The sequence below is a fragment of the Oncorhynchus clarkii genome, chromosome 7 (genome assembly GCF_045791955.1).
Source record: "Oncorhynchus clarkii lewisi isolate Uvic-CL-2024 chromosome 7, UVic_Ocla_1.0, whole genome shotgun sequence".
Taxonomy (NCBI): Eukaryota; Metazoa; Chordata; class Actinopteri; order Salmoniformes; family Salmonidae; genus Oncorhynchus; species Oncorhynchus clarkii.
Window position 1 is genome coordinate 29,032,026 of NC_092153.1, and position 288,358 is coordinate 29,320,383.

A 288,358-nucleotide genomic window follows, 5' to 3' on the forward strand; every position below is an offset into this window, starting at 1 on the left:
ACAGTGCAGTAATATCTAACTAAATGGTTGTGGTCCTAGCTCCAGCAGCGCAGTAATATCTAACTAAATGGTTGTGTTCCTAGCTCCAACAGTAATATCTAACTAAATGGTTGTGTTCATAGCTCCAACAGTGTAGTAATATCTAACTAAATGGTTGTGTTTCTAGCTCCAACAGTGCAGTAATATCTAACAAAATGCTACAGTACAGTATAAATATATGGACGAGCGATGTCAGAGCGGCATAGACAGATACAGTACAATAGGATAAAACACAGTATATACATATGAGATGAGTAATGCATAGACTAAGATACAGTAGAATAGGATAGAATACAGTATATACATATGAGATGAGTAATACATAGACAGATACAGTACTATAGGCTAGAATACAGTATATACATATGAGATGAGTAATGCATAGACTAAGATACAGTAGAATAGAATATAATACAGTATAGACATATGAGATGAGCAATACATAGACTAAGATACAGTAGAATAGGATAGAATACAGTATATACATATGAGATGAGTAATGCATAGACTAAGATACAGTAGAATAGAATATAATACAGTATAGACATATGAGATGAGCAATACATAGACTAAGATACAGTAGAATAGGATAGAATACAGTATATACCAGAGGTGGGACTAAGTCATTGTTTTACAATTCACTAGTAAGTCTCAAGTCTTAGCACTCAAGTCCCAAGTCAAGACAAGCTATGGGGCGCAATCGGGCGATGTAGGCTTTTCAACAATCGCCCAACCTTAACACACACACACACCCTGTCTGTGTGTGGTTACAGTAGGCTAACGTATGTCAATGGTTTTACGAACAGCAGTAACATCAGGCAGGATTTAGGCTACAAGATCCCACCCAATGTATTCAATAATCTCATAAAACATTTGAGTGTCGTTATCCTCTCAAGAGGAGGGAGCTGGAGTATTGAAAACATGGGAGGCAATAATTCAGACCCCTACCTTTTGAGAATTACATGTTAAACTAAATCTCCTTTTCTGAGAAATTGTATCAGTATAAAATAATATAATTTTCCATTTTCTGGTGTAACAATACATCATGTATATAATGAACAGACTAGGTATATACTGCTCCTACATGGTGTAATAATTCATCATGTAGATGTATATAATGAACAGACTAGGTATATACTGCTCCTACATGGTGTAATAATTCATCATGTAGATGTATATAATGAACAGACTAGGTATATACTGCTCCTACATGGTGTAATAATTCATCATGTAGATGTATATAATGAACAGACTAGGTATATACTGCTCCTACATGGTGTAACAATACATCATGTAGATGTATATAATGAACAGACAAGGTTTATACTGCTCCTACATTTTTGTATTATTATTATTATTCACCTTTATTTAACCAGGTAGGCAGTTTAGAACAAGTTTTCATTTACAACTGCGACTTGGCCAAGATAAAGCAAAGCAGTGCGACAAAAACAACAACAGAGTTACACATGAACAAACATTCAGTCAATAACACAATAGGAGATCGAGAATATATTTTTATGTTTAGGAATATTGTGAAACATGATCAATCCAATATTAATGTAGATATTATGGACATTTTATTAAATCAAACGTTTTACCATTGGAACACTTGATGTAATTAGATCAAACATTTTACCATTGGGAAGCTTGATGTAATTAAGTAATTATTATTTTCGGATATAAAGACTAGGCTGTATCAACAAAAAACGGATTGCAACTTGCAAAAACATCTGGCGAGAAAATTACAGACGGAGGAGCAACAACTTCCAACTGAACGGTAAGTCGTGGCTAATACAGAATACAGCTATACAATATTATTTTTTGCTAGTATAGCATGTAGGCTAACGTAACATTAAATCAATGAGCCTCCGCACAGTCAGTCAGTGCGGAAACGTGAACATTGCACCCAAGATCGAGGTTCAACTGGCCAGGCAGTTGTTTATGAGATTCGAGAACACATTGGGTGGGATCGTAGACCATTCCTCCATACAGAATCTCTCCAGGTCCTTGATTTATTTTGTCTGCACTTGTGGGCTGCCCTGTTCAATTCAAACCACAGGTTTTCAATGGAGTTCAAGTCCGAAGACTGAGATGGCCATTGAAAATGTTGATTTTGTGCCCAATTAACCATTTCTTTGTGGATGTTGATGTGTCTTGCTGGAAGATCCACTTATGGCCAAGTTTCAGCCTACCAGCAGAGAGGTAACCAGGTTTTGGGCTAAAATATCCTGGTAGTGGGTTAAGTTTATTTATTTTATACAGTAATTTTTGCTAATCTTTATCAAGGGTATCAATAACTAGGTGCTTATTTTGATATCTAGTTATTTGACTGAATCAGAAATACAGATGTGGAGTAGATGTAGAGTTTGTTTTGAATTCTCATAAACAATCTGAACTAATCAAACAACACGTGTTGCTCTTTGTACGTGTTGATATAATATTATTAATTAATGGCGAGGAAAAAAACGATTCCCTAAACTGCTTTATAATATTATAATTCAATGTAGAAAAGAAAAATAGTTTTCCCTCCTCAACTGCGTTTCCCGCCTCCAGACAGCAGATGGCGATATGTGTCTTTCAGGCGATGTTTCTACTGTGACGTAAAATCTAGTGGACGGAACGCTTCTTCTACAACTACAGCCACCTCTGTAGCTCGCCAGATAACAAAGTCGGAACATTCAAGTTCTTTGGGACAATTTCGTGGTTTATTTGCCACTATGATTTAAACATACTTATGTGGAAACAACTAGCTACCCCATTTAATGTAATATTCACGTTGTAAGTCAGTTAGCTGGCTGGTTAAGTTAGCACTAATCTAGTCGCTAATGCTAACTAGCAATTATCCCCGACCATGAGTTCACTAAGCTTCTCTCCTTCTAAAGAAGAGGTCTGCTGGACGGAGAAAGAGGGTCTCGTCAAAGAGGAGGCGGAAGAGGAGGCTGTTACAATACAAGAACAAGTAGAGGGCGAGGTTGTTACCGTGAAAGAAGAAGAGAAAGACACCTTCAGAGTGAAAGAGGAGGAGGATGTTACTGTGAAAGAAGAGGAGGAAGATGCAGTTTTTGGAGTGAAGGATGAAGTGAAAGAAGATGAAGACGTTTTTGGAATGAAGGATGAAGAGGGGGAGATTACTGTCACATTAGAGGAGGACGAAGAAGAGAAGACTGGAGATCTGATTAACACCAGTAAATACAGTGAGTACTATCTTATAAAACAGGGACACAAACTCTGCAGTTGTTGAACTAATGTGTGATTTTTAAAAGAGCATTCTACACTTGAATATGTTTTTGTACTGTAGGAATTGTTCATGATGTCCTACAGTGATTTTTAAAATGTTCTTGTTTGAAAGTGATATATAGATACAGTAAAGTATAAATACACTCAAGGGAAACAAATAAATGTTTTGGGCAAAATAGTGTTTTTTTTAGACAACTACAAACTAGAAGGAGTGAGGATGTCATAGTAAGTAGAGGTCGACCGATTATGACTTTTCAACGCCGATACCGATTATTGGAGTACCAAAAAAGCCGATACCGATTAATCGGCCAATTTTTGTATTTTATTTGTAATAATGACAATTACAACAATACTGAATGAACACTTATTTTAACTTAATATAATACATCAATAAAATCTATTTAGCCTCAAATAAATAATGAAACATGTACAATTTGGTTTAAATAATGCAAAAACAAAGTGTTGGAGAAGAAAGTAAAAGTGCAATATGTGCCAAGAAAGAAAGCTAACGTTTCAGTTCCTTGCTCAGAACATGAGAACACATGAAAGCTGGTGGTTCCTTTTAACATGAATCTTCAATATTCCCAGGTAAGAAGTTTTAGGTTGTAGTTATTATAGGAATTCTATGACTATTTCTCTCTATATCATGTGTATTTCATTAACCTTTGACTATTGGATGTTCTTATAGGCACTTTAGTATTGCCAGTGTAACAGTATAGCTTCCGTCCCTCTCCTCACTCCTCCCTGGGCTCGAACCAGGAACACAACGGCAACAGCCACCCTCGAAGCAGCCTTACCCATGCAGAGCAAGGGAAACAACCACTCCAAGGCTCAGAACGAGCGAGTGACGTTTGAAACGCTATTAGCGCGCGCTAACTAGCCCGCCATTTCACTTCGGTTACAACAGCCTCATCTCGGGAGTTGATAGGCTTAAACAGCACAAGGCTTGACGCACAACGAAGAGCTGCTGGCAAAACGCACGAAAGTGCTGTTTGAATTCATGTTTACGCGCCGGCTTCTGCCTACCACCGCTCAGTCAGATACTTAGATACTTGTATGCTTGTATGCTCAGTCAGATTATACACAACGCATGACACTCTAGATAATATCTAGTAATATCATCAACCATGTGTAGTTAACTAGTGATTATGATTGATTGATTGTTTTTTGTAAGATAAGTTTAATGCTAGCTAGCAACTTACCTTGACTTACTGCATTTACGTAACATGCAGTCTCCCTGTGGAGTGCAACAAGAGGCAGGTTGTTATTGCGTTGGACTAGTTAACTGTAAAGTTGCAAGATTGGGTCCCCCGAGCTGACATGGTGAAAATCTGTCATTCTGCCCCTGAACGAGGCAGTTAACCCACCGTTCCTAGGCCGACATTGAAAATAAGAATGTGTTTTTAACTGACTTGCCTAGTTAATTAAAGATTAAATAAAGGTGTCCAAAAATATCCAATTAATCGGCCATTCTGATTAATTGGTCGACCTCTAATAGTAAGGCCTTCAAGGAGTTGGCTTGATGGGAAGTCGTGACGTCATCCAATAGGCAACAGATCTTCATGTGAATATGCATTATTCTTTTTAAAATCGTTCCTGTTCTGTCAAGTTGGTTGTTGATCATTGCTAGAAAGCCATTTTAAAGCCTTGCTATAGACTTTCAAGACAATTTTAGTCCAAACTGTAACTAGGCCACTCAGGAACATTCAATGTCATCTTGGTAAGCTCCTCCAATGTAGATTTGGCCTTGTGGTTTCGGTTATTTTCCTGTTAGTACAGTTTTTTTTGTATTCAGATCTCTGAAATGCACTCTAACTACATACCATTTAGTGTCTCCTTATACAGTGCCTTGCGAAAGTATTCGGCCCCCTTGAACTGTGCGACCTTTTGCCACATTTCAGGCTTCAAACATAAAGATGTAAAACTGTATTTTTTTTGTGAAGAATCAACAACAAGTGGGACACAATCATGAAGTGGAACGACATTTATTGGATATTTAAAACTTTTTTAACAAATCAAAAACTGAAAAATTGGGCGTGCAAAATTATTCAGCCCCTTTACTTTCAGTGCAGCAAACTCTCTCCAGAAGTTCAGTGATGATCTCTGAATGATCCAATGTTGACCTAAATGACTAATGATGATAAATACAATCCGCCTGTGTGTAATCAAGTCTCTGTATAAATGCACCTGCACTGTGATAGTCTCAGAGGTCCGTTAAAAGCGCAGAGAGCATCATGAAGAACAAGGAACACACCAGGCAGGTCCGAGATACTGTTGTGAAGAAGTTTAAAGCCGGATTTGGATACAAAAAGATTTCCCAAGCTTTAAACATCCCAAGGAGCACTGTGCAAGCGATAATATTGAAATGGAAGGAGTATCAGACCACTGCAAATCTACCAAGACCTGGCCGTCCCTCTAAACTTTCAGCTCATACAAGGAGAAGACTGATCAGAGATGCAGCCAAGAGGCCCATGATCACTCTGGATGAACTGTAGAGATCTACAGCTGAGGTGGGAGACTCTGTCCATAGGACAACAATCAGTCGTATATTGCACAAATCTGGCCTTTATGGAAGAGTGGCAAGAAGAAAGCCATTTCTTAAAGATATCCATAAAAAGTGTTGTTTAAAGTTTGCCACAAGCCACCTGGGAGACACACCAAACATGTGGAAGAAGGTGCCCTGGTCAGATGAAACCAAAATTGAACTTTTTGGCAACAATGCAAAACGTTATGTTTGGTGTAAAAGCAACACAGCTGAACACACCATCCCCACTGTCAAACATGGTGGTGGCAGCATCATGGTTTGGGCCTGCTTTTCTTCAGCAGGGACAGGGAAGATGGTTAAAATTGATGGGAAGATGGATGGAGCCAAATACAGGACCATTCTGGAAGAAAACCTGATGGAGTCTGTAAAAGACCTGAGACTGGGACGGAGATTTGTCTTCCAACAAGACAATGATCCAGAACATAAAGCAAAATCTACAATGGAATGGTTCAAAAATAAACATATCCAGGTGTTAGAATGACCAAGTCAAAGTCCAGACCTGAATCCAATCGAGAATCTGTGGAAAGAACTGAAAACTGCTGTTCACAAATGCTCTCCATCCAACCTCACTGAGCTCGAGCTGTTTTGCTAGGAGGAATGGGAAAAAATTTCAGTCTCTCGATGTGCAAAACTGATAGAGACATACCCCAAGCGACTTACAGCTGTAATCGCAGCAAAAGGTGGCGCTACAAAGTATTAACTTAAGGGGGCTGAATAATTTTGCACGCCCAATTTTTCAGTTTTTGATTTGTTAAAGTTTGAAATATCCAATAAATGTCGTTCCACTTCATGATTGTGTCCCACTTGTTGTTGATTCTTCACAAAAAAATACAGTTTTATATCTTTATGTTTGAAGCCTGAAATGTGGCAAAAGGTCGCAAAGTTCAAGGGGGCCGAATACTTTCGCAAGGCACTGTATTACGTTGGGAAAACAGTTTTCATGGGCACAGAAATCCTAAATAATTTCAGAGTTTGTAAAATCCAATGGTTCTAACCGAGAGTCACCTTAATAACCTCTCTGTGCACAGAACCCGTTAGCGGAATTAAATTCGACAACATACGGTGATCGCTACATGAATTCATTCATGAAAATACAAGTGTCTCACATGTTTCGAAAGCCTAGAATCTTGCTATTCCAGATTTTAAAAAGGATTTACTGTGAAAGAATACGATGCAATTATCTGAGGATAGAGCCCCATAAAAAACAGCTATTTCTATCAGCACAGGCGTAACAAAATCACAACCTGCAATAAAATAAATTGTTTACCTTTGACGATCTTCAATGAATGTTCTTTTGTTTGATAAAATCTATTTTTATAGCCTAACACAAAACATTTTGTGAACCGCTTGTCGTGAATTCCGTCTCATTCCATTTTCGACGACACATTCTATGTAAATACACACACGAAACGTGACTTTTCCAGTCATGTTTGGTTTCATTGCAATCAACTGGTTTGTTTGTAACACAACCAAACCTGATGGGTCATTTCGCGGGGCGTATTGACTGAAATAAACTGATTTGAAGACATTGTGCACCAATGATATGACCGCTGTTTCGTTGATTGACTGTGTTTTAACCCAATGACCACTGATCGTCTTGAAATCTAGCTGGGTAGATAGCCAATGAGCTGAGGTAAACGGCAATATGTAATGTTTATGTGTTGGAAGACCATCCCATGTCGTAAACTCCGCTGTAAAGAGGGTCATTTGCTATTGAAGTTTCATACCGGAAGGAGCTAAGCATGTTACGCACAGCGTTGTTTTGGTAAAGCGCGTCTTCAGCTGTTTATATATCAATCAGTTTGGCGACTAAGTCAGGGAAAGCTAAATCTAAGTCTAGATATACAGATGTACACACAATTTTAGAAGCAATTGATCGGGAGAATGAGACAGAGATTGTTGGAGGACGATTCATTTAGCGATTCCCAAATGGAGGAATATTTTTGGAACGGAGAGGACATCGTTTTGGACTGGTAAGTTTTTCTCATGCCAATGCCGTTGTTTGAAATTAATAATATGAAATAATATTTGTGAAATGAAATAGCCTATTTGAGGCTGTTGAGGGGAGGGCAGGCCCACAACAATGGCCAAAGTGAAATGGAGACAGTAGATACAGCTGATCTGTTGTAATATAATAAAGACAGTAGATCTAGCTGGTCTGTCATAATATAATAGAGACAGTAGATCTAGCTGAAATGTCATAATATAAAATAGACAGTAGATTTAGCTGGTCTGTCATAATATAAATGAGACAGTAGATCTAGCAGGTCTATAATAATATATTCCAATTTATGTTCCCTGTACACTCTCTCTCTCTCTCTATATATATATATATATATATATATATATATATATATATATATATATATATATATATATATATATAATGTATATATATATATATATAATGTATATATGTATACATATGCGTATATATATATACACACACATAAATATATACGTATATATATGTATATATTTATATAAATATATATATACATATACATATGTATATATATATATATACATATGTGTATATATATATATATATACATATACATATGTATATATATATATACATATGTGTATATATATATATATATACATATACATATGTGTATATATATATATTTATATAAATATATTCATATACATATGTATATATATATATATATATATATATATATATATATATATATATGTGTGTATATATATATGTATATATATATGTATAATATACATGTATAATATGTGTTTATTATACCTGTTATTACAGGGCTCATATGTGAAACTATTCTAACTGAAAATGTTCTTTCACAGTGACACTGACTCCGAATGGGAGCCCCCAGTGCCAAGGTGTCCATCCCCCACAGAAGCTGGTTCATCCAGCTCCTGCCACAAGTGGTGTTCATCTGCCCAAATTTATTTCTGCAGGCATGGATGTGCCTCAGGGCCAAAAGCGCACAGCACGGAGGCGTCGCTGTGTTCTTTGCAAAATGAAGTCCCCCATCACCTGCACCACATGCTTGGTGACCCTCTGCTTTACAGCAGAAAGAGACTGCTATGGCACCTGGCATCAGCAGCACAATATTGTGTAGAGGACTGAGGGTCTTCCAAATATTGAAAGTGTTATTTTGTAAAATATTTTTATTTTAAATTTTTTGGGGTGGTGTGTTAGAATACCATTTTGGTATTCTGTATATAGTTATTCCATTCAAAATGTAAAACTTCACCAATTTGGCCACTTGGGTACATTTGAGCTACTTGTGTGGGACACCTGGGTAACTTCATGATAGATGTCATGTAAGCACACTCATTTTGGAAGTTATCATTCTGAAAATTTGCACAAGTACTGTTGCCCACTTTTGTTTTTCACTGAAATTGTCCCCATCATCCTATCTGAATGTTTGTTTTGTCTTGTTCATTTTAAAGATGATGATACAACAATAAAAATGAAAAAAAAAAAACTTATGGTTTTGTCATTGTATTATCTAAACCAGATCTATTGTGTTATATTCTCCTACATTCAATTCACATTTACACAAACGTCAGAATGTTTTCTTTCAAATGAAATCAAGAATATGCATATCCTTGGTTCTGAACCTGAGCTACAGGCAGTTAGATTTGGGTATGTCTTCAGGCTGAAATTGAAAAAAGTAGGAGGGTAACTTTATTGACAACACCCAAATGTATACTGTCATTAACGTGGTTCTTCAATAATTACACATAATTGTTAATACTGTAGCTGTTTAGTTACAGTCACATGTTCAACTATCATCAGCTGATCCAGGGAATCATTTTCTGAATGACAATCACATGACAAACATCACGACATGCAACAACAGCCAAAGTGCTTCTTCATTCATTACTCTGGTAAAGACAGTTATGCCGTGCTCTATGTTGGATCCAACATCATGTTCCTTGATGGAAAGGCTGTTGTACAACACACAGAGCTATTTTCCTATATTTGTTGTTAGGTGAAGTTATTGGTCCTACAGTAGGTCTATGTTATTGTTATGGGTCCTAGAGTACACTATGTATGTCATGCAACAACAACCAAAGTGCTTCTTCATTCATTACATAGGTATATTTGTTGTTAGGTGAAGTTATTGGCCAATTTGGCAAACTGTACAAACCCTCATTGTCAGGCTGATGGAAAAGCTAGCCAAAGAGTATTTTACTGGTTGAAGTGTTTTTTAAGGTCAAAGCGATTGATTTGCGATGATGACACAAACATTATATTAAGCAGGACATTCAAACAAGCCTTACAATTATAATCCAAAGCAGTGTGAAATGCACTCATAAGCAACCTGGAAATGGAGGTTACTCCCATAAGTTTTCCCCTATTCACATTCAGAATACATTGTGAAAAACTTCATATTTTCTCACCATTTAACATAAACTAGATCCATAACTAGTGGTTTCCTCATTAGCAGGGAGGTGCATCACCATCGTGCGGCAATTTTCGCAAACACAGAAAGGGGCCCATATTGGAGACCAAAAGTCGTCTGGCACACTGCTTAGAATTTCAACAACATGAATAACTTATTTCTAGCCTACAATCATCGATGTTAGTACTAATGTGAAAACAAGACAAAATATGACTCTTCTTGCTCATTTTAAGACAAATATCAAACAGTCATTACATTCGTTACAGACTTCAATTGTTGTACAACATCATGGTTACGCTGTTGGTATTACCTTTTACAGTGGATTTCTGCTGGTGTGGGCCTTCAACCATCTGTCTGACTTTGTCATTCACACAGGAAAGAGACGTGACTATCGTGGATCCTCTGGGGAGCCTCAACAACGTTATGATGCTTATCAGGCAGAGAAGAGTCTCTCCACATTAGAATACCTCAAGATACACCGAAGAGATCCACAGGGAAGAGAACTCACCGCTGCTCTGACTGTGGGAAGAGGTTCACCTCACCAGCAGGCATTAAAAATCATCAGAGAATCCACACAGTAGAGAAACCTTTTAGCTGAACTCAATGTGGGAAGAGTTTTGATACATCTGGCCATCTGAAGATACACCAGAGAATACACACAGGAGAGAAATCTTATAGCTGTACTCAATGTGGGAAGAGTTTTACTCAGCTAAGCAACCTGATATCACACCAGAGAACACACATGGGAGAGAAACCCTATTGCTGTGATGAATGTGGGAAGAGTTTTGTTACATCTAGCTATCTAACTGTACACCAGAGAACACACACATGAGATAATCCTTATACTTGTAATCAATGTGGGAAGAGTTTTGTTACATCTAGCTATCTAACTGTACACCAGAGAACACACACATGAGAGAAATCCTATACCTGTAATCAATGTGGGAGTAGTTTTACTCAGTCAAACAGCCTGGTACAACACTAGATAACACACACGGGAAAGAAATCTCGTAGCTGTGACGAGAGATACTCTGATAAAAGATCTCTGATCAAATTTCTGAAAATACATACATGAAGGAGTTGTTTCATGATATCAATGAAATAATGTCACACTGTAGAATGTTTTAACATTGTAGTAGGAGTATTTTAATGATGTCACAATGTAGAAGCCTAAACGTTTGTCCCCTGTTCTATTCCAAAAAGATTGGCAGATTCCCAAAGATTGGAAAGCAGCTGTGGTCATCCCCCTCTTCAAAGGGGGTGACACTCTTGACCCAAACTGCTACAGACCTATATCTATCCTACCATGCCTTTCTAAGGTCTTCGAAAGGCAAGTCAACAAACAGATTACCGACCATTTCGAATCTCACCATACCTTCTCTGCTATGCAATCTGGTTTCAGAGCTGGTCATGGGTGCACCTCAGCCACGCTCAAGGTCCTAAATGATATCTTAACCGCCATCGATAAGAAACATTACTGTGCAGTATTCATTGATCTGGCCAAGGCTTTCGACTCTGTCAATCACCACATCCTCATCTGCAGACTCGACAGCCTTGGTTTCTCAAATGATTGCCTCGCCTGGTTCACCAACTACTTCTCTGATAGAGTTCAGTGTGTCAAATCGGAGGGTCTGCTGTCCGGACCTCTGGCAGTCTCTATGGGGGTGCCACAGGGTTCAATTCTTGGACCGACTCTCTTCTCTGTATACATCAATGAGGTCGCTCTTGCTGCTGGTGAGTCTCTGATCCACCTCTACGCAGACGACACCATTCTGTATACTTCTGGCCCTTCTTTGGAAACTGTGTTAACAACCCTCCAGGCAAGCTTCAATGCCATACAACTCTCCTTCCGTGGCCTCCAATTGCTCTTAAATACAAGTAAAACTAAATGCATGCTCTTCAACTGATCGCTACCTGTACCTACCCGCCTGTCCAACATTACTACTCTGGACGGCTCTGACTTAGAATACGTGGACAACTACAAATACTTAGGTGTCTGGTTAGACTGTAAACTCTCCTTCCAGACCCATATCAAACATCTCCAATCCAAAGTTAAATCTAGAATTGGCTTCCTATTTCGCAACAAAGCATCCTTCACTCATGCTGCCAAACATACCCTTGTAAAACTGACCATCCTACCAATCCTCGACTTTGGCGATGTCATTTACAAAATAGCCTCCAATACCCTACTCAACAAATTGGATGCAGTCTATCACAGTGCAATCCGTTTTGTCACCAAAGCCCCATATACTACCCACCATTGCGACCGGTACGCTCTCGTTGGCTGGCCCTCGCTTCATACTCGTCGCCAAACCCACTGGCTCCATGTCATCTACAAGACCCTGCTAGGTAAAGTCCCCCCTTATCTCAGCTCGCTGGTCACCATTGCATCTCCCACCTGTAGCACACGCTCCAGCAGGTATATCTCTCTAGTCACCCCCAAAACCAATTCTTTCTTTGGCCGCCTCTCCTTCCAGTTCTCTGCTGCCAATGACTGGAACGAACTACAAAAATCTCTGAAACTGGAAACACTTATCTCCCTCACTAGCTTTAAGCACCAACTGTCAGAGCAGCTCACAGATTACTGCACCTGTACATAGCCCACCTATAATTTAGCCCAAACAACTACCTCTTTCCATACTGTATTTTATTTATTTATTTATTTTGCTCTTTTGCACCCCATTATTTTTATTTCTACTTTGCACATTCTCCCATTGCAAATCTACCATTCCAGTGTTTTACTTGCTATATTGTATTTACTTTGCCACCATGGCCTTTTTGCCTTTACCTTCCTTATCTCACCTCATTTGCTCACATCGTATATAGACTTGTTTATACTGTATTATTGACTGTATGTTTGTTTTACTCCATGTGTAACTCTGTGTCGTTGTATGTGTCGAACTGCTTTGCTTTATCTTGGCCAGGTCGCAATTGTAAATGAGAACTTGTTCTCAACTTGCCTACCTGGTTAAATAAAGGTGAAATAAAAAATACAAAAATAAATATTGATTTCATCATGATATGGATATTAGCCTCAGGGGGAAAATCCAGGCTCTGAATTGAAAGTACTATTTATGTGATGTAATACAAATTGACTCTCAAACAAAGAGTTGTGTTACACTTACCACATTAGTGACCCACTTGAATCAAAATGCAACACTTCAAAATGTATTATACATTGTATTGACCTGCTCCCTTATTAATAAGTAAATAAAGATTTAGTTTAAGAATAACTCTGACTTGTGTGATAAGTTTGTCTCTCCTCATTTGATATTAAAGAAATTAGCCACCAAATTTGGCGATGGGGATGTGAATCTTGACTTGGTGACCGCTCCTGACGACATGGGTAAATGGTGCACCAGGGATCCCTCAAACTTGGGATCTCTGTGAGACCACACTTCGGGAACGGAGCAGATGGACCCACCTTTGATCTGAGAGGCAGCGAGCCGAGGTGATACCACATCTCGAACGTAGTTTTTAAAAATGAATGAGGTGAGCGAAACAATTGGAGTTTTTAGAAAAGCCTCGAAGGCTCTGAGTGTGTATTCCTGTGTGAGGGGGGCACCTTGAAGGTGTAAACAGGAGGTTCTGAGGCTGAATCGGATATCTGTGTGAGCTGGATGAAAACTAGAATCTGTGTTTTCTAGTTAAGACCATTTATGATATAGTATAAGATAGTAAGGTGCACCTGTAATTTTTTTAAACCTGTAATTGTTTTAAACCTGGACCCCATTTTAGAAGTATTGAAAGATGTAAATGTATGAGTTGCATTATCATAGGAACTAACCATGACATAGAAATGTGAAAATATTCCTGCAGGTTAAACAACAAATTGATTAGGTATGTTTGAGAATAGCATTGTGTGACTCGCAGATTCCACAAAAGGCATGGTTTGAAACCCACTTCTGACAACTTATTAGGGCCCGCATGTCATGCTGCTTTGTGAAAAGCAGTTGAAAAATAAATTACTTAAAGTAATGTATATAACACCTAGTTAATATGAGTAGTGAATAACTATCGTATTTTTAACATTCTGCAAAAACAGCTAGTTGATGAGAGGATGAAAGAGAATTGCAAGAATCGCGCAATTTCACAGCCAAATAACAAAAGGCATCTCGGAACGCACAACTCGTCGGTCGTTGTCAGTGGATTGTTCTGGCGGGAAGAACAAAAATATAGTCTGCAGGGTAATAGAAGTCTCCGCATCTAATGTCAAGCCACAGGTCACAGGTGAGCTGCCTTGTTAAACCCTAAAAATAAATACAAAATATGTTTAATTTGGGATGTCACTCACAACGAAGCAGTGGCTTCCTTGAAAAACCAGCTTGCAAGGCCTGGTATACCCCAACAAAGACAAGACATTATTTTTGGAAGTCGGTTTCTCAGAGCACTGCCTTAGCACTGGGTTGTACCAAAAATACGACCAAGACAAACGTGTGGTAGCTTATGCGAGCAAAACACTCTACCCTGCTGAACACCAATACTCGGACTGCGAAAAAGCTCTGCTGTCGACAGTCTGGGCAATCAAACACTTCACCAGTTATGTCGGTGGACAAAAGGTGATCATAGAAACATGTCACCAGCCTGTGACGTTTCTGAAAAGCCAACAAATCTGTGAGGGTGCTGTACACAACAGCAGGATAGCGACTTGGCTTAAGACTAAAAGATTGGTCTGACACCCGCTCTTGGACGGTGCCGGACAGTATCCTGACTGTTACCATTATCCTTGGTCTTATTTCCCTTGTTGTGTGCACCTACTACGTACACAGGCGCACACGTGCAATGGAAGATCTAATGAGGTCTTATACCAGGATCACCCGTGGGACGGAAGCGATTCCGATGTTTGGAAAGTTGGCAATAGATCCTGGGGGCCCAGTCCCAGCCTCCTCTCCTGAACTCATTAGGTCAGCCCAGTAATGTGCCCAATGTAAGCATTGGTCTTTCCAAGTGCCTTAACTACCCACCTGCAAGTAGGATCACCCTAGACATGACATTAGAGACAATGCCATGATAGAGTCATTTAGCCAAGACCTTGGACATATACAGTGGGGCAAACAAGTATTTAGTCAGCCACCAATTGTGCAAGTTCTCCCACTTAAAAAGATGAGAGAGGCCTGTAATTTTCATCATAGGTACACTTCAACTATGACAGACAAAATGAGAAGAAAAAATATCCAGAAAATCACATTTTGGTGGAAAAAAAGTATTTGGTCAATAACAAAGGTTTATCTCAATACTTTGTTATATCCTTTGTTGGCAATGACAGAGGTCAAACATTTTCTGTAAGTCTTCACAAGGTTTTCACACACTGTTGCTGGTATTTTGGCCCATTCCTCCATGCAGATCTCCTCTAGAGCAGTGATGTTTTGGGGCTGTTGCTGGGCAACACGGACTTTCAACTCCCTCCAAAGATTTTCTATGGGGTTGAGATCTAGAGACTGGCTAGGCCACTCCAGGACCTTGAAATGCTTCTTACGGAGCCACTCCTTCGTTGCCCGGGCGGTGTGTTTGGGATCATTGTCATGCTGAAAGACCCAGCCACGTTTCATCTTCAATGCCCTTGCTGATGGAAGGAGGTTTTCACTCAAAATCTCACGATACATGGCCCCATTCATTCTTTCCTTTACACGGATCAGTCGTCCTGGTCCCTTTGCAGAAAAACAGCCCCAAAGCATGATGTTTCCACCCCCGTGCTTCACAGTAGGTATGGTGTTCTTTGGATACAACTCAGCATTCTTTGTCCTCCAAACACAACGAGTTGAGTTTTTACCAAAAAGTTATATTTTGGTTTCATCTGACCATATGACATTCTCCCAATCTTCTTCGGGATCATCCAAATGCTCTCTAGCAAACTTCAGACGGGCCTGGACATGTACTGGCTTAAGCAGGGAGACACGTCTGGCACTGCAGGATTTGAGTCCCTGCCGGCGTAGTGTGTTACTGATGGTAGGCTTTGTTACTTTGGTCCCAGCTCTCTGCAGGTCATTCACTAGGTCCCCCCGTGTGGTTCTGGGAATTTTTGCTCACTGTTCTTGTGATCATTTTGACCCCACGGGGTGAGATCTTGCGTGGAGCCCCAGATCGAGGGAGATTATCAGTGGTCTTGTATGTCTTCCATTTCCTAATAATTGCTCCCACAGTTGATTTCTTCAAACCAAGCTACTTATCTATTGGAGATTCAGTCTTCACAGCCTGGTGCAGGTCTAAAATTTTGTTTCTGGTGTCCTTTGACAGCTTTTTGGTCTTGGCCATAGTGGAGTTTGTAGTGTGACTGTTTGAGGTTGTGGACAGGTGTCTTTTTTACTGATAACAAGTTCAAACAGGTGCCATTAATACAGGTAACGAGTGGAGGACAGAGGAGCCTCTTAAAGAAGAAGTTGCAGGTCTGTGAGAGCCAGAAATCTTGCTTGTTTGTAGGTGACCAAATACTTATTTTCCACCATAATTTGCAAATAAATTAATTCAAAATCCTACAATGTGATTTTCTGGATTTTTTCTTCTCATTTTGTCTGTCATAGTTGAAGTGTAACTATGATGAAAATTACAGGCCTCTCATCTTTTTAAGTGGGAGAACTTGCACAATTGGTGGCTGACTAAATACTTTTTTGCCCCACTGTATATAACATAGTCCAAATTGGATGATTAAGGTGTGGTAGACACATTTTGTATACTTTTATGTTTTTATTCCATTATTTTCTGTTTCATTTACTTTGGCGCTTAGGAAGCAGTAGAGCCAAATGCCGCTCATTTGGTGAGGAAATGTAATGATCTATTGCCTGAGTGTTGTGCGTTATTAATATCTGTCAAGATACTGCCTAGGTCCACTAGCCGGGATAACCGGACGACGGGCCAGAACACAGAGACAATTTTTGTTCTCACGTCAATGCAAAAAATAATCTTGTTTCAGAGAATGGTTTCGATCCATCGGCCTCTGGGTTATGGGCCCAACATGCTTCCGCTGCACAACTCTGCTTTCAGCCACTTCAGAAAAGACTAAACCTCACAATCCATGGCTTAGGAGGCCAGTGTCTTAGGCCACTGGGGATCTTTGTAATCAATATGACCAATACGAACTGATGGAAGAGGTAAAAAAAATGTATAATGGCACTTACACATGGAATGAAACTACGCATTTAAAAAAATATTTGTTCGCACTTAAATGCTATAAAAAGCTTGTTAGACGAAAATGTTTTCGATCCATCGACCTCTGGGTTATGGACACAGCAGGCTTCTGCTGGGCCACAATGTTTCCAACCACCCCAGATGGGACTTGCACCCACAATTCCTGGCTTAGGAGGCCAGTGCCTTATCCATTAGGCCACTGGGGCACTGTCTACCGTTCACAACCAGTACAAACTGGTTATGGGCCCAGCATGCATCCGCTGCACAACTCTGCTTTCAGCCACTTCAGCAAAGACTAAACCTCACAATCCATGGCTTAGGAGGCCAGTGTCTTAGGCCACTGGGGATCTTTGTAATCAATATGACCAATACGAACTGATGGAAGAGGTAAAAAAAAAATGTATAATGGCACTTACACATGGAATGAAACTACGCATTTAAAAAAAATATTTGTTCGCACTTAAATGCTATAAAAAGCTGGTTAGCAGAAAATGTTTTCGATCCATCAACCTCTGGGTTATTGACCCAGCACGCATCCGCTGCACAACTCTGCTTTCAGCCACTTCAGCAAAGACTAAACCTCACAATCCATGGCTTAGTAGGCCAGTGTCTTAGGCCACTGGGGATCTTTGTAGTCAATATGACCAATACGAACTGATGGAAGATGTAAAAAAAAAAAAATTATAATGGCACTTACACATGGAATGAAACTACGCATTTAAAAAAAATATTTGTTCGCACTTAAATGCTATAAAAAGCTGGTTAGCCGAAAATGTTTTCGATCCATCGACCTCTGGGTAATGGATCCAGCACGCTTCTGCTGGGCCACAATGTTTCCAACCACCACAGATGGGAGTTGAACCCACAATTCCTGGCTTAGGAGGAGAGTGCCTTATCCATTAGGACACTGGGGAACTGTCTACCTTTCACAACCAGTACGGGCCCAGCACGCATCCGCTGCACAACTCTGCTTTCAGCCACTTCAGCAAAGACTAAACTTCACAATCCATGGCTTAGGAGGCCAGTGTCTTAGGCCACTGGGGATCTTTGTAATCAATATGACCAATACGAACTGATGGAAGAGGTAAAAAAAAAATGTATAATGGCACATGGAATGAAACTACGCATTTAAAAAAAAAAATTGTTCGCACTTAAATGCTATAAAAAGCTTGTTAGACGAAAATGTTTTCAATCCATCGACCTCTGGGTTATGGACACAGCACGCTTCTGCTGGGCCACAATGTTTCCAACCACCCCAGATGGGACTTGAACCCACAATTCCTGGCTTAGGAGGCCAGTGCCTTATCCATTAGGCCACTGGGGCACTGTCTACTATTCACAACCAGTACGAACTGGTTATGGGCCCAGCATGCATCCGCTGCACAACTCTGCTTTCAGCCACTTCAGCAAAGACTAAACCTCACAATCCATGGCTTAGGAGGCCAGTGTCTTAGGCCACTGGGGATCTTTGTAATCAATATGACCAATACGAACTGATGGAAGAGGTAAAAAAAAAAATGTATAATGGCACTTACACATGGAATGAAATTACGCATTTTTAAAAAGTATTTGTTTGCACTTAAATGCTATAAAAAGCTGGTTAGCAGAAAATGTTTTCGATCCATCAACCTCTGGGTTATGGGCCCAGCACGCATCCGCTGCACAACTCTGCTATCAGCCACTTCAGCAAAGACTAAACCTCACAATCCATGGCTTAGGAGGCCAGTGTCTTAGGCCACTGGGGATCTTTGTAATCAATATGACCAATACGAACTGATGGAAGAGGTAAAAAAAAAATGTATAATGGCACTTACACATGGAATGAAACTACGCATTTTTTAAAAATATTTGTTCGCACTTAAATGCTATAAAAAGCTGGTTAGACGAAAATGTTTTCGATCCATCAACCTCTGGGTTATGGACCCAGCACGCATCCGCTGCACAACTCTGCTTTCAGCCACTTCAGCAAAGACTAAACCTCACAATCCATGGCTTAGGAGGCCAGTGTCTTAGGCCGCTGGGGATATTTGTAATCAATATGACCAATACGAACTGATGGAAGAGGTAAATTTTTATTTTATTTTGGCACTTACACATGGAATGAAATTACGCATTTTTAAAAAGTATTTGTTTGCACTTAAATGCTAAAAAAAGCTTGTTAGCAGAAAATGTTTTCGATCCATCAACCTCTGGGTTATGGGCCCAGCACGCATCCGCTGCACAACTCTGCTTTCAGCCACTTCAGCAAAGACTAAACCTCACAATCCATGGCTTAGGAGGCCAGTATCTTAGGCCAGTGGGGATCTTTGTAATCAATATGACCAATACGAACTGATGGAAGAGGTAAAAAAAAATGTATAATGGCACTTACACATGGAATGAAACTACGCATTTTAAAAAAATATTTGTTCGCACTTAAATGCTATAAAAAGCTGGTTAGACGAAAATGTTTTCGATCCATCAACCTCTGGGTTATGGACCCAGCACGCATCCGCTGCACAACTCTGCTTTCAGCCACTTCAGCAAAGACTAAACCTCACAATCCATGGCTTAGGAGGCCAGTGTCTTAGGCCACTGGGGATCTTTGTAATCAATATGACCAATACGAACTGATGGAAGAGGTAAAAAAAAATGTATAATGGCACTTACACATGGAATGAAACTACGCATTTTTTTTAAATATTTGTTCACACTTAAATGCTATAAAAAGCTGGTTAGACGAAAATGTTTTCGATCCATCAACCTCTGGGTTATGGACCCAGCACGCATCCGCTGCACAACTCTGCTTTCAGCCACTTCAGCAAAGACTAAACCTCACAATCCATGGCTTAGGAGGCCAGTGTCTTAGGCCGCTGGGGATCTTTGTAATCAATATGACCAATACGAACTGATGGAAGAGGTAAAAAAAAAATGTATAATGGCACTTACACATGGAATGAAACTACGCATTTTTTTTAAATATTTGTTCGCACTTAAATGCTATAAAAAGCTGGTTAGACGAAAATGTTTTCGATCCATCAACCTCTGGGTTATGGACCCAGCACGCATCCGCTGCACAACTCTGCTTTCAGCCACTTCAGCAAAGACTAAACCTCACAATCCATGGCTTAGGAGGCCAGTGTCTTAGGCCACTGGGGATCTTTGTAATCAATATGACCAATACGAACTGATGGAAGAGGTAATAAAAAAAAAATGTATAATGGCACTTACACATGGAATGAAACTACGCATTTTTTAAAAATATTTGTTCGCACTTAAATGCTATAAAAAGCTGGTTAGACGAAAATGTTTTCGATCCATCAACCTCTGGGTTATGGACCCAGCACGCATCCGCTGCACAACTCTGCTTTCAGCCACTTCAGCAAAGACTAAACCTCACAATCCATGGCTTAGGAGGCCAGTGTCTTAGGCCGCTGGGGATATTTGTAATCAATATGACAAATACGAACTGATGGAAGAGGTAAAAAAAAAAATTATAATGGCACTTACACATGGAATGAAATTACGCATTTTTAAAAAGTATTTGTTTGCACTTAAATGCTATAAAAAGCTGGTTAGCAGAAAATGTTTTCGATCCATCAACCTCTGGGTTATGGGCCCAGCACGCATCCGCTGCACAACTCTGCTTTCAGCCACTTCAGCAAAGACTAAACCTCACAATCCATGGCTTAGGAGGCCAGTGTCTTAGGCCAGTGGGGATCTTTGTAATCAATATGACCAATACGAACTGATGGAAGAGGTAAAAAAAAAATGTATAATGGCACTTACACATGGAATGAAACTACGCATTTTTTTTAAATATTTGTTCGCACTTAAATGCTATAAAAAGCTGGTTAGACGAAAATGTTTTCGATCCATCAACCTCTGGGTTATGGACCCAGCACGCATCCGCTGCACAACTCTGCTTTCAGCCACTTCAGCAAAGACTAAACCTCACAATCCATGGCTTAGGAGGCCAGTGTCTTAGGCCGCTGGGGATCTTTGTAATCAATATGACCAATACGAACTGATGGAAGAGGTAAAAAAAAAATGTATAATGGCACTTACACATGGAATGAAACTACGCATTTTTTAAAAATATTTGTTCGCACTTAAATGCTATAAAAAGCTGGTTAGACGAAAATGTTTTCGATCCATCAACCTCTGGGTTATGGACCCAGCACGCATCCGCTGCACAACTCTGCTTTCAGCCACTTCAGCAAAGACTAAACCTCACAATCCATGGCTTAGGAGGCCAGTGTCTTAGGCCACAGGGGATCTTTGTAATCAATATGACCAATACGAACTGATGGAAGAGGTAAAAAAAAATGTATAATGGCACTTACACATGGAATGAAACTACGCATTTAAAAAAAATATTTGTTCGCACTTAAATGCTATAAAAAGCTGGTTAGCAGAAAATGTTTTCGATCCATCAACCTCTGGGTTATTGGCCCAGCACGCATGCGCTGCACAACTCTGCTTTCAGCCACTTCAGAAAAGACTAAACCTCACAATCCATGGCTTAGGAGGCCAGTGTCTTAGGCCACTGGGGATCTTTGTAATCAATATGACCAATACGAACTGATGGAAGAGGTAAAAAAAAAATGTATAATGGCACTTACACATGGAATGAAACTACGCATTTAAAAAAAATATTTGTTCGCACTTAAATGCTATAAAAAGCTGGTTAGCCGAAAATGTTTTCGATCCATCGACCTCTGGGTAATGGATCCAGCACGCTTCTGCTGGGCCACAATGTTTTCAACCACCACAGATGGGAGTTGAACCCACAATTCCTGGCTTAGGAGGAGAGTGCCTTATCCATTAGGACACTGGGGAAGTGTCTACCTTTCACAACCAGTACGGGCCCAGCACGCATCCGCTGCACAACTCTGCTTTCAGCCACTTCAGCAAAGACTAAACCTCACAATCCATGGCTTAGGAGGCCAGTGTCTTAGGCCGCTGTGGATCTTTGTAATCAATATGACCAATACGAACTGATGGAAGAGGTAAAAAAAAAATGTATAATGGCACTTACACATGGAATGAAACTACGCATTTTTTTAAAATATTTGTTCGAACTTAAATGCTATAAAAAGCTGGTTAGACGAAAATGTTTTCGATCCATCAACCTCTGGGTTATGGACCCAGCACGCATCCGCTGCACAACTCTGCTTTCAGCCACTTCAGCAAAGACTAAACCTCACAATCCATGGCTTAGGAGGCCAGTGTCTTAGCCAACTGGGGATCTTTGTAATCAATATGACCAATACGAACTGATGGAAGAGGTAAAAAAAAAATGTATAATGGCACTTACACATGGAATGAAACTACGCATTTTTTTAAAATATTTGTTCGCACTTAAATGCTATAAAAAGCTGGTTAGACGAAAATGTTTTCGATCCATCAAACTCTGGGTTATGGACCCAGCACGCATCCGCTGCACAACTCTGCTTTCAGCCACTTCAGCAAAGACTAAACCTCACAATCCATGGCTTAGGAGGCCAGTGTCTTAGGCCGCTGGGGATCTTTGTAATCAATATGACCAATACGAACTGATGGAAGAGGTAAAAAAAAAATGTATAATGGCATTTACACATGGAATGAAACTACGCATTTTTAAAAAATATTTGTTCGCACTTAAATGCTATAAAAAGCTGGTTAGACGAAAATGTTTTCGATCCATCAACCTCTGGGTTATGGACACAGCAGGCTTCTGCTGGGCCACAATGTTTCCAACCACCCCAGATGGGACTTGAACCCACAATTCCTGGCTTAGGAGGCCAGTGCCTTATCCATTAGGCCACTGGGGCACTGTCTACCTTTCACAACCAGTACAAACTGGTTATGGGCCCATCACGCATCTGCTGCACAACTCTGCTTTCAGCCACTTCAGCAAAGACTAAACCTCACAATCCATGGCTTAGGAGGCCAGTGTCTTAGGCCACTGGGGATCTTTGTAATAAATATGACCAATACGAACTGATGGAAGAGGTAAACATTTTTTTTATAATGGCACTTACACATGGAATGAAACTACGCATTTTTTAAAACTATTTGTTCGCACTTAAATGCTATAAAAAGCTGGTTAGCAGAAAATGTTTTCGATCCATCAACCTCTGGGTTATGGGCCCAGCACGCATCCGCTGCACAACTCTGCTTTCAGCCACTTCAGCAAAGACTAAACCTCACAATCCATAGCTTAGGAGGCCAGTGTCTTAGGCCACTGGGGATCTTTGTAATCAATATGACCACGAACTGATGGAAGAGGTAAAAAAATAATGTATAATGGCACTTACACATGGAATGAAACTACGCATTTAAAAAAAATATTTGTTTGCACTTAAATAATATAAAAAGCTGGTTAGCAGAAATGTTTTTAATCCATCAACCTCTGGGTTATTGGCCCAGCATGCATCCCCTGCACAACTCTGCTTTCAGCCACTTCAGCAAAGACTAAACCTCACAATCCATGGCTTAGGAGGCCAGTGTCTTAGGCCACTGGGGATCTTTGTAATCAATATGACCAATACGAACTGATGGAAGAGGTAAAAAAAAATGTATAATGGCACTTACACATGGAATGAAACTACGCATTTTTAGAAAATATTTGTTCGCACTTAAATGCTATAAAAAGCTGGTTAGACGAAAATGTTTTCGATCCATCAACCTCTGGGTTATGGACCCAGCACGCATCCGCTGCACAACTCTGCTTTCAGCCACTTCAGCAAAGACTAAACCTCACAATCCATGGCTTAGGAGGCCAGTGTCTTAGGCCGCTGGGGATCTTTGTAATCAATATGACCAATACGAACTGATGGAAGAGGTAAAAAAAAATGTATAATGGCACTTACACATGGAATGAAACTACGCATTTTAAAAAAATATTTGTTCGCACTTAAATGCTATAAAAAGCTGGTTAGACGAAAATGTTTTCGATCCATCAACCTCTGGGTTATGGACCCAGCACGCATCCGCTGCACAACTCTGCTTTCAGCCACTTCAGCAAAGACTAAACCTCACAATCCATGGCTTAGGAGGCCAGTGTCTTAGGCCACTGGGGATCTTTGTAATCAATATGACCAATACGAACTGATGGAAGAGGTAAAAAAAAATGTATAATGGCACTTACACATGGAATGAAACTACGCATTTTTTTAAAATATTTGTTCACACTTAAATGCTATAAAAAGCTGGTTAGACGAAAATGTTTTCGATCCATCAACCTCTGGGTTATGGACCCAGCACGCATCCGCTGCACAACTCTGCTTTCAGCCACTTCAGCAAAGACTAAACCTCACAATCCATGGCTTAGGAGGCCAGTGTCTTAGGCCGCTGGGGATCTTTGTAATCAATATGACCAATACGAACTGATGGAAGAGGTAAAAAAAAAATGTATAATGGCACTTACACATGGAATGAAACTACGCATTTTTTTTAAATATTTGTTCGCACTTAAATGCTATAAAAAGCTGGTTAGACGAAAATGTTTTCGATCCATCAACCTCTGGGTTATGGACCCAGCACGCATCCGCTGCACAACTCTGCTTTCAGCCACTTCAGCAAAGACTAAACCTCACAATCCATGGCTTAGGAGGCCAGTGTCTTAGGCCACTGGGGATCTTTGTAATCAATATGACCAATACGAACTGATGGAAGAGGTAAAAAAAAAATGTATAATGGCACTTACACATGGAATGAAACTACGCATTTTTTAAAAATATTTGTTCGCACTTAAATGCTATAAAAAGCTGGTTAGACGAAAATGTTTTCGATCCATCAACCTCTGGGTTATGGACCCAGCACGCATCCGCTGCACAACTCTGCTTTCAGCCACTTCAGCAAAGACTAAACCTCACAATCCATGGCTTAGGAGGCCAGTGTCTTAGGCCGCTGGGGATATTTGTAATCAATATGACAAATACGAACTGATGGAAGAGGTAAAAAAAAAAATTATAATGGCACTTACACATGGAATGAAATTACGCATTTTTAAAAAGTATTTGTTTGCACTTAAATGCTATAAAAAGCTGGTTAGCAGAAAATGTTTTCGATCCATCAACCTCTGGGTTATGGGCCCAGCACGCATCCGCTGCACAACTCTGCTTTCAGCCACTTCAGCAAAGACTAAACCTCACAATCCATGGCTTAGGAGGCCAGTGTCTTAGGCCAGTGGGGATCTTTGTAATCAATATGACCAATACGAACTGATGGAAGAGGTAAAAAAAAAATGTATAATGGCACTTACACATGGAATGAAACTACGCATTTTTTTTAAATATTTGTTCGCACTTAAATGCTATAAAAAGCTGGTTAGACGAAAATGTTTTCGATCCATCAACCTCTGGGTTATGGACCCAGCACGCATCCGCTGCACAACTCTGCTTTCAGCCACTTCAGCAAAGACTAAACCTCACAATCCATGGCTTAGGAGGCCAGTGTCTTAGGCCGCTGGGGATCTTTGTAATCAATATGACCAATACGAACTGATGGAAGAGGTAAAAAAAAAATGTATAATGGCACTTACACATGGAATGAAACTACGCATTTTTTAAAAATATTTGTTCGCACTTAAATGCTATAAAAAGCTGGTTAGACGAAAATGTTTTCGATCCATCAACCTCTGGGTTATGGACCCAGCACGCATCCGCTGCACAACTCTGCTTTCAGCCACTTCAGCAAAGACTAAACCTCACAATCCATGGCTTAGGAGGCCAGTGTCTTAGGCCACAGGGGATCTTTGTAATCAATATGACCAATACGAACTGATGGAAGAGGTAAAAAAAAATGTATAATGGCACTTACACATGGAATGAAACTACGCATTTAAAAAAAATATTTGTTCGCACTTAAATGCTATAAAAAGCTGGTTAGCAGAAAATGTTTTCGATCCATCAACCTCTGGGTTATTGGCCCAGCACGCATGCGCTGCACAACTCTGCTTTCAGCCACTTCAGAAAAGACTAAACCTCACAATCCATGGCTTAGGAGGCCAGTGTCTTAGGCCACTGGGGATCTTTGTAATCAATATGACCAATACGAACTGATGGAAGAGGTAAAAAAAAAATGTATAATGGCACTTACACATGGAATGAAACTACGCATTTAAAAAAAATATTTGTTCGCACTTAAATGCTATAAAAAGCTGGTTAGCCGAAAATGTTTTCGATCCATCGACCTCTGGGTAATGGATCCAGCACGCTTCTGCTGGGCCACAATGTTTTCAACCACCACAGATGGGAGTTGAACCCACAATTCCTGGCTTAGGAGGAGAGTGCCTTATCCATTAGGACACTGGGGAAGTGTCTACCTTTCACAACCAGTACGGGCCCAGCACGCATCCGCTGCACAACTCTGCTTTCAGCCACTTCAGCAAAGACTAAACCTCACAATCCATGGCTTAGGAGGCCAGTGTCTTAGGCCGCTGTGGATCTTTGTAATCAATATGACCAATACGAACTGATGGAAGAGGTAAAAAAAAAATGTATAATGGCACTTACACATGGAATGAAACTACGCATTTTTTTAAAATATTTGTTCGAACTTAAATGCTATAAAAAGCTGGTTAGACGAAAATGTTTTCGATCCATCAACCTCTGGGTTATGGACCCAGCACGCATCCGCTGCACAACTCTGCTTTCAGCCACTTCAGCAAAGACTAAACCTCACAATCCATGGCTTAGGAGGCCAGTGTCTTAGCCAACTGGGGATCTTTGTAATCAATATGACCAATACGAACTGATGGAAGAGGTAAAAAAAAAATGTATAATGGCACTTACACATGGAATGAAACTACGCATTTTTTTAAAATATTTGTTCGCACTTAAATGCTATAAAAAGCTGGTTAGACGAAAATGTTTTCGATCCATCAAACTCTGGGTTATGGACCCAGCACGCATCCGCTGCACAACTCTGCTTTCAGCCACTTCAGCAAAGACTAAACCTCACAATCCATGGCTTAGGAGGCCAGTGTCTTAGGCCGCTGGGGATCTTTGTAATCAATATGACCAATACGAACTGATGGAAGAGGTAAAAAAAAAATGTATAATGGCATTTACACATGGAATGAAACTACGCATTTTTAAAAAATATTTGTTCGCACTTAAATGCTATAAAAAGCTGGTTAGACGAAAATGTTTTCGATCCATCAACCTCTGGGTTATGGACACAGCAGGCTTCTGCTGGGCCACAATGTTTCCAACCACCCCAGATGGGACTTGAACCCACAATTCCTGGCTTAGGAGGCCAGTGCCTTATCCATTAGGCCACTGGGGCACTGTCTACCTTTCACAACCAGTACAAACTGGTTATGGGCCCATCACGCATCTGCTGCACAACTCTGCTTTCAGCCACTTCAGCAAAGACTAAACCTCACAATCCATGGCTTAGGAGGCCAGTGTCTTAGGCCACTGGGGATCTTTGTAATAAATATGACCAATACGAACTGATGGAAGAGGTAAACATTTTTTTTATAATGGCACTTACACATGGAATGAAACTACGCATTTTTTAAAACTATTTGTTCGCACTTAAATGCTATAAAAAGCTGGTTAGCAGAAAATGTTTTCGATCCATCAACCTCTGGGTTATGGGCCCAGCACGCATCCGCTGCACAACTCTGCTTTCAGCCACTTCAGCAAAGACTAAACCTCACAATCCATAGCTTAGGAGGCCAGTGTCTTAGGCCACTGGGGATCTTTGTAATCAATATGACCAATACGAACTGATGGAAGAGGTAAAAAAATAATGTATAATGGCACTTACACATGGAATGAAACTACGCATTTAAAAAAAATATTTGTTTGCACTTAAATAATATAAAAAGCTGGTTAGCAGAAATGTTTTTGATCCATCAACCTCTGGGTTATTGGCCCAGCATGCATCCCCTGCACAACTCTGCTTTCAGCCACTTCAGCAAAGACTAAACCTCACAATCCATGGCTTAGGAGGCCAGTGTCTTAGGCCACTGGGGATCTTTGTAATCAATATGACCAATACGAACTGATGGAAGAGGTAAAAAAAAATGTATAATGGCACTTACACATGGAATGAAACTACGCATTTTTAGAAAATATTTGTTCGCACTTAAATGCTATAAAAAGCTGGTTAGACGAAAATGTTTTCGATCCATCAACCTCTGGGTTATGGACCCAGCACGCATCCGCTGCACAACTCTGCTTTCAGCCACTTCAGCAAAGACTAAACCTCACAATCCATGGCTTAGGAGGCCAGTGTCTTAGGCCGCTGGGGATCTTTGTAATCAATATGACCAATACGAACTGATGGAAGAGGTAAAAAAAAAATGTATAATGGCACTTACACATGGAATGAAACTACGCATTTTTTAAAAATATTTGTTCGCACTTAAATGCTATAAAAAGCTGGTTAGACGAAAATGTTTTCGATCCATCAACCTCTGGGTTATGGACCCAGCACGCATCCGCTGCACAACTCTGCTTTCAGCCACTTCAGCAAAGACTAAACCTCACAATCCATGGCTTAGGAGGCCAGTGTCTTAGGCCACTGGGGATCTTTGTAATCAATATGACCAATACGAACTGATGGAAGAGGTAAAAAAAAATGTATAATGGCACTTACACATGGAATGAAACTACGCATTTAAAAAAAATATTTGTTCGCACTTAAATGCTATAAAAAGCTGGTTAGCAGAAAATGTTTTCGATCCATCAACCTCTGGGTTATTGGCCCAGCACGCATGCGCTGCACAACTCTGCTTTCAGCCACTTCAGAAAAGACTAAACCTCACAATCCATGGCTTAGGAGGCCAGTGTCTTAGGCCACTGGGGATCTTTGTAATCAATATGACCAATACGAACTGATGGAAGAGGTAAAAAAAAAATGTATAATGGCACTTACACATGGAATGAAACTACGCATTTAAAAAAAATATTTGTTCGCACTTAAATGCTATAAAAAGCTGGTTAGCCGAAAATGTTTTCGATCCATCGACCTCTGGGTAATGGATCCAGCACGCTTCTGCTGGGCCACAATGTTTTCAACCACCACAGATGGGAGTTGAACCCACAATTCCTGGCTTAGGAGGAGAGTGCCTTATCCATTAGGACACTGGGGAACTGTCTACCTTTCACAACCATTACGGGCCCAGCACGCATCCGCTGCACAACTCTGCTTTCAGCCACTTCAGCAAAGACTAAACCTCACAATCCATGGATTAGGAGGCCAGTGTCTTAGGCCACTGGGGATCTTTGTAATCAATATGACCAATACGAACTGATGGAAGATGTACAAAAAAAAATGTATAATGGCACTTACACATGGAATGAAACAACGCATTTTTTAAAAATATTTGTTCGCACTTAAATGCTATAAAAAGCTGGTTAGACGAAAATGTTTTCGATCCATCAACCTCTGGGTTATGGATCCAGCACGCATCCGCTGCACAACTCTGCTTTCAGCCACTTCAGCAAAGACTAAACCTCACAATCCATGGCTTAGGAGGCCAGTGTCTTAGGCCGCTGGGGATCTTTGTAATCAATATGACCAATACGAACTGATGGAAGAGGTAAAAAAAAAATGTATAATGGCACTTACACATGGAATGAAACTACGCATTTTTTAAAAATATTTGTTCGCACTTAAATGCTATAAAAAGCTGGTTAGACGAAAATGTTTTCGATCCATCAACCTCTGGGTTATGGACCCAGCACGCATCCGCTGCACAACTCTGCTTTCAGCCACTTCAGCAAAGACTAAACCTCACAATCCATGGCTTAGGAGGCCAGTGTCTTAGCCAACTGGGGATCTTTGTAATCAATATGACCAATACGAACTGATGGAAGAGGTAAAAAAAAAATGTATAATGGCACTTACACATGGAATGAAACTACGCATTTTTTAAAAATATTTGTTCGCACTTAAATGCTATAAAAAGCTGGTTAGACGAAAATGTTTTCGATCCATCAAACTCTGGGTTATGGACCCAGCACGCATCCGCTGCACAACTCTGCTTTCAGCCACTTCAGCAAAGACTAAACCTCACAATCCATGGCTTAGGAGGCCAGTGTCTTAGGCCGCTGGGGATCTTTGTAATCAATATGACCAATACGAACTGATGGAAGAGGTAAAAAAATAATGTATAATGGCACTTACACATGGAATGAAACTACGCATTTTAAAAAAATATTTGTTCGCACTTAAATAATATAAAAAGCTGGTTAGCAGAAATGTTTTTGATCCATCAACCTCTGGGTTATTGGCCCAGCATGCATCCCCTGCACAACTCTGCTTTCAGCCACTTCAGCAAAGACTAAACCTCACAATCCATGGCTTAGGAGGCCAGTGTCTTAGGCCGCTGTGGATCTTTGTAATCAATATGACCAATACGAACTGATGGAAGAGGTAAAAAAAAAATGTATAATGGCACTTACACATGGAATGAAACTACGCATTTTTTTAAAATATTTGTTCGCACTTAAATGCTATAAAAAGCTGGTTAGACGAAAATGTTTTCGATCCATCAACCTCTGGGTTATGGACCCAGCACGCATCCGCTGCACAACTCTGCTTTCAGCCACTTCAGCAAAGACTAAACCTCACAATCCATGGCTTAGGAGGCCAGTGTCTTAGCCAACTGGGGATCTTTGTAATCAATATGACCAATACGAACTGATGGAAGAGGTAAAAAAAAAATGTATAATGGCACTTACACATGGAATGAAACTACGCATTTTTTAAAAATATTTGTTCGCACTTAAATGCTATAAAAAGCTGGTTAGACGAAAATGTTTTCGATCCATCAAACTCTGGGTTATGGACCCAGCACGCATCCGCTGCACAACTCTGCTTTCAGCCACTTCAGCAAAGACTAAACCTCACAATCCATGGCTTAGGAGGCCAGTGTCTTAGGCCGCTGGGGATCTTTGTAATCAATATGACCAATACGAACTGATGGAAGAGGTAAAAAAATAATGTATAATGGCACTTACACATGGAATGAAACTACGCATTTTAAAAAAATATTTGTTCGCACTTAAATAATATAAAAAGCTGGTTAGCAGAAATGTTTTTGATCCATCAACCTCTGGGTTATTGGCCCAGCATGCATCCCCTGCACAACTCTGCTTTCAGCCACTTCAGCAAAGACTAAACCTCACAATCCATGGCTTAGGAGGCCAGTGTCTTAGGCCACTGGGGATCTTTGTAATCAATATGACCAATACGAACTGATGGAAGAGGTAAAAAAAAATGTATAATGGCACTTACACATGGAATGAAACTACGCATTTTTAGAAAATATTTGTTCGCACTTAAATGCTATAAAAAGCTGGTTAGACGAAAATGTTTTCGATCCATCAACCTCTGGGTTATGGACCCAGCACGCATCCGCTGCACAACTCTGCTTTCAGCCACTTCAGCAAAGACTAAACCTCACAATCCATGGCTTAGGAGGCCAGTGTCTTAGGCCGCTGGGGATCTTTGTAATCAATATGACCAATACGAACTGATGGAAGAGGTAAAAAAAAAATGTATAATGGCACTTACACATGGAATGAAACTACGCATTTTTTAAAAATATTTGTTCGCACTTAAATGCTATAAAAAGCTGGTTAGACGAAAATGTTTTCGATCCATCAACCTCTGGGTTATGGACCCAGCACGCATCCGCTGCACAACTCTGCTTTCAGCCACTTCAGCAAAGACTAAACCTCACAATCCATGGCTTAGGAGGCCAGTGTCTTAGGCCACTGGGGATCTTTGTAATCAATATGACCAATACGAACTGATGGAAGAGGTAAAAAAAAATGTATAATGGCACTTACACATGGAATGAAACTACGCATTTAAAAAAAATATTTGTTCGCACTTAAATGCTATAAAAAGCTGGTTAGCAGAAAATGTTTTCGATCCATCAACCTCTGGGTTATTGGCCCAGCACGCATGCGCTGCACAACTCTGCTTTCAGCCACTTCAGAAAAGACTAAACCTCACAATCCATGGCTTAGGAGGCCAGTGTCTTAGGCCACTGGGGATCTTTGTAATCAATATGACCAATACGAACTGATGGAAGAGGTAAAAAAAAAATGTATAATGGCACTTACACATGGAATGAAACTACGCATTTAAAAAAAATATTTGTTCGCACTTAAATGCTATAAAAAGCTGGTTAGCCGAAAATGTTTTCGATCCATCGACCTCTGGGTAATGGATCCAGCACGCTTCTGCTGGGCCACAATGTTTTCAACCACCACAGATGGGAGTTGAACCCACAATTCCTGGCTTAGGAGGAGAGTGCCTTATCCATTAGGACACTGGGGAACTGTCTACCTTTCACAACCATTACGGGCCCAGCACGCATCCGCTGCACAACTCTGCTTTCAGCCACTTCAGCAAAGACTAAACCTCACAATCCATGGATTAGGAGGCCAGTGTCTTAGGCCACTGGGGATCTTTGTAATCAATATGACCAATACGAACTGATGGAAGATGTACAAAAAAAAATGTATAATGGCACTTACACATGGAATGAAACAACGCATTTTTTAAAAATATTTGTTCGCACTTAAATGCTATAAAAAGCTGGTTAGACGAAAATGTTTTCGATCCATCAACCTCTGGGTTATGGATCCAGCACGCATCCGCTGCACAACTCTGCTTTCAGCCACTTCAGCAAAGACTAAACCTCACAATCCATGGCTTAGGAGGCCAGTGTCTTAGGCCGCTGTGGATCTTTGTAATCAATATGACCAATACGAACTGATGGAAGAGGTAAAAAAAAAATGTATAATGGCACTTACACATGGAATGAAACTACGCATTTTTTAAAAATATTTGTTCGCACTTAAATGCTATAAAAAGCTGGTTAGACGAAAATGTTTTCGATCCATCAACCTCTGGGTTATGGACCCAGCACGCATCCGCTGCACAACTCTGCTTTCAGCCACTTCAGCAAAGACTAAACCTCACAATCCATGGCTTAGGAGGCCAGTGTCTTAGCCAACTGGGGATCTTTGTAATCAATATGACCAATACGAACTGATGGAAGAGGTAAAAAAAAAATGTATAATGGCACTTACACATGGAATGAAACTACGCATTTTTTAAAAATATTTGTTCGCACTTAAATGCTATAAAAAGCTGGTTAGACGAAAATGTTTTCGATCCATCAAACTCTGGGTTATGGACCCAGCACGCATCCGCTGCACAACTCTGCTTTCAGCCACTTCAGCAAAGACTAAACCTCACAATCCATGGCTTAGGAGGCCAGTGTCTTAGGCCGCTGGGGATCTTTGTAATCAATATGACCAATACGAACTGATGGAAGAGGTAAAAAAATAATGTATAATGGCACTTACACATGGAATGAAACTACGCATTTTAAAAAAATATTTGTTCGCACTTAAATAATATAAAAAGCTGGTTAGCAGAAATGTTTTTGATCCATCAACCTCTGGGTTATTGGCCCAGCATGCATCCCCTGCACAACTCTGCTTTCAGCCACTTCAGCAAAGACTAAACCTCACAATCCATGGCTTAGGAGGCCAGTGTCTTAGGCCGCTGTGGATCTTTGTAATCAATATGACCAATACGAACTGATGGAAGAGGTAAAAAAAAAATGTATAATGGCACTTACACATGGAATGAAACTACGCATTTTTTAAAAATATTTGTTCGCACTTAAATGCTATAAAAAGCTGGTTAGACGAAAATGTTTTCGATCCATCAACCTCTGGGTTATGGACCCAGCACGCATCCGCTGCACAACTCTGCTTTCAGCCACTTCAGCAAAGACTAAACCTCACAATCCATGGCTTAGGAGGCCAGTGTCTTAGCCAACTGGGGATCTTTGTAATCAATATGACCAATACGAACTGATGGAAGAGGTAAAAAAAAAATGTATAATGGCACTTACACATGGAATGAAACTACGCATTTTTTAAAAATATTTGTTCGCACTTAAATGCTATAAAAAGCTGGTTAGACGAAAATGTTTTCGATCCATCAAACTCTGGGTTATGGACCCAGCACGCATCCGCTGCACAACTCTGCTTTCAGCCACTTCAGCAAAGACTAAACCTCACAATCCATGGCTTAGGAGGCCAGTGTCTTAGGCCGCTGGGGATCTTTGTAATCAATATGACCAATACGAACTGATGGAAGAGGTAAAAAAATAATGTATAATGGCACTTACACATGGAATGAAACTACGCATTTTAAAAAAATATTTGTTCGCACTTAAATAATATAAAAAGCTGGTTAGCAGAAATGTTTTTGATCCATCAACCTCTGGGTTATTGGCCCAGCATGCATCCCCTGCACAACTCTGCTTTCAGCCACTTCAGCAAAGACTAAACCTCACAATCCATGGCTTAGGAGGCCAGTGTCTTAGGCCACTGGGGATCTTTGTAATCAATATGACCAATACGAACTGATGGAAGAGGTAAAAAAAAATGTATAATGGCACTTACACATGGAATGAAACTACGCATTTTTAGAAAATATTTGTTCGCACTTAAATGCTATAAAAAGCTGGTTAGACGAAAATGTTTTCGATCCATCAACCTCTGGGTTATGGACCCAGCACGCATCCGCTGCACAACTCTGCTTTCAGCCACTTCAGCAAAGACTAAACCTCACAATCCATGGCTTAGGAGGCCAGTGTCTTAGGCCGCTGGGGATCTTTGTAATCAATATGACCAATACGAACTGATGGAAGAGGTAAAAAAAAAATGTATAATGGCACTTACACATGGAATGAAACTACGCATTTTTTAAAAATATTTGTTCGCACTTAAATGCTATAAAAAGCTGGTTAGACGAAAATGTTTTCGATCCATCAACCTCTGGGTTATGGACCCAGCACGCATCCGCTGCACAACTCTGCTTTCAGCCACTTCAGCAAAGACTAAACCTCACAATCCATGGCTTAGGAGGCCAGTGTCTTAGGCCGCTGGGGATCTTTGTAATCAATATGACCAATACGAACTGATGGAAGAGGTAAAAAAATAATGTATAATGGCACTTACACATGGAATGAAACTACGCATTTTAAAAAAATATTTGTTCGCACTTAAATAATATAAAAAGCTGGTTAGCAGAAATGTTTTTGATCCATCAACCTCTGGGTTATTGGCCCAGCATGCATCCCCTGCACAACTCTGCTTTCAGCCACTTCAGCAAAGACTAAACCTCACAATCCATGGCTTAGGAGGCCAGTGTCTTAGGCCACTGGGGATCTTTGTAATCAATATGACCAATACGAACTGATGGAAGAGGTAAAAAAAAATGTATAATGGCACTTACACATGGAATGAAACTACGCATTTTTAGAAAATATTTGTTCGCACTTAAATGCTATAAAAAGCTGGTTAGACGAAAATGTTTTCGATCCATCAACCTCTGGGTTATGGACCCAGCACGCATCCGCTGCACAACTCTGCTTTCAGCCACTTCAGCAAAGACTAAACCTCACAATCCATGGCTTAGGAGGCCAGTGTCTTAGGCCGCTGGGGATCTTTGTAATCAATATGACCAATACGAACTGATGGAAGAGGTAAAAAAAAATGTATAATGGCACTTACACATGGAATGAAACTACGCATTTAAAAAAAATATTTGTTCGCACTTAAATGCTATAAAAAGCTGGTTAGCAGAAAATGTTTTCGATCCATCAACCTCTGGGTTATTGGCCCAGCACGCATGCGCTGCACAACTCTGCTTTCAGCCACTTCAGAAAAGACTAAACCTCACAATCCATGGCTTAGGAGGCCAGTGTCTTAGGCCACTGGGGATCTTTGTAATCAATATGACCAATACGAACTGATGGAAGAGGTAAAAAAAAAATGTATAATGGCACTTACACATGGAATGAAACTACGCATTTAAAAAAAATATTTGTTCGCACTTAAATGCTATAAAAAGCTGGTTAGCCGAAAATGTTTTCGATCCATCGACCTCTGGGTAATGGATCCAGCACGCTTCTGCTGGGCCACAATGTTTTCAACCACCACAGATGGGAGTTGAACCCACAATTCCTGGCTTAGGAGGAGAGTGCCTTATCCATTAGGACACTGGGGAACTGTCTACCTTTCACAACCATTACGGGCCCAGCACGCATCCGCTGCACAACTCTGCTTTCAGCCACTTCAGCAAAGACTAAACCTCACAATCCATGGATTAGGAGGCCAGTGTCTTAGGCCACTGGGGATCTTTGTAATCAATATGACCAATACGAACTGATGGAAGATGTACAAAAAAAAATGTATAATGGCACTTACACATGGAATGAAACAACGCATTTTTTAAAAATATTTGTTCGCACTTAAATGCTATAAAAAGCTGGTTAGACGAAAATGTTTTCGATCCATCAACCTCTGGGTTATGGATCCAGCACGCATCCGCTGCACAACTCTGCTTTCAGCCACTTCAGCAAAGACTAAACCTCACAATCCATGGCTTAGGAGGCCAGTGTCTTAGGCCGCTGTGGATCTTTGTAATCAATATGACCAATACGAACTGATGGAAGAGGTAAAAAAAAAATGTATAATGGCACTTACACATGGAATGAAACTACGCATTTTTTAAAAATATTTGTTCGCACTTAAATGCTATAAAAAGCTGGTTAGACGAAAATGTTTTCGATCCATCAACCTCTGGGTTATGGACCCAGCACGCATCCGCTGCACAACTCTGCTTTCAGCCACTTCAGCAAAGACTAAACCTCACAATCCATGGCTTAGGAGGCCAGTGTCTTAGCCAACTGGGGATCTTTGTAATCAATATGACCAATACGAACTGATGGAAGAGGTAAAAAAAAAATGTATAATGGCACTTACACATGGAATGAAACTACGCATTTTTTAAAAATATTTGTTCGCACTTAAATGCTATAAAAAGCTGGTTAGACGAAAATGTTTTCGATCCATCAAACTCTGGGTTATGGACCCAGCACGCATCCGCTGCACAACTCTGCTTTCAGCCACTTCAGCAAAGACTAAACCTCACAATCCATGGCTTAGGAGGCCAGTGTCTTAGGCCGCTGGGGATCTTTGTAATCAATATGACCAATACGAACTGATGGAAGAGGTAAAAAAATAATGTATAATGGCACTTACACATGGAATGAAACTACGCATTTTAAAAAAATATTTGTTCGCACTTAAATAATATAAAAAGCTGGTTAGCAGAAATGTTTTTGATCCATCAACCTCTGGGTTATTGGCCCAGCATGCATCCCCTGCACAACTCTGCTTTCAGCCACTTCAGCAAAGACTAAACCTCACAATCCATGGCTTAGGAGGCCAGTGTCTTAGGCCGCTGTGGATCTTTGTAATCAATATGACCAATACGAACTGATGGAAGAGGTAAAAAAAAAATGTATAATGGCACTTACACATGGAATGAAACTACGCATTTTTTTAAAATATTTGTTCGCACTTAAATGCTATAAAAAGCTGGTTAGACGAAAATGTTTTCGATCCATCAACCTCTGGGTTATGGACCCAGCACGCATCCGCTGCACAACTCTGCTTTCAGCCACTTCAGCAAAGACTAAACCTCACAATCCATGGCTTAGGAGGCCAGTGTCTTAGCCAACTGGGGATCTTTGTAATCAATATGACCAATACGAACTGATGGAAGAGGTAAAAAAAAAATGTATAATGGCACTTACACATGGAATGAAACTACGCATTTTTTAAAAATATTTGTTCGCACTTAAATGCTATAAAAAGCTGGTTAGACGAAAATGTTTTCGATCCATCAAACTCTGGGTTATGGACCCAGCATGCATCCCCTGCACAACTCTGCTTTCAGCCACTTCAGCAAAGACTAAACCTCACAATCCATGGCTTAGGAGGCCAGTGTCTTAGGCCGCTGGGGATCTTTGTAATCAATATGACCAATACGAACTGATGGAAGAGGTAAAAAAATAATGTATAATGGCACTTACACATGGAATGAAACTACGCATTTTAAAAAAATATTTGTTCGCACTTAAATAATATAAAAAGCTGGTTAGCAGAAATGTTTTTGATCCATCAACCTCTGGGTTATTGGCCCAGCATGCATCCCCTGCACAACTCTGCTTTCAGCCACTTCAGCAAAGACTAAACCTCACAATCCATGGCTTAGGAGGCCAGTGTCTTAGGCCACTGGGGATCTTTGTAATCAATATGACCAATACGAACTGATGGAAGAGGTAAAAAAAAATGTATAATGGCACTTACACATGGAATGAAACTACGCATTTTTTAAAAATATTTGTTCGCACTTAAATGCTATAAAAAGCTGGTTAGACGAAAATGTTTTCGATCCATCAACCTCTGGGTTATGGATCCAGCACGCATCCGCTGCACAACTCTGCTTTCAGCCACTTCAGCAAAGACTAAACCTCACAATCCATGGCTTAGGAGGCCAGTGTCTTAGGCCGCTGGGGATCTTTGTAATCAATATGACCAATACGAACTGATGGAAGAGGTAAAAAAAAAATGTATAATGGCACTTACACATGGAATGAAACTACGCATTTTAAAAAAATATTTGTTCGCACTTAAATGCTATAAAAAGCTGGTTAGACGAAAATGTTTTCGATCCATCAACCTCTGGGTTATGGACCCAGCACGCATCCGCTGCACAACTCTGCTTTCAGCCACTTCAGCAAAGACTAAACCTCACAATCCATGGCTTAGGAGGCCAGTGTCTTAGCCAACTGGGGATCTTTGTAATCAATATGACCAATACGAACTGATGGAAGAGGTAAAAAAAAAATGTATAATGGCACTTACACATGGAATGAAACTACGCATTTTTTAAAAATATTTGTTCGCACTTAAATGCTATAAAAAGCTGGTTAGACGAAAATGTTTTCGATCCATCAAACTCTGGGTTATGGACCCAGCACGCATCCGCTGCACAACTCTGCTTTCAGCCACTTCAGCAAAGACTAAACCTCACAATCCATGGCTTAGGAGGCCAGTGTCTTAGGCCGCTGGGGATCTTTGTAATCAATATGACCAATACGAACTGATGGAAGAGGTAAAAAAAAAATGTATAATGGCATTTACACATGGAATGAAACTACGCATTTTTTAAAAATATTTGTTCGCACTTAAATGCTATAAAAAGCTGGTTAGACGAAAATGTTTTCGATCCATCAACCTCTGGGTTATGGACCCAGCACGCATCCGCTGCACAACTCTGCTTTCAGCCACTTCAGCAAAGACTAAACCTCACAATCCATGGCTTAGGAGGCCAGTGTCTTAGCCAACTGGGGATCTTTGTAATCAATATGACCAATACGAACTGATGGAAGAGGTAAAAAAAAAATGTATAATGGCACTTACACATGGAATGAAACTACGCATTTTTTAAAAATATTTGTTCGCACTTAAATGCTATAAAAAGCTGGTTAGACGAAAATGTTTTCGATCCATCAAACTCTGGGTTATGGACCCAGCATGCATCCCCTGCACAACTCTGCTTTCAGCCACTTCAGCAAAGACTAAACCTCACAATCCATGGCTTAGGAGGCCAGTGTCTTAGGCCGCTGGGGATCTTTGTAATCAATATGACCAATACGAACTGATGGAAGAGGTAAAAAAATAATGTATAATGGCACTTACACATGGAATGAAACTACGCATTTTAAAAAAATATTTGTTCGCACTTAAATAATATAAAAAGCTGGTTAGCAGAAATGTTTTTGATCCATCAACCTCTGGGTTATTGGCCCAGCATGCATCCCCTGCACAACTCTGCTTTCAGCCACTTCAGCAAAGACTAAACCTCACAATCCATGGCTTAGGAGGCCAGTGTCTTAGGCCACTGGGGATCTTTGTAATCAATATGACCAATACGAACTGATGGAAGAGGTAAAAAAAAATGTATAATGGCACTTACACATGGAATGAAACTACGCATTTTTTAAAAATATTTGTTCGCACTTAAATGCTATAAAAAGCTGGTTAGACGAAAATGTTTTCGATCCATCAACCTCTGGGTTATGGATCCAGCACGCATCCGCTGCACAACTCTGCTTTCAGCCACTTCAGCAAAGACTAAACCTCACAATCCATGGCTTAGGAGGCCAGTGTCTTAGGCCGCTGGGGATCTTTGTAATCAATATGACCAATACGAACTGATGGAAGAGGTAAAAAAAAAATGTATAATGGCACTTACACATGGAATGAAACTACGCATTTTAAAAAAATATTTGTTCGCACTTAAATGCTATAAAAAGCTGGTTAGACGAAAATGTTTTCGATCCATCAAACTCTGGGTTATGGACCCAGCATGCATCCCCTGCACAACTCTGCTTTCAGCCACTTCAGCAAAGACTAAACCTCACAATCCATGGCTTAGGAGGCCAGTGTCTTAGGCCGCTGGGGATCTTTGTAATCAATATGACCAATACGAACTGATGGAAGAGGTAAAAAAATAATGTATAATGGCACTTACACATGGAATGAAACTACGCATTTTAAAAAAATATTTGTTCGCACTTAAATAATATAAAAAGCTGGTTAGCAGAAATGTTTTTGATCCATCAACCTCTGGGTTATTGGCCCAGCATGCATCCCCTGCACAACTCTGCTTTCAGCCACTTCAGCAAAGACTAAACCTCACAATCCATGGCTTAGGAGGCCAGTGTCTTAGGCCACTGGGGATCTTTGTAATCAATATGACCAATACGAACTGATGGAAGAGGTAAAAAAAAATGTATAATGGCACTTACACATGGAATGAAACTACGCATTTTTAAAAAATATTTGTTCGCACTTAAATGCTATAAAAAGCTGGTTAGACGAAAATGTTTTCGATCCATCAACCTCTGGGTTATGGATCCAGCACGCATCCGCTGCACAACTCTGCTTTCAGCCACTTCAGCAAAGACTAAACCTCACAATCCATGGCTTAGGAGGCCAGTGTCTTAGGCCGCTGGGGATCTTTGTAATCAATATGACCAATACGAACTGATGGAAGAGGTAAAAAAAAAATGTATAATGGCACTTACACATGGAATGAAACTACGCATTTTAAAAAAATATTTGTTCGCACTTAAATGCTATAAAAAGCTGGTTAGACGAAAATGTTTTCGATCCATCAACCTCTGGGTTATGGACCCAGCACGCATCCGCTGCACAACTCTGCTTTCAGCCACTTCAGCAAAGACTAAACCTCACAATCCATGGCTTAGGAGGCCAGTGTCTTAGCCAACTGGGGATCTTTGTAATCAATATGACCAATACGAACTGATGGAAGAGGTAAAAAAAAAATGTATAATGGCACTTACACATGGAATGAAACTACGCATTTTTTAAAAATATTTGTTCGCACTTAAATGCTATAAAAAGCTGGTTAGACGAAAATGTTTTCGATCCATCAAACTCTGGGTTATGGACCCAGCACGCATCCGCTGCACAACTCTGCTTTCAGCCACTTCAGCAAAGACTAAACCTCACAATCCATGGCTTAGGAGGCCAGTGTCTTAGGCCGCTGGGGATCTTTGTAATCAATATGACCAATACGAACTGATGGAAGAGGTAAAAAAAAAATGTATAATGGCATTTACACATGGAATGAAACTACGCATTTTTTAAAAATATTTGTTCGCACTTAAATGCTATAAAAAGCTGGTTAGACGAAAATGTTTTCGATCCATCAACCTCTGGGTTATGGACACAGCAGGCTTCTGCTGGCCACAATGTTTCCAACCACCCCAGATGGGACTTGAACCCACAATTCCTGGCTTAGGAGGCCAGTGCCTTATCCATTAGGCCACTGGGGCACTGTCTACCTTTCACAACCAGTACGAACTGGTTATGGGCCCAGCACGCATCTGCTGCACAACTCTGCTTTCAGCCACTTCAGCAAAGACTAAACCTCACAATCCATGGCTTAGGAGGCCAGTGTCTTAGGCCACTGGGGATCTTTGTAATCAATATGACCAATACGAACTGATGGAAGAGGTAAACATTTTTTTTATAATGGCACTTACACATGGAATGAAACTACGCATTTTTTAAAACTATTTGTTCGCACTTAAATGCTATAAAAAGCTGGTTAGCAGAAAATGTTTTCGATCCATCAACCTCTGGGTTATGGGCCCAGCACGCATCCGCTGCACAACTCTGCTTTCAGCCACTTCAGCAAAGACTAAACCTCACAATCCATAGCTTAGGAGGCCAGTGTCTTAGGCCACTGGGGATCTTTGTAATCAATATGACCAATACGAACTGATGGAAGAGGTAAAAAAATAATGTATAATGGCACTTACACATGGAATGAAACTACGCATTTTAAAAAAATATTTGTTCGCACTTAAATAATATAAAAAGCTGGTTAGCAGAATTTTTTTTGATCCATCAACCTCTGGGTTATTGGCCCAGCATGCATCCCCTGCACAACTCTGCTTTCAGCCACTTCAGCAAAGACTAAACCTCACAATCCATGGCTTAGGAGGCCAGTGTCTTAGGCCGCTGGGGATCTTTGTAATCAATATGACCAATACGAACTGATGGAAGAGGTAAAAAAAAAATGTATAATGGCATTTACACATGGAATGAAACTACGCATTTTTTTAAAATATTTGTTCGCACTTAAATGCTATAAAAAGCTGGTTAGACGAAAATGTTTTCGATCCATCAACCTCTGGGTTATGGACACAGCAGGCTTCTGCTGGCCACAATGTTTCCAACCACCCCAGATGGGACTTGAACCCACAATTCCTGGCTTAGGAGGCCAGTGCCTTATCCATTAGGCCACTGGGGCACTGTCTACCTTTCACAACCAGTACGAACTGGTTATGGGCCCAGCACGCATCTGCTGCACAACTCTGCTTTCAGCCACTTCAGCAAAGACTAAACCTCACAATCCATGGCTTAGGAGGCCAGTGTCTTAGGCCACTGGGGATCTTTGTAATCAATATGACCAATACGAACTGATGGAAGAGGTAAACATTTTTTTTATAATGGCACTTACACATGGAATGAAACTACGCATTTTTTAAAACTATTTGTTCGCACTTAAATGCTATAAAAAGCTGGTTAGCAGAAAATGTTTTCGATCCATCAACCTCTGGGTTATGGGCCCAGCACGCATCCGCTGCACAACTCTGCTTTCAGCCACTTCAGCAAAGACTAAACCTCACAATCCATAGCTTAGGAGGCCAGTGTCTTAGGCCACTGGGGATCTTTGTAATCAATATGACCAATACGAACTGATGGAAGAGGTAAAAAAATAATGTATAATGGCACTTACACATGGAATGAAACTACGCATTTTTAAAAAATATTTGTTCGCACTTAAATAATATAAAAAGCTGGTTAGCAGAAAATTTTTTGATCCATCAACCTCTGGGTTATTGGCCCAGCATGCATCCCCTGCACAACTCTGCTTTCAGCCACTTCAGCAAAGACTAAACCTCACAATCCATGGCTTAGGAGGCCAGTGTCTTAGGCCACTGGGGATCTTTGTAATCAATATGACCAATACGAACTGATGGAAGAGGTAAAAAAAAATGTATAATGGCACTTACACATGGAATGAAACTACGCATTTTTAGAAAATATTTGTTCGCACTTAAATGCTATAAAAAGCTGGTTAGCAGAAAATGTTTTCGATCCATCAACCTCTGGGTTATTGGCCCAGCACGCATCCGCTGCACAACTCTGCTTTCAGCCACTTCAGCAAAGACTAAACCTCATAATCCATGGCTTAGGAGGCCAGTGTCTTAGGCCACTGGGGATCTTTGTAATCAATATGACCAATACGAACTGATGGAAGAGGTAAAAAAAAAATGTATAATGGCACTTACACATGGAATGAAACTACGCATTTTTTAAAAATATTTGTTCGCACTTAAATGCTATAAAAAGCTGGATAGCAGAAAATGTTTTCGATCCATCAACCTCTGGGTTATGGGCCCAGCACGCATCCGCTGCACAACTCTGCTTTCAGCCACTTCAGCAAAGACTAAACCTCACAATCCATGGCTTAGGAGGCCAGTGTCTTAGGCCACTGGGGATCTTTGTAATCAATATGACCAATACGAACTGATGAAAGAGGTAAAAAAAAAATTATAATGGCACTTACACATGGAATGAAACTACGCATTTTTTAAAAATATTTGTTCGCACTTAAATGCTATAAAAAGCTGGTTAGCCGAAAATGTTTTCGATCCATCGACCTCTGGGTAATGGATCCAGCACGCTTCTGCTGGGCCACAATGTTTTCAACCACCACAGATGGGAGTTGAACCCACAATTCCTGGCTTAGGAGGAGAGTGCCTTATCCATTAGGACACTGGGGAACTGTCTACCTTTCACAACCAGTACGGGCCCAGCACGCATCCGCTGCACAACTCTGCTTTCAGCCACTTCAGCAAAGACTAAACCTCACAATCCATGGATTAGGAGGCCAGTGTCTTAGGCCACTGGGGATCTTTGTAATCAATATGACCAATACGAACTGATGGAAGATGTACAAAAAAAAATGTATAATGGCACTTACACATGGAATGAAACTACGCATTTTTAAAAAATATTTGTTCGCACTTAAATGCTATAAAAAGCTGGTTAGACGAAAATGTTTTCGATCCATCAACCTCTGGGTTATGGATCCAGCACGCATCCGCTGCACAACTCTGCTTTCAGCCACTTCAGCAAAGACTAAACCTCACAATCCATGGCTTAGGAGGCCAGTGTCTTAGGCCGCTGGGGATCTTTGTAATCAATATGACCAATACGAACTGATGGAAGAGGTAAAAAAAAAAATGTATAATGGCACTTACACATGGAATGAAACTACGCATTTTTTTAAAATATTTGTTCGCACTTAAATGCTATAAAAAGCTGGTTAGACGAAAATGTTTTCGATCCATCAACCTCTGGGTTATGGACCCAGCACGCATCCGCTGCACAACTCTGCTTTCTGCCACTTCAGCAAAGACTAAACCTCACAATCCATGGCTTAGGAGGCCAGTGTCTTAGCCAACTGGGGATATTTGTAATCAATATGACCAATACGAACTGATGGAAGAGGTAAAAAAAAAATGTATAATGGCACTTACACATGGAATGAAACTACGCATTTAAAAAAAATATTTGTTCGCACTTAAATGCTATAAAAAGCTGGTTAGACGAAAATGTTTTCGATCCATCAAACTCTGGGTTATGGACACAGCAGGCTTCTGCTGGGCCACAATGTTTCCAACCATCCCAGATGGGACTTGAACCCACAATTCCTGGCTTAGGAGGACAGTGCCTTATCCATTAGGCCACTGGGGCACTGTCTCCCTTTCACAACCAGTACGAACTGGTTATGGGCCCAGCACGCATCTGCTGCACAACTCTGCTTTCAGCCACTTCAGCAAAGACTAAACCTCACAATCCATGGCTTAGGAGGCCAGTGTCTTAGGCCACTGGGGATCTTTGTAATCAATATGACCAATACGAACTGATGGAAGAGGTAAACATTTTTTTAATAATGGCACTTACAAATGGAATGAAACTACGCATTTTTTAAAACTATTTGTTCGCACTTAAATGCTATAAAAAGCTGGTTAGCAGAAAATGTTTTCGATCCATCAACCTCTGGGTTATGGGCCCAGCACGCATCCGCTGCACAACTCTGCTTTCAGCCACTTCAGCAAAGACTAAACCTCACAATCCATAGCTTAGGAGGCCAGTGTCTTAGGCCACTGGGGATCTTTGTAATCAATATGACCAATACGAACTGATGGAAGAGGTAAAAAAATAATGTATAATGGCACTTACACATGGAATGAAACTACGCATTTAAAAAAAATATTTGTTCGCACTTAAATAATATAAAAAGCTGGTTAGCAGAAAATGTTTTGATCCATCAACCTCTGGGTTATTGGCCCAGCATGCATCCCCTGCACAACTCTGCTTTCAGCCACTTCAGCACAGACTAAACCTCACAATCCATGGCTTAGGAGGCCAGTGTCTTAGGCCACTGGGGATCTTTGTAATCAATATGACCAATACGAACTGATGGAAGAGGTAAAAAAAAATGTATAATGGCACTTACACATGGAATGAAACTACGCATTTTTAGAAAATATTTGTTCGCACTTAAATGCTATAAAAAGCTGGTTAGCAGAAAATGTTTTCGATCCATCAACCTCTGGGTTATTGGCCCAGCACGCATCCGCTGCACAACTCTGCTTTCAGCCACTTCAGCAAAGACTAAACCTCATAATCCATGGCTTAGGAGGCCAGTGTCTTAGGCCACTGGGGATCTTTGTAATCAATATGACCAATACGAACTGATGGAAGAGGTAAAAAATAAATGTATAATGGCACTTACACATGGAATGAAACTACGCATTTTTTTTAAATATTTGTTCGCACTTAAATGCTATAAAAAGCTGGATAGCAGAAAATGTTTTCGATCCATCAACCTCTGGGTTATGGGCCCAGCACGCATCCGCTGCACAACTCTGCTTTCAGCCACTTCAGCAAAGACTAAACCTCACAATCCATGGCTTAGGAGGCCAGTGTCTTAGGCCACTGGGGATCTTTGTAATCAATATGACCAATACGAACTGATGAAAGAGGTAAAAAAAAAAATTATAGTGGCACTTACACATGGAATGAAACTACGCATTTTTAAAAAATATTTGTTCGCACTTAAATGCTATAAAACGCTGGTTAGCAGAAAATGTTTTCGATCCATCAACCTCTGGGTTATGGGCCCAGCACGCATCCGCTGCACAACTCTGCTTTCAGCCACTTCAGCAAAGACTAAACCTCACAATCCATGGCTTAGGAGGCCAGTGTCTTAGGCCACTGGGGATCTTTGTAATCAATATGACCAATACGAACTGATGGAAGAGGTAAAAAAAAAATGTATAATGGCACTTACACATGGAATGAAACTACGCATTTAAAAAAAATATTTGTTCGCACTTAAATGCTATAAAAAGCTGTTTAGCAGAAAATGTTTTCGATCCATCAACCTCTGGGTTATTGGCCCAGCACGCATCCGCTGCACAACTCTGCTTTCAGCCACTTCAGCAAAGACTAAACCTCATAATCCATGGCTTAGGAGGCCAGTGTCTTAGGCCACTGGGGATCTTTGTAATCAATATGACCAATACGAACTGATGGAAGAGGTAAAAAAAAAATGTATAATGGCACTTACACATGGAATGAAACTACGCATTTTTTAAAAATATTTGTTCGCACTTAAATGCTATAAAACGCTGGTTAGCAGAAAATGTTTTCGATCCATCGACCTCTGGGTTATGGACACAGCACGCTTCTGCTGGGCCACAATGTTTCCAACCACCCCAGATGGGACTTGAACCCACAATTCCTGGATTAGGAGGCCAGTGCCTTATCCATTAGGCCACTGGGGCAATGTCTACCTTTCACAACCAGTACAAACTGGTTATGGGCCCAGCACGCATCTGCTGCACAACTCTGCTTTCAGCCACTTCAGCAAAGACTAAACCTCACAATCAATGGCTTAGGAGGCCAGTGTCTTAGGCCACTGGGGATCTTTGTAATCAATATGACCAATACGAACTGATGGAAGAGGTAAAAAAATAATGTATAATGGCACTTACACATGGAATGAAACTACGCATTTTTAGAAAATATTTGTTTGCACTTAAATGCTATAAAAAGCTGGTTAGCAGAAAATGTTTTCGATCCATCAACCTCTGGGTTATTGGCCCAGCACGCATCCGCTGCACAACTCTGCTTTCAGCCACTTCAGCAAAGACTAAACCTCATAATCCATGGCTTAGGAGGCCAGTGTCTTAGGCCACTGGGGATCTTTGTAATCAATATGACCAATACGAACTGATGGAAGAGGTAAACATTTTTTTTATAATGGCACTTACACATGGAATGAAACTACGCATTTTTTTAAACTATTTGTTCGCACTTAAATGCTATAAAAAGCTGGTTAGCAGAAAATGTTTTCGATCCATCAACCTCTGGGTTATGGGCCCAGCACGCATCCGCTGCACAACTCTGCTTTCAGCCACTTCAGCAAAGACTAAACCTCACAATCCATGGCTTAGGAGGCCAGTGTCTTAGGCCACTGGGGATCTTTGTAATCAATATGACCAATACGAACTGATGGAAGAGGTAAAAAAAAAATGTATAATGGCACTTACACATGGAATGAAACTACGCATTTTTAAAAAATATTTGTTCGCAAAATAAAAAGCTGGTTAGCAGAAAATGTTTTCGATCCATCAACCTCTGGGTTATGGGCCCAGCACGCATCCGCTGCACAACTCTGCTTTCAGCCACTTCAGCAAAGACTAAACCTCACAATCCATAGCTTAGGAGGCCAGTGTCTTAGGCCACTGGGGATCTTTGTAATCAATATGACCAATACGAACTGATGGAAGAGGTAAAAAAATAATGTATAATGGCACTTACACATGGAATGAAACTACGCATTTTTAGAAAATATTTGTTCGCACTTAAATGCTATAAAAAGCTGGTTAGCAGAAAATGTTTTCGATCCATCAACCTCTGGGTTATGGGCCCAGCACGCATCCGCTGCACAACTCTGCTTTCAGCCAAGACTAAACCTCACAATCCATGGCTTAGGAGGCCAGTGTCTTAGGCCACTGGGGATCTTTGTAATCAATATGACCAATACGAACTGATGAAAGAGGTAAAAAAAAAAATTATAATGGCACTTACACATGGAATGAAACTACGCATTTTTTAAAAATATTTGTTCGCACTTAAATGCTATAAAACGCTGGTTAGCAGAAAATGTTTTCGATCCATCAACCTCTGGGTTATGGGCCCAGCACGCATCCGCTGCACAACTCTGCTTTCAGCCACTTCAGCAAAGACTAAACCTCTCAATCCATGGCTTAGGAGGCCAGTGTCTTAGGCCACTGGGGATCTTTGTAATCAATATGACCAATACGAACTGATGGAAGAGGTAAAATAAAAGTGTATAATGGCACTTACACATGGAATGTAACTACGCATTTAAAAAAAATATTTGTTCGCACTTAAATGCTATAAAAAGCTGGTTAGCAGAAAATGTTTTTGATCCATCAACCTCTGGGTTATTGGCCCAGCATGCATCCGCTGCACAACTCTGCTTTCAGCAACTTCAGCAAAGACTAAACCTCACAATCCATGGCTTAGGAGGCCAGTGTCTTAGGCCACTGGGGATCTTTGTAGTAAATATGACCAATACGAACTGATGGAAGAGGTAAAAAAAAAATGTATAATGGCACTTACACATGGAATGAAACTACGCATTTTTAAAAAATATTTGTTCGCACTTAAATGCTATAAAACGCTGGTTAGCAGAAAATGTTTTCGATCCATCAACCTCTGGGTTATGGGCCCAGCACGCATCCGCTGCACAACTCTGCTTTCAGCCACTTCAGCAAAGACTAAACCTCACAATCCATGGCTTAGGAGGCCAGTGTCTTAGGCCACTGGGGATCTTTGTAATCAATATGACCAAAACGAACTGATGGAAGAGGTAAAAAAAAAATGTATAATGGCACTTACACATGGAATGAAATTACGCATTTTTTAAAAATATTTGTTCGCACTTAAATGCTATAAAACGCTGGTTAGCAGAAAATGTTTTCGATCCATCGACCTCTGGGTTATGGACACAGCACGCTTCTGCTGGGCCACAATGTTTCCAACCACCCCAGATGGGACTTGAACCCACAATTCCTGGCTTAGGAGGCCAGTGCCTTATCCGTTAGGCCACTGGGTCAATGTCTACCTTTCACAACCAGTACGAACTGGTTATGGGCCCAGCACGCATCTGCTGCACAACTCTGCTTTCAGCCACTTCAGCAAAGACTAAACCTCACAATCAATGGCTTAGGAGGCCAGTGTCTTAGGCCACTGGGGATCTTTGTAATCAATATGACCAATACGAACTGATGGAAGAGGTAAACATTTTTTTTATAATGGCACTTACACATGGAATGAAACTACGCATTTTTTTAAACTATTTGTTCGCACTTAAATGCTATAAAAAGCTGGTTAGCAGAAAATGTTTTCGATCCATCAACCTCTGGGTTATGGGCCCAGCACGCATCCGCTGCACAACTCTGCTTTCAGCCACTTCAGCAAAGACTAAACCTCACAATCCATGGCTTAGGAGGCCAGTGTCTTAGGCCACTGGGGATCTTTGTAATCAATACGACCAATACGAACTGATGGAAGAGGTAAAAAAAAAATGTATAATGGCACTTACACATGGAATGAAACTACGCATTTTTAAAAAATATTTGTTCGCAAAATAAAAAGCTGGTTAGCAGAAAATGTTTTCGATCCATCAACCTCTGGGTTATGGGCCCAGCACGCATCCGCTGCACAACTCTGCTTTCAGCCACTTCAGCAAAGACTAAACCTCACAATCCATAGCTTAGGAGGCCAGTGTCTTAGGCCACTGGGGATCTTTGTAATCAATATGACCAATACGAACTGATGGAAGAGGTAAAAAAATAATGTATAATGGCACTTACACATGGAATGAAACTACGCATTTTTAGAAAATATTTGTTCGCACTTAAATGCTATAAAAAGCTGGTTAGCAGAAAATGTTTTCGATCCATCAACCTCTGGGTTATTGGCCCAGCACGCATCCGCTGCACAACTCTGCTTTCAGCCACTTCAGCAAAGACTAAACCTCATAATCCATGGCTTAGGAGGCCAGTGTCTTAGGCCACTGGGGATCTTTGTAATCAATATGACCAATACGAACTGATGGAAGAGGTAAAAAAAAAATGTATAATGGCACTTACACATGGAATGAAACTACGCATTTTTTTTAAATATTTGTTCGCACTTAAATGCTATAAAAAGCTGGTTAGCAGAAAATGTTTTCGATCCATCGACCTCTGGGTTATGGGCCCAGCACGCATCCGCTGCACAACTCTGCTTTCAGCCAAGACTAAACCTCACAATCCATGGCTTAGGAGGCCAGTGTCTTAGGCCACTGGGGATCTTTGTAATCAATATGACCAATACGAACTGATGAAAGAGGTAAAAAAAAAAATTATAATGGCACTTACACATGGAATGAAACTACGCATTTTTTAAAAATATTTGATTGCACTTAAATGCTATAAAACGCTGGTTAGCAGAAAATGTTTTCGATCCATCAACCTCTGGGTTATGGGCCCAGCACGCATCCGCTGCACAACTCTGCTTTCAGCCACTTCAGCAAAGACTAAACCTCTCAATCCATGGCTTAGGAGGCCAGTGTCTTAGGCCACTGGGGATCTTTGTAATCAATATGACCAATACGAACTGATGGAAGAGGTAAAATAAAAGTGTATAATGGCACTTACACATGGAATGAAATTACGCATTTTTTAAAAATATTTGTTCGCACTTAAATGCTATAAAACGCTGGTTAGCAGAAAATGTTTTCGATCCATCGACCTCTGGGTTATGGACACAGCACGCTTCTGCTGGGCCACAATGTTTCCAACCACCCCAGATGGGACTTGAACCCACAATTCCTGGCTTAGGAGGCCAGTGCCTTATCCATTAGGCCACTGGGGCAATGTCTAGCTTTCACAACCAGTACGAACTGGTTATGGGCCCAGCACGCATCTGCTGCACAACTCTGCTTTCAGCCACTTCAGCAAAGACTAAACCTCACAATCAATGGCTTAGGAGGCCAGTGTCTTAGGCCACTGGGGATCTTTGTAATCAATATGACCAATACGAACTGATGGAAGAGGTAAACATTTTTTTTATAATGGCACTTACACATGGAATGAAACTACGCATTTTTTTAAACTATTTGTTCGCACTTAAATGCTATAAAAAGCTGGTTAGCAGAAAATGTTTTCGATCCATCAACCTCTGGGTTATGGGCCCAGCACGCATCCGCTGCACAACTCTGCTTTCAGCCACTTCAGCAAAGACTAAACCTCACAATCCATGGCTTAGGAGGCCAGTGTCTTAGGCCACTGGGGATCTTTGTAATCAATATGACCAATACGAACTGATGGAAGAGGTAAAAAAAAAATGTATAATGGCACTTACACATGGAATGAAACTACGCATTTTAAAAAAATATTTGTTCGCAAAATAAAAAGCTGGTTAGCAGAAAATGTTTTCGATCCATCAACCTCTGGGTTATGGGCCCAGCACGCATCCGCTGCACAACTCTGCTTTCAGCCACTTCAGCAAAGACTAAACCTCACAATCCATAGCTTAGGAGGCCAGTGTCTTAGGCCACTGGGGATCTTTGTAATCAATATGACCAATACGAACTGATGGAAGAGGTAAAAAAATAATGTATAATGGCACTTACACATGGAATGAAACTACGCATTTTTAGAAAATATTTGTTCGCACTTAAATGCTATAAAAAGCTGGTTAGCAGAAAATGTTTTCGATCCATCAACCTCTGGGTTATTGGCCCAGCACGCATCCGCTGCACAACTCTGCTTTCAGCCACTTCAGCAAAGACTAAACCTCATAATCCATGGCTTAGGAGGCCAGTGTCTTAGGCCACTGGGGATCTTTGTAATCAATATGACCAATACGAACTGATGGAAGAGGTAAAAAAAAAATGTATAATGGCACTTACACATGGAATGAAACTACGCATTTTTTTTAAATATTTGTTCGCACTTAAATGCTATAAAAAGCTGGTTAGCAGAAAATGTTTTCGATCCATCAACCTCTGGGTTATGGGCCCAGCACGCATCCGCTGCACAACTCTGCTTTCAGCCAAGACTAAACCTCACAATCCATGGCTTAGGAGGCCAGTGTCTTAGGCCACTGGGGATCTTTGTAATCAATATGACCAATACGAACTGATGAAAGAGGTAAAAAAAAAATATATAATGGCACTTACACATGGAATGAAACTACGCATTTTTTAAAAATATTTGATTGCACTTAAATGCTATAAAACGCTGGTTAGCAGAAAATGTTTTCGATCCATCAACCTCTGGGTTATGGGCCCAGCACGCATCCGCTGCACAACTCTGCTTTCAGCCACTTCAGCAAAGACTAAACCTCTCAATCCATGGCTTAGGAGGCCAGTGTCTTAGGCCACTGGGGATCTTTGTAATCAATATGACCAATACGAACTGATGGAAGAGGTAAAATAAAAGTGTATAATGGCACTTACACATGGAATGTAACTACGCATTTAAAAAAAATATTTGTTCGCACTTAAATGCTATAAAAAGCTGGTTAGCAGAAAATGTTTTTGATCCATCAACCTCTGGGTTATTGGCCCAGCATGCATCCGCTGCACAACTCTGCTTTCAGCCACTTCAGCAAAGACTAAACCTCACAATCCATGGCTTAGGAGGCCAGTGTCTTAGGCCACTGGGGATCTTTGTAGTAAATATGACCAATACGAACTGATGGAAGAGGTAAAAAAAAAATGTATAATGGCACTTACACATGGAATGAAACTACGCATTTTTAAAAAATATTTGTTCGCACTTAAATGCTATAAAACGCTGGTTAGCAGAAAATGTTTTCGATCCATCAACCTCTGGGTTATGGGCCCAGCACGCATCCGCTGCACAACTCTGCTTTCAGCCACTTCAGCAAAGACTAAACCTCACAATCCATGGCTTAGGAGGCCAGTGTCTTAGGCCACTGGGGATCTTTGTAATCAATATGACCAATACGAACTGATGGAAGAGGTAAAAAAAAAATGTACAATGGCACTTACACATGGAATGAAACTACGCATTTAAAAAAAATATTTGTTCGCACTTAAATGCTATAAAAAGCTGGTTAGCAGAAAATGTTTTCGATCCATCAACCTCTGGGTTATGGGCCCAGCACGCATCTGCTGCACAACTCTGCTTTCAGCCACTTCAGCAAAGACTAAACCTCACAATCCATGGCTTAAGAGGCCAGTGTCTTAGGCCACTGGGGATCTTTGTAATCAATATGACCAATACGAACTGATGGAAGAGGTAAACATTTTTTTTATAATGGCACTTACACATGGAATGAAACTACGCATTTTTTAAAACTATTTGTTCGCACTTAAATGCTATAAAAAGCTGGTTAGCAGAAAATGTTTTCGATCCATCAACCTCTGGGTTATGGGCCCAGCACGCATCCGCTGCACAACTCTGCTTTCAGCCACTTCAGCAAAGACTAAACCTCACAATCCATAGCTTAGGAGGCCAGTGTCTTAGGCCACTGGGGATCTTTGTAATCAATATGACCAATACGAACTGATGGAAGAGGTAAAAAAAAAATGTATAATGGCACTTACACATGGAATGAAACTACGCATTTAAAAAAAATATTTGTTCGCACTTAAATAATATAAAAAGCTGGTTAGCAGAAAATGTTTTTGATCCATCAACCTCTGGGTTATTGGCCCAGCATGCATCCCCTGCACAACTCTGCTTTCAGCCACTTCAGCAAAGACTAAACCTCACAATCCATGGCTTAGGAGGCCAGTGTCTTAGGCCACTGGGGATCTTTGTAATCAATATGACCAATACGAACTGATGGAAGAGGTAAAAAAAAAATGTATAATGGCACTTACACATGGAATGAAACTACGCATTTAAAAAAAATATTTGTTCGCACTTAAATGCTATAAAACGCTGGTTAGCAGAAAATGTTTTCGATCCATCAACCTCTGGGTTATGGGCCCAGCACGCATCCGCTGCACAACTCTGCTTTCAGCCACTTCAGCAAAGACTAAACCTCACAATCCATGGCTTAGGAGGCCAGTGTCTTAGGCCACTGGGGATCTTTGTAATAAATATGACCAATACGAACTGATGGAAGAGGTAAAAAAAAAATGTATATTGGCACTTACACATGGAATGAAACTACGCATTTAAAAAAAATATTTGTTCGCACTTAAATGCTATAAAAAGCTGGTTAGCAGAAAATGTTTTCGATCCATCAACCTCTGGGTTATTGGCCCAGCACACATCCGCTGCACAACTCTGCTTTCAGCCACTTCAGCAAAGACTAAACCTCATAATCCATGGCTTAGGAAGCCAGTGCCTTATCCATTAGGCCAGTGGGGCACTGTCTAACTTTCACAACCAGTACGAACTGGTTATGGGCCCAGCACGCATCGCTGCACAACTCTGCTTTCAGCCACTTCAGCAAAGACTAAACCTCACAATCCATGGCTTAGGAGGCCAGTGTCTTAGGCCACTGGGGATCTTTGTAATCAATATGACCAATACGAACTGATGGAAGAGGTAAAAAAAAAATGTATAATGGCACTTACACATGGAATGAAACTACTTATTTTTTAAAACTATTTGTTCGCACTTAAATGCTATAAAACGCTGGTTAGCAGAAAATGTTTTCGATCCATCGACCTCTGGGTTATGGACACAGCACGCTTCTGCTGGGCCACAATGTTTCCAACCACCCCAGATGGGACTTGAACCCACAATTCCTGGCTTAGGAGGCCAGTGCCTTATCCATTAGGCCACTGGGGCAATGTCTAGCTTTCACAACCAGTACGAACTGGTTATGGGCCCAGCACGCATCTGCTGCACAACTCTGCTTTCAGCCACTTCAGCAAAGACTAAACCTCACAATCAATGGCTTAGGAGGCCAGTGTCTTAGGCCACTGGGGATCTTTGTAATCAATATGACCAATACGAACTGATGGAAGAGGTAAACATTTTTTTTATAATGGCACTTACACATGGAATGAAACTACGCATTTTTTTAAACTATTTGTTCGCACTTAAATGCTATAAAAAGCTGGTTAGCAGAAAATGTTTTCGATCCATCAACCTCTGGGTTATGGGCCCAGCACGCATCCGCTGCACAACTCTGCTTTCAGCCACTTCAGCAAAGACTAAACCTCACAATCCATGGCTTAGGAGGCCAGTGTCTTAGGCCACTGGGGATCTTTGTAATCAATATGACCAATACGAACTGATGGAAGAGGTAAAAAAAAAATGTATAATGGCACTTACACATGGAATGAAACTACGCATTTTAAAAAAATATTTGTTCGCAAAATAAAAAGCTGGTTAGCAGAAAATGTTTTCGATCCATCAACCTCTGGGTTATGGGCCCAGCACGCATCCGCTGCACAACTCTGCTTTCAGCCACTTCAGCAAAGACTAAACCTCACAATCCATAGCTTAGGAGGCCAGTGTCTTAGGCCACTGGGGATCTTTGTAATCAATATGACCAATACGAACTGATGGAAGAGGTAAAAAAATAATGTATAATGGCACTTACACATGGAATGAAACTACGCATTTTTAGAAAATATTTGTTCGCACTTAAATGCTATAAAAAGCTGGTTAGCAGAAAATGTTTTCGATCCATCAACCTCTGGGTTATTGGCCCAGCACGCATCCGCTGCACAACTCTGCTTTCAGCCACTTCAGCAAAGACTAAACCTCATAATCCATGGCTTAGGAGGCCAGTGTCTTAGGCCACTGGGGATCTTTGTAATCAATATGACCAATACGAACTGATGGAAGAGGTAAAAAAAAAATGTATAATGGCACTTACACATGGAATGAAACTACGCATTTTTTTTAAATATTTGTTCGCACTTAAATGCTATAAAAAGCTGGTTAGCAGAAAATGTTTTCGATCCATCAACCTCTGGGTTATGGGCCCAGCACGCATCCGCTGCACAACTCTGCTTTCAGCCAAGACTAAACCTCACAATCCATGGCTTAGGAGGCCAGTGTCTTAGGCCACTGGGGATCTTTGTAATCAATATGACCAATACGAACTGATGAAAGAGGTAAAAAAAAAATATATAATGGCACTTACACATGGAATGAAACTACGCATTTTTTAAAAATATTTGATTGCACTTAAATGCTATAAAACGCTGGTTAGCAGAAAATGTTTTCGATCCATCAACCTCTGGGTTATGGGCCCAGCACGCATCCGCTGCACAACTCTGCTTTCAGCCACTTCAGCAAAGACTAAACCTCTCAATCCATGGCTTAGGAGGCCAGTGTCTTAGGCCACTGGGGATCTTTGTAATCAATATGACCAATACGAACTGATGGAAGAGGTAAAATAAAAGTGTATAATGGCACTTACACATGGAATGTAACTACGCATTTAAAAAAAATATTTGTTCGCACTTAAATGCTATAAAAAGCTGGTTAGCAGAAAATGTTTTTGATCCATCAACCTCTGGGTTATTGGCCCAGCATGCATCCGCTGCACAACTCTGCTTTCAGCCACTTCAGCAAAGACTAAACCTCACAATCCATGGCTTAGGAGGCCAGTGTCTTAGGCCACTGGGGATCTTTGTAGTAAATATGACCAATACGAACTGATGGAAGAGGTAAAAAAAAAATGTATAATGGCACTTACACATGGAATGAAACTACGCATTTTTAAAAAATATTTGTTCGCACTTAAATGCTATAAAACGCTGGTTAGCAGAAAATGTTTTCGATCCATCAACCTCTGGGTTATGGGCCCAGCACGCATCCGCTGCACAACTCTGCTTTCAGCCACTTCAGCAAAGACTAAACCTCACAATCCATGGCTTAGGAGGCCAGTGTCTTAGGCCACTGGGGATCTTTGTAATCAATATGACCAATACGAACTGATGGAAGAGGTAAAAAAAAAATGTACAATGGCACTTACACATGGAATGAAACTACGCATTTAAAAAAAATATTTGTTCGCACTTAAATGCTATAAAAAGCTGGTTAGCAGAAAATGTTTTCGATCCATCAACCTCTGGGTTATGGGCCCAGCACGCATCTGCTGCACAACTCTGCTTTCAGCCACTTCAGCAAAGACTAAACCTCACAATCCATGGCTTAAGAGGCCAGTGTCTTAGGCCACTGGGGATCTTTGTAATCAATATGACCAATACGAACTGATGGAAGAGGTAAACATTTTTTTTATAATGGCACTTACACATGGAATGAAACTACGCATTTTTTAAAACTATTTGTTCGCACTTAAATGCTATAAAAAGCTGGTTAGCAGAAAATGTTTTCGATCCATCAACCTCTGGGTTATGGGCCCAGCACGCATCCGCTGCACAACTCTGCTTTCAGCCACTTCAGCAAAGACTAAACCTCACAATCCATAGCTTAGGAGGCCAGTGTCTTAGGCCACTGGGGATCTTTGTAATCAATATGACCAATACGAACTGATGGAAGAGGTAAAAAAAAAATGTATAATGGCACTTACACATGGAATGAAACTACGCATTTAAAAAAAATATTTGTTCGCACTTAAATAATATAAAAAGCTGGTTAGCAGAAAATGTTTTTGATCCATCAACCTCTGGGTTATTGGCCCAGCATGCATCCCCTGCACAACTCTGCTTTCAGCCACTTCAGCAAAGACTAAACCTCACAATCCATGGCTTAGGAGGCCAGTGTCTTAGGCCACTGGGGATCTTTGTAATCAATATGACCAATACGAACTGATGGAAGAGGTAAAAAAAAAATGTATAATGGCACTTACACATGGAATGAAACTACGCATTTAAAAAAAATATTTGTTCGCACTTAAATGCTATAAAACGCTGGTTAGCAGAAAATGTTTTCGATCCATCAACCTCTGGGTTATGGGCCCAGCACGCATCCGCTGCACAACTCTGCTTTCAGCCACTTCAGCAAAGACTAAACCTCACAATCCATGGCTTAGGAGGCCAGTGTCTTAGGCCACTGGGGATCTTTGTAATAAATATGACCAATACGAACTGATGGAAGAGGTAAAAAAAAAATGTATATTGGCACTTACACATGGAATGAAACTACGCATTTAAAAAAAATATTTGTTCGCACTTAAATGCTATAAAAAGCTGGTTAGCAGAAAATGTTTTCGATCCATCAACCTCTGGGTTATTGGCCCAGCACACATCCGCTGCACAACTCTGCTTTCAGCCACTTCAGCAAAGACTAAACCTCATAATCCATGGCTTAGGAAGCCAGTGCCTTATCCATTAGGCCAGTGGGGCACTGTCTAACTTTCACAACCAGTACGAACTGGTTATGGGCCCAGCACGCATCGCTGCACAACTCTGCTTTCAGCCACTTCAGCAAAGACTAAACCTCACAATCCATGGCTTAGGAGGCCAGTGTCTTAGGCCACTGGGGATCTTTGTAATCAATATGACCAATACGAACTGATGGAAGAGGTAAAAAAAAAATGTATAATGGCACTTACACATGGAATGAAACTACTTATTTTTTAAAACTATTTGTTCGCACTTAAATGCTATAAAACGCTGGTTAGCAGAAAATGTTTTCGATCCATCGACCTCTGGGTTATGGACACAGCACGCTTCTGCTGGGCCACAATGTTTCCAACCACCCCAGATGGGACTTGAACCCACAATTCCTGGCTTAGGAGGCCAGTGCCTTATCCATTAGGCCACTGGGGCAATGTCTAGCTTTCACAACCAGTACGAACTGGTTATGGGCCCAGCACGCATCTGCTGCACAACTCTGCTTTCAGCCACTTCAGCAAAGACTAAACCTCACAATCAATGGCTTAGGAGGCCAGTGTCTTAGGCCACTGGGGATCTTTGTAATCAATATGACCAATACGAACTGATGGAAGAGGTAAACATTTTTTTTATAATGGCACTTACACATGGAATGAAACTACGCATTTTTTTAAACTATTTGTTCGCACTTAAATGCTATAAAAAGCTGGTTAGCAGAAAATGTTTTCGATCCATCAACCTCTGGGTTATGGGCCCAGCACGCATCCGCTGCACAACTCTGCTTTCAGCCACTTCAGCAAAGACTAAACCTCACAATCCATGGCTTAGGAGGCCAGTGTCTTAGGCCACTGGGGATCTTTGTAATCAATATGACCAATACGAACTGATGGAAGAGGTAAAAAAAAAATGTATAATGGCACTTACACATGGAATGAAACTACGCATTTTAAAAAAATATTTGTTCGCAAAATAAAAAGCTGGTTAGCAGAAAATGTTTTCGATCCATCAACCTCTGGGTTATGGGCCCAGCACGCATCCGCTGCACAACTCTGCTTTCAGCCACTTCAGCAAAGACTAAACCTCACAATCCATAGCTTAGGAGGCCAGTGTCTTAGGCCACTGGGGATCTTTGTAATCAATATGACCAATACGAACTGATGGAAGAGGTAAAAAAATAATGTATAATGGCACTTACACATGGAATGAAACTACGCATTTTTAGAAAATATTTGTTCGCACTTAAATGCTATAAAAAGCTGGTTAGCAGAAAATGTTTTCGATCCATCAACCTCTGGGTTATTGGCCCAGCACGCATCCGCTGCACAACTCTGCTTTCAGCCACTTCAGCAAAGACTAAACCTCATAATCCATGGCTTAGGAGGCCAGTGTCTTAGGCCACTGGGGATCTTTGTAATCAATATGACCAATACGAACTGATGGAAGAGGTAAAAAAAAAATGTATAATGGCACTTACACATGGAATGAAACTACGCATTTTTTTTAAATATTTGTTCGCACTTAAATGCTATAAAAAGCTGGTTAGCAGAAAATGTTTTCGATCCATCAACCTCTGGGTTATGGGCCCAGCACGCATCCGCTGCACAACTCTGCTTTCAGCCAAGACTAAACCTCACAATCCATGGCTTAGGAGGCCAGTGTCTTAGGCCACTGGGGATCTTTGTAATCAATATGACCAATACGAACTGATGAAAGAGGTAAAAAAAAAATATATAATGGCACTTACACATGGAATGAAACTACGCATTTTTTAAAAATATTTGATTGCACTTAAATGCTATAAAACGCTGGTTAGCAGAAAATGTTTTCGATCCATCAACCTCTGGGTTATGGGCCCAGCACGCATCCGCTGCACAACTCTGCTTTCAGCCACTTCAGCAAAGACTAAACCTCTCAATCCATGGCTTAGGAGGCCAGTGTCTTAGGCCACTGGGGATCTTTGTAATCAATATGACCAATACGAACTGATGGAAGAGGTAAAATAAAAGTGTATAATGGCACTTACACATGGAATGTAACTACGCATTTAAAAAAAATATTTGTTCGCACTTAAATGCTATAAAAAGCTGGTTAGCAGAAAATGTTTTTGATCCATCAACCTCTGGGTTATTGGCCCAGCATGCATCCGCTGCACAACTCTGCTTTCAGCCACTTCAGCAAAGACTAAACCTCACAATCCATGGCTTAGGAGGCCAGTGTCTTAGGCCACTGGGGATCTTTGTAGTAAATATGACCAATACGAACTGATGGAAGAGGTAAAAAAAAAATGTATAATGGCACTTACACATGGAATGAAACTACGCATTTTTAAAAAATATTTGTTCGCACTTAAATGCTATAAAACGCTGGTTAGCAGAAAATGTTTTCGATCCATCAACCTCTGGGTTATGGGCCCAGCACGCATCCGCTGCACAACTCTGCTTTCAGCCACTTCAGCAAAGACTAAACCTCACAATCCATGGCTTAGGAGGCCAGTGTCTTAGGCCACTGGGGATCTTTGTAATCAATATGACCAATACGAACTGATGGAAGAGGTAAAAAAAAAATGTACAATGGCACTTACACATGGAATGAAACTACGCATTTAAAAAAAATATTTGTTCGCACTTAAATGCTATAAAAAGCTGGTTAGCAGAAAATGTTTTCGATCCATCAACCTCTGGGTTATGGGCCCAGCACGCATCTGCTGCACAACTCTGCTTTCAGCCACTTCAGCAAAGACTAAACCTCACAATCCATGGCTTAAGAGGCCAGTGTCTTAGGCCACTGGGGATCTTTGTAATCAATATGACCAATACGAACTGATGGAAGAGGTAAACATTTTTTTTATAATGGCACTTACACATGGAATGAAACTACGCATTTTTTAAAACTATTTGTTCGCACTTAAATGCTATAAAAAGCTGGTTAGCAGAAAATGTTTTCGATCCATCAACCTCTGGGTTATGGGCCCAGCACGCATCCGCTGCACAACTCTGCTTTCAGCCACTTCAGCAAAGACTAAACCTCACAATCCATAGCTTAGGAGGCCAGTGTCTTAGGCCACTGGGGATCTTTGTAATCAATATGACCAATACGAACTGATGGAAGAGGTAAAAAAAAAATGTATAATGGCACTTACACATGGAATGAAACTACGCATTTAAAAAAAATATTTGTTCGCACTTAAATAATATAAAAAGCTGGTTAGCAGAAAATGTTTTTGATCCATCAACCTCTGGGTTATTGGCCCAGCATGCATCCCCTGCACAACTCTGCTTTCAGCCACTTCAGCAAAGACTAAACCTCACAATCCATGGCTTAGGAGGCCAGTGTCTTAGGCCACTGGGGATCTTTGTAATCAATATGACCAATACGAACTGATGGAAGAGGTAAAAAAAAAATGTATAATGGCACTTACACATGGAATGAAACTACGCATTTAAAAAAAATATTTGTTCGCACTTAAATGCTATAAAACGCTGGTTAGCAGAAAATGTTTTCGATCCATCAACCTCTGGGTTATGGGCCCAGCACGCATCCGCTGCACAACTCTGCTTTCAGCCACTTCAGCAAAGACTAAACCTCACAATCCATGGCTTAGGAGGCCAGTGTCTTAGGCCACTGGGGATCTTTGTAATAAATATGACCAATACGAACTGATGGAAGAGGTAAAAAAAAAATGTATATTGGCACTTACACATGGAATGAAACTACGCATTTAAAAAAAATATTTGTTCGCACTTAAATGCTATAAAAAGCTGGTTAGCAGAAAATGTTTTCGATCCATCAACCTCTGGGTTATTGGCCCAGCACACATCCGCTGCACAACTCTGCTTTCAGCCACTTCAGCAAAGACTAAACCTCATAATCCATGGCTTAGGAAGCCAGTGCCTTATCCATTAGGCCAGTGGGGCACTGTCTAACTTTCACAACCAGTACGAACTGGTTATGGGCCCAGCACGCATCGCTGCACAACTCTGCTTTCAGCCACTTCAGCAAAGACTAAACCTCACAATCCATGGCTTAGGAGGCCAGTGTCTTAGGCCACTGGGGATCTTTGTAATCAATATGACCAATACGAACTGATGGAAGAGGTAAAAAAAAAATGTATAATGGCACTTACACATGGAATGAAACTACTTATTTTTTAAAACTATTTGTTCGCACTTAAATGCTATAAAAAGCTAGTTAGCAGAAAATGTTTTTGATCCATCAACCTCTGGGTTATGGGCCCAGCACGCATCCGCTGCTCAACTCTGCTTTCAGCCACTTCAGCAAAGACTAAACCTCACAATCCATGGCTTAGGAGGCCAGTGTCTTAGGCCACTGGGGATCTTTGTAATCAATATGACCAATACGAACTGATGGAAGATGTAAAAATTTTTTTATAATGGCACTTACACATGGAATGAAACTACGCATTTAAAAAAAATATGTGTTCGCACTTAAATGCTATAAAAAGCTGGTTAGCCGAAAATATTTTCGATCCATCGACCTCTGGGTTATGGACACAGCACGCTTCTGCTGGGTAACAATGTTTCCAACCACCCCAGGTGGGACTTGAACCCAGTGCCTTATCCATTAGGCCACTGTCTACCTTTCACAACCAGTACGAACTGGTTATGGGCCCAGCACGCATCCGCTGCACAACTCTGCTTTCAGCCACTTCAGCAAAGACTAAACCTCACAATCCATGGCTTAGGAGGCCAGTGTCTTAGGCCACTGGGGATCTTTGTAATCAATATGACCAATACGAACTGATGGAAGATGTAAAAAAAAAAAATGTATAATGGCACTTACACATGGAATGAAACTACGCATTTTTAAAAAATATTTGTTCGCACTTAAATGCTATAAAAAGCTGGTTAGCAGAAAATGTTTTCGATCCATCAACCTCTGGGTTATGGGCCCAGCACGCATCCGCTGCAAAACTCTGCTTTCAGCCACTTCAGCAAAGACTAAACCTCACAATCCATGGCTTAGGAGGCCAGTGTCTTAGGCCACTGGGGATCTTTGTAATCAATATGACCAATACGAACTGATGTAAAAGGTAAAAAACAAAGCGTATAATGGCACTTACACATGGAATGAAACTACGCATTTTAAAAAAATATTTGTTTGCACTTAAATGTTATAAAAAGCTGGTTAGCAGAAAATGTTTTCGATCCATCAACCTCTGGGTTATGGGCCCAGCACGCATCCGCTGCACAACTCTGCTTTTAGCCACTTCAGCAAAGACTAAACCTCACAATCCATGGTTTAGGAGGCCAGTGTCTTAGGCCAATGGGGATCTTTGTAATCAATATGACCAATAAGAACTGATGTAAGAGGTAAAAAACAAAATGTATAATGGCACTTACATATGGAATGAAACTACGCATTTAAAAAAAATATTTGTTCGCACTTAAATGCTATAAAAAGCTGGTTAGCCGAAAATGTTTTCGATCCATCAACCTCTGGGATATGGACCCAGCACACTTCTGCTGGGACACAATGTTTCCAACCACCACAGATGGCAATTGAACCCACAATTCCTGGCTTAGGAGGCCAGTGCCTTATCCATTTGGACGCTGGGGGACTGTCTACCTTTTACAACCAGTACGGGCCCAGCACGCATCCGCTGCACAACTCTGCTTTCAGCCACTTCAGCAAAGACTAAACCTCACAATCCATGGATTAGGAGGCCAGTGTCTTAGGCCACTGGAGATCTCTGTAATCAATATGACCAATACGAACAGATGGAAGAGGTAAAAAAAAAATATATAATGGCACTTACACAATACACACTTTTTAAAAATATTTGTTCGCACTTAAATGCTATAAAAAGCTGGTTAGCCGAAAATGTTTTCGATCCATCGACCTCTGGGTTATGGACACAGCACACTTCTGCTGGGCCACAATGTTTCCAACCACCCCAGATGGGACTTGAACCCACAATTTCTGGCTTAGGTGGCCAAACCTTATCCATTAGACCACTGGGGCACTGTCTACCTTTCACAACCAGTACGAACTGGTTATGGGCCCAGCACGCATCCGCTGCACAACTCTGCTTTCAGCCACTTCAGCAAAGACTAAACCTCACAATCCATGGCTTAGGAGGCCAGTGTCTTAGGCAACTGGGGATCTTTGTAATCAATATGACCAATACGAACTGATGGAAGAGGTAAAAAAAAAATGTATAATGGCACTTACACATGGAATGAAACTACGCATTTTTAAAAAATATTTGTTCGCACTTAAATGCTATAAAACGCTGGTTAGCAGAAAATGTTTTCGATCCATCAACCTCTGGGTTATGGGCCCAGCACGCATCCGCTGCACAACTCTGCTTTCAGCCACTTCAGCAAAGACTAAACCTCACAATCCATGGCTTAGGAGGCCAGTGTCTTAGGCCACTGGGGATCTTTGTAATCAATATGACCAATACGAACTGATGGAAGAGTTAAAAAAAAAATGTACAATGGCACTTACACATGGAATGAAACTACGCATTTAAAAAAAATATTTGTTCGCACTTAAATGCTATAAAAAGCTGGTTAGCAGAAAATGTTTTCGATCCATCAACCTCTGGGTTATGGGCCCAGCACGCATCTGCTGCACAACTCTGCTTTCAGCCACTTCAGCAAAGACTAAACCTCACAATCCATGGCTTAAGAGGCCAGTGTCTTAGGCCACTGGGGATCTTTGTAATCAATATGACCAATACGAACTGATGGAAGAGGTAAACATTTTTTTTATAATGGCACTTACACATGGAATGAAACTACGCATTTTTTAAAACTATTTGTTCGCACTTAAATGCTATAAAAAGCTGGTTAGCAGAAAATGTTTTCGATCCATCAACCTCTGGGTTATGGGCCCAGCACGCATCCGCTGCACAACTCTGCTTTCAGCCACTTCAGCAAAGACTAAACCTCACAATCCATAGCTTAGGAGGCCAGTGTCTTAGGCCACTGGGGATCTTTGTAATCAATATGACCAATACGAACTGATGGAAGAGGTAAAAAAAAAATGTATAATGGCACTTACACATGGAATGAAACTACGCATTTAAAAAAAATATTTGTTCGCACTTAAATAATATAAAAAGCTGGTTAGCAGAAAATGTTTTTGATCCATCAACCTCTGGGTTATTGGCCCAGCATGCATCCCCTGCACAACTCTGCTTTCAGCCACTTCAGCAAAGACTAAACCTCACAATCCATGGCTTAGGAGGCCAGTGTCTTAGGCCACTGGGGATCTTTGTAATCAATATGACCAATACGAACTGATGGAAGAGGTAAAAAAAAAATGTATAATGGCACTTACACATGGAATGAAACTACGCATTTAAAAAAAATATTTGTTCGCACTTAAATGCTATAAAACGCTGGTTAGCAGAAAATGTTTTCGATCCATCAACCTCTGGGTTATGGGCCCAGCACGCATCCGCTGCACAACTCTGCTTTCAGCCACTTCAGCAAAGACTAAACCTCACAATCCATGGCTTAGGAGGCCAGTGTCTTAGGCCACTGGGGATCTTTGTAATAAATATGACCAATACGAACTGATGGAAGAGGTAAAAAAAAAATGTATATTGGCACTTACACATGGAATGAAACTACGCATTTAAAAAAAATATTTGTTCGCACTTAAATGCTATAAAAAGCTGGTTAGCAGAAAATGTTTTCGATCCATCAACCTCTGGGTTATTGGCCCAGCACACATCCGCTGCACAACTCTGCTTTCAGCCACTTCAGCAAAGACTAAACCTCATAATCCATGGCTTAGGAAGCCAGTGCCTTATCCATTAGGCCAGTGGGGCACTGTCTAACTTTCACAACCAGTACGAACTGGTTATGGGCCCAGCACGCATCGCTGCACAACTCTGCTTTCAGCCACTTCAGCAAAGACTAAACCTCACAATCCATGGCTTAGGAGGCCAGTGTCTTAGGCCACTGGGGATCTTTGTAATCAATATGACCAATACGAACTGATGGAAGAGGTAAAAAAAAAATGTATAATGGCACTTACACATGGAATGAAACTACTTATTTTTTAAAACTATTTGTTCGCACTTAAATGCTATAAAAAGCTAGTTAGCAGAAAATGTTTTTGATCCATCAACCTCTGGGTTATGGGCCCAGCACGCATCCGCTGCTCAACTCTGCTTTCAGCCACTTCAGCAAAGACTAAACCTCACAATCCATGGCTTAGGAGGCCAGTGTCTTAGGCCACTGGGGATCTTTGTAATCAATATGACCAATACGAACTGATGGAAGATGTAAAAAAATTTTTATAATGGCACTTACACATGGAATGAAACTACGCATTTAAAAAAAATATGTGTTCGCACTTAAATGCTATAAAAAGCTGGTTAGCCGAAAATATTTTCGATCCATCGACCTCTGGGTTATGGACACAGCACGCTTCTGCTGGGTAACAATGTTTCCAACCACCCCAGGTGGGACTTGAACCCAGTGCCTTATCCATTAGGCCACTGTCTACCTTTCACAACCAGTACGAACTGGTTATGGGCCCAGCACGCATCCGCTGCACAACTCTGCTTTCAGCCACTTCAGCAAAGACTAAACCTCACAATCCATGGCTTAGGAGGCCAGTGTCTTAGGCCACTGGGGATCTTTGTAATCAATATGACCAATACGAACTGATGGAAGATGTAAAAAAAAAAAATGTATAATGGCACTTACACATGGAATGAAACTACGCATTTTTAAAAAATATTTGTTCGCACTTAAATGCTATAAAAAGCTGGTTAGCAGAAAATGTTTTCGATCCATCAACCTCTGGGTTATGGGCCCAGCACGCATCCGCTGCAAAACTCTGCTTTCAGCCACTTCAGCAAAGACTAAACCTCACAATCCATGGCTTAGGAGGCCAGTGTCTTAGGCCACTGGGGATCTTTGTAATCAATATGACCAATACGAACTGATGTAAAAGGTAAAAAACAAAGCGTATAATGGCACTTACACATGGAATGAAACTACGCATTTTAAAAAAATATTTGTTTGCACTTAAATGTTATAAAAAGCTGGTTAGCAGAAAATGTTTTCGATCCATCAACCTCTGGGTTATGGGCCCAGCACGCATCCGCTGCACAACTCTGCTTTAAGCCACTTCAGCAAAGACTAAACCTCACAATCCATGGTTTAGGAGGCCAGTGTCTTAGGCCAATGGGGATCTTTGTAATCAATATGACCAATAAGAACTGATGTAAGAGGTAAAAAACAAAATGTATAATGGCACTTACATATGGAATGAAACTACGCATTTAAAAAAAATATTTGTTCGCACTTAAATGCTATAAAAAGCTGGTTAGCCGAAAATGTTTTCGATCCATCAACCTCTGGGATATGGACCCAGCACACTTCTGCTGGGACACAATGTTTCCAACCACCACAGATGGCAATTGAACCCACAATTCCTGGCTTAGGAGGCCAGTGCCTTATCCATTTGGACGCTGGGGGACTGTCTACCTTTTACAACCAGTACGGGCCCAGCACGCATCCGCTGCACAACTCTGCTTTCAGCCACTTCAGCAAAGACTAAACCTCACAATCCATGGATTAGGAGGCCAGTGTCTTAGGCCACTGGAGATCTCTGTAATCAATATGACCAATACGAACAGATGGAAGAGGTAAAAAAAAAATATATAATGGCACTTACACAATACACACTTTTTAAAAATATTTGTTCGCACTTAAATGCTATAAAAAGCTGGTTAGCCGAAAATGTTTTCGATCCATCGACCTCTGGGTTATGGACACAGCACACTTCTGCTGGGCCACAATGTTTCCAACCACCCCAGATGGGACTTGAACCCACAATTTCTGGCTTAGGTGGCCAAACCTTATCCATTAGACCACTGGGGCACTGTCTACCTTTCACAACCAGTACGAACTGGTTATGGGCCCAGCACGCATCCGCTGCACAACTCTGCTTTCAGCCACTTCAGCAAAGACTAAACCTCACAATCCATGGCTTAGGAGGCCAGTGTCTTAGGCAACTGGGGATCTTTGTAATCAATATGACCAATACGAACTGATGAAAGATGTAAAAAAAAAATGTATAATGGCACATACACATGGAATGAAACTACGCATTTTTAAAAAATATTTGTTCGCACTTAAATGCTATAAAAAGCTGGTTAGCAGAAAATGTTTTCAATGCATCGACCTCTGGGTTATGGACACAGCACGCTTCTGCTGGGCCACAATGTTTCCAACCACCCCAGATGGGACTTGAACCCACAATTTCTGGCTTAGGGGGCCAAACCTTATCCATTAGACCACTGGGGCACTGTCTACCTTTCACAACCAGAACAAACTGGTTATGGGCCCAGCACGCATCTGCTGCACAACTCTGCTTTCAGCCACTTCAGCAAAGACTAAACCTCACAATCCATGGCTTAGGAGGCCAGTGTCTAATCAATATGACCAATACGAACTGATGGAAGAGGTAAAAAAAAATGTATAATGGCACTTACACATGGAATTAAACTACGCATTTAAAAAAAATATTTGTTTGCACTTAAATGCTATAAAAAGCTGGTTAGCAGAAAATTTTTTCAATCCATCAACCTCTGGGTTATGGGCCCAGCACGCATCCGCTGCACAACTCTGCTTTCAGCCACTTCAGCAAAGACTAAACCTCACAATCCATGGCTTAGGAGGCCAGTGTCTTAGGCCACTGGGGATCTTTGTAATCAATATGACCAATACGAACTGATGGAAGAGGTAAAAAAAAAAAAGTATAATGGCACCTACACATGGAATGAAACTACGCATTTAAAAAAAAATATTTGTTCGAACTTAAATGCTATATAAAGCTGGTTAGCAGAAAATGTTTTCGATCCATCAACCTCTGGGTTATGGGCCCAGCACGCATCCGCTGCACAACTCTGCTTTCAGCCACTTCAGCAAAGACTAAACCTCACAATCCATGGCTTAGGAGGCCAGTGTCTTAGGCCACTGGGGATCTTTGTAATCAATATGACCAATACGAACTGATGGAAGAGGTAAAAAAAAATGTATAATGGCACTTACACATGGAATGAAACTACGCATTTTTAAAAAATATTTGTTTGCACTTAAATGCTATAAAAAGCTGGTTAGCAGAAAATGTTTTCGATCCATCAACCTCTGGGTTATGGGCCCAGCACGCATCCGCTGCACAACTCTGCTTTCAGCCACTTCAGCAAAGACTAAACCTCACAATCCATGGCTTAGGAGGCCAGTGTCTTAGGCCACTGGGGATCTATGTAATCAATATGACCAATACGAACTGATGGAAGAGGTAAAAAAAAATGTCTAATGGCACTTACACATGGAATGAAACTACGCATTTTAAAAAAATATTTGTTTGCACTTAAATGTTATAAAAAGCTGGTGAGCAGAAAATGTTTTCGATCCATCAACCTCTGGGTTATGGGCCCAGCACGCATCCGCTGCACAACTCTGCTTTCAGCCACTTCAGCAAAGACTAAACCTCACAATCCATGGCTTAGGAGGCCAGTGTCTTAGGCCACTGGGGATCTTTGTAATCAATATGACCAATACGAACTGATGGAAGAGGTAAAAAAAAAAAGTATAATGGCACCTACACATGGAATGAAACTACCTATTTAAAAAAAATATTTGTTCGAACTTAAATGCTATAAAAAGCTGGTTAGCAGAAAATGTTTTCGATCCATCAACCTCTGGGTTATGGGCCCAGCACGCATCCCCTGCACAACTCTGCTTTCAGCCACTTCAGCAAAGACTAAACCTCACAATCCATGGCTTAGGAGACCAGTGTCTTAGGCCACTGGGGATATTTGTAATCAATATGACCAATACGAACTGATGGAAGAGGTAAAAAAAAATGTATAATGGCACTTACACATGGAATGAAACTACGCATTTTTTAAAAATATTTGTTTGCACTTAAATGCTATAAAAAGCTGGTTAGCAGAAAATGTTTTCGATCCATCAACCTCTGGGTTATGGGCCCAGCACGCATCCGCTGCACAACTCTGCTTTCAGCCACTTCAGCAAAGACTAAACCTCACAATCCATGGCTTAGGAGGCCAGTGTCTTAGGCCACTGGGGATCTTTGTAATCAATATGACCAATACGAACTGATGGAAGAGGTAAAAAAAAAAAAGTATAATGGCACCTACACATGGAATGAAACTACGCATTTAAAAAAAAATATTTGTTCGAACTTAAATGCTATAAAAAGCTGGTTAGCAGAAAATGTTTTCGATCCATCAACCTCTGGGTTATGGGCCCAGCACGCATCCGCTGCACAACTCTGCTTTCAGCCACTTCAGCAAAGACTAAACCTCACAATCCATGGCTTAGGAGGCCAGTGTCTTAGGCCACTGGGGATCTTTGTAATCAATATGACCAATACGAACTGATGGAAGAGGTAAAAAAAAATGTATAATGGCACTTACACATGGAATGAAACTACGCATTTTAAAAAAATATTTGTTTGCACTTAAATGCTATAAAAAGCTGGTTAGCAGAAAATGTTTTCGATCCATCAACCTCTGGGTTATGGGCCCAGCACGCATCCGCTGCACAACTCTGCTTTCAGCCACTTCAGCAAAGACTAAACCTCACAATCCTTGGCTTAGGAGGCCAGTGTCTTAGGCCACTGGGGATCTATGTAATCAATATGACCAATACGAACTGATGGAAGAGGTAAAAAAAAATGTCTAATGGCACTTACACATGGAATGAAACTACGCATTTTAAAAAAATATTTGTTTGCACTTAAATGTTATAAAAAGCTGGTTAGCAGAAAATGTTTTCGATCCATCAACCTCTGGGTTATGGGCCCAGCACGCATCCGCTGCACAACTCTGCTTTCAGCCACTTCAGCAAAGACTAAACCTCACAATCCATGGCTTAGGAGGCCAGTGTCTTAGGCCACTGGGGATCTTTGTAATCAATATGACCAATACGAACTGATGGAAGAGGTAAAAAAAAAAAGTATAAGGGCACCTACACATGGAATGAAACTACCTATTTAAAAAAAATATTTGTTCGAACTTAAATGCTATAAAAAGCTGGTTAGCAGAAAATGTTTTCGATCCATCAACCTCTGGGTTATGGGCCCAGCACGCATCCCCTGCACAACTCTGCTTTCAGCCACTTCAGCAAAGACTAAACCTCACAATCCATGGCTTAGGAGACCAGTGTCTTAGGCCACTGGGGATATTTGTAATCAATATGACCAATACGAACTGATGGAAGAGGTAAAAAAAAATGTATAATGGCACTTACACATGGAATGAAACTACGCATTTTTTAAAAATATTTGTTTGCACTTAAATGCTATAAAAAGCTGGTTAGCAGAAAATGTTTTCGATCCATCAACCTCTGGGTTATGGGCCCAGCACGCATCCGCTGCACAACTCTGCTTTCAGCCACTTCAGCAAAGACTAAACCTCACAATCCATGGCTTAGGAGGCCAGTGTCTTAGGCCACTGGGGATCTTTGTAATCAATATGACCAATACGAACTGATGGAAGAGGTAAAATTTTTTATTTATAATGGCACTTACACATGGAATGAAACTACGCATTTAAAAAAAATATTTGTTTGCACTTAAATGCTATAAAAAGCTGGTTAGCAGAAAATGTTTTCGATCCATCAACCTCTGGGTTATGGGCCCAGCACGCATCCGCTGCACAACTCTGCTTTCAGCCACATCAGCAAAGACTAAACCTCACAATCCATGGCTTAGGAGACCAGTGTCTTAGGCCACTGGGGATCTTTGTAATCAATATGACCAATACGAACTGATGGAAGAGGTAAAAAAAAATGTATAATGGCACTTACACATGGAATGAAACTACGCATTTTTTAAAAATATTTGTTTGCACTTAAATGCTATAAAAAGCTGGTTAGCAGAAAATGTTTTCGATCCATCAACCTCTGGGTTATGGGCCCAGCACGCATCCGCTGCACAACTCTGCTATCAGCCACTTCAGCAAAGACTAAACCTCACAATCCATGGCTTAGGAGGCCAGTGTCTTAGGCCACTGGGGATATTTGTAATCAATATGACCAATACGAACTGATGGAAGAGGTAAAAAAAAAATGTATAATGGCACTTACACATGGAATGAAACTACGCATTTAAAAAAAATATTTGTTTGCACTTAAATGCTATAAAAAGCTGGTTAGCAGAAAATGTTTTCGATCCATCAACCTCTGGGTTATGGGCCCAGCACGCATCCGCTGCACAACTCTGCTTTCAGCCACTTCAGCAAAGACTAAACCTCACAATCCATGGCTTAGGAGGCCAGTGTCTTAGGCCACTGGGGATCTTTGTAATCAATATGACCAATACGAACTGATGGAAGAGGTAAAAACAATTTTATAATGGCACTTACACATGGAATGAAACTACGCATTTTAAAAAAATATTTGTTTGCACTTAAATGCTATAAAAAGCTGGTTAGCAGAAAATGTTTTCGATCCATCAACCTCTGGGTTATGGGCCCAGCACGCATCCGCTGCACAACTCTGCTTTCAGCCACATCAGCAAAGACTAAACCTCACAATCCATGGCTTAGGAGACCAGTGTCTTAGGCCACTGGGGATCTTTGTAATCAATATGACCAATACGAACTGATGGAAGAGGTAAAAAAAAATGTATAATGGCACTTACACATGGAATGAAACTACGCATTTTAAAAAAATATTTGTTTGCACTTAAATGTTATAAAAAGCTGGTTAGCAGAAAATGTTTTCGATCCATCAACCTCTGGGTTATGGGCCCAGCACGCATCCGCTGCACAACTCTGCTATCAGCCACTTCAGCAAAGACTAAACCTCACAATCCATGGCTTAGGAGGCCAGTGTCTTAGGCCACTGGGGATATTTGTAATCAATATGACCAATACGAACTGATGGAAGAGGTAAAAAAAAAATGTATAATGGCACTTACACATGGAATGGAACTACGCATTTAAAAAAAATATTTGTTTGCACTTAAATGCTATAAAAAGCTGGTTAGCAGAAAATGTTTTCGATCCATCAACCTCTGGGTTATGGGCCCAGCACGCATCCGCTGCACAACTCTGCTTTCAGCCACTTCAGCAAAGACTAAACCTCACAATCCATGGCTTAGGAGGCCAGTGTCTTAGGCCACTGGGGATCTTTGTAATCAATATGACCAATACGAACTGATGGAAGAGGTAAAAACAATTTTATAATGGCACTTACACATGGAATGAAACTACGCATTTTAAAAAAATATTTGTTTGCACTTAAATGCTATAAAAAGCTGGTTAGCAGAAAATGTTTTCGATCCATCGACCTTTGGGTTATGGACACAGCACGCTTCTGCTAGGCCACAATGTTTCCAACCACCCCAGATGGGACTTGAACCCACAATTCCTGGCTTAGGAGGCCAGTTCCTTATCCATTAGGCCACTGGGGCACTGTCTACCTTTCACAACCAGTACGAACTGGTTATGGGCCCAGCATGCATCCGCTGCACAACTCTGCTTTCAGCCACTTCAGCAAAGACTAAACCTCACAATCCATGGCTTAGGAGGCCAGTGTCTAATCAATATGACCAATACGAACTGATGGAAGAGGTAAAAAAAAATGTATGATGGCACTTACACATGGAATGAAACTACGCATTTTTAAAAAATATTTGTTTGCACTTAAATGCTATAAAAAGCTGGTTAGCAGAAAATGTTTTCGATCCATCATCCTCTGGGTTATGGGCCCAGCACGCATCCGCTGCACAACTCTGCTTTCAGCCACTTCAGCAAAGACTAAACCTCACAATCCATGGCTTAGGAGACCAGTGTCTTAGGCCACTGGGGATCTTTGTAATCAATATGACCAATACGAACTGATGGAAGAGGTAAAAAAAAATGTATAATGGCACTTACACATGGAATGAAACTACGCATTTTTTAAAAATATTTGTTTGCACTTAAATGCTATAAAAAGCTGGTTAGCAGAAAATGTTTTCGATCCATCAACCTCTGGGTTATGGGCCCAGCACGCATCCGCTGCACAACTCTGCTTTCAGCCACTTCAGCAAAGACTAAACCTCACAATCCATGGCTTAGGAGGCCAGTGTCTTAGGCCACTGGGGATCTTTGTAATCAATATGACCAATACGAACTGATGGAAGAGGTAAAAAAAAATGTATAATGGCACTTACACATGGAATGAAACTACGCATTTTAAAAAAATATTTGTTTGCACTTAAATGCTATAAAAAGCTGGTTAGCAGAAAATGTTTTCGATCCATCAACCTCTGGGTTATGGGCCCAGCACGCATCCGCTGCACAACTCTGCTTTCAGCCACTTCAGCAAAGACTAAACCTCACAATCCATGGCTTAGGAGGCCAGTGTCTTAGGCCACTGGGGATCTTTGTAATCAATATGACCAATACGAACTGATGGAAGAGGTAAAAAAAACTGTATAATGGCACTTACACATGGAATGAAACTACGCATTTAAAAAAAATATTTGTTCTCACTTAAATGCTATAAAAAGCTGGTTAGCCGAAAATGTTTTCGATCCATCGACCTTTGGGTTATGGACACAGCACGCTTCTGCTAGGCCACAATGTTTCCAACCACCCCAGATGGGACTTGAACCCACAATTCCTGGCTTAGGAGGCCAGTGCCTTATCCATTAGGCCACTGGGGCACTGTCTACCTTTCACAACCAGTACGAACTGGTTATGGGCCCAGCATGCATCCGCTGCACAACTCTGCTTTCAGCCACTTCAGCAAAGACTAAACCTCACAATCCATGGCTTAGGAGACCAGTGTCTTAGGCCACTGGGGATCTTTGTAATCAATATGACCAATACGAACTGATGGAAGAGGTAAAAAAAAATGTATAATGGCACTTACACATGGAATGAAACTACGCATTTTTTAAAAATATTTGTTTGCACTTAAATGCTATAAAAAGCTGGTTAGCAGAAAATGTTTTCGATCCATCAACCTCTGGGTTATGGACCCAGCACGCATCCGCTGCACAACTCTGCTATCAGCCACTTCAGCAAAGACTAAACCTCACAATCCATGGCTTAGGAGGCCAGTGTCTTAGGCCACTGGGGATATTTGTAATCAATATGACCAATACGAACTGATGGAAGAGGTAAAAAAAAAATGTATAATGGCACTTACACATGGAATGAAACTACGCATTTTTAAAAAATATTTGTTCGCACTTAAATGCTATAAAAAGCTGGTTAGCCGAAAATGTTTTCTATCCATCGACCTTTGGGTTATGGACACAGCACGCTTCTGCTAGGCCACAATGTTTCCAACCACCCCAGATGGGACTTGAACCCACAGTTCCTGGCTTAGGAGGCCAGTTCCTTATCCATTAGGCCACTGGGGCACTGTCTACCTTTCACAACCAGTACGAACTGGTTATGGGCCCAGCATGCATCCGCTGCACAACTCTGCTTTCAGCCACTTCAGCAAAGACTAAACCTCACAATCCATGGCTTAGGAGGCCAGTGTCTAATCAATATGACCAATACGAACTGATGGAAGAGGTAAAAAAAAATGTATAATGGCACTTACACATGGAATGAAACTACGCATTTTTAAAAAATATTTGTTTGCACTTAAATGCTATAAAAAGCTGGTTAGCAGAAAATGTTTTCGATCCATCAACCTCTGGGTTATGGGCCCAGCACGCATCCGCTGCACAACTCTGCTTTCAGCCACTTCAGAAAGGCTAAACCTCACAATCCATGGCTTAGGAGACCAGTGTCTTAGGCCACTGGGGATCTTTGTAATCAATATGACCAATACGAACTGATGGAAGAGGTAAAAAAAAATGTATAATGGCACTTACACATGGAATGAAACTACGCATTTTTTAAAAATATTTGTTTGCACCTAAATGCTATAAAAAGCTGGTTAGCAGAAAATGTTTTCGATCCATCAACCTCTGGGTTATGGGCCCAGCACGCATCCGCTGCACAACTCTGCTATCAGCCACTTCAGCAAAGACTAAACCTCACAATCCATGGCTTAGGAGGCCAGTGTCTTAGGCCACTGGGGATATTTGTAATCAATATGACCAATACGAACTGATGGAAGAGGTAAAAAAAAAATGTATAATGGCACTTACACATGGAATGAAACTACGCATTTAAAAAAAATATTTGTTTGCACTTAAATGCTATAAAAAGCTGGTTAGCAGAAAATGTTTTCGATCCATCAACCTCTGGGTTATGGACCCAGCACGCATCCGCTGCACAACTCTGCTATCAGCCACTTCAGCAAAGACTAAACCTCACAATCCATGGCTTAGGAGGCCAGTGTCTTAGGCCACTGGGGATATTTGTAATCAATATGACCAATACGAACTGATGGAAGAGGTAAAAAAAAAATGTATAATGGCACTTACACATGGAATGAAACTACGCATTTTTAAAAAATATTTGTTCGCACTTAAATGCTATAAAAAGCTGGTTAGCCGAAAATGTTTTCTATCCATCGACCTTTGGGTTATGGACACAGCACGCTTCTGCTAGGCCACAATGTTTCCAACCACCCCAGATGGGACTTGAACCCACAATTCCTGGCTTAGGAGGCCAGTTCCTTATCCATTAGGCCACTGGGGCACTGTCTACCTTTCACAACCAGTACGAACTGGTTATGGGCCCAGCATGCATCCGCTGCACAACTCTGCTTTCAGCCACTTCAGCAAAGACTAAACCTCACAATCCATGGCTTAGGAGGCCAGTGTCTAATCAATATGACCAATACGAACTGATGGAAGAGGTAAAAAAAAATGTATAATGGCACTTACACATGGAATGAAACTACGCATTTTTAAAAAATATTTGTTTGCACTTAAATGCTATAAAAAGCTGGTTAGCAGAAAATGTTTTCGATCCATCAACCTCTGGGTTATGGGCCCAGCACGCATCCGCTGCACAACTCTGCTTTCAGCCACTTCAGAAAGGCTAAACCTCACAATCCATGGCTTAGGAGACCAGTGTCTTAGGCCACTGGGGATCTTTGTAATCAATATGACCAATACGAACTGATGGAAGAGGTAAAAAAAAATGTATAATGGCACTTACACATGGAATGAAACTACGCATTTTTTAAAAATATTTGTTTGCACCTAAATGCTATAAAAAGCTGGTTAGCAGAAAATGTTTTCGATCCATCAACCTCTGGGTTATGGGCCCAGCACGCATCCGCTGCACAACTCTGCTATCAGCCACTTCAGCAAAGACTAAACCTCACAATCCATGGCTTAGGAGGCCAGTGTCTTAGGCCACTGGGGATATTTGTAATCAATATGACCAATACGAACTGATGGAAGAGGTAAAAAAAAAATGTATAATGGCACTTACACATGGAATGAAACTACGCATTTAAAAAAAATATTTGTTTGCACTTAAATGCTATAAAAAGCTGGTTAGCCGAAAATGTTTTCGATCCATCAACCTTTGGGTTATGGACACAGCACGCTTCTGCTAGGCCACAATGTTTCCAACCACCCCAGATGGGACTTGAACCCACAATTCCTGGCTTAGGAGGCCAGTGCCTTATCCATTAGGCCATTGGGGCACTGTCTACCTTTCACAACCAGTACGAACTGGTTATGGGCCCAGCATGCATCCGCTGCACAACTCTGCTTTCAGCCACTTCAGCAAAGACTAAACCTCACAATCCATGGCTTAGGAGGCCAGTGTCTAATCAATATGACCAATACGAACTGATGGAAGAGGTAAAAAAAAATGTATAATGGCACTTACACATGGAATGAAACTACGCATTTTTAAAAAATATTTGTTTGCACTTAAATGCTATAAAAAGCTGGTTAGCAGAAAATGTTTTCGATCCATCAACCTCTGGGTTATGGGCCCAGCACGCATCCGCTGCACAACTCTGCTTTCAGCCACTTCAGAAAGGCTAAACCTCACAATCCATGGCTTAGGAGACCAGTGTCTTAGGCCACTGGGGATCTTTGTAATCAATATGACCAATACGAACTGATGGAAGAGGTAAAAAAAAATGTATAATGGCACTTACACATGGAATGAAACTACGCATTTTTTAAAAATATTTGTTTGCACCTAAATGCTATAAAAAGCTGGTTAGCAGAAAATGTTTTCGATCCATCAACCTCTGGGTTATGGGCCCAGCACGCATCCGCTGCACAACTCTGCTATCAGCCACTTCAGCAAAGACTAAACCTCACAATCCATGGCTTAGGAGGCCAGTGTCTTAGGCCACTGGGGATATTTGTAATCAATATGACCAATACGAACTGATGGAAGAGGTAAAAAAAAAATGTATAATGGCACTTACACATGGAATGAAACTACGCATTTAAAAAAAATATTTGTTTGCACTTAAATGCTATAAAAAGCTGGTTAGCAGAAAATGTTTTCGATCCATCAACCTCTGGGTTATGGACCCAGCACGCATCCGCTGCACAACTCTGCTATCAGCCACTTCAGCAAAGACTAAACCTCACAATCCATGGCTTAGGAGGCCAGTGTCTTAGGCCACTGGGGATATTTGTAATCAATATGACCAATACGAACTGATGGAAGAGGTAAAAAAAAAATGTATAATGGCACTTACACATGGAATGAAACTACGCATTTTTAAAAAATATTTGTTCGCACTTAAATGCTATAAAAAGCTGGTTAGCCGAAAATGTTTTCTATCCATCGACCTTTGGGTTATGGACACAGCACGCTTCTGCTAGGCCACAATGTTTCCAACCACCCCAGATGGGACTTGAACCCACAATTCCTGGCTTAGGAGGCCAGTTCCTTATCCATTAGGCCACTGGGGCACTGTCTACCTTCCATAACCAGTACGAACTGGTTATGGGCCCAGCATGCATCCGCTGCACAACTCTGCTTTCAGCCACTTCAGCAAAGACTAAACCTCACAATCCATGGCTTAGGAGGCCAGTGTCTAATCAATATGACCAATACGAACTGATGGAAGAGGTAAAAAAAAATGTATAATGGCACTTACACATGGAATGAAACTACGCATTTTTAAAAAATATTTGTTTGCACTTAAATGCTATAAAAAGCTGGTTAGCAGAAAATGTTTTCGATCCATCAACCTCTGGGTTATGGGCCCAGCACGCATCCGCTGCACAACTCTGCTTTCAGCCACTTCAGAAAGGCTAAACCTCACAATCCATGGCTTAGGAGACCAGTGTCTTAGGCCACTGGGGATCTTTGTAATCAATATGACCAATACGAACTGATGGAAGAGGTAAAAAAAAATGTATAATGGCACTTACACATGGAATGAAACTACGCATTTTTTAAAAATATTTGTTTGCACCTAAATGCTATAAAAAGCTGGTTAGCAGAAAATGTTTTCGATCCATCAACCTCTGGGTTATGGGCCCAGCACGCATCCGCTGCACAACTCTGCTATCAGCCACTTCAGCAAAGACTAAACCTCACAATCCATGGCTTAGGAGGCCAGTGTCTTAGGCCACTGGGGATATTTGTAATCAATATGACCAATACGAACTGATGGAAGAGGTAAAAAAAAAATGTATAATGGCACTTACACATGGAATGAAACTACGCATTTAAAAAAAATATTTGTTTGCACTTAAATGCTATAAAAAGCTGGTTAGCAGAAAATGTTTTCGATCCATCAACCTCTGGGTTATGGGCCCAGCACGCATCCGCTGCACAACTCTGCTTTCAGCCACTTCAGCAAAGACTAAACCTCACAATCCATGGCTTAGGAGGCCAGTGTCTTAGGCCACTGGGGATCTTTGTAATCAATATGACCAATACGAACTGATGGAAGAGGTAAAAAAAAATGTATAATGGCACTTACACATGGAATGAAACTACGCATTTTAAAAAAATATTTGTTCTCACTTAAATGCTATAAAAAGCTGGTTAGCCGAAAATGTTTTCGATCCATCAACCTCTGGGTTATGGGCCCAGCACGCATCCGCTGCACAACTCTGCTATCAGCCACTTCAGCAAAGACTAAACCTCACAATCCATGGCTTAGGAGGCCAGTGTCTTAGGCCACTGGGGATATTTGTAATCAATATGACCAATACGAACTGATGGAAGAGGTAAAAAAAAAATGTATAATGGCACTTACACATGGAATGAAACTACGCATTTAAAAAAAATATTTGTTTGCACTTAAATGCTATAAAAAGCTGGTTAGCAGAAAATGTTTTCGATCCATCAACCTCTGGGTTATGGACCCAGCACGCATCCGCTGCACAACTCTGCTATCAGCCACTTCAGCAAAGACTAAACCTCACAATCCATGGCTTAGGAGGCCAGTGTCTTAGGCCACTGGGGATATTTGTAATCAATATGACCAATACGAACTGATGGAAGAGGTAAAAAAAAAATGTATAATGGCACTTACACATGGAATGAAACTACGCATTTTTAAAAAATATTTGTTCGCACTTAAATGCTATAAAAAGCTGGTTAGCCGAAAATGTTTTCTATCCATCGACCTTTGGGTTATGGACACAGCACGCTTCTGCTAGGCCACAATGTTTCCAACCACCCCAGATGGGACTTGAACCCACAATTCCTGGCTTAGGAGGCCAGTTCCTTATCCATTAGGCCACTGGGGCACTGTCTACCTTTCACAACCAGTACGAACTGGTTATGGGCCCAGCATGCATCCGCTGCACAACTCTGCTTTCAGCCACTTCAGCAAAGACTAAACCTCACAATCCATGGCTTAGGAGGCCAGTGTCTAATCAATATGACCAATACGAACTGATGGAAGAGGTAAAAAAAAATGTATAATGGCACTTACACATGGAATGAAACTACGCATTTTTAAAAAATAATTGTTTGCACTTAAATGCTATAAAAAGCTGGTTAGCAGAAAATGTTTTCGATCCATCAACCTCTGGGTTATGGGCCCAGCACGCATCCGCTGCACAACTCTGCTTTCAGCCACTTCAGAAAGGCTAAACCTCACAATCCATGGCTTAGGAGACCAGTGTCTTAGGCCACTGGGGATCTTTGTAATCAATATGACCAATACGAACTGATGGAAGAGGTAAAAAAAAATGTATAATGGCACTTACACATGGAATGAAACTACGCATTTTTTAAAAATATTTGTTTGCACCTAAATGCTATAAAAAGCTGGTTAGCAGAAAATGTTTTCGATCCATCAACCTCTGGGTTATGGGCCCAGCACGCATCCGCTGCACAACTCTGCTATCAGCCACTTCAGCAAAGACTAAACCTCACAATCCATGGCTTAGGAGGCCAGTGTCTTAGGCCACTGGGGATATTTGTAATCAATATGACCAATACGAACTGATGGAAGAGGTAAAAAAAAAATGTATAATGGCACTTACACATGGAATGAAACTACGCATTTAAAAAAAATATTTGTTTGCACTTAAATGCTATAAAAAGCTGGTTAGCAGAAAATGTTTTCGATCCATCAACCTCTGGGTTATGGGCCCAGCACGCATCCGCTGCACAACTCTGCTTTCAGCCACTTCAGCAAAGACTAAACCTCACAATCCATGGCTTAGGAGGCCAGTGTCTTAGGCCACTGGGGATCTTTGTAATCAATATGACCAATACGAACTGATGGAAGAGGTAAAAAAAAATGTATAATGGCACTTACACATGGAATGAAACTACGCATTTTAAAAAAATATTTGTTCTCACTTAAATGCTATAAAAAGCTGGTTAGCCGAAAATGTTTTCGATCCATCAACCTCTGGGTTATGGGCCCAGCACGCATCCGCTGCACAACTCTGCTATCAGCCACTTCAGCAAAGACTAAACCTCACAATCCATGGCTTAGGAGGCCAGTGTCTTAGGCCACTGGGGATATTTGTAATCAATATGACCAATACGAACTGATGGAAGAGGTAAAAAAAAAATGTATAATGGCACTTACACATGGAATGAAACTACGCATTTTAAAAAAATATTTGTTCGCACTTAAATGCTATAAAAAGCTGGTTAGCCGAAAATGTTTTCTATCCATCGACCTTTGGGTTATGGACACAGCACGCTTCTGCTAGGCCACAATGTTTCCAACCACCCCAGATGGGGCTTGAACCCACAATTCCTGGCTTAGGAGGCCAGTTCCTTATCCATTAGGCCACTGGGGCACTGTCTACCTTTCACAACCAGTACGAACTGGTTATGGGCCCAGCATGCATCCGCTGCACAACTCTGCTTTCAGCCACTTCAGCAAAGACTAAACCTCACAATCCATGGCTTAGGAGGCCAGTGTCTAATCAATATGACCAATACGAACTGATGGAAGAGGTAAAAAAAAATGTATAATGGCACTTACACATGGAATGAAACTACGCATTTTAAAAAAATATTTGTTTGCACTTAAATGCTATAAAAAGCTGGTTAGCAGAAAATGTTTTCGATCCATCAACCTCTGGGTTATGGGCCCAGCACGCATCCGCTGCACAACTCTGCTTTCAGCCACTTCAGAAAGGCTAAACCTCACAATCCATGGCTTAGGAGACCAGTGTCTTAGGCCACTGGGGATCTTTGTAATCAATATGACCAATACGAACTGATGGAAGAGGTAAAAAAAAATGTATAATGGCACTTACACATGGAATGAAACTACGCATTTTTTAAAAATATTTGTTTGCACCTAAATGCTATAAAAAGCTGGTTAGCAGAAAATGTTTTCGATCCATCAACCTCTGGGTTATGGGCCCAGCACGCATCCGCTGCACAACTCTGCTATCAGCCACTTCAGCAAAGACTAAACCTCACAATCCATGGCTTAGGAGGCCAGTGTCTTAGGCCACTGGGGATATTTGTAATCAATATGACCAATACGAACTGATGGAAGAGGTAAAAAAAAAATGTATAATGGCACTTACACATGGAATGAAACTACGCATTTAAAAAAAATATTTGTTTGCACTTAAATGCTATAAAAAGCTGGTTAGCAGAAAATGTTTTCGATCCATCAACCTCTGGGTTATGGGCCCAGCACGCATCCGCTGCACAACTCTGCTTTCAGCCACTTCAGCAAAGACTAAACCTCACAATCCATGGCTTAGGAGGCCAGTGTCTTAGGCCACTGGGGATCTTTGTAATCAATATGACCAATACGAACTGATGGAAGAGGTAAAAAAAAATGTATAATGGCACTTACACATGGAATGAAACTACGCATTTTAAAAAAATATTTGTTCTCACTTAAATGCTATAAAAAGCTGGTTAGCCGAAAATGTTTTCGATCCATTGACCTTTGGGTTATGGACACAGCACGCTTCTGCTAGGCCACAATGTTTCCAACCACCCCAGATGGGACTTGAACCCACAATTCCTGGCTTAGGAGGCCAGTGCCTTATCCATTAGGCCATTGGGGCACTGTCTACCTTTCACAACCAGTACGAACTGGTTATGGGCCCAGCATGCATCCGCTGCACAACTCTGCTTTCAGCCACTTCAGCAAAGACTAAACCTCACAATCCATGGCTTAGGAGACCAGTGTCTTAGGCCACTGGGGATCTTTGTAATCAATATGACCAATACGAACTGATGGAAGAGGTAAAAAAAAATGTATAATGGCACTTACACATGGAATGAAACTACGCATTTTAAAAAAATATTTGTTTGCACTTAAATGCTATAAAAAGCTGGTTAGCAGAAAATGTTTTCGATCCATCAACCTCTGGGTTATGGGCCCAGCACGCATCCGCTGCACAACTCTGCTATCAGCCACTTCAGCAAAGACTAAACCTCACAATCCATGGCTTAGGAGGCCAGTGTCTTAGGCCACTGGGGATATTTGTAATCAATATGACCAATACGAACTGATGGAAGAGGTAAAAAAAAAATGTATAATGGCACTTACACATGGAATGAAACTACGCATTTTAAAAAAATATTTGTTCGCACTTAAATGCTATAAAAAGCTGGTTAGCCGAAAATGTTTTCAATCCATCGACCTTTGGGTTATGGACACAACACGCTTCTGCTAGGCCACAATGTTTCCAACCACCCCAGATGGGACTTGAACCCACAATTCCTGGCTTAGGAGGCCAGGCCATTAGGCCACTGGGGCACTGTCTACCTTTCACAACCAGTACGAACTGGTTATGGGCCCAGCATGCATCCGCTGCACAACTCTGCTTTCAGCCACTTCAGCAAAGACTAAACCTCACAATCCATGGCTTAGGAGGCCAGTGTCTAATCAATATGACCAATACGAACTGATGGAAGAGGTAAAAAAAAATGTATAATGGCACTTACACATGGAATGAAACTACGCATTTTTAAAAAATATTTGTTTGCACTTAAATGCTATAAAAAGCTGGTTAGCAGAAAATGTTTTTGATCCATCAACCTCTGGGTTATGGGCCCAGCACGCATCCGCTGCACAACTCTGCTTTCAGCCACTTCAGCAAAGACTAAACCTCACAATCCATGGCTTAGGAGGCCAGTGTCTTAGGCCACTGGGGATCTTTGTAATCAATATGACCAATACGAACTGATGGAAGAGGTAAAAAAAAATGTATAATGGCACTTACACATGGAATGAAACTACGCATTTTTTTAAAATATTTGTTTGCACCTAAATGCTATAAAAAGCTGGTTAGCAGAAAATGTTTTCGATCCATCAACCTCTGGGTTATGGGCCCAGCACGCATCCGCTGCACAACTCTGCTATCAGCCACTTCAGCAAAGACTAAACCTCACAATCCATGGCTTAGGAGGCCAGTGTCTTAGGCCACTGGGGATATTTGTAATCAATATGACCAATACGAACTGATGGAAGAGGTAAAAAAAAAATGTATAATGGCACTTACACATGGAATGAAACTACGCATTTTAAAAAAATATTTGTTCTCACTTAAATGCTATAAAAAGCTGGTTAGCCGAAAATGTTTTCAATCCATCGACCTTTGGGTTATGGACACAGCACGCTTCTGCTAGGCCACAATGTTTCCAACCACCCCAGATGGGACTTGAACCCACAATTCCTGGCTTAGGAGGCCAGTGCCTTATCCATTAGGCCACTGGGGCACTGTCTACCTTTCACAACCAGTACGAACTGGTTATGGGCCCAGCATGCATCCGCTGCACAACTCTGCTTTCAGCCACTTCAGCAAAGACTAAACCTCACAATCCATGGCTTAGGAGGCCAGTGTCTAATCAATATGACCAATACGAACTGATGGAAGAGGTAAAAAAAAATGTATAATGGCACTTACACATGGAATGAAACTACGCATTTTTAAAAAATATTTGTTTGCACTTAAATGCTATAAAAAGCTGGTTAGCAGAAAATGTTTTCGATCCATCAACCTCTGGGTTATGGGCCCAGCACGCATCCGCTGCACAACTCTGCTTTCAGCCACTTCAGCAAAGACTAAACCTCACAATCCATGGCTTAGGAGACCAGTGTCTTAGGCCACTGGGGATCTTTGTAATCAATATGACCAATACGAACTGATGGAAGAGGTAAAAAAAAATGTATAATGGCACTTACACATGGAATGAAACTACGCATTTTTTAAAAATATTTGTTTGCACCTAAATGCTATAAAAAGCTGGTTAGCAGAAAATGTTTTCGATCCATCAACCTTTGGGTTATGGGCCCAGCACGCATCCGCTGCACAACTCTGCTATCAGCCACTTCAGCAAAGACTAAACCTCACAATCCATGGCTTAGGAGGCCAGTGTCTTAGGCCACTGGGGATATTTGTAATCAATATGACCAATACGAACTGATGGAAGAGGTAAAAAAAAAATGTATAATGCCACTTACACATGGAATGAAACTACGCATTTTAAAAAAATATTTGTTTGCACTTAAATGCTATAAAAAGCTGGTTAGCAGAAAATGTTTTCGATCCATCAACCTCTGGGTTATGGGCCCAGCACGCATCCGCTGCACAACTCTGCTTTCAGCCACTTCAGCAAAGACTAAACCTCACAATCCATGGCTTAGGAGGCCAGTGTCTTAGGCCACTGGGGATCTTTGTAATCAATATGACCAATACGAACTGATGGAAGAGGTAAAAAAAAATGTATAATGGCACTTACACATGGAATGAAACTACGCATTTTTTTAAAATATTTGTTTGCACTTAAATGTTATAAAAAGCTGGTTAGCAGAAAATGTTTTCGATCCATCAACCTCTGGGTTATGGGCCCAGCACGCATCCGCTGCACAACTCTGCTTTCAGCCACTTCAGCAAAGACTAAACCTCACAATCCATGGCTTAGGAGGCCAGTGTCTTAGGCCACTGGGGATATTTGTAATCAATATGACCAATACGAACTGATGGAAGAGGTAAAAAAAAAATGTATAATGGCACTTACACATGGAATGAAACTACGCATTTTAAAAAAATATTTGTTCTCACTTAAATGCTATAAAAAGCTGGTTAGCCGAAAATGTTTTCGATACATCGACCTTTGGGTTATGGACACAGCACGCTTCTGCTAGGCCACAATGTTTCCAACCACCCCAGATGTGACTTGAACCCACAATTCCTGGCTTAGGAGGCCAGTGCCTTATCCATTAGGCCACTGGGGCACTGTCTACCTTTCACAACCAGTACGAACTGGTTATGGGCCCAGCATGCATCCGCTGCACAACTCTGCTTTCAGCCACTTCAGCAAAGACTAAACCTCACAATCCATGGCTTAGGAGGCCAGTGTCTAATCAATATGACCAATACGAACTGATGGAAGAGGTAAAAAAAAATGTATAATGGCACTTACACATGGAATGAAACTACGCATTTTTAAAAAATATTTGTTTGCACTTAAATGCTATAAAAAGCTGGTTAGCAGAAAATGTTTTCGATCCATCAACCTCTGGGTTATGGGCCCAGCACGCATCCGCTGCACAACTCTGCTTTCAGCCACTTCAGCAAAGACTAAACCTCACAATCCATGGCTTAGGAGACCAGTGTCTTAGGCCACTGGGGATCTTTGTAATCAATATGACCAATACGAACTGATGGAAGAGGTAAAAAAAAATGTATAATGGCACTTACACATGGAATGAAACTACGCATTTTTAAAAAATATTTGTTTGCACTTAAATGCTATAAAAAGCTGGTTAGCAGAAAATGTTTTCGATCCATCAACCTCTGGGTTATGGGCCCAGCACGCATCCGCTGCACAACTCTGCTATCAGCCACTTCAGCAAAGACTAAACCTCACAATCCATGGCTTAGGAGGCCAGTGTCTTAGGCCACTGGGGATATTTGTAATCAATATGACCAATACGAACTGATGGAAGAGGTAAAAAAAAAATGTATAATGGCACTTACACATGGAATGAAACTACGCATTTTAAAAAAATATTTGTTTCCACTTAAATGCTATAAAAAGCTGGTTAGCAGAAAATGTTTTCGATCCATCAACCTCTGGGTTATGGGCCCAGCACGCATCCGCTGCACAACTCTGCTTTCAGCCACTTCAGCAAAGACTAAACCTCACAATCCATGGCTTAGGAGACCAGTGTCTTAGGCCACTGGGGATCTTTGTAATCAATATGACCAATACGAACTGATGGAAGAGGTAAAAAAAAATGTATAATGGCACTTACACATGGAATGAAACTACGCATTTTTAAAAAATATTTGTTTGCACTTAAATGCTATAAAAAGCTGGTTAGCAGAAAATGTTTTCGATCCATCAACCTCTGGGTTATGGGCCCAGCACGCATCCGCTGCACAACTCTGCTATCAGCCACTTCAGCAAAGACTAAACCTCACAATCCATGGCTTAGGAGGCCAGTGTCTTAGGCCACTGGGGATATTTGTAATCAATATGACCAATACGAACTGATGGAAGAGGTAAAAAAAAAATGTATAATGGCACTTACACATGGAATGAAACTACGCATTTAAAAAAAATATTTGTTCTCACTTAAATGCTATAAAAAGCTGGTTAGCCGAAAATGTTTTCGATCCATCGACCTTTGGGTTATGGACACAGCACGCTTCTGCTAGGCCACAATGTTTCCAAGCACCCCAGATGGGACTTGAACCCACAATTCCTGGCTTAGGAGGCCAGTGCCTTATCCATTAGGCCACTGGGGCACTGTCTACCTTTCACAACCAGTACGAACTGGTTATGGGCCCAGCATGCATCCGCTGCACAACTCTGCTTTCAGCCACTTCAGCAAAGACTAAACCTCACAATCCATGGCTTAGGAGGCCAGTGTCTAATCAATATGACCAATACGAACTGATGGAAGAGGTAAAAAAAAATGTATAATGGCACTTACACATGGAATGAAACTACGCATTTTTAAAAAATATTTGTTTGCACTTAAATGCTATAAAAAGCTGGTTAGCAGAAAATGTTTTCGATCCATCAACCTCTGGGTTATGGGCCCAGCACGCATCCGCTGCACAACTCTGCTTTCAGCCACATCAGCAAAGACTAAACCTCACAATCCATGGCTTAGGAGACCAGTGTCTTAGGCCACTGGGGATCTTTGTAATCAATATGACCAATACGAACTGATGGAAGAGGTAAAAAAAAATGTATAATGGCACTTACACATGGAATGAAACTACGCATTTTTTAAAAATATTTGTTTGCACCTAAATGCTATAAAAAGCTGGTTAGCAGAAAATGTTTTCGATCCATCAACCTCTGGGTTATGGGCCCAGCACGCATCCGCTGCACAACTCTGCTATCAGCCACTTCAGCAAAGACTAAACCTCACAATCCATGGCTTAGGAGGCCAGTGTCTTAGGCCACTGGGGATATTTGTAATCAATATGACCAATACGAACTGATGGAAGAGGTAAAAAAAAAATGTATAATGCCACTTACACATGGAATGAAACTACGCATTTTAAAAAAATATTTGTTTGCACTTAAATGCTATAAAAAGCTGGTTAGCAGAAAATGTTTTCGATCCATCAACCTCTGGGTTATGGGCCCAGCACGCATCCGCTGCACAACTCTGCTTTCAGCCACTTCAGCAAAGACTAAACCTCACAATCCATGGCTTAGGAGGCCAGTGTCTTAGGCCACTGGGGATCTTTGTAATCAATATGACCAATACGAACTGATGGAAGAGGTAAAAAAAAATGTATAATGGCACTTACACATGGAATGAAACTACGCATTTTTTAAAAATATTTGTTTGCACTTAAATGTTATAAAAAGCTGGTTAGCAGAAAATGTTTTCGATCCATCAACCTCTGGGTTATGGGCCCAGCACGCATCCGCTGCACAACTCTGCTTTCAGCCACTTCAGCAAAGACTAAACCTCACAATCCATGGCTTAGGAGGCCAGTGTCTTAGGCCACTGGGGATATTTGTAATCAATATGACCAATACGAACTGATGGAAGAGGTAAAAAAAAAAATGTATAATGGCACTTACACATGGAATGAAACTACGCATTTAAAAAAAATATTTGTTCTCACTTAAATGCTATAAAAAGCTGGTTAGCCGAAAATGTTTTCGATACATCGACCTTTGGGTTATGGACACAGCACGCTTCTGCTAGGCCACAATGTTTCCAACCACCCCAGATGGGACTTGAATCCACAATTCCTGGCTTAGGAGGCCAGTGCCTTATCCATTAGGCCACTGGGGCACTGTCTACCTTTCACAACCAGTACGAACTGGTTATGGGCCCAGCATGCATCCGCTGCACAACTCTGCTTTCAGCCACTTCAGCAAAGACTAAACCTCACAATCCATGGCTTAGGAGGCCAGTGTCTAATCAATATGACCAATACGAACTGATGGAAGAGGTAAAAAAAAATGTATAATGGCACTTAACACATGGAATGAAACTACGCATTTTAAAAAAATATTTGTTTGCACTTAAATGCTATAAAAAGCTGGTTAGCAGAAAATGTTTTAGATCCATCAACCTCTGGGTTATGGGCCCAGCACGCATCCGCTGCACAACTCTGCTTTCAGCCACTTCAGCAAAGACTAAACCTCACAATCCATGGCTTAGGAGGCCAGTGTCTTAGGCCACTGGGGATCTTTGTAATCAATATGACCAATACGAACTGATGGAAGAGGTAAAAAAAAATGTATAATGGCACTTACACATGGAATGAAACTACGCATTTTTAAAAAATATTTGTTTGCACTTAAATGCTATAAAAAGCTGGTTAGCAGAAAATGTTTTCGATCCATCAACCTCTGGGTTATGGGCCCAGCACGCATCCGCTGCACAACTCTGCTATCAGCCACTTCAGCAAAGACTAAACCTCACAATCCATGGCTTAGGAGGCCAGTGTCTTAGGCCACTGGGGATATTTGTAATCAATATGACCAATACGAACTGATGGAAGAGGTAAAAAAAAAATGTATAATGGCACTTACACATGGAATGAAACTACGCATTTAAAAAAAATATTTGTTCTCACTTAAATGCTATAAAAAGCTGGTTAGCCGAAAATGTTTTCGATCCATCGACCTTTGGGTTATGGACACAGCACGCTTCTGCTAGGCCACAATGTTTGCAACCACCCCAGATGGGACTTGAACCCACAATTCCTGGCTTAGGAGGCCAGTGCCTTATCCATTAGGCCACTGGGGCACTGTCTACCTTTCACAACCAGTACGAACTGGTTATGGGCCCAGCATGCATCCGCTGCACAACTCTGCTTTCAGCCACTTCAGCAAAGACTAAACCTCACAATCCATGGCTTAGGAGGCCAGTGTCTAATCAATATGACCAATACGAACTGATGGAAGAGGTAAAAAAAAAAGTATAATGGCACTTACACATGGAATGAAACTACGCATTTTAAAAAAATATTTGTTTGCACTTAAATGCTATAAAAAGCTGGTTAGCAGAAAATGTTTTCGATCCATCAACCTCTGGGTTATGGGCCCAGCACGCATCCGCTGCACAACTCTGCTTTCAGCCACTTCAGCAAAGACTAAACCTCACAATCCATGGCTTAGGAGACCAGTGTCTTAGGCCACTGGGGATCTTTGTAATCAATATGACCAATACGAACTGATGGAAGAGGTAAAAAAAAATGTATAATGGCACTTACACATGGAATGAAACTACGCATTTTTAAAAATATTTCTTTGCACCTAAATGCTATAAAAAGCTGGTTAGCAGAAAATGTTTTCGATCCATCAACCTCTGGGTTATGGGCCCAGCACGCATCCGCTGCACAACTCTGCTATCAGCCACTTCAGCAAAGACTAAACCTCACAATCCATGGCTTAGGAGGCCAGTGTCTTAGGCCACTGGGGATATTTGTAATCAATATGACCAATACGAACTGATGGAAGAGGTAAAAAAAAAATGTATAATGGCACTTACACATGGAATGAAACTACGCATTTTAAAAAAATATTTGTTTGCACTTAAATGCTATAAAAAGCTGGTTAGCAGAAAATGTTTTCGATCCATCAACCTCTGGGTTATGGGCCCAGCACGCATCCGCTGCACAACTCTGCTTTCAGCCACTTCAGCAAAGACTAAACCTCACAATCCATGGCTTAGGAGACCAGTGTCTTAGGCCACTGGGGATCTTTGTAATCAATATGACCAATACGAACTGATGGAAGAGGTAAAAAAAAATGTATAATGGCACTTACACATGGAATGAACCTACGCATTTTTAAAAAATATTTGTTTGCACTTAAATGCTATAAAAAGCTGGTTAGCAGAAAATGTTTTCGATCCATCAACCTCTGGGTTATGGGCCCAGCACGCATCCGCTGCACAACTCTGCTTTCAGCCACTTCAGCAAAGACTAAACCTCACAATCCATGGCTTAGGAGGCCAGTGTCTTAGGCCACTGGGGATATTTGTAATCAATATGACCAATACGTACTGATGGAAGAGGTAAAAAAAAAAATGTATAATGGCACTTACACATGGAATGAAACTACGCATTTAAAAAAAATATTTGTTTGCACTTAAATGCTATAAAAAGCTGGTTAGCCGAAAATGTTTTCGATCCATCGAACTTTGGGTTATGGACACAGCACGCTTCTGCTAGGCCACAATGTTTCCAACCACCCCAGATGGGACTTATACCCACAATTCCTGGCTCAGGAGGCCAGTGCCTTATCCATTAGGCCACTGGAGCACTGTCTACCTTTCACAATTAGTACGAACTGGTTATGAGCCCAGCATGCATCCGCTGCACAACTCTGCTTTCAGCCACTTCAGCAAAGACTAAACCTCACAATCCATGGCTTAGGAGGCCAGTGTCTAATCAATATGACCAATACGAACTGATGGAAGAGGTAAAAAAAAATGTATAATGGCACTTACACATGGAATGAAACTACGCATTTTTAAAAAATATTTGTTTGCACTTAAATGCTATAAAAAGCTGGTTAGCAGAAAATGTTTTCGATCCATCAACCTCTGGGTTATGGGCCCAGCACGCATCCGCTGCACAACTCTGCTTTCAGCCACTTCAGCAAAGACTAAACCTCACAATCCATGGCTTAGGAGACCAGTGTCTTAGGCCACTGGGGATCTTTGTGATCAATATGACCAATACGAACTGATGGAAGAGGTAAAAAAAAATGTATAATGGCACTTACACATGGAATGAAACTACGCATTTTTTAAAAATATTTGTTTGCACTTAAATGCTATAAAAAGCTGGTTAGCAGAAAATGTTTTCGATCCATCAACCTCTGGGTTATGGGCCCAGCACGCATCCGCTGCACAACTCTGCTATCAGCCACTTCAGCAAAGACTAAACCTCACAATCCATGGCTTAGGAGGCCAGTGCCTTATCCATTAGGCCACTGGGGCACTGTCTACCTTTCACAACCAATACGAACTGGTTATGGGCCCAGCATGCATCCGCTGCACAACTCTGCTTTCAGCCACTTCAGCAAAGACTAAACCTCACAATCCATGGCTTAGGAGGCCAGTGTCTAATCAATATGACCAATACGAACTGATGGAAGAGGTAAAAAAAAAAAAGTATAATGGCACTTACACATGGAATGAAACTACGCATTTAAAAAAAATATTTGTTCGAACTTAAATGCTATAAAAAGCTGGTTAGCAGAAAATGTTTTCGATCCATCAACCTCTGGGTTATGAACCCAGCACGCATCCGCTGCACAACTCTGCTTTCAGCCACTTCAGCAAAGACTAAACCTCACAATCCATGGCTTAGGAGGCCAGTGTCTTAGGCCACTGGGGATCTTTGTAATCAATATGACCAATACGAACTGATGGAAGAGGTCAAAAAAAATGTATAATGGCACTTACACATGGAATGAAACTACGCATTTTTTTTAAATATTTGTTTGCACTTAAATGCTATAAAAAGCTGGTTAGCAGAAAATGTTTTCGATCCATCAACCTCTGGGTTATGGGCCCAGCACGCATCCGCTGCACAACTCTGCTATCAGCCACTTCAGCAAAGACTAAACCTCACAATCCATGGCTTAGGAGGCCAGTGTCTTAGGCCACTGGGGATATTTGTAATCAATATGACCAATACGAACTGATGGAAGAGGTAAAAAAAAAATGTATAATGGCACTTACACATGGAATGAAACTACGCATTTAAAAAAAATATTTGTTCGCACTTAAATGCTATAAAAAGCTGGTTAGCCAAAAATGTTTTCGATCCATCGACCTCTGGGTTATGAACCCAGCACACATCCGCTGCACAACTCTGCTTTCAGCCACTTCAGCAAAGACTAAACCTCACAATCCATGGCTTAGGAGGCCAGTGTCTTAGGCCACTGGGGATCTTTGTAATCAATATGACCAATACGAACTGATGGAAGAGGCAAAAAAATATGTATAATGGCACTTACACATGGAATGAAACTACGCATTTTTTAAAAATATTTGTTTGCACTTAAATGCTATAAAAAGCTGGTTAGCAGAAAATGTTTTCGATCCATCAACCTCTGGGTTATGAACCCAGCACGCATCCGCTGCACAACTCTGCTTTCAGCCACTTCAGCAAAGACTAAACCTCATAATCCATGGCTTAGGAGGCCAGTGTCTTAGGCCACTGGGGATATTTGTAATCAATATGACCAATACGAACTGATGGAAGAGGTAAAAAAAAAATTATAATGGCACTTACACATGGAATGAAACTACGCATTTTTTACAAATATTTGTTTGCACTTAAATGCTATAAAAAGCTGGTTAGCAGAAAATGTTTTCGATCCATCAACCTCTGGGTTATGAACCCAGCACGCATCCGCTGCACAACTCTGCTTTCAGCCACTTCAGCAAAGACTAAAACCTCACAATCCATGGCTTAGGAGGCCAGTGTCTAATCAATATGACCAATACGAACTGATGGAAGAGGTAAAAAAAAAAAGTATAATGGCACCTACACATGGAATGAAAATACGCATTTAAAAAAAATATTTGTTCGAACTTAAATGCTATAAAAAGCTGGTTAGCAGAAAATGTTTTCGATCCATCAACCTCTGGGTTATGAACCCAGCACACATCCGCTGCACAACTCGGCTTTCAGCCCCTTCAGCAAAGACTAAACCTCATAATCCATGGCTTAGGAGGCCAGTGTCTTAGGCCACTGGGGATCTTTGTAATCAATATGACCAATACGAACTGATGGAAGAGGTAAAAAAAAATGTATAATGGCACTTACACATGGAATGAAACTACGCATTTTTTAAAAATATTTGTTTGCACTTAAATGCTATAAAAAGCTGGTTAGCAGAAAATGTTTTCGATCCATCAACCTCTGGGTTATGGGCCCAGCACGCATCCGCTGCACAACTCTGCTATCAGCCACTTCAGCAAAGACTAAACCTCACAATCCATGGCTTAGGAGGCCAGTGTCTTAGGCCACTGGGGATATTTGTAATCAATATGACCAATACGAACTGATGGAAGAGGTAAAAAAAAAAAGTATAATGGCACCTACACATGGAATGAAACTACGCATTTAAAAAAAATATTTGTTCGAACTGAAATGCTATAAAAAGCTGGTTAGCAGAAAATGTTTTCGATCCATCAACCTCTGGGTTATGAACCCAGCACGCATCCGCTGCACAACTCTGCTTTCAGCCACTTCAGCAAAGACTAAACCTCACAATCCATGGCTTAGGAGGCCAGTGTCTTAGGCCACTGGGGATCTTTGTAATCAATATGACCAATACGAACTGATGGAAGAGGTAAAAAAAAATGTATAATGGCACTTACACATGGAATGAAACTACGCATTTTTTTAAAATATTTGTTTGCACTTAAATGCTATAAAAAGCTGGTTAGCAGAAAATGTTTTCGATCCATCAACCTCTGGGTTATGGGCCCAGCACGCATCCGCTGCACAACTCTGCCATCAGCCACTTCAGCAAAGACTAAACCTCACAATCCATGGCTTAGGAGGCCAGTGTCTTAGGCCACTGGGGATATTTGTAATCAATATGACCAATACGAACTGATGGAAGAGGTAAAAAAAAAATGTATATTGGCACTTACACATGGAATGAAACTACGCATTTAAAAAAAATATTTGTTCGAACTGAAATGCTATAAAAAGCTGGTTAGCAGAAAATGTTTTCGATCCATCAACCTCTGGGTTATGAACCCAGCACGCATCCGCTGCACAACTCTGCTTTCAGCCACTTCAGCAAAGACTAAACCTCACAATCCATGGCTTAGGAGGCCAGTGTCTTAGGCCACTGGGGATCTTTGTAATCAATATGACCAATACGAACTGATGGAAGAGGTAAAAAAAAATGTATAATGGCACTTACACATGGAATGAAACTACGCATTTTTTTAAAATATTTGTTTGCACTTAAATGCTATAAAAAGCTGGTTAGCAGAAAATGTTTTCGATCCATCAACCTCTGGGTTATGGGCCCAGCACGCATCCGCTGCACAACTCTGCCATCAGCCACTTCAGCAAAGACTAAACCTCACAATCCATGGCTTAGGAGGCCAGTGTCTTAGGCCACTGGGGATATTTGTAATCAATATGACCAATACGAACTGATGGAAGAGGTAAAAAAAAAATGTATATTGGCACTTACACATGGAATGAAACTACGCATTTAAAAAAAATATTTGTTCGAACTGAAATGCTATAAAAAGCTGGTTAGCAGAAAATGTTTTCGATCCATCAACCTCTGGGTTATGAACCCAGCACGCATCCGCTGCACAACTCTGCTTTCAGCCACTTCAGCAAAGACTAAACCTCACAATCCATGGCTTAGGAGGCCAGTGTCTTAGGCCACTGGGGATCTTTGTAATCAATATGACCAATACGAACTGATGGAAGAGGTAAAAAAAAATGTATAATGGCACTTACACATGGAATGAAACTACGCATTTTTTTAAAATATTTGTTTGCACTTAAATGCTATAAAAAGCTGGTTAGCAGAAAATGTTTTCGATCCATCAACCTCTGGGTTATGGGCCCAGCACGCATCCGCTGCACAACTCTGCCATCAGCCACTTCAGCAAAGACTAAACCTCACAATCCATGGCTTAGGAGGCCAGTGTCTTAGGCCACTGGGGATATTTGTAATCAATATGACCAATACGAACTGATGGAAGAGGTAAAAAAAAAATGTATATTGGCACTTACACATGGAATGAAACTACGCATTTAAAAAAAATATTTGTTCGCACTTAAATGCTATAAAAAGCTCGTTAGCCAAAAATGTTTTCGATCCATCGACCTTTGGGTTATGGACACAGCACGCTTCTGCTGGGCCACAATGTTTCCAACCACCCCAGATGGGACTTGAACCCACAATTCCTGGCTTAGGAGGCCAGTGCCTTATCCATTAGGCCACTGGGGCACTGTCTACCATTCACAACCAGTACGAACTAGTCATGGGCCCAGCATGCATCCGCTGCACAACTCTGCTTTCAGCCACTTCAGCAAAGACTAAACCTCACAATCCATGGCTTAGGAGGCCAGTGTCTAATCAATATGACCAATACGAACTGATGGAAGAGGTAAAAAAAAAAAGTATAATGGCACCTACACATGGAATGAAACTACGCATTTAAAAAAAATATTTGTTCGAACTTAAATGCTATAAAAAGCTGGTTAGCAGAAAATGTTTTCGATCCATCAACCTCTGGGTTATGAACCCAGCACGCATCCGCTGCACAACTCTGCTTTCAGCCACTTCAGCAAAGACTAAACCTCACAATCCATGGCTTAGGAGGCCAGTGTCTTAGGCCACTGGGGATCTTTGTAATCAATATGACCAATACGAACTGATGGAAGAGGTCAAAAAAAATGTATAATGGCACTTACACATGGAATGAAACTACGCATTTTTTTAAAATATTTGTTTGCACTTAAATGCTATAAAAAGCTGGTTAGCAGAAAATGTTTTCGATCCATCAACCTCTGGGTTATGGGCCCAGCACGCATCCGCTGCACAACTCTGCTATCAGCCACTTCAGCAAAGACTAAACCTCACAATCCATGGCTTAGGAGGCCAGTGTCTTAGGCCACTGGGGATATTTGTAATCAATATGACCAATACGAACTGATGGAAGAGGTAAAAAAAAAATGTATAATGGCACTTACACATGGAATGAAACTACGCATTTAAAAAAAATATTTGTTCGCACTTAAATGCTATAAAAAGCTGGTTAGCCAAAAATGTTTTCGATCCATCGACCTCTGGGTTATGAACCCAGCACACATCCGCTGCACAACTCTGCTTTCAGCCACTTCAGCAAAGACTAAACCTCACAATCCATGGCTTAGGAGGCCAGTGTCTTAGGCCACTGGGGATCTTTGTATTCAATATGACCAATACGAACTGATGGAAGAGATAAAAAAAAATGTATAATGGCACTTACACATGGAATGAAACTACGCATTTTTTTTAAATATTTGTTTGCACTTAAATGCTATAAAAAGCTGGTTAGCAGAAAATGTTTTCGATCCATCAACCTCTGGGTTATGAACCCAGCACGCATCCGCTGCACAACTCTGCTTTCAGCCACTTCAGCAAAGACTAAAACCTCACAATCCATGGCTTAGGAGGCCAGTGTCTAATCAATATGACCAATACGAACTGATGGAAGAGGTAAAAAAAAAAAGTATAATGGCACCTACACATGGAATGAAACTACGCATTTAAAAAAAATATTTGTTCGAACTGAAATGCTATAAAAAGCTGGTTAGCAGAAAATGTTTTCGATCCATCAACCTCTGGGTTATGAACCCAGCACGCATCCGCTGCACAACTCTGCTTTCAGCCACTTCAGCAAAGACTAAACCTCACAATCCAAGGCTTAGGAGGCCAGTGTCTTAGGCCACTGGGGATCTTTGTAATCAATATGACCAATACGAACTGATGGAAGAGGTAAAAAAAAATGTATAATGGCACTTACACATGGAATGAAACTACGCATTTTTAAAAAATATTTGTTTGCACTTAAATGCTATAAAAAGCTGGTTAGCAGAAAATGTTTTCGATCCATCAACCTCTGGGTTATGTGCCCAGCACGCATCCGCTGCACAACTCTGCTATCAGCCACTTCAGCAAAGACTAAACCTCACAATCTATGGCTTAGGAGGCCAGTGTCTTAGGCCACTGGGGATATTTGTAATCAATATGACCAATACGAACTGATGGAAGAGGTAAAAAAAAAATGTATATTGGCACTTACACATGGAATGAAACTACGCATTTAAACAAAATATTTGTTCGCACTTAAATGCTATAAAAAGCTGGTTAGCCAAAAATGTTTTTGATCCATCGACCTTTGGGTTATGGACACAGCACGCTGGGCCACAAGGTTTCCAACCACCCCAGATGGGACTTGAACCCACAATTCCTGGCTTAGGAGGCCAGTGCCTTATCCATTAGACCACTGGGGCACTGTCTACCTTTCACAACCAGTACGAACTGGTTATGGGCCCTGCATGCATCCGCTGCACAACTCTGCTTTCAGCCACTTCAGCAAAGACTGAACCTCACAATCCTTGGCTTAGGAGGCCAGTGTCTAATCAATATGACCAATACGAACTGATGGAAGAGGTAAAAAAAAAAAGTATAATGGCACCTACACATGGAATGAAACTACGCATTTAAAAAAAATATTTGTTCGAACTTAAATGCTATAAAAAGCTGGTTAGCAGAAAATGTTTTCGATCCATCAACCTCTGGGTTATGAACCCAGCACACATCCGCTGCACAACTCTGCTTTCAGCCACTTCAGCAAAGACTAAACCTCACAATCCATGGCTTAGGAGGCCAGTGTCTTAGGCCACTGGGGATATTTGTAATCAATATGACCAATACGAACTGATGGAAGAGGTAAAAAAAAATGTATAATGGCACTTACACATGGAATGAAACTACGCATTTTTTACAAATATTTGTTTGCACTTAAATGCTATAAAAAGCTGGTTAGCAGAAAATGTTTTCGATCCATCAACCTCTGGGTTATGAACCCAGCACGCATCCGCTGCACAACTCTGCTTTCAGCCACTTCAGCAAAGACTAAAACCTCACAATCCATGGCTTAGGAGGCCAGTGTCTAATCAATATGACCAATACGAACTGATGGAAGAGGTAAAAAAAAAAAGTATAATGGCACCTACACATGGAATGAAACTACGCATTTAAAAAAAATAATTGTTCGAACTTAAATGCTATAAAAAGCTGGTTAGCAGAAAATGTTTTCGATCCATCAACCTCTGGGTTATGAACCCAGCACACATCCGCTGCACAACTCTGCTTTCAGCCACTTCAGCAAAGACTAAACCTCACAATCCATGGCTTAGGAGGCCAGTGTCTTAGGCCACTGGGGATATTTGTAATCAATATGACCAATACGAACTGATGGAAGAGGTAAAAAAAAAATGTATAATGGCACTTACACATGGAATGAAACTACGCATTTAAAAAAAATATTTGTTCACACTTAAATGCTATAAAAAGCTGGTTAGCCGAAAATGTTTTCGATCCATCAACCTTTGGGTTATGGACACAGCACGCTTCTGCTGGGCCACATTGTTTCCAACCACCCCAGATGGGACTTGAACCCACAATTCCTGGCTTAGGAGGCCAGTGCCTTATCCATTAGGCCACTGGGGCACTGTTTACCATTCACAACCAGTACGAACTAGTTATGGGCCCAGCATGCATCCGCTGCACAACTCTGCTTTCAGCCACTTCAGCAAAGACTAAACCTCACAATCCATGGCTTAGGAGGCCAGTGTCTAATCAATATGACCAATACGAACTGATGGAAGAGGTAAAAAAAAAAAGTATAATGGCACCTACACATGGAATGAAACTACGCATTTAAAAAAAATATTTGTTTGAACTTAAATGCTATAAAAAGCTGGTTAGCAGAAAATGTTTTCGATCCATCAACCTCTGGGTTATGAACCCAGCACGCATCCGCTGCACAACTCTGCTTTCAGCCACTTCAGCAAAGACTAAACCTCACAATCCATGGCTTAGGAGAACAGTGTCTTAGGCCACTGGGGATCTTTGTAATCAATATGACCAATACGAACTGATGGAAGAGGTCAAAAAAAATGTATAATGGCACTTACACATGGAATGAAACTACGCATTTTTTAAAAATATTTTTTTGCACTTAAATGCTATAAAAAGCTGTTTAGCAGAAAATGTTTTCGATCCATCGACCTCTGGGTTATGATCCCAGCACACATCCGCTGCACAACTCTGCTTTCAGCCACTTCAGCAAAGACTAAACCTCACAATCCATGGCTTAGGAGGCCAGTGTCTTAGGCCACTGGGGATCTTTGTAATCAATATGACCAATACGAACTGATGGAAGAGGTAAAAAAAAATGTATAATGGCACTTACACATGGAATGACACTACGCATTTTTTTTAAATATTTGTTTGCACTTAAATGCTATAAAAAGCTGGTTAGCAGAAAATGTTTTCGATCCATCAACCTCTGGGTTATGAACCCAGCACGCATCCGCTGCACAACTCTGCTTTCAGCCACTTCAGCAAAGACTAAACCTCATAATCCATGGCTTAGGAGGCCAGTGTCTTAGGCCACTGGGGATATTTGTAATCAATATGACCAATACGAACTGATGGAAGAGGTAAAAAAAAATGTATAATGGCACTTACACATGGAATGAAACTACGCATTTTTTACAAATATTTGTTTGCACTTAAATGCTATAAAAAGCTGGTTAGCAGAAAATGTTTCGATCCATCAACCTCTGGGTTATGAACCCAGCACGCATCCGCTGCACAACTCTGCTTTCAGCCACTTCAGCAAAGACTAAAACCTCACAATCCATGGCTTAGGAGGCCAGTGTCTAATCAATATGACCAATACGAACTGATGGAAGAGGTAAAAAAAAAAAGTATAATGGCACCTACACATGGAATGAAACTACGCATTTAAAAAAAATATTTGTTCGAACTTAAATGCTATAAAAAGCTGGTTAGCAGAAAATGTTTTCGATCCATCAACCTCTGGGTTATGAACCCAGCACACATCCGCTGCACAACTCTGCTTTCAGCCACTTCAGCAAAGACTAAACCTCACAATCCATGGCTTAGGAGGCCAGTGTCTTAGGCCACTGGGGATATTTGTAATCAATATGACCAATACGAACTGATGGAAGAGGTAAAAAAAAATGTATAATGGCACTTACACATGGAATGAAACTACGCATTTTTTACAAATATTTGTTTGCACTTAAATGCTATAAAAAGCTGGTTAGCAGAAAATGTTTTCGATCCATCAACCTCTGGGTTATGAACCCAGCACGCATCCGCTGCACAACTCTGCTTTCAGCCACTTCAGCAAAGACTAAAACCTCACAATCCATGGCTTAGGAGGCCAGTGTCTAATCAATATGACCAATACGAACTGATGGAAGAGGTAAAAAAAAAAAGTATAATGGCACCTACACATGGAATGAAACTACGCATTTAAAAAAAATAATTGTTCGAACTTAAATGCTATAAAAAGCTGGTTAGCAGAAAATGTTTTCGATCCATCAACCTTTGGGTTATGGACACAGCACGCTTCTGCTGGGCCACATTGTTTCCAACCACCCCAGATGGGACTTGAACCCACAATTCCTGGCTTAGGAGGCCAGTGCCTTATCCATTAGGCCACTGGGGCACTGTTTACCATTCACAACCAGTACGAACTAGTTATGGGCCCAGCATGCATCCGCTGCACAACTCTGCTTTCAGCCACTTCAGCAAAGACTAAACCTCACAATCCATGGCTTAGGAGGCCAGTGTCTAATCAATATGACCAATACGAACTGATGGAAGAGGTAAAAAAAAAAAGTATAATGGCACCTACACATGGAATGAAACTACGCATTTAAAAAAAATATTTGTTTGAACTTAAATGCTATAAAAAGCTGGTTAGCAGAAAATGTTTTCGATCCATCAACCTCTGGGTTATGAACCCAGCACGCATCCGCTGCACAACTCTGCTTTCAGCCACTTCAGCAAAGACTAAACCTCACAATCCATGGCTTAGGAGGCCAGTGTCTTAGGCCACTGGGGATCTTTGTAATCAATATGACCAATACGAACTGATGGAAGAGGTCAAAAAAAATGTATAATGGCACTTACACATGGAATGAAACTACGCATTTTTTAAAAATATTTTTTTGCACTTAAATGCTATAAAAAGCTGTTTAGCAGAAAATGTTTTCGATCCATCGACCTCTGGGTTATGATCCCAGCACACATCCGCTGCACAACTCTGCTTTCAGCCACTTCAGCAAAGACTAAACCTCACAATCCATGGCTTAGGAGGCCAGTGTCTTAGGCCACTGGGGATCTTTGTAATCAATATGACCAATACGAACTGATGGAAGAGGTAAAAAAAAAATGTATAATGGCACTTACACATGGAATGACACTACGCATTTTTTTTAAATATTTGTTTGCACTTAAATGCTATAAAAAGCTGGTTAGCAGAAAATGTTTTCGATCCATCAACCTCTGGGTTATGAACCCAGCACGCATCCGCTGCACAACTCTGCTTTCAGCCACTTCAGCAAAGACTAAACCTCATAATCCATGGCTTAGGAGGCCAGTGTCTTAGGCCACTGGGGATATTTGTAATCAATATGACCAATACGAACTGATGGAAGAGGTAAAAAAAAATGTATAATGGCACTTACACATGGAATGAAACTACGCATTTTTTACAAATATTTGTTTGCACTTAAATGCTATAAAAAGCTGGTTAGCAGAAAATGTTTTCGATCCATCAACCTCTGGGTTATGAACCCAGCACGCATCCGCTGCACAACTCTGCTTTCAGCCACTTCAGCAAAGACTAAAACCTCACAATCCATGGCTTAGGAGGCCAGTGTCTAATCAATATGACCAATACGAACTGATGGAAGAGGTAAAAAAAAAAAGTATAATGGCACCTACACATGGAATGAAACTACGCATTTAAAAAAAATATTTGTTCGAACTTAAATGCTATAAAAAGCTGGTTAGCAGAAAATGTTTTCGATCCATCAACCTCTGGGTTATGAACCCAGCACACATCCGCTGCACAACTCTGCTTTCAGCCACTTCAGCAAAGACTAAACCTCATAATCCATGGCTTAGGAGGCCAGTGTCTTAGGCCACTGGGGATCTTTGTAATCAATATGACCAATACGAACTGATGGAAGAGGTAAAAAAAAATGTATAATGGCACTTACACATGGAATGAAACTACGCATTTTTTTAAAATATTTGTTTGCACTTAAATGCTATAAAAAGCTGGTTAGCAGAAAATGTTTTCGATCCATCAACCTCTGGGTTATGGGCCCAGCACGCATCCGCTGCACAACTCTGCTATCAGCCACTTCAGCAAAGACTAAACCTCACAATCCATGGCTTAGGAGGCCAGTGTCTTAGGCCACTGGGGATATTTGTAATCAATATGACCAATACGAACTGATGGAAGAGGTAAAAAAAAAATGTATAATGGCACTTACACATGGAATGAAACTACGCATTTTAAAAAAATATTTGTTCGCACTTAAATTCTATAAAAAGCTGGTTAGCCGAAAATGTTTTCGATCCATCGACCTTTGGGTTATGGACACAGCACGCTTTTGCTGGGCCACACTGTTTCCAACCACCCCAGATGGGACTTGAACCCACAATTCCTGGCTTAGGAGGCCAGTGCCTTATCCATTAGGCCACTGGGGCACTGTCTACCTTTCACAACCAGTACGAACTAGTTATGGGCCCAGCATGCATCCGCTGCACAACTCTGCTTTCAGCCACTTCAGCAAAGACTAAACCTCACAATCCATGGCTTAGGAGGCCAGTGTCTAATCAATATGACCAATACGAACTGATGGAAGAGGTAAAAAAAAAAAGTATAATGGCACCTACACATGGAATGAAACTACGCATTTAAAAAAAATATTTGTTCGAACTTAAATGCTATAAAAAGCTGGTTAGCAGAAAATGTTTTCGATCCATCAACCTCTGGGTTATGAACCCAGCACGCATCCGCTGCACAACTCTGCTTTCAGCCACTTCAGCAAAGACTAAAACCTCACAATCCATGGCTTAGGAGGCCAGTGTCTAATCAATATGACCAATACGAACTGATGGAAGAGGTAAAAAAAAAAAGTATAATGGCACCTACACATGGAATGAAACTACGCATTTAAAAAAAATATTTGTTTGAACTTAAATGCTATAAAAAGCTGGTTAGCAGAAAATGTTTTCGATCCATCAACCTCTGGGTTATGAACCCAGCACGCATCCGCTGCACAACTCTGCTTTCAGCCACTTCAGCAAAGACTAAACCTCACAATCCATGGCTTAGGAGGCCAGTGTCTTAGGCCACTGGGGATATTTGTAATCAATATGACCAATACGAACTGATGGAAGAGGTAAAAAAAAATGTATAATGGCACTTACACATGGAATGAAACTACGCATTTTTTACAAATATTTGTTTGCACTTAAATGCTATAAAAAGCTGGTTAGCAGAAAATGTTTTCGATCCATCAACCTCTGGGTTATGAACCCAGCACGCATCCGCTGCACAACTCTGCTTTCAGCCACTTCAGCAAAGACTAAAACCTCACAATCCATGGCTTAGGAGGCCAGTGTCTAATCAATATGACCAATACGAACTGATGGAAGAGGTAAAAAAAAAAAGTATAATGGCACCTACACATGGAATGAAACTACGCATTTAAAAAAAATAATTGTTCGAACTTAAATGCTATAAAAAGCTGGTTAGCAGAAAATGTTTTCGATCCATCAACCTCTGGGTTATGAACCCAGCACACATCCGCTGCACAACTCTGCTTTCAGCCACTTCAGCAAAGACTAAACCTCACAATCCATGGCTTAGGAGGCCAGTGTCTTAGGCCACTGGGGATATTTGTAATCAATATGACCAATACGAACTGATGGAAGAGGTAAAAAAAAAATGTATAATGGCACTTACACATGGAATGAAACTACGCATTTAAAAAAAATATTTGTTCGCACTTAAATGCTATAAAAAGCTGGTTAGCCGAAAATGTTTTCGATCCATCAACCTTTGGGTTATGGACACAGCACGCTTCTGCTGGGCCACATTGTTTCCAACCACCCCAGATGGGACTTGAACCCACAATTCCTGGCTTAGGAGGCCAGTGCCTTATCCATTAGGCCACTGGGGCACTGTTTACCATTCACAACCAGTACGAACTAGTTATGGGCCCAGCATGCATCCGCTGCACAACTCTGCTTTCAGCCACTTCAGCAAAGACTAAACCTCACAATCCATGGCTTAGGAGGCCAGTGTCTAATCAATATGACCAATACGAACTGATGGAAGAGGTAAAAAAAAAAAGTATAATGGCACCTACACATGGAATGAAACTACGCATTTAAAAAAAATATTTGTTTGAACTTAAATGCTATAAAAAGCTGGTTAGCAGAAAATGTTTTCGATCCATCAACCTCTGGGTTATGAACCCAGCACGCATCCGCTGCACAACTCTGCTTTCAGCCACTTCAGCAAAGACTAAACCTCACAATCCATGGCTTAGGAGGCCAGTGTCTTAGGCCACTGGGGATCTTTGTAATCAATATGACCAATACGAACTGATGGAAGAGGTCAAAAAAAATGTATAATGGCACTTACACATGGAATGAAACTACGCATTTTTTAAAAATATTTTTTTGCACTTAAATGCTATAAAAAGCTGTTTAGCAGAAAATGTTTTCGATCCATCGACCTCTGGGTTATGATCCCAGCACACATCCGCTGCACAACTCTGCTTTCAGCCACTTCAGCAAAGACTAAACCTCACAATCCATGGCTTAGGAGGCCAGTGTCTTAGGCCACTGGGGATCTTTGTAATCAATATGACCAATACGAACTGATGGAAGAGGTAAAAAAAAAATGTATAATGGCACTTACACATGGAATGACACTACGCATTTTTTTTAAATATTTGTTTGCACTTAAATGCTATAAAAAGCTGGTTAGCAGAAAATGTTTTCGATCCATCAACCTCTGGGTTATGAACCCAGCACGCATCCGCTGCACAACTCTGCTTTCAGCCACTTCAGCAAAGACTAAACCTCATAATCCATGGCTTAGGAGGCCAGTGTCTTAGGCCACTGGGGATATTTGTAATCAATATGACCAATACGAACTGATGGAAGAGGTAAAAAAAATGTATAATGGCACTTACACATGGAATGAAACTACGCATTTTTTACAAATATTTGTTTGCACTTAAATGCTATAAAAAGCTGGTTAGCAGAAAATGTTTTCGATCCATCAACCTCTGGGTTATGAACCCAGCACGCATCCGCTGCACAACTCTGCTTTCAGCCACTTCAGCAAAGACTAAAACCTCACAATCCATGGCTTAGGAGGCCAGTGTCTAATCAATATGACCAATACGAACTGATGGAAGAGGTAAAAAAAAAAAGTATAATGGCACCTACACATGGAATGAAACTACGCATTTAAAAAAAATATTTGTTCGAACTTAAATGCTATAAAAAGCTGGTTAGCAGAAAATGTTTTCGATCCATCAACCTCTGGGTTATGAACCCAGCACACATCCGCTGCACAACTCTGCTTTCAGCCACTTCAGCAAAGACTAAACCTCATAATCCATGGCTTAGGAGGCCAGTGTCTTAGGCCACTGGGGATCTTTGTAATCAATATGACCAATACGAACTGATGGAAGAGGCAAAAAAAAATGTAGAATGGCACTTACACATGGAATGAAACTACGCATTTTTTTTAAATATTTGTTTGCACTTAAATGCTATAAAAAGCTGGTTAGCAGAAAATGTTTTCGATCCATCAACCTCTGGGTTATGGGCCCAGCACACATCCGCTGCACAACTCTGCTATCAGCCACTTCAGCAAAGACTAAACCTCACAATCCATGGCTTAGGAGGCCAGTGTCTTAGGCCACTGGGGATATTTGTAATCAATATGACCAATACGAACTGATGGAAGAGGTAAAAAAAAAATGTATAATGGCACTTACACATGGAATGAAACTACGCATTTTAAAAAAATATTTGTTCGCACTTAAATGCTATAAAAAGCTGGTTAGCCAAAAATGTTTTCGATCCATCGACCTTTGGGTCATGGACACAGCACGCTTCTGCTGGGCCACAATGTTTCAAACCACCCCAGATGGGACTTGAACCCACAATTCCTGGCTTAGGAGGCCAGTGCCTTATCCATTAGGCCACTGGGGCACTGTCTACCTTTCACAACCAGTACGAACTGGTTATGGGCCCAGCATGCATCCGCTGCACGACTCTGCTTTCAGCCACTTCAGCAAAGACTAAACCTCACAATCCATGGCTTAGGAGGCCAGTGTCTAATCAATATGACCAATACGAACTGATGGAAGAGGTAAAAAAAAAAAAGTATAATGGCACCTACACATGGAATGAAACTACGCATTTAAAAAAAATATTTGTTCGAACTTAAATGCTATAAAAAGCTGGTTAGCAGAAAATGTTTTCGATCCATCAACCTCTGGGTTATGAACCCAGCACACATCCGCTGCACAACTCTGCTTTCAGCCACTTCAGCAAAGACTAAACCTCACAATCCATGGCTTAGGAGGCCAGTGTCTTAGGCCACTGGGGATCTTTGTAATCAATATGACCAATACGAACTGATGGAAGAGGCAAAAAAAAATGTAGAATGGCACTTACACATGGAATGAAACTACGCATTTTTTTTAAATATTTGTTTGCACTTAAATGCTATAAAAAGCTGGTTAGCAGAAAATGTTTTCGATCCATCAACCTCTGGGTTATGGGCCCAGCACACATCCGCTGCACAACTCTGCTATCAGCCACTTCAGCAAAGACTAAACCTCACAATCCATGGCTTAGGAGGCCAGTGTCTTAGGCCACTGGGGATATTTGTAATCAATATGACCAATACGAACTGATGGAAGAGGTAAAAAAAAAATGTATAATGGCACTTACACATGGAATGAAACTACGCATTTTAAAAAAATATTTGTTCGCACTTAAATGCTATAAAAAGCTGGTTAGCCAAAAATGTTTTCGATCCATCGACCTTTGGGTCATGGACACAGCACGCTTCTGTTGGGCCACAATGTTTCAAACCACCCCAGATGGGACTTGAACCCACAATTCCTGGCTTAGGAGGCCAGTGCCTTATCCATTAGGCCACTGGGGCACTGTCTACCTTTCACAACCAGTACGAACTGGTTATGGGCCCAGCATGCATCCGCTGCACGACTCTGCTTTCAGCCACTTCAGCAAAGACTAAACCTCACAATCCATCGCTTAGGAGGCCAGTGTCTTAGGCCACTGGGGATCTTTGTAATCAATATGACCAATACGAACTGATGGAAAAGGCAAAAAAAAATGTATAATGGCACTTACACATGGAATGAAACTACGCATTTTTTAAAAATATTTGTTTGCACTTAAATGCTATAAAAAGCTGGTTAGCAGAAAATGTTTTCGATCCATCAACCTCTGGGTTATGGGCCCAGCACGCATCCGCTGCACAACTCTGCTATCAGCCACTTCAGCAAAGACTAAACCTCACAATCCATGGCTTAGGAGGCCAGTGTCTTAGGCCACTGGGGATATTTGTAGTCAATATGACCAATACGAACTGATGGAAGAGGTAAAAAAAAAAAGTATAATGGCACCTACACATGGAATGAAACTACGCATTTAAAAAATATATTTGTTCGAACTTAAATGCTATAAAAAGCTGGTTAGCAGAAAATGTTTTCGATCCATCAACCTCTGGGTTATGAACCCAGCACGCATCCGCTGCACAACTCTGCTTTCAGCCACTTCAGCAAAGACTAAAACCCCACAATCCATGGCTTAGGAGGCCAGTGTCTAATCAATATGACCAATACGAACTGATGGAAGAGGTAAAAAAAAAAAGTATAATGGCACCTACACATGGAATGAAACTACGCATTTAAAAAAAATATTTGTTCGAACTGAAATGCTATAAAAGCTGGTTAGCATAAAATGTTTTCGATCCATCAACCTCTGGGTTATGAACCCAGCACGCATCCGCTGCACAACTCTGCTTTCAGCCACTTCAGCAAAGACTAAACCTCACAATCCATGGCTTAGGAGGCCAGTGTCTTAGGCCACTGGGGATCTTTGTAATCAATATGACCAATACGAACTGATGGAAGAGGCAAAAAAAAATGTATAATGGCACTTACACATGGAATGAAACTACGCATTTTTTAAAAATATTTGTTTGCACTTAAATGCTATAAAAAGCTGGTTAGCAGAAAATGTTTTCGATCCATCAACCTCTGGGTTATGAACCCAGCACGCATCCGCTGCACAACTCTGCTTTCAGCCACTTCAGCAAAGACTAAAACCTCACAATCCATGGCTTAGGAGGCCAGTGTCTAATCAATATGACCAATACGAACTGATGGAAGAGGTAAAAAAAAAAGTATAATGGCACCTACACATGGAATGAAACTACGCATTTAAAAAAAATATTTGTTTGAACTGAAATGCTATAAAAAGCTGGTTAGCATAAAATGTTTTTGATCCATCAACCTCTGGGTTATGAACCCAGCACGCATCCGCTGCACAACTCTGCTTTCAGCCACTTCAGCAAAGACTAAACCTCACAATCCATGGCTTAGGAGGCCAGTGTCTAATCAATATGACCAATACGAACTGATGGAAGAGGTAAAAAAAAAAAGTATAATGGCACCTACACATGGAATGAAACTACGCATTTAAAAAAAATATTTGTTCGAACTTAAATGCTATAAAAAGCTGGTTAGCAGAAATTTTTTTCGATCCATCAACCTCTGGGTTATGAACCCAGCACACATCCGCTGCACAACTCTGCTTTCAGCCACTTCAGCAAAGACTAAACCTCACAATCCATGGCTTAGGAGGCCAGTGTCTTAGGCCACTGGGGATCTTTGTAATCAATATGACCAATACGAACTGATGGAAGAGGCAAAAAAAAATGTATAATGGCACTTACACATGGAATGAAACTACGCATTTTTTAAAAATATTTGTTTGCACTTAAATGCTATAAAAAGCTGGTTAGCAGAAAATGTTTTCGATCCATCAACCTCTGGGTTATGGGCCCAGCACGCATCCGCTGCACAACTCTGCTATCAGCCACTTCAGCAAAGACTAAACCTCACAATCCATGGCTTAGGAGGCCAGTGTCTAATCAATATGACCAATACGAACTGATGGAAGAGGTAAAAAAAAAAAAGTATAATGGCACCTACACATGGAATGAAACTACGCATTTAAAAAAAATATTTGTTCGAACTTAAATGCTATAAAAAGCTGGTTAGCAGAATTTTTTTTCGATCCATCAACCTCTGGGTTATGAACCCAGCACACATCCGCTGCACAACTCTGCTTTCAGCCACTTCAGCAAAGACTAAACCTCACAATCCATCGCTTAGGAGGCCAGTGTCTTAGGCCACTGGGGATCTTTGTAATCAATATGACCAATACGAACTGATGGAAAAGGCAAAAAAAAATGTATAATGGCACTTACACATGGAATGAAACTACGCATTTTTTAAAAATATTTGTTTGCACTTAAATGCTATAAAAAGCTGGTTAGCAGAAAATGTTTTCGATCCATCAACCTCTGGGTTATGGGCCCAGCACGCATCCGCTGCACAACTCTGCTATCAGCCACTTCAGCAAAGACTAAACCTCACAATCCATGGCTTAGGAGGCCAGTGTCTTAGGCCACTGGGGATATTTGTAGTCAATATGACCAATACGAACTGATGGAAGAGGTAAAAAAAAAAAGTATAATGGCACCTACACATGGAATGAAACTACGCATTTAAAAAATATATTTGTTCGAACTTAAATGCTATAAAAAGCTGGTTAGCAGAAAATGTTTTCGATCCATCAACCTCTGGGTTATGAACCCAGCACGCATCCGCTGCACAACTCTGCTTTCAGCCACTTCAGCAAAGACTAAAACCTCACAATCCATGGCTTAGGAGGCCAGTGTCTAATCAATATGACCAATACGAACTGATGGAAGAGGTAAAAAAAAAAAGTATAATGGCACCTACACATGGAATGAAACTACGCATTTAAAAAAAATATTTGTTCGAACTGAAATGCTATAAAAGCTGGTTAGCATAAAATGTTTTCGATCCATCAACCTCTGGGTTATGAACCCAGCACGCATCCGCTGCACAACTCTGCTTTCAGCCACTTCAGCAAAGACTAAACCTCACAATCCATGGCTTAGGAGGCCAGTGTCTTAGGCCACTGGGGATCTTTGTAATCAATATGACCAATACGAACTGATGGAAGAGGCAAAAAAAAATGTATAATGGCACTTACACATGGAATGAAACTACGCATTTTTAAAAAATATTTGTTTGCACTTAAATGCTATAAAAAGCTGGTTAGCAGAAAATGTTTTCGATCCATCAACCTCTGGGTTATGAACCCAGCACGCATCCGCTGCACAACTCTGCTTTCAGCCACTTCAGCAAAGACTAAAACCTCACAATCCATGGCTTAGGAGGCCAGTGTCTAATCAATATGACCAATACGAACTGATGGAAGAGGTAAAAAAAAAAGTATAATGGCACCTACACATGGAATGAAACTACGCATTTAAAAAAAATATTTGTTTGAACTGAAATGCTATAAAAAGCTGGTTAGCATAAAATGTTTTTGATCCATCAACCTCTGGGTTATGAACCCAGCACGCATCCGCTGCACAACTCTGCTTTCAGCCACTTCAGCAAAGACTAAACCTCACAATCCATGGCTTAGGAGGCCAGTGTCTAATCAATATGACCAATACGAACTGATGGAAGAGGTAAAAAAAAAAAGTATAATGGCACCTACACATGGAATGAAACTACGCATTTAAAAAAAATATTTGTTCGAACTTAAATGCTATAAAAAGCTGGTTAGCAGAAATTTTTTTCGATCCATCAACCTCTGGGTTATGAACCCAGCACACATCCGCTGCACAACTCTGCTTTCAGCCACTTCAGCAAAGACTAAACCTCACAATCCATGGCTTAGGAGGCCAGTGTCTTAGGCCACTGGGGATCTTTGTAATCAATATGACCAATACGAACTGATGGAAGAGGCAAAAAAAAATGTATAATGGCACTTACACATGGAATGAAACTACGCATTTTTTAAAAATATTTGTTTGCACTTAAATGCTATAAAAAGCTGGTTAGCAGAAAATGTTTTCGATCCATCAACCTCTGGGTTATGGGCCCAGCACGCATCCGCTGCACAACTCTGCTATCAGCCACTTCAGCAAAGACTAAACCTCACAATCCATGGCTTAGGAGGCCAGTGTCTTAGGCCACTGGGGATATTTGTAATCAATATGACCAATACGAACTGATGGAAGAGGTAAAAAAAAAAGTATAATGGCACCTACACATGGAATGAAACTACGCATTTAAAAAAAATATTTGTTCGAACTTAAATGCTATAAAAAGCTGGTTAGCAGAAAATGTTTTCGATCCATCAACCTCTGGGTTATGAACCCAGCACGCATCCGCTGCACAACTCTGCTTTCAGCCACTTCAGCAAGGACTAAAACCTCACAATCCATGGCTTAGGAGGCCAGTGTCTAATCAATATGACCAATACGAACTGATGGAAGAGGTAAAAAAAAAAAGTATAATGGCACCTACACATGGAATGAAACTACGCATTTAAAAAAAATATTTGTTCGAACTGAAATGCTATAAAAAGCTGGTTAGCATAAAATGTTTTCCATCCATCAACCTCTGGGTTATGAACCCAGCACGCATCCGCTGCACAACTCTGCTTTCAGCCACTTCAGCAAAGACTAAACCTCACAATCCATGGCTTAGGAGGCCAGTGTCTTAGGCCACTGGGGATCTTTGTAATCAATATGACCAATACGAACTGATGGAAGAGGCAAAAAAAAATGTATAATGGCACTTACACATGGAATGAAACTACGCATTTTTTAAAAATATTTGTTTGCACTTAAATGCTATAAAAAGCTGGTTAGCAGAAAATGTTTTCGATCCATCAACCTCTGGGTTATGGGCCCAGCACGCATCCGCTGCACAACTCTGCTATCAGCCACTTCAGCAAAGACTAAACCTCACAATCCATGGCTTAGGAGGCCAGTGTCTTAGGCCACTGGGGATATTTGTAATCAATATGACCAATACGAACTGATGGAAGAGGTAAAAAAAAAAAGTATAATGGCACCTACACATGGAATGAAACTACGCATTTAAAAAAAATATTTGTTCGAACTTAAATGCTATAAAAAGCTGGTTAGCAGAAAATGTTTTCGATCCATCAACCTCTGGGTTATGAACCCAGCACGCATCCGCTGCACAACTCTGCTTTCAGCCACTTCAGCAAAGACTAAAACCTCACAATCCATGGCTTAGGAGGCCAGTGTCTAATCAATATGACCAATACGAACTGATGGAAGAGGTAAAAAAAAAAGTATAATGGCACCTACACATGGAATGAAACTACGCATTTAAAAAAAATATTTGTTCGAACTGAAATGCTATAAAAAGCTGGTTAGCATAAAATGTTTTTGATCCATCAACCTCTGGGTTATGAACCCAGCACGCATCCGCTGCACAACTCTGCTTTCAGCCACTTCAGCAAAGACTAAACCTCACAATCCATGGCTTAGGAGGCCAGTGTCTTAGGCCACTGGGGATCTTTGTAATCAATATGACCAATACGAACTGATGGAAGAGGTAAAAAAAAATGTATAATGGCACTTACACATGGAATGAAACTACGCATTTTTTTTAAATATTTGTTTGCACTTAAATGCTATAAAAAGCTGGTTAGCAGAAAATGTTTTCGATCCATCAACCTCTGGGTTATGGGCCCAGCACGCATCCGCTGCACAACTCTGCTATCAGCCACTTCAGCAAAGACTAAACCTCACAATCCATGGCTTAGGAGGCCAGTGTCTTAGGCCACTGGGGATATTTGTAATCAATATGACCAATACGAACTGATGGAAGAGGTAAAAAAAAAATGTATAATGGCACTTACACATGGAATGAAACTACGCATTTAAAAAAAATATTTGTTCGCACTTAAATGCTATAAAAAGCTGGTTAGCCAAAAATGTTTTCGATCCATCGACCTTTGGGTTATGGACACAGCACGCTTCTGCTGGGCCACAATGTTTCCAACCACCCCAGATGGGACTTGAACCCACAATTCCTGGCTTAGGAGGCCAGTGCCTTATCCATTAGGCCACTGGGGCACTGTCTACCTTTCACAACCAGTACGAACTGGTTATGGGCCCAGCATGCATCCGCTGCACAACTCTGCTTTCAGCCACTTCAGCAAAGACTAAACCTCACAATCCATGGCTTAGGAGGCCAGTGTCTAATCAATATGACCAATACGAACTGATGGAAGAGGTAAAAAAAAAAAGTATAATGGCACCTACACATGGAATGAAACTACGCATTTAAAAAAAATATTTGTTCGAACTTAAATGCTATAAAAAGCTGGTTAGCAGAAAATGTTTTCGATCCATCAACCTCTGGGTTATGAACCCAGCACACATCCGCTGCACAACTCTGCTTTCAGCCACTTCAGCAAAGACTAAACCTCACAATCCATGGCTTAGGAGGCCAGTGTCTTAGGCCACTGGGGATCTTTGTAATCAATATGACCAATACGAACTGATGGAAGAGGCAAAAAAAAATGTATAATGGCACTTACACATGGAATGAAACTACGCATTTTTTAAAAATATTTGTTTGCACTTAAATGCTATAAAAAGCTGGTTAGCAGAAAATGTTTTCGATCCATCAACCTCTGGGTTATGAACCCAGCACGCATCCGCTGCACAACTCTGCTTTCAGCCACTTCAGCAAAGACTAAAACCTCACAATCCATGGCTTAGGAGGCCAGTGTCTAATCAATATGACCAATACGAACTGATGGAAGAGGTAAAAAAAAAAGTATAATGGCACCTACACATGGAATGAAACTACGCATTTAAAAAAAATATTTGTTTGAACTGAAATGCTATAAAAAGCTGGTTAGCATAAAATGTTTTTGATCCATCAACCTCTGGGTTATGAACCCAGCACGCATCCGCTGCACAACTCTGCTTTCAGCCACTTCAGCAAAGACTAAACCTCACAATCCATGGCTTAGGAGGCCAGTGTCTAATCAATATGACCAATACGAACTGATGGAAGAGGTAAAAAAAAAAAGTATAATGGCACCTACACATGGAATGAAACTACGCATTTAAAAAAAATATTTGTTCGAACTTAAATGCTATAAAAAGCTGGTTAGCAGAAATTTTTTTCGATCCATCAACCTCTGGGTTATGAACCCAGCACACATCCGCTGCACAACTCTGCTTTCAGCCACTTCAGCAAAGACTAAACCTCACAATCCATGGCTTAGGAGGCCAGTGTCTTAGGCCACTGGGGATCTTTGTAATCAATATGACCAATACGAACTGATGGAAGAGGCAAAAAAAAATGTATAATGGCACTTACACATGGAATGAAACTACGCATTTTTTAAAAATATTTGTTTGCACTTAAATGCTATAAAAAGCTGGTTAGCAGAAAATGTTTTCGATCCATCAACCTCTGGGTTATGGGCCCAGCACGCATCCGCTGCACAACTCTGCTATCAGCCACTTCAGCAAAGACTAAACCTCACAATCCATGGCTTAGGAGGCCAGTGTCTTAGGCCACTGGGGATATTTGTAATCAATATGACCAATACGAACTGATGGAAGAGGTAAAAAAAAAAAGTATAATGGCACCTACACATGGAATGAAACTACGCATTTAAAAAAAATATTTGTTCGAACTTAAATGCTATAAAAAGCTGGTTAGCAGAAAATGTTTTCGATCCATCAACCTCTGGGTTATGAACCCAGCACGCATCCGCTGCACAACTCTGCTTTCAGCCACTTCAGCAAGGACTAAAACCTCACAATCCATGGCTTAGGAGGCCAGTGTCTAATCAATATGACCAATACGAACTGATGGAAGAGGTAAAAAAAAAAAGTATAATGGCACCTACACATGGAATGAAACTACGCATTTAAAAAAAATATTTGTTCGAACTGAAATGCTATAAAAAGCTGGTTAGCATAAAATGTTTTCGATCCATCAACCTCTGGGTTATGAACCCAGCACGCATCCGCTGCACAACTCTGCTTTCAGCCACTTCAGCAAAGACTAAACCTCACAATCCATGGCTTAGGAGGCCAGTGTCTTAGGCCACTGGGGATCTTTGTAATCAATATGACCAATACGAACTGATGGAAGAGGCAAAAAAAAATGTATAATGGCACTTACACATGGAATGAAACTACGCATTTTTTAAAAATATTTGTTTGCACTTAAATGCTATAAAAAGCTGGTTAGCAGAAAATGTTTTCGATCCATCAACCTCTGGGTTATGGGCCCAGCACGCATCCGCTGCACAACTCTGCTATCAGCCACTTCAGCAAAGACTAAACCTCACAATCCATGGCTTAGGAGGCCAGTGTCTTAGGCCACTGGGGATATTTGTAATCAATATGACCAATACGAACTGATGGAAGAGGTAAAAAAAAAAAGTATAATGGCACCTACACATGGAATGAAACTACGCATTTAAAAAAAATATTTGTTCGAACTTAAATGCTATAAAAAGCTGGTTAGCAGAAAATGTTTTCGATCCATCAACCTCTGGGTTATGAACCCAGCACGCATCCGCTGCACAACTCTGCTTTCAGCCACTTCAGCAAAGACTAAAACCTCACAATCCATGGCTTAGGAGGCCAGTGTCTAATCAATATGACCAATACGAACTGATGGAAGAGGTAAAAAAAAAAGTATAATGGCACCTACACATGGAATGAAACTACGCATTTAAAAAAAATATTTGTTCGAACTGAAATGCTATAAAAAGCTGGTTAGCATAAAATGTTTTTGATCCATCAACCTCTGGGTTATGAACCCAGCACGCATCCGCTGCACAACTCTGCTTTCAGCCACTTCAGCAAAGACTAAACCTCACAATCCATGGCTTAGGAGGCCAGTGTCTTAGGCCACTGGGGATCTTTGTAATCAATATGACCAATACGAACTGATGGAAGAGGTAAAAAAAAATGTATAATGGCACTTACACATGGAATGAAACTACGCATTTTTTTTAAATATTTGTTTGCACTTAAATGCTATAAAAAGCTGGTTAGCAGAAAATGTTTTCGATCCATCAACCTCTGGGTTATGGGCCCAGCACGCATCCGCTGCACAACTCTGCTATCAGCCACTTCAGCAAAGACTAAACCTCACAATCCATGGCTTAGGAGGCCAGTGTCTTAGGCCACTGGGGATATTTGTAATCAATATGACCAATACGAACTGATGGAAGAGGTAAAAAAAAAATGTATAATGGCACTTACACATGGAATGAAACTACGCATTTAAAAAAAATATTTGTTCGCACTTAAATGCTATAAAAAGCTGGTTAGCCAAAAATGTTTTCGATCCATCGACCTTTGGGTTATGGACACAGCACGCTTCTGCTGGGCCACAATGTTTCCAACCACCCCAGATGGGACTTGAACCCACAATTCCTGGCTTAGGAGGCCAGTGCCTTATCCATTAGGCCACTGGGGCACTGTCTACCTTTCACAACCAGTACGAACTGGTTATGGGCCCAGCATGCATCCGCTGCACAACTCTGCTTTCAGCCACTTCAGCAAAGACTAAACCTCACAATCCATGGCTTAGGAGGCCAGTGTCTAATCAATATGACCAATACGAACTGATGGAAGAGGTAAAAAAAAAAAGTATAATGGCACCTACACATGGAATGAAACTACGCATTTAAAAAAAATATTTGTTCGAACTTAAATGCTATAAAAAGCTGGTTAGCAGAAAATGTTTTCGATCCATCAACCTCTGGGTTATGAACCCAGCACACATCCGCTGCACAACTCTGCTTTCAGCCACTTCAGCAAAGACTAAACCTCACAATCCATGGCTTAGGAGGCCAGTGTCTAATCAATATGACCAATACGAACTGATGGAAGAGGTAAAAAAAAAAAGTATAATGGCACCTACACATGGAATGAAACTACGCATTTAAAAAAAATATTTGTTCGAACTTAAATGCTATAAAAAGCTGGTTAGCAGAAAATGTTTTCGATCCATTAACCTCTGGGTTATGAACCCAGCACGCATCCACTGCACAACTCTGCTTTCAGCCACTTCAGCAAAGACTAAAACCTCACAATCCATGGCTTAGGAGGCCAGTGTCTAATCAATATGACCAATACGAACTGATGGAAGAGGTAAAAAAAAAAAAGTATAATGGCACCTACACATGGAATGAAACTACGCATTTAAAAAAAATATTTGTTCGAACTTAAATGCTATAAAAAGCTGGTTAGCAGAAAATGTTTTCGATCCATTAACCTCTGGGTTATGAACCCAGCACGCATCCGCTGCACAACTCTGCTTTCAGCCACTTCAGCAAAGACTAAAACCTCGCAATCCATGGCTTAGGAGGCCAGTGTCTAATCAATATGACCAATACGAACTGATGGAAGAGGTAAAAAAAAATGTATAATGGCACTTACACATGGAATGAAACTACGCATTTTTTTTAAATATTTGTTTGCACTTAAATGCTATAAAAAGCTGGTTAGCAGAAAATGTTTTCGATCCATCAACCTCTGGGTTATGGGCCCAGCACGCATCCGCTGCACAACTCTGCTATCAGCCACTTCAGCAAAGACTAAACCTCACAATCCATGGCTTAGGAGGCCAGTGTCTTAGGCCACTGGGGATATTTGTAATCAATATGACCAATACGAACTGATGGAAGAGGTAAAAAAAAAATGTATAATGGCACTTACACATGGAATGAAACTACGCATTTAAAACAAATATTTGTTCGCACTTAAATGCTATAAAAAGCTGGTTAGCCAAAAATGTTTTCGATCCATCGACCTTTGGGTTATGGACACAGCACGCTTCTGCTGGACCACAATGTTTCCAACCACCCCAGATGGGACTTGAACCCACAATTCCTGGCTTAGGAGGCCAGTGCCTTATCCATTAGGCCACTGGGGCACTGTCTACCTTTCACAACCAGTACCAACTGGTTATGGGCCCAGCATGCATCCGCTGCACAACTCTGCTTTCAGCCACTTCAGCAAAGACTAAACCTCACAATCCATGGCTTAGGAGGCCAGTGTCTAATCAATATGACCAATACGAACTGATGGAAGAGGTAAAAAAAAAAAGTATAATGGCACCTACACATGGAATGAAACTACGCATTTAAAAAAAATATTTGTTCGAACTGAAATGCTATAAAAAGCTGGTTAGCAGAAAATGTTTTCGATCCATCAACCTCTGGGTTATGAACCCAGCACGCATCCGCTGCACAACTCTGCTTTCAGCCACTTCAGCAAAGACTAAACCTCACAATCCATGGCTTAGGAGGCCAGTGTCTAATCAATATGACCAATACGAACTGATGGAAGAGGTAAAAAAAAAAAGTATAATGGCACCTACACATGGAATGAAACTACGCATTTAAAAAAAATATTTGTTCGAACTTAAATGCTATAAAAAGCTGGTTAGCAGAAATTTTTTTCGATCCATCAACCTCTGGGTTATGAACCCAGCACACATCCGCTGCACAACTCTGCTTTCAGCCACTTCAGCAAAGACTAAACCTCACAATCCATGGCTTAGGAGGCCAGTGTCTTAGGCCACCGGGGATCTTTGTAATCAATATGACCAATACGAACTGATGGAAGAGGCAAAAAAAAATGTATAATGGCACTTACACATGGAATGAAACTACGCATTTTTTAAAAATATTTGTTTGCACTTAAATGCTATAAAAAGCTGGTTAGCAGAAAATGTTTTCGATCCATCAACCTCTGGGTTATGGGCCCAGCACGCATCCGCTGCACAACTCTGCTATCAGCCACTTCAGCAAAGACTAAACCTCACAATCCATGGCTTAGGAGGCCAGTGTCTTAGGCCACTGGGGATATTTGTAATCAATATGACCAATACGAACTGATGGAAGAGGTAAAAAAAAAAAGTATAATGGCACCTACACATGGAATGAAACTACGCATTTAAAAAAAATATTTGTTCGAACTTAAATGCTATAAAAAGCTGGTTAGCAGAAAATGTTTTCGATCCATCAACCTCTGGGTTATGAACCCAGCACGCATCCGCTGCACAACTCTGCTTTCAGCCACTTCAGCAAGGACTAAAACCTCACAATCCATGGCTTAGGAGGCCAGTGTCTAATCAATATGACCAATACGAACTGATGGAAGAGGTAAAAAAAAAAAGTATAATGGCACCTACACATGGAATGAAACTACGCATTTAAAAAAAATATTTGTTCGAACTGAAATGCTATAAAAAGCTGGTTAGCATAAAATGTTTTCGATCCATCAACCTCTGGGTTATGAACCCAGCACGCATCCGCTGCACAACTCTGCTTTCAGCCACTTCAGCAAAGACTAAACCTCACAATCCATGGCTTAGGAGGCCAGTGTCTTAGGCCACTGGGGATCTTTGTAATCAATATGACCAATACGAACTGATGGAAGAGGCAAAAAAAAATGTATAATGGCACTTACACATGGAATGAAACTACGCATTTTTTAAAAATATTTGTTTGCACTTAAATGCTATAAAAAGCTGGTTAGCAGAAAATGTTTTCGATCCATCAACCTCTGGGTTATGGGCCCAGCACGCATCCGCTGCACAACTCTGCTATCAGCCACTTCAGCAAAGACTAAACCTCACAATCCATGGCTTAGGAGGCCAGTGTCTTAGGCCACTGGGGATATTTGTAATCAATATGACCAATACGAACTGATGGAAGAGGTAAAAAAAAAAAGTATAATGGCACCTACACATGGAATGAAACTACGCATTTAAAAAAAATATTTGTTCGAACTTAAATGCTATAAAAAGCTGGTTAGCAGAAAATGTTTTCGATCCATCAACCTCTGGGTTATGAACCCAGCACGCATCCGCTGCACAACTCTGCTTTCAGCCACTTCAGCAAAGACTAAAACCTCACAATCCATGGCTTAGGAGGCCAGTGTCTAATCAATATGACCAATACGAACTGATGGAAGAGGTAAAAAAAAAAGTATAATGGCACCTACACATGGAATGAAACTACGCATTTAAAAAAAATATTTGTTCGAACTGAAATGCTATAAAAAGCTGGTTAGCATAAAATGTTTTTGATCCATCAACCTCTGGGTTATGAACCCAGCACGCATCCGCTGCACAACTCTGCTTTCAGCCACTTCAGCAAAGACTAAACCTCACAATCCATGGCTTAGGAGGCCAGTGTCTTAGGCCACTGGGGATCTTTGTAATCAATATGACCAATACGAACTGATGGAAGAGGTAAAAAAAAATGTATAATGGCACTTACACATGGAATGAAACTACGCATTTTTTTAAAATATTTGTTTGCACTTAAATGCTATAAAAAGCTGGTTAGCAGAAAATGTTTTCGATCCATCAACCTCTGGGTTATGGGTTATGGCCACTTCAGCCCAGCACGCATCAATATGCTGCACAATGGAATCTGCTTTCAGCCACTTAAATGCAGCTGGTTAGCCAAAAATGTTTTCGATCAAAGGACACAGCACTTCTGCTGGGCCACAATGTTTCCTCACAATCCATGGCTTAGGAGGCCAGTGTCCATTAGGCATTAGGCCACTGGGGCACTGTCTACGCATTTCACAACCAGTACGAACTGGTTATGGGCCCAGCACGCATCCGCTGCACAACTCTGCTTTCAGCCACTTCAGCAAAGACTAAACCTCACAATCCATGGCTTAGGAGGCCAGTGTCTAATCAATATGACCAATACGAACTGATGGAAGAGGTAAAAAAAAAAAAGTATAATGGCACCTACACATGGAATGAAACTACGCATTTAAAAAAAATATTTGTTCGAACTTAAATGCTATAAAAAGCTGGTTAGCAGAAAATGTTTTCGATCCATCAACCTCTGGGTTATGAACCCAGCACACATCCGCTGCACAACTCTGCTTTCAGCCACTTCAGCAAAGACTAAACCTCACAATCCATGGCTTAGGAGGCCAGTGTCTTAGGCCACTGGGGATCTTTGTAATCAATATGACCAATACGAACTGATGGAAGAGGCAAAAAAAAATGTATAATGGCACTTACACATGGAATGAAACTACGCATTTTTTAAAAATATTTGTTTGCACTTAAATGCTATAAAAAGCTGGTTAGCAGAAAATGTTTTCGATCCATCAACCTCTGGGTTATGGGCCCAGCACGCATCCGCTGCACAACTCTGCTATCAGCCACTTCAGCAAAGACTAAACCTCACAATCCATGGCTTAGGAGGCCAGTGTCTTAGGCCACTGGGGATATTTGTAATCAATATGACCAATACGAACTGATGGAAGAGGTAAAAAAAAAAAGTATAATGGCACCTACACATGGAATGAAACTACGCATTTAAAAAAAATATTTGTTCGAACTTAAATGCTATAAAAAGCTGGTTAGCAGAAAATGTTTTCGATCCATCAACCTCTGGGTTATGAACCCAGCACGCATCCGCTGCACAACTCTGCTTTCAGCCACTTCAGCAAAGACTAAAACCTCACAATCCATGGCTTAGGAGGCCAGTGTCTAATCAATATGACCAATACGAACTGATGGAAGAGGTAAAAAAAAAAAGTATAATGGCACCTACACATGGAATGAAACTACGCATTTAAAAAAAATATTTGTTCGAACTTAAATGCTATAAAAAGCTGGTTAGCAGAAAATGTTTTCGATCCATCAACCTCTGGGTTATGAACCCAGCACGCATCCGCTGCACAACTCTGCTTTCAGCCACTTCAGCAAAGACTAAACCTCACAATCCATGGCTTAGGAGGCCAGTGTCTTAGGCCACTGGGGATCTTTGTAATCAATATGACCAATACGAACTGATGGAAGAGGCAAAAAAAAATGTATAATGGCACTTACACATGGAATGAAACTACGCATTTTTTAAAAATATTTGTTTGCACTTAAATGCTATAAAAAGCTGGTTAGCAGAAAATGTTTTCGATCCATCAACCTCTGGGTTATGGGCCCAGCACGCATCCGCTGCACAACTCTGCTATCAGCCACTTCAGCAAAGACTAAACCTCACAATCCATGGCTTAGGAGGCCAGTGTCTTAGGCCACTGGGGATATTTGTAATCAATATGACCAATACGAACTGATGGAAGAGGTAAAAAAAAAAAGTATAATGGCACCTACACATGGAATGAAACTACGCATTTAAAAAAAATATTTGTTCGAACTTAAATGCTATAAAAAGCTGGTTAGCAGAAAATGTTTTCGATCCATCAACCTCTGGGTTATGAACCCAGCACGCATCCGCTGCACAACTCTGCTTTCAGCCACTTCAGCAAAGACTAAACCTCACAATCCATGGCTTAGGAGGCCAGTGTCTAATCAATATGACCAATACGAACTGATGGAAGAGGTAAAAAAAAAAAGTATAATGGCACCTACACATGGAATGAAACTACGCATTTAAAAAAAATATTTGTTCGAACTTAAATGCTATAAAAAGCTGGTTAGCAGAAAATGTTTTTCGATCCATCAACCTCTGGGTTATGAACCCAGCACACATCCGCTGCACAACTCTGCTTTCAGCCACTTCAGCAAAGACTAAACCTCACAATCCATGGCTTAGGAGGCCAGTGTCTTAGGCCACTGGGGATCTTTGTAATCAATATGACCAATACGAACTGATGGAAGAGGCAAAAAAAAATGTATAATGGCACTTACACATGGAATGAAACTACGCATTTTTTAAAAATATTTGTTTGCACTTAAATGCTATAAAAAGCTGGTTAGCAGAAAATGTTTTCGATCCATCAACCTCTGGGTTATGGGCCCAGCACGCATCCGCTGCACAACTCTGCTATCAGCCACTTCAGCAAAGACTAAACCTCACAATCCATGGCTTAGGAGGCCAGTGTCTTAGGCCACTGGGGATATTTGTAATCAATATGACCAATACGAACTGATGGAAGAGGTAAAAAAAAAAAGTATAATGGCACCTACACATGGAATGAAACTACGCATTTAAAAAAAATATTTGTTCGAACTTAAATGCTATAAAAAGCTGGTTAGCAGAAAATGTTTTCGATCCATCAACCTCTGGGTTATGAACCCAGCACGCATCCGCTGCACAACTCTGCTTTCAGCCACTTCAGCAAGGACTAAAACCTCACAATCCATGGCTTAGGAGGCCAGTGTCTAATCAATATGACCAATACGAACTGATGGAAGAGGTAAAAAAAAAAAGTATAATGGCACCTACACATGGAATGAAACTACGCATTTAAAAAAAATATTTGTTCGAACTGAAATGCTATAAAAAGCTGGTTAGCATAAAATGTTTTCGATCCATCAACCTCTGGGTTATGAACCCAGCACGCATCCGCTGCACAACTCTGCTTTCAGCCACTTCAGCAAAGACTAAACCTCACAATCCATGGCTTAGGAGGCCAGTGTCTTAGGCCACTGGGGATCTTTGTAATCAATATGACCAATACGAACTGATGGAAGAGGCAAAAAAAAATGTATAATGGCACTTACACATGGAATGAAACTACGCATTTTTTAAAAATATTTGTTTGCACTTAAATGCTATAAAAAGCTGGTTAGCAGAAAATGTTTTCGATCCATCAACCTCTGGGTTATGGGCCCAGCACGCATCCGCTGCACAACTCTGCTATCAGCCACTTCAGCAAAGACTAAACCTCACAATCCATGGCTTAGGAGGCCAGTGTCTTAGGCCACTGGGGATATTTGTAATCAATATGACCAATACGAACTGATGGAAGAGGTAAAAAAAAAAAGTATAATGGCACCTACACATGGAATGAAACTACGCATTTAAAAAAAATATTTGTTCGAACTTAAATGCTATAAAAAGCTGGTTAGCAGAAAATGTTTTCGATCCATCAACCTCTGGGTTATGAACCCAGCACGCATCCGCTGCACAACTCTGCTTTCAGCCACTTCAGCAAAGACTAAAACCTCACAATCCATGGCTTAGGAGGCCAGTGTCTAATCAATATGACCAATACGAACTGATGGAAGAGGTAAAAAAAAAAGTATAATGGCACCTACACATGGAATGAAACTACGCATTTAAAAAAAATATTTGTTCGAACTGAAATGCTATAAAAAGCTGGTTAGCATAAAATGTTTTTGATCCATCAACCTCTGGGTTATGAACCCAGCACGCATCCGCTGCACAACTCTGCTTTCAGCCACTTCAGCAAAGACTAAACCTCACAATCCATGGCTTAGGAGGCCAGTGTCTTAGGCCACTGGGGATCTTTGTAATCAATATGACCAATACGAACTGATGGAAGAGGTAAAAAAAAATGTATAATGGCACTTACACATGGAATGAAACTACGCATTTTTTTAAAATATTTGTTTGCACTTAAATGCTATAAAAAGCTGGTTAGCAGAAAATGTTTTCGATCCATCAACCTCTGGGTTATGGGCCCAGCACGCATCCGCTGCACAACTCTGCTATCAGCCACTTCAGCAAAGACTAAACCTCACAATCCATGGCTTAGGAGGCCAGTGTCTTAGGCCACTGGGGATATTTGTAATCAATATGACCAATACGAACTGATGGAAGAGGTAAAAAAAAAATGTATAATGGCACTTACACATGGAATGAAACTACGCATTTAAAAAAAATATTTGTTCGCACTTAAATGCTATAAAAAGCTGGTTAGCCAAAAATGTTTTCGATCCATCGACCTTTGGGTTATGGACACAGCACGCTTCTGCTGGGCCACAATGTTTCCAACCACCCCAGATGGGACTTGAACCCACAATTCCTGGCTTAGGAGGCCAGTGCCTTATCCATTAGGCCACTGGGGCACTGTCTACCTTTCACAACCAGTACGAACTGGTTATGGGCCCAGCATGCATCCGCTGCACAACTCTGCTTTCAGCCACTTCAGCAAAGACTAAACCTCACAATCCATGGCTTAGGAGGCCAGTGTCTAATCAATATGACCAATACGAACTGATGGAAGAGGTAAAAAAAAAAAGTATAATGGCACCTACACATGGAATGAAACTACGCATTTAAAAAAAATATTTGTTCGAACTTAAATGCTATAAAAAGCTGGTTAGCAGAAAATGTTTTCGATCCATCAACCTCTGGGTTATGAACCCAGCACACATCCGCTGCACAACTCTGCTTTCAGCCACTTCAGCAAAGACTAAACCTCACAATCCATGGCTTAGGAGGCCAGTGTCTAATCAATATGACCAATACGAACTGATGGAAGAGGTAAAAAAAAAAAGTATAATGGCACCTACACATGGAATGAAACTACGCATTTAAAAAAAATATTTGTTCGAACTTAAATGCTATAAAAAGCTGGTTAGCAGAAAATGTTTTCGATCCATTAACCTCTGGGTTATGAACCCAGCACGCATCCGCTGCACAACTCTGCTTTCAGCCACTTCAGCAAAGACTAAAACCTCACAATCCATGGCTTAGGAGGCCAGTGTCTAATCAATATGACCAATACGAACTGATGGAAGAGGTAAAAAAAAAAAAGTATAATGGCACCTACACATGGAATGAAACTACGCATTTAAAAAAAATATTTGTTCGAACTTAAATGCTATAAAAAGCTGGTTAGCAGAAAATGTTTTCGATCCATCAACCTCTGGGTTATGGACCCAGCACGCATCCGCTGCACAACTCTGCTTTCAGCCACTTCAGCAAAGACTAAACCTCACAATCCATGGCTTAGGAGGCCAGTGTCTAATCAATATGACCAATACGAACTGATGGAAGAGGTAAAAAAAAAATGTATAATGGCACTTACACATGGAATGAAACTACGCATTTTTTTTAAAATATTTGTTTGCACTTAAATGCTATAAAAAGCTGGTTAGCAGAAAATGTTTTCGATCCATCAACCTCTGGGTTATGGGCCCAGCACGCATCCGCTGCACAACTCTGCTATCAGCCACTTCAGCAAAGACTAAACCTCACAATCCATGGCTTAGGAGGCCAGTGTCTTAGGCCACTGGGGATATTTGTAATCAATATGACCAATACGAACTGATGGAAGAGGTAAAAAAAAAATGTATAATGGCACTTACACATGGAATGAAACTACGCATTTAAAAAAAATATTTGTTCGCACTTAAATGCTATAAAAAGCTGGTTAGCCAAAAATGTTTTCGATCCATCGACCTTTGGGTTATGGACACAGCACGCTTCTGCTGGGCCACAATGTTTCCAACCACCCCAGATGGGACTTGAACCCACAATTCCTGGCTTAGGAGGCCAGTGCCTTATCCATTAGGCCACTGGGGCACTGTCTACCTTTCACAACCAGTACCAACTGGTTATGGGCCCAGCATGCATCCGCTGCACAACTCTGCTTTCAGCCACTTCAGCAAAGACTAAACCTCACAATCCATGGCTTAGGAGGCCAGTGTCTAATCAATATGACCAATACGAACTGATGGAAGAGGTAAAAAAAAAAAGTATAATGGCACCTACACATGGAATGAAACTACGCATTTAAAAAAAATATTTGTTCGAACTTAAATGCTATAAAAAGCTGGTTAGCAGAAAATGTTTTCGATCCATCAACCTCTGGGTTATGAACCCAGCACGCATCCGCTGCACAACTCTGCTTTCAGCCACTTCAGCAAAGACTAAACCTCACAATCCATGGCTTAGGAGGCCAGTGTCTAATCAATATGACCAATACGAACTGATGGAAGAGGTAAAAAAAAAAAGTATAATGGCACCTACACATGGAATGAAACTACGCATTTAAAAAAAATATTTGTTCGAACTTAAATGCTATAAAAAGCTGGTTAGCAGAAAATGTTTTCGATCCATCAACCTCTGGGTTATGAACCCAGCACGCATCCGCTGCACAACTCTGCTTTCAGCCACTTCAGCAAAGACTAAACCTCACAATCCATGGCTTAGGAGGCCAGTGTCTTAGGCCACTGGGGATCTTTGTAATCAATATGACCAATACGAACTGATGGAAGAGGCAAAAAAAAATGTATAATGGCACTTACACATGGAATGAAACTACGCATTTTTTTAAAATATTTGTTTGCACTTAAATGCTATAAAAAGCTGGTTAGCAGAAAATGTTTTCGATCCATCAACCTCTGGGTTATGGGCCCAGCACGCATCCGCTGCACAACTCTGCTATCAGCCACTTCAGCAAAGACTAAACCTCACAATCCATGGCTTAGGAGGCCAGTGTCTTAGGCCACTGGGGATATTTGTAATCAATATGACCAATACGAACTGATGGAAGAGGTAAAAAAAAAATGTATAATGGCACTTACACATGGAATGAAACTACGCATTTAAAAAAAATATTTGTTCGCACTTAAATGCTATAAAAAGCTGGTTAGCCAAAAATGTTTTCGATCCATCGACCTTTGGGTTATGGACACAGCACACTTCTGCTGGGCCACAATGTTTCAAACCACCCCAGATGGGACTTGAACCCACAACTCCTGGCTTAGGAGGCCAGTGCCTTATCCATTAGGCCACTGGGGCACTGTCACAACCAGTACAACTGGTTATGGGCCCAGCATGCATCCGCTGCACGACTCTGCTTTCAGCCACTTCAGCAAAGACTAAACCTCACAATCCATGGCTTAGGAGGCCAGTGTCTAATCAATATGACCAATACGAACTGATGGAAGAGGTAAAAAAAAAAAGTATAATGGCACTTACACATGGAATGAAACTACGCATTTTTTAAAAATATTTGTTTGCACTTAAATGCTATAAAAAGCTGGTTAGCAGAAAATGTTTTCGATCCATCAACCTCTGGGTTATGGGCCCAGCACGCATCCGCTGCACAACTCTGCTTTCAGCCACTTCAGCAAAGACTAAACCTCACAATCCATGGCTTAGGAGGCCAGTGTCTTAGGCCACTGGGGATATTTGTAATCAATATGACCAATACGAACTGATGGAAGAGGTAAAAAAAAAAATGTATAATGGCACCTACACATGGAATGAAACTACGCATTTAAAAAAAATATTTGTTCGAACTTAAATGCTATAAAAAGCTGGTTAGCAGAAAATGTTTTCGATCCATCAACCTCTGGGTTATGAACCCAGCACGCATCCGCTGCACAACTCTGCTTTCAGCCACTTCAGCAAAGACTAAAACCTCACAATCCATGGCTTAGGAGGCCAGTGTCTAATCAATATGACCAATACGAACTGATGGAAGAGGTAAAAAAAAAAATATAATGGCACCTACACATGGAATGAAACTACGCATTTAAAAAAAATATTTGTTCGAACTTAAATGCTATAAAAAGCTGGTTAGCAGAAAATGTTTTCGATCCATCAACCTCTGGGTTATGAACCCAGCACGCATCCGCTGCACAACTCTGCTTTCAGCCACTTCAGCAAAGACTAAACCTCACAATCCATGGCTTAGGAGGCCAGTGTCTTAGGCCACTGGGGATCTTTGTAATCAATATGACCAATACGAACTGATGGAAGAGGTAAAAAAAAATGTATAATGGCACTTACACATGGAATGAAACTACGCATTTTTTTAAAATATTTGTTTGCACTTAAATGCTATAAAAAGCTGGTTAGCAGAAAATGTTTTCGATCCATCAACCTCTGGGTTATGGGCCCAGCACGCATCCGCTGCACAACTCTGCTATCAGCCACTTCAGCAAAGACTAAACCTCACAATCCATGGCTTAGGAGGCCAGTGTCTTAGGCCACTGGGGATATTTGTAATCAATATGACCAATACGAACTGATGGAAGAGGTAAAAAAAAAATTTATAATGGCACTTACACATGGAATGAAACTACGCATTTTTAAAAAATATTTGTTCGCACTTAAATGCTATAAAAAGCTGGTTAGCAGAAAATGTTTTCGATCCATCAACCTCTGGGTTATGAACCCAGCACGCATCCGCTGCACAACTCTGCTTTCAGCCACTTCAGCAAAGACTAAACCTCACAATCCATGGCTTAGGAGGCCAGTGTCTTAGGCCACTGGGGATCTTTGTAATCAATATGACCAATACGAACTGATGGAAGAGGTAAAAAAAAAAATTATAATGGCACCTACACATGGAATGAAACTACGCATTTAAAAAAAATATTTGTTCGAACTTAAATGCTATAAAAAGCTGGTTAGCAGAAAATGTTTTCGATCCATCAACCTCTGGGTTATGAACCCAGCACGCATCCGCTGCACAACTCTGCTTTCAGCCACTTCAGCAAAGACTAAAACCTCACAATCCATGGCTTAGGAGGCCAGTGTCTAATCAATATGACCAATACGAACTGATGGAAGAGGTAAAAAAAAAAAGTATAATGGCACCTACACATGGAATGAAACTACGCATTTAAAAAAAATATTTGTTCGAACTTAAATGCTATAAAAAGCTGGTTAGCAGAAAATGTTTTCGATCCATCAACCTCTGGGTTATGAACCCAGCACGCATCCGCTGCACAACTCTGCTTTCAGCCACTTCAGCAAAGACTAAACCTCACAATCCATGGCTTAGGAGGCCAGTGTCTTAGGCCACTGGGGATCTTTGTAATCAATATGACCAATACGAACTGATGGAAGAGGTAAAAAAAAATGTATAATGGCACTTACACATGGAATGAAACTACGCATTTTTTAAAAATATTTGTTTGCACTTAAATGCTATAAAAAGCTGGTTAGCAGAAAATGTTTTCGATCCATCAACCTCTGGGTTATGGGCCCAGCACGCATCCGCTGCACAACTCTGCTATCAGCCACTTCAGCAAAGACTAAACCTCACAATCCATGGCTTAGGAGGCCAGTGTCTTAGGCCACTGGGGATATTTGTAATCAATATGACCAATACGAACTGATGGAAGAGGTAAAAAAAAAATTTATAATGGCACTTACACATGGAATGAAACTACGCATTTTTAAAAAATATTTGTTCGCACTTAAATGCTATAAAAAGCTGGTTAGCCGAAAATGTTTTCGATCCATCGACCTTTGGGTTATGGACACAGCACGCTTCTGCTGGGCCACAATGTTTCCAACCACCCCAGATGGGACTTGAACCCACAATTCCTGGCTTAGGAGGCCAGTGCCTTATCCATTAGGCCACTGGGGCACTGTCTACCTTTCACAACCAGTACCAACTGGTTATGGGCCCAGCATGCATCCGCTGCACAACTCTGCTTTCAGCCACTTCAGCAAAGACTAAACCTCACAATCCATGGCTTAGGAGGCCAGTGTCTAATCAATATGACCAATACGAACTGATGGAAGAGGTAAAAAAAAAAAGTATAATGGCACCTACACATGGAATGAAACTACGCATTTAAAAAAAATATTTGTTCGAACTTAAATGCTATAAAAAGCTGGTTAGCAGAAAATGTTTTCGATCCATCAACCTCTGGGTTATGAACCCAGCACACATCCGCTGCACAACTCTGCTTTCAGCCACTTCAGCAAAGACTAAACCTCACAATCCATGGCTTAGGAGGCCAGTGTCTAATCAATATGACCAATACGAACTGATGGAAGAGGTAAAAAAAAAAAGTATAATGGCACCTACACATGGAATGAAACTACGCATTTAAAAAAAATATTTGTTCGAACTTAAATGCTATAAAAAGCTGGTTAGCAGAAAATGTTTTCGATCCATTAACCTCTGGGTTATGAACCCAGCACGCATCCGCTGCACAACTCTGCTTTCAGCCACTTCAGCAAAGACTAAAACCTCACAATCCATGGCTTAGGAGGCCAGTGTCTAATCAATATGACCAATACGAACTGATGGAAGAGGTAAAAAAAAAAAAAGTATAATGGCACCTACACATGGAATGAAACTACGCATTTAAAAAAAATATTTGTTCGAACTTAAATGCTATAAAAAGCTGGTTAGCAGAAAATGTTTTCGATCCATCAACCTCTGGGTTATGAACCCAGCACGCATCCGCTGCACAACTCTGCTTTCAGCCACTTCAGCAAAGACTAAACCTCACAATCCATGGCTTAGGAGGCCAGTGTCTTAGGCCACTGGGGATCTTTGTAATCAATATGACCAATACGAACTGATGGAAGAGGTAAAAAAAAAAAGTATAATGGCACTTACACATGGAATGAAACTACGCATTTTTTAAAAATATTTGTTTGCACTTAAATGCTATAAAAAGCTGGTTAGCAGAAAATGTTTTCGATCCATCAACCTCTGGGTTATGGGCCCAGCACGCATCCGCTGCACAACTCTGCTATCAGCCACTTCAGCAAAGACTAAACCTCACAATCCATGGCTTAGGAGGCCAGTGTCTTAGGCCACTGGGGATATTTGTAATCAATATGACCAATACGAACTGATGGAAGAGGTTAAAAAAAAATGTATAATGGCACTTACACATGGAATGAAACTACGCATTTAAAAAAAATATTTGTTCGAACTTAAATGCTATAAAAAGCTGGTTAGCAGAAAATGTTTTCGATCCATCAACCTCTGGGTTATGAACCCAGCACACATCCGCTGCACAACTCTGCTTTCAGCCACTTCAGCAAAGACTAAACCTCACAATCCATGGCTTAGGAGGCCAGTGTCTTAGGCCACTGGGGATCTTTGTAATCAATATGACCAATACGAACTGATGGAAGAGGCAAAAAAAAATGTATAATGGCACTTACACATGGAATGAAACTACGCATTTTTTTAAAATATTTGTTTGCACTTAAATGCTATAAAAAGCTGGTTAGCAGAAAATGTTTTCGATCCATCAACCTCTGGGTTATGGGCCCAGCACGCATCCGCTGCACAACTCTGCTATCAGCCACTTCAGCAAAGACTAAACCTCACAATCCATGGCTTAGGAGGCCAGTGTCTTAGGCCACTGGGGATATTTGTAATCAATATGACCAATACGAACTGATGGAAGAGGTAAAAAAAAAATGTATAATGGCACTTACACATGGAATGAAACTACGCATTTAAAAAAAATATTTGTTCGCACTTAAATGCTATAAAAAGCTGGTTAGCCAAAAAAGTTTTCGATCCATCGACCTTTGGGTTATGGACACAGCACACTTCTGCTGGGCCACAATGTTTCAAACCACCCCAGATGGGACTTGAACCCACAATTCCTGGCTTAGGAGGCCAGTGCCTTATCCATTAGGCCACTGGGGCACTGTCTACCTTCCACAACCAGTACGAACTGGTTATGGGCCCAGCATGCATCCGCTGCACAACTCTGCTTTCAGCCACTTCAGCAAAGACTAAACCTCACAATCCATGGCTTAGGAGGCCAGTGTCTAATCAATATGACCAATACGAACTGATGGAAGAGGTAAAAAAAAAAAGTATAATGGCACCTACACATGGAATGAAACTACGCATTTAAAAAAAATATTTGTTCGAACTTAAATGCTATAAAAAGCTGGTTAGCAGAAAATGTTTTCGATCCATCAACCTCTGGGTTATGAACCCAGCACACATCCGCTGCACAACTCTGCTTTCAGCCACTTCAGCAAAGACTAAACCTCACAATCCATGGCTTAGGAGGCCAGTGTCTTAGGCCACTGGGGATCTTTGTAATCAATATGACCAATACGAACTGATGGAAGAGGCAAAAAAAAATGTATAATGGCACTTACACATGGAATGAAACTACGCATTTTTTAAAAATATTTGTTTGCACTTAAATGCTATAAAAAGCTGGTTAGCAGAAAATGTTTTCGATCCATCAACCTCTGGGTTATGGGCCCAGCACGCATCCGCTGCACAACTCTGCTATCAGCCACTTCAGCAAAGACTAAACCTCACAATCCATGGCTTAGGAGGCCAGTGTCTTAGGCCACAGGGGATATTTGTAATCAATATGACCAATACGAACTGATGGAAGAGGTAAAAAAAAAAATTATAATGGCACCTACACATGGAATGAAACTACGCATTTAAAAAAAATATTTGTTCGAACTTAAATGCTATAAAAAGCTGGTTAGCAGAAAATGTTTTCGATCCATCAACCTCTGGGTTATGAACCCAGCACGCATCCGCTGCACAACTCTGCTTTCAGCCACTTCAGCAAAGACTAAAACCTCACAATCCATGGCTTAGGAGGCCAGTGTCTAATCAATATGACCAATACGAACTGATGGAAGAGGTAAAAAAAAAAAGTATAATGGCACCTACACATGGAATGAAACTACGCATTTAAAAAAAATATTTGTTCGAACTGAAATGCTATAAAAAGCTGGTTAGCAGAAAATGTTTTCGATCCATCAACCTCTGGGTTATGAACCCAGCACGCATCCGCTGCACAACTCTGCTTTCAGCCACTTCAGCAAAGACTAAACCTCACAATCCATGGCTTAGGAGGCCAGTGTCTTAGGCCACTGGGGATCTTTGTAATCAATATGACCAATACGAACTGATGGAAGAGGTAAAAAAAAATGTATAATGGCACTACACATGGAATGAAACTACGCATTTTTTAAAAATATTTGTTTGCACTTAAATGCTATAAAAAGCTGGTTAGCAGAAAATGTTTTCGATCCATCAACCTCTGGGTTATGGGCCCAGCACGCATCCGCTGCACAACTCTGCTATCAGCCACTTCAGCAAAGACTAAACCTCACAATCCATGGCTTAGGAGGCCAGTGTCTTAGGCCACTGGGGATATTTGTAATCAATATGACCAATACGAACTGATGGAAGAGGTAAAAAAAAAATGTATAATGGCACTTACACATGGAATGAAACTACGCATTTAAAAAAAATATTTGTTCGCACTTAAATGCTATAAAAAGCTGGTTAGCCAAAAATGTTTTCGATCCATCGACCTTTGGGTTATGGACACAGCACGCTTCTGCTGGGCCACAATGTTTCCAACCACCCCAGATGGGACTTGAACCCACAATTCCTGGCTTAGGAGGCCAGTGCCTTATCCATTAGGCCACTGGGGCACTGTCTACCTTTCACAACCAGTACCAACTGGTTATGGGCCCAGCATGCATCCGCTGCACAACTCTGCTTTCAGCCACTTCAGCAAAGACTAAACCTCACAATCCATGGCTTAGGAGGCCAGTGTCTAATCAATATGACCAATACGAACTGATGGAAGAGGTAAAAAAAAAAAGTATAATGGCACCTACACATGGAATGAAACTACGCATTTAAAAAAAATATTTGTTCGAACTTAAATGCTATAAAAAGCTGGTTAGCAGAAAATGTTTTCGATCCATCAACCTCTGGGTTATGAACCCAGCACACATCCGCTGCACAACTCTGCTTTCAGCCACTTCAGCAAAGACTAAACCTCACAATCCATGGCTTAGGAGGCCAGTGTCTAATCAATATGACCAATACGAACTGATGGAAGAGGTAAAAAAAAAAAGTATAATGGCACCTACACATGGAATGAAACTACGCATTTAAAAAAAATATTTGTTCGAACTTAAATGCTATAAAAAGCTGGTTAGCAGAAAATGTTTTCGATCCATTAACCTCTGGGTTATGAACCCAGCACGCATCCGCTGCACAACTCTGCTTTCAGCCACTTCAGCAAAGACTAAAACCTCACAATCCATGGCTTAGGAGGCCAGTGTCTAATCAATATGACCAATACGAACTGATGGAAGAGGTAAAAAAAAAAAAGTATAATGGCACCTACACATGGAATGAAACTACGCATTTAAAAAAAATATTTGTTCGAACTTAAATGCTATAAAAAGCTGGTTAGCAGAAAATGTTTTCGATCCATCAACCTCTGGGTTATGGGCCCAGCACGCATCCGCTGCACAACTCTGCTATCAGCCACTTCAGCAAAGACTAAACCTCACAATCCATGGCTTAGGAGGCCAGTGTCTTAGGCCACTGGGGATATTTGTAATCAATATGACCAATACGAACTGATGGAAGAGGTAAAAAAAAAATGTATAATGGCACTTACACATGGAATGAAACTACGCATTTAAAAAAAATATTTGTTCGCACTTAAATGCTATAAAAAGCTGGTTAGCCAAAAATGTTTTCGATCCATCGACCTTTGGGTTATGGACACAGCACACTTCTGCTGGGCCACAATGTTTCAAACCACCCCAGATGAGACTTGAACCCACAATTCCTGGCTTAGGAGGCCAGTGCCTTATCCATTAGGCCACTGGGGTACTGTCTACCTTCCACAACCAGTACGAACTGGTTATGGGCCCAGCATGCATCCGCTGCACGACTCTGCTTTCAGCCACTTCAGCAAAGACTAAACCTCACAATCCATGGCTTAGGAGGCCAGTGTCTAATCAATATGACCAATACGAACTGATGGAAGAGGTAAAAAAAAAAAGTATAATGGCACCTACACATGGAATGAAACTACGCATTTAAAAAAAATATTTGTTCGAACTTAAATGCTATAAAAAGCTGGTTAGCAGAAAATGTTTTCGATCCATCAACCTCTGGGTTATGAACCCAGCACACATCCGCTGCACAACTCTGCTTTCAGCCACTTCAGCAAAGACTAAACCTCACAATCCATGGCTTAGGAGGCCAGTGTCTTAGGCCACTGGGGATCTTTGTAATCAATATGACCAATACGAACTGATGGAAGAGGCAAAAAAAAATGTATAATGGCACTTACACATGGAATGAAACTACGCATTTTTTAAAAATATTTGTTTGCACTTAAATGCTATAAAAAGCTGGTTAGCAGAAAATGTTTTCGATCCATCAACCTCTGGGTTATGGGCCCAGCACGCATCCGCTGCACAACTCTGCTATCAGCCACTTCAGCAAAGACTAAACCTCACAATCCATGGCTTAGGAGGCCAGTGTCTTAGGCCACAGGGGATATTTGTAATCAATATGACCAATACGAACTGATGGAAGAGGTAAAAAAAAAAATTATAATGGCACCTACACATGGAATGAAACTACGCATTTAAAAAAAATATTTGTTCGAACTTAAATGCTATAAAAAGCTGGTTAGCAGAAAATGTTTTCGATCCATCAACCTCTGGGTTATGAACCCAGCACGCATCCGCTGCACAACTCTGCTTTCAGCCACTTCAGCAAAGACTAAAACCTCACAATCCATGGCTTAGGAGGCCAGCGTCTAATCAATATGACCAATACGAACTGATGGAAGAGGTAAAAAAAAAAAGTATAATGGCACCTACACATGGAATGAAACTACGCATTTAAAAAAAATATTTGTTCGAACTGAAATGCTATAAAAAGCTGGTTAGCAGAAAATGTTTTCGATCCATCAACCTCTGGGTTATGAACCCAGCACGCATCCGCTGCACAACTCTGCTTTCAGCCACTTCAGCAAAGACTAAACCTCACAATCCATGGCTTAGGAGGCCAGTGTCTTAGGCCACTGGGGATCTTTGTAATCAATATGACCAATACGAACTGATGGAAGAGGTAAAAAAAAATGTATAATGGCACTTACACATGGAATGAAACTACGCATTTTTTAAAAATATTTGTTTGCACTTAAATGCTATAAAAAGCTGGTTAGCAGAAAATGTTTTCGATCCATCAACCTCTGGGTTATGGGCCCAGCACGCATCCGCTGCACAACTCTGCTATCAGCCACTTCAGCAAAGACTAAACCTCACAATCCATGGCTTAGGAGGCCAGTGTCTTAGGCCACTGGGGATATTTGTAATCAATATGACCAATACGAACTGATGGAAGAGGTAAAAAAAAAATGTATAATGGCACTTACACATGGAATGAAACTACGCATTTAAAAAAAATATTTGTTCGCACTTAAATGCTATAAAAAGCTGGTTAGCCAAAAATGTTTTCGATCCATCGACCTTTGGGTTATGGACACAGCACGCTTCTGCTGGGCCACAATGTTTCCAACCACCCCAGATGGGACTTGAACCCACAATTCCTGGCTTAGGAGCCCAGTGCCTTATCCATTAGGCCACTGGGGCACTGTCTACCTTTCACAACCAGTACGAACTGGTTATGGGCCCAGCATGCATCCGCTGCACAACTCTGCTTTCAGCCACTTCAGCAAAGACTAAACCTCACAATCCATGGCTTAGGAGGCCAGTGTCTAATCAATATGACCAATACGAACTGATGGAAGAGGTAAAAAAAAAAAGTATAATGGCACCTACACATGGAATGAAACTACGCATTTAAAAAAAATATTTGTTCGAACTTAAATGCTATAAAAAGCTGGTTAGCAGAAAATGTTTTCGATCCATCAACCTCTGGGTTATGAACCCAGCACACATCCGCTGCACAACTCTGCTTTCAGCCACTTCAGCAAAGACTAAACCTCACAATCCATGGCTTAGGAGGCCAGTGTCTAATCAATATGACCAATACGAACTGATGGAAGAGGTAAAAAAAAAAAGTATAATGGCACCTACACATGGAATGAAACTACGCATTTAAAAAAAATATTTGTTCGAACTTAAATGCTATAAAAAGCTGGTTAGCAGAAAATGTTTTCGATCCATTAACCTCTGGGTTATGAACCCAGCACGCATCCGCTGCACAACTCTGCTTTCAGCCACTTCAGCAAAGACTAAAACCTCACAATCCATGGCTTAGGAGGCCAGTGTCTAATCAATATGACCAATACGAACTGATGGAAGAGGTAAAAAAAAAAAAAGTATAATGGCACCTACACATGGAATGAAACTACGCATTTAAAAAAAATATTTGTTCGAACTTAAATGCTATAAAAAGCTGGTTAGCAGAAAATGTTTTCGATCCATCAACCTCTGGGTTATGAACCCAGCACGCATCCGCTGCACAACTCTGCTTTCAGCCACTTCAGCAAAGACTAAACCTCACAATCCATGGCTTAGGAGGCCAGTGTCTTAGGCCACTGGGGATCTTTGTAATCAATATGACCAATACGAACTGATGGAAGAGGTAAAAAAAAATGTATAATGGCACTTACACATGGAATGAAACTACGCATTTTTTTAAAATATTTGTTTGCACTTAAATGCTATAAAAAGCTGGTTAGCAGAAAATGTTTTCGATCCATCAACCTCTGGGTTATGGGCCCAGCACGCATCCGCTGCACAACTCTGCTATCAGCCACTTCAGCAAAGACTAAACCTCACAATCCATGGCTTAGGAGGCCAGTGTCTTAGGCCACTGGGGATATTTGTAATCAATATGACCAATACGAACTGATGGAAGAGGTTAAAAAAAAATGTATAATGGCACTTACACATGGAATGAAACTACGCATTTAAAAAAAATATTTGTTCGAACTTAAATGCTATAAAAAGCTGGTTAGCAGAAAATGTTTTCGATCCATCAACCTCTGGGTTATGAACCCAGCACACATCCGCTGCACAACTCTGCTTTCAGCCACTTCAGCAAAGACTAAACCTCACAATCCATGGCTTAGGAGGCCAGTGTCTTAGGCCACTGGGGATCTTTGTAATCAATATGACCAATACGAACTGATGGAAGAGGCAAAAAAAAATGTATAATGGCACTTACACATGGAATGAAACTACGCATTTTTTAAAAATATTTGTTTGCACTTAAATGCTATAAAAAGCTGGTTAGCAGAAAATGTTTTCGATCCATCAACCTCTGGGTTATGGGCCCAGCACGCATCCGCTGCACAACTCTGCTATCAGCCACTTCAGCAAAGACTAAACCTCACAATCCATGGCTTAGGAGGCCAGTGTCTTAGGCCACTGGGGATATTTGTAATCAATATGACCAATACGAACTGATGGAAGAGGTAAAAAAAAAATGTATAATGGCACTTACACATGGAATGAAACTACGCATTTAAAAAAAATATTTGTTCGCACTTAAATGCTATAAAAAGCTGGTTAGCCAAAAATGTTTTCGATCCATCGACCTTTGGGTTATGGACACAGCACACTTCTGCTGGGCCACAATGTTTCAAACCACCCCAGATGGGACTTGAACCCACAATTCCTGGCTTAGGAGGCCAGTGCCTTATCCATTAGGCCACTGGGGCACTGTCTACCTTCCACAACCAGTACGAACTGGTTATGGGCCCAGCATGCATCCGCTGCACGACTCTGCTTTCAGCCACTTCAGCAAAGACTAAACCTCACAATCCATGGCTTAGGAGGCCAGTGTCTAATCAATATGACCAATACGAACTGATGGAAGAGGTAAAAAAAAAAAGTATAATGGCACCTACACATGGAATGAAACTACGCATTTAAAAAAAATATTTGTTCGAACTTAAATGCTATAAAAAGCTGGTTAGCAGAAAATGTTTTCGATCCATCAACCTCTGGGTTATGAACCCAGCACACATCCGCTGCACAACTCTGCTTTCAGCCACTTCAGCAAAGACTAAACCTCACAATCCATGGCTTAGGAGGCCAGTGTCTTAGGCCACTGGGGATCTTTGTAATCAATATGACCAATACGAACTGATGGAAGAGGCAAAAAAAAATGTATAATGGCACTTACACATGGAATGAAACTACGCATTTTTTAAAAATATTTGTTTGCACTTAAATGCTATAAAAAGCTGGTTAGCAGAAAATGTTTTCGATCCATCAACCTCTGGGTTATGGGCCCAGCACGCATCCGCTGCACAACTCTGCTATCAGCCACTTCAGCAAAGACTAAACCTCACAATCCATGGCTTAGGAGGCCAGTGTCTTAGGCCACTGGGGATATTTGTAATCAATATGACCAATACGAACTGATGGAAGAGGTAAAAAAAAAAATTATAATGGCACCTACACATGGAATGAAACTACGCATTTAAAAAAAATATTTGTTCGAACTTAAATGCTATAAAAAGCTGGTTAGCAGAAAATGTTTTCGATCCATCAACCTCTGGGTTATGAACCCAGCACGCATCCGCTGCACAACTCTGCTTTCAGCCACTTCAGCAAAGACTAAAACCTCACAATCCATGGCTTAGGAGGCCAGCGTCTAATCAATATGACCAATACGAACTGATGGAAGAGGTAAAAAAAAAAAGTATAATGGCACCTACACATGGAATGAAACTACGCATTTAAAAAAAATATTTGTTCGAACTGAAATGCTATAAAAAGCTGGTTAGCAGAAAATGTTTTCGATCCATCAACCTCTGGGTTATGAACCCAGCACGCATCCGCTGCACAACTCTGCTTTCAGCCACTTCAGCAAAGACTAAACCTCACAATCCATGGCTTAGGAGGCCAGTGTCTTAGGCCACTGGGGATCTTTGTAATCAATATGACCAATACGAACTGATGGAAGAGGTAAAAAAAAATGTATAATGGCACTTACACATGGAATGAAACTACGCATTTTTTAAAAATATTTGTTTGCACTTAAATGCTATAAAAAGCTGGTTAGCAGAAAATGTTTTCGATCCATCAACCTCTGGGTTATGGGCCCAGCACGCATCCGCTGCACAACTCTGCTATCAGCCACTTCAGCAAAGACTAAACCTCACAATCCATGGCTTAGGAGGCCAGTGTCTTAGGCCACTGGGGATATTTGTAATCAATATGACCAATACGAACTGATGGAAGAGGTAAAAAAAAAATGTATAATGGCACTTACACATGGAATGAAACTACGCATTTAAAAAAAATATTTGTTCGCACTTAAATGCTATAAAAAGCTGGTTAGCCAAAAATGTTTTCGATCCATCGACCTTTGGGTTATGGACACAGCACGCTTCTGCTGGGCCACAATGTTTCCAACCACCCCAGATGGGACTTGAACCCACAATTCCTGGCTTAGGAGGCCAGTGCCTTATCCATTAGGCCACTGGGGCACTGTCTACCTTTCACAACCAGTACCAACTGGTTATGGGCCCAGCATGCATCCGCTGCACAACTCTGCTTTCAGCCACTTCAGCAAAGACTAAACCTCACAATCCATGGCTTAGGAGGCCAGTGTCTAATCAATATGACCAATACGAACTGATGGAAGAGGTAAAAAAAAAAAGTATAATGGCACCTACACATGGAATGAAACTACGCATTTAAAAAAAATATTTGTTCGAACTTAAATGCTATAAAAAGCTGGTTAGCAGAAAATGTTTTCGATCCATCAACCTCTGGGTTATGAACCCAGCACACATCCGCTGCACAACTCTGCTTTCAGCCACTTCAGCAAAGACTAAACCTCACAATCCATGGCTTAGGAGGCCAGTGTCTAATCAATATGACCAATACGAACTGATGGAAGAGGTAAAAAAAAAAAGTATAATGGCACCTACACATGGAATGAAACTACGCATTTAAAAAAAATATTTGTTCGAACTTAAATGCTATAAAAAGCTGGTTAGCAGAAAATGTTTTCGATCCATTAACCTCTGGGTTATGAACCCAGCACGCATCCGCTGCACAACTCTGCTTTCAGCCACTTCAGCAAAGACTAAAACCTCACAATCCATGGCTTAGGAGGCCAGTGTCTAATCAATATGACCAATACGAACTGATGGAAGAGGTAAAAAAAAAAAAGTATAATGGCACCTACACATGGAATGAAACTACGCATTTAAAAAAAATATTTGTTCGAACTTAAATGCTATAAAAAGCTGGTTAGCAGAAAATGTTTTCGATCCATCAACCTCTGGGTTATGAACCCAGCACGCATCCGCTGCACAACTCTGCTTTCAGCCACTTCAGCAAAGACTAAACCTCACAATCCATGGCTTAGGAGGCCAGTGTCTTAGGCCACTGGGGATCTTTGTAATCAATATGACCAATACGAACTGATGGAAGAGGTAAAAAAAAATGTATAATGGCACTTACACATGGAATGAAACTACGCATTTTTTTAAAATATTTGTTTGCACTTAAATGCTATAAAAAGCTGGTTAGCAGAAAATGTTTTCGATCCATCAACCTCTGGGTTATGGGCCCAGCACGCATCCGCTGCACAACTCTGCTATCAGCCACTTCAGCAAAGACTAAACCTCACAATCCATGGCTTAGGAGGCCAGTGTCTTAGGCCACTGGGGATATTTGTAATCAATATGACCAATACGAACTGATGGAAGAGGTTAAAAAAAAATGTATAATGGCACTTACACATGGAATGAAACTACGCATTTAAAAAAAATATTTGTTCGAACTTAAATGCTATAAAAAGCTGGTTAGCAGAAAATGTTTTCGATCCATCAACCTCTGGGTTATGAACCCAGCACACATCCGCTGCACAACTCTGCTTTCAGCCACTTCAGCAAAGACTAAACCTCACAATCCATGGCTTAGGAGGCCAGTGTCTTAGGCCACTGGGGATCTTTGTAATCAATATGACCAATACGAACTGATGGAAGAGGCAAAAAAAAATGTATAATGGCACTTACACATGGAATGAAACTACGCATTTTTTAAAAATATTTGTTTGCACTTAAATGCTATAAAAAGCTGGTTAGCAGAAAATGTTTTCGATCCATCAACCTCTGGGTTATGGGCCCAGCACGCATCCGCTGCACAACTCTGCTATCAGCCACTTCAGCAAAGACTAAACCTCACAATCCATGGCTTAGGAGGCCAGTGTCTTAGGCCACTGGGGATATTTGTAATCAATATGACCAATACGAACTGATGGAAGAGGTAAAAAAAAAATGTATAATGGCACTTACACATGGAATGAAACTACGCATTTAAAAAAAATATTTGTTCGCACTTAAATGCTATAAAAAGCTGGTTAGCCAAAAATGTTTTCGATCCATCGACCTTTGGGTTATGGACACAGCACACTTCTGCTGGGCCACAATGTTTCAAACCACCCCAGATGGGACTTGAACCCACAATTCCTGGCTTAGGAGGCCAGTGCCTTATCCATTAGGCCACTGGGGCACTGTCTACCTTCCACAACCAGTACGAACTGGTTATGGGCCCAGCATGCATCCGCTGCACGACTCTGCTTTCAGCCACTTCAGCAAAGACTAAACCTCACAATCCATGGCTTAGGAGGCCAGTGTCTAATCAATATGACCAATACGAACTGATGGAAGAGGTAAAAAAAAAAAGTATAATGGCACCTACACATGGAATGAAACTACGCATTTAAAAAAAATATTTGTTCGAACTTAAATGCTATAAAAAGCTGGTTAGCAGAAAATGTTTTCGATCCATCAACCTCTGGGTTATGAACCCAGCACACATCCGCTGCACAACTCTGCTTTCAGCCACTTCAGCAAAGACTAAACCTCACAATCCATGGCTTAGGAGGCCAGTGTCTTAGGCCACTGGGGATCTTTGTAATCAATATGACCAATACGAACTGATGGAAGAGGCAAAAAAAAATGTATAATGGCACTTACACATGGAATGAAACTACGCATTTTTTAAAAATATTTGTTTGCACTTAAATGCTATAAAAAGCTGGTTAGCAGAAAATGTTTTCGATCCATCAACCTCTGGGTTATGGGCCCAGCACGCATCCGCTGCACAACTCTGCTATCAGCCACTTCAGCAAAGACTAAACCTCACAATCCATGGCTTAGGAGGCCAGTGTCTTAGGCCACTGGGGATATTTGTAATCAATATGACCAATACGAACTGATGGAAGAGGTAAAAAAAAAAATTATAATGGCACCTACACATGGAATGAAACTACGCATTTAAAAAAAATATTTGTTCGAACTTAAATGCTATAAAAAGCTGGTTAGCAGAAAATGTTTTCGATCCATCAACCTCTGGGTTATGAACCCAGCACGCATCCGCTGCACAACTCTGCTTTCAGCCACTTCAGCAAAGACTAAAACCTCACAATCCATGGCTTAGGAGGCCAGCGTCTAATCAATATGACCAATACGAACTGATGGAAGAGGTAAAAAAAAAAAGTATAATGGCACCTACACATGGAATGAAACTACGCATTTAAAAAAAATATTTGTTCGAACTGAAATGCTATAAAAAGCTGGTTAGCAGAAAATGTTTTCGATCCATCAACCTCTGGGTTATGAACCCAGCACGCATCCGCTGCACAACTCTGCTTTCAGCCACTTCAGCAAAGACTAAACCTCACAATCCATGGCTTAGGAGGCCAGTGTCTTAGGCCACTGGGGATCTTTGTAATCAATATGACCAATACGAACTGATGGAAGAGGTAAAAAAAAATGTATAATGGCACTTACACATGGAATGAAACTACGCATTTTTTAAAAATATTTGTTTGCACTTAAATGCTATAAAAAGCTGGTTAGCAGAAAATGTTTTCGATCCATCAACCTCTGGGTTATGGGCCCAGCACGCATCCGCTGCACAACTCTGCTATCAGCCACTTCAGCAAAGACTAAACCTCACAATCCATGGCTTAGGAGGCCAGTGTCTTAGGCCACTGGGGATATTTGTAATCAATATGACCAATACGAACTGATGGAAGAGGTAAAAAAAAAATGTATAATGGCACTTACACATGGAATGAAACTACGCATTTAAAAAAAATATTTGTTCGCACTTAAATGCTATAAAAAGCTGGTTAGCCGAAAATGTTTTAGATCCATCGACCTTTGGGTTATGGACACAGCACGCTTCTGCTGGGCCACAATGTTTCCAACCACCCCAGATGGGACTTGAACCCACAATTCCTGGCTTAGGAGGCCAGTGCCTTATCCATTAGGCCACTGGGGCACTGTCTACCTTTCACAACCAGTACGAACTGGTTATGGGCCCAGCATGCATCCGCTGCACAACTCTGCTTTCAGCCACTTCAGCAAAGACTAAACCTCACAATCCATGGCTTAGGAGGCCAGTGTCTAATCAATATGACCAATACGAACTGATGGAAGAGGTAAAAAAAAATGTATAATGGCACTTACACATGGAATGAAACTACGCATTTTTTAAAAATATTTGTTTGCACTTAAATGCTATAAAAAGCTGGTTAGCAGAAAATGTTTTCGATCCATCAACCTCTGGGTTATGGGCCCAGCACGCATCCGCTGCACAACTCTGCTATCAGCCACTTCAGCAAAGACTAAACCTCACAATCCATGGCTTAGGAGGCCAGTGTCTTAGGCCACTGGGAATATTTGTAATCAATATGACCAATACGAACTGATGGAAGAGGCAAAAAAAAATGTATAATGGCACTTACACATGGAATGAAACTACGCATTTTTTAAAAATATTTGTTGGCACTTAAATGCTATAAAAAGCTGGTTAGCAGAAAATGTTTTCGATCCATCAACCTCTGGGTTATGGGCCCAGCACGCATCCGCTACACAACTCTGCTATCAGCCACTTCAGCAAAGACTAAACCTCACAATCCATGGCTTAGGAGGCCAGTGTCTTAGGCCACTGGGGATATTTGTAATCAATATGACCAATACGAACTGATGGAAGAGGTAAAAAAAAAAAGTATAATGGCACCTACACATGGAATGAAACTACGCATTTAAAAAAAATATTTGTTCGAACTTAAATGCTATAAAAAGCTGGTTAGCAGAAAATGTTTTCGATCCATCAACCTCTGGGTTATGAACCCAGCACGCATCCGCTGCACAACTCTGCTTTCAGCCACTTCAGCAAAGACTAAAACCTCACAATCCATGGCTTAGGAGGCCAGTGTCTAATCAATATGACCAATACGAACTGATGGAAGAGGTAAAAAAAAAAAGTATAATGGCACCTACACATGGAATGAAACTACGCATTTAAAAAAAATATTTGTTCGAACTGAAATGCTATAAAAAGCTGGTTAGCAGAAAATGTTTTCGATCCATCAACCTCTGGGTTATGAACCCAGCACGCATCCGCTGCACAACTCTGCTTTCAGCCACTTCAGCAAAGACTAAACCTCACAATCCATGGCTTAGGAGGCCAGTGTCTTAGGCCACTGGGGATCTTTGTAATCAATATGACCAATACGAACTGATGGAAGAGGTAAAAAAAAATGTATAATGGCACTTACACATGGAATGAAACTACGCATTTTTTAAAAATATTTGTTTGCACTTAAATGCTATAAAAAGCTGGTTAGCAGAAAATGTTTTCGATCCATCAACCTCTGGGTTATGGGCCCAGCACGCATCCGCTGCACAACTCTGCTATCAGCCACTTCAGCAAAGACTAAACCTCACAATCCATGGCTTAGGAGGCCAGTGTCTTAGGCCACTGGGGATATTTGTAATCAATATGACCAATACGAACTGATGGAAGAGGTAAAAAAAAAATGTATAATGGCACTTACACATGGAATGAAACTACGCATTTTAAAAAAATATTTGTTCGCACTTAAATGCTATAAAAAGCTGGTTAGCCGAAAATGTTTTCGATCCATCGACCTTTGGGTTATGGACACAGCACGCTTCTGCTGGGCCACAATGTTTCCAACCACCCCAGATGGGACTTGAACCCACAATTCCTGGCTTAGGAGGCCAGTGCCTTATCCATTAGGCCACTGGGGCACTGTCTACCTTTCACAACCAGTACGAACTGGTTATGGGCCCAGCATGCATCCGCTGCACAACTCTGCTTTCAGCCACTTCAGCAAAGACTAAACCTCACAATCCATGGCTTAGGAGGCCAGTGTCTAATCAATATGACCAATACGAACTGATGGAAGAGGTAAAAAAAAATGTATAATGGCACTTACACATGGAATGAAACTACGCATTTTTTAAAAATATTTGTTTGCACTTAAATGCTATAAAAAGCTGGTTAGCAGAAAATGTTTTCGATCCATCAACCTCTGGGTTATGGGCCCAGCACGCATCCGCTGCACAACTCTGCTTTCAGCCACTTCAGCAAAGACTAAACCTCACAATCCATGGCTTAGGAGGCCAGTGTCTTAGGCCACTGGGGATATTTGTAATCAATATGACCAATACGAACTGATGGAAGAGGTAAAAAAAAAATGTATAATGGCACTTACACATGGAATGAAACTACGCATTTTAAAAAAATATTTGTTCGCACTTAAATGCTATAAAAAGCTGGTTAGCAGAAAATGTTTTCGATCCATCAACCTCTGGGTTATGAACCTAGCACGCATCCGCTGCACAACTCTGCTTTCAGCCACTTCAGCAAAGACTAAAACCTCACAATCCATGGCTTAGGAGGCCAGTGTCTAATCAATATGACCAATACGAACTGATGGAAGAGGTAAAAAAAAAAAGTATAATGGCACCTACACATGGAATGAAACTACGCATTTAAAAAAAATATTTGTTCGAACTGAAATGCTATAAAAAGCTGGTTAGCAGAAAATGTTTTCGATCCATCAACCTCTGGGTTATGAACCCAGCACGCATCCGCTGCACAACTCTGCTTTCAGCCACTTCAGCAAAGACTAAACCTCACAATCCATGGCTTAGGAGGCCAGTGTCTTAGGCCACTGGGGATCTTTGTAATCAATATGACCAATACGAACTGATGGAAGAGGTAAAAAAAAATGTATAATGGCACTTACACATGGAATGAAACTACGCATTTTTTAAAAATATTTGTTTGCACTTAAATGCTATAAAAAGCTGGTTAGCAGAAAATGTTTTCGATCCATCAACCTCTGGGTTATGGGCCCAGCACGCATCCGCTGCACAACTCTGCTATCAGCCACTTCAGCAAAGACTAAACCTCACAATCCATGGCTTAGGAGGCCAGTGTCTTAGGCCACTGGGGATATTTGTAATCAATATGACCAATACGAACTGATGGAAGAGGTAAAAAAAAAATGTATAATGGCACTTACACATGGAATGAAACTACGCATTTTTAAAAAATATTTGTTCGCACTTAAATGCTATAAAAAATGCTGGGTTAGCCTAGCACGCATCCGCTGCACAACTCTGCTTTCAGCCACTTCAGCAAAGACTAAAACCTCACAATCCATGGCTTACCTTTGGGTTATGGACACAGCACGCTTCTGCTAGGCCACAATGTTTCCAACCACCCCAGATGGGACTTGAACCCACAATTCCTGGCTTAGGAGGCCAGTGCCTTATCCATTAGGCCACTGGGGCACTGTCTACCTTTCACAACCAGTACGAACTGGTTATGGGCCCAGCATGCATCCGCTGCACAACTCTGCTTTCAGCCATTTCAGCAAAGACTAAACCTCACAATCCATGGCTTAGGAGGCCAGTGTCTAATCAATATGACCAATACGAACTGATGGAAGAGGTAAAAAAAAATGTATAATGGCACTTACACATGGAATGAAACTACGCATTTTTTTTAAATATTTGTTTGCACTTAAATGCTATAAAAAGCTGGTTAGCAGAAAATGTTTTCGATCCATCAACCTCTGGGTTATGGGCCCAGCACGCATCCGCTGCACAACTCTGCTTTCAGCCACTTCAGCAAAGACTAAAACCTCACAATCCATGGCTTAGGAGGCCAGTGTCTAATCAATATGACCAATACGAACTGATGGAAGAGGTAAAAAAAAAAAGTATAATGGCACCTACACATGGAATGAAACTACGCATTTAAAAAAAATATTTGTTCGAACTTAAATGCTATAAAAAGCTGGTTAGCAGAAAATGTTTTCGATCCATCAACCTCTGGGTTATGAACCCAGCACGCATCCGCTGCACAACTCTGCTTTCAGCCACTTCAGCAAAGACTAAACCTCACAATCCATGGCTTAGGAGGCCAGTGTCTTAGGCCACTGGGGATCTTTGTAATCAATATGACCAATACGAACTGATGGAAGAGGCAAAAAAAAATGTATAATGGCACTTACACATGGAATGAAACTACGCATTTTTAAAAAATATTTGTTTGCACTTAAATGCTATAAAAAGCTGGTTAGCAGAAAATGTTTTCGATCCATCAACCTCTGGGTTATGGGCCCAGCACGCATCCGCTGCACAACTCTGCTATCAGCCACTTCAGCAAAGACTAAACCTCACAATCCATGGCTTAGGAGGCCAGTGTCTTAGGCCACTGGGGATATTTGTAATCAATATGACCAATACGAACTGATGGAAGAGGTAAAAAAAAAATGTATAAAGGCACTTACACATGGAATGAAACTACGCATTTTAAAAAAATATTTGTTCGCACTTAAATGCTATAAAAAGCTGGTTAGCCGAAAATGTTTTCGATCCATCGACCTTTGGGTTATGGACACAGCACGCTTCTGCTAGGCCACAATGTTTCCAACCACCCCAGATGGGACTTGAACCCACAATTCCTGGCTTAGGAGGCCAGTGCCTTATCCATTAGGCCACTGGGGCACTGTCTACCTTTCACAACCAGTACGAACTGGTTATGGGCCCAGCATGCATCCGCTGCACAACTCTGCTTTCAGCCATTTCAGCAAAGACTAAACCTCACAATCCATGGCTTAGGAGGCCAGTGTCTAATCAATATGACCAATACGAACTGATGGAAGAGGTAAAAAAAAATGTATAATGGCACTTACACATGGAATGAAACTACGCATTTTTTTTAAATATTTGTTTGCACTTAAATGCTATAAAAAGCTGGTTAGCAGAAAATGTTTTCGATCCATCAACCTCTGGGTTATGGGCCCAGCACGCATCCGCTGCACAACTCTGCTTTCAGCCACTTCAGCAAAGACTAAAACCTCACAATCCATGGCTTAGGAGGCCAGTGTCTAATCAATATGACCAATACGAACTGATGGAAGAGGTAAAAAAAAAAAGTATAATGGCACCTACACATGGAATGAAACTACGCATTTAAAAAAAATATTTGTTCGAACTTAAATGCTATAAAAAGCTGGTTAGCAGAAAATGTTTTCGATCCATCAACCTCTGGGTTATGAACCCAGCACGCATCCGCTGCACAACTCTGCTTTCAGCCACTTCAGCAAAGACTAAACCTCACAATCCATGGCTTAGGAGGCCAGTGTCTTAGGCCACTGGGGATCTTTGTAATCAATATGACCAATACGAACTGATGGAAGAGGTAAAAAAAAATGTATAATGGCACTTACACATGGAATGAAACTACGCATTTTTTAAAAATATTTGTTTGAACTTAAATGCTATAAAAAGCTGGTTAGCAGAAAATGTTTTCGATCCATCAACCTCTGGGTTATGGGCCCAGCACGCATCCGCTGCACAACTCTGCTATCAGCCACTTCAGCAAAGACTAAACCTCACAATCCATGGCTTAGGAGGCCAGTGTCTTAGGCCACTGGGGATATTTGTAATCAATATGACCAATACGAACTGATGGAAGAGGTAAAAAAAAAATGTATAAAGGCACTTACACATGGAATGAAACTACGCATTTTAAAAAAATATTTGTTCGCACTTAAATGCTATAAAAAGCTGGTTAGCCGAAAATGTTTTCGATCCATCGACCTTTGGGTTATGGACACAGCACGCTTCTGCTAGGCCACAATGTTTCCAACCACCCCAGATGGGACTTGAACCCACAATTCCTGGCTTAGGAGGCCAGTGCCTTATCCATTAGGCCACTGGGGCACTGTCTACCTTTCACAACCAGTACGAACTGGTTATGGGCCCAGCATGCATCCGCTGCACAACTCTGCTTTCAGCCATTTCAGCAAAGACTAAACCTCACAATCCATGGCTTAGGAGGCCAGTGTCTAATCAATATGACCAATACGAACTGATGGAAGAGGTAAAAAAAAATGTATAATGGCACTTACACATGGAATGAAACTACGCATTTTTTTTAAATATTTGTTTGCACTTAAATGCTATAAAAAGCTGGTTAGCAGAAAATGTTTTCGATCCATCAACCTCTGGGTTATGAACCCAGCACGCATCCGCTGCACAACTCTGCTTTCAGCCACTTCAGCAAAGACTAAAACCTCACAATCCATGGCTTAGGAGGCCAGTGTCTAATCAATATGACCAATACGAACTGATGGAAGAGGTAAAAAAAAAAAGTATAATGGCACCTACACATGGAATGAAACTACGCATTTAAAAAAAATATTTGTTCGAACTGAAATGCTATAAAAAGCTGGTTAGCAGAAAATGTTTTCGATCCATCAACCTCTGGGTTATGAACCCAGCACGCATCCGCTGCACAACTCTGCTTTCAGCCACTTCAGCAAAGACTAAACCTCACAATCCATGGCTTAGGAGGCCAGTGTCTTAGGCCACTGGGGATCTTTGTAATCAATATGACCAATACGAACTGATGGAAGAGGTAAAAAAAAATGTATAATGGCACTTACACATGGAATGAAACTACGCATTTTTTAAAAATATTTGTTTGCACTTAAATGCTATAAAAAGCTGGTTAGCAGAAAATGTTTTCGATCCATCAACCTCTGGGTTATGGGCCCAGCACGCATCCGCTGCACAACTCTGCTATCAGCCACTTCAGCAAAGACTAAACCTCACAATCCATGGCTTAGGAGGCCAGTGTCTTAGGCCACTGGGGATATTTGTAATCAATATGACCAATACGAACTGATGGAAGAGGTAAAAAAAAAATGTATAATGGCACTTACACATGGAATGAAACTACGCATTTTTAAAAAATATTTGTTCGCACTTAAATGCTATAAAAAGCTGGTTAGCCGAAAATGTTTTAGATCCATCGACCTTTGGGTTATGGACACAGCACGCTTCTGCTGGGCCACAATGTTTCCAACCACCCCAGATGGGACTTGAACCCACAATTCCTGGCTTAGGAGGCCAGTGCCTTATCCATTAGGCCACTGGGGCACTGTCTACCTTTCACAACCAGTACGAACTGGTTATGGGCCCAGCATGCATCCGCTGCACAACTCTGCTTTCAGCCACTTCAGCAAAGACTAAACCTCACAATCCATGGCTTAGGAGGCCAGTGTCTAATCAATATGACCAATACGAACTGATGGAAGAGGTAAAAAAAAATGTATAATGGCACTTACACATGGAATGAAACTACGCATTTTTAAAAAATATTTGTTTGCACTTAAATGCTATAAAAAGCTGGTTAGCAGAAAATGTTTTCGATCCATCAACCTCTGGGTTATGGGCCCAGCACGCATCCGCTGCACAACTCTGCTATCAGCCACTTCAGCAAAGACTAAACCTCACAATCCATGGCTTAGGAGGCCAGTGTCTTAGGCCACTGGGGATATTTGTAATCAATATGACCAATACGAACTGATGGAAGAGGTAAAAAAAAAATGTATAAAGGCACTTACACATGGAATGAAACTACGCATTTTAAAAAAATATTTGTTCGCACTTAAATGCTATAAAAAGCTGGTTAGCCGAAAATGTTTTAGATCCATCGACCTTTGGGTTATGGACACAGCACGCTTCTGCTGGGCCACAATGTCTCCAACCACCCCAGATGGGACTTGAACCAACAATTCCTGGCTTAGGAGGCCAGTGCCTTATCCATTAGGCCACTGGGGCACTGTCTACCTTTCACAACCAGTACGAACTGGTTATGGGCCCAGCATGCATCCGCTGCACAACTCTGCTTTCAGCCACTTCAGCAAAGACTAAACCTCACAATCCATGGCTTAGGAGGCCAGTGTCTAATCAATATGACCAATACGAACTGATGGAAGAGGTAAAAAAAAATGTATAATGGCACTTACACATGGAATGAAACTACGCATTTTTTAAAAATATTTGTTTGCACTTAAATGCTATAAAAAGCTGGTTAGCAGAAAATGTTTTCGATCCATCAACCTCTGGGTTATGGGCCCAGCACGCATCCGCTGCACAACTCTGCTATCAGCCACTTCAGCAAAGACTAAACCTCACAATCCATGGCTTAGGAGGCCAGTGTCTTAGGCCACTGGGGATATTTGTAATCAATATGACCAATACGAACTGATGGAAGAGGTTAAAAAAAAATGTATAAAGGCACTTACACATGGAATGAAACTACGCATTTTAAAAAAATATTTGTTCGCACTTAAATGCTATAAAAAGCTGGTTAGCCGAAAATGTTTTCGATCCATCGACCTTTGGGTTATGGACACAGCACGCTTCTTCTAGGCCACAATGTTTCCAACCACCCCAGATGGGACTTGAACCCAAGGCCAGTGCCTTATCCATTAGGCCACTGGGGCACTGTCTACCTTTCACAACCAGTACGAACTGGTTATGGGCCCAGCATGCATCCGCTGCACAACTCTGCTTTCAGCCATTTCAGCAAAGACTAAACCTCACAATCCATGGCTTAGGAGGCCAGTGTCTAATCAATATGACCAATACGAACTGATGGAAGAGGTAAAAAAAAATGTATAATGGCACTTACACATGGAATGAAACTACACATTTAAAAAAAATATTTGTTTGCACTTAAATGCTATAAAAAGCTGGTTAGCCGAAAATGTTTTCGATCCATCAACCTCTGGGTTATGGACACAGCACGCATCCGCTGCACAACTCTGCTATCAGCCACTTCAGCAAAGACTAAACCTCACAATCCATGGCTTAGGAGGCCAGTGTCTTAGGCCACTGGGGATATTTGTAATCAATATGACCAATACGAACTGATGGAAGAGGTAAAAAAAAAATGTATAAAGGCACTTACACATGGAATGAAACTACGCATTTTAAAAAAATATTTGTTCGCACTTAAATGCTATAAAAAGCTGGTTAGCCGAAAATGTTTTAGATCCATTGACCTTTGGGTTATGGACACAGCACGCTTCTGCTGGGCCACAATGTTTCCAACCACCCCAGATGGGACTTGAACCCACAATTCCTGGCTTAGGAGGCCAGTGCCTTATCCATTAGGCCACTGGGGCACTGTCTACCTTTCACAACCAGTACGAACTGGTTATGGGCCCAGCATGCATCCGCTGCACAACTCTGCTTTCAGCCACTTCAGCAAAGACTAAACCTCACAATCCATGGCTTAGGAGGCCAGTGTCTAATCAATATGACCAATACGAACTGATGGAAGAGGTAAAAAAAAATGTATAATGGCACTTACACATGGAATGAAACTACGCATTTTTTAAAAATATTTGTTTGCACTTAAATGCTATAAAAAGCTGGTTAGCAGAAAATGTTTTCGATCCATCAACCTCTGGGTTATGGGCCCAGCACGCATCCGCTGCACAACTCTGCTATCAGCCACTTCAGCAAAGACTAAACCTCACAATCCATGGCTTAGGAGGCCAGTGTCTTAGGCCACTGGGGATATTTGTAATCAATATGACCAATACGAACTGATGGAAGAGGTTAAAAAAAAATGTATAAAGGCACTTACACATGGAATGAAACTACGCATTTTAAAAAAATATTTGTTCGCACTTAAATGCTATAAAAAGCTGGTTAGCCGAAAATGTTTTCGATCCATCGACCTTTGGGTTATGGACACAGCACGCTTCTTCTAGGCCACAATGTTTCCAACCACCCCAGATGGGACTTGAACCCACAATTCCTGGCTTAGGAGGCCAGTGCCTTATCCATTAGGCCACTGGGGCACTGTCTACCTTTCACAACCAGTACGAACTGGTTATGGGCCCAGCATGCATCCGCTGCACAACTCTGCTTTCAGCCACTTCAGCAAAGACTAAACCTCACAATCCATGGCTTAGGAGGCCAGTGTCTAATCAATATGACCAATACGAACTGATGGAAGAGGTAAAAAAAAATGTATAATGGCACTTACACATGGAATGAAACTACGCATTTTTAAAAAATATTTGTTTGCACTTAAATGCTATAAAAAGCTGGTTAGCAGAAAATGTTTTCGATCCATCAACCTCTGGGTTATGGGCCCAGCACGCATCCGCTGCACAACTCTGCTATCAGCCACTTCAGCAAAGACTAAACCTCACAATCCATGGCTTAGGAGGCCAGTGTCTTAGGCCACTGGGGATATTTGTAATCAATATGACCAATACGAACTGATGGAAGAGGTAAAAAAAAAATGTATAAAGGCACTTACACATGGAATGAAACTACGCATTTTAAAAAAATATTTGTTCGCACTTAAATGCTATAAAAAGCTGGTTAGCCGAAAATGTTTTAGATCCATCGACCTTTGGGTTATGGACACAGCACGCTTCTGCTGGGCCACAATGTCTCCAACCACCCCAGATGGGACTTGAACCAACAATTCCTGGCTTAGGAGGCCAGTGCCTTATCCATTAGGCCACTGGGGCACTGTCTACCTTTCACAACCAGTACGAACTGGTTATGGGCCCAGCATGCATCCGCTGCACAACTCTGCTTTCAGCCACTTCAGCAAAGACTAAACCTCACAATCCATGGCTTAGGAGGCCAGTGTCTAATCAATATGACCAATACGAACTGATGGAAGAGGTAAAAAAAAATGTATAATGGCACTTACACATGGAATGAAACTACGCATTTTTTAAAAATATTTGTTTGCACTTAAATGCTATAAAAAGCTGGTTAGCAGAAAATGTTTTCGATCCATCAACCTCTGGGTTATGGGCCCAGCACGCATCCGCTGCACAACTCTGCTATCAGCCACTTCAGCAAAGACTAAACCTCACAATCCATGGCTTAGGAGGCCAGTGTCTTAGGCCACTGGGGATATTTGTAATCAATATGACCAATACGAACTGATGGAAGAGGTTAAAAAAAAATGTATAAAGGCACTTACACATGGAATGAAACTACGCATTTTAAAAAAATATTTGTTCGCACTTAAATGCTATAAAAAGCTGGTTAGCCGAAAATGTTTTCGATCCATCGACCTTTGGGTTATGGACACAGCACGCTTCTTCTAGGCCACAATGTTTCCAACCACCCCAGATGGGACTTGAACCCAAGGCCAGTGCCTTATCCATTAGGCCACTGGGGCACTGTCTACCTTTCACAACCAGTACGAACTGGTTATGGGCCCAGCATGCATCCGCTGCACAACTCTGCTTTCAGCCATTTCAGCAAAGACTAAACCTCACAATCCATGGCTTAGGAGGCCAGTGTCTAATCAATATGACCAATACGAACTGATGGAAGAGGTAAAAAAAAATGTATAATGGCACTTACACATGGAATGAAACTACACATTTAAAAAAAATATTTGTTCGAACTGAAATGCTATAAAAAGCTGGTTAGCCGAAAATGTTTTCGATCCATCGACCTTTGGGTTATGGACACAGCACGCATCCGCTGCACAACTCTGCTATCAGCCACTTCAGCAAAGACTAAACCTCACAATCCATGGCTTAGGAGGCCAGTGTCTTAGGCCACTGGGGATATTTGTAATCAATATGACCAATACGAACTGATGGAAGAGGTAAAAAAAAAATGTATAAAGGCACTTACACATGGAATGAAACTACGCATTTTAAAAAAATATTTGTTCGCACTTAAATGCTATAAAAAGCTGGTTAGCCGAAAATGTTTTAGATCCATTGACCTTTGGGTTATGGACACAGCACGCTTCTGCTGGGCCACAATGTTTCCAACCACCCCAGATGGGACTTGAACCCACAATTCCTGGCTTAGGAGGCCAGTGCCTTATCCATTAGGCCACTGGGGCACTGTCTACCTTTCACAACCAGTACGAACTGGTTATGGGCCCAGCATGCATCCGCTGCACAACTCTGCTTTCAGCCACTTCAGCAAAGACTAAACCTCACAATCCATGGCTTAGGAGGCCAGTGTCTAATCAATATGACCAATACGAACTGATGGAAGAGGTAAAAAAAAATGTATAATGGCACTTACACATGGAATGAAACTACGCATTTTTTAAAAATATTTGTTTGCACTTAAATGCTATAAAAAGCTGGTTAGCAGAAAATGTTTTCGATCCATCAACCTCTGGGTTATGGGCCCAGCACGCATCCGCTGCACAACTCTGCTATCAGCCACTTCAGCAAAGACTAAACCTCACAATCCATGGCTTAGGAGGCCAGTGTCTTAGGCCACTGGGGATATTTGTAATCAATATGACCAATACGAACTGATGGAAGAGGTTAAAAAAAAATGTATAAAGGCACTTACACATGGAATGAAACTACGCATTTTAAAAAAATATTTGTTCGCACTTAAATGCTATAAAAAGCTGGTTAGCCGAAAATGTTTTCGATCCATCGACCTTTGGGTTATGGACACAGCACGCTTCTTCTAGGCCACAATGTTTCCAACCACCCCAGATGGGACTTGAACCCACAATTCCTGGCTTAGGAGGCCAGTGCCTTATCCATTAGGCCACTGGGGCACTGTCTACCTTTCACAACCAGTACGAACTGGTTATGGGCCCAGCATGCATCCGCTGCACAACTCTGCTTTCAGCCATTTCAGCAAAGACTAAACCTCACAATCCATGGCTTAGGAGGCCAGTGTCTAATCAATATGACCAATACGAACTGATGGAAGAGGTAAAAAAAAATGTATAATGGCACTTACACATGGAATGAAACTACGCATTTTTTAAAAATATTTGTTTGCACTTAAATGCTATAAAAAGCTGGTTAGCAGAAAATGTTTTCGATCCATCAACCTCTGGGTTATGGGCCCAGCACGCATCCGCTGCACAACTCTGCTATCAGCCACTTCAGCAAAGACTAAACCTCACAATCCATGGCTTAGGAGGCCAGTGTCTTAGGCCACTGGGGATATTTGTAATCAATATGACCAATACGAACTGATGGAAGAGGTTAAAAAAAAATGTATAAAGGCACTTACACATGGAATGAAACTACGCATTTTAAAAAAATATTTGTTCGCACTTAAATGCTATAAAAAGCTGGTTAGCCGAAAATGTTTTCGATCCATCGACCTTTGGGTTATGGACACAGCACACTTCTTCTAGGCCACAAGGTTTCCAACCACCCCAGATGGGACTTGAACCCACAATTCCTGGCTTAGGAGGCCAGTGCCTTATCCATTAGGCCACTGGGGCACTGTCTACCTTTCACAACCAGTACGAACTGGTTATGGGCCCAGCATGCATCCGCTGCACAACTCTGCTTTCAGCCATTTCAGCAAAGACTAAACCTCACAATCCATGGCTTAGGAGGCCAGTGTCTAATCAATATGACCAATACGAACTGATGGAAGAGGTAAAAAAAAATGTATAATGGCACTTACACATGGAATGAAACTACGCATTTTTTAAAAATATTTGTTTGCACTTAAATGCTATAAAAAGCTGGTTAGCAGAAAATGTTTTCGATCCATCAACCTCTGGGTTATGGGCCCAGCACGCATCCTCTGCACAACTCTGCTATCAGCCACTTCAGCAAAGACTAAACCTCACAATCCATGGCTTAGGAGGCCAGTGTCTTAGGCCACTGGGGATATTTGTAATCAATATGACCAATACGAACTGATGGAAGAGGTAAAAAAAAAATGTATAAAGGCACTTACACATGGAATGAAACTACGCATTTAAAAAAAATATTTGTTCGCACTTAAATGCTATAAAAAGCTGGTTAGCAGAAAATGTTTTCGATCCATCAACCTCTGGGTTATGGGCCCAGCACGCATCCGCTGCACAACTCTGCTATCAGCCACTTCAGCAAAGACTAAACCTCACAATCCATGGCTTAGGAGGCCAGTGTCTTAGGCCACTGGGGATATTTGTAATCAATATGACCAATACGAACTGATGGAAGAGGTAAAAAAAAAATGTATAATGGCACTTACACATGGAATGAAACTACGCATTTTTAAAAAATATTTGTTCGCACTTAAATGCTATAAAAAGCTGGTTAGCCGAAAATGTTTTAGATCCATCGACCTTTGGGTTATGGACACAGCACGCTTCTGCCGGGCCACAATGTTTCCAACCACCCCAGATGGGACTTGAACCCACAATTCCTGGCTTAGGAGGCCAGTGCCTTATCCATTAGGCCACTGGGGCACTGTCTACCTTTCACAACCAGTACTAACTGGTTATGGGCCCAGCATGCATCCGCTGCACAACTCTGCTTTCAGCCACTTCAGCAAAGACTAAACCTCACAATCCATGGCTTAGGAGGCCAGTGTCTAATCAATATGACCAATACGAACTGATGGAAGAGGTAAAAAAAAATGTATAATGGCACTTACACATGGAATGAAACTACGCATTTTTTAAAAATATTTGTTTGCACTTAAATGCTATAAAAAGCTGGTTAGCAGAAAATGTTTTTGATCCATCAACCTCTGGGTTATGGGCCCAGCACGCATCCTCTGCACAACTCTGCTATCAGCCACTTCAGCAAAGACTAAACCTCACAATCCATGACTTAGGAGGCCAGTGTCTTAGGCCACTGGGGATATTTGTAATCAATATGACCAATACGAACTGATGGAAGAGGTAAAAAAAAAATGTATAAAGGCACTTACACATGGAATGAAACTACGCATTTAAAAAAAATATTTGTTCGCACTTAAATGCTATAAAAAGCTGGTTAGCCGAAAATGTTTTCGATCCATCGACCTTTGGGTTATGGACACAGCACGCTTCTGCTAGGCCACAATGTTTCCAACCACCCCAGATGGGACTTGAACCCACAATTCCTGGCTTAGGAGGCCAGTGCCTTATCCATTAGGCCACTGGGGCACTGTCTACCTTTCACAACCAGTACGAACTGGTTATGGGCCCAGCATGCATCCGCTGCACAACTCTGCTTTCAGCCATTTCAGCAAAGACTAAACCTCACAATCCATGGCTTAGGAGGCCAGTGTCTAATCAATATGACCAATACGAACTGATGGAAGAGGTAAAAAAAAATGTATAATGGCACTTACACATGGAATGAAACTACGCATTTAAAAAAAATATTTGTTTGCACTTAAATGCTATAAAAAGCTGGTTAGCAGAAAATGTTTTCGATCCATCAACCTCTGGGTTATGGGCCCAGCACGCATCCGCTGCACAACTCTGCTTTCAGCCACTTCAGCAAAGACTAAACCTCACAATCCATGGCTTAGGAGGCCAGTGTCTTAGGCCACTGGGGATCTTTGTAATCAATATGACCAATACGAACTGTTGGAAGAGGCAAAAAAAAATGTATAATGGCACTTACACATGGAATGAAACTACGCATTTTTTTAAAAATATTTGTTCGCACTTAAATGCTATAAAAAGCTGGTTAGCCGAAAATGTTTTCGATCCATCGACCTTTGGGTTATGGACACAGCACGCTTCTGCTAGGCCACAATGTTTCCAACCACCCCAGATGGACTTGAACCCACTATTCCTGGCTTAGGAGGCCAGTGCCTTATCCATTAGGCCACTGGGGCACTGTCTACCTTTCACAACCAGTACGAACTGGTTATGGGCCCAGCATGCATCCGCTGCACAACTCTGCTTTCAGCCATTTCAGCAAAGACTAAACCTCACAATCCATGGCTTAGGAGGCCAGTGTCTAATCAATATGACCAATACGAACTGATGGAAGAGGTAAAAAAAAATGTATAATGGCACTTACACATGGAATGAAACTACGCATTTTTTAAAAATATTTGTTTGCACTTAAATGCTATAAAAAGCTGGTTAGCAGAAAATGTTTTCGATCCATCAACCTCTGGGTTATGGGCCCAGCACGCATCCGCTGCACAACTCTGCTTTCAGCCACTTCAGCAAAGACTAAACCTCACAATCCATGGCTTAGGAGGCCAGTGTCTTAGGCCACTGGGGATCTTTGTAATCAATATGACCAATAGGAACTGATGGAAGAGGTAAAAAAAAATGTATAATGGCAATTACACATGGAATGAAACTACGCATTTAAAAAAAATATTTGTTTGCACTTAAATGCTATAAAAAGCTGGTTAGCAGAAAATGTTTTCGATCCATCAACCTCTGGGTTATGGGCCCAGCACGCATCCGCTGCACAACTCTGCTTTCAGCCACTTCAGCAAAGACTAAACCTCACAATCCATGGCTTAGGAGGCCAGTGTCTTAGGCCACTGGGGATCTTTGTAATCAATATGACCAATACGAACTGATGGAAGAGGTAAAAAAAAATGTATAATGGCACTTACACATGGAATGAAACTACGCATTTTAAAAAAATATTTGTTTGCACTTAAATGCTATAAAAAGCTGGTTAGCAGAAAATGTTTTCGATCCATCAACCTCTGGGTTATGGGCCCAGCACGCATCCGCTGCACAACTCTGCTTTCAGCCACTTCAGCAAAGACTAAACCTCACAATCCATGGCTTAGGAGGCCAGTGTCTTAGGCCACTGGGGATCTTTGTAATCAATATGACCAATACGAACTGATGGAAGAGGTAAAAAAAAATGTATAATGTCACTTACACATGGAATGAAACTACGCATTTTTTACAAATATTTGTTTGCACTTAAATGCTATAAAAAGCTGGTTAGCAGAAAATGTTTTCGATCCATCAACCTCTGGGTTATGGGCCCAGCACGCATCCGCTGCACAACTCTGCTATCAGCCACTTCAGCAAAGACTAAACCTCACAATCCATGGCTTAGGAGGCCAGTGTCTTAGGCCACTGGGGATATTTGTAATCAATATGACCAATACGAACTGATGGAAGAGGTAAAAAAAAAATGTATAATGGCACTTACACATGGAATGAAACTACGCATTTAAAAAAAATATTTGTTCACACTTAAATGCTATAAAAAGCTGGTTAGCCAAAAATGTTTTCGATCCATCGACCTTTGGGTTATGGACACAGCACACTTCTGCTGGGCCACAATGTTTCAAACCACCCCAGATGGGACTTGAAACCACAATTCCTGGCTTAGGAGGCCAGTGCCTTATCCATTAGGCCACTGGGGCACTGTCTACCTTCCACAACCAGTACGAACTGGTTATGGGCCCAGCATGCATCCGCTGCACGACTCTGCTTTCAGCCACTTCAGCAAAGACTAAACCTCACAATCCATGGCTTAGGAGGCCAGTGTCTAATCAATATGACCAATACGAACTGATGGAAGAGGTAAAAAAAAAAAGTATAATGGCACCTACACATGGAATGAAACTACGCATTTAAAAAAAATATTTGTTCGAACTTAAATGCTATAAAAAGCTGGTTAGCAGAAAATGTTTTCGATCCATCAACCTCTGCGTTATGAACCCAGCACACATCCGCTGCACAACTCTGCTTTCAGCCACTTCAGCAAAGACTAAACCTCACAATCCATGGCTTAGGAGGCCAGTGTCTTAGGCCACTGGGGATCTTTGTAATCAATATGACCAATACGAACTGATGGAAGAGGCAAAAAAAAATGTATAATGGCACTTACACATGGAATGAAACTACGCATTTTTTAAAAATATTTGTTTGCACTTAAATGCTATAAAAAGCTGGTTAGCAGAAAATGTTTTCGATCCATCAACCTCTGGGTTATGGGCCCAGCACGCATCCGCTGCACAACTCTGCTATCAGCCACTTCAGCAAAGACTAAACCTCACAATCCATGGCTTAGGAGGCCAGTGTCTTAGGCCACTGGGGATATTTGTAATCAATATGACCAATACGAACTGATGGAAGAGGTAAAAAAAAAAGTATAATGGCACCTACACATGGAATGAAACTACGCATTTAAAAAAAATATTTGTTCGAACTTAAATGCTATAAAAAGCTGGTTAGCAGAAAATGTTTTCGATCCATCAACCTCTGGGTTATGAACCCAGCACGCATCCGCTGCACAACTCTGCTTTCAGCCACTTCAGCAAAGACTAAAACCTCACAATCCATGGCTTAGGAGGCCAGTGTCTAATCAATATGACCAATACGAACTGATGGAAGAGGTAAAAAAAAATGTATAATGGCACTTACACATGGAATGAAACTACGCATTTTTTACAAATATTTGTTTGCACTTAAATGCTATAAAAAGCTGGTTAGCAGAAAATGTTTTCGATCCATCAACCTCTGGGTTATGGGCCCAGCACGCATCCGCTGCACAACTCTGCTTTCAGCCACTTCAGCAAAGACTAAACCTCACAATCCATGGCTTAGGAGGCCAGTGTCTTAGGCCACTGGGGATCTTTGTAATCAATATGACCAATAGGAACTGATGGAAGAGGTAAAAAAAAATGTATAATGGCAATTACACATGGAATGAAACTACGCATTTAAAAAAAATATTTGTTTGCACTTAAATGCTATAAAAAGCTGGTTAGCAGAAAATGTTTTCGATCCATCAACCTCTGGGTTATGGGCCCAGCACGCATCCGCTGCACAACTCTGCTTTCAGCCACTTCAGCAAAGACTAAACCTCACAATCCATGGCTTAGGAGGCCAGTGTCTTAGGCCACTGGGGATCTTTGTAATCAATATGACCAATACGAACTGATGGAAGAGGTAAAAAAAAATGTATAATGGCACTTACACATGGAATGAAACTACGCATTTTTAAAAAATATTTGTTTGCACTTAAATGCTATAAAAAGCTGGTTAGCAGAAAATGTTTTCGATCCATCAACCTCTGGGTTATGGGCCCAGCACGCATCCGCTGCACAACTCTGCTTTCAGCCACTTCAGCAAAGACTAAACCTCACAATCCATGGCTTAGGAGGCCAGTGTCTTAGGCCACTGGGGATCTTTGTAATCAATATGACCAATACGAACTGATGGAAGAGGTAAAAAAAAATGTATAATGTCACTTACACATGGAATGAAACTACGCATTTTTTACAAATATTTGTTTGCACTTAAATGCTATAAAAAGCTGGTTAGCAGAAAATGTTTTCGATCCATCAACCTCTGGGTTATGGGCCCAGCACGCATCCGCTGCACAACTCTGCTATCAGCCACTTCAGCAAAGACTAAACCTCACAATCCATGGCTTAGGAGGCCAGTGTCTTAGGCCACTGGGGATATTTGTAATCAATATGACCAATACGAACTGATGGAAGAGGTAAAAAAAAAATGTATAATGGCACTTACACATGGAATGAAACTACGCATTTAAAAAAAATATTTGTTCACACTTAAATGCTATAAAAAGCTGGTTAGCCAAAAATGTTTTCGATCCATCGACCTTTGGGTTATGGACACAGCACACTTCTGCTGGGCCACAATGTTTCAAACCACCCCAGATGGGACTTGAAACCACAATTCCTGGCTTAGGAGGCCAGTGCCTTATCCATTAGGCCACTGGGGCACTGTCTACCTTCCACAACCAGTACGAACTGGTTATGGGCCCAGCATGCATCCGCTGCACGACTCTGCTTTCAGCCACTTCAGCAAAGACTAAACCTCACAATCCATGGCTTAGGAGGCCAGTGTCTAATCAATATGACCAATACGAACTGATGGAAGAGGTAAAAAAAAAAAGTATAATGGCACCTACACATGGAATGAAACTACGCATTTAAAAAAAATATTTGTTCGAACTTAAATGCTATAAAAAGCTGGTTAGCAGAAAATGTTTTCGATCCATCAACCTCTGCGTTATGAACCCAGCACACATACGCTGCACAACTCTGCTTTCAGCCACTTCAGCAAAGACTAAACCTCACAATCCATGGCTTAGGAGGCCAGTGTCTTAGGCCACTGGGGATCTTTGTAATCAATATGACCAATACGAACTGATGGAAGAGGCAAAAAAAAATGTATAATGGCACCTACACATGGAATGAAACTACGCATTTAAAAAAAATATTTGTTTGCACTTAAATGCTATAAAAAGCTGGTTAGCAGAAAATGTTTTCGATCCATCAACCTCTGGGTTATGAACCCAGCACGCATCCGCTGCACAACTCTGCTTTCAGCCACTTCAGCAAAGACTAAAACCTCACAATCCATGGCTTAGGAGGCCAGTGTCTAATCAATATGACCAATACGAACTGATGGAAGAGGTACAAAAAAAAAGTATAATGGCACCTACACATGGAATGAAACTACGCATTTAAAAAAAATATTTGTTCGAATTGAAATGCTATAAAAAGCTGGTTAGCAGAAAATGTTTTCGATCCATCGACCTTTGGGTTATGGACACAGCATGCTTCTGCTGGGCCACAATGTTTCCAACCACCCCAGATGGGACTTGAACCCACAATTCCTGGCTTTGGAGGCCAGTGCCTTATCCATTAGGACACTGGGGCACGGTCTACCTTTCACAACCAGTACGAACTGGTTATGGGCCCAGCATGCATCCGCTGCACAACTCTGCTATCAGCCACTTCAGCAAAGACTAAACCTCATAATCCATGGCTTAGGAGGCCAGTGTCTTAGGCCACTGGGGATATTTGTAATCAATATGACAAATACGAACTGATGGAAGAGGTAAAAAAAATTTTATAATGGCACTTACACATGGAATGAAACTACGCATTTTTTACAAATATTTGTTTGCACTTAAATGCTATAAAAAGCTGGTTAGCAGAAAATGTTTTCGATCCATCAACCTCTGGGTTATGAACCCAGCACGCATCCGCTGCACAACTCTGCTTTCAGCCACTTCAGCAAAGACTAAAACCTCACAATCCATGGCTTAGGAGGCCAGTGTCTAATCAATATGACCAATACGAACTGATGGAAGAGGTACAAAAAAAAAGTATAATGGCACCTACACATGGAATGAAACTACGCATTTAAAAAAAATATTTGTTCGAACTGAAATGCTATAAAAAGCTGGTTAGCAGAAAATGTTTTCGATCCATCGACCTTTGGGTTATGGACACAGCATGCTTCTGCTGGGCCACAATGTTTCCAACCACCCCAGATGGGACTTGAACCCACAATTCCTGGCTTTGGAGGCCAGTGCCTTATCCATTAGGACACTGGGGCACGGTCTACCTTTCACAACCAGTACGAACTGGTTATGGGCCCAGCATGCATCCGCTGCACAACTCTGCTTTCAGCCACTTCAGCAAAGACTAAACCTCACAATCCATGGCTTAGGAGGCCAGTGTCTAATCAATATGACCAATACGAACTGATGGAAGAGGTAAAAAAAAAAAGTATAATGGCACCTACACATGGAATGAAACTACGCATTTAAAAAAAATATTTGTTCGAACTTAAATGCAATAAAAAGCTGGTTAGCAGAAAATGTTTTCGATCCATCAACCTCTGGGTTATGAACCCAGCACACATCCGCTGCACAACTCTGCTTTCAGCCACTTCAGCAAAGACTAAACCTCACAATCCATGGCTTAGGAGGCCAGTGTCTTAGGCCACTGGGGATCTTTGTAAACAATATGACCAATACGAACTGATGGAAGAGGTAAAAAAAAATGTATAAAGGCACTTACACATGGAATGAAACTACGCATTTTTTAAAAATATTTGTTTGCACTTAAATGCTATAAAAAGCTGGTTAGCAGAAAATGTTTTCGATCCATCAACCTCTGGGTTATGGGCCCAGCACGCTGCACAACTCTGCTATCAGCCACTTCAGCAAAGACTAAACCTCACAATCCATGGCTTAGGAGGCCAGTGTCTTAGGCCACTGGGGATATTTGTAATCAATATGACCAATACGAACTGATGGAAGAGGTAAAAAAAAAATGTATAATGGCACTTACACATGGAATGAAACTACGCATTTAAAAAAAATATTTGTTCGCACTTAAATGCTATAAAAAGCTGGTTAGCCAAAAATGTTTTCGATCCATCAACCTCTGGGTTATGAACCCAGCACACATCCGCTGCACAACTCTGCTTTCAGCCACTTCAGCAAAGACTAAACCTCACAATCCATGGCTTAGGAGGCCAGTGTCTTAGGCCACTGGGGATCTTTGTAATCAATATGACCAATACGAACTGATGGAAGAGGTAAAAAAAAATGTATAATGGCACTTACACATGGAATGAAACTACGCATTTTTTAAAAATATTTGTTTGCACTTAAATGCTATAAAAAGCTGGTTAGCAGAAAAGGTTTTCGATCCATCAACCTCTGGGTTATGAACCCAGCACGCATCCGCTGCACAACTCTGCTTTCAGCCACTTCAGCAAAGACTGAACCTCATAATCCATGGCTTAGGAGGCCAGTGTCTTAGGCCACTGGGGATATTTGTAATCAATATGACAAATACGAACTGATGGAAGAGGTAAAAAAAAATGTATAATGGCACTTACACATGGAATGAAACTACGCATTTTTTACAAATATTTGTTTGCACTTAAATGCTATAAAAAGCTGGTTAGCAGAAAATGTTTTCGATCCATCAACCTCTGGGTTATGAACCCAGCACGCATCCGCTGCACAACTCTGCTTTCAGCCACTTCAGCAAAGACTAAAACCTCACAATCCATGGCTTAGGAGGCCAGTGTCTAATCAATATGACCAATACGAACTGATGGAAGAGGTAAAAAAAAAAAGTATAATGGCACCTACACATGGAATGAAACTACGCATTTAAAAAAAATATTTGTTCGAACTTAAATGCTTTATAAAAAGCTGGTTAGCAGAAAATGTTTTCGATCCATCAACCTCTGGGTTATGAACCCAGCACACATCCGCTGCACAATTCTGCTTTCAGCCACTTCAGCAAAGACTAAACCTCATAATCCATGGCTTAGGAGGCCAGTGTCTTAGGCCACTGGGGATCTTTGTAATCAATATGACCAATACGAACTGATGGAAGAGGTAAAAAAAAATGTATAATGGCACTTACACATGGAATGAAACTACGCATTTTTTTTAAATATTTGTTTGCACTTAAATGCTATAAAAAGCTGGTTAGCAGAAAATGTTTTCGATCCATCAACCTCTGGGTTATGGGCCCAGCACGCATCCGCTGCACAACTCTGCTATCAGCCACTTCAGCAAAGACTAAACCTCACAATCCATGGCTTAGGAGGCCAGTGTCTTAGGCCACTGGGGATATTTGTAATCAATATGACCAATACGAACTGATGGAAGAGGTAAAAAAAAAATGTATAATGGCCCTTACACATGGAATGAAACTACGCATTTAAAAAAAATATTTGTTCGCACTTAAATGCTATAAAAAGCTGGTTAGCCGAAAATGTTTTCGATCCATCAACCTCTGGGTTATGGGCCCAGCACGCATCCGCTGCACAACTCTGCTATCAGCCACTTCAGCAAAGACTAAACCTCACAATCCATGGCTTAGGAGGCCAGTGTCTTAGGCCACTGGGGATATTTGTAATCAATATGACCAATACGAACTGATGGAAGAGGTAAAAAAAAAATGTATAATGGCACTTACACATGGAATGAAACTACGCATTTAAAAAAAATATTTGTTCGCACTTAAATGCTATAAAAAGCTGGTTAGCCAAAAATGTTTTCGATCCATCGACCTCTGGGTTATGAACCCAGCACACATCCGCTGCACAACTCTGCTTTCAGCCACTTCAGCAAAGACTAAACCTCACAATCCATGGCTTAGGAGGCCAGTGTCTTAGGCCACTGGGGATCTTTGTAATCAATATGACCAATACGAACTGATGGAAGAGGTAAAAAAAAATGTATAATGGCACTTACACATGGAATGAAACTACGCATTTTTTACAAATATTTGTTTGCACTTAAATGCTATAAAAAGCTGGTTAGCAGAAAATGTTTTCGATCCATCAACCTCTGGGTTATGAACCCAGCACGCATCCGCTGCACAACTCTGCTTTCAGCCACTTCAGCAAAGACTAAAACCTCACAATCCATGGCTTAGGAGGCCAGTGTCTAATCAATATGACCAATACGAACTGATGGAAGAGGTAAAAAAAAATAAGTATAATGGCACCTACACATGGAATGAAACTACGCATTTAAAAAAAATATTTGTTCGAACTTAAATGCTATAAAAAGCTGGTTAGCAGAAAATGTTTTCGATCCATCAACCTCTGGGTTATGAACCCAGCACACATCCGCTGCACAATTCTGCCTTCAGCCACTTCAGCAAAGACTAAACCTCATAATCCATGGCTTAGGAGGCCAGTGTCTTAGGCCACTGGGGATCTTTGTAATCAATATGACCAATACGAACTGATGGAAGAGGTAAAAAAAAGTGTATAATGGCACTTACACATGGAATGAAACTACGCATTTTTTTTAAATATTTGTTTGCACTTAAATGCTATAAAAAGCTGGTTAGCAGAAAATGTTTTCGATCCATCAACCTCTGGGTTATGGGCCCAGCACGCATCCGCTGCACAACTCTGCTATCAGCCACTTCAGCAAAGACTAAACCTCACAATCCATGGCTTAGGAGGCCAGTGTCTTAGGCCACTGGGGATATTTGTAATCAATATGACCAATACGAACTGATGGAAGAGGTAAAAAAAAAATGTATAATGGCACTTACACATGGAATGAAACTACGCATTTAAAAAAAATATTTGTTCGAACTTAAATGCTATAAAAAGCTGGTTAGCAGAAAATGTTTTCGATCCATCAACCTCTGGGTTATGAACCCAGCACGCATCCGCTGCACAACTCTGCTTTCAGCCACTTCAGCAAAGACTAAAACCTCACAATCCATGGCTTAGGAGGCCAGTGTCTACTCAATATGACCAATACGAACTGATGGAAGAGGTACAAAAAAAAGTATAATGGCACCTACACATGGAATGAAACTACGCATTTAAAAAAAATATTTGTTCGAACTGAAATGCTATAAAAAGCTGGTTAGCAGAAAATGTTTTCGATCCATCAACCTCTGGGTTATGAACCCAGCACGCATCCGCTGCACAACTCTGCTTTTAGCCACTTCAGCAAAGACTAAACCTCACAACCCATGGCTTAGGAGGCCAGTGTCTTAGGCCACTGGGGATCTTTGTAATCAATATGACCAATACGAACTGATGGAAGAGGTAAAAAAAAATGTATAATGGCACTTACACATGGAATGAAACTACGCATTTTTTAAAAATATTTGTTTGCACTTAAATGCTATAAAAAGCTGGTTAGCAGAAAATGTTTTCGATCCATCAACCTCTGGGTTATGGGCCCAGCACGCATCCGCTGCACAACTCTGCTATCAGCCACTTCAGCAAAGACTAAACCTCACAATCCATGGCTTAGGAGGCCAGTGTCTTAGGCCACTGGGGATATTTGTAATCAATATGACCAATACGAACTGATGGAAGAGGTAAAAAAAAAATGTATAATGGCACTTACACATGGAATGAAACTACGCATTTAAAAAAAATATTTGTTCGCACTTAAATGCTATAAAAAGCTGGTTAGCCGAAAATGTTTTCGATCCATCAACCTCTGGGTTATGGGCCCAGCACGCATCCGCTGCACAACTCTGCTATCAGCCACTTCAGCAAAGACTAAACCTCACAATCCATGGCTTAGGAGGCCAGTGTCTTAGGCCACTGGGGATATTTGTAATCAATATGACCAATACGAACTGATGGAAGAGGTAAAAAAAAAATGTATAATGGCACTTACACATGGAATGAAACTACGCATTTAAAAAAAATATTTGTTCGCACTTAAATGCTATAAAAAGCTGGTTAGCCAAAAATGTTTTCGATCCATCGACCTCTGGGTTATGAACCCAGCACACATCCGCTGCACAACTCTGCTTTCAGCCACTTCAGCAAAGACTAAACCTCACAATCCATGGCTTAGGAGGCCAGTGTCTTAGGCCACTGGGGATCTTTGTAATCAATATGACCAATACGAACTGATGGAAGAGGTAAAAAAAAAATGTATAATGGCACTTACACATGGAATGAAACTACGCATTTTTTACAAATATTTGTTTGCACTTAAATGCTATAAAAAGCTGGTTAGCAGAAAATGTTTTCGATCCATCAACCTCTGGGTTATGAACCCAGCACGCATCCGCTGCACAACTCTGCTTTCAGCCACTTCAGCAAAGACTAAAACCTCACAATCCATGGCTTAGGAGGCCAGTGTCTAATCAATATGACCAATACGAACTGATGGAAGAGGTAAAAAAAAATAAGTATAATGGCACCTACACATGGAATGAAACTACGCATTTAAAAAAAATATTTGTTCGAACTTAAATGCTATAAAAAGCTGGTTAGCAGAAAATGTTTTAGATCCATCAACCTCTGGGTTATGAACCCAGCACACATCCGCTGCACAATTCTGCTTTCAGCCACTTCAGCAAAGACTAAACCTCATAATCCATGGCTTAGGAGGCCAGTGTCTTAGGCCACTGGGGATCTTTGTAATCAATATGACCAATACGAACTGATGGAAGAGGTAAAAAAAAATGTATAATGGCACTTACACATGGAATGAAACTACGCATTTTTTTAAAATATTTGTTTGCACTTAAATGCTATAAAAAGCTGGTTAGCAGAAAATGTTTTCGATCCATCAACCTCTGGGTTATGGGCCCAGCACGCATCCGCTGCACAACTCTGCTATCAGCCACTTCAGCAAAGACTAAACCTCACAATCCATGGCTTAGGAGGCCAGTGTCTTAGGCCACTGGGGATATTTGTAATCAATATGACCAATACGAACTGATGGAAGAGGTAAAAAAAAAATGTATAATGGCACTTACACATGGAATGAAACTACGCATTTAAAAAAAATATTTGTTCGAACTTAAATGCTATAAAAAGCTGGTTAGCAGAAAATGTTTTCGATCCATCAACCTCTGGGTTATGAACCCAGCACGCATCCGCTGCACAACTCTGCTTTCAGCCACTTCAGCAAAGACTAAAACCTCACAATCCATGGCTTAGGAGGCCAGTGTCTAATCAATATGACCAATACGAACTGATGGAAGAGGTACAAAAAAAAAGTATAATGGCACCTACACATGGAATGAAACTACGCATTTAAAAAAAATATTTGTTCGAACTGAAATGCTATAAAAAGCTGGTTAGCAGAAAATGTTTTCGATCCATCAACCTCTGGGTTATGAACCCAGCACGCATCCGCTGCACAACTCTGCTTTTAGCCACTTCAGCAAAGACTAAACCTCACAATCCATGGCTTAGGAGGCCAGTGTCTTAGGCCACTGGGGATCTTTGTAATCAATATGACCAATACGAACTGATGGAAGAGGTAAAAAAAAATGTATAATGGCACTTACACATGGAATGAAACTACGCATTTTTAAAAAATATTTGTTTGCACTTAAATGCTATAAAAAGCTGGTTAGCAGAAAATGTTTTCGATCCATCAACCTCTGGGTTATGGGCCCAGCACGCATCCGCTGCACAACTCTGCTATCAGCCACTTCAGCAAAGACTAAACCTCACAATCCATGGCTTAGGAGGCCAGTGTCTTAGGCCACTGGGGATATTTGTAATCAATATGACCAATACGAACTGATGGAAGAGGTAAAAAAAAAATGTATAATGGCACTTACACATGGAATGAAACTACGCATTTAAAAAAAATATTTGTTCGAACTTAAATGCTATAAAAAGCTGGTTAGCAGAAAATGTTTTCGATCCATCAACCTCTGGGTTATGAACCCAGCACGCATCCGCTGCACAACTCTGCTTTCAGCCACTTCAGCAAAGACTAAAACCTCACAATCCATGGCTTAGGAGGCCAGTGTCTAATCAATATGACCAATACGAACTGATGGAAGAGGTACAAAAAAAAGTATAATGGCACCTACACATGGAATGAAACTACGCATTTAAAAAAAATATTTGTTCGAACTGAAATGCTATAAAAAGCTGGTTAGCAGAAAATGTTTTCGATCCATCAACCTCTGGGTTATGAACCCAGCACGCATCCGCTGCACAACTCTGCTTTTAGCCACTTCAGCAAAGACTAAACCTCACAATCCATGGCTTAGGAGGCCAGTGTCTTAGGCCACTGGGGATCTTTGTAATCAATATGACCAATACGAACTGATGGAAGAGGTCAAAAAAAATGTATAATGGCACTTACACATGGAATGAAACTACGCATTTTTAAAAAATATTTGTTTGCACTTAAATGCTATAAAAAGCTGGTTAGCAGAAAATGTTTTCGATCCATCAACCTCTGGGTTATGGGCCCAGCACGCATCCGCTGCACAACTCTGCTATCAGCCACTTCAGCAAAGACTAAACCTCACAATCCATGGCTTAGGAGGCCAGTGTCTTAGGCCACTGGGGATATTTGTAATCAATATGACCAATACGAACTGATGGAAGAGGTAAAAAAAAAATGTATAATGGCACTTACACATGGAATGAAACTACGCATTTAAAAAAAATATTTGTTCGCACTTAAATACTATAAAAAGCTGGTTAGCCAAAAATGTTTTCGATCCATCGACCTTTGGGTTATGGACACAGCATGCTTCTGCTGGGCCACAATGTTTCCAACCACCCCAGATGGGACTTGAACCCACAATTCCTGGCTTTGGAGGCCAGTGCCTTATCCATTAGGCCACTGGGGCACTGTCTACCTTTCACAACCAGTACGAACTGGTTATGGGCCCAGCATGCATCCGCTGCACAACTCTGCTTTCAGCCACTTCAGCAAAGACTAAACCTCACAATCCATGGCTTAGGAGGCCAGTGTCTAATCAATATGACCAATACGAACTGATGGAAGAGGTAAAAAAAAAAATGTATAATGGCACCTACACATGGAATGAAACTACGCATTTAAAAAAAATATTTGTTCGAACTTAAATGCAATAAAAAGCTGGTTAGCAGAAAATGTTTTCGATCCATCAACCTCTGGGTTATGAACCCAGCACACATCCGCTGCACAACTCTGCTTTCAGCCACTTCAGCAAAGACTAAACCTCACAATCCATGGCTTAGGAGGCCAGTGTCTTAGGCCACTGGGGATCTTTGTAAACAATATGACCAATACGAACTGATGGAAGAGGTAAAAAAAAATGTATAATGGCACTTACACATGGAATGAAACTACGCATTTTTTAAAAATATTTGTTTGCACTTAAATGCTATAAAAAGCTGGTTAGCAGAAAATGTTTTCGATCCATCAACCTCTGGGTTATGGGCCCAGCACGCATCCGCTGCACAACTCTGCTATCAGCCACTTCAGCAAAGACTAAACCTCACAATCCATGGCTTAGGAGGCCAGTGTCTTAGGCCACTGGGGATATTTGTAATCAATATGACCAATACGAACTGATGGAAGAGGTAAAAAAAAAAATTATAATGGCACTTACACATGGAATGAAACTACGCATTTAAAAAAAATATTTGTTCGCACTTAAATGCTATAAAAAGCTGGTTAGCCAAAAATGTTTTCGATCCATCGACCTCTGGGTTATGAACCCAGCACACATCCGCTGCACAACTCTGCTTTCAGCCACTTCAGCAAAGACTAAACCTCACAATCCATGGCTTAGGAGGCCAGTGTCTTAGGCCACTGGGGATCTTTGTAATCAATATGACCAATACGAACTGATGGAAGAGGTAAAAAAAAATGTATAATGGCACTTACACATGGAATGAAACTACGCATTTTTTTAAAATATTTGTTTGCACTTAAATGCTATAAAAAGCTGGTTAGCAGAAAATGTTTTCGATCCATCAACCTCTGGGTTATGAACCCAGCACGCATCCGCTGCACAACTCTGCTTTCAGCCACTTCAGCAAAGACTAAACCTCATAATCCATGGCTTAGGAGGCCAGTGTCTTAGGCCACTGGGGATATTTGTAATCAATATGACCAATACGAACTGATGGAAGAGGTAAAAAAAAATGTATAATGGCACTTACACATGGAATGAAACTACGCATTTTTTACAAATATTTGTTTGCACTTAAATGCTATAAAAAGCTGGTTAGCAGAAAATGTTTTCGATCCATCAACCTCTGGGTTATGAACCCAGCACGCATCCGCTGCACAACTCTGCTTTCAGCCACTTCAGCAAAGACTAAAACCTCACAATCCATGGCTTAGGAGGCCAGTGTCTAATCAATATGACCAATACGAACTGATGGAAGAGGTAAAAAAAAATAAGTATAATGGCACCTACACATGGAATGAAACTACGCATTTAAAAAAAATATTTGTTCGAACTTAAATGCTATAAAAAGCTGGTTAGCAGAAAATGTTTTCGATCCATCAACCTCTGGGTTATGAACCCAGCACACATCCGCTGCACAATTCTGCTTTCAGCCACTTCAGCAAAGACTAAACCTCATAATCCATGGCTTAGGAGACCAGTGTCTTAGGCCACTGGGGATATTTGTAATCAATATGACCAATACGAACTGATGGAAGAGGTAAAAAAAAAATGTATAATGGCACTTACACATGGAATGAAACTACGCATTTAAAAAAAATATTTGTTCGCACTTAAATGCTATAAAAAGCTGGTTAGCCGAAAATGTTTTCAATCCATCAACCTCTGGGTTATGAACCCAGCACACATCCGCTGCACATCTCTGCTTTCAGCCACTTCAGCAAAGACTAAACCTCACAATCCATGGCTTAGGAGGCCAGTGTCTTAGGCCACTGGGGATCTTTGTAATCAATATGACCAATACGAACTGATGGAAGAGGTAAAAAAAAATGTATAATGGCACTTACACATGGAATGAAACTACGCATTTTTTAAAAATATTTGTTTGCACTTAAATGCTATAAAAAGCTGGTTAGCAGAAAATGTTTTCGATCCATCAACCTCTGGGTTATGAACCCAGCACGCATCCGCTGCACAACTCTGCTTTCAGCCACTTCAGCAAAGACTAAACCTCATAATCCATGGCTTAGGAGGCCAGTGTCTTAGGCCACTGGGGATATTTGTAATCAATATGACCAATACGAACTGATGGAAGAGGTAAAAAAAAATGTATAATGGCACTTACACATGGAATGAAACTACGCATTTTTTACAAATATTTGTTTGCACTTAAATGCTATAAAAAGCTGGTTAGCAGAAAATGTTTTCGATCCATCAACCTCTGGGTTATGAACCCAGCACGCATCCGCTGCACAACTCTGCTTTCAGCCACTTCAGCAAAGACTAAAACCTCACAATCCATGGCTTAGGAGGCCAGTGTCTAATCAATATGACCAATACGAACTGATGGAAGAGGTAAAAAAAAAATGTATAATGGCACCTACACATGGAATGAAACTACGCATTTAAAAAAAATATTTGTTCGAACTTAAATGCTATAAAAAGCTGGTTAGCAGAAAATGTTTTCGATCCATCAACCTCTGGGTTATGAACCCAGCACACATCCGCTGCACAACTCTGCTTTCAGCCACTTCAGCAAAGACTAAACCTCATAATCCATGGCTTAGGAGGCCAGTGTCTTAGGCCACTGGGGATATTTGTAATCAATATGACCAATACGAACTGATGGAAGAGGTAAAAAAAAATGTATAATGGCACTTACACATGGAATGAAACTACGCATTTTTTACAAATATTTGTTTGCACTTAAATGCTATAAAAAGCTGGTTAGCAGAAAATGTTTTCGATCCATCAACCTCTGGGTTATGAACCCAGCACGCATCCGCTGCACAACTCTGCTTTCAGCCACTTCAGCAAAGACTAAAACCTCACAATCCATGGCTTAGGAGGCCAGTGTCTAATCAATATGACCAATACGAACTGATGGAAGAGGTAAAAAAAAAATGTATAATGGCACCTACACATGGAATGAAACTACGCATTTAAAAAAAATATTTGTTCGAACTTAAATGCTATAAAAAGCTGGTTAGCAGAAAATGTTTTCGATCCATCAACCTCTGGGTTATGAACCCAGCACACATCCGCTGCACAACTCTGCTTTCAGCCACTTCAGCAAAGACTAAACCTCATAATCCATGGCTTAGGAGGCCAGTGTCTTAGGCCACTGGGGATCTTTGTAATCAATATGACCAATACGAACTGATGGAAGAGGTAAAAAAAAATGTATAATGGCACTTACACATGGAATGAAACTACGCATTTTTTTAAAATATTTGTTTGCACTTAAATGCTATAACAAGCTGGTTAGCAGAAAATGTTTTCGATCCATCAACCTCTGGGTTATGGGCCCAGCACGCATCCGCTGCACAACTCTGCTATCAGCCACTTCAGCAAAGACTAAACCTCACAATCCATGGCTTAGGAGGCCAGTGTCTTAGGCCACTGGGGATATTTGTAATCAATATGACCAATACGAACTGATGTAAGAGGTAAAAAAAAAATGTATAATGGCACTTACACATGGAATGAAACTACGCATTTTAAAAAAATATTTGTTCGCACTTAAATGCTATAAAAAGCTGGTTAGCCAAAAATGTTTTCGATCCATCGACCTCTGGGTTATGAACCCAGCACACATCCGCTGCACAACTCTGCTTTCAGCCACTTCAGCAAAGACTAAACCTCACAATCCATGGCTTAGGAGGCCAGTGTCTTAGGCCACTGGGGATATTTGTAATCAATATGACCAATACGAACTGATGGAAGAGGTAAAAAAAAAATGTATAATGGCACTTACACATGGAATGAAACTACGCATTTAAAAAAAATATTTGTTCGCACTTAAATGCTATAAAAAGCTGGTTAGCCAAAAATGTTTTCGATCCATCGACCTCTGGGTTATGAACCCAGCACACATCCGCTGCACAACTCTGCTTTCAGCCACTTCAGCAAAGACTAAACCTCACAATCCATAGCTTAGGAGGCCAGTGTCTTAGGCCACTGGGGATCTTTGTAATCAATATGACCAATACGAACTGATGGAAGAGGTAAAAAAAAATGTATAATGGCACTTACACATGGAATGAAACTACGCATTTTTTTAAAATATTTGTTTGCACTTAAATGCTATAAAAAGCTGGTTAGCAGAAAATGTTTTCGATCCATCAACCTCTGGGTTATGAACCCAGCACGCATCCGCTGCACAACTCTGCTTTCAGCCACTTCAGCAAAGACTAAACCTCATAATCCATGGCTTAGGAGGCCAGTGTCTTAGGCCACTGGGGATATTTGTAATCAATATGACCAATACGAACTGATGGAAGAGGTAAAAAAAAAATGTATAATGGCACTTACACATGGAATGAAACTACGCATTTAAAAAAAATATTTGTTCGCACTTAAATGCTATAAAAAGCTGGTTAGCCGAAAATGTTTTCGATCCATCAACCTCTGGGTTATGGGCCCAGCACGCATCCGCTGCACAACTCTGCTATCAGCCACTTCAGCAAAGACTAAACCTCACAATCCATGGCTTAGGAGGCCAGTGTCTTAGGCCACTGGGGATCTTTGTAATCAATATGACCAATACGAACTGATGGAAGAGGTAAAAAAAAATGTATAATGGCACTTACACATGGAATGAAACTACGCATTTTTTACAAATATTTGTTTGCACTTAAATGCTATAAAAAGCTGGTTAGCAGAAAATGTTTTCGATCCATCAACCTCTGGGTTATGAACCCAGCACGCATCCGCTGCACAACTCTGCTTTCAGCCACTTCAGCAAAGACTAAAACCTCACAATCCATGGCTTAGGAGGCCAGTGTCTAATCAATATGACCAATACGAACTGATGGATGAGGTAAAAAAAAATAAGTATAATGGCACCTACACATGGAATGAAACTACGCATTTAAAAAAAATATTTGTTCGAACTTAAATGCTATAAAAAGCTGGTTAGCAGAAAATGTTTTCGATCCATCAACCTCTGGGTTATGAACCCAGCACACATCCGCTGCACAATTCTGCTTTCAGCCACTTCAGCAAAGACTAAACCTAATAATCCATGGCTTAGGAGGCCAGTGTCTTAGGCCACTGGGGATCTTTGTAATCAATATGACCAATACGAACTGATGGAAGAGGTAAAAAAAAATGTATAATGGCACTTACACATGGAATGAAACTACGCATTTTTTTTAAATATTTGTTTGCACTTAAATGCTATAAAAAGCTGGTTAGCAGAAAATGTTTTAGATCCATCAACCTCTGGGTTATGGGCCCAGCACGCATCCGCTGCACAACTCTGCTATCAGCCACTTCAGCAAAGACTAAACCTCACAATCCATGGCTTAGGAGGCCAGTGTCTTAGGCCACTGGGGATATTTGTAATCAATATGACCAATACGAACTGATGGAAGAGGTAAAAAAAAAATGTATAATGGCACTTACACATGGAATGAAACTACGCATTTAAAAAAAATATTTGTTCGCACTTAAATGCTATAAAAAGCTGGTTAGCCAAAAATGTTTTCGATCCATCGACCTTTGGGTTATGGACACAGCACGCTTCTGCTGGGCCACAATGTTTCCAACCACCCCAGATGGGACTTGAACCCACAATTCCTGGCTTAGGAGGCCAGTGCCTTATCCATTAGGCCACTGGGGCACTGTCTACCTTTCACAACCAGTACGAACTGGTTATGGGCCCAGCATGCATCCGCTGCACAACTCTGCTTTCAGCCACTTCAGCAAAGACTAAACCTCACAATCCATGGCTTAGGAGGCCAGTGTCTAATCAATATGACCAATACGAACTGATGGAAGAGGTAAAAAAAAAAAGTATAATGGCACCTACACATGGAATGAAACTACGCATTTAAAAAAAATATTTGTTCGAACTTAAATGCTATAAAAAGCTGGTTAGCAGAAAATGTTTTCGATCCATCAACCTCTGGGTTATGAACCCAGCACACATCCGCTGCACAACTCTGCTTTCATTCACTTCAGCAAAGACTAAACCTCACAATCCATGGCTTAGGAGGCCAGTGTCTTAGGCCACTGGGGATCTTTGTAATCAATATGACCAATACGAACTGATGGAAGAGGTAAAAAAAAAACGTATAATGGCACTTACACATGGAATGAAACTACGCATTTAAAAAAAATATTTGTTCGCACTTAAATGCTATAAAAAGCTGGTTAGCCAAAAATGTTTTCGATCCATCGACCTTTGGGTTATGGACACAGCACGCTTCTGCTGGGCCACAATGTTTCCAACCACCCCAGATGGGACTTGAACCCACAATTCCTGGCTTAGGAGGCCAGTGCCTTATCCATTAGGCCACTGGGGCACTGTCTACCTTTCACAACCAGTACGAACTGGTTATGGGCCCAGCATGCATCCGCTGCACAACTCTGCTTTCAGCCACTTCAGCAAAGACTAAACCTCACAATCCATGGCTTAGGAGGCCAGTGTCTAATCAATATGACCAATACGAACTGATGGAAGAGGTAAAAAAAAAAGTATTATGGCACCTACACATGGAATGAAACTACGCATTTAAAAAAAATATTTGTTCGAACTTAAATGCTATAAAAAGCTGGTTAGCAGAAAATGTTTTCGATCCATCAACCTCTGGGTTATGAACCCAGCACACATCCGCTGCACAACTCTGCTTTCAGCCACTTCAGCAAAGACTAAACCTCATAATCCATGGCTTAGGAGGCCAGTGTCTTAGGCCACTGGGGATCTTTGTAATCAATATGACCAATACGAACTGATGGAAGAGGTAAAAAAAAATGTATAATGGCACTTACACATGGAATGAAACTACGCATTTTTTTTAAATATTTGTTTGCACTTAAATGCTATAAAAAGCTGGTTAGCAGAAAATGTTTTCGATCCATCAACCTCTGGGTTATGGGCCCAGCACGCATCCGCTGCACAACTCTGCTATCAGCCACTTCAGCAAAGACTAAACCTCACAATCCATGGCTTAGGAGGCCAGTGTCTTAGGCCACTGGGGATATTTGTAATCAATATGACCAATACGAACTGATGGAAGAGGTAAAAAAAAAATGTATAATGGCACTTACACATGGAATGAAACTACGCATTTAAAAAAAATATTTGTTCGCACTTAAATGCTATAAAAAGCTGGTTAGCCAAAAATGTTTTCGATCCATCGACCTTTGGGTTATGGACACAGCACGCCTCTGCTGGGCCACAATGTTTCCAACCACCCCAGATGGGACTTGAACCCACAATTCCTGGCTTAGGAGGCCAGTGCCTTATCCATTAGGCCACTGGGGCACTGTCTACCTTTCACAACCAGTACGAACTGGTTATGGGCCCAGCATGCATCCGCTGCACAACTCTGCTTTCAGCCACTTCAGCAAAGACTAAACCTCATAATCCATGGCTTAGGAGGCCAGTGTCTTAGGCCACTGGGGATATTTGTAATCAATATGACCAATACGAACTGATGGAAGAGGTAAAAAAAAATGTATAATGGCACTTACACATGGAATGAAACTACGCATTTTTTACAAATATTTGTTTGCACTTAAATGCTATAAAAAGCTGGTTAGCAGAAAATGTTTTCGATCCATCAACCTCTGGGTTATGAACCCAGCACGCATCCGCTGCACAACTCTGCTTTCAGCCACTTCAGCAAAGACTAAAACCTCACAATCCATGGCTTAGGAGGCCAGTGTCTAATCAATATGACCAATACGAACTGATGGAAGAGGTAAAAAAAAAATGTATAATGGCACCTACACATGGAATGAAACTACGCATTTAAAAAAAATATTTGTTCGAACTTAAATGCTATAAAAAGCTGGTTAGCAGAAAATGTTTTCGATCCATCAACCTCTGGGTTATGAACCCAGCACACATCCGCTGCACAACTCTGCTTTCAGCCACTTCAGCAAAGACTAAACCTCATAATCCATGGCTTAGGAGCCCAGTGTCTTAGGCCACTGGGGATCTTTGTAATCAATATGACCAATACGAACTGAAGAAAGAGGTAAAAAAAAATGTATGATGGCACTTACACATGGAATGAAACTACGCATTTTTTTAAAATATTTGTTTGCACTTAAATGCTATAAAAAGCTGGTTAGCAGAAAATGTTTTCGATCCATCAACCTCTGGGTTATGGGCCCAGCACGCATCCGCTGCACAACTCTGCTATCAGCCACTTCAGCAAAGACTAAACCTCACAATCCATGGCTTAGGAGGCCAGTGTCTTAGGCCACTGGGGATATTTGTAATCAATATGACCAATACGAACTGATGGAAGAGGTAAAACAAAAATGTATAATGGCACTTACACATGGAATGAAACTACGCATTTAAAAAAAATATTTGTTCGCACTTAAATGCTATAAAAAGCTGGTTAGCCAAAAATGTTTTCGATCCATCGACCTCTGGGTTATGGGCCCAGCACACATCCGCTGCACAACTCTGCTTTCAGCCACTTCAGCAAAGACTAAACCTCACAATCCATGGCTTAGGAGGCCAGTGTCTTAGGCCACTGGGGATATTTGTAATCAATATGACCAATACGAACTGATGGAAGAGGTAAAAAAAAAATGTATAATGGCACTTACACATGGAATGAAACTACGCATTTAAAAAAAATATTTGTTCGCACTTAAATGCTATAAAAAGCTGGTTAGCCGAAAATGTTTTCGATCCATCAACCTTTGGGTTATGGACACAGCACGCTTCTGTTGGGCCACAATGTTTCCAACCACCCCAGATGGGACTTGAACCCACAATTCCTGGCTTAGGAGGCCAGTGCCTTATCCATTAGGCCACTGGGGCACTGTCTACCATTCACAACCAGTACAAACTAGTTATGGGCCCAGCATGCATTCGCTGCACAACTCTGCTTTCAGCCACTTCAGCAAAGACTAAACCTCACAATCCATGGCTTAGGAGGCCAGTGTCTAATCAATATGACCAATACGAACTGATGGAAGAGGTAAAAAAAAAAAGTATAATGGCACCTACACATGGAATGAAACTACGCATTTAAAAAAAATATTTGTTCGCACTTAAATGCTATAAAAAGCTGGTTAGCCAAAAATGTTTTCGATCCGTCGACCTCTGGGTTATGGGCCCAGCACACATCCGCTGCACAACTCTGCTTTCAGCCACTTCAGCAAAGACTAAACCTCACAATCCATGGCTTAGGAGGCCAGTGTCTTAGGCCACTGGGGATATTTGTAATCAATATGACCAATACGAACTGATGGAAGAGGTAAAAAAAAAATGTATAATGGCACTTACACATGGAATGAAACTACGCATTTAAAAAAAATATTTGTTCGCACTTAAATGCTATAAAAAGCTGGTTAGCCGAAAATGTTTTCGATCCATCAACCTTTGGGTTATGGACACAGCACGCTTCTGTTGGGCCACAATGTTTCCAACCACCCCAGATGGGACTTGAACCCACAATTCCTGGCTTAGGAGGCCAGTGCCTTATCCATTAGGCCACTGGGGCACTGTCTACCATTCACAACCAGTACAAACTAGTTATGGGCCCAGCATGCATTCGCTGCACAACTCTGCTTTCAGCCACTTCAGCAAAGACTAAACCTCACAATCCATGGCTTAGGAGGCCAGTGTCTAATCAATATGACCAATACGAACTGATGGAAGAGGTAAAAAAAAAAAGTATAATGGCACCTACACATGGAATGAAACTACGCATTTAAAAAAAATATTTGTTCGAACTTAAATGCTATAAAAAGCTGGTTAGCAGAAAATGTTTTCGATCCATCAACCTCTGGGTTATGAACCCAGCACGCATCCGCTGCACAACTCTGCTTTCAGCCACTTCAGCAAAGACTAAACCTCACAATCCATGGCTTAGGAGGCCAGTGTCTTAGGCCACTGGGGATCTTTGTAATCAATATGACCAATACGAACTGATGGAAGAGGTAAAAAAAAATGTATAATGGCACTTACACATGGAATGAAACTACGCATTTAAAAAAAATATTTGTTCGCACTTAAATGCTATAAAAAGCTGGTTAGCCAAAAATGTTTTCGATCCATCGACCTCTGGGTTATGAACCCAGCACACATCCGCTGCACAATTCTGCTTTCAGCCACTTCAGCAAAGACTAAACCTAATAATCCATGGCTTAGGAGGCCAGTGTCTTAGGCCACTGGGGATCTTTGTAATCAATATGACCAATACAAACTGATGGAAGAGGTAAAAAAAAATGTATAATGGCACTTACACATGGAATGAAACTACGCATTTTTTTAAAATATTTGTTTGCACTTAAATGCTATAAAAAGCTGGTTAGCAGAAAATGTTTTCGATCCATCAACCTCTGGGTTATGAACCCAGCACACATCCGCTGCACAACTCTGCTTTCAGCCACTTCAGCAAAGACTAAACCTCACAATCCATGGCTTAGGAGGCCAGTGTCTTAGGCCACTGGGGATCTTTGTAATCAATATGACCAATACGAACTGATGGAAGAGGTAAAAAAAAAATGTATAATGGCACTTACACATGGAATGAAACTACGCATTTTTTAAAAATATTTGTTTGCACTTAAATGCTATAAAAAGCTGGTTAGCAGAAAATGTTTTCGATCCATCAACCTCTGGGTTATGAACCCAGCACGCATCCGCTGCACAACTCTGCTTTCAGCCACTTCAGCAAAGACTAAAACCTCACAATCCATGGCTTAGGAGGCCAGTGTCTAATCAATATGACCAATACGAACTGATGGAAGAGGTAAAAAAAAATAAGTATAATGGCACCTACACATGGAATGAAACTACGCATTTAAAAAAAATATTTGTTCGAACTTAAATGCTATAAAAAGCTGGTTAGCAGAAAATGTTTTCGATCCATCAACCTCTGGGTTATGAACCCAGCACGCATCCGCTGCACAACTCTGCTTTCAGCCACTTCAGCAAAGACTAAAACCTCACAATCCATGGCTTAGGAGGCCAGTGTCTAATCAATATGACCAATACGAACTGATGGAAGAGGTAAAAAAAAATAAGTATAATGGCACCTACACATGGAATGAAACTACGCATTTAAAAAAAATATTTGTTCGAACTTAAATGCTATAAAAAGCTGGTTAGCAGAAAATGTTTTCGATCCATCAACCTCTGGGTTATGAACCCAGCACACATCCGCTGCACAATTCTGCTTTCAGCCACTTCAGCAAAGACTAAACCTAATAATCCATGGCTTAGGAGGCCAGTGTCTTAGGCCACTGGGGATCTTTGTAATCAATATGACCAATACGAACTGATGGAAGAGGTAAAAAAAAATGTATAATGGCACTTACACATGGAATGAAACTACGCATTTTTTTAAAACATTTGTTTGCACTTAAATGCTATAAAAAGCTGGTTAGCAGAAAATGTTTTCGATCCATCAACCTCTGGGTTATGGGCCCAGCACGCATCCGCTGCACAACTCTGCTATCAGCCACTTCAGCAAAGACTAAACCTCACAATCCATGGCTTAGGAGGCCAGTGTCTTAGGCCACTGGGGATATTTGTAATCAATATGACCAATACGAACTGATGGAAGAGGTAAAAAAAAAATGTATAATGGCACTTACACATGGAATGAAACTACGCATTTAAAAAAAATATTTGTTCGCACTTAAATGCTATAAAAAGCTGGTTAGCCGAAAATGTTTTCGATCCATCAACCTTTGGGTTATGGACACAGCACGCTTCTGCTGGGCCACACTGTTTCCAACCACCCCAGATGGGACTTGAACCCACAATTCCTGGCTTAGGAGGCCAGTGCCTTATCCATTAGGCCACTGGGGCACTGTCTACCATTCACAACCAGTACGAACTAGTTATGGGCCCAGCATGCATTCGCTGCACAACTCTGCTTTCAGCCACTTCAGCAAAGACTAAACCTCACAATCCATGGCTTAGGAGGCCAGTGTCTAATCAATATGACCAATACGAACTGATGGAAGAGGTAAAAAAAAAAAGTATAATGGCACCTACACATGGAATGAAACTACGCATTTAAAAAAAATATTTGTTTGAACTTAAATGCTATAAAAAGCTGGTTAGCAGAAAATGTTTTCGATCCATCAACCTCTGGGTTATGAACCCAGCACGCATCCGCTGCACAACTCTGCTTTCAGCCACTTCAGCAAAGACTAAACCTCACAATCCATGGCTTAGGAGGCCAGTGTCTTAGGCCACTGGGGATCTTTGTAATCAATATGACCAATACGAACTGATGGAAGAGGTAAAAAAAAATGTATAATGGCACTTACACATGGAATGAAACTACGCATTTTTTAAAAATATTTGTTTGCACTTAAATGCTATAAAAAGCTGGTTAGCAGAAAATGTTTTCGATCCATCAACCTCTGGGTTATGGGCCCAGCACGCATCCGCTGCACAACTCTGCTATCAGCCACTTCAGCAAAGACTAAACCTCACAATCCATGGCTTAGGAGGCCAGTGTCTTAGGCCACTGGGGATATTTGTAATCAATATGACCAATACGAACTGATGGAAGAGGTAAAAAAAAAATGTATAATGGCACTTACACATGGAATGAAACTACGCATTTAAAAAAAATATTTGTTCGCACTTAAATGCTATAAAAAGCTGGTTAGCCAAAAATGTTTTCGATCCATCGACCTCTGGGTTATGAACCCAGCACACATCCGCTGCACAACTCTGCTTTCAGCCACTTCAGCAAAGACTAAACCTCACAATCCATGGCTTAGGAGGCCAGTGTCTTAGGCCACTGGGGATCTTTGTAATCAATATGACCAATACGAACTGATGGAAGAGGTAAAAAAAAATGTATAATGGCACTTACACATGGAATGAAACTACGCATTTTTTTAAAATATTTGTTTGCACTTAAATGCTATAAAAAGCTGGTTAGCAGAAAATGTTTTCGATCCATCAACCTCTGGGTTATGAACCCAGCACGCATCCGCTGCACAACTCTGCTTTCAGCCACTTCAGCAAAGACTAAACCTCATAATCCATGGCTTAGGAGGCCAGTGTCTTAGGCCACTGGGGATATTTGTAATCAATATGACCAATACGAACTGATGGAAGAGGTAAAAAAAAATGTATAATGGCACTTACACATGGAATGAAACTACGCATTTTTTACAAATATTTGTTTGCACTTAAATGCTATAAAAAGCTGGTTAGCAGAAAATGTTTTCGATCCATCAACCTCTGGGTTATGAACCCAGCACGCATCCGCTGCACAACTCTGCTTTCAGCCACTTCAGCAAAGACTAAAACCTCACAATCCATGGCTTAGGAGGCCAGTGTCTAATCAATATGACCAATACGAACTGATGGAAGAGGTAAAAAAAAAAAGTATAATGGCACCTACACATGGAATGAAACTACGCATTTAAAAAAAATATTTGTTCGAACTTAAATGCTATAAAAAGCTGGTTAGCAGAAAATGTTTTCGATCCATCAACCTCTGGGTTATGAACCCAGCACACATCCGCTGCACAACTCTGCTTTCAGCCACTTCAGCAAAGACTAAACCTCATAATCCATGGCTTAGGAGGCCAGTGTCTTAGGCCACTGGGGATCTTTGTAATCAATGTGACCAATACGAACTGATGGAAGAGGTAAAAAAAAATGTATAATGGCACTTACACATGGAATGAAACTACGCATTTTTTAAAAATATTTGTTTGCACTTAAATGCTATAAAAAGCTGGTTAGCAGAAAATGTTTTCGATCCATCAACCTCTGGGTTATGGGCCCAGCACGCATCCGCTGCACAACTCTGCTATCAGCCACTTCAGCAAAGACTAAACCTCACAATCCATGGCTTAGGAGGCCAGTGTCTTAGGCCACTGGGGATATTTGTAATCAATATGACCAATACGAAGTGATGGAAGAGGTAAAAAAAAAATGTATAATGGCACTTACACATGGAATGAAACTACGCATTTAAAAAAAATATTTGTTCGCACTTAAATGCTATAAAAAGCTGGTTAGCCAAAAATGTTTTCGATCCATCGACCTCTGGGTTATGAACCCAGCACACATCCGCTGCACAACTCTGCTTTCAGCCACTTCAGCAAAGACTAAACCTCACAATCCATGGCTTAGGAGGCCAGTGTCTTAGGCCACTGGGGATCTTTGTAATCAATATGACCAATACGAACTGATGGAAGAGGTAAAAAAAAATGTATAATGGCACTTACACATGGAATGAAACTACGCATTTTTTTAAAATATTTGTTTGCACTTAAATGCTATAAAAAGCTGGTTAGCAGAAAATGTTTTCGATCCATCAACCTCTGGGTTATGAACCCAGCACGCATCCGCTGCACAACTCTGCTTTCAGCCACTTCAGCAAAGACTAAACCTCATAATCCATGGCTTAGGAGGCCAGTGTCTTAGGCCACTGGGGATATTTGTAATCAATATGACCAATACGAACTGATGGAAGAGGTAAAAAAAAATGTATAATGGCACTTACACATGGAATGAAACTACGCATTTTTTACAAATATTTGTTTGCACTTAAATGCTATAAAAAGCTGGTTAGCAGAAAATGTTTTCGATCCATCAACCTCTGGGTTATGAACCCAGCACGCATCCGCTGCACAACTCTGCTTTCAGCCACTTCAGCAAAGACTAAAACCTCACAATCCATGGCTTAGGAGGCCAGTGTCTAATCAATATGACCAATACGAACTGATGGAAGAGGTAAAAAAAAAAAGTATAATGGCACCTACACATGGAATGAAACTACGCATTTAAAAAAAATATTTGTTCGAACTTAAATGCTATAAAAAGCTGGTTAGCAGAAAATGTTTTCGATCCATCAACCTCTGGGTTATGAACCCAGCACACATCCGCTGCACAACTCTGCTTTCAGCCACTTCAGCAAAGACTAAACCTCATAATCCATGGCTTAGGAGGCCAGTGTCTTAGGCCACTGGGGATCTTTGTAATCAACATGACCAATACGAACTGATGGAAGAGGTAAAAAAAAATGTATAATGGCACTTACACATGGAATGAAACTACGCATTTTTTTAAAATATTTGTTTGCACTTAAATGCTATAAAAAGCTGGTTAGCAGAAAATGTTTTCGATCCATCAACCTCTGGGTTATGGGCCCAGCACGCATCCGCTGCACAACTCTGCTATCAGCCACTTCAGCAAAGACTAAACCTCACAATCCATGGCTTAGGAGGCCAGTGTCTTAGGCCACTGGGGATATTTGTAATCAATATGACCAATACGAACTGATGGAAGAGGTAAAAAAAAAATGTATAATGGCACTTACACATGGAATGAAACTACGCATTTAAAAAAAATATTTGTTCGCACTTAAATGCTATAAAAAGCTGGTTAGCCGAAAATGTTTTCGATCCATCAACCTCTGGGTTATGGGCCCAGCACGCATCCGCTGCACAACTCTGCTATCAGCCACTTCAGCAAAGACTAAACCTCACAATCCATGGCTTAGGAGGCCAGTGTCTTAGGCCACTGGGGATATTTGTAATCAATATGACCAATACGAACTGATGGAAGAGGTAAAAAAAAAATGTATAATGGCACTTACACATGGAATGAAACTACGCATTTAAAAAAAATATTTGTTCGCACTTAAATGCTATAAAAAGCTGGTTAGCCGAAAATGTTTTCGATCCATCAACCTTTGGGTTATGGACACAGCACGCTTCTGCTGGGCCACAATGTTTCCAACCACCCCAGATGGGACTTGAACCCACAATTCCTGGCTTAGGAGGCCAGTGCCTTATCCATTAGGCCACTGGGGCACTGTCTACCATTCACAACCAGTACGAACTAGTTATGGGCCCAGCATGCATTCGCTGCACAACTCTGCTTTCAGCCACTTCAGCAAAGACTAAACCTCACAATCCATGGCTTAGGAGGCCAGTGTCTAATCAATATGACCAATACGAACTGATGGAAGAGGTAAAAAAAAAAAGTATAATGGCACCTACACATGGAATGAAACTACGCATTTAAAAAAAATATTTGTTTGAACTTAAATGCTATAAAAAGCTGGTTAGCAGAAAATGTTTTCGATCCATCAACCTCTGGGTTATGAACCCAGCACGCATCCGCTGCACAACTCTGCTTTCAGCCACTTCAGCAAAGACTAAACCTCACAATCCATGGCTTAGGAGGCCAGTGTCTTAGGCCACTGGGGATCTTTGTAATCAATATGACCAATACGAACTGATGGAAGAGGTAAAAAAAAAATGTATAATGGCACTTACACATGGAATGAAACTACGCATTTAAAAAAAATATTTGTTCGCACTTAAATGCTATAAAAAGCTGGTTAGCCAAAAATGTTTTCGATCCATCGACCTCTGGGTTATGAACCCAGCACACATCCGCTGCACAACTCTGCTTTCAGCCACTTCAGCAAAGACTAAACCTCACAATCCATGGCTTAGGAGGCCAGTGTCTTAGGCCACTGGGGATCTTTGTAATCAATATGACCAATACGAACTGATGGAAGAGGTAAAAAAAAATGTATAATGGCACTTACACATGGAATGAAACTACGCATTTTTTTAAAATATTTGTTTGCACTTAAATGCTATAAAAAGCTGGTTAGCAGAAAATGTTTTCGATCCATCAACCTCTGGGTTATGAACCCAGCACGCATCCGCTGCACAACTCTGCTTTCAGCCACTTCAGCAAAGACTAAACCTCATAATCCATGGCTTAGGAGGCCAGTGTCTTAGGCCACTGGGGATATTTGTAATCAATATGACCAATACGAACTGATGGAAGAGGTAAAAAAAAATGTATAATGGCACTTACACATGGAATGAAACTACGCATTTTTTACAAATATTTGTTTGCACTTAAATGCTATAAAAAGCTGGTTAGCAGAAAATGTTTTCGATCCATCAACCTCTGGGTTATGAACCCAGCACGCATCCGCTGCACAACTCTGCTTTCAGCCACTTCAGCAAAGACTAAAACCTCACAATCCATGGCTTAGGAGGCCAGTGTCTAATCAATATGACCAATACGAACTGATGGAAGAGGTAAAAAAAAAAAGTATAATGGCACCTACACATGGAATGAAACTACGCATTTAAAAAAAATATTTGTTCGAACTTAAATGCTATAAAAAGCTGGTTAGCAGAAAATGTTTTCGATCCATCAACCTCTGGGTTATGAACCCAGCACACATCCGCTGCACAACTCTGCTTTCAGCCACTTCAGCAAAGACTAAACCTCATAATCCATGGCTTAGGAGGCCAGTGTCTTAGGGCACTGGGGATCTTTGTAATCAATGTGACCAATACGAACTGATGGAAGAGGTAAAAAAAAATGTATAATGGCACTTACACATGGAATGAAACTACGCATTTTTTAAAAATATTTGTTTGCACTTAAATGCTATAAAAAGCTGGTTAGCAGAAAATGTTTTCGATCCATCAACCTCTGGGTTATGGGCCCAGCACGCATCCGCTGCACAACTCTGCTATCAGCCACTTCAGCAAAGACTAAACCTCACAATCCATGGCTTAGGAGGCCAGTGTCTTAGGCCACTGGGGATATTTGTAATCAATATGACCAATACGAAGTGATGGAAGAGGTAAAAAAAAAATGTATAATGGCACTTACACATGGAATGAAACTACGCATTTAAAAAAAATATTTGTTCGCACTTAAATGCTATAAAAAGCTGGTTAGCCAAAAATGTTTTCGATCCATCGACCTCTGGGTTATGAACCCAGCACACATCCGCTGCACAACTCTGCTTTCAGCCACTTCAGCAAAGACTAAACCTCACAATCCATGGCTTAGGAGGCCAGTGTCTTAGGCCACTGGGGATCTTTGTAATCAATATGACCAATACGAACTGATGGAAGAGGTAAAAAAAAATGTATAATGGCACTTACACATGGAATGAAACTACGCATTTTTTAAAAATATTTGTTTGCACTTAAATGCTATAAAAAGCTGGTTAGCAGAAAATGTTTTCGATCCATCAACCTCTGGGTTATGAACCCAGCACACATCCGCTGCACAACTCTGCTTTCAGCCACTTCAGCAAAGACTAAACCTCATAATCCATGGCTTAGGAGCCCAGTGTCTTAGGCCACTGGGGATCTTTGTAATCAATATGACCAATACGAACTGAAGAAAGAGGTAAAAAAAAATGTATGATGGCACTTACACATGGAATGAAACTACGCATTTTTTTAAAATATTTGTTTGCACTTAAATGCTATAAAAAGCTGGTTAGCAGAAAATGTTTTCGATCCATCAACCTCTGGGTTATGGGCCCAGCACGCATCCGCTGCACAACTCTGCTATCAGCCACTTCAGCAAAGACTAAACCTCACAATCCATGGCTTAGGAGGCCAGTGTCTTAGGCCACTGGGGATATTTGTAATCAATATGACCAATACGAACTGATGGAAGAGGTAAAACAAAAATGTATAATGGCACTTACACATGGAATGAAACTACGCATTTAAAAAAAATATTTGTTCGCACTTAAATGCTATAAAAAGCTGGTTAGCCAAAAATGTTTTCGATCCATCGACCTCTGGGTTATGGGCCCAGCACACATCCGCTGCACAACTCTGCTTTCAGCCACTTCAGCAAAGACTAAACCTCACAATCCATGGCTTAGGAGGCCAGTGTCTTAGGCCACTGGGGATATTTGTAATCAATATGACCAATACGAACTGATGGAAGAGGTAAAAAAAAAATGTATAATGGCACTTACACATGGAATGAAACTACGCATTTAAAAAAAATATTTGTTCGCACTTAAATGCTATAAAAAGCTGGTTAGCCGAAAATGTTTTCGATCCATCAACCTTTGGGTTATGGACACAGCACGCTTCTGTTGGGCCACAATGTTTCCAACCACCCCAGATGGGACTTGAACCCACAATTCCTGGCTTAGGAGGCCAGTGCCTTATCCATTAGGCCACTGGGGCACTGTCTACCATTCACAACCAGTACAAACTAGTTATGGGCCCAGCATGCATTCGCTGCACAACTCTGCTTTCAGCCACTTCAGCAAAGACTAAACCTCACAATCCATGGCTTAGGAGGCCAGTGTCTAATCAATATGACCAATACGAACTGATGGAAGAGGTAAAAAAAAAAAGTATAATGGCACCTACACATGGAATGAAACTACGCATTTAAAAAAAATATTTGTTCGCACTTAAATGCTATAAAAAGCTGGTTAGCCAAAAATGTTTTCGATCCGTCGACCTCTGGGTTATGGGCCCAGCACACATCCGCTGCACAACTCTGCTTTCAGCCACTTCAGCAAAGACTAAACCTCACAATCCATGGCTTAGGAGGCCAGTGTCTTAGGCCACTGGGGATATTTGTAATCAATATGACCAATACGAACTGATGGAAGAGGTAAAAAAAAAATGTATAATGGCACTTACACATGGAATGAAACTACGCATTTAAAAAAAATATTTGTTCGCACTTAAATGCTATAAAAAGCTGGTTAGCCGAAAATGTTTTCGATCCATCAACCTTTGGGTTATGGACACAGCACGCTTCTGTTGGGCCACAATGTTTCCAACCACCCCAGATGGGACTTGAACCCACAATTCCTGGCTTAGGAGGCCAGTGCCTTATCCATTAGGCCACTGGGGCACTGTCTACCATTCACAACCAGTACAAACTAGTTATGGGCCCAGCATGCATTCGCTGCACAACTCTGCTTTCAGCCACTTCAGCAAAGACTAAACCTCACAATCCATGGCTTAGGAGGCCAGTGTCTAATCAATATGACCAATACGAACTGATGGAAGAGGTAAAAAAAAAAAGTATAATGGCACCTACACATGGAATGAAACTACGCATTTAAAAAAAATATTTGTTCGAACTTAAATGCTATAAAAAGCTGGTTAGCAGAAAATGTTTTCGATCCATCAACCTCTGGGTTATGAACCCAGCACGCATCCGCTGCACAACTCTGCTTTCAGCCACTTCAGCAAAGACTAAACCTCACAATCCATGGCTTAGGAGGCCAGTGTCTTAGGCCACTGGGGATCTTTGTAATCAATATGACCAATACGAACTGATGGAAGAGGTAAAAAAAAATGTATAATGGCACTTACACATGGAATGAAACTACGCATTTAAAAAAAATATTTGTTCGCACTTAAATGCTATAAAAAGCTGGTTAGCCAAAAATGTTTTCGATCCATCGACCTCTGGGTTATGAACCCAGCACACATCCGCTGCACAATTCTGCTTTCAGCCACTTCAGCAAAGACTAAACCTAATAATCCATGGCTTAGGAGGCCAGTGTCTTAGGCCACTGGGGATCTTTGTAATCAATATGACCAATACAAACTGATGGAAGAGGTAAAAAAAAATGTATAATGGCACTTACACATGGAATGAAACTACGCATTTTTTTAAAATATTTGTTTGCACTTAAATGCTATAAAAAGCTGGTTAGCAGAAAATGTTTTCGATCCATCAACCTCTGGGTTATGAACCCAGCACACATCCGCTGCACAACTCTGCTTTCAGCCACTTCAGCAAAGACTAAACCTCACAATCCATGGCTTAGGAGGCCAGTGTCTTAGGCCACTGGGGATCTTTGTAATCAATATGACCAATACGAACTGATGGAAGAGGTAAAAAAAAAATGTATAATGGCACTTACACATGGAATGAAACTACGCATTTTTTAAAAATATTTGTTTGCACTTAAATGCTATAAAAAGCTGGTTAGCAGAAAATGTTTTCGATCCATCAACCTCTGGGTTATGAACCCAGCACGCATCCGCTGCACAACTCTGCTTTCAGCCACTTCAGCAAAGACTAAAACCTCACAATCCATGGCTTAGGAGGCCAGTGTCTAATCAATATGACCAATACGAACTGATGGAAGAGGTAAAAAAAAATAAGTATAATGGCACCTACACATGGAATGAAACTACGCATTTAAAAAAAATATTTGTTCGAACTTAAATGCTATAAAAAGCTGGTTAGCAGAAAATGTTTTCGATCCATCAACCTCTGGGTTATGAACCCAGCACGCATCCGCTGCACAACTCTGCTTTCAGCCACTTCAGCAAAGACTAAAACCTCACAATCCATGGCTTAGGAGGCCAGTGTCTAATCAATATGACCAATACGAACTGATGGAAGAGGTAAAAAAAAATAAGTATAATGGCACCTACACATGGAATGAAACTACGCATTTAAAAAAAATATTTGTTCGAACTTAAATGCTATAAAAAGCTGGTTAGCAGAAAATGTTTTCGATCCATCAACCTCTGGGTTATGAACCCAGCACACATCCGCTGCACAATTCTGCTTTCAGCCACTTCAGCAAAGACTAAACCTAATAATCCATGGCTTAGGAGGCCAGTGTCTTAGGCCACTGGGGATCTTTGTAATCAATATGACCAATACGAACTGATGGAAGAGGTAAAAAAAAATGTATAATGGCACTTACACATGGAATGAAACTACGCATTTTTTTAAAACATTTGTTTGCACTTAAATGCTATAAAAAGCTGGTTAGCAGAAAATGTTTTCGATCCATCAACCTCTGGGTTATGGGCCCAGCACGCATCCGCTGCACAACTCTGCTATCAGCCACTTCAGCAAAGACTAAACCTCACAATCCATGGCTTAGGAGGCCAGTGTCTTAGGCCACTGGGGATATTTGTAATCAATATGACCAATACGAACTGATGGAAGAGGTAAAAAAAAAATGTATAATGGCACTTACACATGGAATGAAACTACGCATTTAAAAAAAATATTTGTTCGCACTTAAATGCTATAAAAAGCTGGTTAGCCGAAAATGTTTTCGATCCATCAACCTTTGGGTTATGGACACAGCACGCTTCTGCTGGGCCACACTGTTTCCAACCACCCCAGATGGGACTTGAACCCACAATTCCTGGCTTAGGAGGCCAGTGCCTTATCCATTAGGCCACTGGGGCACTGTCTACCATTCACAACCAGTACGAACTAGTTATGGGCCCAGCATGCATTCGCTGCACAACTCTGCTTTCAGCCACTTCAGCAAAGACTAAACCTCACAATCCATGGCTTAGGAGGCCAGTGTCTAATCAATATGACCAATACGAACTGATGGAAGAGGTAAAAAAAAAAAGTATAATGGCACCTACACATGGAATGAAACTACGCATTTAAAAAAAATATTTGTTTGAACTTAAATGCTATAAAAAGCTGGTTAGCAGAAAATGTTTTCGATCCATCAACCTCTGGGTTATGAACCCAGCACGCATCCGCTGCACAACTCTGCTTTCAGCCACTTCAGCAAAGACTAAACCTCACAATCCATGGCTTAGGAGGCCAGTGTCTTAGGCCACTGGGGATCTTTGTAATCAATATGACCAATACGAACTGATGGAAGAGGTAAAAAAAAATGTATAATGGCACTTACACATGGAATGAAACTACGCATTTTTTAAAAATATTTGTTTGCACTTAAATGCTATAAAAAGCTGGTTAGCAGAAAATGTTTTCGATCCATCAACCTCTGGGTTATGGGCCCAGCACGCATCCGCTGCACAACTCTGCTATCAGCCACTTCAGCAAAGACTAAACCTCACAATCCATGGCTTAGGAGGCCAGTGTCTTAGGCCACTGGGGATATTTGTAATCAATATGACCAATACGAACTGATGGAAGAGGTAAAAAAAAAATGTATAATGGCACTTACACATGGAATGAAACTACGCATTTAAAAAAAATATTTGTTCGCACTTAAATGCTATAAAAAGCTGGTTAGCCAAAAATGTTTTCGATCCATCGACCTCTGGGTTATGAACCCAGCACACATCCGCTGCACAACTCTGCTTTCAGCCACTTCAGCAAAGACTAAACCTCACAATCCATGGCTTAGGAGGCCAGTGTCTTAGGCCACTGGGGATCTTTGTAATCAATATGACCAATACGAACTGATGGAAGAGGTAAAAAAAAATGTATAATGGCACTTACACATGGAATGAAACTACGCATTTTTTTAAAATATTTGTTTGCACTTAAATGCTATAAAAAGCTGGTTAGCAGAAAATGTTTTCGATCCATCAACCTCTGGGTTATGAACCCAGCACGCATCCGCTGCACAACTCTGCTTTCAGCCACTTCAGCAAAGACTAAACCTCATAATCCATGGCTTAGGAGGCCAGTGTCTTAGGCCACTGGGGATATTTGTAATCAATATGACCAATACGAACTGATGGAAGAGGTAAAAAAAAATGTATAATGGCACTTACACATGGAATGAAACTACGCATTTTTTACAAATATTTGTTTGCACTTAAATGCTATAAAAAGCTGGTTAGCAGAAAATGTTTTCGATCCATCAACCTCTGGGTTATGAACCCAGCACGCATCCGCTGCACAACTCTGCTTTCAGCCACTTCAGCAAAGACTAAACCTCACAATCCATGGCTTAGGAGGCCAGTGTCTTAGGCCACTGGGGATCTTTGTAATCAATATGACCAATACGAACTGATGGAAGAGGTAAAAAAAAATGTATAATGGCACTTACACATGGAATGAAACTACGCATTTAAAAAAAATATTTGTTCGCACTTAAATGCTATAAAAAGCTGGTTAGCCAAAAATGTTTTCGATCCATCGACCTCTGGGTTATGAACCCAGCACACATCCGCTGCACAATTCTGCTTTCAGCCACTTCAGCAAAGACTAAACCTAATAATCCATGGCTTAGGAGGCCAGTGTCTTAGGCCACTGGGGATCTTTGTAATCAATATGACCAATACAAACTGATGGAAGAGGTAAAAAAAAATGTATAATGGCACTTACACATGGAATGAAACTACGCATTTTTTTAAAATATTTGTTTGCACTTAAATGCTATAAAAAGCTGGTTAGCAGAAAATGTTTTCGATCCATCAACCTCTGGGTTATGAACCCAGCACACATCCGCTGCACAACTCTGCTTTCAGCCACTTCAGCAAAGACTAAACCTCACAATCCATGGCTTAGGAGGCCAGTGTCTTAGGCCACTGGGGATCTTTGTAATCAATATGACCAATACGAACTGATGGAAGAGGTAAAAAAAAAATGTATAATGGCACTTACACATGGAATGAAACTACGCATTTTTTAAAAATATTTGTTTGCACTTAAATGCTATAAAAAGCTGGTTAGCAGAAAATGTTTTCGATCCATCAACCTCTGGGTTATGAACCCAGCACGCATCCGCTGCACAACTCTGCTTTCAGCCACTTCAGCAAAGACTAAAACCTCACAATCCATGGCTTAGGAGGCCAGTGTCTAATCAATATGACCAATACGAACTGATGGAAGAGGTAAAAAAAAATAAGTATAATGGCACCTACACATGGAATGAAACTACGCATTTAAAAAAAATATTTGTTCGAACTTAAATGCTATAAAAAGCTGGTTAGCAGAAAATGTTTTCGATCCATCAACCTCTGGGTTATGAACCCAGCACGCATCCGCTGCACAACTCTGCTTTCAGCCACTTCAGCAAAGACTAAAACCTCACAATCCATGGCTTAGGAGGCCAGTGTCTAATCAATATGACCAATACGAACTGATGGAAGAGGTAAAAAAAAATAAGTATAATGGCACCTACACATGGAATGAAACTACGCATTTAAAAAAAATATTTGTTCGAACTTAAATGCTATAAAAAGCTGGTTAGCAGAAAATGTTTTCGATCCATCAACCTCTGGGTTATGAACCCAGCACACATCCGCTGCACAATTCTGCTTTCAGCCACTTCAGCAAAGACTAAACCTAATAATCCATGGCTTAGGAGGCCAGTGTCTTAGGCCACTGGGGATCTTTGTAATCAATATGACCAATACGAACTGATGGAAGAGGTAAAAAAAAATGTATAATGGCACTTACACATGGAATGAAACTACGCATTTTTTTAAAACATTTGTTTGCACTTAAATGCTATAAAAAGCTGGTTAGCAGAAAATGTTTTCGATCCATCAACCTCTGGGTTATGGGCCCAGCACGCATCCGCTGCACAACTCTGCTATCAGCCACTTCAGCAAAGACTAAACCTCACAATCCATGGCTTAGGAGGCCAGTGTCTTAGGCCACTGGGGATATTTGTAATCAATATGACCAATACGAACTGATGGAAGAGGTAAAAAAAAAATGTATAATGGCACTTACACATGGAATGAAACTACGCATTTAAAAAAAATATTTGTTCGCACTTAAATGCTATAAAAAGCTGGTTAGCCGAAAATGTTTTCGATCCATCAACCTTTGGGTTATGGACACAGCACGCTTCTGCTGGGCCACACTGTTTCCAACCACCCCAGATGGGACTTGAACCCACAATTCCTGGCTTAGGAGGCCAGTGCCTTATCCATTAGGCCACTGGGGCACTGTCTACCATTCACAACCAGTACGAACTAGTTATGGGCCCAGCATGCATTCGCTGCACAACTCTGCTTTCAGCCACTTCAGCAAAGACTAAACCTCACAATCCATGGCTTAGGAGGCCAGTGTCTAATCAATATGACCAATACGAACTGATGGAAGAGGTAAAAAAAAAAAGTATAATGGCACCTACACATGGAATGAAACTACGCATTTAAAAAAAATATTTGTTTGAACTTAAATGCTATAAAAAGCTGGTTAGCAGAAAATGTTTTCGATCCATCAACCTCTGGGTTATGAACCCAGCACGCATCCGCTGCACAACTCTGCTTTCAGCCACTTCAGCAAAGACTAAACCTCACAATCCATGGCTTAGGAGGCCAGTGTCTTAGGCCACTGGGGATCTTTGTAATCAATATGACCAATACGAACTGATGGAAGAGGTAAAAAAAAATGTATAATGGCACTTACACATGGAATGAAACTACGCATTTTTTAAAAATATTTGTTTGCACTTAAATGCTATAAAAAGCTGGTTAGCAGAAAATGTTTTCGATCCATCAACCTCTGGGTTATGGGCCCAGCACGCATCCGCTGCACAACTCTGCTATCAGCCACTTCAGCAAAGACTAAACCTCACAATCCATGGCTTAGGAGGCCAGTGTCTTAGGCCACTGGGGATATTTGTAATCAATATGACCAATACGAACTGATGGAAGAGGTAAAAAAAAAATGTATAATGGCACTTACACATGGAATGAAACTACGCATTTAAAAAAAATATTTGTTCGCACTTAAATGCTATAAAAAGCTGGTTAGCCAAAAATGTTTTCGATCCATCGACCTCTGGGTTATGAACCCAGCACACATCCGCTGCACAACTCTGCTTTCAGCCACTTCAGCAAAGACTAAACCTCACAATCCATGGCTTAGGAGGCCAGTGTCTTAGGCCACTGGGGATCTTTGTAATCAATATGACCAATACGAACTGATGGAAGAGGTAAAAAAAAATGTATAATGGCACTTACACATGGAATGAAACTACGCATTTTTTTAAAATATTTGTTTGCACTTAAATGCTATAAAAAGCTGGTTAGCAGAAAATGTTTTCGATCCATCAACCTCTGGGTTATGAACCCAGCACGCATCCGCTGCACAACTCTGCTTTCAGCCACTTCAGCAAAGACTAAACCTCATAATCCATGGCTTAGGAGGCCAGTGTCTTAGGCCACTGGGGATATTTGTAATCAATATGACCAATACGAACTGATGGAAGAGGTAAAAAAAAATGTATAATGGCACTTACACATGGAATGAAACTACGCATTTTTTACAAATATTTGTTTGCACTTAAATGCTATAAAAAGCTGGTTAGCAGAAAATGTTTTCGATCCATCAACCTCTGGGTTATGAACCCAGCACGCATCCGCTGCACAACTCTGCTTTCAGCCACTTCAGCAAAGACTAAAACCTCACAATCCATGGCTTAGGAGGCCAGTGTCTAATCAATATGACCAATACGAACTGATGGAAGAGGTAAAAAAAAAAAGTATAATGGCACCTACACATGGAATGAAACTACGCATTTAAAAAAAATATTTGTTCGAACTTAAATGCTATAAAAAGCTGGTTAGCAGAAAATGTTTTCGATCCATCAACCTCTGGGTTATGAACCCAGCACACATCCGCTGCACAACTCTGCTTTCAGCCACTTCAGCAAAGACTAAACCTCATAATCCATGGCTTAGGAGGCCAGTGTCTTAGGCCACTGGGGATCTTTGTAATCAATGTGACCAATACGAACTGATGGAAGAGGTAAAAAAAAATGTATAATGGCACTTACACATGGAATGAAACTACGCATTTTTTAAAAATATTTGTTTGCACTTAAATGCTATAAAAAGCTGGTTAGCAGAAAATGTTTTCGATCCATCAACCTCTGGGTTATGGGCCCAGCACGCATCCGCTGCACAACTCTGCTATCAGCCACTTCAGCAAAGACTAAACCTCACAATCCATGGCTTAGGAGGCCAGTGTCTTAGGCCACTGGGGATATTTGTAATCAATATGACCAATACGAAGTGATGGAAGAGGTAAAAAAAAAATGTATAATGGCACTTACACATGGAATGAAACTACGCATTTAAAAAAAATATTTGTTCGCACTTAAATGCTATAAAAAGCTGGTTAGCCAAAAATGTTTTCGATCCATCGACCTCTGGGTTATGAACCCAGCACACATCCGCTGCACAACTCTGCTTTCAGCCACTTCAGCAAAGACTAAACCTCACAATCCATGGCTTAGGAGGCCAGTGTCTTAGGCCACTGGGGATCTTTGTAATCAATATGACCAATACGAACTGATGGAAGAGGTAAAAAAAAATGTATAATGGCACTTACACATGGAATGAAACTACGCATTTTTTTAAAATATTTGTTTGCACTTAAATGCTATAAAAAGCTGGTTAGCAGAAAATGTTTTCGATCCATCAACCTCTGGGTTATGAACCCAGCACGCATCCGCTGCACAACTCTGCTTTCAGCCACTTCAGCAAAGACTAAACCTCATAATCCATGGCTTAGGAGGCCAGTGTCTTAGGCCACTGGGGATATTTGTAATCAATATGACCAATACGAACTGATGGAAGAGGTAAAAAAAAATGTATAATGGCACTTACACATGGAATGAAACTACGCATTTTTTACAAATATTTGTTTGCACTTAAATGCTATAAAAAGCTGGTTAGCAGAAAATGTTTTCGATCCATCAACCTCTGGGTTATGAACCCAGCACGCATCCGCTGCACAACTCTGCTTTCAGCCACTTCAGCAAAGACTAAAACCTCACAATCCATGGCTTAGGAGGCCAGTGTCTAATCAATATGACCAATACGAACTGATGGAAGAGGTAAAAAAAAAAAGTATAATGGCACCTACACATGGAATGAAACTACGCATTTAAAAAAAATATTTGTTCGAACTTAAATGCTATAAAAAGCTGGTTAGCAGAAAATGTTTTCGATCCATCAACCTCTGGGTTATGAACCCAGCACACATCCGCTGCACAACTCTGCTTTCAGCCACTTCAGCAAAGACTAAACCTCATAATCCATGGCTTAGGAGGCCAGTGTCTTAGGCCACTGGGGATCTTTGTAATCAACATGACCAATACGAACTGATGGAAGAGGTAAAAAAAAATGTATAATGGCACTTACACATGGAATGAAACTACGCATTTTTTTAAAATATTTGTTTGCACTTAAATGCTATAAAAAGCTGGTTAGCAGAAAATGTTTTCGATCCATCAACCTCTGGGTTATGGGCCCAGCACGCATCCGCTGCACAACTCTGCTATCAGCCACTTCAGCAAAGACTAAACCTCACAATCCATGGCTTAGGAGGCCAGTGTCTTAGGCCACTGGGGATATTTGTAATCAATATGACCAATACGAACTGATGGAAGAGGTAAAAAAAAAATGTATAATGGCACTTACACATGGAATGAAACTACGCATTTAAAAAAAATATTTGTTCGCACTTAAATGCTATAAAAAGCTGGTTAGCCGAAAATGTTTTCGATCCATCAACCTCTGGGTTATGGGCCCAGCACGCATCCGCTGCACAACTCTGCTATCAGCCACTTCAGCAAAGACTAAACCTCACAATCCATGGCTTAGGAGGCCAGTGTCTTAGGCCACTGGGGATATTTGTAATCAATATGACCAATACGAACTGATGGAAGAGGTAAAAAAAAAATGTATAATGGCACTTACACATGGAATGAAACTACGCATTTAAAAAAAATATTTGTTCGCACTTAAATGCTATAAAAAGCTGGTTAGCCGAAAATGTTTTCGATCCATCAACCTCTGGGTTATGGGCCCAGCACGCATCCGCTGCACAACTCTGCTATCAGCCACTTCAGCAAAGACTAAACCTCACAATCCATGGCTTAGGAGGCCAGTGTCTTAGGCCACTGGGGATATTTGTAATCAATATGACCAATACGAACTGATGGAAGAGGTAAAAAAAAAATGTATAATGGCACTTACACATGGAATGAAACTACGCATTTAAAAAAAATATTTGTTCGCACTTAAATGCTATAAAAAGCTGGTTAGCCAAAAATGTTTTCGATCCATCGACCTTTGGGTTATGGACACAGCACGCTTCTGCTGGGCCACAATGTTTCCAACCACCCCAGATGGGACTTGAACCCACAATTCCTGGCTTAGGAGGCCAGTGCCTTATCCATTAGGCCACTGGGGCACTGTCTACCTTTCACAACCAGTACGAACTGGTTATGGGCCCAGCATGCATCCGCTGCACAACTCTGCTTTCAGCCACTTCAGCAAAGACTAAACCTCACAATCCATGGCTTAGGAGGCCAGTGTCTAATCAATATGACCAATACGAACTGATGGAAGAGGTAAAAAAAAAATGTATAATGGCACTTACACATGGAATGAAACTACGCATTTAAAAAAAATATTTGTTCGCACTTAAATGCTATAAAAAGCTGGTTAGCCAAAAATGTTTTCGATCCATCGACCTTTGGGTTATGGACACAGCACGCTTCTGCTGGGCCACAATGTTTCCAACCACCCCAGATGGGACTTGAACCCACAATTCCTGGCTTAGGAGGCCAGTGCCTTATCCATTAGGCCACTGGGGCACTGTCTACCTTTCACAACCAGTACGAACTGGTTATGGGCCCAGCATGCATCCGCTGCACAACTCTGCTTTCAGCCACTTCAGCAAAGACTAAACCTCACAATCCATGGCTTAGGAGGCCAGTGTCTAATCAATATGACCAATACGAACTGATGGAAGAGGTAAAAAAAAATGTATAATGGCACTTACACATGGAATGAAACTACGCATTTAAAAAAAATATTTGTTTGCACTTAAATGCTATAAAAAGCTGGTTAGCAGAAAATGTTTTCGATCCATCAACCTCTGGGTTATGGGCCCAGCACGCATCCGCTGCACAACTCTGCTTTCAGCCACTTCAGCAAAGACTAAACCTCACAATCCATGGCTTAGGAGGCCAGTGTCTTAGGCCACTGGGGATCTTTGTAATCAGTATGACCAATACGAACTGATGGAAGAGGTAAAAAAAAATGTATAATGGCACTTACACATGGAATGAAACTACGCATTTTTTAAAAATATTTGTTTGCACTTAAATGCTATAAAAAGCTGGTTAGCAGAAAATGTTTTCGATCCATCAACCTCTGGGTTATGGGCCCAGCACGCATCCGCTGCACAACTCTGCTATCAGCCACTTCAGCAAAGACTAAACCTCACAATCCATGGCTTAGGAGGCCAGTGTCTTAGGCCACTGGGGATATTTGTAATCAATATGACCAATACGAACTGATGGAAGAGGTAAAAAAAAATGTATAATGGCACTTACACATGGAATGAAACTACGCATTTTAAAAAAATATTTGTTTGCACTTAAATGCTATAAAAAGCTGGTTAGCAGAAAATGTTTTCGATCCATCAACCTCTGGGTTATGGGCCCAGCACGCATCCGCTGCACAACTCTGCTTTCAGCCACTTCAGCAAAGACTAAACCTCACAATCCATGGCTTAGGAGGCCAGTGTCTAATCAATATGACCAATACGAACTGATGGAAGAGGTAAAAAAAAATGTATAATGGCACTTACACATGGAATGAAACTACGCATTTAAAAAAATATTTGTTTGCACTTAAATGCTATAAAAAGCTGGTTAGCAGAAAATGTTTTCGATCCATCAACCTCTGGGTTATGGGCCCAGCACGCATCCGCTGCACAACTCTGCTTTCAGCCACTTCAGCAAAGACTAAACCTCACAATCCATGGCTTAGGAGTTCAGTGTCTTAGGCCACTGGGGATCTTTGTAATCAATATGACCAATGGAAGAGGTAAAAAAAATGTATAATGGCACTTACACATGGAATGAAACTAAGCATTTAAAAAAAATATTTCTTCGCACTTAAATGCTATAAAAAGCTGGTTAGCAGAAAATGTTTTCGATCCATCAACTTTTGGGTTATGGACACAGCACGCTTCTGCTGGGCCACAATGTTTCCAACCACCCCAGATGGGACTTGAACCCACAATTCCTGGCTTAGGAGGCCAGTGCCTTATCCATTAGGCCACTGGGGCACTGTCTACCATTCACAACCAGTACGAACTAGTTATGGGCCCAGCATGCATCCGCTGCACAACTCTGCTTTCAGCCACTTCAGCAAAGACTAAACCTCACAATCCATGGCTTAGGAGGCCAGTGTCTTAGGCCACTGGGGATATTTGTAATCAATATGACCAATACGAACTGATGGAAGAGGTAAAAAAAAATGTATAATGGCACTTACACATGGAATGAAACTACGCATTTTTTACAAATATTTGTTTGCACTTAAATGCTATAAAAAGCTGGTTAGCAGAAAATGTTTTCGATCCATCAACCTCTGGGTTATGAACCCAGCACGCATCCGCTGCACAACTCTGCTTTCAGCCACTTCAGCAAAGACTAAACCTCATAATCTATGGCTTAGGAGGCCAGTGTCTTAGGCCACTGGGGATCTTTGTAATCAATATGACCAATACGAACTGATGGAAGAGGTAAAAAAAAATGTATAATGGCACTTACACATGGAATGAAACTACGCATTTGTTTTAAATATTTGTTTGCACTTAAATGCTATAAAAAGCTGGTTAGCAGAAAATGTTTTCGATCCATCAACCTCTGGGTTATGAACCCAGCACACATCCGCTGCACAACTCTGCTTTCAGCCACTTCAGCAAAGACTAAACCTCATAATCCATGGCTTAGGAGGCCAGTGTCTTAGGCCACTGGGGATCTTTGTAATCAATATGACCAATACGAACTGATGGAAGAGGTAAAAAAAAATGTATAATGGCACTTACACATGGAATGAAACTACGCATTTTTTTTAAATATTTGTTTGCACTTAAATGCTATAAAAAGCTGGTTAGCAGAAAATGTTTTCGATCCATCAACCTCTGGGTTATGGGCCCAGCACGCATCCGCTGCACAACTCTGCTATCAGCCACTTCAGCAAAGACTAAACCTCACAATCCATGGCTTAGGAGGCCAGTGTCTTAGGCCACTGGGGATATTTGTAATCAATATGACCAATACGAACTGATGGAAGAGGTAAAAAAAAAATGTATAATGGCACTTACACATGGAATGAAACTACGCATTTAAAAAAAATATTTGTTCGCACTTAAAAGCTGGTTAGCCAAAAATGTTTTCGATCCATCGACCTTTGGGTTATGGACACAGCACGCTTCTGCTGGGCCACAATGTTTCCAACCACCCCAGATGGGACTTGAACCCACAATTCCTGGCTTAGGAGGCCAGTGCCTTATCCATTAGGCCACTGGGGCACTGTCTACCTTTCACAACCAGTACGAACTGGTTATGGGCCCAGCATGCATCCGCTGCACAACTCTGCTTTCAGCCACTTCAGCAAAGACTAAACCTCACAATCCATGGCTTAGGAGGCCAGTGTCTAATCAATATGACCAATACGAACTGATGGAAGAGGTAAAAAAAAAATGTATAATGGCACTTACACATGGAATGAAACTACGCATTTTTTAAAAATATTTGTTTGCACTTAAATGCTACAAAAAGCTGGTTAGCAGAAAATGTTTTCGATCCATCAACCTCTGGGTTATGGGCCCAGCACGCATCCGCTGCACAACTCTGCTATCAGCCACTTCAGCAAAGACTAAACCTCACAATCCATGGCTTAGGAGGCCAGTGTCTTAGGCCACTGGGGATATTTGTAATCAATATGACCAATGGAAGAGGTAAAAAAAATGTATAATGGCACTTACACATGGAATGAAACTAAGCATTTAAAAAAAATATTTGTTCGCACTTAAATGCTACAAAAAGCTGGTTAGCAGAAAATGTTTTCGATCCATCAACTTTTGGGTTATGGACACAGCACGCTTCTGCTGGGCCACAATGTTTCCAACCACCCCAGATGGGACTTGAACCCACAATTCCTGGCTTAGGAGGCCAGTGCCTTAGCCATTAGGCCACTGGGGCACTGTCTACCATTCACAACCAGTACGAACTAGTTATGGGCCCAGCATGCATCCGCTGCACAACTCTGCTTTCAGCCACTTCAGCAAAGACTAAACCTCACAATTCATGGCTTAGGAGGCCAGTGTCTTAGGCCACTGGGGATATTTGTAATCAATATGACCAATACGAACTGATGGAAGAGGTAAAAAAAAATGTATAATGGCACTTACACATGGAATGAAACTACGCATTTTTTACAAATATTTGTTTGCACTTAAATGCTATAAAAAGCTGGTTAGCAGAAAATGTTTTCGATCCATCAACCTCTGGGTTATGAACCCAGCACACATCCGCTGCACAACTCTGCTTTCAGCCACTTCAGCAAAGACTAAACCTCATAATCCATGGCTTAGGAGGCCAGTGTCTTAGGCCACTGGGGATCTTTGTAATCAATATGACCAATACGAACTGATGGAAGAGGTAAAAAAAAATGTATAATGGCACTTACACATGGAATGAAACTACGCATTTTTTTAAAATATTTGTTTGCACTTAAATGCTATAAAAAGCTGGTTAGCAGAAAATGTTTTCGATCCATCAACCTCTGGGTTATGGGCCCAGCACGCATCCGCTGCACAACTCTGCTATCAGCCACTTCAGCAAAGACTAAACCTCACAATCCATGGCTTAGGAGGCCAGTGTCTTAGGCCACTGGGGATATTTGTAATCAATATGACCAATACGAACTGATGGAAGAGGTAAAAAAAAAATGTATAATGGCACTTACACATGGAATGAAACTACGCATTTAAAAAAAATATTTGTTCGCACTTAAATGATATAAAAAGCTGGTTAGCCAAAAATGTTTTCGATCCATCGACCTTTGGGTTATGGACACAGCACGCTTCTGCTGGGCCACAATGTTTCCAACCACCCCAGATGGGACTTGAACCCACAATTCCTGGCTTAGGAGGCCAGTGCCTTATCCATTAGGCCACTGGGGCACTGTCTACCATTCACAACCAGTACGAACTAGTTATGGGCCCAGCATGCATCCGCTGCACAACTCTGCTTTCAGCCACTTCAGCAAAGACTAAACCTCACAATCCATGGCTTAGGAGGCCAGTGTCTTAGGCCACTCAATATGACCAATACGAACTGATGGAAGAGGTAAAAAAAAATGTATAATGGCACTTACACATGGAATGAAACTACGCATTTTTTACAAATATTTGTTTGCACTTAAATGCTATAAAAAGCTGGTTAGCAGAAAATGTTTTCGATCCATCAACCTCTGGGTTATGAACCCAGCACGCATCCGCTGCACAACTCTGCTTTCAGCCACTTCAGCAAAGACTAAACCTCATAATCTATGGCTTAGGAGGCCAGTGTCTTAGGCCACTGGGGATATTTGTAATCAATATGACCAATGGAAGAGGTAAAAAAAATGTATAATGGCACTTACACATGGAATGAAACTAAGCATTTAAAAAAAATATTTGTTCGCACTTAAATGCTACAAAAAGCTGGTTAGCAGAAAATGTTTTCGATCCATCAACTTTTGGGTTATGGACACAGCACGCTTCTGCTGGGCCACAAAGTTTCCAACCACCCCAGATGGGACTTGAACCCACAATTCCTGGCTTAGGAGGCCAGTGCCTTAGCCATTAGGCCACTGGGGCACTGTCTACCATTCACAACCAGTACGAACTAGTTATGGGCCCAGCATGCATCCGCTGCACAACTCTGCTTTCAGCCACTTCAGCAAAGACTAAACCTCACAATTCATGGCTTAGGAGGCCAGTGTCTTAGGCCACTGGGGATATTTGTAATCAATATGACCAATACGAACTGATGGAAGAGGTAAAAAAAAATGTATAATGGCACTTACACATGGAATGAAACTACGCATTTTTTACAAATATTTGTTTGCACTTAAATGCTATAAAAAGCTGGTTAGCAGAAAATGTTTTCGATCCATCAACCTCTGGGTTATGAACCCAGCACACATCCGCTGCACAACTCTGCTTTCAGCCACTTCAGCAAAGACTAAACCTCATAATCCATGGCTTAGGAGGCCAGTGTCTTAGGCCACTGGGGATCTTTGTAATCAATATGACCAATACGAACTGATGGAAGAGGTAAAAAAAAATGTATAATGGCACTTACACATGGAATGAAACTACGCATTTTTTTAAAATATTTGTTTGCACTTAAATGCTATAAAAAGCTGGTTAGCAGAAAATGTTTTCGATCCATCAACCTCTGGGTTATGGGCCCAGCACGCATCCGCTGCACAACTCTGCTATCAGCCACTTCAGCAAAGACTAAACCTCACAATCCATGGCTTAGGAGGCCAGTGTCTTAGGCCACTGGGGATATTTGTAATCAATATGACCAATACGAACTGATGGAAGAGGTAAAAAAAAAATGTATAATGGCACTTACACATGGAATGAAACTACGCATTTAAAAAAAATATTTGTTCGCACTTAAATGATATAAAAAGCTGGTTAGCCAAAAATGTTTTCGATCCATCGATCTTTGGGTTATGGACACTTCTGCTGGGCCACAATGTTTCCAACCACCCCAGATGGAACTTGAACCCACAATTCCTGGCTTAAGAGGCCAGTGCCTTATCCATTAGGCCACTGGGGCACTGTCTACCTTTCACAACCAGTACGAACTGGTTATGGGCCCAGCATGCATCCGCTGCACAACTCTGCTTTCAGCCACTTCAGCAAAGACTAAACCTCACAATCCATGGCTTAGGAGGCCAGTGTCTAATCAATATGACCAATACGAACTGATGGAAGAGGTAAAAAAAAAATGTATAATGGCACTTACACATGGAATGAAACTACGCATTTTTAAAAAATATTTGTTTGCACTTAAATGCTACAAAAAGCTGGTTAGCAGAAAATGTTTTCGATCCATCAACCTCTGGGTTATGGGCCCAGCACGCATCCGCTGCACAACTCTGCTTTCAGCCACTTCAGCAAAGACTAAACCTCATAATCTATGGCTTAGGAGGCCAGTGTCTTAGGCCACTGGGGATCTTTGTAATCAATATGACCAATACGAACTGATGGAAGAGGTAAAAAAAAATGTATAATGGCACTTACACATGGAATGAAACTACGCATTTGTTTTAAATATTTGTTTGCACTTAAATGCTATAAAAAGCTGGTTAGCAGAAAATGTTTTCGATCCATCAACCTCTGGGTTATGAACCCAGCACACATCCGCTGCACAACTCTGCTTTCAGCCACTTCAGCAAAGACTAAACCTCATAATCCATGGCTTAGGAGGCCAGTGTCTTAGGCCACTGGGGATCTTTGTAATCAATATGACCAATACGAACTGATGGAAGAGGTAAAAAAAAATGTATAATGGCACTTACACATGGAATGAAACTACGCATTTTTTTAAAATATTTGTTTGCACTTAAATGCTATAAAAAGCTGGTTAGCAGAAAATGTTTTCGATCCATCAACCTCTGGGTTATGGGCCCAGCACGCATCCGCTGCACAACTCTGCTATCAGCCACTTCAGCAAAGACTAAACCTCACAATCCATGGCTTAGGAGGCCAGTGTCTTAGGCCACTGGGGATATTTGTAATCAATATGACCAATACGAACTGATGGAAGAGGTAAAAAAAAAATGTATAATGGCACTTACACATGGAATGAAACTACGCATTTAAAAAAAATATTTGTTCGCACTTAAAAGCTGGTTAGCCAAAAATGTTTTCGATCCATCGACCTTTGGGTTATGGACACAGCACGCTTCTGCTGGGCCACAATGTTTCCAACCACCCCAGATGGGACTTGAACCCACAATTCCTGGCTTAGGAGGCCAGTGCCTTATCCATTAGGCCACTGGGGCACTGTCTACCTTTCACAACCAGTACGAACTGGTTATGGGCCCAGCATGCATCCGCTGCACAACTCTGCTTTCAGCCACTTCAGCAAAGACTAAACCTCACAATCCATGGCTTAGGAGGCCAGTGTCTAATCAATATGACCAATACGAACTGATGGAAGAGGTAAAAAAAAAATGTATAATGGCACTTACACATGGAATGAAACTACGCATTTTTAAAAAATATTTGTTTGCACTTAAATGCTACAAAAAGCTGGTTAGCAGAAAATGTTTTCGATCCATCAACCTCTGGGTTATGGGCCCAGCACGCATCCGCTGCACAACTCTGCTATCAGCCACTTCAGCAAAGACTAAACCTCACAATCCATGGCTTAGGAGGCCAGTGTCTTAGGCCACTGGGGATATTTGTAATCAATATGACCAATGGAAGAGGTAAAAAAAATGTATAATGGCACTTACACATGGAATGAAACTAAGCATTTAAAAAAAATATTTGTTCGCACTTAAATGCTACAAAAAGCTGGTTAGCAGAAAATGTTTTCGATCCATCAACTTTTGGGTTATGGACACAGCACGCTTCTGCTGGGCCACAATGTTTCCAACCACCCCAGATGGGACTTGAACCCACAATTCCTGGCTTAGGAGGCCAGTGCCTTAGCCATTAGGCCACTGGGGCACTGTCTACCATTCACAACCAGTACGAACTAGTTATGGGCCCAGCATGCATCCGCTGCACAACTCTGCTTTCAGCCACTTCAGCAAAGACTAAACCTCACAATCCATGGCTTAGGAGGCCAGTGTCTTAGGCCACTGGGGATATTTGTAATCAATATGACCAATACGAACTGATGGAAGAGGTAAAAAAAAATGTATAATGGCACTTACACATGGAATGAAACTACGCATTTTTTACAAATATTTGTTTGCACTTAAATGCTATAAAAAGCTGGTTAGCAGAAAATGTTTTCGATCCATCAACCTCTGGGTTATGAACCCAGCACACATCCGCTGCACAACTCTGCTTTCAGCCACTTCAGCAAAGACTAAACCTCATAATCCATGGCTTAGGAGGCCAGTGTCTTAGGCCACTGGGGATCTTTGTAATCAATATGACCAATACGAACTGATGGAAGAGGTAAAAAAAAATGTATAATGGCACTTACACATGGAATGAAACTACGCATTTTTTTAAAATATTTGTTTGCACTTAAATGCTATAAAAAGCTGGTTAGCAGAAAATGTTTTCGATCCATCAACCTCTGGGTTATGGGCCCAGCACGCATCCGCTGCACAACTCTGCTATCAGCCACTTCAGCAAAGACTAAACCTCACAATCCATGGCTTAGGAGGCCAGTGTCTTAGGCCACTGGGGATATTTGTAATCAATATGACCAATACGAACTGATGGAAGAGGTAAAAAAAAAATGTATAATGGCACTTACACATGGAATGAAACTACGCATTTAAAAAAAATATTTGTTCGCACTTAAATGATATAAAAAGCTGGTTAGCCAAAAATGTTTTCGATCCATCGATCTTTGGGTTATGGACACTTCTGCTGGGCCACAATGTTTCCAACCACCCCAGATGGAACTTGAACCCACAATTCCTGGCTTAAGAGGCCAGTGCCTTATCCATTAGGCCACTGGGGCACTGTCTACCTTTCACAACCAGTACGAACTGGTTATGGGCCCAGCATGCATCCGCTGCACAACTCTGCTTTCAGCCACTTCAGCAAAGACTAAACCTCACAATCCATGGCTTAGGAGGCCAGTGTCTAATCAATATGACCAATACGAACTGATGGAAGAGGTAAAAAAAAAATGTATAATGGCACTTACACATGGAATGAAACTACGCATTTTTAAAAAATATTTGTTTGCACTTAAATGCTACAAAAAGCTGGTTAGCAGAAAATGTTTTCGATCCATCAACCTCTGGGTTATGGGCCCAGCACGCATCCGCTGCACAACTCTGCTTTCAGCCACTTCAGCAAAGACTAAACCTCATAATCTATGGCTTAGGAGGCCAGTGTCTTAGGCCACTGGGGATCTTTGTAATCAATATGACCAATACGAACTGATGGAAGAGGTAAAAAAAAATGTATAATGGCACTTACACATGGAATGAAACTACGCATTTGTTTTAAATATTTGTTTGCACTTAAATGCTATAAAAAGCTGGTTAGCAGAAAATGTTTTCGATCCATCAACCTCTGGGTTATGAACCCAGCACACATCCGCTGCACAACTCTGCTTTCAGCCACTTCAGCAAAGACTAAACCTCATAATCCATGGCTTAGGAGGCCAGTGTCTTAGGCCACTGGGGATCTTTGTAATCAATATGACCAATACGAACTGATGGAAGAGGTAAAAAAAAATGTATAATGGCACTTACACATGGAATGAAACTACGCATTTTTTTAAAATATTTGTTTGCACTTAAATGCTATAAAAAGCTGGTTAGCAGAAAATGTTTTCGATCCATCAACCTCTGGGTTATGGGCCCAGCACGCATCCGCTGCACAACTCTGCTATCAGCCACTTCAGCAAAGACTAAACCTCACAATCCATGGCTTAGGAGGCCAGTGTCTTAGGCCACTGGGGATATTTGTAATCAATATGACCAATACGAACTGATGGAAGAGGTAAAAAAAAAATGTATAATGGCACTTACACATGGAATGAAACTACGCATTTAAAAAAAATATTTGTTCGCACTTAAAAGCTGGTTAGCCAAAAATGTTTTCGATCCATCGACCTTTGGGTTATGGACACAGCACGCTTCTGCTGGGCCACAATGTTTCCAACCACCCCAGATGGGACTTGAACCCACAATTCCTGGCTTAGGAGGCCAGTGCCTTATCCATTAGGCCACTGGGGCACTGTCTACCTTTCACAACCAGTACGAACTGGTTATGGGCCCAGCATGCATCCGCTGCACAACTCTGCTTTCAGCCACTTCAGCAAAGACTAAACCTCACAATCCATGGCTTAGGAGGCCAGTGTCTAATCAATATGACCAATACGAACTGATGGAAGAGGTAAAAAAAAAATGTATAATGGCACTTACACATGGAATGAAACTACGCATTTTTTAAAAATATTTGTTTGCACTTAAATGCTACAAAAAGCTGGTTAGCAGAAAATGTTTTCGATCCATCAACCTCTGGGTTATGGGCCCAGCACGCATCCGCTGCACAACTCTGCTATCAGCCACTTCAGCAAAGACTAAACCTCACAATCCATGGCTTAGGAGGCCAGTGTCTTAGGCCACTGGGGATATTTGTAATCAATATGACCAATGGAAGAGGTAAAAAAAATGTATAATGGCACTTACACATGGAATGAAACTAAGCATTTAAAAAAAATATTTGTTCGCACTTAAATGCTACAAAAAGCTGGTTAGCAGAAAATGTTTTCGATCCATCAACTTTTGGGTTATGGACACAGCACGCCACAATTGTGAGGTTTAGTCTTTGCTGGGGCCACAGCGGATGTTTGTTTCCAACCACCCCAGATGGGACTTGAACCCACAATTCCTGGCTTAGGAGGCCAGTGCCTTAGCCATTAGGCCACTGGGGCACTGTCTACCATTCACAACCAGTACGAACTAGTTATGGGCCCAGCATGCATCCGCTGCACAACTCTGCTTTCAGCCACTTCAGCAAAGACTAAACCTCACAATCCATGGCTTAGGAGGCCAGTGTCTTAGGCCACTGGGGATATTTGTAATCAATATGACCAATACGAACTGATGGAAGAGGTAAAAAAAAATGTATAATGGCACTTACACATGGAATGAAACTACGCATTTTTTACAAATATTTGTTTGCACTTAAATGCTATAAAAAGCTGGTTAGCAGAAAATGTTTTCGATCCATCAACCTCTGGGTTATGAACCCAGCACACATCCGCTGCACAACTCTGCTTTCAGCCACTTCAGCAAAGACTAAACCTCATAATCCATGGCTTAGGAGGCCAGTGTCTTAGGCCACTGGGGATCTTTGTAATCAATATGACCAATACGAACTGATGGAAGAGGTAAAAAAAAATGTATAATGGCACTTACACATGGAATGAAACTACGCATTTTTTTAAAATATTTGTTTGCACTTAAATGCTATAAAAAGCTGGTTAGCAGAAAATGTTTTCGATCCATCAACCTCTGGGTTATGGGCCCAGCACGCATCCGCTGCACAACTCTGCTATCAGCCACTTCAGCAAAGACTAAACCTCACAATCCATGGCTTAGGAGGCCAGTGTCTTAGGCCACTGGGGATATTTGTAATCAATATGACCAATACGAACTGATGGAAGAGGTAAAAAAAAAATGTATAATGGCACTTACACATGGAATGAAACTACGCATTTAAAAAAAATATTTGTTCGCACTTAAATGATATAAAAAGCTGGTTAGCCAAAAATGTTTTCGATCCATCGATCTTTGGGTTATGGACACTTCTGCTGGGCCACAATGTTTCCAACCACCCCAGATGGAACTTGAACCCACAATTCCTGGCTTAAGAGGCCAGTGCCTTATCCATTAGGCCACTGGGGCACTGTCTACCTTTCACAACCAGTACGAACTGGTTATGGGCCCAGCATGCATCCGCTGCACAACTCTGCTTTCAGCCACTTCAGCAAAGACTAAACCTCACAATCCATGGCTTAGGAGGCCAGTGTCTAATCAATATGACCAATACGAACTGATGGAAGAGGTAAAAAAAAAATGTATAATGGCACTTACACATGGAATGAAACTACGCATTTTTAAAAAATATTTGTTTGCACTTAAATGCTACAAAAAGCTGGTTAGCAGAAAATGTTTTCGATCCATCAACCTCTGGGTTATGGGCCCAGCACGCATCCGCTGCACAACTCTGCTTTCAGCCACTTCAGCAAAGACTAAACCTCATAATCTATGGCTTAGGAGGCCAGTGTCTTAGGCCACTGGGGATCTTTGTAATCAATATGACCAATACGAACTGATGGAAGAGGTAAAAAAAAATGTATAATGGCACTTACACATGGAATGAAACTACGCATTTGTTTTAAATATTTGTTTGCACTTAAATGCTATAAAAAGCTGGTTAGCAGAAAATGTTTTCGATCCATCAACCTCTGGGTTATGAACCCAGCACACATCCGCTGCACAACTCTGCTTTCAGCCACTTCAGCAAAGACTAAACCTCATAATCCATGGCTTAGGAGGCCAGTGTCTTAGGCCACTGGGGATCTTTGTAATCAATATGACCAATACGAACTGATGGAAGAGGTAAAAAAAAATGTATAATGGCACTTACACATGGAATGAAACTACGCATTTTTTTAAAATATTTGTTTGCACTTAAATGCTATAAAAAGCTGGTTAGCAGAAAATGTTTTCGATCCATCAACCTCTGGGTTATGGGCCCAGCACGCATCCGCTGCACAACTCTGCTATCAGCCACTTCAGCAAAGACTAAACCTCACAATCCATGGCTTAGGAGGCCAGTGTCTTAGGCCACTGGGGATATTTGTAATCAATATGACCAATACGAACTGATGGAAGAGGTAAAAAAAAAATGTATAATGGCACTTACACATGGAATGAAACTACGCATTTAAAAAAAATATTTGTTCGCACTTAAATGCTATAAAAAGCTGGTTAGCCAAAAATGTTTTCGATCCATCGACCTTTGGGTTATGGACACAGCACGCTTCTGCTGGGCCACAATGTTTCCAACCACCCCAGATGGGACTTGAACCCACAATTCCTGGCTTAGGAGGCCAGTGCCTTATCCATTAGGCCACTGGGGCACTGTCTACCTTTCACAACCAGTACGAACTGGTTATGGGCCCAGCATGCATCCGCTGCACAACTCTGCTTTCAGCCACTTCAGCAAAGACTAAACCTCACAATCCATGGCTTAGGAGGCCAGTGTCTAATCAATATGACCAATACGAACTGATGGAAGAGGTAAAAAAAAAATGTATAATGGCACTTACACATGGAATGAAACTACGCATTTAAAAAAAATATTTGTTCGCACTTAAATGCTATAAAAAGCTGGTTAGCCAAAAATGTTTTCGATCCATCGACCTTTGGGTTATGGACACAGCACGCTTCTGCTGGGCCACAATGTTTCCAACCACCCCAGATGGGACTTGAACCCACAATTCCTGGCTTAGGAGGCCAGTGCCTTATCCATTAGGCCACTGGGGCACTGTCTACCTTTCACAACCAGTACGAACTGGTTATGGGCCCAGCATGCATCCGCTGCACAACTCTGCTTTCAGCCACTTCAGCAAAGACTAAACCTCACAATCCATGGCTTAGGAGGCCAGTGTCTAATCAATATGACCAATACGAACTGATGGAAGAGGTAAAAAAAAATGTATAATGGCACTTACACATGGAATGAAACTACGCATTTAAAAAAAATATTTGTTTGCACTTAAATGCTATAAAAAGCTGGTTAGCAGAAAATGTTTTCGATCCATCAACCTCTGGGTTATGGGCCCAGCACGCATCCGCTGCACAACTCTGCTTTCAGCCACTTCAGCAAAGACTAAACCTCACAATCCATGGCTTAGGAGTTCAGTGTCTTAGGCCACTGGGGATCTTTGTAATCAATATGACCAATGGAAGAGGTAAAAAAAATGTATAATGGCACTTACACATGGAATGAAACTAAGCATTTAAAAAAAATATTTCTTCGCACTTAAATGCTACAAAAAGCTGGTTAGCAGAAAATGTTCAGCGAGGATCTCTGAATGATCCAATGTTGACCTAAATGACTAATGATGATAAATACAATCCACCTGTGTGTAATCAAGTCTCCGTATAAATGCACCTGCACTGTGATAGTCTCAGAGGTCCGTTAAAAGCGCAGAGAGCATCATGAAGAACAAGGAACACACCAGGCAGGTCCGAGATACTGTTGTGAAGAAGTTTAAAGCCGGATTTGGATACAAAAATATTTCCCAAGCTTTAAACATCCCAAGGAGCACTGTGCAAGCGATAATATTGAAATGGAAGGAGTATCAGACCACTGCTAATCTACCTAGACCTGGCCGTCCCTCTAAACTTTCAGCTCATACAAGGAGAAGACTGATCAGAGATGCAGCCAAGAGGCCCATGATCACTCTAGATGAACTGCAGAGATCTACAGCTGAGGTGGGAGACTCTGTCCATAGGACAACAATCAGTCGTATATTGCACAAATCTGGCCTTTATGGAAGAGTGGCAAGAAGAAAGCCATTTCTTAAAGATATCCATAAAAAGTGTTGTTTAAAGTTTGCCACAAGCCACCTGGGAGACACACCAAACATGTGGAAGAAGGTGCTCTGGTCAGATGAAACCAAAATTGAACTTTTTGGCAACAATGCAAAACGTTATGTTTGGCGTAAAAGCAACACAGCTGAACACACCATCCCCACTGTCAAACATGGTGGTGGCAGCATCATGGTTTGGGCCTGCTTTTCTTCAGCAGGGACAGGGAAGATGGTTAAAATTGATGGGAAGATGGATGGAGCCAAATACAGGACCATTCTGGAAGAAAACCTGATGGAGTCTGCAAAAGACCTGAGACTGGGACGGAGATTTGTCTTCCAACAAGACAATGATCCAAAACATAAAGCAAAATCTACAATGGAATGGTTCAAAAATAAACATATCCAGCTGTTAGAATGGCCAAGTCAAAGTCCAGACCTGAATCCAATCGAGAATCTGTGGAAAGAACTGAAAACTGCTGTTCACAAATGCTCTCCATCCAACCTCACTGAGCTCGAGCTGTTTTGCAAGGAGGAATGGGAAAAAAATGTCAGTCTCTCGATGTGCAAAACTGATAGAGACATACCCCAAGCGACTTACAGCTGTAATCGCAGCAAAAGGTGGCGCTACAAAGTATTAACTTAAGGGGGCTGAATCATTTTGCACGCCCAATTTTTCAGTTTTTGATTTGTTAAAAAAGTTATAGTGAAATATCCAATAAATGTCGTTCCACTTCATGATTGTGTCCCACTTGTTGTTGATTCTTCACAAAAAAATACAGTTTTATATCTTTATGTTTGAAGCCTGAAATGTGGCAAAAGGTCGCAAAGTTCAAGGGGGCCGAATACTTTCGCAAGGCACTGTATATGTGTATATGTGTATATATATATATATATGTAAACAGTATATCACAAAAGTGAGTACACCCCTCACATTTTTGTAAATATGAGTATATCTTTTCATGTGACAACACTGAAGAAATGACACTTTGCTACAATTTAAAGTAGTGAGTGTACAGCTTGTATAACAGTACATTTGCTGTCAATATTTGCTGCTTTGGTATACATTGAGTGAAAGGGTATACATTGAGAGAGAAATATTCCACACTTAAATAATAGATCATCATTCATGCACACACAGCCCTGTCTTCATAGTTGTTCATAGTTTATTATCATAGTTTTGTCATAGCTTCTAATTATCGTTTCTAATCACAGATTGAATATAGTTGGCCTTGGTTTCTAATACTTTCTAATCAATAAGCGGGTCAAGTAGACCCTAAGAGGGCAGAAGCTATTGTTTACAAACAGTATGAATAAAAACAAAGGTTCATTGTATAAATAGCCTTCATAAAAAAAAAAAAAACATACATGCAAATGCCTAGAATTAAGACCTATCATTCTTAAATAATATATATCTATATACAAACATCACCTTGAATATTCCACTCCCCTTCAAAAAAGTTCCATGAGGAAGGAACGATTCCCCGATTATCGTTTTACCTGTCCTGGGACTGCTGCCTGGTGGTTGGAGTTAGGGTAAGGCCGTTAGTACAAAAACGTAGAATAGCATAATCTTCCTGGTTAACCCTGACCATTATCCGTATCCAATTCACCATCGCCATGACATTCTTGCACGCTTAATCAAAGCTCTGTTAGTTTTCACTCCGGGGGTAGATCATCAGCCGGGCATGTGGGTCCTGGGTATGTCTTAAGGATAGACGCGGCCAGCTCCGGAATTGTTCACGCTTTTGGAAACGACTGTCAAGTTTATTCATAAGGGTTATGAATATGGGATAATCAATCAATTTAAAGCTAAACCCTGGCATAAAGTAGTTCACATCCAGACAGGCTTTGGAAAATACAAAATCTGTCATGTTACTGTGGTCTTTATAAAAGTCAATAAACATGTGTGTAGATTGTACACTTTTGTTTCACAGTAGATTTTTTTAAGCCCACCAAGAAACACCTGATTTATCCCACAGCATCAATGAATAAGATGGGTAGAAAATGAATCTGTTTAAGTCATAAGTAAAGGCCTGTAAAAACCAAAGCCTGAAACACATCCCCCTTAAGACAACAAATATATCCTATATTTTTGTTGGACAAGTTCTCACCACCAACAGAAAATAACTTCCATTTCATATTAAAATTAACTAAAATGCTTCACCTCCTGGTAACAATTAAAAACAAGAAAAAACAAGTATTTCTAAATAATAATATACAATCGTATTAGTTCTCTCTTTCTAGAATCCTAAAACTAATTTTGAAATTATAATCAACTACAATGCTTCACCTTCACTAATATAAACATTGTGTCTACTGGCTGTCAACAATTAAAAACACATTTTTTGAAATGTTTTCCCCCACTAGCTACTAGAATTCACATCTTCCTAAAACTCACTAGCTTCTAGAACTCTCGTCCCCTTGGAACGAGCCCAAACAAAACTCATCTCAATACGGAAAAACCTGCAGTCATAATAAATTGTGATCCATGGCAACGCACTGGCTAAACGCAAAACACAAACATTTTGAGTGCCCACCCTTGAGACAATCAGCAAGTTTTCCTTAAAACGAACATATCTGATTTGAAGAGGAAACTCCTGCAATATCCATAGTAACTTCCCACCTCACTGCGGAGCTTCTCTCTCTTTTCAGGGTTCACTCCATAGGCATGTTGTTGGATCGGGGCCCAGTCCCCAAAGTCATGCTCTAGTACCTTTGTGTTGGCACATCTGAGAATGAACCCTGATATTCTAAAAGCCGGGCAAAAATGTCAATATAATTGTACCCAAAATGGTCAGCTGGTTGCATAAATAATTATGATTACTAAATGTTACCTGAATTGTAAATATGAAATATCAAAAACAAATGTACATTCATGTTTTGGCAATAATTCACTTAATACAAACATCTGCAACAATCATATTACTTGTATTTTTTTAAACAAGCTCATTATAAACTGCACAAACACCAGAAACGCTGTTGTTTTGACAAGTAGCAATACATCACTGATATCGATTAGGGGGGAAATCAGGTTGTATGTGATGTTGAAACTAACACAACTAAAAACAAAACATGGAAATGGGAGATATCTTTTACCTCACTGATTAGAGGACAACCTGCAGAAGACAGTCAGCTACATTTTGGAGTGATACATTTAAATTAAGGGGTCGCTAAACAAAGGAACGCAACACTTATTTGTCATAACTCATAGATATCATGTAGAAATCAATTGCGTGAGAGGAGGTAGCACGTCCTGTTAAAACTAAAGTTTTCTACAAATGGTCCTCTAACCAGGGATGTACACATTACTCCCAGATTCCGTGTGGTTTTTGAGCTAAAAACCACACGGAATCTGGGAGTAATGTGTACATCCCTGGTTAGAGGACCATTTGTAGAAAACATCTAGCTACATTTTGATTAAAGTGGGTCACCAATGTTATAAGTGCAACACAGCTCTTTATTTGTTAGTCACTTTTTGTTAAATCACATAAATAGTACTCTTTCAATTAAGAGCCTGGATTTTCTCCCTGATGCTAATATCCATATCTGGCTGAAATCAATAGAACAGGGGACAAACATTTAGGCTTCTACATTGTGACATCATTAAAATACTCCTTCTACAATGTTAAAACTTTCTACATTATGACATTTCATTGATTTCATGAAACAACCCCTTCATGTATGTATTTTCTGATGTTTGATCAGGGATCTTTTATCAGAGTATCTCTTGTCACATTGATTACAGCTATGAGGTTTCTCTCCTGTGTGTGTTCTCTGGTGTACAATAAGACGGCTAGATGTAACAAAACTCTTCTCACATTGATCACAGCTATAAGGTTTCTCTCCTGTGTGTGTTCTCTGGTGTACAATAAGACTGCTAGATGAAGTAAAACTCTTCCGACATTGATCACAGCTATAAGGTTTCTCTCCTGTGTGTGTTCTCTGGTGTGATACCAGGTTGCTTGACCGAGTAAAACTCTTCCCACATTGATTACAGCTATAAGATTTATCTCCTGTGTGTTTTCTCTGGTGTACGATCCGATGACGAGATGTAGTAAAACTCTTCCCACATTGATCACAGCTATAAGGTTTATCTCCTGTGTGTGTTCTCTGGTGTGATAACAGGGTGCATGACTGAATAAAACTCATCCCACATTGATTACAGCTATACGATTTCTCTCCTGTGTGTTTTCTCTGGTGTGATAACAGGTTGCTTGACTGAGTAAAACTCTTCCCACATAGAGTACAGCTGTACGGTTTCTTTCCTGTGTGTGTTCTCTGGTGTACAATCCTATGACTAGATGTAGTAAAACTCCTCCCACATTGATCACAGCTATAAGGTTTATCTCCTGTGTGTTTTCTCTGGTGTGATAACAGGTTGCTTGACTGAGTAAAACTCTTCCCACATTGAGTACAGCTGTACGGTTTCTCTCCTGTGTGTGTTCTCTGGTGTATCATCAGATGACTAGACATAGTAAAACTCTTCCCACATTGATCACAGCTGTAAAGTTTCTCTCCAGTGTGAATTCTCATGTGTACTTTTAGTGATTTTAATCTTAAGTAACTCTTCCCACAATCAAAACAGTGGTGAGATTTCTCTCCAGTGTGTACTCGCTGGTGTATTTTAAGTTCTGATGAAGATTTGCAACGTTTCCCACAGTCAGAGCAGCAATGAGATTTCTTCCCTGTGGGTCTCCTATGGTGTTTCTTGAGGAGTTCTGATGTGGAGACACTCTTCTCTGCCTCATCAGCATCATGATGTTGTTGAGGCTCCCCAGAGGACCCTCTCTCTCCTGTGTGAACAACAAGTCAGACAGATGGTTAAGGGCCACAACAGCAGAAATCCATTGAAAAGGGTGATGCCAACAGCGTAGCCCTGAAGTTGTACAACAATTGACGTCTGTAATGTATGTTCAAATTATTTGACAATTGACTTTAGACAGTCAAGTGAGCAACAATAGTCATATTTAGTCTTGTTCACATATTAGTAGTAACATCGATGATTGTAGGCTAGACATAATTTAAAGTTGTTGAAAGCCAGATTACTTTTGGTCTCCAATATAGGTCCCTTTCTGTGTTTGCTAAAATTGGAGTATGAGGGCGATGCACACACAATTTGGTTGCAGAAACGCCTCCATGCTAATGAGGAAACCACTAGTTATACAAATACCATAGACCTATAGTAGGACCCATACAACATACTTTACCTAACAACATAGGCCTACTGTAGGACCCACCTAACAACAACAGACAGACAATAACACATTATACACATCAATTTGTTAGGGATGTTGGATCCAACATGGAGCACAGCATAACTGTCTTTACCAGAGTAATGAATGAAGAAGCACTTTGGTTGTTGTTGCATGTCGTGATGTTTGTCATGTGATTGTCATTCAGAAAATGATTTCCTGGATCAGCTGATGATAGTTGAACATGTGACTAACTAAACAGCTACAGTATTATGTGTAATTATTGAAGAACCACATTAATGACAGTATCCATGTGGGTGTTGTCAATAAAGATAAGGTGATTCTCGGGTAGAAACATTGGATTTAGCAAACTCTGAATTGATTTAGGATTTATGTGCCCATAAACTGTTTTCCCAGCATAATATAAAGAGCCACTAAATGTTACGTAGAGAGATCTGAATACAACAAACTGTCCGACAGCAAGATCCACTATTTAAGTTCACCATATGACAAGCTTAACGTTATGACTATAACTACTGTTCCCTGAAGGAGGGAAACTAGGTACAACATACTATTAAATCCACATGACAATAACTACTGTTCCCTGAAGGAGGGAAATGAGGTGCAACATACTATTAAATCCACATGTTATGACAATAAATACTGTTCCCGGAAGGAGGGAATCTTGGTACAACATACTATTAAATCCATGCCTCGCTGGAAGCCCCGCCTTCCACAGGTGATGAGCGTGAGACTCGGATTTATTCCTTAAATTTAATACCACTCTTCACCGACCCTGGAAGGGGCGGGGCCAAACAGGTGTTGTACCTCGTTCATAACTGGCACACAGATCGGTAGAAATGGTCATAAATTGGCACTCCAAATGGAAAAAGTTGGTCAATTTTACCGGAAACTTCACAAGCTTAACGTCAGAATGTACGAAGGCCAGCAGCAGGTCGGGAATTGGTCATTTTATTCTGGTTATATTGATCTCTGGCTTCCTCAAGTCATTTGTGTGTCTTAATTATTTAATCAAAAGCTTGAAGCATCAGTTCAAGTTCTGCACATACAGTTGATTTTATTAAACACATGTGGTGTGTCTATATGAAAAAATGCACATCATAAAATTTCAACCAAGCAATTGGTAGAAAGAAAATAAAAAATAAAATAAAATCTAGGACGCCCCTAGAACATACAACATACATGCATTCAGACCCCTTCCCTTTTTACACATTTTGTTACGTTATATTCTATTCTAAAACGGATTACATTTATTTTAAATGATCAATCTTCAGACAATACCTCATAAAAGTGAGAAAAAAAGTTTAGAAATGCTTGCATACCAGTGGTTGTATCTCTGTAGGAAATGCCAGTAGGTTACAGTAGGTTGTATCTCTCTAGGTCATGCCAGTAGGCTACAGTAGGTTGTAACTCTAGGTCATGCCAGTAGGCTACAGTAGATTGTATCTCTCTAGGTCATGCCAGTAGGCTACAGTAGGTTGTATCCAAGTGGAAACAATTATCAACCCAATGTGGAAAGTGTCGAAATTGGTCAACAACAAAGTGAATGGCTTATTTGCTACGTGAGGTTTACTTGATCCAACAGAAGTTTCGTAATGATTAAGTTATGTGGACAAGTGACATACCGACAACTTTGATAAAAACACTATAGGAGCTGTTATCAGATCGCTATGCATATTCATGCTAGTAGCTTAGCATCTCTTTCCATTGAAAACAGGCGGTTGACGTCAACAAACCTCATAGAATATAAACAATAGATTACAATAATAAGATGTATCCACCAATCCAAAGAAAGGATAGTCGGGAGCTAGACAACCCGCAGTGCCGCTTTGTGGACAACGACTCCCCTTGTTAGGGCGGAGAGACATCTTGTCAGTATATCCATAATCTTTGGTGTAGCCAACCCAACTCTCGCATGGCACTACTGGGGGGCAAGGTGTGTAGTAAATCACTACATAACAATCACTACATGCCGTGCCCCACAGTCTGCGGTCAGCAGATAGACCCTTCTCAAATATATATGTTAAGTCACTTTTTGGAAACGGAACGGAGAAAACAAAGGGTAGCTTGCTCTCTACGTCGTCTGATTCTAGACATATCAGCCATCATCCTAGGGCCCTCCGTTGAAGAGCTATTGACGAGCCAACTCCGAATATCCAAAATTAAAAACAAATTGTAGCCGGTACTTACTGGTGTTAATCAGATCTCCTATCTCCTCCTCTTCATCGTTCAATGTAACAGTAATCTCCCCTTCCTTCTTCACTCCAAAAACTACATCCTCCTCTTCTTTTACTGTAACATCCTCCTCCTCTTTAACTCTGAACGCGTCTTCCTCTTCTTTCACTGAAACGTCTTTCTCTTCTACTTTCACTGTAACAGCCTCACCCTCTACTTCTTGTTTTACTGTGACATCCTCTTTCACGACAATGTTCAGCCCCAGAGCTTCTTTCTCCGTCCAGCAGAACCCCTCTTCTTTAACAGGAGGGGAGTAGTTTAGGAAGCTCATGGTCGGGGATGTTAGCTAGCTAGCTATCATTAGCGACTAGGCTAGTGCTAACTTAACCAGCCAGATACTATAGCTGACTAATACAAAATAACGTAATATTAAATTAAATAGGTTAACAAGTTGAAACGACAGAAGTGTGTCTAAAACACAGTAGCTAATATAGACCGAAAGCGTAAAAATAGCTTGAATCTTTCGGCTATGTTGGCTAGCAAGCTACCGAGGAGGTTGACGAGCTGTTTCTGAAGAACCGTCCACTAGATTATACGTCACGCTGACAGCGTCGCCTGAAAGACGCACATCGCCGTCTGCTGACTGGAGGGGAAACGATCATATTTTATTTTCAGGCAAAGATTATTTTAAATGGATTTAATTAAATAAAACGATTATATTGAGACATACAAAGACAGGAATGTGTTGATTGATTAGTGCGAATAAAAAAATGTTTACTAAAGCACATTTAAGGCAGTTTAATTTAAGTCAAACTAAAACTAAATAAGTAGCTGTCATGCCCTGGCCATTGAGAGGCTTTTATTCTCCATTCTGGTTAGGCCAGGGTGTGACAAGGGTGGGCATCCTATATTCATTTTCTATGTTTTGTATTTCTTTGTTGTTTGGCGGGTGTGGTTCTCAATCAGAGGCAGCTGTCTATCGTTGTCTCTGATTGAGAACCATACTTAGGTAGCTTTTTCCCACATGGGTTTTGTGGGTAGTTGGTTTCTGTTTTGTGTCTTTCTGCACCAGACAGAACTGTTTCGGTTTTTTGTTAATCAGTGTTCAGTTCAAATAATAAAGATGAACACGTACAACGCTGCATCTTGGTCCTCCACTCCTTCCAACAGCCATTACAGCAGCTAGCTACTGTAGGTCTATTCTGCTCCTACATGGTGTAACAATACGTCATGTAGATAGATGTATATAATGAACACACTAGGTCTAGACTGCTCCTACATGGTGTAACAAAAGATTGGGGTCACTTAGAAATGTCCTTGTTTTTGAAAGAAAAAAAAAGAAGTCCATTAAAATAACATCAAATTTATCAGAAATATAGTGTAGACATTGTTAATGTTGTAAATTACTATTGTAGCTGGAAAATGCAGATTTTTTAAATGGAATATCTACATAGGTGTACAGAGGCCCATTATCAGCAACCATAACTCCTGTGTTCCAATGGCATTTTAAAAGGTTAATTGGTCAGTATAAAACCCTTCAGCAATTATTTTAGCACAGCTGAAAACTGTTATGCTCATTTAACAGAGCTTTTGTAAACAATGTGTGGGCCTTCTTGTTCTTTATCAAAGCTTTTGTGTTGTTGCATAACAATCAAGCAGTAGAACAACAATAATCATCATCCTCTTGACCAATCTTCCCTCCCCTTAACATTGGGTTTGATTCAGACCCTGCCAGTGTACCAGGTGGACATTGGGTTTGATTCAGACCTGCCAGTGTGCAAGGTGGTCATTGGGTTTGTTTCAGAACCTGTCAATGTGTCAGGTGAACATTAGGTTTGAATCAGACCCTGCCAGCATGGCCAGAAATGTATAGCCACAGAACCACATGAGTGACTAAAAACACATACGTATTAGATTTACTGCCATGGTCTAGTATGTCACCGCCTCAGACACCATTCACAATGCTGGCTGGGGTACGAGTAAAACATGACATATTATTTCCTAACCATTCACAATGCTGGCTGAGGTATGAGTAAAACATGACATATTATTTGCTAACCATTCACAATGCTGGCTGAGGTACGAGTAAAACATGATGTATTATTTCCTAACCATTCACAATGCTGGCTGAGGTATGAGTAAAACATGACATATTATTTACTAATCATTCACAATGCTGGCTGAGGTACGAGTAAAACATGAAATATTATTTCCTAATTGTCAAAAAATCCCCAATCCTTAATCAACTAGTCTCCCAGTGTTTAACCAGAATAACATGAGCTGTGTCCTTCAAACTGTTAGAATGTTAGTACATAATCATATTCAGCTAATTAGATGTCATGTATTGTCATGTTATGCTCACTATAAGAAATCCTGAATCTACTGAAACCCCTGGGGGGGGATGTGTTAGTTCATAAGCCATAATTTATACCTGTTAATTCATAACCATCATTTATACTTGTTAATTCATAACCCATAATTTATACCTGTTAATTCATAACCCATCATTTAAACCTGTTAATTCATAACCCATCATTTATACATGTTCGTTCTTAACCCATCATTTATACCTGTTAATTCATAACCCATCATTTATACCTGTTAATTCATAACTCATAATTTATACCTGTTAATTCATAACCCATCATTTAAACCTGTTAATTCATAACCCATCATTTATACCTGTTAATTCATAACCCATCATTTAAACCTGTTAATTCATAACCCATCATTTATACCTGTTAATTCATAACTTATCATTTATACATGTTAGTTCATAACCCATCATTTATACCTGTTAATTCATAACCCATAATTTATACATGTTAGTTCATAACCCATCATTTATACCTGTTAATTCATAACCCATCATTTATACATGTTAGTTCATAACCCATCATTTATACCTGTTAATTCATAAGCCATCATTTATACCTGTTAGTTCTTAACCCATCATTTATACCTGTTAATTCATAACCCATCATTTATACCTGTTAATTCATAACCCATCATTTATACCTGTTAATTCATAACCCATAATTTATACCTGTTAATTCATAACCCATCATTTATACCTGTTAATTCATAACCCATCATTTATACCTGTTAATTCATAACCCATCATTTATACCTGTTAGTTCATAACCCATCATTTATACCTGTTAATTCATAACCCATCATTTATACCTGTTAATTCATAACCCATCATTTATACCTGTTAGTTCAAACCCCATCATTTATACATGTTTGTTCATAACTCATCATTTATACCTGTTAGTTCATAACCCATCATTTATACATGTTAGGTCATAACCCATCATTTATACCTGTTAGTTCATAACCCATCATTTATACATGGTAGTTCATAACCCATAATTTATACCTGTTAATTCATAACCCATAATTTATACCTGTTAATTCATAACCCATCATTTATACCTGTTAATTCATAACCCATCATATATACCTGTTAATTCATAACCCATCATTTATACCTGTTAGTTCATAACCCATCATTTATACCTGTTAATTCATAACCCATCATTTATACCTGTTAGTTCATAACCCATAATTTATACATCTTAGTTCATAACCCATCATTTATACCTGTTAATTCATAACCCATCATTTATACATGTTAGTTCATAACCCTTCATTTATACCTGTTAATTCATAACCCATCATTTATACCTGTTAATACATAACCCATCATTTATACCTGTTAATTCATAACCCATCATTTATACCTGTTAATTCATAACCCATCATTTATACCTGTTAGTTCAAACCCCATCATTTATACATGTTTGTTCATAACTCATCATTTATACCTGTTAGTTCATAACCCATCATTTATACATGTTAGGTCATAACCCATCATTTATACCTGTTAGTTCATAACCCATCATTTATACATGGTAGTTCATAACCCATAATTTATACCTGTTAATTCATAACCCATAATTTATACCTGTTAATTCATAACCCATCATTTATACCTGTTAATTCATAACCCATCATATATACCTGTTAATTCATAACCCATCATTTATACCTGTTAGTTCATAACCCATCATTTATACCTGTTAATTCATAACCCATCATTTATACCTGTTAGTTCATAACCCATAATTTATACATCTTAGTTCATAACCCATCATTTATACCTGTTAATTCATAACCCATCATTTATACATGTTAGTTCATAACCCTTCATTTATACCTGTTAATTCATAACCCATCATTTATACCTGTTAATACATAACCCATCATTTATACCTGTTAATTCATAACCCATCATTTATACCTGTTAATTCATAACCCATCATTTATACCTGTTAGTTCAAACCCCATCATTTATACATGTTTGTTCATAACTCATCATTTATACCTGTTAGTTCATAACCCATCATTTATACATGTTAGGTCATAACCCATCATTTATACCTGTTAGTTCATAACCCATCATTTATACATGGTAGTTCATAACCCATAATTTATACCTGTTAATTCATAACCCATAATTTATACCTGTTAATTCATAACCCATCATTTATACCTGTTAATTCATAACCCATCATATATACCTGTTAATTCATAACCCATCATTTATACCTGTTAGTTCATAACCCATCATTTATACCTGTTAATTCATAACCCATCATTTATACCTGTTAGTTCATAACCCATAATTTATACATCTTAGTTCATAACCCATCATTTATACCTGTTAATTCATAACCCATCATTTATACATGTTAGTTCATAACCCTTCATTTATACCTGTTAATTCATAACCCATCATTTATACCTGTTAATACATAACCCATCATTTATACCTGTTAATTCATAACCCATCATTTATACCTGTTAATTCATAACCCATCATTTATACCTGTTAGTTCATAACCCATCATTTATACATGTTAGTTCATAACCCATCATTTATACCTGTTAGTTCATAACCCATCATTTATACATGTTAGTTCATAACCCATCATTTATACCTGTTAATTCATAAGCCATCATTTATACCTGTTAATTCATAACCCATCATTTATACATGTTAGTTCATAACCCATAATTTATACCTGTTAATTCATAACCCATCATTTATACCTGTTAGTTCATAACCCATCATTTATACATCTTAGTTCATAACCCATCATTTATACCTGTTAATTCATAACCCATCATTTATACATGTTAGTTCATAACCCTTCATTTATACCTGTTAATTCATAACCCATCATTTATACATGTTAGTTCATAACCCATCATTTATACCTGTTAATTCATAAGCCATCATTTATACCTGTTAATTCATAACCCATCATTTATACATGTTAGTTCATAACCCATCATTTATACCTGTAAATTCATAACCCATCATTTATACATGTTAGTTCATAACCCATCATTTATACCTGTTAATTCATAACCCATCGTTTATACCTGTTAATTCATAACCCATAATTTATACCTGTAAATTTTTAATCAATCATTTATACCTTTTGCTCGAAAGGGGCGGTTCAGGCATGGTGGCACGCTCCCTGACCTTACTTCTTACTCGGCAGGAACTAATGGGGATCCATAATAAACACCAGGAAGAATAGCTGCTGCCTTGGCAGGAACACAGTCATGTGATACGTGGTATAGAAAAGTCTAATCTTAGGAGAGTACATGAGAGCCACTATACTGTGTGTCTATCTGGTCAAAACCCCTGATACAGATGCCCCTCCACCTTCTGGTGGGGTGGATCATGTCTACAGAGAAACCTAGATTCAAATACTTAGATGTGTGTGTATTGGGTATATGTTGTGAAATTGTTAGATATAACTTGTTAGATATTTCTGCACCATTGGAGCTAGAAACACAAGCATTTCACTACACCCGCAATAACATCTGCTAAACACGTCTATGTGACCAATAAAATGTGATTTTGATTTGAAATAAACGTCCTATTTATCAAAGATGCTTTTGGCTGGGGTCAAAATTACTCCAAATGATTAGAATTTGTTAAAAGTCCATATTGATACAGAAAACACTAAACCATGATTTTGATTTATTAATAACAAGTTGATTGACAAAGTCATGAAAAATTGGAAGAATTGAATAAACCACATTTTGGCTATGATAAAAGATATGCCTCTGGGGTCAAAATGATCCATGTTAGAAGTATGGTTCAATGCAAATGTGTAGTGGGTGTAAAGTTTGTTTTAAAATCTCAGTCATTAAACACGATTCGATCAACACATGCTTCTCTTTGAACGACTTATTATAATATTAAACTTTTATGAAATAAATTAAAAATAAACCTTTTGGTTCCTCAACTGCGATGCCCCACTCCAGTCAGCAGATGGCGATGTGCGTCTTTTAGGTTCAGTTGATGCTGCCACTGTGACGTTTAGCTTAGAACTAGGCTAGTCGCTAATGCTAGCTAGCTAACATCCCCGACCATGAGTTCACTAAGCTACTCTCCTCCTGATAAAGAAGAGGGATCTGCTGGACGGAGGAAGAAACTCTTGTGAAAGAGGAGGAGAAAGAGAAGGATGTTACAATACAAAAACAAGTAGAGAGTGAGGCTATTACCGTGAAAGAAGAAGAGAAAGACGCTTCAGTGAAAGAAGAGGACGACGCGTTCAGACTGAAAGAGGAGGAGTAATAGAAGAGGAGGAAGAGAAAGAGGATGTAGTTTTTGGAGTGAAAGAGGAGGAGGGGGAGATTACTGTCACATTGGAGGAAGAAGAGGAGGTTGGAGATCTGTTTAACACCAGTAAGTACCTTCTCTGCACTCTTTGAATCAATATGCAGTAAAGGGGTTCTACACTTTAATGTTGTTCTGTAGGAATTGCTGAAGCTACACTGTAGCGTGTAGAACATCAAGAGTGGACCATCAACAAAACATTAACAATTGATCAAATGCATCCAATGACCATGCCTGAAATACTGTAGTCCTCAATATCTCCTATTAGATTAGCCCAATATGTACTCTTAAAGAGCAATCATCAGGTGTTACATCCATTTTGGGACTTATACATTAATGATATGTGCCCATCTGTTTCTTGAAGAATTCACTTATAAATGCCTCATGAGCTTAGTTCAACTGTCATACCCCATCAAAACCCCAAAATATAAGCTATTTTTTACTCCAATGTTTGTCAGTAAATATTAACAAACACTGTATATCCTCAAAACATGGTTAAAACAATAATGTTGATATCATGGATCGTTGCATTTCTCCAGCCCCATCCCTCAGATTTTTTTACCGAAACGGGCAGGGAGTACACTTTGTTATTGTTTCTACTGCTGATTGCTGCCCCCGTTACTCCTCAAGTATGTATGTTATTTTCAGAGGTATCCTGGCTCTGGCAGGTAAAATAGTCAAATATTCCATCTAAATGTGAATTGATTCTCAATTGCGATACGTTTCTAAAAACATAAATCTCTGTACTTTAATATCACATCAAAATATTTTCACACAATACTTACATATCACATCAAAATCATTTTACACAATACTTTCATATAACATCAAAATCATTTCACACAATACTTTCATATCACATCGAAATCATTTTACACAATGCTTTCATATCACATCAAACTCATTTTACACAATACTTTCATATCACATCAAAATCATTTCACACAATACTTTCATATCACATCAAAATAGGTAACCAGTCGCGACGCCCCAAACGGTAAACCAAATTGGTTTCTCGTCATTTCTCCTTCCTTCAGGTTTTTTTTTCTTCTTTGGACTTCATATGGCGGCTGGCAACCAACTTTCAGGTGTATTACCACCACCAACTGGACTGGAGTGTGGACCTCATTTCATTTTTCAATCACCCACGTGGGTATATACCAAGACAGTCATGAAGAGGGCACAACAAAACCTTTTCCCCCTCAGGAGACTGAAAAGATTTGGCATGGGTCCCCAGATACTCAAAAGGACCAAAACCCCCCCACCCCCTACCCTTTTGTGCACTACTGCTACTCGCTGGTTGTTTGTTACCTATGCATAGTCACTACGCCCCCACCTTCATGTACAGATTACCTCAACTAGCCTGTACCCCCGCACACTGACTCGGTACCTGTGCCCCCTGTATATAGCCTCGTTATTGTAAGGGAATACCCCCCTGAAATGGACAAAAAATGAATGGCAACACATTGGCATTGGACAAACCATATACACGGTGTCCAATACCATAATTCCAGTACAGTACATGTGTAAAGGGTGTAGAGGGATAATTCCAGTACAGTACATGTGTAAAGGGTGTAGAGGGATAATTCCAGCACATTACATGTGTAAAGGGTGTAGAGGGATAATTCCAGTACAGTACATTGTAGAGGGATATTTCCAGTACAGTACATGTGTAAAGCGTGCAGAATGATAATTATAGTGCAGTACATGTATAGAGTGCAGAATGATTATTCCAGTACAGAATATGTGTAGAGGAATAATTACAGTACATTACATGTGTAAAGGGTGTTGAGGGATAATTCCAATGCAGTACATGTGTAGAGAGATAATCCCAGTACAGTACATGTGTAGAGGGATAATCCCAGTACATTGTAGAGTGATATTTCCAGTACAGTACATGTGTAAAGCGTGCAGAATGATAATTATAGTGGAGTACATGTATAAAGAGTGCAGAATGAAAATACCAGTACAGTACATGGGTAGAGGGATAATTCCAGTACAGTACATGTGTAAAGGGTGTACAGGGATAATTCCAGTATAGTACATGTGTAGATGGATAATTACAGTACATTACATGTGTAAAGGGTGTTGAGGGATAATTTCAGTGCAGTACATGTGTAGAGAGATAATCCCAGTACAGTACATGTGCAGAGGGTGTATAGGGATAATTCCAGTACAGTACATGTGTATAGGGTGTAGAGGGATAATTCCAGTACAGTACATGTGTAAAGGGTGTAGAGGGATAATCCCAGTACAGTACATGTGTAGAGGGATAATCCCAGTACAGTACATGTGTAGAGGGATAATTCCAGTACATTACATGTGTAAAGGGTGTAGAGGGATAATTCCAGTACAGTACATGTGTAGAGGGATAATCCCAGTATAGTACATGTGTAGAGGGATAATCCCAGTACAGTACATGTGTAGAGGGATAATTCCAGTACATTACATGTGTAAAGGGTGTAGAGGGATAATTCCAGTACATTACACGTGTAAAGGTTGTAGAGGGATAATTCCAGTACAGTACATGCGTAGATGGATAATTACAGTACATAATATGTGTAGAGGGATAATACCAGTACAGTACATGTGTAAAGGGTGTAGAGGGATCATTCCAGTACAGTACATGTGTAAAGGGTGTAGAGGGATAATTCCAGTACAGTACATTGTAGAGGGTTATTTCCAGTACAGTACATGTGTAAAGCGTGCAGAATGATAATTATAGTGCAGTACATGTATAGAGTGCAGAATGATTATTCCAGTACAGAATATGTGTAGAGGGATAATTCCAGCACAGTACATGTGTAGAGGGATAATTCAGGTACATGTGTAGAGGGATAATTCCAGTACAGTACGTGTGTAGAGGGATAATTCCAGTACAGTACATGTGTAGATGGATAATTCCAGTGCAGAACATGTGTAGGGGGATAATTCCAGTGCAGTACATGTGTAAAGGGATCATTTCAGTACAGTACATGTGTAAAGGGTGTAGAGGGATAATTCCAGTACAGTACATGTGTAAAGGGTGTAGACGGATAATTCCAGTACAGTACATGTGTAAAGGGTGTAGAGGGATAATTCCAGTACATTACATGTGTAAAGGATGTAGAGGGATAATTCCAGTATAGTACATTTGTAGATGGATAATTACAGTACATTACATGTGTAAAGGGTGTTGAGGGATAATTCCAGTGCAGTACATGTGTAGAGAGATAATCCCAGTACAGTACATGTGTAGAGGGATAATCCCAGTACAGTACATGTGTAGAGGGATAATTCCATTAGAGTACACGTGTAAAGGGTGTAGAGGGATAATTCCAGTACAGTACATGTGTAAAGGGTGTGGAGGGATAATCCCAGTACAGTACATGTGTAGAGGGATAATCCCAGTACAGTACATGTGTAGAGGGATAATTCCAGTACATTACATGTGTAAAGGGTGTAGAGGGATAATTCCAGTTCAGTACATGTGTAGATGGATAATTCCAGTACATTACATGTGTAAAGGGTGTAGAGGGATAATTCCAGTTCAGTACATGTGTAGATGGATAATTACAGTACATTACATGTGTAAAGGGTGTAGAGGGATAATTCCAGTACAGTACATGCGTAGATGGATAATTACAGTACATAATATGTGTAGAGGGATAATACCAATACAGTACATGTGTAAAGGGTGTAGAGGGATCATTCCAGTACAGTACATGTGTAAAGGGTGTAGAGGGATAATTCCAGTACAGTACATGTGTAAAGGGTGTAGAGGGATAATTCCAGTACAGTACATGTGTAAAGGGTGTAGAGGGATAATTCCAGTACAGTACATTGTAGAGGGTTATTTCCAGTACAGTACATGTGTAAAGCGTGCAGAATGATAATTATAGTGCAGTACATGTATAGAGTGCAGAATGATTATTCCAGTACAGAATATGTGTAGAGGGATAATTCCAGCACAGTACATGTGTAGAGGGATAATTCAGGTACATGTGTAGAGGGATAATTCCAGTACAGTACGTGTGTAGAGGGATAATTCCAGTACAGTACATGTGTAGATGGATAATTCCAGTGCAGAACATGTGTAGGGGGATAATTCCAGTGCAGTACATGTGTAAAGGGATCATTTCAGTACAGTACATGTGTAAAGGGTGTAGAGGGATAATTCCAGTACAGTACATGTGTAAAGGGTGTAGACGGATAATTCCAGTACAGTACATGTGTAAAGGGTGTAGAGGGATAATTCCAGTACATTACATGTGTAAAGGATGTAGAGGGATAATTCCAGTATAGTACATTTGTAGATGGATAATTACAGTACATTACATGTGTAAAGGGTGTTGAGGGATAATTCCAGTGCAGTACATGTGTAGAGAGATAATCCCAGTACAGTACATGTGTAGAGGGATAATCCCAGTACAGTACATGTGTAGAGGGATAATTCCATTAGAGTACACGTGTAAAGGGTGTAGAGGGATAATTCCAGTACAGTACATGTGTAAAGGGTGTGGAGGGATAATCCCAGTACAGTACATGTGTAGAGGGATAATCCCAGTACAGTACATGTGTAGAGGGATAATTCCAGTACATTACATGTGTAAAGGGTGTAGAGGGATAATTCCAGTTCAGTACATGTGTAGATGGATAATTACAGTACATTACATGTGTAAAGGGTGTTGAGGGATAATTCCAGTGCAGTACATGTGTAGAGAGATAATCCCAGTACAGTACATGTGTAGAGGGATAATTCCAGTACATTACATGTGTAAAGGGTGTAGAGGGATAATTCCAGTTCAGTACATGGGTAGATGGATAATTACAGTACATTACATGTGTAAAGGGTGTTGAGGGATAATTCCAGTACTGTACTTGTGTAAAGGGTGTAGAGGGATAATCCCAGTACAGTACATGTGTAGAGGGATAATTCCAGTACAGTACATGTGTAGAGGGATAATTCCAGTGCAGTACATGTATAGTGGGATAATTCCAGTGCAGTACATGTGTAGATGGATAATTACAGTACATTACATGTGTAAAGGGGGTTGAGGGATAATTCCAGTGCAGTACATGTGTAGAGAGATAATTCCAGTACAGTACATGTGTAAAGGGTGTAGAGGGATAATTCCAGTACAGTACGTGTGTAGAGGGATAATTCCAGTACAGTACATGTGTAGATGGATAATTCCAGTGCAGAACATGTGTAGGGGGATAATTCCAGTGCAGTACATGTGTAAAGGGATCATTTCAGTACAGTACATGTGTAAAGGGTGTAGAGGGATAATTCCAGTACAGTACATGTGTAAAGGGTGTAGACGGATAATTCCAGTACAGTACATGTGTAAAGGGTGTAGAGGGATAATTCCAGTACATTACATGTGTAAAGGATGTAGAGGGATAATTCCAGTATAGTACATTTGTAGATGGATAATTACAGTACATTACATGTGTAAAGGGTGTTGAGGGATAATTCCAGTGCAGTACATGTGTAGAGAGATAATCCCAGTACAGTACATGTGTAGAGGGATAATCCCAGTACAGTACATGTGTAGAGGGATAATTCCATTAGAGTACACGTGTAAAGGGTGTAGAGGGATAATTCCAGTACAGTACATGTGTAAAGGGTGTGGAGGGATAATCCCAGTACAGTACATGTGTAGAGGGATAATCCCAGTACAGTACATGTGTAGAGGGATAATTCCAGTACATTACATGTGTAAAGGGTGTAGAGGGATAATTCCAGTTCAGTACATGTGTAGATGGATAATTCCAGTACATTACATGTGTAAAGGGTGTAGAGGGATAATTCCAGTTCAGTACATGTGTAGATGGATAATTACAGTACATTACATGTGTAAAGGGTGTAGAGGGATAATTCCAGTACAGTACATGCGTAGATGGATAATTACAGTACATAATATGTGTAGAGGGATAATACCAGTACAGTACATGTGTAAAGGGTGTAGAGGGATCATTCCAGTACAGTACATGTGTAAAGGGTGTAGAGGGATAATTCCAGTACAGTACATGTGTAAAGGGTGTAGAGGGATAATTCCAGTACAGTACATGTGTAAAGGGTGTAGAGGGATAATTCCAGTACAGTACATTGTAGAGGGTTATTTCCAGTACAGTACATGTGTAAAGCGTGCAGAATGATAATTATAGTGCAGTACATGTATAGAGTGCAGAATGATTATTCCAGTACAGAATATGTGTAGAGGGATAATTCCAGCACAGTACATGTGTAGAGGGATAATTCAGGTACATGTGTAGAGGGATAATTCCAGTACAGTACGTGTGTAGAGGGATAATTCCAGTACAGTACATGTGTAGATGGATAATTCCAGTGCAGAACATGTGTAGGGGGATAATTCCAGTGCAGTACATGTGTAAAGGGATCATTTCAGTACAGTACATGTGTAAAGGGTGTAGAGGGATAATTCCAGTACAGTACATGTGTAAAGGGTGTAGACGGATAATTCCAGTACAGTACATGTGTAAAGGGTGTAGAGGGATAATTCCAGTATAGTACATTTGTAGATGGATAATTACAGTACATTACATGTGTAAAGGGTGTTGAGGGATAATTCCAGTGCAGTACATGTGTAGAGAGATAATCCCAGTACAGTACATGTGTAGAGGGATAATCCCAGTACAGTACATGTGTAGAGGGATAATTCCATTAGAGTACACGTGTAAAGGGTGTAGAGGGATAATTCCAGTACAGTACATGTGTAAAGGGTGTGGAGGGATAATCCCAGTACAGTACATGTGTAGAGGGATAATCCCAGTACAGTACATGTGTAGAGGGATAATTCCAGTACATTACATGTGTAAAGGGTGTAGAGGGATAATTCCAGTTCAGTACATGTGTAGATGGATAATTACAGTACATTACATGTGTAAAGGGTGTTGAGGGATAATTCCAGTGCAGTACATGTGTAGAGAGATAATCCCAGTACAGTACATGTGTAGAGGGATAATTCCAGTACATTACATGTGTAAAGGGTGTAGAGGGATAATTCCAGTTCAGTACATGGGTAGATGGATAATTACAGTACATTACATGTGTAAAGGGTGTTGAGGGATAATTCCAGTACAGTACTTGTGTAAAGGGTGTAGAGGGATAATCCCAGTACAGTACATGTGTAGAGGGATAATTCCAGTACAGTACATGTGTAGAGGGATAATTCCAGTGCAGTACATGTATAGTGGGATAATTCCAGTGCAGTACATGTGTAGATGGATAATTACAGTACATTACATGTGTAAAGGGGGTTGAGGGATAATTCCAGTGCAGTACATGTGTAGAGAGATAATTCCAGTACAGTACATGTGTAAAGGGTGTAGAGGGATAATTCCAGTACAGTACATGTGTAAAGGGTGTAGAGGGATAATTCCAGTACAGTACATGTGTAAATGGTGTAGAAGGATAATTCCAATACATTACATGTGTAAAGGGTGTAGAGGGATAATTCCAGTACAGTACATGTGTAGAGGGATAATTCCAGTACAGTACATGTGTAGAGGGATAATTCCAGTGCAGTACATGTATAGTGGGATAATGCCAGTGCAGTACATGTGTAGATGGATAATTACAGTACATTACATGTGTAAAGGGTGTTGAGGGATAATTCCAGTGCAGTACATGTGTAGAGAGATAATTCCAGTACAGTACATGTGTAAAGGGTGTAGAGGGATAATTCCAGTACAGTACATGTGTAAAGGGTGTAGAGGGATAATTCCAGTACAGTACATGTGTAAATGGTGTAGAAGGATAATTCCAATACATTACATGTGTAAAGGGTGTAGAGGGATAATTCCAGTACAGTACATGCGTAGATGGATAATTACAGTACATTACATGTGTACAGAGTGTTGAGGGATAATTCCAGTACAGTACATGTGTAAAGGGTGTAGAGGGATAATTCCAGTACAGTACATGTGTAAAGGGTGTAGAGGGATAATTCCAGTACATTACATGTGTAAAGGGTGTAGAGGGATAAATCCAGTACAGTACATTGTAGAGGGATATTTCCAGTACAGTACATGTGTAAAGCGTGCAGAATGATAAATATAGTGCAGTACATGTATAGAGTGCAGAATGATTATTCCAGTACAGTATATGTGTAGAGGGATAATTCCAGTACAGTACATGTGTAGAGGGATAATTCCAGGACAGTACATGTGTAGAGGGATAATTCCAGTACAGGACATGTGTAGAGGGATAATTCCAGTGCAGTACATGTATAGTGGGATAATTCCAGTGCAGTACATGTGTAAAGGGATAATTCCAGTATTTAATATTAGGCATTAGTAGTAGGCATTTTCTACCACGTATGATCTCTGTAATTGCAAACAAAGGTTTCTGTACCAAATATTAAGTTCTGCTTTTCTGATGTATTAAATGAAAATAAAATAAAATGATAATTAATTATTTAAAAAGCATACAATGTGATTTTCTGGATTTTTGTTTTAGATTCCGTCTCTCACAGTTGAAGTGTTCCTATGATAAAAATTACAGACCTCTACATGCTTTGTAAGTATGAAAACCTGCAAAATCGGCGGCAGTGTATCAAATACTTGTTCTCCCCACTGTAACTGCACCACATATCACACTTTAACAAAAAACATGAAGACATGGCTAAAGGTCAATCAGATTTGTGATCATAATCCCTAGCTGTGTATTGCCGCTTTCCATGTTGTCTGTAGCTTGTGAGGTGTGGAAACACTTTGTTGCTTTTAAGAATTTTGTCTTGCTGATTTTTGTTCTATGTTGCTCTGTTTGTATGCTATGGATTGCTTGTCCTATGTTGCTCTGCGTGTGCTCCCTGCTCAATGATCGTCTATATTGTAATAGTTTTTAATAACCTGCCCAGGGACTGCGGTTGAAAATTAGCCGGATGGCTAAAACCGGCACTTTTACTGAAACGTTGATTAATGTGCACTGTCCCTGTAAAAATAAAATAAACTCAAACTCAAACCTACATGGCAATCAATACAAACTGAAAAATATTAGCATACAAATGTGTGCAAATTATCTTCTCAGAAATGAATCAAGTCCATGGAATGGATATAGACAAAAAGAGAATAAGGCCTAGCCGAGGCAGAGGCGAGGCAGGGGTGAGGACATCATCCTGCTATTTTGACAGTAAAGATCTCTGCGAGGAACTATAGATCTATGTGAGGAACTATAGATCTCTGTGAGGAACTATAGATCTATGTTACTATCCAAACTTCAGATTAAGACTCAGTCACACAACTCTCATATCGCAGTCACACAACTCTCATATCACAGTCATGCAATGCTATTTCCAAACGTACCTAATCAATTAGTTGTTTTTCAACAATATTTTAACCTGCAGGAATATTTTCACATTTCTATGTCATGGTTAATTCCTAGGATAATGCAACTCATACATTTACATCTTTCAATACTTCTAAAATGGGGCACAGGTTTAAAACAATTACAGGTTTAAAACAATTACAGGTGCACTTTACTAGCTTATACTATATCATAAATGGTCTCCACTAGTAAACACAGATAGCTGGCTCGGCCCTGTTTACACCTCCAAGGTGCCCCCCTTACACAGGAATACACACTCAGAGCCTAGGAGGCTTTTCTAAAAACTACACTTTGCGTGTTTCGATCACCTCGTTCTTTTTTTAAACTAGGTTTGAGTTGTGGTATCCACTCAGATCAAAGTTGGGTTCATCTGCTCAGTTCCCGAAGTGTGGTCTCCCTGAGATCCCAAGTTAGAGGGATCTCTCGTGCTCCATTTAGCCAGGTTGTCTGGAGCCAGGTCATTTACCCAGGTCAGGCCAGTCACCAAGTCAAGATTCACGTCCCCATCGCCAAATGTGGTTTGTTAATTTCTTTATTATCAAATGAGACAAACTTATCGCACAAGTCAGAGTTGTCACAGTCAGAGTCATTCTTAAACTAAATCTTTATTCACTTAATAAGGGAGCAGGGCAATACAACAAACATATATAAAGTGAATCAATTGAGTGATCTATGATAAATGATGGCTGGTCGACGAATCACCCCCAGATGATTTGTTGAGAGCCCCGAGACAAAAGTACAAAGGTATTTTACATCCAAGATACACCCCTTTCAACCATATATGACGAACAACAGATGTATAGAATGGGTCACAAGATTAAGATTTGTATGAAAGATACTGTCTGCTGAGAATTATAGGTATCTGCTGTAAAAACAGTACTCTTTGTGTAGAGAACCTGGGGTCATCTCTCCCTGGTACCATACAGAACAGAAACATTAACTCATGCTCTGGAATGTGCTCTCTTTAGGTTTTAATCACCCAAAAGACATTGTAAATCTCTGTAGCAGGAATTAAATTGCTCTATGTTTTAACACCCAATTAAAATTAAACACTGTCAATTCATAAGGATTTGTAAGACCCTTATTTTATAGTAATGGACAGAACCCAGTCTTAAAGTCAAACAGCAGATTTTATTCACGAGAGTACTCCTCCTTACACATTTTACCACAGGTTATAAACTGAAAATGACGTCATTAGTTTCAGCACCAACCCGTGCCATCTCCGCTCTAATACAAAGGCTGTATGGTTCTCACATCGTCTTTCCCTATTAAGATGATATATGACTTGAGCTCAGGACAGCTGGTGTAGATAAGCATTCTAGCCAGTCTGGCTATGAGTTCATTCATTTCTACCATGGTACAGACAGTCATTGTTCTAATTCTTGATTATATTTGCACACATTATATTCAGTACTAAGATTAAAAAGAAAATTCATACATATACAGTAACATAATAGTATTCTGATTAGTCAGTCCTGATTGAAATGTATACATAATTAGTCATTATTGATAAAAAAAAATGCCCTTAACATATCCACCCTTTGATTAAATATTATACATCCAATCACACATGTAGTTATATTGTAATATTAAAAAGCCTATTTCTATTTTTATTAGAAATATTTCTTGTCATCAAAACATCACCTAAACATAACCCACTACTTGCATTCGCATTGACTGTTTCTTAGGCCTACATCAGAATCATAATTCTTCTTATCAGGCTTTTCGTTACAATCTTCATAAAACAACAGTTTAATATTGAAACAAGATACAACCTAACCTCCCTAAACATCAAAAATGGTCTCATCAAATATAAATTCCCCGCAAATGAAGGATCCAGATTCGTCCACTTGTTCTGTAGACATGCATTCAGCACTCCACGGGTCAGAACCTGGAATCCGCTGGTACCTCACGATCGATTTCTCCAGAGTCCTGGAAATAAGGCCTCGTACACAGGGAATTAGACAACAGCCCCATAAAACTAAAACAGTCACACAGGTGAATGTAGCCCATAATACAGTGATCATAATATTTTTCAGTTTTCCAAACATACTATCAAACCAATTAGTCAGAGAAGTATCCACCCCAGAGTTTTCTGCCAAACCGTGAGCCAGGGTGGTCAAACCAGCTGAGGCTTCGGGCACTGATTCGTCCAGAGCTGTGTTATTTGGGATGTAAGCACAAACATGGTCCCGAAAATCATGCATACTTCTCCCTTTTCAGCCAATAACATATCTAATGCAATTATATTCTGCCAAGCCATCAGGCTGGTTGCTTCAGTCTGTTCTGCAAAACCTTAAATAGCATCTCTGGTACAATTGGTAAAACGCTGTTGATTATAATAAATATAATTAATCGAGTCCACGTTCTTATTGAGAGTAGACCACCTGGAAATGCTTAACTCTAATCCTGCTAGGATCTGATTTCTTGCTTTGAACTCATCTGGCACCCCCCGTGGAACCCCAATGTTATCAATGTATACTTTGTCATCAAAAGACCCAGATGGAGTAGCTCTTTCCCCCGTTTGGCTAAAACTTAATGTCTTGATGTTGAATGAGTGTGAAAGGCATTCCCAAATGTACAAGGGAGCATAATCCTGTCCAATCTGCCGGTAAAAATCTCGCCCTGACATCATTTCCCAAGAGTACTGTACCAGGCCAAACGGTAATAAACTCCTCCGGTCACTGTAAAGGGAGGAAACTGTGGATATAAATAGTGCAAATCAATGCAACTGTCATTATCTGTCATTCCTGCTTTCGTGAACAGCTTTACCATACTGGCCTAACCTCCTCTACCCGGAACCGTACTAGGGTGTCGACAAAAAACTGGTCATATCCATCATACCACAACCCTAGATCCTCCTTCATTACTGTTTAAAGGGTAAGGCGTATCTTTATGCAATACATCCCTCTCTCCGGATTACAGTCAAAAACTCTCACCTTCACTATACTGCACCTCCTTCCATACCGGGTGAGTGGATTCATATAGCCCTCTCTCTCCAAATGAGCTATGACCTGTGTCCACGATCAATATGGGGACCTGCACCGATATATACCATAATGGCTCAGAGTCCTAGACTGCCATGTAGTTAGAGACCCCATTTGGTCTACATAAAACTCAATTGAGAGATCCTTCCCAACCTCTACTCTAACTTCCTGTCTACCCAGATCTAGGGATCTCTTATGCTTGTTTTGGAACAAAATCCTCATTGTCTAAACCATGGGTCAAATTACCACTCTCCGCATACTCAGGTAGGACATGCTGTATCAGGAATATGGCACCCACGATAAGACAGCTCAGACGAACAGCGCCCATGTGAAGCCCCACCCTCTCCCCGAGAACACATCACTAGCAAGAGCCAGACACACCTTCACTTCTATCAACAAAAACAGGGGTGAAAAGACAGGAAGGATTTTCTTCATTCGAGAGATGGCCCCCGGAATTCTGTAATTCCAGTTCTCCTCTTGAACACTGTTTATTGTTCGACAGTGTCAATGTGTCTTACCCTCCCGCCGTGTGATATGAATCCGGGTAGCTCTTTCAGCTATCTGTCACCAGGAGTCCTTGTTATGGTCCCCCCAACAAGCCTCGGGGACTGGATTGAGTGACTTCACCTGTAGTACACCTGTAATGCATAAAATCCTGGACATACAGGCTTGGTTAAAAAAACAATTTTTCATGTTTTATCTGATTATATCTTTAACTTATATGCCTATTTGTTAGCTAAACACATTTTATTATTTTTTTATTTTATTATTAGTTTATTATCCAATAGGCCACTAACTTACCCATCCCCCCTTTGATACCTGGCTCTGCCCAGGTACCTTATATACCTAAATAATGACTTAGGTAGAATTAGTAAATTTTCCTTATATTCTGACATTATCATGTATGTCCAATTCTCCCTTGGGCATCCATTCATATCAATCCTGTATCAATTCTCTGTCAAGTGTCTTATCTAGTTTAAGAAGTATCTGTGCTATTTATATATATTCTTGAATATATATATTTACCGATTTAAACAGTAATTCCTTTCTCTCCTATCTCTCAAATGCCACTAAGCGTCTCACTGTTTGATTATCTAAAATCATTGATTTTAGAAAAAACATGTCTATAAGTGGCAATCTCTAAGGTCCTTACATTTCCTTAATCAATCTATCTTAATCCTTACAATAATCCTAAATCATCACAGATGTCCTATATTCCTGTTAAATTTAATACTATTTAAAAAAAACTCCTAATAGTCAAACAAAGCCAAAACAAATGCTAACCATATTCAAAATCCTTCCTACACTTACAAGCTCTTTCCTTCAGAGATCCTCAGTATTCTATCTGACAATAACATGAATTGAATATATGTTGCATAGTGTGGAATACCTTATCTACAGTAATTTATCACCCCTAAGAACTGAAACGTATTTTTCTATGTAATTTCCTGCCCTATTGCCTTAATACGGTGTCCTTTCCAAACCTCAAAGGACCATGTTTTATCTTCCCCTATTTATTCTCAATGATAAATATGATTCTTATCTGTTGTAATACCAAATCAATAATAGCCAATTCAAAAACTTCACAGCTAGTATTTTAAAACAGAATCCCGAAACACTTTCTCTTCAGTGATTCAAACAATAATTCTAAACCCCAAACTAAAACTCCATTATAATTAATTTACCTTAAAACTAGTAACCCAAATGACCACAAATTCATTATACAAATGACTCTCCCCTGAGGCTGATCAGACCCCAAAAGATAGCCATGATAAGGTCAATAGGTCATACCACCCTTTTATAGTCATGTTCCATACTACATTAGTCGTATTAAAGAACCCTTTATCCTTAAAATAAAATAAAATAAACTTGTGTAATTAAAACTCAGAAAATAAAAACTCTTAAAGTTCCATATGTGAGCGTGCCTCTTTAAAATACCTTTGCACTAAAACAAATAGTCCTAACAAATGTTTTATGTGTATATATTTGCAAACCTTAATGATAATTCCCCTTTACCTCAAATCATTAATCATAAGTTTTAAACAACATCAATGTATATGTTTACTTAAATGAACATGCTACAATTAACCTGATAACATTATTATCCAATGTATTACTTTTTCCCTCTGCCGCAAATGTCGTACATTTCTCAGTGTAAGAAATCCATAATTTAATCCCAGATATTTAATAAAAATGTAAACGTATTTTCCCATGGCTCCTTCAACTCACATATTTTAGACAACTTCCATCCGTCCCGGTATAAAGAATCCTACTTAAACACACCAGAACAAATGCTTAATTAAGTTAAATCAACTCCTAGAATAAACTATCATCAGTAACCAAATAAACAAACCACTTTTATCAGCAGAAAACAAACTATACAAAAACTCACTACTATAATGCTTCAGATGACAAAATTACTCAGAGACTCACGTTTACATCTCAATAAAACAAAACATAATCTGCATGTTCCTCAAGAATAAACAACTTGCCCCTGTTACAGATGTCTACGTATCAGGGGAAAAGCTCAAATAACCAAATTCAACCTAGCTAGTTTCCCGAAACATATGCAATTATGTTTTACTATAGAGGTTGCTTTTCAACATTAATACCCTAACATTGTTCCACATAGTGGAAACAGTGCTCAAATTCACGGATGTTACATAAACAATCAAACCAGGAATCAATAACTATCAGAATCCATTACCACGATGTTTTACGATTCAGACATTCAATCTCCCTTTCTCATAGCCTAATACAGTCCAAATCAACGCCACAAATCAATGATGCCCACATAGCGAATCAGCGGCTAGTTTTTAGCATCTTTCCTGACGACTTACAAACTACTTTTAAAAATGTATTTGGAAATTTTTATCAACTTCTGAAAAGTGACTCAAAACAATAATGCACGCATTTTCCTTCTAAAAGACACAAACAATTTTCTCCGTTACCCCCAGTCACGACATCATTTCCGTGGTGACAAAAGTGCCTTGCGAGTGATGTCATCAACAAGCGCTCAACCTCGACCCTATCCGCAACGACTTTCAATGAATTGTAAATAATTGTTGGCTGTCTGCAGCAACAGTAGTACGGGATCGATAAACCAAACCTAATTTATCACATCTGTTGAATCCTGAATTAGAGTTTACAACATCAATCAACATCTCTCATCTCTCAATTCGCTAAATTTATAAGAACATTTTGATGGGCACAAATCTATCGTAATTGTTTCCCCGTTATTATTCAGAATTCATTTGATTTAATTTACTGTCTCGTCTTTGATTTAGCATTTTATTTTACAACTCTATTCCCAATACATTATTCCAACAGATCATTTAGTGAACAGACATCGTCTTGCATCAAAATTCGCTTCGTCCTTATTTTAAGTTGAATGAATTAATCTTTCAATTTGAACCAAACAAACTATTTAAAATTTCAGTTTATATCTTATACCAATACTAGTGACTATAACTTTCTCTGCAAAACAATTAGTTTAATTACAACAAAAAATCATATATATTTTTATAGTTAACGCCTCGGCTGGGAACCAAACCCTGGACTGCAGTTTGTAAGACTGCTACGCTCACCACTATACCACCAACACTATGGAGCTGACTGAGATTCTCCACAAATAGACCCATTTTATAGTTGTCTGTATTTGTAGCTCCGGCATCTAGACAACAGAAAATAGCCCTAATTTAACAACCCAAAGTTTTCCCTCAGTTAGGATTCTCATTAATCTCGCTCTCTTTGTATCTGACCCTTCTTTTTTTTACCCGATTGTCGCCTCTGACCTTCCCCTCAGTTAAATTACAAATTGATGGTGACGTTTGCAGGGAGTGTTACACTCCCGGGCGAAATGTCCAATTTCGTTACAATTAAAACATTTGATCTTTTTCTTTTGACTCACCTTATCCACTTTTCTCGACTTTATAACTCTCGTCTCCCGTTAGTTCCGGCACCTCCTTTGAGGAATTTCTACCAATCTTTAATCCTTACTGTTACTAGTAGCTATGGTATTTAATCACTTATCTATGCCTTTCTATATTTAATTTTACCTTCTATGTGCGTGTATTTCTATGAATCTGCTATTTACCGTTACTTAGTTACTTTAGTTGCTTTTCTGTCTGACTATGTGTGTGTCTCTTTAATGATAATCCGTATGTATTTCTCCTTTCTGGAAACCTCATCTATAGATGACTTTTGATTGGACATTACATTTCACTCGTATACAAGTATAAGCTCATTATAAACTATTGTTCCTTGGGACTTTCAACGTTAATATCTCATATCTCACTACTCTAGAATTGGCTTCCCTCTCCTCCCCTTAGATATTAATCTCTTTCAGTATTGAATGGGTTCAGTTATTATGTTCGCCTAGAATTGCCCTGCCTTCTCACCAAGCCTAATTTATCCTCACCTGTTTCAATATATCTATCTGCTACTTTTTATAGTCAGACTACTTCCCATATACAGATAGACTACTAGGTAAAAACTTTATTTAGGTATGTTTTTTGAATTAATGGCTATCCTATTTGTACAGAACGACCGTCCCATCTAACAATACGTACTATATCTCACCCTTAAAAAATCTTTCGGCTTGCAAGGCCAAGATTTATTAAGTCCTAGTTTAGTTTCGGTAGTGCACCTTACCACGAGTCATTTCAGACCCGTTTCCTTCCTTCCTATCGATTTCGGTTATACACAAAGTAGAAACCCATTGTATTTGTTCAAAATATTCAAGCAACTATCATTGATTAAATCCAAACTCCTTTAGCACATTCAATCAAAAATATCTTAAATTATTCCTCCCAAATTTGAGAATACAGACTATTTACCTTCATCCTGTAGACTGGAAAAAGCCATGCCGATTCGATTCCGTCACCTTCTCTGTCGCCCGTAGATCTGTATACCGGCCTGTTATTATTAAACCTCAGCCTGAGGCCAGGTCTTTAAATAACGAGTCCAGACTCGTCCGTGCACGGTTTTCGGCTTTTCCCTTCGGACGACAGAGAAGTTTGTGGAATCCACTCAAAGGACCAATTGTTAGTGTAATTGAATTATGCCAATGTGCTTTCATCAATTGAAAACCCTTAATCTATTTTATGAGAATTTCTAAGATTTCTTGTTTGCATTAAATAGACGCAGACCAGTCTTTCAATAATAGGTAATAGAATTTATTCTCGGAGCACGCTCTCACTTAATCACGAGCAACAGTTTATATACAGATCATGACGTCATTTCATTGCTTTAACAGAATCCCCTCCTCTTGACCATTACAAAGTGAGGTGAAAAGTTCATTCTAACTTACTAACACACTCCCAGATAACTTTTGACCCCTCAACATTATCGATCACCACTGAACTGACAGTTCTGATTAACAGAAAACCTAGGAATGCACTCACTGCCTTATCTAAAAACCCCAGAGCTAAGTTTCTGTAGGGTCAACCATAGGCTAACGACCTTATCTGTTTTCACAGTCCACAACCCATTCGTTTTATTCCTAGTTGGAATGGTGTTCATTAACTTTTATTACTCCTTGTCCGTGTCTCACAATCCCACCTTATGAACTCATATAGTTAATCAGATATAAAAAAAACAGAGTATAAGTTTGCTTAGTTACAGTTCCATTTAAAATGATTTGTTCAGTCATTTTAATCATAATTTTACCAACACTGGGTGAAGGAGAATGGCGTTCCCTCTGAACCTCTAAGTGACCCTATGAGGGTTACTACATTGGATGGAAGCCCTTTGGGATCTGGACATGTCACTCGTGTCACTACCCCCTTGCGACTTTCAGTTTCCCAACACCAGGAAGTGATGAACTTTCATCTGATCTCCTGTTCCGAGTTCCCTCTCGTCCTTGGATACCCCTGGCTTCACAGCCATAACCCTCACATCGACTGGTCTGTGGGCACTATCAAGCCGTGGGGTCCTACGTGCCAAGTCACTTGTATCTTCCCGAGTTCCCCGAGTTCTCCTCCCGAGTCTCTAGAATCCATCGACCTGTCCCGAGTTCTCGAGTGTTACCATGACCTCAAACCGGTATTTAGCAAACAGAGGGCCACCATGCTACCACCCCATAGACCTTACGATTGCCCCATCGACCTGTTTCCGGGCACCTGCCCCCCCAGGGGTCGAATCTTTTCCCTATCTCCTCCCGAACGAGCTGCTATGGATACCTACATCAAGGACGCTCTGGCAGCAGGCCTCATGCGTCCATCCACCTCGCCGGCGGGAGCAGGGTTTGGCCAAAAAAAGACGGTGGATTACATCCTTGCATCGACTACCGGGGACTCAATGCCATAACCATTCGTAACCGCTACCCGCTACCCCTTATGGCCACAGTCTTTGAGCTGCTCCAGGAAGCAGTTGTCTTCACTAAGCTTGACCTGCGGAACGCATACCATCTTGTGCGGATCAGACCCGGTGACGAGTGGAAGACCGCTTTCAACACGCCTACTGGTCACTACGAATACTTGGTGATGCCCTTCGGCCTGACCAAGCCCCGGCTGTGTTCCAAGCGCTCATAAACGATGTGCTTAGGGATATGCTTAACATATTCGTGTTTGTTTACTTGGATGACATCCTCATCTTTTCGAGCTCCCTTCAAGAACACACAAAGCAAGTCAGACAAGTACTCAAACGCCTCCTAGACAGCCATTTGTACATTAAGCCGGAAAAATGTGAATTCCATTCATCCCGAGTACAATTCCTGGGATTTGTAGTGGAACCCGGTCGAGTCCAAATGGACTCCAGGAAGGTAGGGGCGGTAGCGGATTGGCCCACCCCCAAGTCCGTTAAGGAATTTCAGCATTTCCTAGGCTTCACAAACTTTTACGGCAAGTTCATCAAGAACTTCAGCTTGGTGGCAGCCCCTCTCTCAGCTTTAACCAAGGGTGGCAACGCAAGGTTTTTGTGGGGAAAAGAAGCTGAGATGGCATTCCAAGGACTCAAGCAGCGCATCCTCTCTGCTCCCATCCTGACACTACCGACTGCGGATTAACCTTTTGTGGTGGAGGTAGACGCATCAGAGGTTGGTGTTGGAGCTGTCCTGTCTCAGAGGGGTGAAGACAAGAAGCTCCACCCTTGCGCTTTCTTCTCACACCGGCTTACCCCGGCCGAGAGGAACTACGATGTGGGGGATCGTGAACTCCTAGCGGTTAAGATGGCATTGAAGGAATGGAGACACTGGCTCAAAGGGGCTTCTCACCCGTTTCAAGTGCTTACGGACCACAAAAATCTGGAGTATATCCAGCAGGCGAAGCGGTTGAACTCCAGACAAGCTCGATGGTCTCTTTTTTTCAATCAATTCCAGTTTATCCTCACCTATCGGCCCGGGTCGAAGATTCTCAAACCGCACGCCTTGTCTACGCTCCTGCCATTCGAGACGACACTGACATGCATGTCCTTCCTGCTGCTATGATCGTGGCCCCGATCTCGTGGCAAGTTGAGGATACCGTGAGACGAGCTCAAGCTATCGAACCGTGTCCTGCCAATCGGTCCCCAAGGCAGCGAGGACCCAGGTCCTTCTGTGGGGGCACTCCTCTCGCCTCACCTGTCACCCGGGCGTAGGTCGCACCTTGGAGTTCATCCAGCGAAAGTTCTGGTGGCCCACCATAAAAGAAGATGTTGCCACTTTCGTCAAGGCCTGCCCTGTGTGCTGCCAGGGCAAATCTTCTCACCTCCGCCCTCAAGGACCCTTTACCTGTTCCCCACAGACCCTGGTCCCATATCTCGTTGGACTTTATTACTGGCCTTCCTCCGTCCCATGGTAATACTACTATCCTAGTCATCATCGACAGGTTTTCTAAGGCGGCCAGGTTCGTCCCCCTGACTAAGTTACCTTCTGCCAAGGAAATGGCTGAGTTGGTAATTAACCATGTGTTCGGAGTCTTCGGCATTCCTCAAGATATGGTTTCCGACAGAGGTCCCCAGTTCGCCTCAAGGTTTTGGAAGGCCTTCTGCCAACTCATAGGGGCCACTGCCAGTCTATCTTCAGGGTACCACCCGGAGTCCAACAGCCAAACAGAGAGGATGAATCAAGAGCTGGAAACCGCCCTCAGATGTATGGCCCTGTTCAATTGATTGCAGCATGATATAGATATTAGCCTCAGGGGAAAATCCAGGCTCTGAATTGAAAGAGTATTATTTGACAAAAAGTGACCCCCAAAAAAGAGCTGTGTTACACTTACTGTGTTGGTGACCTACTTTTATCAAAATGCGGCACTTCAAAATGTGGCTAGCTGTTTTCTACAAGTTGAAAAAAATACATGTAATATGATAATTGTAGAAGCCTAAATGTTTTCCCTGATTATGATTTGATTTCAACATGATATGGATATTAGTGACTAACAAAAAAATAGTTGTGTTACACTTAACACATTGGTGACCCACTTGAATCAAAATGCAACACTGCAACACTTCAAAATGTAGTTACCCTAACAAGAGAGAGAAGCTCCGCAGTGAGGTGGAAAGTTACTACAGATATTGCAGGAGTTTCCTCTTGAAATCAGACATGTCTGTGGCAAAGACAACTTGGATGCTGATTGTCTCAAGGGTGGGCGTCAAAAAGGTTTGCGTTTAGCCAGTGCGTTGCCATGGATCACAATTTATTTTGACTATGTTTTTTCGTATTGGGGATTAGTTTTGTTTGGGCTCGTTCCAAGGGGACGAGAGTTCTAGAAGAGAGTGAGTTTTAAGAAGACGAGAGATCTAGAAGTTCAAGAAGCAAAAAATTACAATTAAAATTAGAAAAATAGTTTAGAATTAGAATTACATTTTTCTTTTGTCAGCCAGGTGTTCCAGGCTTTAGTTTTTCTATTCCATGTTTTGAGGTTGGACTTTAGCACGTCTAGCTCGTCTAGCTCGTTAGCACGTCTAGTTCGTTAGCACATAGGACGCACTGATTGGGGTCACCTCGTTAGTCAGTATGTGTTACACCTGTGCTGGCTTGTCCATCTCCTTAGTGGGAAGGTGTTTCACCTGAGCTGGTCCAGGTTTTATTTAAGCATGTCTGGCCCAGTGCTCCAGTTGTCTTGATAGATGTGGAGAGTCAACATCTTTAGTTGTTCCACTTTTTTGGTTTGCTTCCTGTCTTTAAGTTTGTGGTGTGGGTTTTTATTTTGTTTTTTTTTTCTCGCTTTTTGGGCAGATTTAGTGGATCTCATGGTGGCTGTCTTTTAGGTCCCAGTTGTTGTTACTAGTCATCTTTCAGTGGACACTGAGCAAAATTGCAAGATTATATTATAATATTTTTATTGCATCAAATGGTGGTTTTATGCAACAGAATAGAGGGTTCTTATAACTATTGTGTCTGTGTGTTCTACTGAGGATGGGCCTCTGGGAGATAACACTGACAGGAGATTTACAATGTCTTTTGGGTGATAAAACCTGAAGAGACCGCATTCCAGATCATTAGTTAATGTTTGTTCTATATGGTACCAGGGAGAGATGACCCCAGGGCCAGACCCTGGTCTCTACACAGAGTACTGTTTTTTACAGCTGATACTGTCTGCTGAGAATTCTAAGTTTCTTTCATACAAATCTTAACCTTGTGACTCGTTCTATACATGTGTTGTTCGTGTTGGTTGAAAGGGGTGCATCTTGGTTATAAAAGGCCTTTGTACTTTCATCTGGGGTGATTTGTTGACCAGCCATCATTATCGTAGAGCACTCAATTGATTCACTTTATATGTGTGCGTTTTATTGCCCTGCTCCCATATTAAGTGAATAAAGATTTAGTTTAAGAATAACTCTGACTTCTTCGTTAAGTTTCTCTCCTCATTTGATATTAAAGAATATAACTACCACATTTGGCGATGGGGATGTTATTCTTCACTTGGTGACTGACGACCTGGTAAATGGTGCGCGAGGGATTCCTCTAATTTGGTGTCCCAGGGAGACACTTCGGGAACGGAGCAAATGGACCCACCTTTGATCTGAGAGGCAGCGAGCAGAGTGGATACCACATCTCAAGCGTAGTTTTTAAAAAAGAAAGGTGAGTGAAACAAGTGGAGTTTCTAGAAAAGCCTCGTAGGCTCGTCATGACAATTTTCTCCCGATGTTCTAACCGAACAATTTTATAGCTTTGACGAATTCACCCGAGGTTGTAAATCCTGGTTTCAAAATAAGAATTAGGCAAATTCTCAGTTACTGCAAAATGTTAATTCTTTATTCAGAGAGCTCTGAGGTCAAACATGCAAACACAGCCATTTTATAACTCCAACCTACACACACAGTTTGACTTTTCTACCAGTCTGGCAGTTTCTAGCCGTTCCTTTCCTCCCTAGATTAGAGGGACCTTTGAAGGGGCCTCTTTCCTGTTGTCCTTTGTTGTCTCAACTCTCACATTACTACATACTCTTTCCACTGGGATTCTCTGCCTCTAACCCTATTACAGGGGCTGAGTCACTGGCTTAATGGTGCTCTTTCGTGCGTCACTTGAGTGGGTTGAGTCACTGATGTAAACTTCCTGTCTGGGTTAGCGCCCCCCCCCCCCCCCCCTCGTTAGGGTAACTTGCCCTAAAGTGGACACACTCCCATCAGTTTCTGAGACAATTGCCCAGACTTTTTAATAATATATAAACCTCATCTTTATCAAATTATCCAATATTATTATATAACGATATTGACTTAAATCATTGTTTATTCAGTGGCACCACAAATGTGAATTAATATTTACAAAGCAATTTACCAAAAACACACTACAAAATTGCAACATTTCTGCATTTACATTTACATTTACTTTGTATAGTGCTTTTCATTACATTTAAAAAATAAATAAATAATGATGTACAATAAAAACAACTAATTAAAAATGAATCATAGGTAAACTAACTATTGTAGACTTGATGCTAAATGCAGATTTTTCAGCTTTAGTGTGTATATCATATTCACTTAGTTATGTTATGAGGTTTGTCATCTTTATGATCGGCCCTGGTAACTTCACCCCAAAACACAGTAACTTAAGTGTTTTTCTGACCTTTTTGAGAAAATACAGCCGTAGTAGAGACCCAAGTCCCATGGGGACGTCATCTAGGGTTCTACATTGTGACATTAATTAATTGATATCATGAAACAACTCCATGTATGTATTTTCTGATATTTGATTAGAGATCGATTGTCACAGCTATAAGATTTCTCTCCTGTGTGTGTTCTCTTGTGTACAGTCAGACTGCCAGATTGACCAAAACTCTTCCCACATTGACCACAGCTATAAGGTTTCTCTCCTGTGTGTAGTCTCTTATGAATTTTAATACCTGATGAGGAGATTAATCTCTTCCCACAGTCAGAGCAGCAGTGAATTCTCCTCCCTGTGGGTCTCTGCTGGTGTTTCTTGAGGTGTTCTGATCTGGAGAGACTCTTCTCTACCTTGTCAGCATCATGAGGTTGTTAAGGATCCCCAGAGGATCCACGATAGTTCCGTTTCTCTTCTGTGTGAACAACAAAGTCAGACAGATTATTAAAGGCCCACAACAGCGGTAATCCACTGTAAAAGATGATGCCAACAGCATAGCCATGATGTTGTACAACAATTGTAATGAATGTTAAAATTATTTGACAATTGTCTTAAAATGAGCAAGAATAGTCACATTTTGTCTTGTTTTCCCATTAGTTGTAACATTGATGATTGTAGACTAGAAATAAGTTATTAATGGTGTTGAAATTCTAAGCAGTGTGCCAGAGGACTTTTGGTCTCCAATATAAGTCCCTTTCTGTGGTTAATAAAATTGCGGCACGAGGGCGATGAGCACACAAGTTGATTGCAGAAAAACCTCCCTGCTAATGAGGGTAGCCTAGTGGTTAGAGCATTGGACTAGTAACTGGAAGGTTGCAAGTTCAAATCCCAGAGCTGACAATGTACAAATCTGTCGTTCTGCCCCTGAACAGGCAGTCATTGAAAATAAGAATGTGTTCTTAACTGACTTGCCTAGTTAAATAAAGGTAAATAATATATCTGCCTGGAGCAAAGATTTTAGTTTTTCACAATGTATTCTGAATGTGAATATGGGGGAAATGCAGGGGAGTAACCTTCATTTCCAGGTTGCTAATGAGTACATTTCACAATACTTTGGATTATAATTGTAAGGCTTGTTTGAATGTCCTGCTGAATATAATGTTTGCTACAGTATTAAGAACTATGTGTAATTATTGAAGAACCGCGTTAATGACAGTATCCATTTGGGTGTTGCTAATAAAGTTAAGATTTTTTTTGTATTTCACCTTTATTTAACCAGGTAGGCCAGTCGAGAACAACTTTTCATTTACAACTGCAACCTGGTCAAAATAAAGCAAAGCAGTGCGACAAAAAAACAACAGAGTTACATACAGTTGGGATTGACGTACAGTCAATAACACAATAGAAAGTCTATATACAGTGTATGCAAATGGAGTAAGGAGATAAGGCAATAAATAGGCCATAGTAGCGAAGTAATTACAAATTAACACTGGAGTGATGGATGTGCAGATGATGATGTGGAAGTAGAAATACTGGTGTGCAAAAGAGCAAAAAAAGTAAATAAAAACATGGCGATGAGGTAGGCAGTTGGATGGGCTGTGTACAGCTGCAGCGATCGGTAAGCTGCTCAGATAGCTGATGCTTAAAGTTAGTGAGGGAGAGTCTCCAGCTTCAGTGATTTTTGCAATTCGTTCCAGTCATTGGCAGCAGAGAACTGGAAGGAAAGGCGGCCAATGTAGGTGTTGGCTTTGGGGATGACCAGTGAGATATACTTCCTGGAGCACGTGCTATGGGTGGGTGTTGCTATAGTGACCAGTGAGCTGAGTTAAGGCGGTTAAAGCAAAGACTTATAGATGACCTGGAGCCAGTGGGTTTGGAGACTAATATGTAGCGAGGGCCAGCCGACGAGAGCGGTGGATATGAAGCTTTGGTGACAAAACGGATGGCACTGTGATAGACTGCATCCAGTTTGCTGTGTAGAGTGTTGGAGGCTATTTTGAAAATGACATCGCTGAAGTCAAAGATTGGTAGGATAGTCAGTTTTACGAGGGTATGTTCGGCAGCGTGAGTGAAGGAGGCTTTGTTGCAAAATAGGAAGCCAATTTAGTATGGAAGGAGAGTTTACAGTCTAGCAAGACACCTAGGTATTTATAGTTGTCCAGAACCGTCCAGAGTAGTGATGCTGGACGGGCAGGTACAGGCAGCGATCGGTTGAAAAGCATACATTTAGGTTTACTAGCGTTTAAGAGCAGTTGGAGGCCACGGAAGGAGTGTTGTATAGCATTGAAGCTCGTTTGGAGGTGTGCCAACCTTTTTGGGATAGGGGGCCGTATTTTCACTTTTGGATGAATAGCGTGCCCAGAGTGAACTGCCTCCTACTCTGTCCCAGATACTAATATATGCATATTATTATTCGTATTGGATAGAAAACACTCTGGAGTTTCTAAAACTGTTTGAATGATGTCTGTGAGTATAACAGACAGAACTCATATGGCAGGCAAAAACCTGAGAAAAATCCAACCAGGAAGTGGGACATCTGAGGTTTGTAGTTTTTTAAAGCTTGGCTTACGAAATACACATTGAGATATGGATAAAGTTGCACTTCCTACGGCTTCCACTAGATGCCAACTGTCTTTAGAAACTTGAATGAGGCTTCTACTATAAAGGAGGGGCTCATGAGACCTCTGAGTCAGTGGTCTGGCAGAGTGCCTTGGTCTCATGACGCGCCCTCCCGACAGAGTTACCTCTCGTTCCAGTGCTTTTCATCAGACAAATGAATTCTCCGGTTGGAACATTATTGATGTTTTATGTTAAAAACATCCTAAAGATTGATTCCATACATCGTTTGACATGTTTCTAAAGGATTGTAACGGAACTTTGAGTTTACGTATGGACGAAGTGCGCCTCATGAAGATGGATTACTGGGCTGAACACGCTAACAACAAGTGGCTATTTGGACATTAGTTATGGACTTTATGGACATTTATGGAACAAATCAGTCATTTATTATTTGAGAAATTTGAATTATGAGATTTTTGTAGTTTTGAATTTGGCGCCCTGCTATTTCAATGGCTGTGGTCGAGTTGGAACACTAGCGTTTTAACCAAGTTTAATTCTTCCGAAAGAGTCGTTACAGCTGTAATTCAGACAATAACATGTTCTCACCATCACAAGTATATATACCCCACTTTGGACAATCCTCCTCTCCAGTCCTTACATCTTCCGGGTCAACAGGAAGAGGGTAACAGAATACTAAACCCTTATTACTCCCTTCAGGGGATCTGACCTGACCTCCTGACCTTAACCCCTCCTTCATCTAATCCACAGATGTCCATCCACTTCCCTTAAAGCAATCCTGTGATCTCCTCCTGTCCACCCAGCACATTCCACAGCCGCTCTGTCTTTCTACAGATCTCACTCCTTTATATAGTCTGCATCAATTCTATCATGTCTTTAATATCTCAATTCAAAGTTTAGAATCCAACAATTGTCATAAAGTTACACTCCCTTTCAGTCAGTCAACTTCGGTAAAACATACTATGGGGAAAATACAATCATTCCCCATGCCGACCCAAACGGATACTAAATGAAACAGCCCCTGGCAGACCACCCAGACCTTACCCCGCAAGTTTTGTCAATTTATTAATTGTTTGAAATACTCCCGTCAATGTTGAGTAAGGACGCACACCTAATTACGCATATACAGTGGGGCAAAAAAGTATTTAGTTAGCCACCAATTGTGCAAGTTCTCCCACTTAAAAAGATGAGAGAGGCCTGTAATTTTCATCATAGGTACACTTCAACTATGACAAACAAAATGAGAAAAAAATTCCAGAAGATGACATTGTAGAATTTTTAATGAATTTATTTGCAAATTATGGTGAAAAATAAGTATTTGGTCAATAACAAAAGTTTATCTCAATACTTTGTTATATACCCTTTGTTGGCAATGACAGAGGTCAAACATTTTCTGTAAGTCTTCACAAGGTTTTCACACAAAGTATTTTGGCCCATTCCTGCAAGCAGATCTCCTCTAGAGCAGTGATGTTTTGGGGCTGTTGCTGGGCAACACAGACTTTCAACTCCCTCCAAAGATTTTCTATGGGGTTGAGATCTGGAGACTGGCTAGGCCACTCCAGGACCTTGAAATGCTTCTTACGAAGCCACTCCTTCGTTGCCCGGGCGGTGTGTTTGGGATCATTGTCATGCTGAAAGACCCAGCCACGTTTCATCTTCAATGCCCTTACTGATGGTAGGCTTTGTTACTTTGGTCCCAGCTCTCTGCAGGTCATTCACTAGGTCCCCCGTGTGGTTCTGGGATTTTTGCTCACTGTTCTTGTGATCATTTTGACCCCACGGGGTGAGATCTTGCGTGGAGCCCCAGATCGAGGGAGATTATCAGTGGTCTTGTATGTCTTCCATTTCCTAATAATTGCTCCCACAGTTGATTTCTTCAAACCAAGCTGCTTACCTATTGCAGATTCAGTCTTCCCAGCCTGGTGCAGGTCTACAATTTTGTTTCTGGTGTCCTTTGACAGCTCTTTGGTCTTGGCCATAGTGGAGTTTGGAGTGTGACTGTTTGAGGTTATGGACAGGTGTCTTTTATACTGATAACAAGTTCAAACAGGTGCCATTAATACAGGTAACGAGTAGAGGTCAGAGGAGCCTCTTAAACTGTGTCCTGTCCAAACCTCAAAAGACCATATCCTCCCCCATTTATTATTGATGATTAATATGATTTCTGTTCCCGTTGTAGTACTAAATCAATAGAAGCCCATTTGAACCCTTCACAGCCAATTTTTAAAACAGAACCCTGAACCTGGCCTTCTTCCTCACTAGAGTTTGTTCCTCCGCTCCCCATAATTTGTCCTGCCACAATTCCTCTTTCTCCTCTGTGGTTGAAAACTAATAATTGTGGTTCTGAACTAATAATTATGTCCCTGAACTAACAATTATGTCCAAGAGCTATAAACTCCATTATAATTAATTTACCTTAAAAACCAGTACCACCCATGACCACAAATTCATTATTCAAATGGCTCCCCCCTGTGGCTGATCAGACCACCTGGGAATGCCATGAAAACTGGTCAAAGGTTACACCACCCCTTTACATTCGTGTGCCATACCATATTAGACATATTAAAGAACCCTTTATCTTAAAAATGTTTACTTGTCTAATTAAAACTCAGAAAATAAAACTCCTAAAATTCCATATGTGAGTGTACCCCTTTAACAAACCTCCAAAATAGCTTCAATGCCATACAACACTCCTTCCCTGGCCTCCAACTGCTCTTAAATGCTAGTAAAACTAAATGCTATATGCTCTTTAACCAGTCGCTGCCCGTACCCGCCCGTCCAGCATCACTACTCTGAACGGTTCTGACTTATAACTATAAATACAACTATAAAAACCTAGGTGTCTGGTTAGACTGTAAACTCTCCTTCCAGACTAATATTAAGCATTTCCAATCCAAAATTAAATTGCCTTCCTTTTTCGCAGAAAAGCCTCCTTCACTCACGCTGCCAAACATACCCTCGTAAAACTGACTATCCTACCGATCCTTGACTCTAACACTCTACTCAGCAAACTGGATGCAGTCTATCACAGTGCCATCCGTTTTGTCACCAAAGCCACCCACCACTGCAACCTGTATGCTCTCGTCGGCTGGCACTCGCTACATATTTGTCACCAAACTCACTGGTTCCAGGTCATCTATAAGTCTTTGCAAGGCCGCCTTAACTCAGCTCACTGGTCACCATAGCAACACCCACCCATAGCACGCACTCCAGGAGGTATATCTCGCTGGACATCCCCAAAGCCAACACCTACTTTGGCCTCTTTTCCTTACATTTCTCTGCTGCCAATGACTGGAACGAATTGCAAAAATCTCTGAAGTTGGAGACTTATATCTCCCTGACTAACTTTAAGCATCAGCTATCTGAGCAGCTTACCGATCGCTGCAGCTGTACACAACCCATCTGTAAATAGCCCATCCAACTGCCTACCTCATCCCCATGTTTTTATTTACTTTTTTTGCTCTTTTGCACAGCAGTATTTATACGTGCACATCATCATCTGCACATCTATCACTCCAGTGTTAATTTGTTAAATTGTAATTACTTCGCTACTATGGCCTTACCTCCCTACTCCATTTGCACACACTGTATATAGATTTTTCTATTGTGTTATTGAATGTACTGAGCACGAAACCCTACCGGTAGCGGGCTGAAATTCCACAACATACGGTGATCGCTACATAAATAGTCATATTAAACATTCATGAAAATACAAGTGTCTCACATGTATCGAAAGCCAAGAATCTCGCTAATCCAACTGCGTTGTCAGATTTTAAAAAGGATTTACTGTGAAAGAATATGATGCGATTATCTAAGCATAGAGCCCTATAAAAAACAACAATTTCAACCAGCACAGGCGTAACATAATCACAAACTGCATTAAAATAAATTGTTTACCTTTGACGATCTTCGTCTGTTTGCAATTCCAATGCTCATTGTTACACAATGAATGATCTTTTGTTTGATAAAATCCGTTTTCATAGCCTAACACGAAACATTTTGTGAATTCCGTCTCATTCCATTTTCGACAACACATTCCAGGTAAATAACCCACACAGAACATGACTTTTCCAGTCATGTTTGGTTTCACTGCAATTACCTGGTTTGTTTGTAACACAATCAAACCTGATGGGTCATTTCGTGGGACGTATTGACTGAAAGAAACCGATTTGAAGACAACAAGTCATGACATCATTGTGCACCAATGATTTGCCCGCTGTTTCGTTGATTGACTGTATTTTAACCCAATGACCACTGATCGTCTTGAAATCTAGCTGGGTAGATAGCCAATGAGCTGAGCAACACGGCAATAGGTCATGTTTATGTGTTGCAAGACCAACCCATGTTGTAAGCTCAGGCGTAATGAGAGTAATTCGCTATTGAAGTTTCATACCGGAAGGAGAAACACATATTACGCACAGCATTGTTTCGCATATTCAGTTGTTTATATATCAATCATTATCGTAATTAAGTCAGGGAAAGCTAAATCTAAGTCTAGATATACAGATGTACGCACAATTTTAGAATAAATTGATTGGGAAAGTGAGACAGAGATTGTTGTAGGACGATTAATTTAGCGATTGTGGAGGAATATGTTTTGGACTGGTAAGTTCTTATCATGCAAATGCCCTTGTTTGAAATTAATAATATAAAATATTATTTGTGATTGTTTTTAAATTGTAGAAGCAATATATAAACATGTAATGTCATGAAATGTGAGATGCGTGTGTTTGCCGCCCCACCCCAAACCACATGAAATAGCCTATTTGAGGCTGTTGAGGGGAGGGCAGGCCCACATCAATGGCCAAAGTGAAATGGAGACAGTAGATACAGCTGGTCTGTTGAAATATAATAAAGACAGTAGATCTAGCTGGTCTGTCATAATATAATAGAGACAGTAGATCTATCTGAAATGTCATAATATAAAAGAGACAGTAGATCTAGCAGGTCATAATAACATATTCAACCTGATGTTCCCTGTACTCTATATATATATATATATATATATATATCTGTTTATTATACCTGTTGATACAGGGCTCATATGTGAAACTATTCAATTTCTTTCACAGTGACACTGACTCCAAATGTGTAACGTTCTGAGTGTAGTGGGTGAGAAGTCAGGCACAGGAAGCAGAGAGTTCAGGGTAGTGCTACTTTAATGCACAACACGGCGAACATAAGCCAACCCCACGAAAACACAGGGCGTATAACAAAACAAACGCCCCAAACACGGGGACTTAAACTGTCCAGCAAAACCCACGAAATGGGAAAACACGTAACCCACAGACGTGCGCACAAGTTACACAAAACAGAAGGTCACAATAATTAATCCCGCACAAAGAACCAGGCGGGCCAACTGACTAATAAAGCCTCCCTAATTATACCCAACTCAAAACAGGTGTACTGAATAAACACATAAGGAGGGGGAGGAAAGAATCAGTGGCAGCTAGTAGGCCGGCGACGACGACCGCCGAGCGCCACCCGAACGGGAAGGGGAGCCACCTTCGGTCGGAGTCGTGACAGAATGGCAGCCCCCAGGGCCAAGGTTTCCATCCCCCACTGAAGCTGGTTCAACCAGCTCCTGCCACAAGTGGTGTTCATCTGCCCAAATTTATTTCTGCAGGCATGGATGTGCCTCAGGGCCAAAAGGGCACAGCATGGAGGCGTAGCTGTGTTCTTTGCAAAATTAAGTCCGTCGCTGTGTTCTTTGCAAAATTAAGTCCACCATCACCTGCACCACATGCTTGGTGACCCTCTGCTTTACAGCAGAAAGAGACTGCTATGGCACCTGGCATCAGCAGCACAATATTGTGTAGAGCTTTGGCAAAGTGGGTGGGGTTATATCCTTTCTGTTTGGCCCTGTCTGGGGGTCTCATCAGCCTCCAGTATTCATGCTACAGTAGTTTGTGTCAGGGGGCTAGGGTCAGTTTGTTATATCTGGAGTACTTCTTCTGTCTTATCCGGTGTCCTGTGTGAATTGAAGTATGCTCTCTCTAATTCTCTCTTTCTCTCTCTCGGAGGACCTGAGCCCTAGGACCATGCGTCAGGACTACCTGGCATGATGACTCATTGCTGTCCCCGGTCCACCTGGCCTGGCTGCTGTTCCAGTTTCAACTGTTCTGCATGCGGCTATGGAACCCTAAACTGTTCATATTTACTCTTGAGGTGCTGTCCTATTGCATCCTCTACAACTACTGTGATTATTATTATTTGACCCTGCTGGTCATCTATGAACATTTGAAAATCTCGGCCATGTTCTGTTATAATCTCCACCCGGCACAGCCAGAAGAGAACTGGCCACCCCTCATAGCCTGGTTCCTCTCTAGGTTTCTTCCTAGGTTTTGGCCTTTCTAGGGAGATTTTCCTAGCCACCGTGCTTCTACACCTGCATTGTTTGCTGTTTGGGGTTTTAGGCTGGGTTTCTGTACAGCACTTTGAGATATTAGCTGATGTACGAAGGGCTATATAAATAAATTTGATTTTATAGAGGACTGAGGGTCTTCCAAATATTGAAAGTGTGTAAATGTTATTTTGTAAATGTATATATTTTTTTCTTCATATGTTTTTCTCCATTTTTTGGGGGGGTGTGTTAGAATACCATGTTGGTATTTTGTTTATAGTTATTTGTTTCAAAATGTATACCTTCACCAATTTGGCCACTTGGGTACATTTGGGCTACTTGTGTGGGACACCTAGGTGACTTCATGATAAATGTCATGTAGCACACTCATTTTGGAAGTTATCATTCTGAAACTTTGCACAAGTACTGTTGCCCTCATGTTTTTCACTGAAATTGTCCCCATCATCCTAACTGAATGTTTGTTTTATCTTCATTTTAAAGATGATGATACAAAAATTAAAAACATATGGTTTATTTCATTGTTTTATCTAAACCAGATCTATTGTGTTATATTCTCCTACATTCAATTCACATTTACACAAACTTCAGAGTGTTTTCTTTCAAATGGTACCAAGAATATGCATATCCTTGCTTCTGTGCCTGAGCTACAGGCTGTTAGATTTGGTTATGTCTTCAGGTGGAAATTGAAAAAAGTAGGGGGGTAGCTCTAAGGGGTTATTAATCTGATGTTTGGATAGTAACATAGAGAAATATGCTTAATCAGACGATTGAAAATTTGGGACCAGGGACCTCTGCACACATCGACAACAGCCACCCTCGAAGCATCGTTACCCATCGCTCCACAAAAGCCACGGCCCTTGCAGAGCAACTACTTCAAGGTCTCAGAGCGAGTGACGTCACCGATTGAAACGCTTTTTGCGCGCACTCCGCTGACTAGCTAGCCATTTCACATCGGTTACACTATATTGTATAAACCTTTTTCCATAAAGTTAGAGTGAACCAAGGTGGCTGACTAACTGTTGATGTTGAAGAAGCGTCCCGTCCACTAGATTATACGTCAGTGGCAGAATCACCTGAGACGCACATCGCCATCTGCTGACTGGAGTTGGTATCGCAGCTGAGAAAATACTTTCAGACAAAAAGCTGAAAAGCGACTACCCCTAAAAACCAACGACTCCCTTTGAAAAAGGGCGATGTGGCATCAGAACCATTTATTATCGTGTAAAAATGTACTACAAAGTGTAGCTAAATAGAATAACTTTGGTCATATGCAGTCAGCATGTGACGTCCAACGAGGTCGAAGTATGGGTGATATCAGGTCTGTCTGTTGTGGCCGCTACTTCACCCCAAAATAGTCATCCCAAATTGGGTAACCTTGTAAATGTCTCTCGGACAAGGTGACTTTTATCAATATACACTCTAAAAAGTAAAGGTTCCTGGAGTATCCTTTAGGGGTTCTTCAAATTGAAACTGTGGGGGAACCTCTAAAAGTTATTTGAAGAACCTTTTGTGGGAATCCCTATAAGTTCTTTGAAGCACCCCTTATCATAGTTCCTCAAATATACTTTTGGGGTTCTTTTTTTTAACTAGCTGTCCACCCTCCCTTTAACTAGCTGTCCACCCGCTGTCCATATTGACAATATTGATTTAAATAATTCATTGTTTATTTAGTGCCACCACAAATGTTAATTAATATTTACAAAACAATTTACCAAACAAAACATATTACCAAATTGCAACATTTCTGCAGACATGCCAGACCATAAAAAATAACACATTTACTTTGTATAGTGCTTTTCATGACATTTAAAATATATATATATATGTATATGTATATAAATAATGATGTACAATAAAACAACATACATTAAAAATGAATCATAGGTAAACTAACAATATTGTTGACTTGATGCTAAATACAGATTTTTTAGCTTTAGTGTGAATATCGTATCCACTTAGTTATGTTAGGAAGTTTGCCATCTTTATGACGGACCCTGGTAACTTCACCCCAACTTCTCTTCTCCCCAGAACACAGTAACTTAACAACATAACTGTTTTTCTGACATTTTTGGGAAATTTAAGGGAAAATAAAAATACAGCCGTAGCAGCGCCCCAAGTCACATGGGGACGTCCTCGAGGGGGTGGACGTTCTCCCCATCAATGGCCAGCGGGATTTCACTCTCATGGTGAAATGGATTTCCGCCGATGTGCCGTAAAGGAGCGAAGAGCGGTGAAATCTGTGTCAACAAAAGTAAGAAAAGATTAATAAACATACAATTAACAAAGAACAAAACAATTGTTCAAAATGTTTAAACAAAAATGTTTCCAAAATGGGATAGTATTGTACATGTAATGGTTCCAAAACGGGATAGTATTGTACATGTAACGCTTCCAAAATGGTATAGTATTGTCCATGTAACGTTTCAAAAATGGGATAGTATTGTCCATGTAACATTTCCAAAATGGGATAGTATTGTCCATGTAACATTTCCAAAATGGGATAGTATTGCACGTGTAATGTTATGCCCCCTTGTGAGTTAATAGTACTGCATGCTGTAGCAGGCTAGATAAAGAGGAATGCCTCCATTGACGATTCAGTTCGTTGTAACATCTCGTCTGGACAGGTCACCGTCCATAGTTAATTTGTCAGTTCGTTAGTTAACATTAGCTAATTCATTATCACAAAAGTGAGAACTGCTCTAGATTGGAAACTTACGTTAATGACTGTAAAGCCATGTTGGCTTTATGAAAATTATATACAATATATGGGAAAGAATATAGTTGAGGGAAATAAACCAAACCTAGTTGTGCCTAGTTAGGACATAACGTTATCTCGCTAGATAACCATACTGTACTGTAGCTCATTCAACGCCGACGGTCAAACCCGTGTTTCTAATATTTACGTTAACTAACTATAGTAACGTTATGGAAGATATTCACAGAAAACCATCATTGTCTTCGTTATTCATTATTAGTATGTTATATTATAATTATAAATTATTTCGAGACATATTCAGAACCAAACATCAACCCAATTTAACCTTTTAACTTGTTGCATCCAAACTTGTCACCATCGTTTTCAGTTGTAATTGCGAAGTTCCTGGGAGAAGTCCAGCAACAACGGAGGTTCCTCGATGAACCCACCTTCTAACAAGTTCTTTGAAGAACCTTTTGGGGCTGTTTTTCATTGACCAAGAACCCTACGGTTCTTAGGGGATCTGAGTACAACTCCAGTTGAACCCTTCATTTTTAGAGTTGTAGTCGGCTCTATTTACTCTCAGATTCAAAACATGATGATTAGCATCAACGATCAAGTCAGCTGCTGCTGCTCCAATACAGTATGATGTGAGTGAGACGGTGAACTGACAATGAATCTTAATGATTAAGTTAATTAGTGAAACTGTTAAAAAATAGTATATGGCATATTACTATATTGTTATCATATAGAAACATAATGGAATGTACATCATATTAGCTTCAACATACATTATTGTTTCATTCAACTTCACATAATAAGGATATTTCATATTTTCAAGTTCAGAAGTCAGAACCCATCACCTGCTATGTAAAAGAGACAGAAGAATGCACAATGGTCAATTCTATCTGGGATCCTTGGGACATCCCTACCCTAAACCCTAACCTTAACCATTTTAAATGTCAACTTCAATGGGCTAGGGACATCCCAAGGATGTATCACTACCTGAAAATACATGATCACGTGATTGATAGTTGGTATTCAGCAGTCAAAGCCTTATTTACTTTAATGAACTACTAAAATAGTGATTTTGTCAGACAGCAGCTCTACACTTTTTTGACTGACTGACTCATTCATCCTTCCATCCCTCCTCAGCCTTCCTCTCCTCTGAAGACCCAGTGAGGGTGGAGCTCAGTCAGAGAGCTGTTGAGGGACTGGTTAGGAAGAACACTTCTACAGCCAGAGAGGTGAGAGGTCACACGTGGTTTAGATGGTAAATATTTAGGTCCCCTTAGCGGTTCATCACGTCAGCAAGAGGGAATATGTTAAATCATCTATGTTTATTTACATTAGTGCAAATTATCCACTGATATTGGTGTAATTTCTCACCCCTTCTGGCTGTATGAAAGTTAATTTCCCCTCAGACACACATTTGTTCTTTGATATTATGAGGGTAATTTGTGTCAAATGTACTTTTGCCCACTCATTCACTCCATCTCTTTATATTGAATATTTATATTCAGTGGCCAGACTGCTCCAGACTGTCATAGGCCCATCCTGGTAGATTTGAACCTAATGCAGCTTAGAGTGATCGCATGACAGAAGTCACATTTAGGTGCCAGGTGTAACTGAGGCCACATATGCTCCATATCCATTACTTTGAGTGTTTTTATATATAATGACTGAATGTGTTTATTTCTGTGTTGCAGGGGCAGTCAAGAAATGGAACGGCAAGGCCATAGAACATGACATAAGCAGAGCTGTGGGAGACCACCTCAAGCCCCTGGTAGAGCCAGGGGTGGTGTTTACCACTCCACCACACCTTCAGCAGGCTTGAAAAGTGGGATTGATCTGGTTGATCCATTTGTTTGTTTCTGGTTTCAGTAGTTGAATCCTTTGATATGGGATTGATACTGATTTTCATACTAAGAGGGACCAAGAGTCTTGCGATTGGTTGGTCATTGGGTATATATCTCCCTCACAAACTTTAAGCATCAGCTGTCAGAGCAGCTTACCGATCATTGCACCTGTACTCAGCCCATCTGTAAATAGCCACACCCAACTACCTCATCCCCGTATTGTTATTTATTTTTGCTCCTTTGCACCCCAGTATCTCCACATTCATCTTCTGAACATCTATCACTCCAGTGTTTAATTGCTAAATTGTAATTATTTCGCCACTTCATCGCCTATTTATTGCCTTACCACATTACTCCATTTGCACACACTGTATATAGATTTTTCTGTTGTGTAATTGACTGTACTTTTGTTTATCCCACGTAACTATGTGTTGTTTTTGTCACACTGCTTTGCTTTATCTTGGCCAGGTCGCAGTTGTAAATCAGAACTTGTTCTCAACTGGCCTACCTGGTTAAATAAAGGTGAAATAAAAATAACATTGTTGTTGAAATCAAATCAAGCTTTCTTTATACAGCACACTGGCTTTACAGAAAAAAACAATGAAAAATAACATATTTAGTACACAACAAACAGAAGACTAATGAGCACCCAATAGAAATTCCATTGATTCAAATATTAATCAGATGCAATATCCAACCCAAAGTATAAGTATATACCCAAATATTTTTTAGGAGGGGTTCTAAAAGACACTATGAGGGTGTCCACTGAAAATTGACTAGTAATAACTGGGACCTAAAAGACACCCACCACTAGACCCACTAAATCTGCCCAGGAAGAGGCAAACAAAAGAAAAACCCACACCAAACTTAAAGACAGGAAGTAAACCAAAAAGGTGTTGACTCTCCACATCTATCAAGACAACTGGAGCACTGGGCCAGACAATCTTAAATAGAACCTGGACCAGCTCAGGTGAAACACCTTCCCACTAACGAGATGGACAAGCCAGCACAGGAGTAACACATACTGACTAAGGAGGTGACACCAATCTATGCGTCCTACGTGCTAACGAGCTAGACATGCTAAAGTCCAACCTCAAAACATAAATGGAAAAACCAAAGCCTGTAAAACCTTCCCCCTTAAGACAACAAATAAATCCTATATTTTTGTTGGACACGTTTCCTCACCACCAACAGAAAACAACTTCAATTTCACATTATAATCAACTACATTGCTTCACCTTCACCAATATAAACATGGTGTCTACTGGCTGTCAACAATTGAAGACAGGAAAAAAAATATTTCTAAATAATAATATACAATAGTATAATTTTTTTCTCTCAAAATTCTCTTTATGGAATCTGAAAAGTCACTAGCTACAAGAACTCTAGTCCACTTTTAATTTAACTAGGCAAGTCAGTTAAGAACAACTTCTTATCGACAATGACAGCCTAGGAACAGTGGGTTAACAACATATTTTTACCTTGTCAGCTCGAGGATTCGATCCAGCAACTTTTTGGTTACTGGCCCAGCGCTCTAACCACTCGGCTACTGAAAGTACGTTGAAATTACGTTGTTGTTTTAAAGTAATTAAAAAAATGACCCGAAAATACATATTTGCAACTATAACCGAACAAATATTGGACGTTGGGCATAGTCTTCTTTTCAATTCCATTTTGCTCGGTGGAATAGCCCCAATGTCAAAACACAGTTATAATGTGTCTAAAGCAATAACCAATATTCAGAATCAGTTTGGGATATATTGAAAACCTAAACATAAAATGTGCTATGTACACAAACTGCCACAATAATCATACTACTTGTATTTTTTAAACAAGCTCCTTATAAACTGCACAAGCATCAGAAACGCTGTTGTTTTGACAAGTAGCAATAAATCACTGATATCGATTAGGGGGCAAATCAGGTTGTACGTGATGTTGAAACTAACACAACTAAAAAAGACACATGGAAATGGGAGATATCTTTCACCTCACTGGTTAGAGGACAACCTACAGAAGACAGTCAGCTACATTTTGGAGTGATGCATTTAAATTTAGGGGTCACTAAACAAAGGAACGCAACACTTATTTGTCATCACTCAACGATGTTGAAGTTGTTCTTAACTATCATGTTGAAATCAATTGTGCGACAGAAGGGAGATGAGGTTGCACGTCCTGTTAAAAGTAACAGCTCAAAAACCACACAGAATCTGGGAATAATGAGATTCAACAAAAAGTGACTAACAAGAAAATAGTTATTACACTTACCACGTTGGTAACGCACTTGAATAAAAAATGCAACACTTCAAAATGTAGCTAGCTGTTTTCTACAAATATCCTCTAGAGGACAATCCCATTTTTTACTCAAGTGCGTTACCAACGTGGTAAGTGTAACAACTATTTTCTTGTTAGTCACTTTTTGTTGAATCTCATAAATAATACTCTCTCAATTCAGAGCATGGATTTTTCCCCTGAGGCTAATATCCATATCATGCTGAAATCATTTGATAAGGGGGCAAATGTTTAGGCTTCTACAATGTGACATTATTAAAATACTCCTACTACAATGTGTTAACGTTCTACATTGTGATATTAATTCATTGATATCATGAAACAACTCCATGCATCTTCTGATGTTTAATCAGAGATCTTTTATCAGAGTATCTCTTCCCACATTGATAACAGCTACAAGATCTCTCCTGTGTGTGTTCTTTGGTGTCTAGTCCGCACACTAGATAAAGTAAAACTCTTCCCACATTGATCACAGCTATAAGATTTCTCTCCTGTGTGTGTTCTCTGGTGGTATATCAGGCTGCTTGGCCGAGCAAAACTTTTCCCACATTGGTTACAGCTAAAAGATTTCTCTCCTGTGTGTGTTCTCTGGTGTGCTGTCAGGGCGCCAGATGTAGTAAAACTCTTCCCACATTGAGTACAGCTATAAGATTTCTCTCCTGTGTGTGTTCTCTGGTGTGCTGTCAGGGCGCCAGATGTAGTAAAACTGTTCCCACATTGAATACAGCTAAAAGGTTTCTCTCCGGTGTGTGTTCTCTGGTGTGATATCAGGCAGGTTGACAGAGTAAAACTCTTCCCACAGTAAGAGCAGCAGTAAGGTTTCTCTCGTGTGTGATTTCTCAGGTGTATTTTAAGTTCTGATGAAGATTTTAAACATTTCCCACAATCAGAACAGCAGTGAGATCTCTTCCTTGTGGATCTCCGCAGGTGTTTCTTGAGGTGTTCTGATGTGGAGAGACTCTTCTCTGCCCTGTCAGCATCATGATGTTGTTGAGGCACCCCAGAGGACACACGGTAGTTCTGTCTCTCTCCTGTGTGAACAACAAAGTCAGACAGATGGTTAAACCTCTTAGGTTAGGGGGCAGCATGTCACTTTTTGATTAATTACGTGCCCAAACTGAACTGCCTCCTACTCTGTCCCAGATGCTAATATATGCATATTATTATTAGTATTGGATAGAAAACACTGACGTTTCTAAAACAGTTTGAATGATGTCTGTGAGTATAACAGAACTCATATGGAAAGCAAAAACCTGAGAAGAAATCGAAACAGGAAGTGAGAAGTCGAATTTCAAAACAGAGCCCTGATAGTTATGGATGTGCATGCACTTCCCAGGGCTTCCACTAGATGTCACCGTCTTTATATCCTAGTTTTAAGATTATACTATAAAAGAGGGGCTCATGAGACCCCTTTTCGTGAGTGGTCTGGCAGAGCGCCTCAGTCTCATGAAGCACGCTCCCGAGAGTGTCCTCTCGTTCCAGGGCTTTTATTCAGACAATGACATTCTCCGGTTGGAACCTTATTGATGATATATGTTAAAAACATCCTCAAGATTGATTGCAGACATGTTTTGACTTGTTTCTACGACCTGTAACGGAACTGTGTGAGTTTGTGTCATGGAGGAAATGGTCGCGCCTCCATGAAGATGGATTACTGGGCTGAACACGCGAACAACAAGTGGCTAAATTATGGGCTTTATGGAATTTCACGGAACAAATCAGTCATTTATTGTTGAACTGGGATTCCTGGGAGTGCCTTCTGATGAAGATCATCAAAGGTAAGTGAATATTTAGTGTTTTTTCTAACTAATGTTGACTCCAAGATGGCGGAATTGTCTAATTGTTTATAAGCAGGTACGGAGCGCCGTTCTCAGATTATGCTTTTTCCGTTAAAAAAATTGAAATCTGGCACAGCGGTTGCATAGTGGATATATTTATCTTTAATTCTGTGAATAACACTTGCGTCTTTTATCAATGTTTTATAAGTATTTCTGGGAAAATCACCGGATGTTTTGGAATCAAAATATTACTGCACGTAACGCATCAATGTAAACTAAGATTTTTGGATATAGATATGCACATTATCAAACAAAACATACATGTATTGTGTAACATGATGTCCTATGAGTGTCATCTGATGAAGATCATCAAAGGTTAGTGATTAATTTTATCTATATTTCTGCTTTTTGTGACTCCTCTCTTTGGCTGGAAAATGCCAGATGTATACATAATGGTGTCGTCTGCGTAGAGGTGGATCAGAGACTCACCAGCAGCAAGAGCGACATCATTGATGTATACAGAGAAGAGAGTCGGCCTGAGAATTGAACCCTGTGGCACCCCCATAGAGTCTGCCAGAGGTCCGGACAACAAGCCCTCCGATTTGACACACTGAACTCTATCAGAGAGGTAGTTGGTGAACCAGGCGAGGCAGTCATTTGAGAAACCAAGGCTGTTTAGTCTGCCAATAAGAATGTGGTGATTGACAGAGTCGAAGGCCTTGGCCAGGTCAATAAAAACAGCTGCACAGTAATGTCTCTTATCGATGGCGGTTATGATATCGTTTAGGACCTTGAGCGTGGCTTAGGAGCACCCATGACCAGCTCTGAAACCAGATTGCATAGCAGAGAAGGTACGGTGGGATTCGAAATGGTCGGTAATCTGCTTGTTAACTTGGCTTTCGAAGACCTTAGAAAGGCAGGGTAGGATAGATATAGATCTGTAGCAGATTGGGTCTAGAGTATCCCCCTTTGAAGAGGGGGATGATCGCGGCAGCTTTCCAATCTTTGGGAATCTCAGGTGATACGAAAGAGGGGTTGAACAGGATAGAAATAGGGGTTGCAACAATTTAGGCAGATCATGTTAGAAAGAAAGGGTCCAGATTGTCTAGCCCGCTGATTTGAAGGGGTCCAGATTTTGCAGCTCTTTCAGAACATCTGCTATCTGGATTTGGGTGAAGGAGAAATGGCGGGGGCTTGGGCGAGTTGCTGTGGCGGGTGCCGGGCAGTTGACCGGGGCAGGGGTAGCCAGATGGAAAGCATGCCAGCTGTAGAAAAATACTTATTGAAATTTTCAATTATAGTGGATTTATCTGTGGTGACAGTGTTTCCTAGCCTCAGTGCAGTGGGCAGCTGGGAGGAGGTGCTCTTATTCTCCAAGGACTTTACAGTGTCCCAGAACTTTTTTGAGTTTGTCCAACAGGATGCACATTTCTGTTTGAAAAAGCTAGCCTTAGCTTTCCTAACTGCCTGTATGTATTGGTTCCTAATTTCCCTGAAAAGTTGCATATCACTGTAGGACCCATAACTTCACCTAACAATAACATAGACCTACTGTAGGACCCACAACAACAACAGACCTACTGTAGGACCCATAACTTCCCCAAACAATAACGTAGACCTACTGTACGACCCGTAAATTCACCTAACAACATTGACCGAGGACTATAAATCATGTAATATTTCAGGTGAAACATGGAAACTAAAGTGTCTTTGTCATGACATTTCATAACCTGACCACCAGATAATTTTGTGAATAATCCCACTAGGCTACTCTGTAATGTGTTGTCATTCTAAATGTCCTGAATAAAGGAAAATAGCTCTGTCAGTTCCTCTACAGTTCCTCTAAGCATATCCGTGCCCAAACTGACCTCAAGCAGACAATAACAATAACAATATATACATTGTGACTCCTCTCTTTGGAGTTATTGTCTGCTTGAGAGTAGGCTTGGAGTTATTTTCTGCTTGAGAGTAGGTCAGTTTGTTAAGGATATTGGATCCAACATGGAGCACGGCATAACTGTCTTTACCAGAGTAATGAATAAAGAAGCACTTTGGTTGTTGCTGCATGTCGTGATTGTCTTTTCTTTTTTTTTTTTATTTTACCCCTTTTTCTCCCCAATTTCGTGGTATCCAATTGTTGTAGTAGCTACTATATTGTCTCATCGCTACAACTCCCATACAGGCTCGGGAGAGACGAAGGTTGAAAGTCATGCGTCCTCCGATACACAACCCAGCCAGCCGTACTGCTTCTTAACACAGCGCGCCTCCAACCCGGAAGCCAGCAGCACCAATGTGTCGGAGGCTACACCGTGCACCTGGCAACCTTGGTTAGTGCGCACTGCGCCCGGCCTGCCACAGGAGTCGCTGGTGCGCGATGAGACAAGGACATCCCTACCGACCAAGCCCTCCCTAACCCGGTCGCGGCTGGTTACGACAGAGCGAACCCAGGGACTCTGATGGCACAGCTGGCGCTGTACAGCGCCCTTAACCACTGCGCCACCCGGGAGGCCGATGTTTGTCATTTGACTGGCAATCAGAAAATGATTTCCTGGATCAGCTGATGATAGTTGAAAACGTGACTAACTAAATAGCTTCAGTATTAAGAATTATGTGTAATTATTGAAGAACCGCGTTAATGACAGTATCCATTTGGGTGTTGTCAATAAAGTTAAGGTGACTCTCAGTTAGAACCATTGGATTTACCAAACTCTGAAATGATTTAGGATATCTGTGCCCATGAAAACTGTTTTCCCTGTGTAACATGGGGAGACACAAGATGCATCAATTTTGTCAATTTATTTGTCGTCTTTCATTTGAAACACTCCTGTCAATGTTGAGTAAGGACGCACACCTGATTACGCATATAGGAGGAGGATTAATCTACTTGACCTGCACACAAATGCAGGCCTATAAATGTGCCCATTTGGGGACGTCTGATAGTATTTCTGTTTGTCTTAACGCACCACCACTAATGAGTTGTGGAGCTTCTCAAAGCAAATTTCTCTTCACCTCAAACAGCAAGTAAATAAAGTCTAATCAAAATCAATTGCAAATGAGAATAGTTCCTTCAAGTATTTGACACATATTTCCAGCTCTCGCCCTTTCGATAACCTCTCGGCACAAAATGGAAAAATGTAATGCTCTGATCCAGTGGAAATGTAATAAAATACCTGATAATCTAGAAGAAAAAGAAACAAACCTATTTAGGCGAGGTGCTGGCTAGCGGAGTAGAAGACTTGAAAATAGAAGAGAGCCGCACACTCTAGAAGCTCAGATGCAAAACATTTTATTTTTACATAGTTGGCAATAAAAGTTACATTTACATTTGTATAATTTTTATTTAGATTTAGATAAACTGTAGATTAATCACAGACAATGATTTTGGATACTATTATAAATTAAACTGTTACAGTAAAATGTGCATATGAAAATCATAACTGGCACACAGATCAGTAGAAATGCTCAGATAAATGTGCAGTCCAAACGTAGGTTGCCGACTGCTTGTATAGCCTATTACCAGCAACGTCAGAATGTATGAAGGCCAGCAGGAGGTCGTGGTTCAGGAAGAGTTTCTTCTCTTCTGGTTGGACGATATTGATGTAATGGCATGAAAATAAATTGGCTGAATATTATACAATGACTTATCAACAACCCCCACAAGAAATCTACACTGGTCATTCTAGAATATACTATATTTGGAAACTTGGAAAACATGGCCGTCAATCATGACACGTTTCTTGAGCTTATATTGTTGCTAAGCAAATATGTCTGCCTACAAGAGCATGTTGGTGGAGCATTGAGAAGAGCAAGAAGCAGATGGAAAGTAAAGGAAGAGGGTCCTTGGTAACTATGATGTCCAAAACAACAGCAAATAAAGTTATTGAAGCCATCAGAATGATGATTCATCAGACAATTGTTGTTGTAGTGAGAAAGGCAGGGATGTTCTCAATATGAATGGACACAACACAGGATTTAGCATCCAAAGACCATTGTGCAGTAGTTCTGCGATATGTCACTGATGTTGTCCACGAGGGACTGATTGCGGTCATTAACTGTGAGTCATAGACTGGACAGCAATTTGTGGACCTTGTGAAACAGACCCCTTGAGAAGATGGACATAGATATCAAACAGTGTGTTGGTAATGCAACAGACGGAGCAGTGAATATTCAGGGACAATACAGGGGCTTCTCTGCATCGCTCACAGGAGAGTCTCCTAACCAAGTACGCATATGTATCAGGGCACAAGGTGAGAACCAGATGCAGACACAGGAGGCAGATGGTTGGAGTCTTAGATGTTTATTGATCCAAAAAGGGAGTAGCGCCTTCTTCACAACGCTGTCTGTGTGGGTGGACCAATTCAGTTTGTCCGTGATGTGTACGCCGAGGAACTTAAAACTTACTACCCTCTCCACTACTGTCCTATCGATGTGGATAGGGGGGTGCTCCCTCTGCGATTTCCTGAAGTCCACGATCATCTCCTTTGTTTTGTTGACGTTAAGTGTGAGGTTATTTTCCTGACACCACACTCCGAGGGCCCTTACCTCCTCCCTGTAGGCCGTCTCATTGTTGTTGGTAATCAAGCCTACCACTGTAGTGTAATCCGCAAACTTGATGATTGAGTTGGAGGCGTGCATGGCCACGCAGTCGTGGGTGAACAGGGAGTACAGGAGAGGGCTCAGAACGCACCCTTGTGGGGCCCCAGTGTTGAGGATCAGCGGGGTGGAGATGTTGTTACCTACCCTCACCACCTGGGGGCGGCCCGTCAAGAAGTCCAGTACCCAGTTGCACAGTGCGGGGTCGAGACCCAGAGTCTCGAGCTTGATGACGAGTTTGGAGGGTACTATGGTGTTAAATGCTGAGCTGTAGTCGATGAACAGCATTCTCACATAGGTATTCCTCTTGTCCAGATGGGTTAGGGCAGTGTGCACTGTGATTGAGATTGTGTCGTCTGTGGACCTATTTGGGCGGTAAGCAAATTGGAGTGGGTCTAGGGTTTCAGGTAGGGTGGAGGTGATATGGTCCTTGACTAGTCTCTCAAAGCACTTCATGATGACGGAAGTAAGTGCTACGGGGCGGTAGTCGTTTAGCTCAGTTACCTTAGCTTTCTTGGGAACAGGGACAATGGTGTCCCTCTTGAAGCATGTGGGAACAGCAGACTGGGATAAGGATTGATTGAATATGTCCGTAAACACACCAGCCAGCATGCTCTGAGGGCACGGCTGGGGATGCCGCCTGGGCCTGCAGCCTTGCGAGGGTTAGGAAACAATATGTCATGTTTTACTCGTACCTCAGCCAGCATTGTGAATGGTGTCTGATGCAGTGACATACTAGACCATGGCAGTAAATCTAATACTTAGGTGTTTTTAGTCATGCATGAAAGGTCTGTGGTGGTTCTGTGGTTATAAGTTAATGACCTTGGAATTCATTTCTGGCCATGCTGGCAGGGTCTGAATCAAACCTAATGTCCACCTGGTACACTGGCAGGATCTGAATCAAACCCAATGTTAAGGGGAGGGAAGATTGGTGAAAAGGGTGATGATTATTGTTGTTCTACTGCCTGATTGTTATGCAACAACACTGTTTACAAAAGCTTTGTTAAATCAGCACAACAGCTTTCAGCTGTGCTAACATAATTGCAAAAGGGTTTTCTAATGTTTAATTAGCCTTTTAAAATGAAAAACTTGGATTAGCTAACACAATGTGCCATTGGAACACAGGATTGATGGTTGCTGATAATGGGCCTCTGTACGCCTATGTAGATATTCCATAAATAATCTCCAGCTACAATAGTCATTTACAACATTAACAATGTCTAGGCTGTATTTCTGATCAATTCGATATTTTAATTGACAAAAAAATGTGATTTTCTTTCAAAAGCAAGGATACTTCTAAGTGACCCCAAACTTTTGAACGGTAGTGTACATCTATCTACATGATGTATTGTTACACCATGTAGGAGCAGTATAGACCTAGTCTGTTCATTATATACATCTACATGATGTATTGTTACACCATGTAGGAACAGTATAGACCTACAGTAACTAGCTACTTATTTAGATTTAGTATGACTTAAATGAAACTGCCTTAAATGTTCTGTAGTAAACATTTTTTTATTCGCACTAATAAATAAACACATTCAGGTATGTCTCAATATAATAGTATTATTTAATTAAATCCATTTAAAATAATCTTTGTCTGAAAATAAAATATGATCCTCAACTGCGTTTCCCCTCCAGTCAGCAGACAACGTGTGCGTCTTTCAGGCGACGCTGCCAGCGTGACGTATAATCTAGTGGACGGTTCTTCAGAAACTGCTCGTCAACCACCTCGGTAGCTTGCTAGTCAACATAGCCGAAAGATTCAAGCTATTTAGACGCTTTCGGTGTACGTTAACTACTGTGTTTTAGACACACTTCTGTCGTATCTACTTGTTAACCTATTTAATTTAATATTGCGTTATTTTGTATTAGTCAGCTATAGTAGCTGGCTGGTTAAGTTACCACTAGCCTAGTCGCTAATGATAGCTAGCTAACATCCCCGACCATGAGCTCCCTAAACTACTCTCCTCCGGTTAAAGAAGAGGAGGTCTGCTGGACGGAGAAAGAGGGTCTGTGGCAGATCATTGTTGTGAAAGATGAAAAGGAAGAGGAGGATGTTACAGTAAAACAAGTAGAGGGTGATGCTGTTACAGTGAAAGAAGAAGAGAAAGACGTTTCAGTGAAAGAAGAGGAAGACTCGTTCAGAGTGAAAGAGGATGATGTTACAGTAAAAGAAGAGGAGGATGCAGTTTTTGGAGTGAAGAAGGAAGGGGAAATTACTGTCACATTGAAAGATGAAGAGGAGGAGATAGGAGATCTGATTAACACCAGTAAGTACCGCCTTAAATGTGTTTTTAACTTTGGATATTCGGAGTTAGCTCGTCAATACCTCTTCAACGGAGGGCCCTGGGATGATGACTGATATGTCTAGAATCAGACGACGTAGAGAACAAGCTACCCCTTCTTTTCTCCATTCCGTTTCCACAAAGTGACTTAACATATATATTTGAGAAGGGTCTATCTGCTGACCGCAGACTGGGGGGCACGGCATATAGTGATTTTCATGTAGTGATGTTTTACTACACACCGTGCCCCCCAATAGTGCCATGTGAGAGTTGGGTTGGCTACAACAAAGATTATGGATATACTGACAAGATGTCTCTGCCCTAACAAGGGGAGTCGTTGTCCACAAAGCGACACTGCGGGTTGTCTTTCTCCTACCTGTCATTTCTTTGGATTGGTGGATACATCTTATTATTGTAATCTATTGTTTATATTCTATGAGGGTTGTTGTCGTCACCCGCCTGTATTCAATGGAGAGAGATGCTAAGCTACTAGCCTCATGGCATGAATATGCATAGCGATCTGGAGACAACTTCTATAATGTTTTTATCAAAGTTGTCGGTATATCACGTGTCCACATAACAACTTACCCATTACGAAACTTCTGTGGGTTCAAGTAGACCTCACGTAGCAAATATGCCATTAATTTTTGTTGTTGACCAAATTCAACATTTTCCACATTCGGTTGATAATTGTTTCCACTTGGATACAACCTACTGTAGCCTACTGGCATGACAGAGAGTTACAACCTGCTGTAACCTACTGGCATGACAGAGAGTTACAACCTGCTGTAACCTACTGGCATGACAGAGAGTTACAACCTGCTGTAACCTACTGGCATGTCCTACAGAGATACAACCACTGGTATGCAAGCATTTCAACAAAAAAAATCTCACTTTTATGGGGTATTGTGATGTCATTATGAGTTATTGTCTGTAGATTGATCATTAATAAATGTATGTATATGTAATCTAATGTAATAAATCATCAATTTCAGAATAGAATGTAACGTAACAAAATGTGTCAAAAGGAAGGGGTCTGAATGCACTGTATGTTCTAGGGTGTCCCAGATAACAAAAACATACTGCTCTCTTTCTACCAATTGATTGGTTGAATGTTATGATGTGTATTTTTCCATATAGACACACCCCCTGTGTTGAATCAAATCCACTGTATGTGTTGAATCAAATCAACTGTTTGTGTTGAATCAAATCATCTGTATGTGTTTAATCAAATCAACTGTATGTGTTGAATCAAATCAACTGTTTGTGCGGAACTTGTTATGTTATGACGTATTTTTCCACATAGAACCATATAGAACTTGAACTGAACTGATGCTTCAAGCGTTTGATTAAATAATTAACACAAATGACTTGAGGAAGCCAGAGATCAATATAACCAGAAGAAAATAACCAACCGACCTGCTGCTGGCCTTCCTAAATTCTGACGTTATGCTCATGAAGTTTCCTGTAAAATCGGCAAACTTTTTTTTTAGAGAGCCAATTTATCTGACCATTACTACCGATCTGTGTGCCAGTTATGAACAAGTTACAACACCTGTTTGGCCCCGCCACTTCCTGGGTCGGTGAAGAGCGGTATTACATTTAAGGAATATATCTGCAATTTTAGCAAACACAGAAAAGGTCTACATTGGAGACCAATAGTTGTCTGGCACACTGCTTAGAGTTTCAACAACTTGAATAACTTATTTATAGTTACCACAAGACAAAATATGACTTGTTGCTAACTTGACTGTCTTCATTGTCAAATAATTTAACAGACGTCAATTGTTGTAGAACTCATGGGTATGCTCTGGGCATCATCTTTTATCTCAATAAACAGTGGATTTCTGCTGTTGTGGGCCTTTAACTTCTTGATGCACCCATCCCTTTTGCGGGATCATTTTCGTCAACATCTGCTAAATTGCAGAGCGCTAAATTAAAATTAAATTACTAAAAATATTTAATGAAATCACAAGTGCGATATAGCAAAACACAGCTTAGGTGGTGGTTAATCCACCTGGCGTGTCATATTTCAATAAAGCTTTTCGGCGAAAGCATACCAAGCGTTTATTTAAGGACATCTCTCTCAGTAGACATAATATTACAAACAGCTAGCAGCCAAGTAGATTGGTCACGAAAGTCAGAAAAGCAATATATTAAATCGCTTACCTTTGAAGATCTTCGGATATTTGCACTCACGAGACTCCCAGTTACACAATAAATGTTCCTTTTGTTCCATGAAGATTATTTTTATATCCAAAATTCCTCCTTTTGGTTGGCGCGTTATGTTCAGAAATCCACAGGCTCGAGCGATCACGACATCGCAGACGAAAATTCCAAATAGTATCCGTAATGTTCACAGAAACATGTCAAACGTTTTTTATAATCAATAAGTTGTTTTTACAATATATAATCGATAATATTTCAACCGGGACTGTAGCTTCTTCAATAGGAGAGAGAGAGAGAAAATGGCTGCTCCAAGCAGCCAAAACTCTGGGGACACCCAGCTATACACTGACGCGATGTGATCTTTCTCGCTCATTTTTCAAAATAAAAGCCTGAAACTATGTCTAAAGACTATTCACAACATGGGGAAACCATAGGAAAATGAATCTGGTTGATATCCCTTTAAATGGAGGGAAGGCATTCAATGGAACTTGGAGCTTTCAAAATAGAAGCCATTTCCTGGTTGAATTTTCCTCAGGTTTTTGCCTGCAATATCAGTTCTGTTATACTCACAGACAACATTTTGACAGTTTTGGAAACTCCTAATCTGACAATTATATGCATATTCTAGATTCTGGCCCTGCGAAATAAGCAGTTTAATTTAGGTACGTTTTTCATCCAAAAATGAAAATACTGCCCCATACAGTCAACAGGTTAACCATCTGTCTGACTTTGTCATTCACACAGGAGAGAGACGGGACTATCGTGGATCCTCTGTGGAGCCTCAACAACATTATGATGCTGATGCGGCAGAGAAAAGTCTCTACAGATCAGAACACCTCAAAAAACAACAGCAGAGACCCACAGGGAAGAAATCTCACTGCTGCTCTGATTGTGGGAAAATATTCAACTCTTCATCAGACCTTAAAATACATCAAAGAATTCCCACTGGAGAGAAACCTTATGGCTTTGATCAATGTGTGAAGAGTTTTACTGGGTCAAGCTGTCTCACTATTCATCAGCGAATACACACAGGAGAGAAACCATATAGCTGTGATCAATGTGGAAAGGGTTTTGGCACATCTCGCGGTCTGACAAAACACCAGAGAACACACACAGGAGAGAAATCTTATATCTGTGATCAATGTGGGAAGAGATTTACTCTGCTAAACAGCCTGATAGTACACCAGCGTACACACACAGGAGATAAACCTTATAGCTGTGATCAATGTGGGAAGAGTTTTACTACATCTAGCTATCTAACTATACACCAGAGAACACATACAGGAGAGAAGCCATATTGCTGTGATCAATGTGGTAAGGGTTTCGGTACATCTGGCTGTCTGACAAAACACCAGAGAACACACACAGGAGAGAAACCTTATAGCTGTGATCAATGTGGAAAGAGTTTTACTCAGTCTACCAGCCTGACATCACACCAGAGAACACACACAGGAGATAAAGCTTATAGCTGTGACCAATGTGGGAAGAGTTTTTGTTCATCTGGCCGTCTGGCAACACACCGGAGAACACACACAGGAGAGGAACCTTATACCTGTGGTCAATGTGGGAAGAGTTTTACTCAGTCAACCAGCCTGACATCACACCAGAGAACACATACAGGAGAGAAACCTTATAGCTGTGATCAATGTGGGAAGAGTTTTGGTACATCTGGCTGTCTGACAAAACACCGGAGAACACACACAGGAGAGAAACCTTATAGCTGTACTCAATGTGGGAAGAGTTTTACTCATTCAACCAGCCTGATATCACACCAGAGAACACACACAGGGGAGAAACCGTATAGCTGTAATCAATGTGGGAAGAGTTTTGCTTCATCTGGCCTTCTGACTGTACACCAGAGAATACACACAGGAGAGAAACCTTATTGCTGTGATCAATGTGGGAGAAGTTTTACTCAGCTAAGCAGCCTGGTATCTCACCAGAGAACACACACAGGAGAGAAACCACATAGCTGTAATCAATGTGGGAAGAGATACTCTGATAAAAGATCTCTGATCAAACATCAGAAAATACATGTTGTTTCATGATATCAATGAAATAATGTAGAATGTTTTCAATATTGTCGAAGTATTTTAGTCATGTCACAATATAGAATGTTTAAACATTGTAGGAGCAGTATTCTAATGATGTCACAATGTAGAATGTTTAAACATTGTAGGAACAGTATTCTAATGATGTCACAATGTAGAATGTTTTAACATTGTAGGAGCAGTATTTTAAGGAATGTCAGAATGTAGAACCCTAAACGTTTGCTCTGAATTGAAAGAGTACTATTTATGAGATTTAACAAAAAATGTCTAACTTGGCTATTCCCATTTAGCAAAAGGTAATTCAAAAGAAGTTGAAAACTGAAAGTGAAAGTTGATAAGATGTCTTCGGGTCTTTTTTTCAATGACTTGAAAACAACTTAAATTCAACGTACTTGCAGCCTATACACATGGACGCAATATAATAAATTGGTCTATAATCAATTTTATTAACAATCTTACATCACTCCAGCATTTCTTTACATCCAAGTGCCAATTGTCTTTATTCCACAACTGAAGAAGAGTGATGCAAATCACCTCATATTTCAAACATCCAGCCTGACAAAATATACATTTTTTATCAGTCCATGTTTACAAAGGGGTGTCCATTTGTTTTGATATGTCATATTTACAATTCATGTAACATTTAGTAATCATAATTTTTCATGCAACCAAATGACTATTTTTTGTGTACAATTATATTGGAATTGTTGTCCTGCTTTTAGAATAGCAGGGATCATTCTCAGATGTTCCAACCCAAATGTACTAGAGCATGACATTGGGGACTGGGCCCCGATCCAACAACATGCCTATCAAGAAATTGCAGGAGTTTGCTCTTGAAATCAGACATGACTAATACAATTTGATTTGAGTTTTCTTTGGGCTCGTTTCAAGGGGATGAGAGTTCTAGAAGCTAGTGAGTTCTTCGATTCTATAGGAAGAAAAAGGAGAAAATAATTATATGATTGTATAGTATCATTTAGAAGTACGTGTTTTTTCTTGTTTTTAATTGTTGACAGCCAGTAGACACCATGTTTATATTGTAGAAGGTGAAGCATTGTAGTAGATTATAATGTGAATTGTAAGTTGTTTTCTGTTGGTGGTAAGCAAACTTGTCCAACAAAAATATAGGTTATATTTGTTGTCGTAAGGGGGATGGTGTTACAGGCTTTGGTTTTTCCATTTATGTTTTGAGGTTGGACTTTAGAACATAAAGCTCGTCAGCCCGTAGGACGCACTGATTGGTGTCACCTCGTTAGTCAGTATGTGTCACACCTGTGCTGGCTTGTCCATCTTGTTAGTGGGAAGGTGTTTCACCTGAGCTGGTTCAGGTTCTATTTAAGAGTGTCTGGCCCAGTGCTACAGTGGTCTTGTTAGATGTGGAGAGTCAACACCTTTAGTTGCTCCACCTTTTTGGTTTAAAGATGTTTTCACTTCAGGTTGAAGCTTCTTTCTGAAGAGAGCTTTTTTTCTTAAAAAAAAAAAATGAATACAAACAAGCAAACCTGGTCGGTTCCGGGGATTGGTATAGCAAATACCGTAAGATTTTCATGGACTGAAAAGGAGATGGAACCTTGGGGCAGGGAAACTTTTGGAAGGACCATATTGATGGGATGC

General features: G+C 40.6%; 3 protein-coding genes and 70 non-coding genes across 74 annotated transcripts; 2 read left to right on the forward strand and 71 right to left on the reverse strand.

Annotated features, from left to right (window-relative positions):
• Positions 1–2,648: 2,648 nt before the first annotated feature.
• LOC139413178 (mitotic apparatus protein p62-like) lies at positions 2,649–13,445 on the forward strand. Of its 2 annotated transcripts, none has more exons than XM_071160276.1 (2): positions 2,649–3,233; positions 10,588–13,445. In XM_071160276.1, exons 1-2 carry the CDS (start codon positions 2,891–2,893, stop codon positions 10,791–10,793), a joined length of 549 nt encoding a protein of 182 aa, XP_071016377.1. In that variant the 5' UTR covers positions 2,649–2,890; the 3' UTR covers positions 10,794–13,445. The 2 variants fall into 2 exon arrangements, with proteins under 2 accessions (XP_071016377.1, XP_071016376.1); XM_071160275.1 differs by lacking the exon at positions 10,588–13,445 and adding an exon at positions 8,642–9,288 and having other exon boundaries at positions 2,672–3,233.
• A 5,140-nt stretch (positions 13,446–18,585) lies between these two features.
• Positions 18,586–18,658, reverse strand: trnar-ccu (transfer RNA arginine (anticodon CCU)). Its single transcript has one exon. It is a non-coding gene; the product is annotated as a tRNA-Arg (tRNA).
• A 4,398-nt stretch (positions 18,659–23,056) lies between these two features.
• On the reverse strand, positions 23,057–23,129 carry trnar-ccu (transfer RNA arginine (anticodon CCU)). Its single transcript has one exon. It is a non-coding gene; the product is annotated as a tRNA-Arg (tRNA).
• A 4,389-nt stretch (positions 23,130–27,518) lies between these two features.
• Positions 27,519–27,591, reverse strand: trnar-ccu (transfer RNA arginine (anticodon CCU)). Its single transcript has one exon. It is a non-coding gene; the product is annotated as a tRNA-Arg (tRNA).
• A 14,418-nt stretch (positions 27,592–42,009) lies between these two features.
• Positions 42,010–42,082, reverse strand: trnar-ccu (transfer RNA arginine (anticodon CCU)). Its single transcript has one exon. It is a non-coding gene; the product is annotated as a tRNA-Arg (tRNA).
• A 910-nt stretch (positions 42,083–42,992) lies between these two features.
• Positions 42,993–43,065, reverse strand: trnar-ccu (transfer RNA arginine (anticodon CCU)). The gene has a single exon. It is a non-coding gene; the product is annotated as a tRNA-Arg (tRNA).
• An 8,710-nt stretch (positions 43,066–51,775) lies between these two features.
• On the reverse strand, positions 51,776–51,848 carry trnar-ccu (transfer RNA arginine (anticodon CCU)). Its single transcript has one exon. It is a non-coding gene; the product is annotated as a tRNA-Arg (tRNA).
• A 3,832-nt stretch (positions 51,849–55,680) lies between these two features.
• Positions 55,681–55,753, reverse strand: trnar-ccu (transfer RNA arginine (anticodon CCU)). The gene has a single exon. It is a non-coding gene; the product is annotated as a tRNA-Arg (tRNA).
• Positions 55,754–59,585: 3,832 nt separating this feature from the next.
• trnar-ccu (transfer RNA arginine (anticodon CCU)) lies at positions 59,586–59,658 on the reverse strand. Its single transcript has one exon. It is a non-coding gene; the product is annotated as a tRNA-Arg (tRNA).
• Positions 59,659–75,830: 16,172 nt separating this feature from the next.
• trnar-ccu (transfer RNA arginine (anticodon CCU)) lies at positions 75,831–75,903 on the reverse strand. The gene has a single exon. It is a non-coding gene; the product is annotated as a tRNA-Arg (tRNA).
• A 10,287-nt stretch (positions 75,904–86,190) lies between these two features.
• Positions 86,191–86,263, reverse strand: trnar-ccu (transfer RNA arginine (anticodon CCU)). Its single transcript has one exon. It is a non-coding gene; the product is annotated as a tRNA-Arg (tRNA).
• A 2,965-nt stretch (positions 86,264–89,228) lies between these two features.
• trnar-ccu (transfer RNA arginine (anticodon CCU)) lies at positions 89,229–89,301 on the reverse strand. The gene has a single exon. It is a non-coding gene; the product is annotated as a tRNA-Arg (tRNA).
• Positions 89,302–91,711: 2,410 nt separating this feature from the next.
• trnar-ccu (transfer RNA arginine (anticodon CCU)) lies at positions 91,712–91,784 on the reverse strand. The gene has a single exon. It is a non-coding gene; the product is annotated as a tRNA-Arg (tRNA).
• Positions 91,785–97,920: 6,136 nt separating this feature from the next.
• Positions 97,921–97,993, reverse strand: trnar-ccu (transfer RNA arginine (anticodon CCU)). Its single transcript has one exon. It is a non-coding gene; the product is annotated as a tRNA-Arg (tRNA).
• Positions 97,994–99,971: 1,978 nt separating this feature from the next.
• trnar-ccu (transfer RNA arginine (anticodon CCU)) lies at positions 99,972–100,044 on the reverse strand. Its single transcript has one exon. It is a non-coding gene; the product is annotated as a tRNA-Arg (tRNA).
• Positions 100,045–101,193: 1,149 nt separating this feature from the next.
• On the reverse strand, positions 101,194–101,266 carry trnar-ccu (transfer RNA arginine (anticodon CCU)). The gene has a single exon. It is a non-coding gene; the product is annotated as a tRNA-Arg (tRNA).
• A 1,962-nt stretch (positions 101,267–103,228) lies between these two features.
• trnar-ccu (transfer RNA arginine (anticodon CCU)) lies at positions 103,229–103,301 on the reverse strand. Its single transcript has one exon. It is a non-coding gene; the product is annotated as a tRNA-Arg (tRNA).
• Positions 103,302–105,285: 1,984 nt separating this feature from the next.
• Positions 105,286–105,358, reverse strand: trnar-ccu (transfer RNA arginine (anticodon CCU)). Its single transcript has one exon. It is a non-coding gene; the product is annotated as a tRNA-Arg (tRNA).
• Positions 105,359–106,766: 1,408 nt separating this feature from the next.
• Positions 106,767–106,839, reverse strand: trnar-ccu (transfer RNA arginine (anticodon CCU)). Its single transcript has one exon. It is a non-coding gene; the product is annotated as a tRNA-Arg (tRNA).
• Positions 106,840–108,822: 1,983 nt separating this feature from the next.
• Positions 108,823–108,895, reverse strand: trnar-ccu (transfer RNA arginine (anticodon CCU)). The gene has a single exon. It is a non-coding gene; the product is annotated as a tRNA-Arg (tRNA).
• An 891-nt stretch (positions 108,896–109,786) lies between these two features.
• Positions 109,787–109,859, reverse strand: trnar-ccu (transfer RNA arginine (anticodon CCU)). The gene has a single exon. It is a non-coding gene; the product is annotated as a tRNA-Arg (tRNA).
• A 6,017-nt stretch (positions 109,860–115,876) lies between these two features.
• On the reverse strand, positions 115,877–115,949 carry trnar-ccu (transfer RNA arginine (anticodon CCU)). Its single transcript has one exon. It is a non-coding gene; the product is annotated as a tRNA-Arg (tRNA).
• Positions 115,950–119,264: 3,315 nt separating this feature from the next.
• On the reverse strand, positions 119,265–119,337 carry trnar-ccu (transfer RNA arginine (anticodon CCU)). The gene has a single exon. It is a non-coding gene; the product is annotated as a tRNA-Arg (tRNA).
• Positions 119,338–120,725: 1,388 nt separating this feature from the next.
• trnar-ccu (transfer RNA arginine (anticodon CCU)) lies at positions 120,726–120,798 on the reverse strand. Its single transcript has one exon. It is a non-coding gene; the product is annotated as a tRNA-Arg (tRNA).
• Positions 120,799–127,607: 6,809 nt separating this feature from the next.
• On the reverse strand, positions 127,608–127,680 carry trnar-ccu (transfer RNA arginine (anticodon CCU)). The gene has a single exon. It is a non-coding gene; the product is annotated as a tRNA-Arg (tRNA).
• Positions 127,681–129,069: 1,389 nt separating this feature from the next.
• Positions 129,070–129,142, reverse strand: trnar-ccu (transfer RNA arginine (anticodon CCU)). The gene has a single exon. It is a non-coding gene; the product is annotated as a tRNA-Arg (tRNA).
• A 1,148-nt stretch (positions 129,143–130,290) lies between these two features.
• trnar-ccu (transfer RNA arginine (anticodon CCU)) lies at positions 130,291–130,363 on the reverse strand. The gene has a single exon. It is a non-coding gene; the product is annotated as a tRNA-Arg (tRNA).
• Positions 130,364–132,877: 2,514 nt separating this feature from the next.
• On the reverse strand, positions 132,878–132,950 carry trnar-ccu (transfer RNA arginine (anticodon CCU)). The gene has a single exon. It is a non-coding gene; the product is annotated as a tRNA-Arg (tRNA).
• Positions 132,951–134,917: 1,967 nt separating this feature from the next.
• On the reverse strand, positions 134,918–134,990 carry trnar-ccu (transfer RNA arginine (anticodon CCU)). Its single transcript has one exon. It is a non-coding gene; the product is annotated as a tRNA-Arg (tRNA).
• Positions 134,991–136,695: 1,705 nt separating this feature from the next.
• Positions 136,696–136,768, reverse strand: trnar-ccu (transfer RNA arginine (anticodon CCU)). Its single transcript has one exon. It is a non-coding gene; the product is annotated as a tRNA-Arg (tRNA).
• Positions 136,769–141,716: 4,948 nt separating this feature from the next.
• trnar-ccu (transfer RNA arginine (anticodon CCU)) lies at positions 141,717–141,789 on the reverse strand. Its single transcript has one exon. It is a non-coding gene; the product is annotated as a tRNA-Arg (tRNA).
• Positions 141,790–143,495: 1,706 nt separating this feature from the next.
• Positions 143,496–143,568, reverse strand: trnar-ccu (transfer RNA arginine (anticodon CCU)). The gene has a single exon. It is a non-coding gene; the product is annotated as a tRNA-Arg (tRNA).
• A 1,965-nt stretch (positions 143,569–145,533) lies between these two features.
• Positions 145,534–145,606, reverse strand: trnar-ccu (transfer RNA arginine (anticodon CCU)). Its single transcript has one exon. It is a non-coding gene; the product is annotated as a tRNA-Arg (tRNA).
• A 1,706-nt stretch (positions 145,607–147,312) lies between these two features.
• trnar-ccu (transfer RNA arginine (anticodon CCU)) lies at positions 147,313–147,385 on the reverse strand. Its single transcript has one exon. It is a non-coding gene; the product is annotated as a tRNA-Arg (tRNA).
• A 1,705-nt stretch (positions 147,386–149,090) lies between these two features.
• Positions 149,091–149,163, reverse strand: trnar-ccu (transfer RNA arginine (anticodon CCU)). The gene has a single exon. It is a non-coding gene; the product is annotated as a tRNA-Arg (tRNA).
• Positions 149,164–150,644: 1,481 nt separating this feature from the next.
• Positions 150,645–150,717, reverse strand: trnar-ccu (transfer RNA arginine (anticodon CCU)). Its single transcript has one exon. It is a non-coding gene; the product is annotated as a tRNA-Arg (tRNA).
• Positions 150,718–151,865: 1,148 nt separating this feature from the next.
• Positions 151,866–151,938, reverse strand: trnar-ccu (transfer RNA arginine (anticodon CCU)). Its single transcript has one exon. It is a non-coding gene; the product is annotated as a tRNA-Arg (tRNA).
• A 1,148-nt stretch (positions 151,939–153,086) lies between these two features.
• Positions 153,087–153,159, reverse strand: trnar-ccu (transfer RNA arginine (anticodon CCU)). The gene has a single exon. It is a non-coding gene; the product is annotated as a tRNA-Arg (tRNA).
• Positions 153,160–154,307: 1,148 nt separating this feature from the next.
• On the reverse strand, positions 154,308–154,380 carry trnar-ccu (transfer RNA arginine (anticodon CCU)). The gene has a single exon. It is a non-coding gene; the product is annotated as a tRNA-Arg (tRNA).
• Positions 154,381–156,343: 1,963 nt separating this feature from the next.
• Positions 156,344–156,416, reverse strand: trnar-ccu (transfer RNA arginine (anticodon CCU)). The gene has a single exon. It is a non-coding gene; the product is annotated as a tRNA-Arg (tRNA).
• A 611-nt stretch (positions 156,417–157,027) lies between these two features.
• On the reverse strand, positions 157,028–157,100 carry trnar-ccu (transfer RNA arginine (anticodon CCU)). Its single transcript has one exon. It is a non-coding gene; the product is annotated as a tRNA-Arg (tRNA).
• Positions 157,101–159,063: 1,963 nt separating this feature from the next.
• Positions 159,064–159,136, reverse strand: trnar-ccu (transfer RNA arginine (anticodon CCU)). Its single transcript has one exon. It is a non-coding gene; the product is annotated as a tRNA-Arg (tRNA).
• Positions 159,137–159,747: 611 nt separating this feature from the next.
• On the reverse strand, positions 159,748–159,820 carry trnar-ccu (transfer RNA arginine (anticodon CCU)). The gene has a single exon. It is a non-coding gene; the product is annotated as a tRNA-Arg (tRNA).
• A 611-nt stretch (positions 159,821–160,431) lies between these two features.
• On the reverse strand, positions 160,432–160,504 carry trnar-ccu (transfer RNA arginine (anticodon CCU)). The gene has a single exon. It is a non-coding gene; the product is annotated as a tRNA-Arg (tRNA).
• An 890-nt stretch (positions 160,505–161,394) lies between these two features.
• Positions 161,395–161,467, reverse strand: trnar-ccu (transfer RNA arginine (anticodon CCU)). The gene has a single exon. It is a non-coding gene; the product is annotated as a tRNA-Arg (tRNA).
• Positions 161,468–162,078: 611 nt separating this feature from the next.
• Positions 162,079–162,151, reverse strand: trnar-ccu (transfer RNA arginine (anticodon CCU)). The gene has a single exon. It is a non-coding gene; the product is annotated as a tRNA-Arg (tRNA).
• Positions 162,152–175,766: 13,615 nt separating this feature from the next.
• On the reverse strand, positions 175,767–175,839 carry trnaw-cca (transfer RNA tryptophan (anticodon CCA)). Its single transcript has one exon. It is a non-coding gene; the product is annotated as a tRNA-Trp (tRNA).
• Positions 175,840–181,665: 5,826 nt separating this feature from the next.
• Positions 181,666–181,738, reverse strand: trnar-ccu (transfer RNA arginine (anticodon CCU)). Its single transcript has one exon. It is a non-coding gene; the product is annotated as a tRNA-Arg (tRNA).
• A 612-nt stretch (positions 181,739–182,350) lies between these two features.
• trnar-ccu (transfer RNA arginine (anticodon CCU)) lies at positions 182,351–182,423 on the reverse strand. The gene has a single exon. It is a non-coding gene; the product is annotated as a tRNA-Arg (tRNA).
• An 889-nt stretch (positions 182,424–183,312) lies between these two features.
• Positions 183,313–183,385, reverse strand: trnar-ccu (transfer RNA arginine (anticodon CCU)). Its single transcript has one exon. It is a non-coding gene; the product is annotated as a tRNA-Arg (tRNA).
• Positions 183,386–184,833: 1,448 nt separating this feature from the next.
• On the reverse strand, positions 184,834–184,906 carry trnar-ccu (transfer RNA arginine (anticodon CCU)). The gene has a single exon. It is a non-coding gene; the product is annotated as a tRNA-Arg (tRNA).
• A 612-nt stretch (positions 184,907–185,518) lies between these two features.
• trnar-ccu (transfer RNA arginine (anticodon CCU)) lies at positions 185,519–185,591 on the reverse strand. The gene has a single exon. It is a non-coding gene; the product is annotated as a tRNA-Arg (tRNA).
• Positions 185,592–187,836: 2,245 nt separating this feature from the next.
• On the reverse strand, positions 187,837–187,909 carry trnar-ccu (transfer RNA arginine (anticodon CCU)). Its single transcript has one exon. It is a non-coding gene; the product is annotated as a tRNA-Arg (tRNA).
• Positions 187,910–191,822: 3,913 nt separating this feature from the next.
• trnar-ccu (transfer RNA arginine (anticodon CCU)) lies at positions 191,823–191,895 on the reverse strand. Its single transcript has one exon. It is a non-coding gene; the product is annotated as a tRNA-Arg (tRNA).
• A 3,098-nt stretch (positions 191,896–194,993) lies between these two features.
• trnar-ccu (transfer RNA arginine (anticodon CCU)) lies at positions 194,994–195,066 on the reverse strand. The gene has a single exon. It is a non-coding gene; the product is annotated as a tRNA-Arg (tRNA).
• Positions 195,067–195,678: 612 nt separating this feature from the next.
• trnar-ccu (transfer RNA arginine (anticodon CCU)) lies at positions 195,679–195,751 on the reverse strand. Its single transcript has one exon. It is a non-coding gene; the product is annotated as a tRNA-Arg (tRNA).
• A 2,245-nt stretch (positions 195,752–197,996) lies between these two features.
• Positions 197,997–198,069, reverse strand: trnar-ccu (transfer RNA arginine (anticodon CCU)). The gene has a single exon. It is a non-coding gene; the product is annotated as a tRNA-Arg (tRNA).
• A 3,358-nt stretch (positions 198,070–201,427) lies between these two features.
• Positions 201,428–201,500, reverse strand: trnar-ccu (transfer RNA arginine (anticodon CCU)). The gene has a single exon. It is a non-coding gene; the product is annotated as a tRNA-Arg (tRNA).
• Positions 201,501–205,692: 4,192 nt separating this feature from the next.
• Positions 205,693–205,765, reverse strand: trnar-ccu (transfer RNA arginine (anticodon CCU)). Its single transcript has one exon. It is a non-coding gene; the product is annotated as a tRNA-Arg (tRNA).
• Positions 205,766–206,098: 333 nt separating this feature from the next.
• trnar-ccu (transfer RNA arginine (anticodon CCU)) lies at positions 206,099–206,171 on the reverse strand. Its single transcript has one exon. It is a non-coding gene; the product is annotated as a tRNA-Arg (tRNA).
• Positions 206,172–207,582: 1,411 nt separating this feature from the next.
• On the reverse strand, positions 207,583–207,655 carry trnar-ccu (transfer RNA arginine (anticodon CCU)). Its single transcript has one exon. It is a non-coding gene; the product is annotated as a tRNA-Arg (tRNA).
• A 1,178-nt stretch (positions 207,656–208,833) lies between these two features.
• trnar-ccu (transfer RNA arginine (anticodon CCU)) lies at positions 208,834–208,906 on the reverse strand. The gene has a single exon. It is a non-coding gene; the product is annotated as a tRNA-Arg (tRNA).
• A 600-nt stretch (positions 208,907–209,506) lies between these two features.
• On the reverse strand, positions 209,507–209,579 carry trnar-ccu (transfer RNA arginine (anticodon CCU)). The gene has a single exon. It is a non-coding gene; the product is annotated as a tRNA-Arg (tRNA).
• A 910-nt stretch (positions 209,580–210,489) lies between these two features.
• On the reverse strand, positions 210,490–210,562 carry trnar-ccu (transfer RNA arginine (anticodon CCU)). Its single transcript has one exon. It is a non-coding gene; the product is annotated as a tRNA-Arg (tRNA).
• A 605-nt stretch (positions 210,563–211,167) lies between these two features.
• trnar-ccu (transfer RNA arginine (anticodon CCU)) lies at positions 211,168–211,240 on the reverse strand. The gene has a single exon. It is a non-coding gene; the product is annotated as a tRNA-Arg (tRNA).
• Positions 211,241–213,374: 2,134 nt separating this feature from the next.
• Positions 213,375–213,447, reverse strand: trnar-ccu (transfer RNA arginine (anticodon CCU)). Its single transcript has one exon. It is a non-coding gene; the product is annotated as a tRNA-Arg (tRNA).
• A 600-nt stretch (positions 213,448–214,047) lies between these two features.
• On the reverse strand, positions 214,048–214,120 carry trnar-ccu (transfer RNA arginine (anticodon CCU)). Its single transcript has one exon. It is a non-coding gene; the product is annotated as a tRNA-Arg (tRNA).
• A 2,134-nt stretch (positions 214,121–216,254) lies between these two features.
• Positions 216,255–216,327, reverse strand: trnar-ccu (transfer RNA arginine (anticodon CCU)). Its single transcript has one exon. It is a non-coding gene; the product is annotated as a tRNA-Arg (tRNA).
• A 628-nt stretch (positions 216,328–216,955) lies between these two features.
• On the reverse strand, positions 216,956–217,028 carry trnar-ccu (transfer RNA arginine (anticodon CCU)). Its single transcript has one exon. It is a non-coding gene; the product is annotated as a tRNA-Arg (tRNA).
• Positions 217,029–219,172: 2,144 nt separating this feature from the next.
• Positions 219,173–219,245, reverse strand: trnar-ccu (transfer RNA arginine (anticodon CCU)). The gene has a single exon. It is a non-coding gene; the product is annotated as a tRNA-Arg (tRNA).
• Positions 219,246–219,578: 333 nt separating this feature from the next.
• On the reverse strand, positions 219,579–219,651 carry trnar-ccu (transfer RNA arginine (anticodon CCU)). The gene has a single exon. It is a non-coding gene; the product is annotated as a tRNA-Arg (tRNA).
• A 4,727-nt stretch (positions 219,652–224,378) lies between these two features.
• On the reverse strand, positions 224,379–228,608 carry LOC139413159 (zinc finger protein 180-like). Its single transcript, XM_071160255.1, has 2 exons — positions 228,107–228,608; positions 224,379–225,496 (listed from the first exon to the last, which is right to left on the reverse strand). The coding sequence occupies exons 1-2, from the start codon at positions 228,420–228,422 to the stop codon at positions 224,379–224,381; spliced, it is 1,434 nt and encodes a 477-aa protein (XP_071016356.1). The 5' UTR covers positions 228,423–228,608.
• Positions 228,609–282,184: 53,576 nt separating this feature from the next.
• LOC139412574 (zinc finger protein 391-like) lies at positions 282,185–286,741 on the forward strand. The gene is made up of 4 exons (XM_071159289.1): positions 282,185–282,509; positions 285,438–285,623; positions 285,876–286,493; positions 286,662–286,741. The coding sequence occupies exons 1-4, from the start codon at positions 282,185–282,187 to the stop codon at positions 286,739–286,741; spliced, it is 1,209 nt and encodes a 402-aa protein (XP_071015390.1).
• Positions 286,742–288,358: the final 1,617 nt, after the last annotated feature.

Excerpts from the sequence above, each read along its gene's own strand:
- LOC139413178 (XM_071160275.1), top strand. The coding sequence starts at position 2,891 with ATGAGTTCACTAAGCTTCTCTCCTTCTAAAGAAGAGGTCTGCTGGACG. Across the intron at positions 3,234-8,641 it reads GATTAACACCAGTAAATACA|TGACACTGACTCCGAATGGG; the intron begins GTGAGTACTATC and ends GTTCTTTCACAG.
- LOC139412574 (XM_071159289.1), top strand. The coding sequence starts at position 282,185 with ATGAGCTCCCTAAACTACTCTCCTCCGGTTAAAGAAGAGGAGGTCTGC. Across the intron at positions 282,510-285,437 it reads AGGAGATCTGATTAACACCA|GAGAGAGACGGGACTATCGT; the intron begins GTAAGTACCGCC and ends TCATTCACACAG. Across the intron at positions 285,624-285,875 it reads TTCATCAGACCTTAAAATAC|ACCAGCGTACACACACAGGA; the intron begins ATCAAAGAATTC and ends GCCTGATAGTAC.
- LOC139413159 (XM_071160255.1), bottom strand. The coding sequence starts at position 228,422 with ATGAGCTTCCTAAACTACTCCCCTCCTGTTAAAGAAGAGGGGTTCTGC. Across the intron at positions 225,497-228,106 it reads AGGAGATCTGATTAACACCA|GAGAGAGAGGGTCCTCTGGG; the intron begins GTAAGTACCGGC and ends TTGTTCACACAG.